The 224,326-nt window shown below is 49.4% G+C and overlaps 3 protein-coding genes and 2 long non-coding RNA genes across 15 annotated transcripts; 2 read left to right on the top strand and 3 right to left on the bottom strand.

The window, feature by feature from the left end:
• Positions 1 to 10,396: 10,396 nt before the first annotated feature.
• Positions 10,397 to 72,324, bottom strand: RASGEF1C (RasGEF domain family member 1C). 4 transcript variants are annotated; one of them, XM_032464867.1, is made up of 15 exons: positions 72,201 to 72,324; positions 54,119 to 54,213; positions 40,663 to 40,845; positions 40,379 to 40,501; positions 39,288 to 39,425; positions 33,382 to 33,582; positions 32,197 to 32,271; positions 27,618 to 27,707; positions 25,944 to 26,046; positions 25,325 to 25,404; positions 25,147 to 25,242; positions 20,462 to 20,557; positions 18,338 to 18,461; positions 11,568 to 11,640; positions 10,397 to 11,102 (listed from the first exon to the last, which is right to left on the bottom strand). In XM_032464867.1, exons 2-15 carry the CDS (start codon positions 54,152 to 54,154, stop codon positions 11,078 to 11,080), a joined length of 1,443 nt encoding a protein of 480 aa, XP_032320758.1. In that variant the 5' UTR covers positions 54,155 to 54,213; positions 72,201 to 72,324; the 3' UTR covers positions 10,397 to 11,077. The 4 variants fall into 4 exon arrangements, with proteins under 4 accessions (XP_032320758.1, XP_032320760.1, XP_032320761.1 ...); XM_032464869.1 differs by lacking the exon at positions 54,119 to 54,213 and having other exon boundaries at positions 72,201 to 72,315; XM_032464870.1 differs by lacking the exons at positions 10,397 to 11,102; positions 11,568 to 11,640 and adding an exon at positions 16,026 to 16,232.
• Positions 16,244 to 33,812, top strand: LOC116658953. The gene is made up of 3 exons (XR_004314179.1): positions 16,244 to 17,212; positions 17,572 to 17,574; positions 33,803 to 33,812. It is a non-coding gene; the product is annotated as an uncharacterized LOC116658953 (long non-coding RNA).
• A 15,934-nt stretch (positions 72,325 to 88,258) lies between the features above and the next one.
• Positions 88,259 to 134,643, bottom strand: MAPK9 (mitogen-activated protein kinase 9). 6 transcript variants are annotated; one of them, XM_032464873.1, is made up of 12 exons: positions 134,467 to 134,643; positions 123,449 to 123,619; positions 113,301 to 113,430; positions 110,824 to 110,882; positions 108,654 to 108,792; positions 99,041 to 99,206; positions 97,974 to 98,045; positions 94,201 to 94,383; positions 93,069 to 93,193; positions 91,887 to 91,950; positions 90,525 to 90,596; positions 88,259 to 89,169 (listed from the first exon to the last, which is right to left on the bottom strand). In XM_032464873.1, exons 2-12 carry the CDS (start codon positions 123,568 to 123,570, stop codon positions 89,027 to 89,029), a joined length of 1,275 nt encoding a protein of 424 aa, XP_032320764.1. In that variant the 5' UTR covers positions 123,571 to 123,619; positions 134,467 to 134,643; the 3' UTR covers positions 88,259 to 89,026. The 6 variants fall into 6 exon arrangements, with proteins under 6 accessions (XP_032320764.1, XP_032320765.1, XP_032320762.1 ...); XM_032464874.1 differs by lacking the exon at positions 97,974 to 98,045 and adding an exon at positions 97,561 to 97,632 and having other exon boundaries at positions 88,259 to 89,174; positions 134,467 to 134,641; XM_032464871.1 differs by lacking the exon at positions 97,974 to 98,045 and adding an exon at positions 97,561 to 97,632 and having other exon boundaries at positions 134,467 to 134,639.
• Positions 134,644 to 142,693: 8,050 nt separating this feature from the next.
• Positions 142,694 to 182,486, bottom strand: GFPT2 (glutamine-fructose-6-phosphate transaminase 2). 3 transcript variants are annotated; one of them, XM_032464864.1, is made up of 19 exons: positions 182,356 to 182,486; positions 169,895 to 170,002; positions 167,895 to 167,993; positions 167,262 to 167,387; positions 164,987 to 165,045; positions 164,186 to 164,320; positions 161,884 to 161,945; positions 159,817 to 159,896; positions 159,264 to 159,381; positions 155,435 to 155,598; positions 153,888 to 153,983; positions 153,702 to 153,799; positions 153,294 to 153,414; positions 150,929 to 151,086; positions 150,677 to 150,791; positions 148,125 to 148,252; positions 146,001 to 146,168; positions 144,963 to 145,124; positions 142,694 to 143,583 (listed from the first exon to the last, which is right to left on the bottom strand). In XM_032464864.1, the coding sequence occupies exons 1-19, from the start codon at positions 182,360 to 182,362 to the stop codon at positions 143,539 to 143,541; spliced, it is 2,049 nt and encodes a 682-aa protein (XP_032320755.1). In that variant the 5' UTR covers positions 182,363 to 182,486; the 3' UTR covers positions 142,694 to 143,538. The 3 variants fall into 3 exon arrangements, with proteins under 3 accessions (XP_032320755.1, XP_032320756.1, XP_032320757.1); XM_032464865.1 differs by lacking the exons at positions 169,895 to 170,002; positions 182,356 to 182,486 and adding an exon at positions 174,071 to 174,222; XM_032464866.1 differs by lacking the exons at positions 167,262 to 167,387; positions 167,895 to 167,993; positions 169,895 to 170,002; positions 182,356 to 182,486 and adding an exon at positions 165,774 to 167,227.
• On the top strand, positions 144,099 to 151,786 carry LOC116658952. Its single transcript, XR_004314178.1, has 2 exons — positions 144,099 to 144,221; positions 150,726 to 151,786. It is a non-coding gene; the product is annotated as an uncharacterized LOC116658952 (long non-coding RNA).
• Positions 182,487 to 224,326: the final 41,840 nt, after the last annotated feature.

The following is a 224,326-nucleotide window of genomic DNA, read 5'->3' as shown; positions in this document are numbered from 1 at the left end:
GGCCAGGAAGCCAGAGGCTCTGTCCAGGAATTTGGGTGAGGCCTGGGGCCAATGCTGAGTGGGCTGAGGCTGCTGGGGTAGAAGTCTTTTATCAGGATCGAAGGCACTGCCTCAACTTTTGTCAAGATTTATTTGGTCAGAGTGACGAATGACTGAGCCAGAAGGAGCTGAGAGAGGAGATGGCAGCTGGGCTGAGCTGGCCTGGGCAGGCCGGCCCTCCTGTCTGCCTCCTGGTCCTTGGGCTGACCTGGAGTGGTGGTCTCTGGGATACTCAGGGCCCTCCTGACAGGGGGCATCACTGTATCCGGAATGAACCTCTGTTCACAAGCAGGAGAGATGTATACAGATAGAGACTCTTGGAAGGCTGCAGGGCAGCTCAGTCTGGTGAAGGCGAGGCAGCAGGGCCAGGCCTGCCCAGAAAGGACAGCACGCAGGTGGCTCTGGGAGTCTGGGCAGCAGGAACAGAGGGGTGGCTTCATCAGGGAATGGCTGTGGGGCTAAGTCCGCATTGCATCCCCCTGGGAGAAAGCATCTGACTGGTCTAGTTTGAGTCAGGAGGCTACACCTCGACCCTAGAAATGCTGGATACCTTGACCGTCAGTCTGCCCAGTGGGCATCTGTGGAGGAGGAATGGTCCCAAGAGCTGGCACGGCCCAGTGGCCCCGGAGACAAGGGGGGCTCTGTCTGCTGCAGGAAAACCACGCAGGCTGCTTGGTCCCGCTTCCTGCCAGGTAAACAGCGCTGGTTTCTCCCAGAAGGAGAAAGTGGGGTTCCAAGTCTCTCTTCTCAGACATGTCATCCAGCCGGGAGGCCGTGCTGCCTCCAGCGCATCTGTGGTCACCCGAGAGACTGGAGCGACTTTTCTCCGACCAGCAGTCTGCGGATTCAGGTGGAGCAGCGCAGTGCAAGCCGCCCGCCCAGAGCTGACCCCAGCCTGCATGCTGCTTTTAAACCAGCATTCAAGGCAAGAAGAGTAAAACAGAACTACTGTGCACAAGGATGTTTATTACAGCGTTAATTATAGGGGCAAAAAGTTGGAAATAAACTCATGTATTTGTCAAGCAAATGATGGTACAATACATTTGAGGATGATTCTGCAGCTATTAATCTATCAAATAAGCTGCAGCAATGTGAGGAATGCTTATGATGTATTGTTGAGTGCAGATGCAGAATACAAAATAAATCTCTGGTCGTCTGTGACATAAGTCCACGTGTGTGAACAAGGCCTGGAAGGGAACAGGCAAAATGAAAATAGTTTGGTTTGTTTGGGAGGATGATGGGTGATTGGTTTTACTTTCCATTTTTTTCTATTTGCAAAATGTGTTCTCGATCAAAAAGCTATCTCTTATGAGCCATTAAGAAACCACTGAGGAACTTACTAGAAATAGTGGGATTGTGGCAGGTGGAGCCAAGTGTAGGGAGACTGGGAGAGCTGGGGGTGCTTGCTCCAGGCGACCCTCAGTCAAACTCTCCTTTATAGGCCTAGTACTCTCCATGCATTTAGTGATTCTGTCCCCAGCCCTCGGGAGAAAAATAGACATAAATCTGGTCTATTGACTGTGTGCGTCTTTGCTAAAGATAAATCTCACATCATTGCAGCATATGGGATATTGCGGCAGCATTGGACACGCTGGCAATACTCCTATAAGTCCTTGTTTAAAAATTGTGCCAGCTTGGTTTTTAATGTCGTTATTGAAGGCAGAAGAGGCCAGCCCGGTCCCCCTGCTGGAGTCATAGTTACATCTCTTTCCTGCCAATCATTTTTGCCCTAGGAGATGTTGCCTTAAAGTGGAGAACGCATCTCTCAGTGAGACATATGTCCTATGGTGGGTAAGAATCTCCTAAGAAAGTTTGGGGTTGGGGTATCCAGATCTGCTCACATATCTGCTCAGATCTGCTTTCAGAAAAAAAGGAATTTGCCAAGAGATTCTACCTGTGGAGGATAAAGGCTCATAGGGAATGCCAGGAGACCACTCCAGTGTGGGGAATGGGTGGCAGATGCTGTAAGGTATCACCCGCTGACCATTCCAACCCCTCCCCTCTTGTCTGACTCCACTCTAGGGGCTATAGGAGATAAAAACTCAGTTTTCCTGTAGGGGCATCCATCCACCCATCCATCCATCCATCCATCCATTCACTCATTCATTCTGTTCATGTTTACTGAGCAGCAATTCTAGGAACTTGGAATACACAAGCACACAATCAAAGATCCCTTCCTCAGGGCACATTCTAGCCAAGATGCTTTTCTGGCTAGTGTGTTGGGAGGGAAGGTCTGCTGCTGCCACATCTTCCTCTTTCTCCCACCCACATGGGGTCATGAGGATGGAAGCCACACACGAAGGGTGGTGGAAAAACAAGGGTGAAAGCGCCCATGTCCTTTAATTCTTTAATGCTTCTCTGTTCAAACCACGGCTGGAAGACGTCCCATTATTTGCATTTGGCAGCAGCTCTAACTGACATAAATAGAGAAAGTGGGGACAGAAACACTCTGCGCCTAGCCTCTAGGTGCCTCAGCATCCTGACATCTCTCCTGTCCTGCTCATTTTTAAAGACTTCCACATTAGGCCTCTTGACTAAGGGACTCAACTCTAAGAATGAAGAAGGAATTGAGCTTTGGGATATGAGTGAAGAGGGCGTTTGGGGAGGGCCCTTCAACAGGCCGGTAGCCCCGCAGGCATAGCGTGCTATGTACTGACTGGGGCCATGTTAGTGGCAGGTATCAGAAATCCAGCTCAATGTGGAGAAAAATTTATCTGGTCACTTATGGAAAGTATGGGGGTTGGTCTAAGCTCAGGCACAAGTGACTGCAGTAGTAAATTGACATCATCAGAGCGGGGCTTCCTCTGGCCCCCTCTCAGCCTTCTCTTCCTGATTGCCTTCATTCATTCTTAGGTGGGCTCTCCTTGTATGGATGCAAGATGACCTCCAGCAGGTCCAGGGGGTCCATTCTGTCTTCTCAGAATCCCACGATTCAGAAGGGCATAGTAGGAGAGGAAATTCTTGTCTTTCTCAATGGACTTTCCATTCCATATTCTGAGTCTCATTGGTCTGAGTTCACCACTGAGCCAACCATTGTGACCAAGTGGATAAATGCTCTGACTGGCCACACCTTCCACATGCTCACCCATGGAGGCAGACGTGGAGTCCCCTTGACCCAACCCCATGGACTGAGAATGGAGGATGTGGTAGAGTGAAAAATAAATATTTGATAGACTTACCATATGATCCAGCAATCCCACTCCTGGACATATATCCAGAGGGAACCTTAATTCAAAAAGACACCTGCACCCCAATGTTCATAGGCAGGACTACTTACAATAGCTAAGACATGGAAACAACCTAAATGTCCATCAACAGATGACTGGATAAGGAAGGTGTGGTATATTTTATGATGGAATACTACTTAGCCATAAAAAATAATAAAATAATGCCATTTGCAGCAACATAGATGGACCTGGAGAATGTCATTCTAAGTGAAGTAAGCCAGAAAGAGGAAGAAAAATACCGTATGATATCACTTATATGTGGAATCTAAAAAAAATAACACAAATGAACTTATTCAAAAAACACAAATAAACTCACAGACATAGAAAACAAACTTATGGTTAAAGGTGGTGGGGAGGGAGTGGGAAGGAATAAATTGGGAGTTCGAGATTTGCAGATACTAACTACTATCTATAAAATAGATAAATAACAAGTTTCTACTGTACAGCACAGGGAACTATATTCAATATTTTGTAGTAACCCATAATGAAAAAGAATACGAAAAGGAATACATATATGTATATGTATGACCGAACTATTACGTTGTACGCCAGAAACTGACACAACATTGTAAACTGACTATCCTTCTATTAAAAAAACCAAGCTGCTGGGCTTGAGAACCCTGGCCACAGTCCATCACAGGGTTTTGAGGCATCCCCACACCCAAAGCAGCTTAGCTCCAATCAGTGTCATATTTGGGACCTTGGGGACAGAAGGGTTCCTTTAGAAAATAAACCCACCAGCTAAATAAAGTTTGCTGTCTAGCTTTGCTGATGTGGGGGCTGGGAGCATGGAATCCGAGGCAGGCAGAGCAATCTTGATGTTTTGGAGACGAATCCACCCATGTCCTTTGCGAACACCCTCCAGCGGCTCCCGTGCATTCACAGTCCAGTCCCCAGTCCTCTCATGGCCTCAGGCCCTCACAGTCTGGGTCCCTCCACCTCTCTGCTGTCACTCTCCATCATTCCACCTGCCACTCTGCTCAAATGTCGCTTTCTCAGTGAGACTTCCTCTGACCACCCTATACAATGTAGCCCTTCCCACCCCAAACTCTCCCCGCTTCCCTACTGTCCCTGCTTTCACATTCTGACATCACCTTATAGGGGGCTTTACTCCCTGCTGTTTCCCCAGGGAGCAGGGCCTAGCACAGAGTGGGTGCTGAACAACTGTTTGTGGAATGAATGAATGAATGACCCCACTGCAAGTTGTTTCTGCCTCAGGACCCTGGTCTGAATTGGTGCCTTTGTCGGGAACACTCAAGGTTGACTCCTTGTTACTCAGGACCCATCGAGTGTCCTCACTTCAGAGAGGACATCTCTGTTGCCCTAATACCCTACCATTCAGAATCTTTTCATCATCCTGCTTTCTTTAATTTTTCTGTAACTTGAGATATAATTAATATAATATAAAATATCACATAAAATTCACCATGTAAAAAGTATACAGTTAGTGCTTTTGAGTATTCACAAAATTCTGCAGCCACCGTCACTGCTCAGTCCCATAACACCCACCACTCCAAAAAGGAATCCCAAGCTCATTCATATTCTCTCCTCACCCCCCTCCCCAGCCCTGCAACCATTAATCTCCTTCCTTTCTCTGTGGATTTGCCTGTTCTGGACATTTCATATAAATGGAATCATACAATCAGTGGCCCTTTGTGTTTGACTTTTTTCACTGAGAGAATTATTTTCTAGGTTCATCCATGTTGTAGCATCTAGCAATACCTCAATCTTTTTTAATGGCTGAATAATATTCCATTGTATGAACTGACTGCATTTTGTTCATCCATTCGTCAGTTGATGGACTTTTGGGTTGTTTTTGCTCTTTGGCTGTTATGAGTACACTGCTGTAAATGTTCACGTACGTGTTCTTGCGTGGATGTCTATTTTTGTTTCTCTTGGAAATGAAAGTTCTTATCACTTTCTGTTCTTATCACTTGGAGCTCTGATCACTTTCTGAAATTATTACTGTGCTTATTTATTGATTGTACCCGCCAGGGCCAGGGCTAGGGTAAAGCGAGTGAAGTACTTACTTCAGTTACCAAATAGAAGAAGGAGATCCCAAACCTCAGCTGTCAGCATAAACAACATTTTTAATGTAATATTTAAAAAAAATCAAAGATGGAATCTTCTGCTGCTCTGAAGCAAAAGGGAACATCAAATCCTGTCTTTCATATGTTGATATTTTGTTCACTATGGATTTTTTGCCTTAGTTTTGATTTTTTTAAAATACTGCATTAAAATATTATTCATCTTGATGACTGAATTTTGAGGCGCTATCTCACATTTTGTGTGGGGGTAGAGTGTGCCCTTGCCCTAGTCCCCCTCCAGAGTGTAAGCATTGTGGGTGCTCCACCCCCAGCCCACGCAGCAGGCTGAAGGAAGCTCATGTCTGGCTGCAGGAAGGGGTTGTTTTGAGCAGTGGGTATCTGGGCAACTTTGATTATAGGGAAACTCTTAAGCTGAGAGGTCACGGTTTCCTTGACGCCCTTCAGAACCCCCGGTGAGCGGGGCTGAGGCCAGTCCCTAGGGCCGGCTGCTTTATGGAGAGGAAGGGATAGATCCCAGGCATCATGGAGGAGAAAGGGACACAGATCTATGAGCAACTGGTCGGGGGAAGGTGGCAGAGGGACTTTACCATCCAGTGACGCATCTGACACCTCGCACTCATGGTGCAGGAGGCCCAGCGTGGCTTTAGGGTCGGGGTGGCTGGAACTGCCTGCTCTGCAGATTCATGCCTGAGCTGGGTTAGGGGTGCGAGAAGGAGGGTACATCCCTGGTGCCTCCATGCAGCACCAGCTCCAGCCTTGACCTCTGTGAAATTCCAGGTGGATAACTCAACAGGGCTGCAACCCAGGGACAGATTTTAAGGGGGCACCAAAAAATTTAGTAAATAAGATAAATATTTTAATTCAGTATTTAAAAAAATTAAACCAGGAAGCCACTGCCTGTGAACTGGCCACCTGTGTTTTTTTCAATACAGTTTTGTTGGAAATTTGGCAAAATTGGAGAGCAAAAGCCTGTGGTGCTGGCCATAGCATCACAGAAGGGCACTCTCATGCTCCTCCTGGGGTGTCCCGAGGACAAGGAGACCAGCAAGGAACTGGGGAAGATGGTAAGAAGGGAGGGAGGGAGACACGACTAGGTGGATGGCTGGATGATGGATGATTGGCAGGAGAAGTGATAGGAACAGACAGTGTTAAGGAAGTGGATTGGACAGAACCTGGGGATTGACTGTGAGGGGGCAGTGTGGGAATAGTACACAGAGGTGCAGAGCAGGAAGGAAATAATAAAGATCAGAGCAGAAATGAATAAAAGAGACCAAGAAAAGAAAAAGATCAAAGAAACCAAGAGCTCGTTTTTTTTTTTTTTTTTTTTTTGAGAATATAAAATGGTTAAGCCTTTAGCCTGGCTCATTAAGGGAAAAAGAGAGAAGACCCAAATAAACAAAATAAGAAATGAAACAGGAGACATTACAGCCGACGTCACAGGGACACAATCATAAGAGAATGGTATGAAGAGTTGTCTGTCAACAAATCGGGCAAGCTGGAAGAAATGGAAAAAGTTCTGGAAACATGAAACCTTCCAAAACTGAATCAGGAATAAATAGCTAGCCTGACCAGACCAATTACTGGTATTGAAATTGAACCAGTAATAAACAAACTCCCAGCAAAAAAAAGTCCAGGACCAGATGGCTTCACAGGGCCGGGGTGGAGGAAAGATGAGTGTCACGTGTCCGTGCTGTGGGAAGACCCAGAGGCCAGCTGGACCGCCCCTTAGCTCCTTGGAACCCTCAGAAGCAGGCATGTCCCTGTGAGCTGGGTGTCCTTGGGCAGTGGCTTTGCCTTTCTGAACCTCCGTTTTGTCACTTGCCAAGGGGGATGGCGACAGTACCCATCTAGTGGGATATGTTAGGCTGTGTACAAAAAGCGCAGGGCTGGGGCTTGACATCATGGTGGATGCATTTGAGTTTGGGGTGAAATGGAGCCTCCAGCTGAGGCACACCCCAAATGTGGCTCTTGACTGAGTTGCCCGCTTCTGCCCCCTTGATCAAAGGATGGGGTGTATCAGTGGTGGAGAGTTAGAGGCCGGAGGAGGAGGCATTGCTGGGGGTGTGCTGTGGGCGGGGTGCCCCTCCCTAGAGAAACTCACATGAGTCCTGCAGCATGGGGAGCCCAGTGGCCTGAGGTCTGATGCCTGCCTGAGGGATCTGAAGGGCGAGAGGTCATGCTGGTGGCTGGCTGTCTCTGAGCTGTTAGGGAAAGGGTCTGTGCTGTACCCTGGGACAGCTTTGGACACACCTTTGAGAACCACCCTGGGGTTATCTGGGGTCCTGCCCTGGAGGGCTGTCAGGTGGGACAGACAGGCCTCCAAAGAGGCTTGGATGTGGCCAGGTTCCTGGGATAAGTCGCTGGCCACAAGGAATGAGGGACTGGGGAAGTAATGTGGGTGCAGGGGCTTCAGAGGACCCACGGATCACCCATGTGAGATGAATTGATTCTGAACCCCAGCCAGGTCCAGGGGTCTCTGGAGCAAACCCCAGTCAGGGAAGTCTTCCTGTTCCCTCAACCCCACTGCTCCCTCCCTGGAGGGCTCACAGAAAAAGCGCTAGGCAACAAAGGAGACACCACAGCGGTGACCCGCCCCTGGCCTCCTGGGCACAGTGGGGCTGCCGGCTATCCCGAAGCCCTGAGGCCCAGGTGCCTGCTGGGTGCCTGAGCTGGGCGGCTTTTCAGGCCCTGTGCTGTGTGGCAGGGTTCTGCGTCACCTGGCACCAGGCTGGGCCTCATGGGCATCACTCTTGGGCACCTCCTGTGCTGCTGACACCTGCCCTACAGGCAAGGGTTCCACCTGCTGTGTCCCCTGTGGGTCATCTGAGCTGGCTGTAGGGATTGAGGCCAGGACAGCAGGAGGACAAAGGGGCCTCTGCAGGGAAAGGCCATGAGTCCTGGACGTGACTAAGGAACCATCTGTGTGGCTGTGAGGAGAGCGCCATCCCTCTCTGGGCTCTGAGGCTGCGCCTGGAGAGGGCGCAGCGAGATGCCCACCTGGATTGCTACTGAGAGAAGGCCCTCCTCCTGGCTGGGGCACCGGCGGCCTGGCTCCCAGTGGCTGCTCAGAGAGGTGGAGGCCAGGGCCTCCGGGATGACCCTGACACAAGTGCACTCAGCCTGAGCCCCAGGGTCCTGTGTTCTCTGCGAGGCTGGCCGCGGGCTGCCTTCTTCCTTCCTTCCCTGGACCCCCTCCAGCTGGGGGTGAGCCCAGGCCTCACGTCACCATCCTCACCTGAAGCCTGCTCTGCACCGGGCCGCCGCAGGGCTGGCAGGCTGTAGGGAGCAGACGTGTTAGAAGAGGATGCACGTCAGGGAACCCTCCCCAGAGAGGGGCCTTCGTCCCTGAGGCTGCTGCTCCGACTAGACAGCAGGCTGAGGGGCGGCCTGCCGGGCAGTGGGAACAGCAACTGCGAGGCCACAGGGCTAGGACACAGGAGACACCGCGGGCCTGGGGGTAGGCACCCCTCCGCAGCCATGCACTGACCTGCCTGCCGTCCGACCACCGGAGTTTGCGCTGCAGGCCCTGTACAGCTTCTCCAACATCTTTCTTCATGCTCCGCACAGCCTGGTGGGGGCTGCTGCAACTCCAGGGGGAGAGGCCGGGAGGGGCGTGGCCAAGAGGGGGCGCGGCTGGGAGGGCGTGAATGAGAGGAAGAACTGGGGGTCTGGCTTCCGAGAGAGAGCTGGGAGACTGGGCCTGGGTGAGGGGTTGCATGCAGCGGGAAAATAAAGCAGGGGGCTGGGGCCTCTACCTCACCTGCTGCTTCCCGAAGCTCAGCCTTCTGGGGTTCCCTTACAGGCCCTGCACTGAGTTGTTTGGGAATAAGGAGATGGAGTCAGGTGGCCTGCAAGGCCTGGGCCCTGAGGGTGGGCTGGGAGCCCCCTCCAGAGTGTCCTGTCTCCCTGTGGCTGGGGTTGGAGATAACCTCCTCCTGCGCAGGACTCCCAGAGCTCCGTGGGCATTGGCCCTGGCCTTGCCATCGTATGTCTCCAAGGCCACCAACTCCTTCTGTGCCACTTGCCCCGGCTCCTGACAGGCAGGCTCAGTGTGACCAGGAGGCAGGGACAGTCCCCACGGACGACTCCCTGCAGGAGTCTTATCTAATGTTGCCCCAGGGGATGCCAGGGACCAAGGGAGCTTTTTGGGTAGGGATGAAGGGATCAGGAGGGGCTCCTAGCAGCTCCTGGGACCCCTCAGGACTCCTTGGGTTTGGTCCTAGGGCTCCACTCAGGCCTCTGTCAGGAGATCGATATGGTGGAAGGCAGGGTGGGAGCCTGGGCTGGCTGAAGCTCCACTCCACTACTCACTGTCTCTGGGGTCTCAGGCGAAAAGGGGGTGGGCTGGTCTGGGTGCAGAGCAGATCGTGCTCAACCCCAAGGTGCAGCATTCCCATGCCTTTGTCAGGCTGCAAGGCCCTTCTGGGGCCTGGCTGAGGTCCTGGATTCATCAGGCAGAATTCGAGTTGGGGAGGCACCTGGGGTACTGGTTGCTCTGCCTCTGACTGTCCCTCAGATGGGACCCAAGGCCATGCTGCCAGGATAGCCGAGTCTGGTAGCAAGCAGGGCCTCGATGTGACCAGGAGTCAGCTAGGGTGGGTCAGTGCACCTCCAACACATCCCTCTGCCCCACGGGCCTTGACCAGGAATGGGGTGCACATCATAGTCCCTGACATCTTGGCTGGTGACCTGGTCACATGCCAGGTAGGGGCCCATCCACTTACTGGCCCAGAAACTTGGCTCAGTGTGTGGGGGGCTGGGTGAGGGCCCAATGGGAGGAGTCTCACGGTGGGCTGGGGGGCCCTCCCTGGCTTCATTAAACCCCCTTCTTCCCCACCCCCCACCCCCAACAAGAGAGCCGTCTGGCCTCACACTGGGCTGTTGATATACATTCACCAGAGTTTACCAAGCACCTAGTTGGCACTGGCTCCTTTCAGCAGGACATGGGGTCTATGGAGCAGAAATGGCCACCACGTCCCCCTCCTGACCTACCGTCACGGCATTCCTGGGCCTGAGCTGGGAACATGCCTGGCCTCCTGGCAGAAGCCCATGGGCTAGAGACGTGAAGTAGATGTGGCTACACAGGGTGTACCAATGTCTTTATACCAACTTTAAAATTTACAATGTACTGTACACACTGTCAAGTCCGTGACGCACATTCTTCCTGCTGACCGGCATCATAGCTGTCACCAGGAAGCTTTCTCCTGATACCAGCAGGATCCAGAAAGGTGTGCACAGGGCTACAGAAACCAGCCCACCTCAAGGGGCAGGATAGGGTCCGTCGGCAGAACGGCAGGGGCCACTGGTGGGCTCTGGTCCTTCCTACATCACCGTGATGTCTGCTGGAGGTGCGGAGGCTCCCAGGCCACCTGGCGACAGACCAGTTGTCCACAACCATGGCACGAGTCACCCAGTGGAAGTGAGACTGCATCGCCCAACCCCCTGAGTCATCGGTGAGGATGGACAGACTGACCAGCAATGTGACCATCACCGTCCTGAAGGCAGGGCTCCCAAGGCACGTGCCCTCTACACGTCCGGAGGCCCTGGGCCCGGCCACAGCTGAGGTTCCGCAAAAGGTTGAGAAAGGTCTCCTGTGCTGTGTGGTCACTGCGGCAGGCGCCAGGCCACAGGGTCACAGTTTGCAAAGCAGTGATGCACCGATGGCTCCACCTCCCGCTAGGCTGGCTGGGGCCGGGCTGCCGAAGGCTGTTGCTGGCTCCCTCTCCTCCTTCTCCTCCTCCTTTCCCTCCAGCTCAGCGCTTCTCACGTCTTCCCCAGAATAGAAGACCTGCAGATTTAAACACCCCGAGGGTGGTGAGCGCCCGCTGGCCTGAACCTTGGTTATACTCCCCTCCAGCCCTGCCCCACCCCAGAGGGGCGCGTGCCAGCTTATTGGCTCGGTCCTCAGAGCCCGCAGCTGCCCATCATTCCTGCCTCCACTCGGCTGTGTTAACAGGCTGAACCGGCAGGAAGCGGTGCGGGTCTCACTTTTTGTCATGAGTATGGACTGGGGTCCCTGGGACACACATCTCGACCAGCCTCCAGCCACGGAGGGTTATGGTTGAAGCCTCTTCTCTCTCCCCCAGCCCTTGAGTTCCTCCCCCACCTCTAAGACCCTGGTCTGACCTGGCCCCTCCCCATGGCAGGGCTCCCAGAAGGCTGACAACTTGGGGATGGGTGAAGCCTCTGGGCTCTCTCCCAGCCCCGAGCACCCCACCCTGCCCCTCCTCCCCGTCTCGGCACCCAGACTCACCTTAGAGATTTCCACCTCTCTTTTTCTGTTTGGTTCTCTGGGCTCTCACTTTCATAAGAAGCCAGATAAAGACCTAGTCAGAAGATGAATTGAAATTAGGCCATCCATGACAATAATCTGTTCTGCTCCCCGAGTCTCACCTGCTTTAAATTAACTTATTGTGGGAAGACAATTGTAGATTCACACACAATTGTAAGGCGTAATACAGAGATCTGTGTGCCTTTTACTCAGTTTTCCCCAATGGTACCCACCTGCCAAACTACAGGACAGGATCCTCATCAGGATATTGGCCCCGACCGTCAAGACACGAACATTCCTTCACCACAAGGATCTCTCATGCGGCCCTTTTATAGCCACACCCACTGCCCTCCTGTCCCCTCCCCCTTCTTAGCCCCCGGCCACCATTAATCTGCTCCCCATGTCTGTATTTTGTCATTTCAAGAGTGTGATATAAATGGAATTGCACAGTATGTAACCTTTTGGGTTTTGCTCTTTTCACTCTAATTGGCTGGAGATTTATCCATGCTGTAGTGTGTATCAGTGGTTCCTTCCTTTTTGTTGCTGAATAGTATTCCATACCATTCTTTGTTTAACCATTCTGCCACTAAAGGACCTCTTCCAGTGTTAGACGTAGCAAATTAAGCTTCTGTAAACCTTGGTGTATGGGGTTGTGTGTAAACATGTAAACATTCATTTTTCTGGAATAAATAAATGCCCAAGAGTGCACCTGCTGAGTCATATAGTAGTTGCATATTTAGTTTTACAGGAAACTCTTTGTCTGGTTCTACATCCTGACGATTTTCTCTTGCTTTTTTTCTAAAAGCTTTATAGTTTTACATTTTATGCTCGAGCCAGTGATCCATTTTGAGTTAATTTTTGGGTAAAGTGTATGACATGAAGTTCATTTTTTGCCCTACGGCTGTCCAAATGCACCTGCACCATTTGTTGCAAAGTCTGTCTTTCCTCCACTGAATTGCTTTTGCACCTTTGTCAAAAATCCTCGGGCATATTTGTGTGGGTTTCTTTCTGGGCTCTCCATTCTGTTACACTGATCTACATAGATCATGCGATATAAATGGAATTGCACAGTATGTAATCTTTTGGGTTTGGCTCTTTCCATTCTGTAACTCTCTGGAGATTCATCCATGCTGTGGTGTGTATCAGTGGTTCTGTGTGTGTGTGTGGTGTGTCTGTGGTCTGTCCCACTGGCGTCACACTGACTCAATCACTGTAGCTATATAATATCAGCTTTAATATTGGGTAGAGTGATTCCTCCCGTTTTATTCTTCTTTTTCAAAATTGTTTCAGCTATTCTAGTTTCTATTTCCATAGGAATTTTAGAGTAATCTTGTCTATATCTGTAAAAAGAAAAATCTTGCTGGAATTTTGATAAGAATTTCATTAAAACTGGCCTTAATGGGGAGAATTGATATCTTTGTTATGTTGGAATCTTCCAATTCATAAATGTCATGTCTCTCCATTTATTTAGATCTTCTTTGATTCCTTTCATCTGCATAGTGTAGTTTTTAGCACACAAATCCTGTACATGTTGTATTAGATTTATACCTAAGTATTTCTTTTTTTGAGTGATTCTAAATAGTATTATATTTTTAACTTGATGTCCACATATTTGTTGTGAATATATAGAAATAAAAGGATTTTTGTTTGTTTACTTTGTATTCTGAGATGTTTGCTGAACTCATTTTGTTCTAGGAGTTTTTATAGATCCCTTGGGATTTTTTACATCTTCTGAAAATAGGGGCAGTGTTAATTCCTTGTTGATATGTATGTCTTTTATTCCTTTTCTTGTCATATTACACTGACTAGATCTTCCACCAGTGTTTAGTAAGAGTGGTGAGAGTAGACATCCTTGAGTTGTTACCAGTCTTAGTGGGAAAGCATTCAGTATTTTACCATTAAATATGATGTTAGCTGAAGGGTTTTTCTAGATGCAATTTTATCAAGTTGATAAATTATCTTCTATTCTTATTGTTCTGAGAGTTTTCACCATGCATGTGTGTTGAAACTTGTCAAATGCTTTTTCTCCATTGATTGACACAATCTAGTGATTTTTATCCTGTAGCCTGTTAATATGGTGGATGATAGTAACTTATTTTCAAATACTGAATAGCCTGGCATCTACAGAGTAAGTCCTCTTGGTCGCGATACATGATTGTTTTTATATATTGCTGAATTATATTTGCTAAATTTTCTAAAGGATTTTGAAGTCTATATTCATGAAGGATATTGGACTGTACTTTTTTATGCTGTCTTTGTCTGGTTTTGGTATCAGGGAAATACTAGCTTCATCAAACGAACTGGGAAATTCCCCCTTCTTCTTTTCTCTCAAGGAGATTGTGCAGAATTGGTATTACTTCTTCTTTAAGTAGAATTAAGTTTGGTAGACTTCCCTAGTGTAACCATCTGGGCTCAGACATTTCATTTTGGGGTGTTTTTTGAATAAATAATTTAATTTCCTTAATAGTCATAGGACTGTTCAAATTGTCTACTTTATGTTGAGTTGTGGTAGTCTGTGTTTTTTAAGGGATTAGTCCACTTCCTCTTAATTGTCAAATTTACATGCATAGAGCTGTTCATAGTATTTCCTTACTAGTCTTTTGGTGTTGACAGTCTGTGGTGATATCCTGTTTTACTCCTGAAATTAGTAATTTCTGTTTTCTCTCTATTTTTCTTTGTCAAGAGGTTCTTTGCTAGAGGATGGCAATTTCATTGTGCTTTTCAAAAAACCAGCTCTAACTAGCTTTTTAAAATTGTTGTTTTGTTTTCCATTCTATTGATTCCTGCTCTCCTGTGCTCTTATTTCTTGCCTTCTTCTGGCTTTGGGTTTATTTCTCTCCTCTTTTTCTAGGTTCTGGAGGTGGGAACTTAAGATACTTGATTTGAGATTTTCCCTTTATTCTAATGTAGGCATTCAGTGCTGTAAAATTCCTTCTCAGCCCTGTTTTAGCCAATCCCACAAATTATGATTGTATTTTCCCTTTGCTCAATTATTTTTTAATTTCCCTTGAAACTTCTTTTTAAATTCATGGATTATTTAGAAGTATGTTGTTTAAATTCTGTTTGGAGATTTCCCTATTATGTTATTATTTCTAGTTTGATTCCACTGTGATCAGAGAACAAACATGGTTTGATCTCAATTATTTTAATTTGTTGCAGTTTGTTTTATGTAGCTCATGCTTTGGTCTGTCTTGGTATATTTTCTGTGGGCAATAGAAAAAAATGTGTATTCTGCTATAGTTGTATGGAATGTTCTATAAGCATTCTGTAGATCCTGTTGTTTGATGGCATTGGTGAGTTCTGCTATGTCTGTGCAGACATTCTGTATAATTGTTCTATCAATTGTGAGAGAGGGGTGTTGAAGTGTCCAGCTCTGATTGTGGATCTGTTTATTTCTCCTTTCAGTTCTATTGGCTTTTGCTCCATAAATATTGCAACTTTATGGCTAAGGCTGACCATTTTATTATTATACAATGCCCCTCTCTGTCTCTGGAAATTTTTTTTCCTCTGAAGTATACTTTATCTGATATTAATATTGACATTCCTGCTTTCCTTTGATTAATGACTCCCCATCCATTTACTTTTTAACTTGTCTATGTAATTGTATTTGAAATCAATTTCTTGTAGACAGCATATGGTTGGGTCACCTTTTAAATTTACTCTGCCAATCTCTGTCTTTCACTTGGTGTATTTAGCCCATTTACATTTAATGTTAGCATTGACATGTTAGAGTTTAAGCCTATCGATTGATTGATTGTTTTCTTTTTGTTCTGTATTTTGTTTTTTCTTGTCTTCCTGTGGGTTACAGTTTTTAGAATTCCATTTTGATTTATCTATAGTAAATTCCTGAATAATATTTTCACTGGATGTAGAATTCTGGGTTCACAGTTGTTCTCTTTTAGCACATTGAAAATGTGCCACTGCCTCTGACTATGGTTTCTGATGAGGAATTTGATGTCATTTACATTGTTTTTCTCCTATAGATAAAGTGTCATTTCTCTCTCTGTGCTTTCAAGATTTGTTCCTTTTTTTTTTTTTTTTTAGTTTCTAGAGGTTTGACTATATGTCTTGCAAATAATTTCTTTAGGTTTATCCAATTTGGGATTCACTCAGCTTCTTAGATCTGTAGGTTTATGTCTTTTCCACATCTGGGAACTTTCCAGCCATTACTTCTTCAAGTACTTTTCGACCATACCCAATTTTCTTCTCCTTCCCAGACTCTGATGACATGAGTGTTAGATCTTTTCTTACAGCCCCACGGGTCCCTGAGGCTCTGGTTCAGTCTGTTTTCCCTCTATTGTTCAGACTGTCTAATTTCTATAGTTCTATCTTCCAGCTCACTGATTCTTTCCTCTGTCCTCTCCATCCTGCTGTTGAACCCATCCACTCGGTTTTTCATTTCAGTTATTGCATTTTTCAGTTACACGATTTCCACTTGCCTCTTCCTTACATGTTCTGTCTCTTTGCTGAGACTGTCTCTATTTTCGCTTGTTTCAGGGAGCCAGAGGCTGACTGCATTACCAGCATGCCCTGTCAGGGAAGTCTGACGGAGCCGAGGGCAGACTCAGGTCTTCTGTGAGAGGCTGTGACGGTCCCAGTCAGGGCTCATACATCAGAGGTAACTTCTCTTGGATTTTCTCAGCTTTTCTTTGGGTGGAGGGAGGGACACGAAGAAGTGAGTCAGAATGGAAGGTGCCCCTCTTTGAGGGCATTCCAGAAGGGCTAGGACTTTATTTGTATGTCCACAGCGGAATTGCTGACTGGCACACAGCAGACTCCCTAGAAATACTGTTGACTGAAAGGGTGAATGAAATGCTCTCACTCCCCTTCCTGCCTCTAGTCTCTCCCCACCCCTCTCCTAGTATGCCTCTGACACATTTTATTGCCCAAGTTCCATTGGCAAATGACAACAGCCATCACAATAATAGTGTGGTAGGCTGAATAATGGCCCTAGAGATGTTCAGCTCCTAATTCCCAGGACCTGTGGATATGTTACTGTCTATGGTGAAAATGGACTTCACAGATGTGATTTAGTTAAGAATCTGGAGATGAGAGTATCCTGGATTATCCAGGTGGGCCCTAAATGCAATTACAAGTGTCCTGATAAGAGGGAGACAGAGGGAGACTTGACTACAGAAGGCAACATGATGGTGAAAGCAGACGTTGGAGGCATGAACTTCGAAGATGGAAGAAGGGACCACGAGCCAAGGAATACAGGCAGCCATTAGATGTCGTAAAAGACTAGGAAATGGATTTTCCCCTCAGAGCCTCCAGAAATAATCAGCTCTGCCAACACCTTGATTTTAGTCCAGTGGAACTGATTTTGGACTTGCTTACTTCCATAGTCGTAAGAGGATATATTTGTGTTGCCCTCAGTCACCAGATTTGTGGTGATTTGTCACAGCACCAATGAGAAGTGAACACAACTAGTACTGACTGAGTGCAGTCCTGTGGGCTTTGCTTGTGCCAAGTCAAGTAATTCTCACCACAACCCTGGGAAGTAGCTTCTCTTGTTACCCCACTTCAGTGTGGCTCAGAGAGGGTGCGAAAGCTGTCCAGGGTCACACAGCTTGCTGGGGTGGGAGCAGCCCAGGCTGATTTATCCATCAGGCTGCTGAACTTCTTATGTAGGTGGGTGGGGAGAATACTAGATATGGAAGAGATCCCCCTCCAAAAAGTTACTAGCTTCAAAATACAAAAAAATAAAATGACAAAATTGAAAGTATTAATAATTCAAAAGCAAAATCATTAAAAAGCCCTTTTCCCAGGGGCAGGTATAGCTCAGTGGTAGAGTGTGTGCTTAGCATGCACAAGGGCCTGGGTTCAATCCCCAGCACCTCCATTAAAATAAATAAGTAAATAAATAAACCTAATTACCTCCTCCACCTAAAAACCCAAAGCAAACAAAACAAAAACCTACAAAACAAAAAAGTCCTTCTCCCTAATTTTTTATTTTTAGCAGAAAATATTTTCCTGAGCATGGGAGCGGGTCCCTTTGTGAAAAGCTTGTCATGACGAGGAGCCAGGCTTCCTGTGTGCTGAGCAGGGACCTCCCAGGGTGGTACCAGGATGTCCTGGATCCAGAGAGCACTAACTACAGGGCCGCGCCTCAGGGATGATCAGCTCAGGCCAGAGGACTGTTTGCTTCTCCAGCATTTTCTCTTCCTGGAGGCGGCGGCCCCAGGACGTAGGCCCCCTTAGCAAATCCACAAGCAAATCTGTTGCATCCGACAAATGACCGGACGGAAATATTGACTTACTGGAGGGAACAGACATGAACAGCGTTCTGGAGAAAAGAGGCCTCATGCTGGTGTGTATTACACATGCGCACACACACATGCACACAGGCACTCACACGTGCTCTCACACACACCAGCTGTAGAGAGACCCACGACCAGCCCAGGGCTCCGCCATCCCCACATGAGCCCTGGGAGGATGTTTTTTTCTTAATCATTATTCATCATTAGGGTCAGGCATCGTTTAGGTTTACGATGTCGAACAGAATTCAAACTGTGCCTGGGGGATGCCTGGCCCTGGGGCCCCAACCTGCAGCTCCTCGGGCCCTGTCCTGTGCTCTGGGGGTTAGCAGCCATCCAGCTGGGGGATATGGTCTTCCCTGCTCCCTCCCAGAACCAGCACACATAGGCATAGTGCGTCCATGCTCAGAGCAGGGGCCCTGAATGGTGATGCAACCAAGGGACCGCCCACGAGCCCCATGGCTAGGGGCCAGGGAGGCCACGGGGCTGCCTTACCATCCTCGCTGAAGATGGGGGCAGTGTGCAGGTAGTGGGTGATGCTGGGGTCTTGCTCAAAGGGACACTCCACTTGTTTCCACCTAATGAACTCTCCAACTTGCTTGGCCAGCTCCAGAAATTTCTGCCAGGGACAGAGAGACACAAAATGGATGCACCCCCCGTGCCTGGAGGTCGCCTGTGACGGTGGGGCTGGCCCTGGCCAGGCGTCTCTCACCACCCGCAGGGAGGCCCACCTCTTGGGCGGGCAGGGTGGAACATGGGGCAGAAAAATGACAGTCACCCATCGGGAAAATTGGATGTTCCTCATGCCCTTCATTGCCTGTGAAGCATTTGCTGCGCCCAGCACCCAGGGTTCATCCGCCTCCCTTGTCGAGGCGGGAGAGCAGCCCTGGGCTGCGGCCCTCAGCGGTGGCGCATCCAGCTCGAGGTGGCCACTGCTGCAGTTTCATTCTGTTTATTTCCATGGTTACCTCCGCCTATGGCAAGTCATATATCTCTACTCACAGCCAGTGTGTTTATTTAGAGAATGATGCAAAACACTGAAATAAATATATTTAAGTCAAGTTTAAGTTAATTCATTTCAGTTGAATTTTGATTGAATACAACTTGAATACATTTATTTAATTTTTTTTTAAACAGTACTAACTTAGAGAAGGATCTTAAATACAAAGTTGTGACTGGGTGAGAACCCCACTCTGGTGCATTTTTTGACCAGTGTTGGTGGCTACGTCCAGCCCCCACCTCTCCCATAGCCCAAATCGGGCCACGTGAGTACCTTGTCTTTTTGCCCCTCATCGCCTACTCCCCCCACCGCCCTGCCACGGCCTCGGTTCTGAGACCAAGTCAAGGAGGGCAAAGTCAAGGTGTGCGCTGGGACCACCTGGAGAGTGCGCTCCCAGGCCCCCTTGGCCCCTGCAGTCTCACCCAAGCCCAGACTCTCCCATGTCACCTCCAGCCTGGATTGCCCCCTGGGATGCAGCACCCAGGCCGCTGCCAGACTGGGCTTCCTCCAGCCATGCTGGCCCTCAGGCCCGTGGGCAGCGTGTGAAGGTCTGCTGGGGTGTCTGTGATGCCCCACAGCACAGGCAGCCCCCTGCTAATGGGCCCAGGCATCCATCGTGGGCCCTGCCAGCAGGGGACATCTGCAGAGCCCTTGGCGGGCCGTGCGGCATGTCCACACCTCTTAGCCCCTTTGTATGGCCATGGCGGAAGCCCTGTTTCCCAGAGGGAGAGCCTGCGACCCAGACAGGGCAAGGGGCCGGCCCAGGGCTGACCGCCCCCTGGAGTTAGTTGGAAGCTGAGCAGGGCCAGCGCTAGGGTCGGGCTGGTCCTCTGCAGGAGAAGAGCCCCTTCCTCCCCATGGATTGGGGGGTGCCACTGCTCATGGCATGTTCTGTCTGACTCAGTGACCACCTGGGGTCACTGTCCTGTGCCCTCTGTGCATAGATCACCAGCCACTCTGAGACACAGGTACTGGGTGGGCCTGTGCGTGGGGTCAAGACACAGAGTGGATCCTCCTGGCCTGGCATCTGAGGAGCTTGTTTCTCAGGTGCCGAGACTGAGGGATGACAGCCCACTGCACAGGGGCCTCTCTCCGCTGTGGGGTCGAGGGAGGCATCCTGGAGGAGGGGACGCTTGAGCTGACAGTGGTGAGTGTTTGCAGAGGGAGAAGAAGTCTTTCTTTCCTTCTTCCCACTCTGCCTGATCACTTCCTCCTGCTGCTCAGGACCCCCCTTCTTTGGGAGGCCTCCCCTGACCCCCGTGAACTGTGGCTCCCCCGCAGCTTCTGTCATAGCACCTTGCCAGTTGTCACCGTGGGTCTGCAGAGCTGTCCTTCTCACCAGCCTGGTGCTCCTTAAAGACTAAAAGCCATGCTACTTCACCTCTGCTGGGCACAAGGCTGGCCCGGAGTGGGGAGCACTGCCTCCATAGCCCCAGCCTCTTTCTGTGGGAGATGTGGGGAGACCCCAGTAATCCCGCCCTGATGTCAGCTGCAAACTGCTGCACTCGGCCTTGGAGTCCTCCGTTAGTCCAACCTCTCAGGGCCAGCACTCCTGCTCTGGAAGCTTTTACCAGCCTGTCTAACTCGGTGGCAAGCCCCTCGAGGCCCCTGGACCCTACCTCAAAGTTGACGTGCCCATTGGGGAGGCGGTTGGCACAGCCCTCGTTCAGGAAGTAGATGTCTTTGATGAGCAGGCTGAAGAAGGGAATGACGATCTGGAAGGGAGAGGATGCAGGTCAGCCCTCAGCTGGCCTCCCCACAGGGGCTGCACAGGAGAGAGGCAGCCTTGCCAGCAGATACCCACCCCAGGGACCTCAGACGCAACCCCAGGATGCAGAGGGCTGGAGAGACTTCCTGGGCAAGACTGGCCATCCTGGGGGCTTCGTGGGTTACAGGCAACTTAGTATGCACCGTGGGGGGCAATTTGGAAACCACAAAGAAAGGAGGCACAAACTGGGTTCAGACTGTTTCCCTCCCAGGCCCCAGCAGACCCCCAGTGCTGACTGAGCCCTACTGTATGCGGCGCCCTTCCCCCTCATGTTGGGGCTGGGTGACAGACGCACGGCTCCGATCGCCTTTGAACATTTCTTCCACCCCCTGTTGGGAGAGGCCAGTGGGGGTGTCCCCCAACAATCTGAGGGTCCACAGACTGACGCATCCTGGCTTGCATGTCCCAGGAAGAAAAGTGTGTGCTGAGCACCCCGTTAAATACAAATGGGATGTGAATCATCCGTTGTGACATTCTGTGGCCTCCTTTTAAAATATGTATTTAACAATTTTCTTATTCTATGTCTTTCTTGATGCTAAAGAGGTAAGGCCAGAAAGCATCCCTGCTCCGGCTCCTGCAGGGACAGGGAAGGCAGGGATTCTGTGTTTCACGGTTAGGTGTCTTGCTTCTCCCTCCCTGCTCTGTACCTGCCCACCCCTAGAGAAAGGAGGCCACCTGCTGCCAGCTCAGCCCACCCCTGGGGAACCGGCTGGGTCGACCCTGTGTTGCAGGTTGAACTGTGTCCCTCAAAAAAGGATGACATGTCCTAAACCGCCGTGCCTGTGAACGGACCTAACTTGGAGACAGGGTCTTTACAGACGGAATCGAGCGAAGATGCACTCATCCCGGACTAGGTGGGCTGGTATTCTTATAAAAAGAGGGAAATCCATACACACACTGGGAAGGTGGTCATGTGAACACAGAGACAGAGATGGGAGTGATGTGGCCACTAGCCAACATGCCTGTGGCCATCAGAAGCTGAAGGACGCAGGGAAGGCTCCTCCCCTCAAGTGTTTGGAGGGAACATGGCTCTGCCAACCTTGATTTTGGTCTCTGGCCTCTGGAACTGTGAGAGAATACATTTCTGTTGTTCTAAGCTGCCCGGTTTCCATGCTTTGTTATGTCAGCCCCAAGAAACTAACGCACCTGCTCTGCCTTCAGGCTCCAGAGCTGGGCACGTGCAGCCAGTCCAGCCAGGGCCAGCTTCCAGCCCATCACCTTTGGGACCAGATGGTGAGTCCTGATATTTTTGGCTCAGGGAGTGCCTAGGTCACCCCCCACCAAGGTGACAGGGGCTGTGAGGTGAAGACCTGGCACTGACCACTTGGCATGGCACAGGAGCATGGATGGCTCAGCTGAGCAGGGCAGATGGGGAAACTGAGGCCCATCGGATGGCAGGGCCTGGCACGAGGCCATCCAGCTAGTGACCACCAGAGCCAGATTTAGCAGGGAGACCAACCACCTGGTTTGTCCAGGACAGAGGGGTTTCCCGGGATGTAGGATTTGTGGTACCAGTCCTGGGCACCCTGGGACGAACTGGAATTGACTAGATTTATGTCAGTTACACAAACATTGGCTCAGTCTTCTCTGTGCCAGGTGCTGGGGCTTGGGGACAGTGACTGTGTGTCAGACACATCCATTCCTAACCTCAGTGTAGCGGGAGACAGTCACAGGAATAACCAACAAAACGAGGAAGCCTCGTCTGGGACAGCTTTGTTACCCGCCTCACTGGGTTTAGTCCCTTTCTGTGTCTCAAAGAGCCTCTGCGTAAGCCCTTGTCATCAGGCATCGCGGTGGGCCTGGGTGCCACCGCGCCGAGCCGTACACGGAGGGGACCGTGTTTCGTCCTCATCACGGTCCTGTGCAGCAGGGCTCTGGTCGCCCCGCCGCACCCGTGAGGGAGCTGAGACCTGGAGGTGCCAAGTAACTCACTCACGCACACACACAGAGGTACAAAGCAGACGCAAAGACCCTATCTCCAAGTTAGGTCCCGTCACAGGCATGGGGGTTTGGGACGTGAACATCCCTTTCTGAGGGACACAGAGCCCTGTCCTGTCTTGTGCTCACTGTGCCAGGAGGGAGGGGGGCTTCGTCTGTCTCCCCGCCCCCCACACTGGTGCTAAGTCCAGGCCCAGTTCTGCAGCACGATGGCTGAATTGAGTTGGAGTAAGGAGACCGCCGAGGAGGGAGATTAAGGGCAGCGGGATTCTGGGGCCAGAGGCGGCTCCTCAGGGGCTTGGTGCAGGCTTCCTGGAGGCAGGGCCGCTGGGTGGTCCTTGAAGTGGTAGCATTTCCCATGTGCCAGAATGTCCCTCCACTCTGTTCACATGACTGTAAACCCAGGCCCCTGTTTTCTGGACCTGAGCAATTCCACCCGAACCCCGCTCAACCTGGAGGTCACCCAGAGAAGCCTGTGTGGAGGGGACTTTGTAACAGAGACCAGGGGAGGTGGAGGGGCAGACAAGAGCCAGCCACAGGCAGAAGGAAAACACAAAATGCCATGTCCACTGTGACCTTCTGGCCTCAGAGTTTCAGCTGGGGCACCAAGGGACTGCGAGAGCGTCTCCTAGCTAACTTCCTTCCTTCCTTCCTCCCCATCTCTTGACTTTCTTCCAGCTTTCAATTCTTCCTTCCTCCCTTCCTTGCACCCTTCCATCCATCCATCTGTCCTTCCTTCCTTCCATCCATTCTTCCATTGATCCATCCATCCATCTATCCATCCCTCCCTCCCTCCTGCATCCATCCATTCATCCATCCATCCATCCATCCATCCATCCAACCATTCTGTTCCATCCATTCATGCAGGAGCTTCTGAGGGTCTAGCCCATGGCCTGCATCTCTCTGGAGGCCAGAGGAGAATGCAGTGAAACTAAGTGCATAGCTCGGAAAGTCACCTGCCACAGCCCCAGGCCCGAAAGGGGTCCAGAGTGCAAGAACGCAAAGTCCCAGCCTGTCCATTCTGCCCTCGGGGTGGAAGAAAAGCAGCACAGAGCGCCAGTGCCAGGATTGACACCTCAGTGCAAAGGCTGCGGCCTACCCTCTGGCCCCCACACCACAGCCCAGCTCCTGGGCCATAAGCTGGAAACCCTGTGGCTGCCACGTGGCACCTGTGCCCCAGGAACGGGAGGCGGAAGAGACGGCAGACTCGGCGTCTGATTCCTGGCCCTGCTGCCTACTCGCCGGTGACGGGACAAGTGAGGCCTCCTCTCTGAGCCTCGGCCTCCTATTCTGGGAAGTGGCACTACTGCAGCCTACCTCATGGAACGGCTGTCAGAATTCAGTGGGGACACGGAGGCAAGTGCCCTCATGTGGCAGGTGCTCGGTGAAGTGAGGGCCTGCCTCTGCTGTCCTGGTTTTCCAGCTTCCTGGCTCCTGGGGGACAGGCTCACCTGCCCTGGGACTTGAGGACTCACCTGGTTAAATGCAGCAGCCCCTGCGCCAACCTCCCCGGGCCCCAGCCTGACAGCAAGGACAGCTAGCTGGATGGGACACAGCCGACAGCGCGGCCGGGGCCTGAGCACTTCTGCCGCAGGGGGCGGAGGCCGGGAAGGCCTGCCGAGCGGCGCATGCGTGCACCTCAGCCTGCCCCCAGACCTGACCACGCTTCCCTCTGACACGGCCTCAGAGTGACTTAAAGTTTCAAGAACAGCAATCTGTTCTGTTATCCCTCCAGCGGGAAACAGGCCTCCACAAGCCATGGCAGGGCCCTGTCTGCGTCCTCCCAAGTCCCTGCAAGAGACCAGACTGAAAGGGCACAGCGAGCCTTGGCGTCTCCTCCCCACGGAGATGAACAACTCTGACCATCAGGCTGGTGACAGGTTTCAGTCCAGGAGAGCACGGCCATCCCAGGGCCTGTGCGTGGCTTCCTTTATCAGAGGCCACTAGGAGGATTTACAGGAGAAATAAAATGGATCAGGGTGAGCGAAGACCCCTCAGATGCAAACGTGTAAGAACCAGACCTGTGAAGATGCAATCTGAGCGGCAAGAAACTTGGTTCAGTCATTTCCCAAAACACAAATTTGATGTGAGGCCATATCAATGAAGGTATTGCGTTTAGAGTAAGAAGGTGTAAGACCCTAGGTATTTGGAACCATAACTGACCTGAAACAGAGGGACTCTGACAAATGGAGCTGTTCAGAGAACAAAGGGGCCCAAGCGGGTCCACAGTACGGCCGGGCAGGCCTGGGGCTGTTGGCTCTGGAGGACAGGGGGAGGGGCCCTGGGCGCTCTGAAGGACTGGTGGGTGGAGGAGGGAACAGCCTCACTCTGTGTGGCCCTCCAGAGAGGACAGTCTCAGGTGGCTGACACAGTCCCACAAGGTTCCAGTTAGAGCTGCTTGGGGGTGGGTTGATCTGTTTGGGGAGGAGGTGAGTTCCCTACACTGGAGGCCTGTAAGCAAGGTGACATGACTATTACAGATGCTGTGGAAGGGCAGGGGGTTGGACCAGGTGACCTTCAAGTCACCACTCATGTTCTCTGAGGCAGCAGGTCTGGAGCAGGGAGGAGCTCTGTGGGCCAGGCACACTTCTGACCTACCTTCTCCCGGCTGCTGTGGGCAGTCAGGGAGCGGTGGGCTGCCCCGCGCAGGGCTGTCCTGTAGTTGCAGAAATTCCCTGTTGGGTCCATCTGGTGCTGGAAGGAGACAGGGAGGCACTTGGGCAGCTGTGTCCAGGGGACGGCGGGCGGCATTCTGCAGCCCAGCAGCCTCACTTACCTCGAGGATGAAAAACTTGGCCGTCTTCACTTTGGCCCAGGTCTTCTTCAGCCTTGAGACAGGACTCATGTTCATGCCAGCTGAGAGACAGAGGGCTGAGCTGGGGCAGGGCCGGGCTGAGGGGAGCTGTTCTGGGCCCAAAGACCCCCCCCCCGGCTCCCTCGAGCAGGCGGCCTCCTCTGTGAGGCCCTCAGCTGGCCTCGCCCCTTGGGCTGCACCCTGGCCAGGGCTGACCTTTGTGGTAGCCTCAGCTTGCCAGATGGTTGGGCGGGTGGGTGCTAATGGACACTGTGTCCAGGCGGGCCTGGCTTCTGTGTGTGCAGGGCCCTGGTCCTGGTTCCCACCACACTGGCTCTGTGCTGTGACCAGGGCCTGGTTTGGGCCCCTGCTCTCTCTGGATCTGGAGACACACTGCCAAGCTCTCAGCAAGCACCCTGAGAGGGCTGGGCTTGTCTCAAAAGGGGCACCTCCCCCGGACCTCCGGGCTGGGGGGATGTGGGCCCAGCCTGCAGCCCCTCCCGCTCAGGAGGCGTACCCTGGTCTGCACCCCTCCTGCCTGGGTGCCCCCACCCCACCCTCCTGGGAAGTGTGGCGGGCCCTGGCCAGCCGGCCCACTCACAGATGATGGCCATCAGGGAGTTGAAGTTGCCGATGTTGAAGCACTCACGGGCCACGTCGATGAAGAACTCGATCACCTGAGCCCTCTGTTTCTTCTTGGCTGGCTGGGGACAAGGTACCTGAGCCTCAGTGATGAGGTGTCCCACCCTGCCCCAACCAGACATCCTGCTTACCTCTCCTGTCCCTCATTAACCTTCTGCAAGCCCATTTCACAGCTGGGACTCTTGCTGGCAGGCCAATTGTAGCCCAGGGGCGTTTTTGTTTTTTTTTCTTTTTGGCCCTGGGCAGAGCCAGCACAGAGCCCCCTGATACGGAGGGTCAGGTCAGGGCTGGTGGGGGATACAGGAGCCACCTGCAGCATGGGAGGTGCTGGGGACCCCCCTCATGCCGTCCTTTTCCCTCAGGCCCAGCTCCAGAGCCCCCGCCCCCAGAAGCAGAAAGCACGGCTCCCTCACCGATCCTCCAAGCCTGTTCTCCCTGTCCAGGGTCGGGGGGCACATGCTGACCCTGAGGCCCTGTCCCCTGGCAGCCCTGCCGCTGCTTTCTGTCACCTGACTGCATGGCCCCAACCCCAGCTCCTGTCAAGTGCTTGAGACCCCCACCTCTGCTGGCTCAGAACCACCTCATGCCTCCCCCGGGTGCCCTAAGGGCTGCCTGACACCGGGGGGCTCAGTCCAGGCTTCACGCAGGTGAACCCCATCCTAGCTGCCAGGCCAGCGATGTCACATCAGAAGCTGGGGGTGGCCGGCACAGAACCCCATGCTGTTCTTTCCACACAGACTGCCTGTCACCAGGCGCTCAGCAGTGGTCCTTACTGCCACCAAGAAGTGTGCTGTGGTGTCTACAGAGTTGTGACATCCAAACCTCCTTAAGAGAGCCGCCCATCACAGGTGCCACCCTGTCCTTTGCAGGGCAGCCTGCAGGGTCACGGTGATGGTGATGGAGCCCGATGGCGGGGGACAAGGGCCAACCACTGGGGCGGATGTGGGCCTCCGACAGGAAGCCTCCCACAGGCCGAGGCTCACAGGTGGGCGCCTCCTTCTGAGCCTCCGCCCCCTCCTCTGTCACAGGTGTTGACCCTCAGCCTCTGCTTCCAGAGACCCCCCGACACATATGCTGCCTCCGTTCTTCCTGAGAGGGAGGCCCCTGGGCGTCGCCTGACCGTAGGAGAGGGGCTCGGGGGGTGGGCAGGGTGTGGCCCGGTGGGGCTGAAATCGGCGACGAGCACATTCAGCCCAGTGCTGCCTGGGCCTCCCGCTTTCCAGGAGCAGCCCGAGACCTGGACTTTCAAAGCGCAATCTCCCGATTCCTGAAGCTTGGGTTATTTCTACCTCTAAATCCCGAGTGAGCCAAATGGAACTCGGGTGCAGGCCAGGCTGCCCCAGGCAGCCAGATACAGGAAGAAGCAGGGCCCGCCCCCCTCTCCCTCTGCAAGCATCCCTCTGACACCCTCTGAGACTGGCCAGTGGATCCACGCCAGGCTGTACCCAGAAGGGAAATGTCACTCCAGGCAAGCCAGGTGACACTTGTGTCCCAGAGGGTGCCTAGTGTGGCCCTGAGGGGCGTGGAGACAGATGGGTGCCCGACGCCCTTCCGGGTCCCTCCCAGGTCGGCTCGTCTCAACCCCCTGGCCACCTCTGGCCACGCCAGGCCAGGGCCCCGGCTTTCTACGCACCATGCAGATCTCAGTAGCCACGAGGTAGCACAACCTGTTGAACCATTTCACGTAAGCCTCCAGGTTGTTAGTCTTCTCAGTGAAACAAGGCTAGGAAAGACACAAGGACCAGGCTCAGGCTTCTCGGCAATAACTTTTTGAACATGAATAACTTTTTGAAGCCAGGCACGAGCGCTATAGGCAATCTGGGAAATGCTGAAACCTCAAAACTATCCACAAACACTGGTGATTCGACAGGATCCTTCTAGTCTTTTTTTTCTATACACTTAAAGACGTAACTTAACGTGATGTATACACACATATATATCATATACCCACGTAACTTAACATGCTGTACATAGGTCATATGCCGACAGAGTTAATCCTTATTAGTCACAATTTCTGTTTGTGAATCTGTCTACTCCCTAAAATCTCACTTGCAACCCCCAGATTAACACTCACGGCACTTGCCGGTCACGGGGGGACACGCGCAGAGTGGAGGCACACCTGAGGCACCAGTGTGCCCGTGCACCCCCACCGAGGCTGAGCCCGGGGCGCCCAGCCTTCTGGTTCCAGCCCCCTCACTGTAAACACGTGTCCTTTTGGCAGTCTACTTAGTGTCAGGTTTTTGGCGCATTTTTGTGCTTTTTGCTGGTGATTTCACCACTTAAAGTGGCCCAAGCACCACGCTGAAGTGCTGCCCAGTGTTCCCAGGCGCACAAAGGCTGCAATGCGCCCTACGGAAAAGATACGCATTAGATGAGCTTCGTTCAGATACAAATCATACTGCTGTTGGCCGTGACTTCCATGTTATTAAATCAGCTACGTATTAAATACGAAGTCTTTAAAACAGAAACACAGGTAAATCAAGGTTATGTATTGACTGGTTGATGAAAATGTTGTGACAAGAGGCTTGCAAGGAACCTAACCCTGTATTTTCCCCAGAAGCAGCGTCTTGGCATTTGCTCACTCAGTGTTCATGATGACCACAGGACACAGTGACTGCAGATAAGAACCACCTGTGTCTGTGTGTGTTTCCCTCTCTGTAACCGTACATAGATTCCTACATTTCCCCCACACGGACCTTTTCATGTGCTATAAACTATCCTTGGGAAACATAATTTTAAAAACCGACGTAAACCAGTCCACTGTATTAAGTTACCACGATTTCAAACAGTCCAAAAAAAGGTAATGAAAGGAGGAAAAAAAAATCCAGAAAAGGTAAAGAAGACAATTGCAATATACAATGGAAGACAGTAAAACAAATCCCTACAGAGCAGTAATTACAACCATTGTCATTAAAAAAAAAAGAACGTAGCATATCTTACTAGTAACTTTTATATTGGTCACATGCTTAAATTATATTTTGTACATACTGGGTTAAATAAAGTCTATTATTAAAAATTTAAAAAGTCTAGTCTTGCTATTTTCAAGAGATACACCCCAAATCCAAGGATGCAAGTGAAAAATAAACAGAAAAATACATATGGCAAATATCACATAGCTCTATTAACATCAGACAAAATAGACTTTAAGGCAAAAAAGACTCTAAGTAAAAAGTGTTAGGAGAGTTTAAAGGGTAACTGTATAATATAAAAGCTTTGATTTATTGAGAATATGTTACGAGTCTAAATTTCTTTGCGCCTAATAACACAGCTTCAAAATATGGAGGCAAAAATATCTAGAAAGGTAAGTTCTTGATAAGGAGGAAGTTAAGAACACCTGTTCATTAAAAGACACAAGAATGAAAATGAAAAAGCAAAGCAACCAACCAGGAGAAGAAATTGGCAGCATATTTAGCTGACAAAGAATCACTCACCAGCATATATTTTAAAAAACCCACACAAAACCCTTAAAAATCCTTAAGAAAAAGACAAATCACCAATAGAAAACTGGACAAAAATCAGAAACAGGCATTTCATAGAAGAGAAAAGAATGTCCAAAACACACGAAAAGATGTTCTGTTTGACGGTTTGACAAAAATTAAGAAGTCTGACAACGTCAAGGGCCAGCGAGGCTGCAGAACAAGCAACCCCCTGCGGCAGCGAAAACGACAGCCTCCCCGGCGTCTCCGGGCCACTGACAACGCCTAATACAAGGCCAGCGCTATGTAAGTAGCCGCCTGGGCGCACAGCAAATTCAAGTTTTGCTTTTCAAACTTTCCAGAATTTTGTGTTTTTCTAATATTTTTGATCTGAGGTTGGAGGAATGCGTGGACGCAGACCCCGCAGATAGGAGGCAGGACTGCCGCACACAGGAGTCTGACGGTCGTCTCGCGGAAAAGCGCCAGCGGAACTGACCTGTGGGCTGGCCTTGACTGGTGGAACACTGCTCTTACTTGAAAGGACTGACCCATTATGGTCACTCAGACTTCAGTATTTGGCTGACATTTCCTTGAAAATCAACAGAATGAGCCTGTAACTTCAAGGAAAGCAACTGATACTATTTGTCACCAAATTCAAGTTTTCAGGAGAAAATTGGGAAACATATAAATCATGCCTCTGGAGCTTGACTTCCTAATACTTGAGAACTTTTTTTATTTTTGCATGAGATCAGTAGTGATGTTAATGAATATAAAAATATCATATAATGAAATATGCCAACATTCGGAAGATCTGCTTGATTCAGCAAAACTATATTTTCCAAGTGGCCAATCACATGCCTGTCACAAAATCATGGACAAAAAGATCACTCAGGGTGCAGGACGGACCAATGGATTTTAATGTCATAGAGTATTTTCTGGTTCCAAATTGCAACCAATCTTAAAAAAACTACCACTTGCTGAATTTTAGTGTAGTGTCAAAGAAGATCGTTCACAATTATCTGAAAAGGCTGTAAAATACTCCTCCCCTTTCCAACTACGTGTTTGTGTGAGGTTGGATTTTTCAACCAAAATAATGCACATCAAGAGACTAAATGCAGTATTAGATTAATAAGAGAACCCAGCTGTCTTCCACTGTCAGTCAATAAAGAGATTTGTGGAAATACTGTGAAACAAAATCAGTCTTCTCAGTAATTTTTTATTTTGGAAAACAGGGCTATTTTTCATAAAATATGTAACTTATGTTAACATATAATGGGTTATTATTTTTGAATAAATAAAAATTTTAAAACTTATTGGCTTTACTGGCTAATACAATAAATGCTGGTTGATATTATTAATCTACATAACCAGAAGTTCTTTGAAGTCCTCCATAGTTGTTAAGGGTGGAAAGGCATCCTAAGACCAAAGCCCTTGAGAACTGATGCCCTAGGAAAAAATGTCCCTTCATACGTTGGAAATACTTAAGAATGCTCACAGCAGCAGTATCTGTAATAGCCATGGGGCTGGAAACAACCCAAATCTTCATCCCCAGTAGCGTGGGTAAACAGATACCACGTGCAACCTCGATGTATTTCACAATAAAAGAAATAATACTTGGAAATGGCCAAAGCCCCAAACAAAACAAAACAAAACAGAAAAATACCCACGAGGAGCAGCCAAGTCTCTTTTCCACGCCTGCCCCCAGCCCCAGGCTGGGCTCCCGAGAGTGCCCAGTACTCCTAGAGACTGCCCACACGTGTGCGAGCAAATGCGTATCACGCACCCCCTTTTTGCTGGTGCTACACGGACGGTCACACACTCTGTCACCGCTGTTCATTCTACTTTCCTCCCTCGACGATGGACCTTTGGGGATTATTCCACTCCTACAGTTGCTCTCATCCTTTTTAAGAGTTGCCTAGGGTTCTACGTATGGATGTCGTAGAGTTTTTAATGCAGACCCCACGGATGGTAAGGTAGTTTGCTTCCAGCCTTTGGTCATAAAGCCCAGAGAGACAGCCCATGTATCTTTGTGCACGTGGGTGTGCATATCTTCAGGATGAATTGTTAGCTGTGGGAAGCTGGGGTCCAGAATGTACATTCCGAGTGCTGACGCACTTGCCCTGCTGCCCTCCAGAGTGGCCGTGCCAGTTTCACCCCCTCCGGCCGTGGATGAGTGTCCCTCCCCCTACACATGCACACCCACAATGTTTAACCTTTGCTTATCTGAGAGGTGAAATATGATTGTACATTTAGTTTGCATTTCTTTTACTAGGTGCCAGGGCTGAAGACAGAATGGTTTCTGTTCTGGTTCAGATTTAACTCCTTGATAAGCACCAGGCAAACCGCTGGTTGGGCTGTGAGAAAGGAGGGGCCGGCTCTCAAATTCGGTCTGTGGACCATGTCCTGAGCGCCTGGCGCACCTTCAGAGGGAAGAGTGTGCACCCATCCGTGGGCAGCGTGCACCAGCTCTTCCCCCGAGTGGCCGCTAGAGGGCACCGGCGCCCACCGAAACGCACCGGGAGGGCGCACGGGGGTCTTGCAGCGGCCCCGGTGCGCCCTCCCCCCTCCCCCTCCCCACCCTGCCCTCCCCTCCGCCCTCGCTGGGTAGGTGACCTGGCCCACCCTCCCGGGCTTCCCCGGGACTCAGAGCTGAGGGTCTTGGGCTAGGGACAGGGTGGAGTGGGCACGGCCGCTCCAAGCCCAACTGCTCTGCTCTAGGCCCCTCCAATGGGGATCCCCCACAGGGGCCAGAGGGTAGGGGTCACTGCTGGGACAGTCCATCCAAGGGCCTTTTACCTTTGTGCTGGCCAGAGGGTCCTTGTTCACGAAAGCCTGGACAAACTCCTCGGGTCCAATGTGTTGAAGTCGTTCCTGCACCAGAAGGAGAGTCAGGAAAAGGGGAAGGTAAGGGGAGGGAGGGGGTGCCCCCTGGGGGCCTGGCATGGGCTGCGGCAGCTCCCTGTCTCAGCCCACCTGCCTGCTCACTGGGCTCCACGGTCCCGTTCTGGGTTGTCATGGAGCTCAGCAGTGTCCTGAAGGGGGCAGCCCCCCTTTTCTATGCCGAGGGGCTACTGCAGTTCATGAGGTGGGGGAGGGGAGGCAGGGTTCAGTGTCCCCATGGGGAGTGCTTGTGGAATGTGATCCTAGGAAACCAGGCTCGACATTGGGTAATTGAAATGACCTGCTCCCTCCAGGGTTGGCCTAGTGGCTAAGAGCATGGAGTCTGGGGCAGAATTGAATCCTGGCTCTGTCCCTTCTGCTGTGTGACTTCTGGTAAATCACTTAAACTCTCTGGGCCTTGGCGTCCTCATTTGTGAAAAGGGACTGAGACTAGCACCTACCTGACAGGGTGGTGGGAAGATAAAATGAGAGAGTACATGTACGTGTTGAACACAGTGCCTGGAACCAGCAAGGGCATCTTAAGTGCTGGAGGTTTAAAAGAAAAGAAATCTACCCGCTACCTCCCTCTCTCTGGGGCAGGCCCTTTGCGCTCTGCATCTACAAGGAACCCAGTATGCTGAAGGCTAGGCCCCGGCATCCCCTTCACAAACAGGAGGGCTGTCTGGGCTTCCCTGAAAAGCTGAGTGGGTGCAGTGTGACTGTGAGTCCTGGAGGGGGAAGTGAGGTCCTCTTTTCTTTCCCAGGCGCTAGTTGTGACACGGTCACACATCAGGAGGTGTCAGAGCCAGGATCTGAACCCAGGTCCTCTGTCCCAGGCCTGGACTCTCAGGCAGGCCAGAGGTCAGAGTTGGGTGGGGCTGGCCCCTCCAGCCCTCCTGTTCCTCACCCCAGGAGCGGTGAGAGACTGCTCCAGAGTCAGGGCTCTCTGGAGACGCCTAGTTGGCCCTGAAGAGATGGGCTCAGGCCATGGGTTAGTCTGAGACTGGGGTGGGGGGGGCAGATGGGGGGTGGGGGGGTGGCCAGCTGTTCTCAGTGTTCCAGGCTCTGGGTCTGGCCAGAGGGCGGCATGGGCCTGCTCACCAGCTCCACGTGGGTCAGCTGCTGGGCCAGCGTGTAGGGGTCACTGCAGATGTCCAGGAGCTCCCTGTGGATGGAGGCCGGAGGCTTGGTCCTGTAGGAGATGGGCTTGTCGGCGCCCAGCAGGCTTTCCGGCCTTTGGCCCAGAGCCGCCAGCTTCTGGTGCAAAGCCTGCAGGAGCTGATGCACCCTCTTCCGGTAGGCCTGGAGCGGGGCGGAGAGAGGCTGCTCAGGCCTGGACACCCGTCTCCCCACAGCTAATATCTGAGGCAGGCAGGCTCCCCCGCCGGCAGGGATGGGCTGCTCCAAGGCGTGCCCGCACCTGCCCTCACCCTGAAGCAGGACCCAGTCCAGGGCAGGCTGGGGTTGGGGCCACCGTCAAGACTGGCTGGGAGAAGCCTGCAGGATTATCAGGGGAGCCAAGAAGAGCACACATCAGGGAGGGTGACCAGGGTCCACAGCTGCCCTCGCCGTGTGGGCGGAGGGGTGGGGGGATGGGCACTGCCAGGGAGCTGGAGGGAGAGGAAAACGAGACGTGGAATGGGCTCTGCCCAGGGCGCTGGCCCTTTCCCCTCCTGTCTGCCCGGCCTAGCTCAGAGAGGCCTTCGCTGACTGGCCTTGCTGTCCACCCACTGCCCCGGGCAGTCCTTCTGCAGCCACCCTGTGTGACTTCCTTACAGGACCACTGTGGGAGACGGTCAGGGTGGTTTACTCCGAGTGATAGCTAGGCAGGGGCAGGGAAGACTGCTGACCTCTCTCTGTCACAGCCCAGGGCATGCAGTGGACACTTGATAACCGTTTACTGGACTGACATCCCTCATCACATAGCTCGGATGGGATTTTGACCCTGGGCTTGGCATAGGGACCACCCTTTCATCCCAGGGGGAAACTGATTATCACCCCTCAAAGACCCCAGTTTCCTAGGAAGGTGTTACTAGACTAGCTGGGTTTACTAAGCAAGAGTGTCCACACATTCCCAAAGGTTTGGTCGGTAACCCACGGAACAGGGCCCCCCCCCGACCTGTCCACAAATGGCTCTCCCAGAGGTGGAGTCAGCCCCCTTGAGCCAGCAGCCGGCCTGGGAGTGGTGGTGGGCATCCAGGGCCTGGCTTCCTGGCAACAACGAGGTGTCAGGCAGACAGGTGGAGTGTCCAGCAGGGCCTGGTCCCAGAGGCCTCGGAAGATAATGGCTGCTGGACAGTCAGTACTGCGAGGTAATTTCAGGTAGAAAGAGGGCACTGTCTTCATGCTGCTTTGAAACAGACCCAGAGGCATTTGCAGATGGGGCAGAGGGCTTTCCCGGGGAACTCCATGGTTCCTCAAGTCCCTGATGGGGCTCGAAGGAGCACTAAGTCCAGCCCTGGTGATGCCCAGAGCTCTGGTGGTGGACATGGTGTCCCAGCCCCTTATGAAAGTTTCTCTGTGGAGTGGCCAGGGCAGCTGTGGCAGAGCCCTCAGGACACAGGGAACCCTGACCCAAACCCTAACACTCACCCTAACCCTAATCCCAGAGCCGTGGAGGGCAGACCCAGGGCACCCAGGGGTTGGCTGGGCAGCGTGGGGTAAACTGAGGTCCGACTCTTCCCTTTGTCACCTATGGAAGAAACATCCCCACTCAGCTTTGCTGCATACAAAAGCATGGTCAGCACGCTGCCTCCCAGGTCCTCATTTGAGTGCTGGGAAGATGTGCGTTGAGTCCAGCTAGAGCCAGCCCCAGTGACACAGTCAGTCACCGCTGAGCCCCACCTGACACCTCCACCAGCCCCCATCTCTCCACTGCCCAGCCAGTTGTCTTGGGGTGGCCACACTGGCTATTGAGTTCCCACATCTCCACTCATCCCTCCAGCACCCCATCTGGCTCCACCCCCGTCACCATCAGACGGTCTCCTGCTGTCACCCCAGACTTCCCGTCATGAAAGCCAGGGGCCACATCTCAGGAGTACCTGCCTCAGTGGCCCGGTTCCTCCTGCCTTGGGTTGTTAGCAGGATTGTCTGTCTGCACTGCGGTTGGATGCTGAGTTCCTCCTGCCTCCATCTATCCCTCTCTTTTCCACTTAATTTTTTTCCCAGTGGTGTTAACCTCCAGCTTTTCTGTTGGTTCTTTCCCAAATCTTCTGCCTGCCTCCCCTCTGAATGTGGAGATGCTCTTTGACCTCTTTGACCTCCTCTCATTTTCTCAGATTTCTATGCCCTGTGGCCATGGCCTGGGAGATGTCAGTGAATCTGGGCAGGCTCGGGGACCCGGGACCTATCACTGAGAATGCCGAGATGTTCCTGGTCAGGAGCCCACATCTGAAGCACCAGGGAGTGCCCAGCATGGCTCAGCAATCCCCTGGTGGCTCAGCTGCCCGCCCGCTGGGAGGACAGGGGCTGGCCTGTCTTTGCGATCGTTCCCACGGAGCCTGGGCTGTGTGCACAGAGCTGGCTGCCAGTGCAGAGGTCATCTCTCCAGTGGTGGCCTGCATGGTGGCCATGGTTCTCCAGGTGCCTCCATCCAAGTTCTCTTGGACCGGTGTTTTGTGATTAGAACCCATTTCTGGCCAGACAAGTACTGGCCCTTGTTTATGGGGTTTCCTGAACACGCCCACCCGAGCCAGCCCGTGGCCGATGTCCTATGGGCTCAGCCCACCTGCACGGGCAGGAGCCCTGCACCCCCCAGCTGGCTACCCCTGTCAGCTTCCCAGCACTCACGCCCTTGTGGGGAGCAGCAGCCAGCTGTGCGAGGAGAAGGCAGGGCCAGTCCCTGGGAGCACTGCCTGTCACGCCCGCCTCCTCCTTTGGCCAGCCCAGTGGGGGTGGCCAGGGCACCGCGGTCCCCCTGTCCTGTCTCCCTCTGGCCTTCCCTGGGATCCCCCAGTCTCCCTCAGCCTCGGCATTGGCCTTCCTGAGCTGAAGCTGCTGAGCCCAGTCTGCTGGGAGCCTCCCCCCAAGGAAGGGTCTTCTGCCCAGCAGAGGGTGGCCCGGAGCAGGCACCTTGATACAGGGGCTGGGGTGGAAGGCTTGGATGGATTCTCCAGGACCCAGAGTCATGGAAAATGGCCTTCTCAGCTCCCCGCCGGCCCTCTTGTTCTCAGCTACCGAGAGGAGGTGGAGAGCACAGTGAGGGCATGAGTCTTCCGGGAAACGGCAGAGGGGGCAGGAAGAAAGAGAAAGCGGTCGCCTTTCACAGCCACTTCGATGGGAGAGCCTGACTCTGCCCTGGCCCTCTACTATCTCCTCCCCACCGCTGAGCAGCACTGTTCTCCTCACAGCCCTGAGAGGGGGGAATTATCATCTTTCCTCTTACAGAAGTTAACCGAAGGCTCAGAGAGGTTAAGTAACTTGCCCAAAGACACACAGCTCTGAAAAGGCTTGCGCTCACCTCACTGCATTGTGCATAGCACTTTGTATCATTTGATCCTATCCCTGTGTAAGAAATCCTTTACAAGATAATGCTGTCATATTTTTGGAGCAAAAGATATAATGTCTATGATTTGTTTAAAAAATAATTTGGAGGGAGGGGGAAGTGTGTGAGGGGATAGAAGAAACAAGTTTGGCAGAACGTTGATACCTGTTGAAGCTAGGGGATGTGCACACAGAAGTCCATGGTTTCTATTGTCTGTCTGTGTATGTTTGAAATGTTCCATAACAAAAGTTCCATAAAAGTTCAAGATAATCCCCATGTGTCTGAATTTTGGGAGGAATTTGTTCCTCATCATAGCTCACATTCACCGAGTGCTGAAATGAGAGCACGTGTGACTTTAGAGACTTTCTGACGCAAAGCTGTGCTGTGGGAACAGTCATTATGTCCATTTTACAGATAAAGCTGAAGTTCAGAGAGGGAAAGTGTCTTACCCAGAGTCACACAGCTGTGGTTCCTGAGCCTGGATCTGGGCTCAGGAGGTCTGACCCACACCCCATGTTCTGAGTCCTGCGGCCCTGCCCCACCGGTTTGGCTCAGGGCTCACCAGCTCCTTTCCAAGCTGAGGCTGTGCCCGTGCTGGGAGGGCTGCAGCCCACCTGCAGCATTCAGGGGCGAAACAGCGCCCATAGGACATCCCCCTGAAGCAGGTGCTTTTTGGGGCAGGGCAACTAGGGGCTCACAAAGACACACGGGGCGCCCCAGCCTGGGTCTGCATGGGTGGGTGGGCAGCTCACACTACTCAGCACACTTAATTGTATTCCAATGAAAGGAATAAGAAATGCCCCGAGTGAGTTATTTCTGCTCTGAAAACCCACGCCTGGTGGGTGACTGCTTTCAACAGCCCATTCACGGGTCTTGGTTGGAGCTTATTTTCATAGTTAAAAAAGAGTGCCTAGCACAGCCCTGACAGATTCTTGGGTGGTTGGTAAGGAGGCACTGCTTCTTGAGGAGACAAGCCCAGGACTTACAGCTGTCCCACACCACCATGGCCAGAATGGCAGAGTCTGCCTCTGAAATGGCTCCACCAATGGCAGAGGTAGGTCTGATAAGGGAAGATAATCCATTTGGTCAATGGCTTAGACCTCACACTGCTTGAAAGCCTATTGGGGGTGGGGGTAAGGAGATAACTCAGGAGAGTGGGCTCTTACCCCACTACACGCCCTCTACTCCAACCATCCATCCATCCATCTACTGTCCCTGCACCCATCTCTTCTCCACCCATCTGTCATTGCCCACCTCCCCTTTTATACAGTCACCCACCCACAGACCCATCAATTCACTGATCTATCCTTCCCTCCATTCTAACATTTGCCCTCATCCATCCATCCACCATCCATCCACCTATCCATCCATTTGCCCACATATCCACCTACCAACTCATCCGTCCATTCATCCATCCATCCATCCTAACCATGTTCTCACCCACCCACCCACACCCATGCACAGACATCCACCTGCCCCTTCACCTGCTTTCCCATCCATCTGTTCATCCATGTACCCACTCACCTAGCCACTATCTCTGCCTTTCTCCTCCACTTCTTGCCATCAATCTTTCCACATCCACTTATCCCATAAATCTACCTGCCTACCCAACCACCCAAACATCTCTCTTCCCGGCTCCACTCATGCATCAAAGTAGCCAACTGTGTACCCAGCCAGTCAGTCAGTCCGTGTCTCCCTTCCCTGCTTCATCCTCCTAACCCATTCAATCATTGAGCCTTCTCTGACTGTGCTGCATCCCACAGCAGGTGGATCCCAGATGATCAGGGGATGCAAAGGAGGAGGAGGAGATGACCCTCACCTCCCCGAGCTCTCCAAACAGCTAACTTGCCTGCTATATGAAATGATCCCAAAGCAGAGCCTCCTCTTCTGAACCCCAGTTAGGCTTGGACTTTATGGCCTCCTGTCGCCCAGCCTGCCTGTGCAGTTTTCCCTGTGGCTCTGGCTGGCCCTGCCATGATCAGACCCACTTTGGGGCCTGTCGCTAGCTATCAGCTTGCCACATTCAGTCTCTTCCCAGTGACATGCACTCCCTGCCAGGGTTTCCACCCTAATCCTGGGAGGCAGGGATTTTGATTTCCTTTCACCTTTAAGTGCCTTCCCCAGAGTAACGCAGACGGGAGAGCAGGGCAGGACGTGGGGCGCAGAGGCACCTGATGCCGGACACTGGTTGCACCCCAAGCCACTGGGGAAGCAGGCTCTGCCCGGCCGGCCTTGTGGGTCACTGACAATGCCTGACCACGCGACCACAAGAGTCCACGAATGGTCTTCAATCGCCTGCCCTCTGAAGCCACTGATGGGAGCAGGACAAGAGAGAGATCCAGAGACCAGGCCTGGAACGGGAGGCCTGGCTTCCCTGCCAGCTCTGCAGTGCCTGACTCCCTGATGCGGCAGAAAGGGGCTGCTTTCAGAGGGGCTGCAGCAGGGAGCGGGGGGCCCAGGGCAGGCCCAGGAACGGGCTCAGGCCCTGGGTGTGAGGAAGGAGACATGGTGCCGGTGCGCCCACCTCGTCACAGGGGGCAATGCGGCCCACCACGTCCTTCAGGTGGCCGATGGTTGACTCCTCCTGGAAGTCCCGCGGGAACGTCTCTGTCCACTCGGCCAACAGCTGGAGCAGTTTGGGGCCAAACTTCCGGACCCGGGCCTGCAAGGCAAGCCGAGGGTTGTCTGAGTTTGGTGAGGGTTTCTTAGGAGGTGGGGTGGGGGTCACAGAAACAGCCAAGTTCCCAGCTGACCCCGCCCCAGGGCTCGGGGAGAGCACCTGATCAGTGTTGGCCAATCAGGGCAGGGCACACCCCCCATCTTGCATTGTGATTGGCTCACAGATGGGCATATGACCTAAGCTAAGCCAATGAGATCAGGTCGTTTATTCGTCGGGATCCTCTTTTCACAGGATTGGGAAGGGCAGACTGAGCCTGGATCAGCAGAGGCTACCTGTCACTGTGCAGAGAGCCGGCCTGAGCCAGTGAGGCTGGCCCACAGGACTACGGAGCAGGTGGTCTTAGGGGGAAAGGCCACTTTTTAACGATGTTTGAGCCCCGGGAGTCAGCGGTACCTTGAGACTTTGCAGTTACATGAGCCAGTGAAGTCCCTTTGCCTTAGGCCAGTTGAATTTGGGTTTCTATCATGGGACAGTGGAGCCCTACCGACACGTGTATAAATAGGTGGCCGCTGCCAGTGGGATCTGGCCAGGGACAGAGGAAAGGAGGTGGGGAACTAAGGGAAGGCTTGGGCGCCAGTGAAACCACAGAAGATGGAAGGGTGGAACAGAGCGTGATGGGGGCAGGGAGCCCGGCAAATGCTGCAGGGCCATCCCAGGCCACAGATGGCACGGGTCCTAGTCATGGGGCTCTGGGGCACCGGATCTGGGCTCAGTGTGAGCTCAAGGGCCCCCCTGGGGCATTGGAAAACCGAACTGGGGTTAGAGGTTCTGACTGTCCTTTCTGGCTCCGGGCCTCTGACAAGTCAGAAACCCCTGTGGGCTCCTTGTCAGGAGGACAGGGGCAATCACTGCCTCTCCAGGAGGCTGGTGCACAAGGGCACGGCAGGGGAGAGTGCGTACACTCAGAGGCCCCCCTGCTCTGCCCTGCCTCTCACCTTGTCCAGCACCGGCTTGTCCAGCTGCTGCTGCTCGATGCACAGGTGGCAGACCCGGGCCAGGAGCTCCCGGGGCTCGATGAAGAGGCGGGAGCTCAGCAGGAAGGTGAAGATGTAGGCTTTCTGGGGGGACATGGGAGAAAGGCATCACGTGCTCACAAAGGCATGGGAGGATGTGCCTCCCAGGCTATTCCACCCCCAGCCCCGGCCCTGCTGTCTCTCCCACACCTGGTGGAGGACAGCCCGTTCTGCGGCCCCTCCTCCCCACTGGGTGGGTCACCCACCTCGGGGTAGTAGTCAGCTGTGGGCACGAGTTGCTGGATTAAGGTGTCCAGGGAGGCTGAGGATGGCACTCCATCCAGGAGGGGCTGCCTGGCCTGCTCGCCATCCGTGGGCTCAGTAGGGGGTGGGCTGAGGCTGCCCGGGGTGACCATGTCGGAGGTGCTCAGTGTCTGGGGCATGCCTGCCTGCAACGGCAAGGGAGAGTTGGACCTGCTGGTCCCCAGGGATCCTGGCTGGGTGGGGCCTGCCTCCCACAGGCACTTCTGTGCCCACCTGAGCCCAGCAATCACTTCCTGGGAGGGACCCCTACCCCACAGCCACTGCAGCCCCTAGGAACCATCTCTCCTCTACTCTTAGTCCAGACCTTTTAGGGACTGGCTCTTTCCAGTACCTACTCCCAACCCCAATGAAGGTTATTTTTGACCAGGCCTGGACAGTCAGTATATTCTGCCTGCCGCTGACCACAAGAATGAATCAGGAGTGGACCTGATCCAGACTGGATGGCTCAGATGCAGTCCTAGAACGCTGTGGCACTTGGAAGCTCTTTCCCCTGGGGACCCTGAGCGGGTGGAATGGCACCGTTGGGACCATCTTGTCCCCACAAAGGGTCAGGAAGTTGAGAACATTCCTGAGGTCAGTGTGTGAGGCCCTGGATCCTGCTGTACCTGAAGCTGTTCTGTGGACTCCTCCATCACATGAGCCTGTTTAAGTTGAGTTTCTCTCTAGTGCAGCCAAATGGCTGTCCTCTGTAGCCTGGCATTCCAGGCTCTTTGTGCGTAGGACCTGCTGACCTGTCCAGCTATGCCCTCCTGCTGGAAGGCTCTCCCACCATCTTCAATTCTCCATCCCTCTGGGCATGGCTGATACTCCTCCTCCTAGGCGGAACCTTCCCTGCTTTCCTGCTTCCCTGCAGCAGCTCCTCCAAGGCTGGGCCTGACTCCTGGTGGGCACCAGCAGATCCTCCTCATCAGCATTGTTGAGTGCTTGGGGGCTGCTGACGCCTGGGGCAGCGAAAGCCCACCTGCGCTGTTACATGGCGACGGCTCCACCCAGACCTCCTGCAGGTGGCGCCAGAGCACGCATGTCTTCCCACCCAGCACTGAGTCAAGGGCCTGGCCTGCAGCAGGTGCCCGCCCACAAGTGTGCAGAGGAATGTGCTTCCTCTCAGGCTCTTTCACAGATCCCTACAGGCCAGTGCTCCTGAACGAAGCCTTTGGGGGCACTCAGGGCAAGAGTCCTGGCCAAACCTGTGACTGTTCAACCATGCCCCCATGACATTCAAGTCAGCCTGCAGTCTTAACTGTGGGGTCCTGCACGCTCACCACAGGGGCCTTCCAGGGATCAGTGTCCCCATCACCCTGCTCATCTCACCCCTGCTGCCCTCATGACAGCTCCTGGTCCTGGCCTGTTTCTGACTTATCCAGCCCCCCTGGGTGACCTGGTGGCCCTGGAAGTAGAGACAGAGGACTTGAAGAGTCAGAGCTGATGTGGGGGATCAGAGGGAGCCCCACAGAGGGCTGTCTCAAGGGTGTGTGGGGGTGGGTGTGGGGACTGGGTTACAGTGTGGGGAAGGTGTGGGAACCAATGTGGACAGCAGCCTGGACAGTCCCAGCCGTGGGGAAAGCCACAGCTTTATTTTCACCTTCCCAGTAAAGGTGTAAGTGTTCAATTTTCAGCTGATGAAACTGTAAAATTTCACAAAATTGCCTCTTGTCCATCATGGCAGGAAGGCTCCTGGGCATGCGGGCAGGCTCAGTGGGGAACAGTGGTCAGCTCTGGGGTGGGGCCGCCTCTGCACCACACCCAGGGCCCGGCACCTGAACCTCATTCCACAAGACAGAACACTCTTGAGGCCAGCAAGTTCTGCTCTCTCCTACCAGGCACCTGCCATCTTCTCCCTGCAGCCTGACCCAGATCCCGGTTCAGTTTTCTCAAAGATGAGCCAGAATCAGAGGTGGATGTGATTCTGGAAACCTCTCTGCTGGGCAGGGTGGTCTGTCAGATGGTGTGGGTGGGGCTGCAGGCGTCCTTTCTGGGGAAGCCAGGATGTCACAGCTTCAAGAGATGAGCTGGGAAGCTTCCAGAGCATCTCAGGCCTGGCCTGATACTGGGGGCTGAGTGTGGGGTGCTGGACACACGGTGGGGGTGGGGGTGGGGGTGGGGTTCGGACCCAGCTCGATTCTGGAGCAGCAAGTCACTGAGGCCAGGGGTTGGGTGGAGCTGGGGGCCAGGACCGCTGGGACTCACAGGGAAGCCCAGAGAGCAGATGGGCAGCCCGTGTTGCCCTCCCTCCTCCAACCCCCCATCACGCCGCCAGCTGGGCCCTGGCCTGGGCCTCAGTGCATGGGCTGTCCTCCTGCTGCAGCCTCTGGTGTCCTCCGGCTGAGGGTCACGTATGCCTGCGTGGGCCAGCTGCTGGCACCCTCTCGGCACAGCAGATGGCCAGGACCTCTTGGAGGCTGTCCCACTGGAGCTCTGCAGGGTGTGCCCGGGGAAGGGGAGAGGAGGGCGATGGCTCCCTGAAGTTAGATGTTTCCTTGAGATAGGGTGGGCGCAGGCAGAACCGCGGCAGTGTCCCCGCCATTCCTCCCGCCCCTCCTGGCAGGTGCGCTGGCGGACACCCTCTTCCCTCCAGCAGGGGCTCCAGTCGACCTGTGGGGGTGGGGGTGCCCCGCTCCCCCACACACTGTCTCCCATAGTAACTGATTTTGTTGGTTTCTCACCTACTTTTCCAGAGCTTCTTGATGCAAATACAAGAAAATATGAACACATATATTCCTCTTTTCTGTCCTATTACACAAAAAATTAGCACATTGCACCCACTCTCCTGCGCTCTTTTCACTAACAGCACATTTTGGACATCTTCCCATGCAGGTGCAGGACAGAGCACCTCCATGCTTTTTATTTTTCAACCGTCCCACAGTATTCCATTGTTTGGATGTCCAGGGGTAAATTTTTAAAAGCCAATGAGGAAGCAACGCAAATGTCCATCAGTGGATGAATGGGTAACAAAATGTGGTGTCTCCGTACGCTGGAATACTAAAAACCTGTCATTCCGTGCAGCCACCTTTATTCATTACTTTAGCTAGATCTTCTGGATAGCTTGCTGCAGCTTCTTCAGTTAGCACTGGCTGCTTCACCTTGCACTTTTGTTATGGACTCGGCTTCTTTCCTTAAACCCATGAACCAACCTTTGCTAGATTCAAACTTCTCTTCTGCAGGTTCGTCACCTCTCCCAGCCTTCACAGAACTGTAGAGTTAGGGCCTTGCTCGGGGTTGGCTTAAGGGAATGTTGTGGCTAGTTTGAGTTTCCATCCAAACTATTAAAACTCTCTCCGTATCAGCAATAAGGAAGTTTCACTTTGGCATCATTCGTGTGCTCGCTGGAGCCGCGCTTTTCATTTCCTTCAAGAACTTTCCTTTGCATTCACACCATGATTATCTGTTTGGTACCAGAGGCCTAGCGTTTGGCCTGTCTTGGCTTTTGGCGTGCCTTCTGCACCAAGCTCAATCATTTCTAGCTTTTGATTTAAAGTGAGAGACGTGTGACTCGTCTTTTACTCGAATACTTCGAGGCCATTGTAAGGTTATAATTCGCCTAATTTCAACATTGTTATGTCTTGGGGAACAGGGACGGCGCAGGAGAGGAAGAGAGACAGGGGCACAGCCTGTTGGTGGGGCAGCGGGAATATGTACATTTATTGATTAAGTCTTTATGGGCCCGGTTCATGGTGCCTCAAAAGAAGATCACCGTAGCAATGATAATAATAATGACAAAGCTTGAAATATTGTGAGGATTAACAAAATGTAACACAGAGACATGAAGTGAGCACATGCTGTTGGAAAAAATGACTTGACGCAGGGTTGCCACAAACTTTCAGTTTGTAAAAAATGCAATAAAATAAGGTATGCCTGTATGTAGTAAACTTTCACACTCTGTATAGAACCATTATTTTTCACCACTTCAAGTGAAATACAGAAAACACAGTCACCATTAGGTGGCTTTACCCTCTCTCATTTATATTGTAGCCACCTCATGCGTTACGTCTATATACACTGAAGACATCATCTGACAATATTAGCATCTTTGTTTTCAACCGTCAAACATATTTTAAAAATTCAAAGGGAGAACAGTCTATTATATTTACACAGGCATTTATCCTTTGTCGCCCTTCCTTCATTCTTGATGTTGTAAGTGTCCTTCTGGTGTCATTTCCCTTCTACCAGAAGCACTTCCTTTAGCAAGGTAAAAGAGCAGGTTATTGGCAATGAATTCTTAGTTTCCCTTCACATGAGTGTTTCTTGTAACAACTCCATTCTTGAAGGATCTTTTCAATAAATACAGAATTGTGGGCTGACAGTTCTTTTCCTTCAGCACTTTAAAAATATTGTTCCAATGGAATACTACTCAGCCATAAAAATGATAAAATAATGCCATTTACAGCAACAAGGATGGCCCTGGAGAGTGACATTCTAAGTGAAGTAAGCCAGAAAGAGAAAGAAAAATACCATATGAGATCATATGTGGAATTAAAAAAAAAGACAAATGAATTTACATATAAAACAGAAATAGACTCACAGACATAGAAAACAGACTTGCCAGAGGGGATGGGGGTGGGAAGGGATAAACTGGGAGTGCGAGATTTGCAGATACTAATTGGTATATATAAAATAGATAAACAGGTTTATACTGTATAGCACAGGAAAACACATTCAATATCTTGTAGTAGCTCATGGTGAGAAAGAATATGAAAATGAATGTATGTATGTTCACGTATGACTGAAGCATTGTGCTGCACACCAGAAACTGACACATGGCAAACTGACTATTCCTCAATAAAAAAAAAATCGCTGTTCCAATCACTTCTGACCTCTATGGTTTCTAGTGAGAAATTCAGTCATTTGACTCATTCTTCCCCTGTAAGTACAGCATCATTTCTCTCGGCTGATTTGAGATCTTTTTCCTTTGTGTTTAATTTTCAATGGACTGATTATTATGTGTCTGGGTCTAAATTTATTTGTGCTTTATTCTGTTCTGGGGTTCTTGAACACGTGGATTTGTGTATTTGACTAAATTTCAGCCATGATTTCTTCAAATATTTTTTGTGCATTGCACTTTTCCTCCTGCCTTCCTGGGACCCTGTTGACATAAACGCTAGACCTTTTGCGGCTGTTCCTCAGGTGCCTGCAGCTCTTTCAGCTCCCCCTGCTGTTCAGGCTGGGTAATTGCTCTGTTGTACGTGTATCATCCTAGAACCCGAATGGTGGTGCTTAAAATTAGTAGATGTTTTAGTCTTTCTTAAAATTAATAAATGTTCGTTTTCATTATGTTAATTTTTGATGGTCATGTTTTATTTATGGCAAGTGATACTGGTGATATAGGCAGGACTGTAAAATTTCATAACAGAATATTTCCACTTTAAGAAATGAATTGACTTTATTGAAAATAGTGAGCAGGACTACACCAGGCGGATCTGATTCTTTGCTGTGCCCCAAACATGCCATCCACACTCGGGCCTCTGCTAAGTTTTCAACTGTTTCCTCCATGTTAGGAGACCCCTCTTCTGTTCCTCTTGAAGGCCCAGCTGCAGTGGCCCCTCCTGGAAGAAGCCTTCAAAAATGCAGTAGACGGGGCGCTGGGGCCAACACATCTGGAGGCGCCACTAGCGGAACTGAGCAAAGAAAGGGTCCTCTGAGCGGCGGGGGTTATAGAGACAGACCTGGGAAGCGCTGGTCGCTGGGAAAGGGGGCATGAGTGGCAGACGATCGTGAGCTGAGTGAGTGCCAGCTCCTCCCTGAGCCTCAGTTTCCCCCCATGCACAATGGGGATGCTAAACCCGCATAGGCATGGAGAGGCTGTGAGTGACGGTGCCCAGCACAGCGCCGGGACTCGGTCAGAACCCTCACCGGCTACATCCTATGATGACATACCTCTAAAGTCCTTCTCATGGCCCATGAGGGGGTCCCGCCCACTGGGCTCCCAGCCCACCTCTTCGACCTCGTCCCTGATTCTCCCCTTGCACACACTGCTCTGTGCTTCCTGTTCCCTAACTAGGAACACCCTCCTCCAGGCTGCCACCAGGCTGCCCCCCTCTTATCGCCCATCAGAGCCTTCCCTGACCACGGGTCCACGTGCCACTCGCTGCCCGGTCACTCTCCACCCTGGGCCTCGTTTCGTGTTCTGGTGGCATGAAGTTATCATGTGTCTGATTTACTAGTGTGTCTCTTGTTCTCCCTGGGGCCGCAAGCCCCTCGGGGCACGGCTTTGTCCGTCCTGCTCATGGCTGCTCCCCCAGCCTGGCGGACACTCGCTACGTGAGTGAGTGAATAAATGAATGAGTAACAGTCACTAGGAGGTGACGCCGCAGCACCAAAGAGGGGCAGGGAAAGCGCTCAGTGGCGCCTGGCAGCAGCCGAGGCTGACAGGGGGGCCCATGCTGCTCCTCGGGGCTGGCCAGCCAGGCGACAGCTGCCGGGGAGAAGTGTGGCCCGTTTTGTGAGGGGGAAACAAGCATCTTATTTACCACAGAGAATGAATGTCAGACTCTGTGTGAATAACACATGTGCCACTGAGATGTGTGAACTGAGGACCCAGGAATGAAAGCGCTAACTGTTCCTCAGCTGAGATTCTTGTCACTCCCCCAGCCCCCTGCTGAGAGGCACAGCCCTGCCTGCCCTGCCCAGGCCCAGCCACTTTGTCCCCCTCAGGGCCACCACCCCTGATCAGGCTCACCACCCTCCTGTGACCGACCAGAGTCAGCTGTCCCCAGGTTCCTCTCCTGTTGAACCTTCTGACGGCTGCTGTGGCTCCAGCCCTCAGCTGAGCCTTTCTCTGTGCTGCTCCCAAAGGAGCTGCCCTGGCAGCCAGGTCGTGTCTTTCCTGCTCCCTCGTCCTCAGCGCCAAGTCCCAGGTGTGGGAGCTGCCCCAAGGCTGGGCCCCCTGCTCTCGGCCCCCGCCTCACCTCATGATGTGTGTGTCATGGGTGGGGTCAGGATGACCTCTCTGTGGCCCCCACCCAGCGAGAGCCTGGAGGGAAGGGGCTCTCATAAGCAATGCAGAACCCTCCAGATTGGGGCCCTCGAGTCCCAGAGAGCTGGGGACAGCCGGGTCAGAGGGCCACCGGTTCCAGGTACAGGGACCACACTGTGAGGCATGGGCCATGGCCTCCCATCTTAAGCACCCTGGGGCCGGGCCCCAGCCCAGGAGTGGGATCCCCACCCCTTTAACCTCCTCAGGGAGGGGGCACCCAGTGGGCAACAGGGGAGGACAACCATTCTCAGCTCAGGTTTCGTGGCTTCTGAGCTGCAGGGGCCTGGGACTTCCAGCTTCCACGGCTGAGCCCTGGAGGCAGGCCTCAGGTGGATTTGGAAGGTGTGAGCCACCTGGGGGGTCACAGAGCCCGGGGCCTGCTCACCCAGAGGGGGCAGGGCAGGGGGCGCCTCATATTCAGACACTGCAGACTGGAAGGAGGGGCAGTCAACCAGGACCATGGTCCCCGCGCCGCCCCCTCGTCCCCCATCCACGAGGACCACGGGCCCCGCCCCGCCCCCACCCCCCCACGCCCCAGAGTCGAGCACCCAGCACCCCAGCAAGCCCAGAGCCTGCCTCTGTGCTGAGGGGTTTGTTTCCAGTCGTTCAGTCGCCAACAGCACTGGGAGCGTCTGGTCCACCGTGCTCGGCACCCACTGCCCTGTCTCCCCGCTGCGGGTCAGCCTGGCCACCCGCACACCTGCAGGAACGCAGCCCATGTCTCCCTGTAATTTGAGGCAAAAATAGCCAATCCCATCTCCAAGTGTCTGCATGAGTCACCCACACCTCCTGACAAACACCTCTCAGGCGCTTTCAAGGACGGGAAACAGCTGGCAAAAATAAACGCTTTGTTTTTTCCTCCCTGCGGCTTCTGGGATTCGTTTCAGAGTGATCAGACTGTGAGGCGTGGGGATGTGCTCCGTCGGGGTGGGGCAGGGCAGGGAGGGGGTTCTTCTCCACGCCTGGCAGTGGGACAGCCCCCCTCCCCTGTGTGAGCCTCAGTTTCCACACCTATAAAGTGGGCTCATAATAGCCACCCTCCCCTCCCCTAAGGTGCATCCACTGGGGTCAGGAGCAGAGTCCGTGCTCCATCGGTGTGGTTCTGCCCACTCAGTGATGAGAGGCACGCAAGCTCCTGTCATGCCCAGATGGCCGGGTGGTCACCCCGGCCTCCTCCCCAGCCTCCTTCAGACAGGAGCTGCCCCCTGGCCTGGGCTGCCCGGCCCTCCACTGCCCCTTGTGTCACCCGGGCCCCTCTCTGAGCCCAGACCTCAGGGCCTGGCCAAGGGCACCTAATGTTGTCCAGATCAGGGCCCAGGAACCACAGGGTGGCTAAGGAGGCGGCGCCCGGAGGTGCAGAGATCCCTAGCAGTCAGGACAGAGTCCGTGGGGGGTGTGTGCAGCTCCCAGATGCTGCTGCCCCCAACTCCTCCCACCAAGGCCAGCCAGGGCCTCCCTGCTCCGGCCTGAAAGAGCTGGACCCACCTGCTGCCTTCCCCGGAATCCCTGCCGGGCCTCAGCCCGGAGCTGGGGCTGCAGCCCACCTGGCTGTCCTCCCCACGTGTGCAGCCTCCCGCCCTGAGCCCTCCCCTGCCCACCACCCTCCCACTCCTGCTCCACGCCCTCGCGCTTGCCATACCCTCCTCCTCCTGGATGACAGAGGCTGAACTTCAGCCCACTGTCCTGTCCTCCAGGGAGCCGGCCTCAGTCCCCCTGGCCGGCCAGAGCACCCTTTCTGGGCTCCCATGCCTTTTGCACAGCCTTCGGGGCACGTGTGTCCCCGGGCAGGGCCTGCGCTCCATCTGGCTCGCTCGCCTACTTGCTCATAGCCAGGGAGGGTCTGGTTCACCCCTCTGTCCCCAGCACTGGTCCTGGTGGGCACCTGCCCAATGGTCTCTCCAGGTGAGTCACCTGAGGTTGACAAGCAGCAGCCCAGGTGTCCTGCCCTTTTAAATGGGGAATCTGCTGACCGGATTTACACAAGAGCTTTCACAAGAACCAGCATTTCTGCCTTTCCTCAAGAGCTCAGAATTGCTGGTTCCCACCTGCTACCTGTCCCTCCACCCGGGGATGCCGCCGCCGCACTGTCCCCATCACCTGCCCACCCTTGCTCTGCCTGGGTCTGATGACATCCTCTGTGGCCGCCTGGTGTTAGGGCACCTCAGGGGACCCTGGGCAGGGGTCCTGGCATCCTTGGACACACCGGAGGCCAGACCGTCACGCTGACCACAGCTGTGGGGGCCACATGCATGGACATCACTCCTTGGGGCCATTTCCTTCTAGCTAGAGATGTCTGTCAAGGGTCTGGAAAATCTTAATGGACAGAGAAATAATTTCACTTCTCCCCTGAATTTGGAAATCTGGGGGAAGGAGTGAAAACACGTGGGGTGGTCCCAGAGAGCCGGGCAGCTGGGTGACCAGATGGGGCTGCACCTCCCCACCCCGCCCCCACGGACAGCGGGAACTGGAGAAGCCGCGCGGCCCAAGTAGGGCCTGGGTGACACCCAGCAGGGCCACTTAGCTGAAAATAACTCTGAGAAGCGAGAAGCTGCTTTTAAATACTTCTCATTCTTGCTATAAGAGTAGGATCTCACAGCTGAACTTTAACAAATTCGTCATCGTCTTTTCTGGGAAGGACGAGGGAAGATGAAGTCATCAGTGTTGTAATAAAACAAAGAAACACACTGTTTTTCTCTGGCTTCGCTCAGGAACGTGGAGCAGACGGAGAAAAGGCCCTTGTCGGAGGGGCCGGGAGGTGCGTGCGTGCGTGCATCTGGGTCTCGCAGCCGATGGCTCCACTCGTGACCCTGGGGCTCGTCCCCGGCCAGCACCGTGCGGCGTGTGCGCAGACATGACGGGGAATCTGCTTCCTTCCAGACTTGCTGAAAAGCAGCTTGGCTGTCATCTGCACTTCACAGAAGGGGCAACTGAGGCTCAGAGAGAGGGCCTGACCTGTGCTGGGTCACCCAGCTGGATCGTGGGGGGACAGGATGGCCCCCAACTCTTCCAAGGACTCAGACGGACGTTTGGGCTTTACTGACTTTGAAGTGGGTCTGGGTAGCCCACACTTGGGGCTGACCTGACTTGGGAGGGTCTCCACGCAGACCCCAGGCAGCCCGCTTGGGGAAAGGCCCAGGCTGGAGGCCGGGCTCCACAGAGCGCAGGTGCCAGAGGCTGCCCCGGGGCACAGCGTCGACCCCGGGAGCCGGGGCAGAGCAGGGCCTCCCCAGCCACCGTCCTGAAAGATGGTCACGGAGGCGATGGTGTTAGAACCCTGTGTAAGAGGCCACTTGGCCCCTTCTGCAGAAGCCAGTGAGCTACTCAGGCTGAGACCTCCCACCACTGGAGGGAGGGCCATCCTGGTCAGATGCGGGCACTGGACACCAGTCCCTGCCCTCAGCACCCAGAGGAGGCTGGTAGTCACCAGAGTCACTCCTGGAAAACGCAGGTGTCTGCGTCCCGCCCCAGCTCGTGGACAGCCCAGGTGGTTCCGATGCTCAGCCAACCAGATCCTTCACCCAGAGGAGTCTCAGATTTGGGGACTCACAGACTACCATCCACCTGGGGCCCTTAGGCAAGTCTTGTCCCTTGCAGACCTTCCTACTAAAATGGACACGGTGCAACGCCTCACTTGCAGGCAGGAGGGTATGCCATCATGCACCAGACTCACAGCCCAAACGTGGTTCACACACCCGAATATTAAGAAAGCACAACAATGCCCTGGTAAAAAGGAGGAAAAAGGGGACAGCCAGTTTTCCCTCCAACAGATGCATCAGACTGTCTGGCAGTAGCAGCAGTGATGGGGGAGGCAGTAGGAGGGATCAGGGTGACAGTAGGGGCCCCAGGTCACCGCCCTGCCCCCGCGTGGACTCCTCACTCAGCCCCTGCTCCATCCACGCCGCTGTTCTCAGCCTCCTCATTTCAATGAGGCGACCGTGGTTGAGTGACTCGCCCCTGCAGTGCAGGGAGCTGGGGGAGCCACGCCATGACCTGGGGTGTGACCCAGAGCCCAGCTCACCCACCTCCTCCACTCTGGGCCTGGGCCACACAGGTCAGCGCGTGGACTCCCCAAGGGGGGCTGGAGGAACGAGGATACCCACTGGGAGAGGTCTTCGCAGGGCTGGGGACACCTATATAGGCCAGGTGCTGGCAGGGTGACATGGTTGGGGCTCTCCCGGGCACACCTGCCCCAGGCAGCCCCTTGAGTCCCCTAAGAGCCTGTCTCTGGCTCAGGACCTTCAGGACACAAAACCCTTCCTTTCAGCATTCACTGAACAACACGCTCTAAGGTCACTTTCATGATGTTTCCAGGCCTGACCACTCTCTGCACAGCTAGTCACTTAATTACATTCTTCATATGAATTCACATTTTAAAATTAACATCTTCCTTACCAATAATATCTGTGAACTCATGGGTCTAATGTGCTGGCCACGTGCTTTTTAAAATGCCTTGAAATAAACATGTCAACACATAACAGTGACTGAACGGCGGGCAAGCTCTGTTGAATTCAGTCCTCAGCCCAGCCTGAAGACACAGTGTTGCTGGCCCCTGAGGACAAAGGCTGTTGGGTGAGGTAAACTATAGGGCCTCCAGCCCTGGGGTCCCTTAAGTGAATCAACCTGCCTCTTCAACATGCCTGAGACCTGCAGGGACCTCTGTCTCTGAGCCTCGGCTGGTCACACTCTCCAGCAGCAGGGGGCCCACGAGATGGAGGCCGCAGAGGGCACCCCCTCCCCTCGGCACCCCCACCCTGTGGGCTCCAGTCCACGGAGGGCCGAGGGGCACCAAATGGTCAGCCATGCTGACTGCCTGCTTAATCGTGCAAAGACCTGGCTTGAGCGGCTGTCAATCCTGTCATCAGGACAACGACATCCAGGCTCTGTCCGGGCTGTCAGGCCAGCCCAGGCGCCACCTATCACCCTCCGGGCCCTGCCAGGATGCGCGGGGAGGCATCACGGCTTGTGCCAACGGGCCCTGCTGCTCAGGTGACAGGGGCCTGGCTTTCTGGGACTAATACTTGTCCTCAATAGAGATCCAGCCACACAGACACTCTGAGCATTGCCACTCCAGCCATGGCAGCTGGTAGGGCCCCCTGCCTGTGTCTCCTCCAGCCCTAAACCGTCAGCCTGGCCTCCTGGAGGAGGGGGCTACAGACAAGATGGGCTTCCAGGGATGGCGACTTTGCCAGCACGTGGGGGACCAGGATGCGGGGCGAGACCCCCAGAGGGAGAAGGAGTGGCTGGGTGAGGGGCAGTGAGCTTGGCCTACGGGCCATGGAGTGACTGCAGCTACTTCCAGAAATACCCACTCGTGGGGGAGGATGTCTCTGGGGTCATCTGTGCATCAGACCCCAGGCTCAGCGGCCTGACCCTCTCCCCCTCTAGGCCTGCCTCCCACCCGGTGGGTCTGGGGCCTCAGTAGCCTATTTCAAGCTGAGTTCAGTGAGTGCGGGTGCTCTGCCCACCCAGCAGTGTCTCCAAGGAAGCAGGCTGTTAACCGGCTCCAGTTTGAGCCTCCTCTCAGTTCCAGCAGCCCCCGCACAGGCCCTCAGAGGAGTGTCTGCACAATCCGCCCGGCCAGGCTGCAGCGGCACGTGGACCAGGGAGCCGGGAGCGGTGAGTGAGAGGGAGGCCCAGGCTTGCCTCCAGGGCCCACACCCAGACCTGGCCCTGCTGCGGCTGCCCAAGCTCGCGGGCCTCCGCGGCTTCTGCCTGCCCAGCGTCTGTCCCTCCTTCTGCCAACAGCATCCATTCCATACGCCATCTCTTGCCTGCGGTGTGAGGGCACATGGCCCGAGTGGCCACCTGGGGCAGGAACTGCCTTGGCCTAGATTACTTTGGGGATGGACATGCAGTTCTGGCCCGGCCCCTCAGTGCACTCCACCCCCAGGCTTCGGGATAGATTCATGGGTAGGCATGTCCCTTGGGGGGTGTGCACCAGACAATTCTTGGGACACTTCTTTGGCCTGGCTGCTGCCTTCAGACACTGAGACTTGCAAGGTCGCCTCTTCTAAAACCAGCACTCCCACCACTGCTCTTTGAGTTCCAAGACCCAAACAATCAGAAGACAAACTGCCACTCGGCGGCTCAGACTGGCACGCACGCTGCACTGGCACAGCACTTCACAGTTTTCCCTTCACAGATGTCATCTCTCCTGGGTCCTTGGTCCCTGCCTATGTGCTCAGGAGCTAATAAGCCCCCACCCCAGGCTGGCCACCAGGAGGCAGCCTAGAACCCGGCTTCTGCCCAAGGGACGGCCAAGTCCACTCCTACATGCAGGGCCCCTGGGGAGGGTATCAGCTTCCCTTCCAGCCTTAGCTATTGTTGCTGGTTTGTGTTTTAACTTTGTAGTGAGGTATAGCATACATCCTGAAATGCACACACATTTCAAGTGTGCAGCTAGGTAAGTCCTCCCAAAGTGAACACACCTGCACAACTGGCACCCAGATGTAGAAACAGCACATTTCCAGCTCCTCCAAAGTCCAGCCTGGGCTCCTTTCCACTCACTGACCTTCAATTCCAACTGGAAAGAAAAATGAAGAGGGAGCACCATGTAGGAAACCATCACTGGTAAAGACAAAGCCTGGGACGTGCAGCTTCCAGAGGGGTCTGCACACTGAACGCAGGAGAGAGAAGGCGAGGGGGGGCCCCAGTGCCCTGCCCGTGTGCCGTGGTGGGCAGCACGCCCGGCGTGGGGCTGCCCTGCCCCCCTCCCATTGCTGGGGGTCGGGAGGCCTGCTCAGCCTCAGTCCCACCCCGGATCTACACAAAAGAAGCGAGAACACGGTAACTACATGGGTAAACAGAAAGACTTTCTTTCTTTTCATTTAAATAGCAATAGTAATTGTTCAAAGCAAAAATAGTGTGGTGTGGGGTGTATAAATCTGTGGAAGTAAAGTGCATGACTACGGCACTGTGATGGGTTGAATAGTTTCCTACCAAAAAGATATGAACTTCTAACCCCCAGTGTCTCCAAATATAACATTATTTGGAAATAGGGTCACTGGCAGATCAAATTAGCTAAGATGAGGTCATTGTAGAACAGAATGGGCCCCTAATCTAATATGACTGGTGTCCTTATACGAAGATGGCCATTTTTGAAGACACAGACACACTGGGAGGACATCATGTGACAATGAAGGTTAAGATCAGAACCAAAGACTGTCAAAGATTTCTGACAAACGACCAGAAGCTAGGAGGAGGCACGGAAGGATTCTCCTATTGGTTTCTGAGAAAGCGTGGCCCTATTGATACCTTGATTTTGGACTTCTACCCTACGAGTGAATAAATTTCTGTTTTTAAGCCAACCCAGTCTCTGGTCCTTTGTTACACAGGCCTCAGTAACAAATACAAGCATAAAGGCTGAGAAAGGAGAGCGGAAGCACCCTGCTGTGAGGCCCTACATGCGCAGCAGCATAGCATCACTTGAAGGTAGACTGTGCTAAGTTAAAGATGTGGTGGGAAGAATTCTAAGATTGCCCCTCAAGTTCCCACCTCCTGGTGTACATGCTCATACAATCCCCTCTCCTTGAGTGTGAGTTAGACCCACGAATATGATGAGTGGCACTCCTGTGATTAGGTTATGTTATATGGCAAAGGGGAAGGGAGTTTTACAAATTTAATTAAGGACCTTAATCAGTTAGCTTTGAGCTAAGCAAGATTATCCTGGGTGAGCCTGACCTAATCAGGTGAGCTCTTTAAAAGAAGGTCTAGAGGTCACTCACATCAGAAGCTCTCCTGATGTCCCTGAAAAAGTAAGCTGCTGTGAGTTCTACAGCTGCAAGGAAATGAATTCTGCCCCCATCTACATGAGCCTGGAAGGGGAGCCTAAGCCTCAGACGAGATGCCAACCCCAGACTCATGAGACTCAGGAGAGAATCTAGCTAAGCTGTCCCTAAAACCCGACCCATGGAGACTCTAAAATAATAAGTGTGTATTATTTTATGCTACCAAGATTGTTTTAATATTTTAGGCAGCAACAACAAAAATAATACAGTGTATATTATGACACCTAAATCAAGCCCTAAAATATAACACAGGGATAAAGCTAATAAATCAACAAAGGGGATAAAATAGGATCATTAAAAATACACAATTAACCTGAAAGAAGTCAGAAAAAGAAGGTAAAAGGGTCAAAGAACATATAAAACAAATAAAAAATAAAGAGCAAGACAGTAGATTTAAATCCAACAATATCAATAACCACCTGAAGTGTAAATGATCTAAACAATCCAATAAAAAGGCAGAGATTTTCAGACTGGATAAGAAAGCTAGAACCACACAGAACCCTCTCTTTAAATATAAAGACACAAACAGAGGAATAGTAAAAAGATGAGAAAAGGAAAGAAAGTTGGCATGTCTACATTATTCTCAGACAGAGTAGATAAAGAGGGCCACTTCATAGTGACAAAGGGGTCAATTTATCAAGAGGACAAAACCATCCTAAACATGTCCTCATCTAGACACAACATTGTAAAATGATGATAAATCAATAAAAAATGTTAAAAAAAAGAAATGTCCTCATCTAATAACAGAGTATCAAAATACAGGAAGCAAGAACAGATAGAACTGTGAGAAGAAGCAAACCCACAACTGTAGCTTAGATTGTAATACCTTCTACTCAGTAATGGGCAGAAAAAGGAGACAGAAAATCAGGAACCCTTAAACATCACCAAGTAACTTAAACTGATTGATGTTGATAAAACCCTTCACACAATAACATCATAATACACATTCATTTCAAATGCACATTCAACAAGATAGACCATATTCTAGGCCATAAAACAAGTCATAGTAAATTTAAAAGGACTCAAGTCACAGAAAGTATGTTCTTTGACCACAAAGGAATTAAATTAGATATAATTAACAAAGATATCTGGAACCCCCTCAAATACTTGGGAACTAAACAATACACTTCTAAATAACTCATGGATGAAACAAATTATAAAGGAAATAAAACATATTATGATCAGAATAAAAAAATACAACATATCAAAACATGTGGGATGCAGCTAAAGTAACACTTAGAGGAAACTTTATAGCAGTAAATGTCTATATTAGAAAAAAGTAGATCTCAAACCATGTACTCACGCTGATGACCTCAGCTTCTAATTTAAGAAACTAGAATAAAAAGAGCAAATGAAACCCAAAGTAAGCAGAAGAAATGATCATATACAGAGCATAAATCAACAAGGTAAACAGCAGAAGAACAATAGAGAAAAACAATGAAACAAAAAAGTGTTCTCTGAGAAGATAAAAAAAAAAATTCAGTAAACTTCTAGTCACACTAGTCAGGAAAAAAGAGACACCACAGAACTAACCAGTATCACCAATGAGAGGGGTGACATTAATGCAAGTTCTAAAGACATCAAAAGGATAACGGACAACTTTACACCAACCGACGATTTAGATAACATGGGAAAGTTTCTCAAAAGATACAAATTGAAAAATCACAAAAGAATAGGTAACATGAATAGCCCAATATCTGTCAAAGAAAATGAAGTCAAAGCCCTTTCCATCAGGAATAAGAAAAGGATGTCTTGCTTTCACCACTGCTATTCAGTATTGTATTGGAAATTCTAACGAGAGCAATGAGACAAGAAAAAGAAACAAAAGCCAGAGGCACTAAATTTAAAGGAAATGGGGGGAAGGTATAGCTCAGTGGTAGAGTGTGCGCCTAGCGTGCACGAGGTCCTGGGTTCAACCCCCAGTGCCTTCACTTAAAAAAAAAAAGGAAATAGCAGAACTATCTTTATTCAGAAATGACATGATCCCACACGCGCAAAGCCCCAAACAACCCAAAAAAACTACTAGAGCTAATAAATTCAGTAACGTTGCAAAAATACAAGTTTAAGACACAAAAATCAGTTGTGTTTCTATATAGCAGCAATTAGCAATCTGAAAAGTAAATTAAGAAAACAATACTTATTATAGCATCCAAAAGAGGAAAATACCTGAGAATAAATTTAATCAAGAAGGTGAAAGACTTGTATATTGAAAACTATAAAATAATGTTGAAAATGTAAGAAAACCTAAATAAAAGGAAAGACATACTATTGTAAAAGCAGCCATACTGCTCAAAGTGATGTATACAGTGTAATCCCTACCAAGATTCCAATGACCACTTTTTTGCAGAGATCCAAAACCCATCCTAAAATTCATCAGATACTGTGAGAACAGAGTTGGAGTACTCAAAATTCCTGTTTTTAAGACTTACTATAAAGCTACAGTAATCAAAACAGTGCAGTACAGGCATAAGGATGGACACACAGAGCAATGAAATAGCATCAAGAGTCAGAAATAAGCCCATACATTGACGGCTAGCTGAGTTTTGAAGAGTGCCAAAATCATTCAATGGGGAAAAAGTCTCTTCAACAAATGGTGCTGAGACGAGTGGATATTCATATGCAGAAGAATGAAGTTGGACCTTACCTCACAACATATACAAAAATTAACTCAAATTGGATTAGAGACCTATATATGAGTTAAAATTATAAAACTCGTAGAAGAAAATATAGAGGGAAAGCTCCATGACATTGGATTAGGCAATAGATTTGTAGATATGACATCAAAAGTGTAAGCAACGAGGAAGAAATGGATAAATTGGAGTTCACCAAAATTAAAAACTTGTGTGCACCAAAGGGCATTATAGAGACTATGAAAAAGACAAATTAAAGAATGGCAGAAAAGATTTGCAAACCATATATCTGATATGGGTCTAGTATCCTTGAATATGTAAAGAACTCCTACAACCCAACAACAAAAAGACAAACAACACAATTAAAAAAAACAAACAGACAAAAGGCTTGAATAGACATTTCCCCAAGGACAGTATACAAAAGGCCAACAAGCACACGAAAAAATGCTAAGCATCATTAGTCATTAGGGAAATACAAATCAAAACCATGATGAGATACCACTTCACATCCACAAGGATGTCCATAATCAACAAAGTGGAAGGTAGTAAGTGTTGGTAAGGATGTGAAGAAACTGGAACCCTTCTTCACTGCTAGTGGGGATGTAAAATAGTCAGCTGCTGTGCAAAAGAGTTTGGTGCTTCCTCAAAAAGTTAACCAAATACTTGTACATGAATGATCACAGAAGAACTATTCACAATAGCCAAAAGGTAGAAACCATCTAATAGTCCATCAACAGATGAATGGATAAACAGTGTGGTATGTACATACAATGGAATATTAGTCAGCCACAAAAAGTAATGACGGACTGATACATGCCACAATGTGGATGAACCCCAAAAATGTTAAGTGAAAGAAGCAAGACACAAAAGGTCACATACTGTATGATTCCATTTCTATGAAATATCCAGAATAGGTACACCCGTAGAGCTGGACACAGATTAGTGTTGCCAGGGGCTGAGGGGAGGGCAGAATGGGGAGCAGCTGCTTAATGGGTATGGGCGTTTATTTTGCAGTGATAAAAGTGTTTGGAAACTACACAGAGGCTGTGGTTACACCACCTTTGTAATTTACCATATTAACAGACTGAAAAAGAAAAACCATATGATCAACTCAAGGATGCCAAAAAGCATTTGACAAAATCCAAAATCAATCCCTGATAAAAAACTCCCAGCCATCCAGGAACAGGAAGGAAGTTCCCCAACTTGATAAAGGGCATTTATGAGAAACCTACAGCTCATATCATACCTAATGGTGGAAAATTGAATGCGTTCCCCCTAAGATCAGGAGGAAGGCAAGGAGGTCCACTCTCATTACTTCTATTCAACATTGTACTGGAGGTTTCACTGGTGTAATGAGGTAAGATAAAGAAATGAAAGGCATCCAGATTGAAAAGGAAGAAATAAGACTGTCTTTATTTGCAAATGATGTGACCACCTATGCTGAAATTCCTTTGGAATCTGTAATAAGAGCACTGTAACTGATACATGAGTTTGGCAAGGATGCTGTATACAAGATTGACATACAAATATCAATTGTATTTCTATTTACAAGCAACAAGATATTAGAAATTAAAATTTTTAAATATGACTTACAATAGATTAAAAAAACCACTGAAGGCTAAATTTGAGAAAAGATGTGCAGAAGATCATGAGAGAGTGGGGTGCTGAAATCAAGACAGACCAAGCGATCAAAGAAATACAATAGAGAGTCCAGAAATAGAGCCACAGTTTATGGTCAATTGATTGTTTAAGAAAATGCAAATGCAATTCAGTTGAGAAAGATGGTCATTTCAACAAATAGTGTAGAAACAATTGGTTATCTGATGCAAAAAAAATTGATATTGATCCATTCTTCCCACCATAGACAAAAATTAACTCAAAATGGATCACAGATTAAGACCTATACCTATAAAGTTTCTAGAGGAAAACATGGAAGAAAAATCTTTGTAACCTTGGGTTAGATAAAAATTCCTTAAACACCCAAACATAAATGAAAAGAAAAAACTGATAAAGGAGACTGCACCAAAATTAAAAATTTCTGCTCTTCAAAAGATACTTCGAAAAGAATAAATGGCAGTCACATAAGGAAGGGAAAATTTATAAGTCATTTACTGATAAAGAACTTGTAACCAGGATATATGTACGGAGATCTCAAAAGGCAATAAGAAAACAAGCCTGATTTTCGATGTGCAAAATATTTGAACAGATATTTCCTCAGAGGCGATACACAGATGGCAAACAGGCATAAGAAAAGACGTCCAAGTAACCAGCCATTAGGGAGATGAAAATTGAAACCACAATAAGATCCTATTAGAACAGCTAAAATGAAAAAGACCGACAATACCAAATGTAGCAAGGAAGCAGATCAACTGGAACTTCCATACACTGCTAAGGGGTTCAACCACAATGGAAAAGAATGTGGCAGTTTCTTAAAAGTTAAACAGGAACTTCCCATATCACCTAGCCATCCCATTCCCGTGTATTTATCCAAGAAAAACGAAAGCATATAGTCACACAAAGGTGTGCTTGTAAATGTTCACAGGAGCTTGCTTTATAACAGTCCCAAATCATAAACAGCCTAAATGTCCATCAGCAGGTGCAACAGATACATGTAAGTGATTTTTATTGCTGCGTAACAAATACCATAAACTTAGAATACAATTACCCAAAACTTACACATAAATATATTACCTCCCGGTTTCTTTGGGTTGTGATTTTGGTTGGGCTCTCTGCTCAGAGATTCACCAGGCTGAAATCAGGGTGTCAGTAGGGGCTGCCATCTCATCTGGGCCTCAGATTCCTTTCCCAACCTCACTGCTTGTTGGTAGAATTCAGTTCCTTGCAGTTGCAGGACTGAGGCCCTCCGCTCTAAGAGGCCACCCACCTTCTGTACAGCATGGTTGTCTGCATCCTCATGGCCAAGAGGAGAGTCACTCTCAGGCTTTAAATCTGTCTGACTTCAGGAAGAATCCAGTCCTTCCTTCAGGGTCCACTCACCTGGTTAGGTCAGGCCCACCCAGAATAATCTCCCTTTTCATTAACTCAGTGTCAACTGACCAGGGACCTTAATTGCACCTGCAAAATTCCTTCTGCCATATAATGTAACCTAATAACCTCAAATCTCATCACGTTCAGAGGTCCCTCCTACACTCAATGGGAAGGGGTGATCCAGCACATGTAACAAAAGAGTGGGAATCCTAGGGCCCATCTTAGAATGCTGCTGACCACATAAACAAACTGTGGCACATCCAACCAATGGGAACCCTGCACATCAATGAAAGGGGAGAAACTGTTGATACACACGACATGGATATACTTTCATTACGCCTAGTGAAGGTAACTAGGTAGAGACGTTTATTACTTTGTGGTGATGGTTTCATGAGTGTTTACATATATTTACACGTATCATGAGTGTTTACTGTATGTCAATTATACAGATGTTTAAAAAAAAGATGTTTCTAAAACCTGATACTTGATAGTTATTGGAAAACATATTTTTCAATTTTTCAACTCTAATTTTTATGAAACTGAAATACAGATTAGTTATTTATGATGAAACTTAATATTCCAACTGAGATGTGCTGTAAGCACAAATGCACACCCGAATCTTGGAGACAGTATGAACTAGCGACGGAAAACATCACTGGTAACTTGTACGTGGGTTACACATGGCTAACATTTGGGATAGGTTTGGTTACATAAAGTATATTATTGACCTTAATTTCACCTTTATTAATGTGGCCACAAGAAAATTTCAAAGTACTCACTCGTTTACCCCATGATGTTCCTACTGTGCAGATCACACGACTTGGCTAGGGAAGTACAGGGGACAGACAGACAAGAGCGCTGACACCAGAAGGAGACAAACAGCCAAATCCAGAACATGGGACATTCTACAGGACAGACGTCCCCGTTTCTCTAAGAACTCAATGCAATGAAGACCCCCCCCCCCAAAAAAAATCCCTAAAAAAAAAACGCAGGGGGAAAAGGACTATTTATAGAATAAAAACGACTTAAGGGTTATAAAAACCAAATGCCATGTGAGAAACTAGCTAGGACCCTGATTTGAACCAATCAACTGTAAAAACACATTTCTGAAGTAACTGGGGCATCAAATTCTCAGATAAGATAAAGAAATTATTATTAATTTCATTAAGTGTGCCACTGGCATGGTGCTTATAAGTAAAATCCTTATCAGCCTCTAGATGCATATCATAGTCATGACAGGGGACATGACAGGGTGTCTCGGATTTGCTTTAACCACCTAAAGGTGTGGGAGTTCAGATAAAGGAAGAAGGACGGTGAGTTAATAGTGTGGGATCTGCGAGATGAGTACATGGTGGTTTGTGTTTATCCTATACTTTACATGATTAAGTTCTGGAAAATTTCCATGAGAAAAGGTTAAAAAAAGAAAAGTCTGTGACTTTCTCCCTGAAAGCCCCAAGGGGCCTGGGTGCCATGGGGCCTTGGGCTGCCCTCCCTGTCTGAGCAGGGGATGAAAATGGCACAGGAAGGAATGCGGGGCTCCCTCATTACGCTGAGTGGCAACACGACTGACCACATTTCATGTACGTACCGTGCACCTGTCAACAACTCTGCTCGTGAAATTGGTGACCGTGCAATCACCTTATTCTTCTTCTCATACTTGCTGTTTACAAAACGTAAGTACGTTTTCTCTGGCAAGCATTTCAGAACGGCAACATGCAGACACTTAAAGTCCTTTTCATCATCCAAAGTGCTAATACAATTTGGCTGCGTTTATGCAGAAACATCTGTTTTCAAACCGCAGGCCGCTGGGGACCTGCAATTCACATCTGGGGAGCAGCTGTCATACACACTGTCATCTCAGCCTGCTTAACCCTTTCCACAGCCTGCCCTGCACACGTTCACGCAACCACCAAGTGTGCAATGTTTTATTCTGAAGGGGCTTCTCAGAACAGCCGGTCGTCAGAACCCCGGAGCTGGGGAAGCCCCTCCCCGCGGACTGGTAGGGACTGCCAGGAAACGTGAGGAGACTGGAGGGTTCAACCATCTCACAGAAATATGTCACAAGTGGATCGCAGCTCCTGACCAAGGCTCCAGAGCCTGGGTGGTCCGATGGACGGACAGACAGATGGTCAAGCAGAGAGTGGAGGTCCCACTCATAAAGGCCCAGGAGAGGGCAGGCCACACGGCTCGAGAATAGCCCAGACTGTAAACAAACATCGCAGATCACAAACTGCATGGACTGAGAGCCAGGGCCCGCGTTGGCTGGATTACCCCACAAAGTCGCCTTGTGTCCCCGAGCCTCTGTCTCCTCACCTGTAAAGCAGATGGAAGCTGCTGTGGGAATTACCTGAAGCCACAGGTGCACAGTTGCTGGCAATGAGCAGGTGCTTCAACCATCAAAGAGAGAGAAGTGGTCATTTTATTATAATTATTTAGCCAGACTCATGCGCTTTTGAAAGTTGTCCAGATTTAAAAACCAGAAAAGTGAACAATTTACTGACCAAATGAACTCTGCAGGGGCAAAATTTAGCTCATTCCGAGGCTGTGTCCTTCCAGCCCTTGGCGAGACCCCTGCGTGTAAAGCAGGAGTTCACCCATTAGAATGATCCCTGGCGCGGGGTGGAAAGGCCTCTGACTGACAACACCGAAGTCTGTGTTAGTTTTATTCAAAAATAATAAAACTGAGGTGCCCCCGCCCACGTTCATGGCCCTCTCACAGCTTAGTCCGTACACTCTTCCTGGCTGAGGCTGTGTGATCTGACAGTTCAGGGAGCCCTTGGTGGCGGTGCCCGGGGAGTAACACCTTAAGGAAATCACAGAGACGACACGACTCGCACAAGAGGGCTCCTTTCTGCAGGGAGCTCCGTGGGGCAAAGGGGGGTCAGGCCCCCTCACACCGTCACTACCAGATGTGAGGGAGGGAGGCATGCTGGGTCCCCAGGAGGAAAACGGAACGAGCGCACAGCAGGCGCCTGCTCTGCACCAGACACCAGCCCCATTTGGTGTTTGAAACCCAGAGTGATTCCGGGAGTGTAAGAGCAGGCACGAAGTGAGGAAGCGGTGGGCTCAGACCCTGGCCTCTGGGACCTGGCCTTCTGCTGTCTCTGGTTCCCTGCAGAATGTTCAGGGGGCCTGCATGAAGAGAACCCCCTTGAAGTAGAGCCGGGCACACAGGGCCAGGCCCAAAGGCAAGGGAGTAGGAGGCAGCCCCCCGAGAGGGCACAGTGACACTGACAGGAGGGAGATCGGGAAAGATGCCTGAAGGGACGTAAGGGAAATTGAGGCCAGAGCCCAGCGCTTCCACGGGACACCCGGGAAAAGCCTTCAGCCCCCAGGGCCCAGCCTCTCCTCCCAGCACCCCTCCCCGCATGCTCCTGGAAGACGACTTGGCCTCCAGGAGGGCACAGGATGGCAGGTGGAGGGGGGTGGACTTCTCTTCCTAGAGACGCATCACAGTGTGTAATTTTAAAGCAATTTCAACCTCAAACCCTTAAGCTAAATCAAGTTTAAGGAAAGAGTCCAACAAGTCCAGATTATGGGGAAAAAAATCCTGTAGCGCCTTCAAAACATTAGGAAAGATGAACAAAAAATTTGGAAAAAATACACAAATCATCTGCTGCGGAGTAAAAGACTGTAGCAGACACAACAAACAAGTGCAGTGTTTGATCACTGACTGGACCTTGGACGTAAGAGTAAGGCCCGAAGGACATCGCTGGGCAACTGCTGACAGCTGAGCATGGACTGTTTATGAGAAATATTTTGGTGTTAACGTTAAGTTTCTTGAGTGTGTTACCAGAGTAGAGGTTTTGTAGGAGGACATCCTTGTTCCAAGGAGATGCCGAGGCATTTGGGGAGAGGTTATGATTTCAGTAACTGACTCTCCCATGGTTCAAAAGTGATGAGCACTGAGATACAGCACAGGCTGCAAGCTGTTTCCAACGGACGGAGTCAGGTGAAGCTGGATTCACCATTCTTTATGAAGCTTTCCAAGTAAAAAGTCTGGGGACAGCTCCAGGTCCCCATCGATAACGGCAGGCACCTGGATCCAAACCTCTCCATTCAGATGATCCAGGAGAGCAAATGAACCAACCACATCCAGCCCAGAACGTGGCCAGGAGACAGGCTGCTGCCCGCCCGAAACTGATGTGAAGCAGACCCAGCCCGCAGAGCCCGCTTCAGAGCCCGCTGGTGCTGAGGGTCGGGCAGAGACTGGGTGGAAAGGAGGAGCAGGGAGCTGGGGCCAAGGACCTAGACGAAGTAACAGCAGAAGGAGGAAGTCCCACCCGCAGGGGAAAGTTCTGAGAGCAGGAGAGAGACCGGGTGGGTGGAAGCACGCGTACTGGGGAACTGAAAGGGGACAACGTGTGTGGGGCCAGAGGTGGCTGTCCTGGAAAGGCCCTGCTTCAGGGATGTGGCTCAGAAGTGGAGGTCCTTGGAGGCCTGGTGGTAAGTGGATAGGAGCAAGCAGCAAGGAAGGAAGTTCAAGGACCCACAGAAGCAAAGTGAGTGGTAAACACAGAAGATACATAATCGCTCCCAAGTCCTAAAGACACCAAGTAAGGCGACTGCAACTTCTCTAAACCAGCAAAAGAGGGCACTCTTGAACTAAGAAACATGATGTTACCCAAACCCCAACTCCCACCTACATTCACTTATTTTTCTTTTGAGGGGGAGGTAATTGGGTTTATTTATTTGCTTATTTTCTTACTGGAGGTATTGGGGACTGAACCCAAGACCTAGTGCATGCTAGGCGTGCGCTCCACCACTGAGCTGTACCCTCCCCACTACATTCACTTATGACTACCAGTCCCAGCAAACCTAAAAAAGATATTTCTAAGTTCATAGAAGACAATAGACAATACTTATACGAAACCAATTTAAGGAACTGAGTCATTCTCTCCAAAAACTAATTTACATGGGAACAATGTAGCAACGCCCCCAACTTGAATTGCCCTCAGAAAACATTCAGATACTGAAAAAGAAAACAAACAAAACAAAAAACCTGAAGTATAAATCTGAAACCTCAGAGCAGAATGGACCAAAAAATAGGTAAACATGAGACTAGAGTTTCCCAAACTCAGGAAAGCAAGTCAAAGACAAAATCAACTCAGAAATGAACATTAAATTAAAAGCTCTCTTAGGGAGAGTAGAGTTGACTGAAAATTTTATAATATGCATTGAGGAAATTAATGAAAACAACCTCAAAACAAAAGCAAAGTAAAGATAGTAGTAAAGAGAATCATAAAGTGACAGACACAAGATACAGGCAAAAGAAGATCTAGTATACAGACATGTTGGAAGAAAACCAAAATAATTAACACTTAAAGTTATTATCCAAGAAAAGCGTCTAGCAATGAAAGAAGACTTGAACCTGCATATTCAAAGCTCCCACCCAAACCTGAGAAAATCGATCTCAAATGGTCAACTCCAAGACATTTCCTGGTAAAATGATTAGACTTTGAAGGTAAAGGGAAAAAAAAAACCTTTGGAGTGCCAGGAAAAATGATCAGGTCACTTACAAAGGGAAGAAAACCATGTTTATTTCAGATTTCTTGTCAACAGCATGTAAGAAACACCACCCAGGGCAACATTTTAACAGATGCAAGGAGAGAAAGTGTAGGTCAGGATTTTATAACCAGCCAAGCTATCCTTCAAGTGTTGAGGGTACAGAAAACAAGCCCAACATGAAAGAAGTCAGGGAGCCCTTCCTGCAGACCCCATCGGAAGCTAAGCTTTATCAAACCAAGAGATGCCTGGGGAAACCGGAAAAATATATATTAGCAAAAAGAACCCAGCACCATTGTGGTGGGCAGATTTTAGGGTGTCAAGGATCCCTCTGTCTCCTGGTGTTCATGCCCTTGAGTGTGGACGGAACCTTTGACTTTGCTCTAAACAACAGAATATAGCAAAGATCATGGGACACCACTTCCGTGATTCCCTTGCATAACACTCCATCTCGCAGGTTTACTCTCGAGACTCTCCTTGCTGGCCTGATGGAGAAAGAGGCCATGCTGGGGAAGCCCATGTGGCAAGAACCACAGGTGGCCCTTAGGAACTGTGCGTGGCCCAGAAGCCGAGGGCAGACTCCAGCCACCCACCAACAAACACTTAAGCTCTCAGTCCTACAACCACAAAGAAATGAAGCCTGCTAACAACCACGTGAGTGGAAAAGCGAATCCATTCCTAGTTGAGCCTCTAGATGAGGACCCAATCCTGCCCAACACCAGCAGGAACCCAGCTAAGCCATGGCTGGGCTTTAAATCCACGGAAATAGGCACTGTTTTAAGCCACTAAGTTTATGGTAACTTGTTACACAGCAAGAGAGCAATAGGTAACTAGTACAGTCATATCAAAATATATCATGGCCAAGCAGTTTCTATTTCGGGAATGCTAGGATGGCTTAATATTCATATTAAGAAATTTTATGTATTGTTGTTTGCCTCACCCTCATCTTTAACCTGATATTCAGACACCGATTAATACAATGCATCTTATTAACTGTGCTAAGGAGAAATATCATAATTATCTCCACAGATGTCTTCAATAAAAATCAACACCCATTCCTGATTTTAAAAAAAAAACCAATAAAACAGGAATTAACGAACACTTCCTTAAAAATGTTGTATGTGTATATATATACATATGCGTATGTGTGTGTGTGTGTGTGTGTGTGTATATATATCTCCTAAAGTCAGCATCTTCCTTAGTGTAAGAAGTATTAGAGACCTTTTTACTAAGGTCAGGAGCAAAATAAGGATGCCCATTATATCCAACGTTTAATACTGAATTGGAGGTATTTAGCCAATTTAATTTGATAAGAGAAAGCAATTAGATGCATAAAAATCAGTAAAGAAGTAAAACTATTTCAATTTTCAGATGGCAGAATATCTGAACTATCTAAAAGAATTAATGATAAAACGAACAATAAAGTAACTTTACTGAGGTAGATAGATAGAAAACAGCATACACCCAGATAAAAATCAGTTACAAGATATAAAGGAAGAAAAAGCACTTACAATAGCAATAAACAAGGTAAAATACTCATGAATAAATCTGACAAGGAGTGTGAAGAAATCTTCGAAATGCTCCCCAAAAGTGGTCTTGACCAAATAAAAGATTAGTCTTAAACACAAAAGAAGACATGCCTTGGGTTTGAATAAGATGACTCAACTTCATAAAAACATTCATTATCCTGAAGTTGTACAAATTTAATCTGATCCTAACAAAAGAGACCAGGAACATGCTGGAATGGCGAGGAAACCGCTGAAATCAAAAGCAGTGGGGGATCAGCCCTCCCAGCTACCACAACACAATAAAAGGGGTTGAGTTCAATCTCTCGCCTCTGTTGCAGCAGGTGTGGATACGGTCTTCCTTGCCGTGCACACACACACACACACACACGCACACACACACACACAATGCTGCCATAATTCCCACCATGTAAGACCAGCGCGCGAAGAGACAGCCCAGAAGTAGGTCCAGCTGCATCTGGATGTTCCATATGATACAGGTGCATTTCAGGTCACTGGAGAAAAGATGGCCTTCTATTTTTTATTTTTAATGGAGGTCCTGGGGATTGAATCCAGGACCCTGGGCATGCCGAGCATGCGCTCTACCACTGAGCTACACCCTCCCCACCCAAGATGGCCTTTTAAATACGCTGTTGGGGTAAAGAGACAGACATTTGGGAAAAGACTAAATTGGATCCATAAACTAAGTACAAAACCAAACAAGGATTAGAAGACATGGGTGAATTCCACCACAACTGGGTGTCAGAAAAGCCTCAAGGATTCAAAGTCTAGAGGCAATAAATGAAAAGAGCAATTAAATTAACAGTCTAAAAATAGAAAGCTTTTAATGGCAAAACCCACCACAAACAAAGTAAAAAACCCTGATACACCTGGGAGACACATGTGCAATATGACAGAGATAAAGCACGAGTATCCTTAATATGTACTTTGAACAAACTTTCAAACTCAAGGGGAAAAAAATCCCCTCAAATCCAATAGGAAACGGACAAAATATATGGACAAGCAATTCGCAGAAGAGAATCAAATGACTCACAAACATATGAAAAGTCTAATTTCACTCAAAATAATAGAAATGTGAATTAAAATGCATTGAAATACTACTTCCTGGCTCTCAGATTCACGAGGCTGCGGGGGCCACAGACACTGTCATACGTTGCTGGTAGGGGAGCAGAATCTGGGGAGGGGAGTTTGGGAACAGTTAACAAAATAAATACTTATTTACTCATCCTTCTTGGCATTAAAGATATGCCTTCACAAATACAAGCAACCTATGCGCAAAGTTATCCATCACTCCATTATTTTTAATAACAGAGGCCAGGAAAATAACCAAACGTCCATCCTTTAGACACAACTGAATAAGGACAGCAGAGCCGCAGACTGGAGTATTATGTGGCTGCACAAAAGGATGAGGAAAATGTCTATGAACTGGTAAGGAGATTATTTTTAACTGAAAAAAGCAAAGGACAAAGGAGATGTACATGCTAACTTTTGCGATGATGCATAAATAGCTTGTTTTGCAAAAGAGACCCAGGGAGGATAAACCAGAGACGATTTCAAATGGTTACCCATGGGGCGGGAACACGGAGGAAGAGACATGGGCGGGACTAAGACTGCTGAGTACAGCTGTTTTTGTTTTTTCTTTTAGTTTTGACCTTTGAACCATGTGAAACCAATGTTTTACATGTTCAAAAAATAAAATTGTATCATAAAGGCTAAAAAGAAAAATATCAAATTGTGTGCAAACAGAAACGGATGAAGCTAACGGTGTATCGAATTGGTAACATTCTCACATAGTGCTGACAATCCAGCCAGAGAAACCCTGAACGTGACCTGGTGGGTTTCGGTTGGTAGTGATTTGGATGCAGTGATCCTGAAACTGTTTTGGGTGTATTCTAGGATTAAGCAAATTATTACATACATTGATGTTTTGGGAACCAGGTTCTTACCGTGGGAGAAAAGAGATGGAAATACTAACTTTTAGTTAAAAACAAAAGAAAGAGTTTTGGCTCAGTCCACTGAGGAGGCCTGGAGCCAATGATGTCCAGGTAGCAATGAGCACATCTAATATACTCAGATACTGGTTTCTAAACCCCCCTCCCCTGCACCCCACTGAAAGTCACCGAGGCTTCCTGGAGAAGTGGTTGGCTCTAGGTCTGGGTCACAGTACAAGTGAGAGCTGGAATAATGCTCAGAGACTTACAGGAACATGTCAGAGATCACAGAGACCAACCTGAACACCAAGCATCTCACCTCTGCAAACTCAGGGCACGTGCCCCTTCCCGAGCTGGACACAGGGATGTCTGAGAGCGGCAGTGCGGCACCCAGGAGGATGCAGGAGTGGGGCAGTGCTTGAGACCAAACCAGGCTCCCCTGTCCATCAAAGCTAACAACCCCCACACCTGCAGAAGACCCCGCCCTTCTCATGCCCCTCGCCCCACCAGGATGGCAGCCTCCATGTCTGACCATTGGCTTATCCTTGAAAGTCCCTGGTGGACTCCAGCAGCCTCCTCCCTGCTGCCTCTCCTGCCCCCTACAGTCTCTCCACACCCCCCTCAGGGGCATCCCTTTCAATACTCAAACTCTAAAACCCTCTGGGGACTGTCAACTGCACCAAGAGGAAAACCCAAGCCCCAGGCTTCCCCTAACTGGCTCTGCTCCAGCCCCTCCCATCCACCACCTGTGCCTGCCTCAGGGGCCTTGCACCTGCTGCTCCCTCCTGCTTTTTTTGTGGGCATCACACACACATCACACATCACAGCCAGTGGTCACTGCTCAGAGACACCCTCCCTGACCGGGCCAAGGGTCCCCTCAGTCCCGAGTCTCCAATCTAATCACCCTGTTTTATTTTCTTCCTGGCACTTATCTTCTAACATGACCTTGGCTTTTCCTTTGATTACCTGTTCAGCTTCCCCCTCCCACACCTGCTTGTAAGCACTCACTGGGGCCAGGAGCGGACAGCAGCCATCAGTGGATGCTCCAGGTGAGTGAGCGGACAATCCCAGGCCGCCCCTGTTACCTGGCACAGTGGCTGGAATCTGGCTTTTGGAACCTGTCCTACCACGGCTGAAATCCTACTGTGCCACTTCGTAGTCCTGAGACCTTGAACAAGTCCTGTCACCCAAGCCTCAGCTTAAGATGGAGACACGGCACCTGCCACACAGGTGAGTCTTCCCAGGGCACTTCTCTGGCTCTTGAGTCAGAGCAGAACATCTGCCTCAGAGGCCCAGGAGGTAGGAGGGAGGGGGCTGGGACGAGCCCCTCCACCACCCCAGGCTGCCTCCTCTGTCTTTTCCACACTGCTCTCCACGCTGAGCTTGGGGCAGGGTGGGGGGCACCGCCTCGCCTCCTCCCCTCCTGGCTTCCCTTTCCCCACCTGAGCACAGAGAGGAGTGGACTACGGGTCCCCGGACCCTGCCCACCGTCACTGAGTGAGGGACACACGCAGAACCTGGAGCTGACCCCCACGGTCCCTGCAGGCGCTCTGATGGCAGCATGGAGCCTTTCCTCAATTCCATCGCAGCTTAAGAGATGACAACACCATCTCTCCCCACGGACAAGGCCCTTTCCCTTCTTCACAAGCACTGGGAGGGCAGTCTCGCTGTTCCCATTTCACAGACCAGGAAACCGAGGTCTAGTGCGGAGGAGGCCTTGGGTCCGGGCTGGCTTCTCCTACCCCCCCGAGCGGCTGAAGAAGCTTGCTCGTCGCGCGGAGTGGGGCGGCGGGGCGCGCGCGCCGGAGCCGGTCTCCCGCAACGGCGGCCGGGGGTGTGCCCTCCGCCGGTCCCCTCCCGGCCGCCGCCCGGCGCCCGCACCCGCGCGCCTCGCAGCACCCACCCCCCGCCGCCCAGCCCCGCGCCCCGTCATGCGCGCGCGCACCTGTGCCCCGGGTCAGGCCCGCGCGCCCCCGCGCCGCGGCCGGGACCTCCGCCGTCCCGCCGGTCTCGCCGTCCCGCCGGTCTCGCCGCCCCGCACCTCCGCGTCGCGACCTCCCGGCGCCCCGCCACCCCCGCAGCCCTTCCCCAGCACCCCTTACCCGCGGCGCCCCGAGTCCCGCCCGGCCGCGCCCCGACTCACCGGCTCCCGGCGCGCCCAGTCCCCGGGCCCGGCCCATGGGCAGCGCCCGCCGCGCCCGCTGCGAGCCGCGGCGCCGCCGACCCGGGCCGCCGCCCGCCGCCCGCCGCCCGCGCGGCTCCCGGGCACAGCCCGCCGTGCTCTGGCGGCCGACCCCAGAGCTGCGCGGCGCGGCGCCCCCTCGCGGCCACACGGGGAAGCGCGGCGCGGGCGGGCGGGGCGCGGGGTGGGGCTGCGGGAGCCCCTGCCTCACGGGCCTCCTACCCACGCCCTCGGCGGCCTCGATACCCGAGAAGTCTCTGCTCAGCAGGCCTCAGTGTCAAGGCCAGACGTCCAGCCCTGCATTCAGGGCCTCCGCTGTGGCTGACTTCCCACCTCCGTGGAGGGGGACCCATTACAAGCGCCAGATGATGCCAGCCCCTCAGAGCATGGCTACTGCCGGACTCTGCACGCAGAATGTCCCTCCGACTCCCTCACCTGAAAACCCCCTGGCACCCTAACACCTGGTTCACTCCCTTTCCTCAAGCCTGGGCCCTGGCCACTCCTCTGGGCCCCCTTGCTTCTGCGATGGCCACTGGACTGCAGTGGTTTGGCTGCGTGTGTCCCTGCCTGGTGGGCACAGGGTGGGCGTGACGGGGCGGGAAGGCTGCTCATTACCCCCTAAACCGCCCCTGGAGGGGAGGGCGGCTGGGCAGGTCACCACCGCGAGGACCCTGAGTGCTAGGGTGACGGTGCGCTGTGCCACTCTCAGCATGGGGCAGGGGCCTGGACACGATGGGCTGACCTTCCTCGGCTGGCTGCACCGGGACGCTGGGAGTTTCATGGTTTGTCCCAGCGTAGAGGTCAGGACGTCTGTTCTCTGCTCCAGTCAGGGCCTGCCTGATGGAATATGGCAAGTGACTCAACCCAACCAGTTTAAGCAAATAATACACTGGCTCATAAAGCTTTAAAGCCAAGGTACTCTGCTTGCAGAATAGTTAGACCCAGGAGCTCAAACGTTACAGGTAGGAATCCACCTCTCCGTCTCCCAGACCCTCCATGGCAGGATGGCCCCCAGCAGTCCTGGGCTGACACCCCCAGAAAGAGCACATCTTCCTGATGGTTCCGAGGGAGCCCAGAGCTGCCGCACAGGCTCCAAGGAGCCCGGCTCAGGCCACTTCCACAGACCAGGAGGATGAGGAATACAGGCCTAGGCGTCACCTCCTGGGAGCCGGGGTGACGTTGGCCGTGGTGCTAACCCTGCAGGTGGAGGAGGGCCCTGCGCCAGCACGCCCTGGTGCTGTTCCCAGATGACTGGTCAGATAAAAACAGCACAGTCCAGCACGTGTCTTGCACAGTTGGGGAAACTAAGGCCTGGGGACAGCAGGCATATATCTACCTAGGGGACGTAGATGTATTAGGGCCAGTGGGTTGAAAGGGCTGGGCAGGGAGGCAGCAGAGCCCGGGGACAAGGCCAGGGCCAGAGGCTGGTCCCAGGGAGGGTGATGCCCGAGACCAAGGGCCAAGGGCCAGGTTGTGTTGAAGGGGAAGGGGAAACAGAGGCAGGAGGGGGGAGGCTTGCCCCCCACCTGCACACAGATCTGCCTCTGGCCTTAGGTGCTGTGGCCAGTCCTGAGGCCAGCACACCTTCTCCAATTCTCAGCCCGTGCTCCCAGCCCTCAGGTCAGGCCTGGTGCGCCTCCCAGAGGCATGCTGGGGCTCTGGGGAGAGAAGGCTGCAGGAGAGGACTGGGGTGCTCTGGCCCACTCACTGTGACACGCTGGGACCCAGCAGCACTGTAGGGCCCGCTAGCTCTGTGTAGCTCAGAGGAGCAGGGCCAGCCTCTCTCCCACCACCCCCTCTGTGGGCAAGGGCCTGGGGACCGCTGAGGCACTACTGCCATGCTGGGTGCAGCAGGGCACAGTGCTTGGCGGAGCAACCGAAACCCGAGGCTGGACTTGCTTGTGGCCACAGCACCTGTCCCAAGCGGTTGCGTGGGGCAGGGCTATGCCTGAGACAGGGAAGAAGGCTGTGTCTCCTGAGGTCCCCTGTACCCTCTCCTGCTGCCCGGGAGGTCAGGTCTGTGTCGAGGGGACAGCACGTGCTGTTGTCAGCACCACCTGACAGCTCCTTGGGCCGAGCCTTGAGGCCAGCGGGGAGTTCTGCTCTGAACCGCCGCCAGCTTGGGGGACACTGGCTGCAGGTGCCATGGGTGGACCCTGGGAGAGGTCCGGCCCTGTGAAGGCACCACATTTCCCCAGCCCTCTCCCCAGCCTAGCCGCGTCCATCAGGTCTCCTCAGCCTGCCCTGCCCCAGCCCACCTCTCCACTCTAGGACACAGCCAGGGACACATCCCCAGAGTGTGCTGTGTTGGGACAGAGGGTAAGCTCTTGTTCAGCCTGCTCTGCCCAGCCCTGCCCTGAGACACGCCTCTGGGGGATATTTCCTGAGGGCCTAGTTGTGCCGTGCGCCATGCTGGGGGCTAGGATATCATGGTGAGCAGGGTGTGGGGTTCTTGCCGCCTCAGAGCCCACAGCTGAGAGAGGGGAGACTGAAAACTAATTACACAAACAGAAGAGTAATAAAAAAATAAAGTATCATTTCAGAGAATGCTAAGTGCCATAAAGTCACCAACACAGGGTGAGGTGGCTGAGTATGTTGGGGCTACTTTGGATGGGAGGACTCAGGAAAGGCCCTTCTGGACACATGGGGTTTGGGCTGAGACCCCAATGAGGAGCCAGCTCCACCAGGTCTGTGGGAAGACTGTCCTGGACAGAGAGGATAGCAGGAGCAAAGGCCCTGTGGCCAGCAAGGCACATCACATGTTGTGAGAAAGGAAACCGGTGTGCCTAGAGAGGAGGAGAGGGTGGGGAAGAGTGCAGAAGCCCAGGTGGAAGGGGCCAGGGCCGCGAGGGTGAGGCGCTGGGGCTCTGTCCTTTGGGGCTGGGCCAGGGCCAGGCTCTGCCCCAGCTCTGTCAGTGGCGCCCCCAGCAGATAGGCTGCTGTGACACCCACGTGGCCTTTCCCAGCGCCTCCAGCCCCTGCCTTGGTTGCTCATGGCCCTGATGGCACCTCCCACCCACGTGACTCTGGGAGCAACTGAGTTTGCTCCAACAGCCCAGCACTGGGATGGCAGGGCTGGGGTCCTCGTCCACTGAGGAGGCCACCCTGGAGCTGCTTGCTGCATGGAAGGTGCACATGAGGGAGGGCAGCAGGCAGGGGATGTCTGGAAAGCACAGAGCCTGGGCAGGGGCAGGGGCCAGGGGAGAAGACACAGCACTGGGGATGGGAAGATGAGGAGAACGTGTGAGGGGCGAGGGGCAGCGCGGGCCCAGCCAGGATGGATGGGGGACTTTGCTGAGACTGTGGGGCCAAGGGGATATTTGGGGGCATTTGGAGGTGGCTGGACTTGTGGGTACAGTCTGGTGTGGGCTCTCCTAGGTGAAGGAAGGAGATCCTGGGGCCCAGCTGCTGTAGACACTCAGACAGTGGCTGGAGTGTGAGGGCCCCTGTGGCATGTCTGCCCTAACTCTCAGCACAGCTGGAGCAGGTGACCCAGGAACAAGGCTGACACCACGTGTGCTGCCAAGCAGTGTCCCCAGTAAAATCAGAGAACAGTAAGGGAAGAACTTCGGCCTTTGGCCCGTGCATTTTGTGGGTGCAACCCATAACTCAGCCATTCTTGCGTCTGGTGAAAACTCTCCAAACTTACTATCCCAGGAGAGGGTGAGGCTCCAGGAGAGAGTCGTCACGTGGCCAGTCACCGGTGGGGTCACTGCTATGGATGGACAGGGCATGTCCCACTGAAATGTGTGTGTTGACTGTGAATCACTCTATTGTACACCTGTGACTTATACAATATTGTACATCAGTTATACTTCAGTAAAAAATCTACTGTGTATAAAATAAATAAGGAGATATTGTGTAGCACAGAGAACAAAGCCAACTCTTTATAATAACTTTAAATGGGTGTAATCTATAAGAATTTTGAATCACTATGCTGTATACATGAAACTAGTATTATAAATCAACTATACCTCAATTAAAAAAAAATCCTATGTTGAACTCCCAAGCCCCAAGCTGATATTACCAGGAGGTGTGGGGCCTTCGGGATGGGGGGTGTGAACGGGCCCTGAGGGTGGAGCCCTCATGACTGAGATTAGCGCCCTTATAAAAGGGACCCCAGAGAGCTCCCCTCCCCCTTCTGCGAGGCGAGGACACAGTGGAAGGCGGCCGTCTGCGACCTGGAGGAGGGCTCTCCCCGGAGCCTGGTGCTGCTGGCGCCCGGACCCCGGACTCCCAGCCCCCAGAACTGTGGGAGAGAAGCTCCTGAGAATCAGCAGCCCCCTGGTCTGGGGTAACTGGACAGCAGCCTGAATGAACAGCCACATTCAATGGCTGTTTATAGACCAGGGCCCTGACTGCCCACTGAGTCTGGGCAGGGGTCGGGGAGGAGAGACAGTGAGTGCAGGCGTGTGCTTGTGCATGTGTAATGTGTGAGTTGGTGCGGCATGAGTGTGCACGGGATGTGCGGTGCATGTGTGTGGGAGGTGAGTGGGGGCCTGGTCCCCCATCACAAAGCTGCAGGCTGGGCTGGCCTCAGGACAAAGGCGGTCATTACAGACGGGGCCCCTGGGAGCAGAGCCTGAGACGAGGTGCAGGTGGTTTATGCAGGATGGGGCCCCAGGGGGCCGAGGAGAAGCAGGGAGGGTGCAATAGGCAAGGGGGACCACCCACCAAGGGCGCACCATTCGGATGGTGACCATCAAGGCTAACGAAAGCCTAGACCGTTTACGGAGCTGCACAGGGAGCATGTCAGTGCTCCCCTGCTGGCTGGAGAATTTACCCGCGTCCCTGGCACTTCTGGGCTGCGCCTATCTGCAGGCTGAGTGCGCTTCCACATCTCAGGCAGAAGCCCTGAGACAGAAAAGCCTGAGCTTGGGGTGGGCCACTCCGGCACGCGCCCAGAGCCGTCCACCCAGCTGCGCTGAACGCAGGGGGCTGAGGTGGCGGCTCAGAGGGCAAAACGTGCCTGCCAGTCTCCCGCTTGGGACGCTCACACTCCCTCGGGTCAGCTTCTCCTTTGCCACCCCTCCTGGGGCCCCCTTGCTCGCAGGTGGCAAACCTGGGGGTGGCCACCCTGGCAAACTCCTTCCACTGCCTGCTGGTTCAGTGGCACGAGGAGCCCAACGTGGCCCTAAGGAGAGACAGGGGTTCAGAGGAGCCTGGGCCCGGGGGCAGCGTCCAGCAGAGCCTAAATCTGCAGGCCGGGAAAATACCTCCTGAGGGTCCTCACAGCCCAGGCCCAGGGGACAGCTGTGGCATGATGGGCCCGCCAGGCTCCTGCGAGGTCTGGTGGCATCAGCCTCCTCTCCCCCCGAGTGCCCTCGGCCCCTGCCCCACTTATCCAGGCGGCCAGATCTCACCGTGCGTAGGAACCCCCTGGGGCACTTGAGGAGAGGCATCACCCCAGGACCCCATCAATACTCAGGTTTGGGGGTCTGGGTGGCCCACACGCTGTGTTCGTAACAAGAGCCCCAGGTGATGCTAATGCAGGCAAAAGATGGGGCATACTTTGAGAAATGCTGATTAAAACGGGTACAGGGTGATCCCTCCCATCTGCAGTGGGTGGAACCATGGCCCCCAGGATGTCCACATCCTCACCCCCAGACCCTGTGAATGTGCGACCTCACACGGGAAAAGGGACTGTGTGGGTATGACATAGTTAGAACTCTGAGACGGGGCTATTACCTTGAATCTCCAGGGTGAGCCCCCTGGAATCAATGTGGCTTAAAAGCAGAAGAGGGAGACAGAAGGAGAGTCAGGGAAAGCGACGTGAGGAGGGACGCAGGTCAGAGAGATGGCATTCTGCTGGTTTTAAAGACGGAGCAAGGGCCATGAGCCAAGGAACGTGACGGCCTCTGGAAGCTGGAAAAGGCAAGGAAACGAGCTCCCCGCCCGATCCTCTGGGAAGAACCAGCCCTGCCGACACTTGCGTTAAGCCCAGCGAGTCCCAGGCGGGACTTCTGACGCACTGTAAGAAAATACACTTGCGTTGCTTTGAGCCACTCAGTTGGTGGTAATTTGCTATGGCGGTTATGGGAAACTTGGATACCACTTCACAGTAGGGGCTCAGAGAGGGCAAGCGGCCTGTGCACGTGGCACAGCAGAGCAGGGGCCCAAACCCCATGTGCTTCCCATGGGCTGCCCTGCGTGGGGTGGAAGGCAGGGAGGTGGGGGTCAGGCTGCTGCCCTCTGCGGGGCCCACAGCTGGGCAGAGTGGATGCATATCGGGCCTTCCTTGGGAGCTCACGTGCAACACACATGCCCAAGACTGCCAGGAGCTTGGGCTCAGGGTCTGTGCAGGGCCTGGGAATTCGCATCTTCCAGCCATGGTAACACCTTCACAGCTTCAACATGGTTTACAGACCTTCAACTGTTTAGAATCCACCAGGCGAAAAGGCACAGGAGGTGGTTTTAGGACATCCAAATGGCCTACATGTGATGCTGGCAATGTTGATCATGTAAAGTAAAAGTGTGTGTGAGCAGTGTGGCAGTGGGAGCCCAGGTTTGAGAAACAGCCATGTGGTCCACTGGCACCCATGGAGGCTGCCGCGGAGACAGTGACATGTGGCCCCAGCTGCATCGCAGCAGGCTCGTTCCAGGTGGGAGGAAGGCCGGGCGGTGGCTGGACAAGGGCTGGAGCCCCTCTGGGCCATTACAGCCACGGCTGAACGACCTGCAGGGTTGGAGCCTCCTTCACCCGGGCAACTTCTTGTCCTTAGTTGTCAACGCAGCCGGATTAAGTATTTGTGTCTTATTTATGGGACACAGGAGCCGCTCAGCCAGCCTTTGTTGAAAACGAAGGGACGGTATTTGGTTGCATGAGGGGAAGAGGGGACCACAGGAGGGGTCCTGGAAGTGGGAACCCTGGGGACACATCCCGGCCCAGCTGAGGAGTCAGACGTAGTCCTGCAGAAGGATGCATTTCGACTTTGCGCAGAGGTGGAGGTGTGTCTGTGGGGAGTGGGGCTTTTGCCTCTGGCTAGGCTGCTAGCCTGTTTCTAGACTCGAGGGGAGGGGGTTGATTGCAAGGAGCCTCGGTGGGCTTCCTGCCTGCACTCAGCAGGGCTCAGCCTCACTCCACGGCCCCGCAGCACTCAGGAGGCCCGCACCCTCACTGCCGCCACCGCCACCGCCACCGCCCTAGCTCCCCCTGGTCCCCTGGGTTGGCAGTGGCCCCAGCAGCTGTTGCACCTTGCGTTTCTCCGTTAGCTTGCCCGCACCCGTTTGACATTTGCTGCATCCTGCTCTTCCCAGAATAAGCCCTGCCACCCCTCAAAGGAAGCTCTTTTCTGTTCAGTTTTCTGAGAGTTAAAACAAAACAAAAATAGTTTTTTTTGAAACAGTTGCGTTGAGTCACCCTGGTATTCGGAATAAACCATACAATCTTGGATTCAGTTGGCATCTATGAAAAGGGCATGGAATCTTGATCTGTTTTTATCCAATTTTGGAGTCAAGATTAATCCAGCCTCCCAAACTGAGTTGGGTGGCTTTGAAAATTTCAGATAAGATAGTGTTTGTTTCTTGAAAATTAACTAAAACCTGACCTGTGAGATTCATGGCTCCTGGAGAGTATTTGGGGGTGCGGGGGATACCCTTTCATTACCATCTCACTTTCTCTGACGGTCACGGGTCCACTCAGGCTTCCCGGAGGCTGGCCAGAGCGCAGAACGGCTCACAGCGTGGGGCCCGGCCCTGGCGCCTCCAGCCTCAGACCCCGTCTCTACAAACTCCGGCTCTGGGAACTTAGGTTTTCTCCCGGCCTCCGTCTCCCCCACTTTGCAATGGAGACAACACCGACCTCGCAGAACTGCTGAGAGGAGTAAGTAAGTTCCTATGTGTGCTGTGCTCAGTATCCTCGTTCTCCCTGAGACAATTTCAGTGTGTTCCTGCAGGAATCTGCTCTTGGGGACGACTCACTGGTCAGACTGCTGCAGATGATCCTTCATGTCTACCACAACTTTCCTTTTCCACTTTGTATGTTACCTGCATATTCTCTTTTTTTTCCCCTTGATCAGTATTGCCAGAGGTCGACCTTATCGATCTTTTGGTTCTCCCAGTTTTTTCCTCATTTTTATTTTCTAGGTTCTCACCCCTGCCATCACGTTTACTATTCCTCCTTTTCTGTGTCCTCTGTTGCTCTTCTGTCCATCTCCTGAGTCGAATGTTGAACTCATTTAAAAAAAAAAAGAAACACCTCTCTTGTTCTTGATAAATGCACTTAAGCCTGAGCTGGGTCCTGTATCTAACCTGACTCGTGCTGTTCTCCTGAAGCCGTGCACTTTCAGGAATTTCCTAATTTTCCTTGAGATTTCCTCTTTCACCCAGACTGCGTTCAGCATATTGTTTAGTTCCTAGATGTGTGAGATCTTTTCATACTTTGACTTGTATTGCATTATTATAGGAAAACAGTTGTGTGTTTTTGACTTTGGAATTTACTGAGGCGTCCTCTGTGGCCTGGTAGCTGGTCAGTTTCAAGTGCTGTGTATGACCAGAAGGGGTCTGCCTGTCGGCCGTGACGTCCTCTGTGAGCCCACGCTGAGCAACTGCGACATTCCAGTCTCCTGGATCTTTGCTCATTTTCCATCTGCTTGACCTGTCAGTTTCTGAGAGGATTGCATTCAAATTTCCACTACATTTTTTGATTTATTCCTCCCCATGGTACTGTCAACCATTAAACACACACACACACAGATTCTTTAGTAGGTTTCTCTGAAGTCATGTGGGCACATTTACCCACACGAATGCAACCTATTATAAGCGCTACTAACACATCAGATGTTAAAAAAAATCTGGTTGCTGGCAAAAAAAATCAATGGGGGGAAATCAGTGACTTTACGTCAGCATAAATGCGTGTACATAGGAACATATGCATCTATATACGCAGACGCACACACATGCATAGGTCCTGTGTGTGCACAGATGGAGAAAGTTCAAGTCCATGTAGCAAAATGCTAACCTTTGGGGAGTTTGAGTGAGGAAAGGAATACAAGAAGCCTTTAGACTATTTTTGCAACTTTTCTGTCAGTCTGAGAAATATTTAAAAATAAAAAGTTAAAAACTTAAAGGAATCATCTTTAAGGAGATTTGGCCACAGTTATAGCAAGTTAAGTCTCAAAAAGAATGACTGGGAAGACTCAAAGAAAAAGCCAGCCAGAGATATAAACCCTCCTGGGCTAGCATTTGAGGTAGGGGTTGCTGAAGGCAAGGAACAGGTGTGGAGCCACCATTGGCTGGAGCTCACCTCGGGGCCACCAAACAGCCCTGGCTGGTGCCAGGAAGCTCCTAGTGCCTGCAGGGTGCCAGCGAAGGACGTCAACTGATGGCTGAACTAATGAAATTAGTTCATGAAATTCCTGCTCCTGGCAAGGGCTGTCACCTGGGGTCAACAGCACGGGACACGTGGTAGATGGGCTCCTCCTGCTCACGCAGATGACTTTCTAGTCATAAGAAAAAGGACTGTGGGGCAGAGGATTGGACTGGCATTACCAGAACCCAGAAGTCAATTTTAGCATCATCGACAGTGGGTCAAAAAGATATGAAGTGTTTGTCCTGTGCTGTGAGTTCATATAAGGGACACAATATCACTTAAATGTAGTATAACCAAAACACGGGGGTGAATCTGCCAACCTCTGGACGTGCCTTCCAGACCCCGGAAGCACCGGAGACGGGCAGCATGGTCAGCGCAGCCCCCCGGAAGCAGCTGCGCAGAGCTAGAGGATGCACATCCTGCAGGCCAACCTGCCTGGCACCATATGCTGGTGTCAGGGAAGATGAGAAGATGCTTCAGAACATGACAACCAGAAACCAGACACCAGGAATGCAAGGGCTTGGCTTCAACTGGATCCTGGCAGGACACACCAGTAAAGGGCTTTGGGGACACTGGGGAAACCCCAAGACCCTGGGTATTAAATCAGGCAAATACTTAAGGACATACACAGTTGGAGACCATTCACTGACAAATGTAGGTTATAAAAAGCATGTACGGTATGACCTCATTTGGGCAAAAAACCAAAACAAACAAGCAAAACCCCCAGATGTGTATGTGCCTACAGAAAACTATCTGAAAGATGCCCAGGAAAGCTCCGACCTGGTCACCTCTGAGTGAGGAATACGACGTGTCTTTTCTCCCTCTCCGCTTTTCTCTAATTCATGTATATGTATGTTGCTTTTTTTAAAAGGGAGCAGATGGAGGAGAGGAGGTGGAGAGTCGGAGGTGGTGGCTGTAGACTGCTCCTCATTTCTGCTGTGAAAGGGAGCAACTCAGGGGTGATGCTGGGTTAGACAGCGTTTTCTTTTTAACAGGGGTGCCCTGAACGTAGGGAATGGCGGGACAGAGCGGGGAGAGTGACGACACAGGAGAGAGGGGACTGTAGGAGGGAAGTTCCTGAAAGGGGCAGGGGTGACTCCCCAGTCGGATGGGAGCAGGGAGGCTGGGGGAGGGGGGAGGAGGCAGGTCAGCACTCGTTGCCTTCTATTCCTCTATAAAGTACAGTTATGAAGCCATCTCTGAAAATACCTGAGAATAAACACAGCTGAGTGCTGCTGCTCAAATAGGTATTTTTTTTGGAGGGAGGTAATTAGGTTTACCTATTTATTTATTTTTAGAGGAGGTACTGGGGATTGAGCCCAGGACCTCGTGCATGCTAAGCATGCACTCTATCACTCAAATAGTTAGTCTTAACAGCATCCTTACTATGCTAACTTGCGGCTTAAAAACACTCAAGAAATCAACTTTGACCTGGGGAGCCGTGCAAACTTAACTATTAGTGAAATTCTGCATGGAACGTTAGCCCAGATTAAAATCAAATAAGAACAAAGTAGCATGACTGCTATTAGCTGAAAAAAGGCAAGCTATGCTCAGGACACTAAACCTCTGACGTCACGCCCAGCTTGCGCCGGCTCAGCCAGATGGACACAATTCTGTAATTAGCAGGCCACCAGAGGGCAGCCTGGCATTAGGTCCCACGGCCCCTGTGGAATCACAGTCACGTAGACTTCAAAACACATCATTTTATTCACGCAGAAACAAAATAAGGCCATCACGTGTTCCTGCCCTGCTCCCTTGCCCTGTCACTGACCTGTGGACACTGGCACAGCACCTGGTCACATTGCTAAGTGGCCACAGGATATCAAAAGTGTAGCCATGGGATGGGGAGCTGGGGCTCACCATCTGCTCCTCCCAAGAGAAGGTAAAAGAGTGAACTCTGAGAACAAGTGCACGGAGCCATACTCACTTCTCATCCTGAAACGTGACTGGTAAGTAGACTGGACACTGCTGCTACGTGTCTTCATGATTTCTACGAGGTGTCCATCAAGACCCTCTGTTTCTGACCTCCTGGCCAGATAATACTCCACATGGGCTGAATGACGGAGCCGTGGAGCTGGGAGTCCCACTGAGGAGGCTGGGGCTGCCTTAGGGCTCCGTCCTGACACTCAGGGCTGTGACTCGCCTCGTGGGTGAATTTTCAGAAGGCACGCTCATGTTCATAAAACTGATGAACGTCACAAGCTGGCAGAGAGAACGCTTGTGAAGGGCAACAGAATTGGGATTAACTGTGACATCACAAAGCCCAGGAACTCTGGTGGACCACATGCTCCAAGTGTGACATGGGTGTTCCAGCTAAGGCCACCTGAGGCCGTGTTAACCAGCAGGGCCTGGTTTGGAGGGCGCACTGCTCAGGCTGGATCTGGAACATGTTCACTTCTGGGCCCATATTTAGGGTGCACCGAGGTGGTGAGGCTCTGGGGGCTTTTCCATATGAAAGAGGGTTCGGCGAACTTTGAGTTTAAGCTAGAGAAGGGAAGTCTTGGAGCTTACCTTCCCAACTAAACGTATTAAAGCCTGTCGCATGAAGATGGGTCAGACTCACCTTATTTCACCCAAAGGAAAGGCCTGGGGCCCGTGGGTAGAACTTGTGGGAACTAGGTTTCAGTTTAGTTTAAGAAAGAACTTTCTAACAGTCAAAACTACAAAAAATTAGTGGGAAGAGCATTCCCTTCATTAAAGCCATCTGAGCAAATGCTAGGTGACCTCTTCAGGGTGGTTCCCGCCCCGAAGGGCAGTGTGAGCTAGAGAATCTCTCCGTCCATTCCCACCCTTTGGGAAATTGAAGTGCTTAGAAGAAGTGAAGTTTAAAGCACCCTTATGAAAATTCTAAGAGAGTCACAGGGAACTTTTGGGAGAAAGGGAGAAAATATTATTGGAGAATCAACATCTTAAGGGGATTTAAGTGAAAGCCAAGTTTATTTCAAACCTCAGCACAGAACTACTTCTTTAAAATGAAGAGATGTATTTAACTGTATGTTTCTGTGAAGTTTGTCTGATAAGCCTACAGTTCCTTTCACTCTCGCACCTGAGTTCCATGTGGGAGGAATGCTGGAAACGATCCATCTCACTGAACAGAGCCCCACACGCTCTTTTTGACATCAAATAAGATAGCCGACTAGTGCCGGGGCTCAGAGTAAGGCTGTCCCTGCATGCCCCCAGGTCTGTGTGCGGAGGTGTCAGCGCTCCCAAGGGCAGAAAGGCCAGCAGAGCCCTCCTGCAGGCTCTGCTTCCAGAAAGCGGCTCTTAACCCCGCCTACCAGGGAGCAGGGTCCCCGGAAAGCCTGGCCCAATTCTGTGCTCGTGGCTCTTTTCTAGGGAGAGGGTCACAGTTTTCACTGGATTCTCAAAGCTATTCATGACTAAAAGGAGACGGAGGTCTGCATGAGGGTGACCACTCCCAGGGCAACCCTCCCAATGCGGGCCGGTGAGGACACTGCCAGGCAGGGGTTGGAGAAGTGACTCTGGAGTTCCCTTCCAACACTCAAGCCCCTCGGCACAGAAACGGCAGAGCGAACAGCCTTGTTCACAAGGACTCCTGGGCCCCAAAGCCTTGGCTCTTCAAACCGTGAAGGAGCCCTGTGGGCCCTGAGGACACAGCAAATGGCAAGTTCCCTGTGGCCAGGACACGCACAGACCTCTGAAATCATGGTCGTGTTCGGCTGCAAAGAGATGTTACCGGCCACTGCATCACTGTTACTATTGATTTTGTTACCAAAATATCAGTAACCTTACACTTAAATTCACACGACTAGCCACAGAATCTTCAGGAAAGCACGTATTAAGTCATTTTGAAATATTACCCCTCTTCCCACCAAAAGACTCCCACCTACCGACCCGTACTACTTACATCAATAAAGTAAAAGCATTTTAGCACCGTCTACGCTGAAAGCGGGAAGTGGGTAAGACGGAGAACTGGAACCCAGGTCAGTATCAGAAGAGATGCTTTCCTTCTCTAGAGACCTTTAAAGGTAAGATTGAAGCTCATCTATGTGGAATGATTCTAGTCCTTTTAAAAAGAGAAAAGACAGCGAGCCATTGAGGGCCCTTCTCTTCCTGTGGCTTCACGTGGCAAACGCCCTACAGCGCCTCGAAACCAGGAGCGAGCTGAAAGACGCTCACGCCACGCACAGGACCACAAGGACACAGCCGCCATGCGGGGGCCGTTACATGACACAAGGAGGGACGGACTGGCGGGTCCTCCTGGCCTCACCTGCTGAGGAAGCAACGACACCGGTATGCCGAATGCTCGCTTTCGTACTGCGTGCTTTGGAAGACTTAGATGCAGGAATCTGCAGAATATTTTCAGTAAGAGATCTACAGAAATGTTTTGCTTTTCGATTTAAAAACGTTTGCTGATGTTGATTGAAATGACAACACTCCGTCTACCTGTGTTCATGTGAAACCTGTAACCAGAGATGGTGGCATAGAAATCCAGGCAACTGTCACTTAGAACACACACACACTGGACGTGCTGTGCACTTCTCTTTTAAAATGTATTTGTATTATTTTCACCAATCAAAACACACACAGTATATTTTATTATAAAACATTAGGCAATGTTACTTCAGAGATATGCAATCTGAACGGTCACACCTGTGTTTACTACCAGCATGAAGCACCGGAGTTGTTACATTAGAAATTGACCAGACGAACTCGCACATCATTACCATGACTCACACAGCGTCAAATCCGGATTAAACCAGTATCCCATCCAGTGTTCCAACCACGGACTCTGGGTGTCAGTAAGGGGCCCGGCCGAGGGCTTTCCCCTTTCAGCACTGTGGCTCTGAGTCTCCCGTCCCAGAGGTAAGCGCAGAGCCCTGTTCCACCTCCTGCTTCCACAGCAGATCCACACTGAGCAGGCTGTGTTTCTAGAATGCTCTCCTACTCTCACAGACTGTCTGCTCTCTGGAACCCGTGCTTGAAATCAAGACCCGACATAGGGAGGCAGTCATTTCCTTCCTGACTGAAAACTAAGTCAACAAACAAAACAAACCTAGTCCAGATTCCAGGCTAATAATAAATTACCTGGTTTATAAAAATAAGTGTCCAAAATAGTTACTTCCAGGGTTGTGTACAATATAAATTACAAAAATAAAATAGAAAAGATGAAAAATTGATCAGATTTTTCAGTTCTTTCTCCAACACCAGCGTTTATCCACGGAGAGCAGTTTGAAGCCACCACACTGCACCAGGACCCCGGCACGTCTCGGCTCGGGGGGGGGGGCTCTGACGTGGGGTGAGGTATTTCTACGGAGCTCTGCTGCCAGCAGCCCTGGGCCTGTCCTGGGTGCACTCACCGCGCTCTGATGGACGGTGGCCTTGGCAGGAAACCCATCCGCGCCATCACGAACTCCACCCGTGAACGCACAGAGGAATGGCTGAGCAGAAAGCCCCTCTGTGTGGCACCCAGCTCCATGTACACACAGCTCCTGGCTGCACGTGCCAGCACCCAGACTAAGCAGGGCCTCACCGGACCCTCAGCACCCCTGCGCTGCAGGCACAGAAGCCCAGGGCACAGAGCGCATTTTAGAAACTCTCCCCCACCTTGTATTGTTTTTCTTCGTAAAGACAGATTTAGTAAAGTCTTTTTAAAGAGCGTGTATTAGAGAGGAGGACATTTGAAGACATTTATGTATGTATAATGACAGCTTTCTTCACTAAACCACAGGCCTCCAAAGCCAAAATAATCCCAAGCCATGTAGCAGGTGTTTCTGCCTCAATCCGAGTTAGTATTTCTATCTTACAGTTGAATGTGTCTAAACCTCACAATACAGAACTCTTTAGTATTTCAGTATTAATTTTGTTCATCAAGGGTTCCAGTTTCCAGTGATAAGACCAACCAGTAAGACACAGCTGGTACAGAGAGAATCCTGTATTTTAGGTAATATTTATAATAAACTTTCTCATCAAATTCCTCCTCAGAACACATTCTATAGAATGTGAACAATGCTGACCCAATAGCTTCCAAAATAATTAAACACAAGATATGAATTTGTGGCAGAATAAGCTAAAGGGAAAAGCACCCCGAGCACAGGGAGCCAAAGCGTGACCCTCGTGACTCCACTTCTACAGTGACACTTCAGCACTCGGCGCTTCAGTGAGTTCTGAATAAGCTCCGTGTCAGGAGGTCTGAAAGCATCAATTTCAGGTGAGCACTTTTAAATCAGAAAACATTCCACAGTTAGTCATTACTCCTCAGGACATTGCCTCCATATCCCTTAGAAGACCTTTCCCAGAACATTCACGGACTTCCCTTAGGAAAAGGAAACGCCTCCCTGAAGTGGAGGGCAACCACAAACAGGCATTCTGAATCAGCTTGCTTCCTGAAACAGGCCAGAGGGGGATGCATGTGGTTTCTTTCAGAAAAGAAACAAAACTGAGTAAGAATGCTGTGTTGGATGAGAGAAATGCTGCCTTGTGAAATCACGTCTCTTACCTCGAGGGACAGAAGGTAAGGAAGGACCCAGTCTGGCCTCAGGCGAAGCAAGCACTTAGTAACGACAGCAACCATCCTTAGCGATCACTGCAAAGTTCTGCTCTACCAGCAGGTGGCGGGTTCAGGAATCTACACGCCATCACATTATTGACACTGGGCACTAGGGGGCTGACGAAGTGGGTGAAGTTCTAGACAGCATTCCCTATTAACCGTAAGTCCAGAAGACCAAGAAAAAGGAGAGGGCGTAGATAGGATTTTAAAGTTATACGTGTCTTAAGCAGCACAAAACAAAACTTAAAATCTTACCATGCAATAAAGCTGAACGTACAATCACCCAGACTAAGACAATCCAGAGAAAACAAAGTGTCCTGGTTTTAGCAGTGGTTATTCTCAGCCCCAAACATGACAAATTTAAGAAAAGTTACATTTTAATTTATTAAATAGATTTAATTATATTCCTTCTGAAATACAAAAGAAAATAATTCATACCCTAAAAGAAAGTAAGATGTGATAATATGATGGCCAATTAATACACATAAATCTGTTTTTTCTGGACAGACGCCAAATCAGTGAAGAGGATTAAGAGACAATTCTAGAAGCAGCACTACCTGGAAGATTATTTGGCTTTTAAATACTGATTTCCAAAGTGCTAGAGGGCAAGTCCAAGCGAGCACTTGCGGTCACATGCATGTAAGTCCCAACAGTTACTGTGGACGAGAAACTGTTACTATTACCACACAACTTAAAAAAAAAAATCACCTATTCTAATTGCTCACCTGAAATGATCTTGAACAAAATCTCTAAAAGTGTAATTTGCGCTTTTTTCTTCAGACATAATCTGCTTTACTTTATAATCTAAGCAAGGCAAGCCTAGTACAGCTGAGTAGGGGCAAGGCATCGTGTTTCTTACATGCAGAACATGGAGTTTTTCTATTTGGTTCCATCAACTCCCAAGCATTTCAGGCCCATGGAAGCGAGAGTTCCTTCACTGATGACAAGCTTGCTATTTCTAACTTATCATCGACAACCTTCGAGGGGTCCCGTCGAGGCGTCCAGACTGCTGTCTGTGTCTGAGGCCAGTGTCTGCTCAGTGGACATGGATGAAATGTCATTGATAGATGACGACTGAGAGGGAGTGGCGTTGCTACTTACTGCTGCATCTGTGCTAAGAAAACCAAATATAATAAAATCTGAGGCACGACATTGCTGCAAATCCAGGCAGTGAGACTTCCGGCCAGTTCTCAGCTCGGTCCTCCTGCAGTTCCCTACACTACCTGTCAGCATACGCAGGGAGTTAGCTGCCTGTATATTTTGATTTTTCCTGGAGTCTTTCTTTAGGCTCAGAATCCCAAATATTCCTCTGTCTTTCCCTGTAACATTCTCTTTTTCTTCTTAGTGGCTAAACATCATATATGTACTCCATGTATTATCATGTTAACTAAAAAAAATACCTACTGGTTTTAAAAAGATATTAAAAGAAAATTGCTAAATTTATCCTAAAACTATTCAAGTGTCACCAGATATTTCATTATAATCATAAAACACTTAGTCCAGGGAAAAAAGCATCAACCTTTGGAGAATTCTTTTGCAATAAAAATACCTTCTAAAATAAGAACTGCATACAAGCAAAAAGATAAAGAGAAAATTTAGCAGACTCTTGCTCATTTTACTTTTGCTTTCTAAATCCCCCAAACTGACACTTTAATAGGATTTAATAGGATGAAACTCTCCTATTTCCTACTATCTAAATTTTAGTCTAGTTTGAGTAAAATTAAAACATCCAGGCTCTCAGAGATCAGTGATACCTCCATGCTTGGTTAATTCATGCTGACATTACATCAGCTCTAGACCCTGGATACACGTGCCATGTTGAATATAAAATTCAAGAGTAAGAAGTAAGCAGCGCACTTTGTACTCACACGTGCGTGTGCGCGCATGTGTGTGCGTGCTTTCCAGTGGGCGTGGAGGTGAGAAAATAAATACAACTAAAAGAGGTCTGTTTAAGGAGGAACTCTCCGGGACACGAGTTAACACCACATGTATTATGTGTCTAATAATCATAAAGTTACCTAATTGTTAGTCAGACTTCTACTACTAAGCAGATCAACTAGATAGATGGGAGAATTACAGGAGCAATTCTCTCAAAAGTGAACCAAACTCTACTTTATCTAGATTCACCTTCGTTTTCTTTTTTAGCTGGGTGGGGCCGGTACCCAGAGGGTCCTGCACACTGAAAAGCCTTTAAATTCAATTTCCTTATCTCTAAACAGAACTGACAGCAGCTGTTGCAAGGATGAAACAAGAGTGTTTGTAACAGTTAGTTTGCTGCCCAGCTCATCAGAAAAATGTTAGCTGCCACCACCTGGACAAACCAAAAAGGGGACGACTACTGCACACGAGGAGTTTTCAAATCCAACACTGGCCAAGTGGGCACGTGACACCCTGCTGCGACTTACAAAAACCCAACAGGGAAAGAAGAATGTTATATAATCAATCGATTAAAGCAATCACTAACCTGAAGGCTGATCCTTTACAACACCATTCTTGCTTCTTTCTTCCCAATCCATGACTTCTTTGTAAATTAGCTCTTCAAACAGAAATGCAAGTTAAAATGCTTTATCAGTTTCTTTGCAACTCTAAATCCTGCTTCTAAATCAACTGGAACCACTCCAAGGGCACTGTGATGTGTTATTTTAAATTGTGATAGACAGTTAATTCAGTTTACCTATACCAAACCAAAACATCCATGTTTGATGCATTTTATTTTTTTCAACCTGACTATCCAGGCAGCCAAAAGGGTAGGGTAGTTCTGGACCGAGAGAGAGAGGGGACTTGGGGAGAGGAGGTGAGAGGAGGGGAGGGAGAGAGGGAAGCACCAGCAAAGTGGCTCTCACAGAAGAGTTTAAAGCAGTGGATGTTCTCACACCTGTTTGCAAGTGTTTTTCTCCATCATTACCTGTGGTTCTCCAAATGTAACCCTCCAGATTGGCCAGAATTAATCCAAGTATCTAAGGTTTTTCTTGGCTTCAACCTCAGTTTTCCTCAATTTTCATTTGTAATAAAAACGAATTACCTATTAAGTAAGCTAATAGGGGGCTCCAAAAATTTTGGTATTCGTGAAATAAAATTAGCACATTGCAAGCACTCAGTGAGGCCTCTGGGCCACGTGTTGCCCAGGCGCGTGGCTGTGTGCACGCTCTGCTGAGTGTGTGCACACGCAGGGCGTCGGTATCCCGATGTCCCAGGGAAGGGGGCCTCGGGCAGGACACACCACCACGCTTGACCTGCGCCAATCACAGTTCCCAATTACTAGTGATTCTGCTTCTTAATGAAAAATTTTTGGTTCAGCCTGTTTATTACTGCTTTAGTTCATTGTGGGTTGTTTGGTTAATCTTATAGTGGTAATAATAACTATTTGCATATTTTTGATCTGCAGTTTTCCCCAGACTCTCCTTTAAAAAAAAAAGAACACGTATATAACTACATGGATTACAAGAGCAGCAGGGGTTTGCGTGACCCCAGCGGGGTCTCCCATGTCTGCTTTATGGGGGCCTGTGGATGGGGGTAACTGAACATCGTGCAGCATGTTATCAAGGTGAGTGCTATACAGCTACTGAGCTTAGCTTACAAGCCAAGACTGCACAACGCAAGACTGCGTGAAAGCCTTTACTTTCTCTTTTGAGATAATATTCAATTCATACATGCTCCTCTCCAATTCTGTTATTTTCAAGTTTTTTTTCTGCTGGGAGGTGGGGAGAGAGAGGGGAAGTGGGCTGCAGGGTCTCCTGCCCCTCCCTTAGGCTATTGTCAAAGCGCGAAAAGCTGCCCCTGTTAAAGGAATGTCATAAGGAAAGGTTGAAATAAATTCTGTCTTTACCTTTCCATTCTTCGATTGCATGTTCTCTTTCTTCCAACTGGGCATCATAAATTTGAGGTGGTGGCTGAAAATTAAATTACAGATAAAATCAACAGTTAAAAAAATAGTGAGGCATGAGGAAAAAGGTAGAATCACTTGTAAAACTTCTTAAATACTTATAATAGGAATGTGGTTTCATTCAATATATAGTTTATTAAAGATTTCTTCATAAGTATGATATTTACATCAGTTTCAGAATCAAAATAATTAAGGAAGAATTAACCAAAACAAAAATAGAGGTATTATGGTCCTCTTAATAATCACACTCTAAGGACAACTGCCCAAATGTAATGGTAAAATTGGCAATCGCAGGCTGCTTCCCAGAGACCCCCCCTGGACACAGCACTGTGCTAGGAAATACAGAAGCCGCAGAACGCACTTCAGGTTTACATTTTTTCCTGTGAGGACTCCCAGATTCAATCCCCAATTCATAAATGGCTGTTCCAAAACTTTGCTTAAAATCACGTGTTTGTAAATTGGATTCTTTTCATACAAAACAATGGTTAAAATGGTGGTTAAATCCATAGGCCAAGACATAAAAATGTGTTCCACTGATGGCACAAAAGAAGCACGCCACTGTGTGGCGATGGCACTTGCCGCTAAAGGTCATCCGCACCAGGGCTGCTGCAGAAGAACACACAGGAGCGTCCAACTCTGAAGTGGAGCGCCCCCCGCAGGTCCCTCTAGGGAGGGACGAGCACACTTGGGATTTTCAGCACGTTTCTCTGGCCTGGCTGGGTGCCTAGACAAGATGACGTAAGAAGGCCCAAGGCCCGGGTACACAAACGGATGCTCAGAAAAGGTGCTGCTATGATCACACGTCATCACCTGCATAAATGAAGACGACTTATATCAACACAGCAAAGCATGTCCGCGCCGAGGTACTCTGAGGGGAGCTCCTGTAACAAGGGTCCCAAAGGGGCTGCAACCCCCATCACACGGCCTTGTTGTAATCCGGATTTCCTTTACATACAGGACTTGCTCTCTTTTTTTTTTTTAACTGAAGTATCGTCAGTTACACTGTGTTAATTTCCGGTGTGCAGCACAACTTGCTGCTCTTATGTAGCCGTTCCAGATGGACAGGAGACCCCGGGAGATGTTGCCCTGCCTCTGCACAGAAGTGTTTTCAAAACAGCTGCTTACCGCTTCTGCTTCGGCCGGGTCATACCAAACAGTAATGTAGGGGTGACGCAGAGCTTCGTCCACAGAGATGCGCTTGTCGGGGTCGATCACTAACATTTTTGACAGTAAGTCTCTGGCTTGACTTGCTAGGGTGAAAACAAACAGTAGATTAATAAACTAATGCTAATCAGAAAAATCACACAACCAAGAACCAAATGCGACAGCACAGACAGAACAAAAATGTATTAACTTGAGACGTTTTGGACAGGTTCAAGGTGATTAGAGTCTTCTTCTTTAAGAGTAGGTCAAGCAGCCACTTTCCCTACAAACCAGGCTTTTAGATGTGCTTTCAGCCTCTGAAGCCGGGAGGGAGGACAGGCCCAAGGCTGAGGAGCCAGGACCAGGGAGGTGCAGGAGCTGAGCTGAGGGTGGCGCTGCCGAGAGCGCAGGCGTGAAGCACAGGCCAGCGCTTTGTCTTGATGTCGTGTCAAAATGAAATTAGGACAGACCTTTTAGGCCACGCAGTGATTTCATATTTGCACAGTACAGAGCACTCCACAGATGCCTCTGCTCTGCCTACCTGTATACAAAGGTGGCAATATACATTTTGCAAAAAATAATTCTAGAGATTAGTAGTTAGAAACCCCCCCCCAACAATTTCAGTGACTCTGCAGGCAAAGGAGGGCTGGGGCTTTTCTGACTGAGGCACAGTTTACCTTGATGTGGAGAGAAACAAATCTCTTCTTTCCCTTAAAAAACATTTTAGTGATGGGCACAGGGAAGGGGAGGAGGAGCCTTTTTAAACTGAGCCATAACATGGTCTGAGTCTTCAGCTGGGCCGGGTACTTTATTCAGGCACTCTTTACATCTGAAGGCTGAATTCCAATTGCTATAACTAGCATGAGTCTTTCAGACTGATGTAAATGTTTTGATTCTGACCAAAGGCTTCAGTTAAGTCATCTTACTGAGGACAAAACTTCTGGGGCTTTAAGCTTTCTTTCCGAAAAGCCTTCATTCTAGCCTGCAAACGACTTTATTTGAGGGTTTCAACTGTTTTGCCTCCCAGCGTCCACAGGTTTGAGAATGCAAACATGAAAAAGTGAAGGCTTCACCCAGATTACGAAGACAAGGACAAGAAAAGAGGGTATCTTACTCTTAATTTTGTCTCGTTCAGATTCTGATGGGAATATCCAATCTGGAAAGAGTTCTTCAAATTTGATTCCAGGATACTTTGGCCTGTTTTCCACGTAATTCCTCACAGTTGGCTGAAGTTTCTTCATGAAGTCTGCCGATGGTGTTCCTAGCTGCTCAATAACTTTATTCCACTGATCAATATCTAAGGAGTCTCTTGAGGAAAATACAACTGAAACGCCTTATATTCATGTTACGTAAAGCATCACCATTCAGAGAGCAATTTAAATTATCTTTATACCTAGCAACAGTTAACTAACCAGGCCACCCCACTGGGTCAGCAGAAGCATTTTGTTTTGTATTTCTTTATTTAAAAAAAATTTTAATGGAGGTACTGGGGATTGAATTCAGGGCCTCGTGTGTGCTAAGCACGCGCTCTACCACTGAGCCTACCACCCTCCCCCCCAAATTTGTGTTGTTACTAAAAAAAAATTTTTTTTTAGCAGAAGTATTTTGAAATACCATTCAAATAAGGTTTGGGTTTCCAAGTTAAGACCATTTAAAAAAACTCTGCATCTTTATAAACTCTGATCACAGTTTACTAAATCAATACAATGAAGTCTATATGCCTTCCCATTCTAGGTCAAAATAAAGTTATCTTGTAACTAAAGAATACCTATGACTGAATGTTTTAACCGTGAAATTAGATAATTACGTGGGCAAATTGAAATCAGCTCTCATACTGAAGCTCCCTAAGGTAGAGAGATCCCCCTAACTCCTCAGTTTACAGCTGGAAGCCAGCCCTGCCAGGCAGTCCTGGTGGCATGGGGCGCACAAGGCAGGGGCAGGAGCCAGGGCTCCGGGCTTTCTGAGACCTCATCACATCCGGTCCCACTATAGTGGGCTTGCACGGAGCAGCGGCAGCTTTGAGAGGTCGGTCGTCTGTTTTACTTGGCGCTGACCATCACTGCAATCGAGGAATGTGTTTTATTTCCTTTCAAAGTATGTCACCTGGGTTTCAGGCTCCATTGTGCCTTAGACACTCATCAGGTGTTGGGTGGGCAGTCAGCCTCCCTCAAGTCCCATCTTCCTATTCATAAACTGTACCCAATACCAGCTTTGCCTCTCACTGGGGGCTTGAGAGAACTGGCATGAAGCATGTGTCAAGTGATTCTGAAACCATAAAAACTATTCGAGAGAATGCAAGCCAGGGGAATCAAATGAACAGTGACTTAAAAAGTGACTGAGGTATGTCTCAGAAAATGAAATGACGTCACTGTGAAAGAACCAAGGGAACAGACACATGTTCCTAAAAGACCCAAAGAGGAGGTCCTCTCACCTCTCACAGTACCTCTCTTCTTGCTGGTGCACTGTCGCCATTCTGCTCTCCCCTGGAGGTTTTCATCACCAATCAAATATGATTTCTTTCCCTCCCATCTTAAAACAAAAGCCACTTTCTTTCGGCTGAACATCTGTGGCTTAGCTACCGTTTCCATTTGCAGCAAAAAAAGAGTGGTCTACACGCGTGTCTCGAATTCCCAGCCTCTCATTCTCTTATCAGCCTTTTCTCCTCTCACCTCATGAACTCTGTGCCCTTCAAGGTTGCCAGTAACCACCCCTCCATTGGTGGTCAGTTCTCAGGCCTCACCTTTTTGACAGAGTCAGGGAGCCTGCTCAGAAACCTGCTTCCTGGCCTCCAGGCTCCGTCGCTCTCTGGGAGGGGCCAGGCCAAAGCTTTCTCTTCCTCACACGCCACATGGGGACAGGAGGTCCTTTTCTACCCCAAGTGACGAATCAAAAGCAAATCTCTGAGAACCACAGTCTGGTTTCCAGAATCTTTTTCTATCCTAGTAGCTTTTAATCTATTGTTTGGAAAACTTGGCAAAATTGTCTTTGTAAAATGATGTTAATCTCTGTGTGTGTTTTGAGAATGACACTGGGTGACCTTACATATAAAATTACTAATTACTCACATTGCAAGATGTTAATATGTAAATTAAGAATTTAAAGTCACTTAATGCACCAACAATTTTCCACACTTTTCATTTCTGTACTTTGTGAAGGAAACAATAAAAAAAAAAAAAGCAAGACACAAAATGAGTAAGAATTGAGTCAAACTGAATGTTAAGTAGATACTTCTTAATTATTTTTTTTTAGAATCTATCAACTTTTCCCTTTTTAAGTGAGTTTATTTGCAAGTTAAAGACCTCCTTATTTACAGTTTGAAACAACTGAATCTAAGGTAAGGCTGTGGGAAGTTGCTAGAAAATTTATTAGAACAAAATAAAATGTTGCATTTAACTTCACACAGAATCTGTGATGTGAAAAATGTCAAGGCAGGTAAATAAAATGGCAGGAATAAAATCTTTTCATTCCTTGTTGGTGTTGTGAAGAAGTTATATTACAAGAAAACCACCCTCATAAAATTATAAAAAACTAAAATTACTTTGATAAAACACATACAAAACATTAAATGCTCAGCTTCATTTCTTGGGAAGAGAACCATCAATCTGCCAACAGACAGAGACCACTTTAAGCTTTCATAACAAAACACAAAATCAAAGACCAACAAAAACAGCAGGTGGTTAGAACACAAATGAAAAACGGGATAAGTGAAGAACCATGTTAGGGTAAAAGATACTGAGATGGAAGAGTACGAGGAATATGAGAAAAGAAAGCTGTTGCGATGATTATGTTATCCATTCTCCTTTATGCTGTGTCATTAACATGATTTGCTGACCATAGTATAAGTTAATTTTTTGCATTTTATGTTTATTTAGACTTCCCCAGTGTGTCACAAAATAACCTTGTAAGTGGATCTTCTGAAATTTTCTGTAAGATGTCAGCGGAGTAACAAACAAACAAAATTTAACATTATTGTTTCCCACAAACTTTTCACTTTAATCTTTTTCATTTATGTCTTACGTAGTGTGCATCAGTTCTTACTTTGGGGGGAAATATTTTGCATCCTGATAACTAATAAAATAGTATTGGATCAAATTACACAAGGATACTGGCCTATTAGATCTAGACAGCAACTTCCTAGATAGTTAAAGTAACTGAATGAACTAAATAAACAGTATTTTCATTTAAATATCAGAATACATTTGTCAGAGTAAATAAATGTCTTATAAGCTATTCTGATAAAATTAAGAACTAATATAAATTGGCTTAACTTAACTCCACGCTTCAATAAAATTGTTACAGGTAGTCAAGTAAAAAAGAAGACAGAAAATTGAACCATTTGGCTTGTGACACTAACTTAACAAACATAATCGAGACTTCCCCAGAACACAGCCTAGAACCGCGACACGTTCCTCTGGAGCGCCCGCCGCCCTCGCTGTCTGTGGGGAGCACGGCCGGGGAGCCCCGGGAAGGATACGGTCAGTGCCTTGGAATATGACACACCCTTTCACCAGCTCTCCCATGATGCAACCCACTGACCAGATATCAACTGAAAATAAAATGAAATGATAAAATTATGAAGTGCCATGAACAAAACAAAGGTGAGGAAAGGAATTCTAACAGGGCGCTAAACACACAAATATGGAAAATAAATTGCTAGCTAAGGGTGGACTTTTCACACCATGTGAAAGATTGCTGACCTCTGTTTTAGCCTTCAGTTTGCAGCAATATGGGCTTTTAATGCCCAAATTCCAATACTTCATGGCTTTAAAAACAAACAAAGCCCCCCAGATAAGAAGTGCCTGTCTCCACAAAACTGTTCCCAGATACACGCCCGTCCCCGCCCCCGGCCTCCGTGGCCAGCGCCGGGTCTCTCCCTGTGAAGGATACAGTCTCTTCCTGGGAACAGGACTTTATGGAGGACCATTTCTGCCATGATGCACCCGACAGACCAGATGTCCACTACCAAACACCAGGTGATTAAAACCAGCCAGAGACCCCCACACGTCTTTTCTCAAACCCCCTCCCAAACAAAGGCAAACCCAGCCTGTCTGTGGAGCATTTGTAAAACATGTACCCCAGAACTCCAGAACGGTCCTTCTACTGTCAAGGCGACGAGGCCTCTTGGGGCAGGCTTGTCTGGGCTCCAGGGGAGGTGGGGCCAGGGCGCCCCACCTTCAGGCCATTCACCCTCTCCTGTGGGGGCCCGGCTGCGCCCCAGGCCTCAGATGCCCAGGCAGAGGGCTAATGAGGGCCTCTGCTGGGGGGGCGGGGTGGGAGAGGCTCCCGTGACACAGGGGACCAGCAGCCCACAGCTGCGGAGTCAGCGTGGGGCACAGGTTACAGAACACCTGAGTAAGCCTGAAGCACAGCTCACTTCAGGTGACTTGGGCGAATTTTAGACTCCTTTTTTCTTTAAACAAGTAAATGTAATTTAGTTCTTTTTGACAAAAGCTAAGTTTCAAAGAGCTGTGATATTGCTAGAGTAAGTTTTGCTGTTAAAAACAAAACTAATTTTACGCAAAAAAGCATGTTGTATTCTTCCATTTACGTAAGTTTGAAAATAAGCAAAACCAACCCACGGCGCTAGATGTCAGGGTCACGGCTTCCCCGGGCGGCCGAGGCCAGAGGGGCCCGGAGGGGCCCGGGTGCTGCTGGCTGCGCGCGTGAGCTCCCACTCAGCTGCACGCTGGCAGTTTGCCCGCTTTTCTGTAGGTATGTCACAGTCGTGATAAACGTTCAAAAATATGAATCCCAAAAGTGAATTTTTAAAGTGAATAATGTTAACCAGTGGAAATATAAAACAAGCGATGTCCTATCCAAGGGCTGTGACAGTCTGCCTATTACACAGGCCCCACGTACACCTCACACAGTTCACGGGAAAGAGGGGACGCTAGGGCTGACCAACAGCGCCATCTCTAAGCACCTCGGCCTCCTCCAGCTCTGTGTGCACTCACCGTTCTCCTTGTAGCCCATGCCCAGGATGACCTCCGGCGCCCGGTAGTACCGTGTCACCACATAGGGGGTCATCATGAAGTTGGTGCACGCTGTGCGGGCCAGGCCGAAGTCAAGGATCTTAAGGGTGCAGTCTGATTTTACTACGATGTTGCTAGGTTTCAGATCCTAGGACGGAAATGGTTTAAATTAATAAAATGGACCAAACAGGCTAAGGAAACAATCTCACATTGCAGAGGGTTTGTGAGGTCAGTGACCACTGCAGTACGAGAGAGGGCTGGGAGGAGGAGGAAAGTTAGAACTGAGCCCTGGATTTTGGAATCATTTCGGAAAATCCTACTCTCAAATGAAACTAACACAGATCAGCCTAGACAGGGAGGATGGTGGCCCTCACCCGTGTGGGAACCTCAACACCCCTTCTGAGAACTCCCACAACCCCTCCCCCTCCCTCCCTTCACACCTGCTCAGCCTTCAGTTCCCAACCGGCTGGCTCTCCCCTCCTGTCCGAATTAGACATAATTACTAATTTAAATGTTTGCTAGTAGCCACCTTAAAAAGAATGACTAGAAATAGGTAAAGTTAATTTTAATAATATATTTTCTTTAATCCAATATATCTTTCATAGTATTACCATTTTAAAATATAACCAACGTATAAAAATTATTAATGAGCTATTTTGCATTCTTTTGATGTTGTTGTTACGGTCTTTGAAATCCAGGGTTTATTTACATTCTGAGTGCTCAGGAGCAAGTGGCCACACTAGCCTACCGAACAGCACAGGGTCAGGATCCTGACCCTGGAATCTTCCAAAGGCGTCTTCTTTTCTTGGAAGAAGAATCCCGTGACCCCCAGCCCCAACTTCCCATCCCTCCGCTGGGACCACCACTCCCCACCACACACACGCCACCCTCCAAGCCCCTCCTCTGCCCCTCCCAGTGCGGCTCTGGGCCGGGAGGCCCTGGCGGGCCCTGGCTGTGCTCTCCGCACGGAGCCTGACAGCGGACACTCAGAGAATGTCTGCCGAGTCAGCAGCACACTCCACCACTCTCAACAACAGCTTAACACCACTTCTGCGGTTTTTCCCTCATTTCTTCACGGCGATCCTCCACGCCCCAGACTCCTCCTCAGGCCACAGGAATCTGACTCTTGCTCCAGTCTGTAAACACCCTAGAAACTGTGACTTTAAATTTTTTTTGGTGGGAGGGAGGTAATTAGATGTGATTATTTACTTATTTTCAGAGGAGGTACTGGGAATTGAACCCAGGACCTCACGCGTGCCAGACAAGTGCTCTGGCACTTGAGCTGTACCCTCCCCGCCGAAACTGTGACTTCTGAACAATCCACACCTATTCTTTTCACAAGTGCTTTCCAATGTGTAGCAGCAAGATCAAACTGCTGCACAGCAAGGCCGGGGAGATCTTTAAGCAGTGTTTCAGGCCCAGCGTCTGGCTGAAACTTTCCAGTTAATGTGTCACCAACAGGCATAGATGTGCTCGAGACAGTGACACCTTCAAGTGTTACCAGGATAAGCAGAAAAACATTTAGAAGTTACGTTAGCTAGAATTACGTTTCATTGGTGCTAAGTGCGTTCTCTTTCCAAACTTCCTGGATTCAGTAAAATATAACTTATAAATATATATTGCTTTAAAACACTGAAAATCCCCAGCAAGCCCCAGGCAGATGCACCAGCCCCTGGCTGGTCCCAGAGCGCTTCCCGACGGGAGGGAGGCCTGAGCGGGGTGCGACCACCTTCACTGTAGCTGCTCTTCTGCACAGAGGAAAGCCAGGAGGCAGCCCCTTCCCATGAGGAGCCAGGGGTGCAGCAAAGGGAAAGCAAACCAGTTTGTTCAGTTTGTTTCTAGCTTCTTTTTTTTTAAATCAAAGAATACGGTAAGAACAGGCATTTTAGAATACAAATTACTAACAGATAAAATAATGCTCCACTCCAAGAAATTTAAACAAACGACAAACAAAAAATCCGAAAACGAGGCACCGCCACGAGTCTCTCTCTGGCCGTCAGGAAAGGAACGGCAAACCCTGTGCTGGAGGGAGCAGCAGAAACAGAGCCCTGCTCACACGGCGGAAGGGATGGCAACAGGTGCTTTCTTTTTAGGAGACTGATTTTTTAACAATTTGAAATGTCTGTACTTTACCGCCCAGCAGCCCCGTGAACTACCACGCAGCCACGTGGACAAGCTGCCAGGCAGCCTGATGAGCTGCTGAGTAAATTAGAAACCACGTCCATCCAGCCACCTGCACCGGTCAGAAGATCGTCCTCCTGCACTGGTTCTGTGGGAACAACGCACTTCACTGCCACCTGCTGGGAAATTACTATATAGAACGCGAACCCGGCTGGGAAAGGTACAGACAGTCGTCGCGGCAGGACTGGGAGTGGAGGCTGCCTCCCGGCACGTGCCAACAGCGAAGTGCCTGAAGAGGTCCCGAGGCTCCCGAGGGTCCCCACATACCCAGCTGCTCTCCCTCAGCCTCCACATGCTACGGCTTTCCAAAGTGAGCTGCACTCGCAGTTTGAAGATGACGAAGTAAAGATGGTTCTGCCCCTTCAAATTCTGAAGACCATCCCAAACAAGGAAAACAAGAAACAAACACTAAAACAGAAACGACACCTAAATTGAGGGGCTTGACCCACAGCGTGGGCATGGCTAATAGCGCGTGGCAGCCTGGGGGCAGCCAGTAAGGGTGCATCTGGAACCAAGAAAGGACAAGAGCGGGGGTGGGGGTTGAGGGCCTCACCCCACAAACCGTCACCATTCCTGGTCAGTGCTCAGGTCCAGAACCCGCTGCCTGAAGAGATGTCCCTGCACACTGTGACAAGAGTCCACTCTGACCACTTACTCAGATGACTACACGTGGGGACAGGAGGCTGAGACATTTGGAGAAGTACTGGACACATGTTCTGAGTGGACAGTGAAAGTCAAAGACCCAGAGCGACATCTTGCCTCCCCTAGCTGGTGGGGGGGGGGGTGGTTGTGGATGCCAGGTAATGAATGGAACTGCTCCAGCTCTCTTTCATCTGTATTATGACACAGGCCCAGGGCAGAGCTGTGGACGGACTTTGCTGTGAAAGGGTTCCGATCCCCTTTCGCAGTCAGTGTGGAAGACAGCACCTGCCCCGGGTGGGCGTTACCCTGCTCTGGCAGCAGCGCCGTGCCCAGCACGGCAGTGCGATCAGGATGCCACCTGGTCGGCTTCACTCTCTAGCATTCACCGAGTTTCTTCAAGGGCTGGACTGGTGAGTTGAGCTGGGACGTGAGAAGGACCACCGTCCTGGCATTCTTTAGGTTTTAACGGCAGCACTGACCTCCTCCATCTCCCCCACCTCCCAGAGTTCCATAATGCTTCTGAGTTACTGTCCTGAGGGGCAGTTTCAGGTTTCCACTCGGCCTTCTCCATCATGATAACTCTTACGTCACAGGCCAAAGAAACCAGTGTAGGGGTCACTCCAACTGTCAAGCATATCAGTTCCAATCACACACTCAGGGACTGGGGACATGACCGCTGGGTGGGCCCATGGACGCAGTGGCCCACTGTGAGCCACCAGTCTTGGACCCCTCAGGAATGAAGTCTGGGTCACCTCCAGGTAAGGCACAGAAACCCGCCGAGGTGATGGCTGAGGGCACAGATGACACAGAAGGGGGAGGACAAGTACCTGCCATGGCCCCGAGGTCAACTGTACTGACAGGAGCTAGAGTTTGTCCCTTCGCCTCAGGGAGGAAGGCCCCCGAGGAGTCCGAGGGGCTGCTCCTGACCTGTGTGGGGAGTAGAGCTGAGGGGCGCAAGGGTGGACGGCAGTGCCATGAAAATGCTTCTTTGGCTCCCCACTGTGGGAAGGCAACTGTAGACACCCCACCGTGGTGCCCTGAGCCCCCGCCCTGCTCATGACAAGGCCAGACATCCCATGGCTGCTCCTGGCCAGTGGCTACAGGACAGCAGACTCTGACAGGCAGCTCTAGAACTCAGGGGCCAGCAAGCTCTCTGAGAGCCACGCTGCCGCCTGCTGCCGGCCCCCAGCCCTCCTTCACGCCCTGCCTGGCCCCCTGCCGGCCTGCCCACCTCCTCTGACTTGCTCCCGCTCTTCTCCCTCACGGGCCCTCTCCCAGTGCACCTCTTGCATGTCTAACGCCATTCCGGTCCACTAATGCCTTCCATGAAAAACTCTGCGTGCTCTATGGGGATGCAAAGTGGCCGGGAGGAATAAATGGCTTGACTGAGTGAAGTAAAATCCAACCTCGGGGAGTGGCCTACAGAGAGGTGATGTGGACCATGATACCTGGGAAGTGCTCAGGTACTCAGAAGGCAGGGGGAGGCAGGGAGCAGGACACAGAGGGGTTTTGTGGGGGAAGGTTCACATAAAAGCCAAGGCCGACTTCCTAGACCCCGACTCCACCCACCTTCTTCACTCCTATTGGCCTATTATCTAGAAAAAATGAAACCGAGTTTCCAGACTCAGGCCCCAGGCACAATGCCAACAGATGTGCTGGTATGAGGCACGGAGGGGACGGGTGAGGGGCCTAGCCTGAAGGCAGGGCACCATGCTGGAGATCTGCATTCTGCCACGTGAGACCCCCAGCCCCACCCGACACAGCCTCTCACCCCAGCAACCAGGCTGACCTCCCTCAGTCATGAGGCTGGAGGAGCCTCTCTAGAGAAACTAAGCGATGCCCACAGAAAAGACCTTCAAACAGAGACACCTGTGGGTGCCCACTGCCCTGGAGAAAACCCCTCATTCAACCATCCCAAACCATGCACTTCCACTTGGGCTTCGAATGCTTCAGTCTTTAAACACACACTGAAAAAAAGAACTCAGGGGAAAGAAAAACAATGCAGGCAGCAATAAAAAGCTTCAAAGAAATTTTATCTTCGTAGAGATGAAAAGTGCCTCCATGCAAGAACAAAATGCTGTTTACAACAGCCAAGACATGGAAGGAACCCAAGTGCCCGTCAACAGACAACGGGATTAAGATGTAGGGTATATATAGACACGAGGGAATATTATTTGGCCAGAAAAAAGAATGAAATACTGCCATTTGCAGCAATGTGTATGGACCTAGAGAATACTATGCTTAGTGAGATAAGTCAAAGAAAGACAAATACTGTATGATATATCACTTGGAACCTAAAAAATAATACCAATGAAAGTATATACGAAACAGACTCACAGATACAGAAAACAAACGTGGTTAACAAAGGGGGGAGGGAAAAGGAGGGAAAATTAGGGGTATGGCATTAACAGATACAAACTATTATATATAAGATAAGACACAGGGAGTTACCATACAGCTAAGGGAATTACACCCATTATTTTGTGACAACCTATAATGGAGCATAATCTGCAAAGAGCCTCACTCACTGTGCTGCACACCTGAAACTAACGCAGTATTGCAAATCAATTACACTTCAATTGAAAAAAAAAAAAAAGAACAAAATGCTACAAAAAGGAACTTTTAAAGATGAAAAAGAGTTCCAACTAACTGGTACTTCAGAAAAGGACAGGATAAAGAACACGTAAAGAAGGCATTCTGAAAGAAATAACACAAATTTCCCAGAACTCTATGGCATACCCTTCCAGACCGGAGTGCCCGCCAAGTGCCTACCACATTAGTGAAAAAATTCCATCTCAAGGCATATCACCACATTTCAGAATATAAGAAATAAAGAAACTTTAAAAAATGTTTCTAGAGATAAAGCAAAACCCAAACCAGGGCACTTGCAAAGGATTAGTAACAACAATGACATCAGAAAGTCCAAAAGCCACACTACAGCGCACTACAGCAGGGCACTGCATTTACAACTCCGAGGGCAACTGATCTGTAACTAAGAACTCTATATCCAGCCAAAGCACTGCTCATGCGATAGAGCAAAGCAGAGAGTTTCAGGTATCCAAGGTCTTGAAAAGTTTACCTCCCAGGCACCACTTCTGGGGAAGCTACTGGAGGATGTGTCCCACCGAAACAAAGCAGTAATCCGAGAGAAAGGGGTCAGGAAGCAGGGACCCCCAACGTCAGAGAAAGGTGGAGGAAATCCCCAGGAGCATGCTGGGGCGAGGGCCAGGATGAGGCCCGTGCATCAGGTCTGGGCGCAGCCAGCCCAGGAGTGAGCAGGACCGCAGCTCCAGGAGACGCTCAAACTGACGAAACAGCTAAGGCACCTGGATGCAGTGAGAGAAGACTTAGACGCCAGGCAGAAAGCGGAGGGTAAATTAGCAATAAGGACCTGCAAAGCCACTCCCTCCTTAAAAAAACAAACCAAACCAAACAGCAAAGGCCAAAACTCTAATAAATAAGAGACAAGAGCTGTTAGCTCTCGGGACAAGAAGGTGAGAGGGGAAGAAATGCAATCATGGCATAAGCACAGGCTCGCGGTGAAAGCTGCCGACAGGTCAGGACGGTGCAGAGCACAATACGGGGCCGACCCAAGCCCGGCTGTGCTGTGCCTGTGCGGGGGGCAGGGAGACAGGAAAGGTGGGGGAAAGGGTCGTGACTGGAGAGAAAGAGCCAGATCGGCACCGCATGTCCCCACTGAAGATCACCAAACAGGGCTCTGAGCATGTGCTGTCAAGACTGCGGAGAGCAGCACCTAAATCACAGCTAAAAGGACGTAAGTAGTTTGCTTCTGGGGAGAAAGAAATTAGAGGGAGGAGGTGGGGCCTCTTTCTAAGTTTTTGTGGAATTATTTGACCCTTGATAAAAATAAAAGACAAACCAACAAGTCATTCAGCAAGTTGAAGAACAATTATCTACCAGATATTCCTATTTTGAAAAATCTAAGTTAAATAGGACATAGGTACAAACAGATATGCTGGTATTAGCATCAGTAAGAAGGCGTGTTAGGATCCACTTTGGAAGGAAACACACCCAGCTGCTACCCCTGGCCTCCTCTGGGGGACAATGCAGGGCTGGGGGACTTCAATCCATTTAATGTTTCTGAATAATACAAGATAAAAGTGGTGGGATTACACATTTTTATTTTCCAAGTAATTAAATGTTATGTTTAGTGTGAAGTCATCTTAGTCATAAGCGTCACTGAACGTGTGTCTCTATGCCTGCGGTACAGCACGTGGGAGAAAGGAAGGAAGAGTTCACAGAACACTGTTAACACGCTGAAGGCTAGCTGCAGTTCGTCACCTCTTGGGGCCTGGAGGGGTGGTGGGTGAGCAAACAGGGGTCTTACCTACCTTTCCCACGATGAGCTATGTGGTACTGTCACAGCAAACACAAACCTGGCAGGCCCACAAATGTGTCAACAGGAAGGCACAAGACAAGCGGAGGGAGACCCAGCAGGGAGGTAAACGGGATGGAGAGGTGCTTGGCGGACCATGCCGGGCAAGCCACAAACTTCTCTGGACCCTATGTGACCTTCTGGTCCGCAGGTGTGGGCCCAAGCTGCAGGGACCTGACGTCCCCTAACACAGGCACAGGTGAGCTGCAGCTTTTACAAGGCCCCCTGGAACGGGTGGACACTGCTTCCCCTCGTGTCTGTGGGCCCAAGAGAGGAGAAACAAGCAAGACAAACCATTTCCTTTAACAAAATTAATAAGGCCCGCCATATTGAAGCCTAGTAATCTGGGAACTTACTCTAAAGCACGGCTGGTAACACAAAATACGTTTAAGAGATACTGAGTGCCTTAGTGCACATAAAGGTCTGCGAATATTTTAGGAAGATAAACAGAATGTTATGCTGGGAAATCTTTATTTTTAATTGAAAAGACCAGTGTTACTGTTTTTCAAGCATATTCGTCAAACAGAATGTATTATTTAAACTGAACACTTGGTGGCAGCAAAGGCTGTATTTTAAGTGGCCAAGGTCAGGGAAACTGTGCCAGGCCCCCAGCAGGCACCGGGAGGGCCAGGGCCGGCCTCAGGCCACAGACCTCACTCAGGCCTCAGGCTCACAATGAGGAGCAAGGGTTCAGCGTCTCTGGGTTGCTGGGCTCTGCAGCCACGTTCGGCCACTGTTCAGTAGCTGTGGTGGAATCAACCTTTCCTGGCACCCACCAGATCCAAAAGAACTCCTACTACTGTGAGAGCAGGCAGAGAGCCAGATATGAGCAGAGAAAGGGGGACACAGACCAAATGGCGGGAACTGGGCAGGAAGGAGGGCCACAGGCCAAATGCAGGAAGCCACACATCATGTGAGCACCAGGGGTCCCTGGGGAGAGAAAGAAGAGCAGGAACCTTTGCGCTGATAAGTGGTCACATCTGGAGGCCAACAGAGAGTGCTCATTATGCCTCATTTCAATAAAATTAGCCTTGTAGATCAGAAGTCCCCATCATGCACCGACGCCATGACACTTCCGATCCAGACTAAATAAAGACAAAATCCCTCCTCCCTTTGGGAAGGTGGAGGTGGGCTGAAAATCAGGGCAGATGACCCCAGACCCCTCCCTCCCTAGTGAATATTATTCTGCCCATTCATTTTTACACCCTGTGTAACCAACTTGCCAGAGAAACTTGGGGCAGCAGCTCCCCTGAGCTGCCCGCTCTCCCTCTGACAGTGTACTATCCACCCTTTAATAAATCCTCACTTCAGTTTTCCACTATGTCTTGTCTCTGAATTCTTTCTGGGACGGGACAAGAACCTGGAACGCCGGTTACATCCACCGGCAACACTACTTCACCGTCAATAATCTCTCTGTTCTTTTTTGTATGAACAGGCTTCACTGTTCTTGTCCCACTATCTTCTTCCCCACACAGACTTTAGTTCAGAGAAAACACGACTTCTTGCTGTTGAAACATAATATCAAAAGATGGTCTGTCAACAAAATTAGTATAGTAATAGTTTAAAGAATGCTAAGAAGGTTTCCAAAAAAACTGTATTATCTCTGCCTCTAGCCTCACTTAATATTCTACTTGTTAAAAAAAAAAATTATCGTGATGTTCTGCTCCCACAGCGGCACAAGTCAAAAAATAACAAAAACTCATAAAACCAGCTTAGAGAATTTCTCTCCCTGGTTTTTAAATATACTCTCCGACAGCACAGGCAACACCATCATTCAAATTCCAGCCCTGGCCTAGCCGAGAAGGAGGTTTGCCTGGACCCTCTCCAAAAGCTCCCAGCAGTATGGCTGGGCTGCTGGACTATAAGGAATGGATATTTGGGCCTTATGGTAATTCACGTAAGATTTCTCAAGCAACTGTATCATGTACTACTTGGTCTCTAACTTTTCCCCATTGCAAATTCAAATTCCTTGCTGATTAAAAATGGGTTTCAAATATGGCAGAACTATTAACAGCATGTGAATCTGGATAAACAGTATTTGGAAGTTCTTTGCCCTATTCTTGAAATTTTTTCTCTAAGTTTTACGTTACTTCAAAAGAAAACCTTAAAAAAAAAAAAAACCCAAGAAGTACTTTTCTGCAGTACTAGACTGAGCAGCTGGCTCACGCCTGCATCCAGGGTTGCTCACAGCAGCCTGGGCAAACCAAGTGTTCCACAAATGTCTTCTCACCTCAATAGCATTTGGAAAGGTAACAAGATTTCATATTTTATTTGGATTTTCAACACTGACACATTTAAAAAAAATATTAAGTTATTTTGTATCTGGAGATTATGACAACAGAATGACTGATTAAAAAATACGGGATCACTACTTACTCTGTGAATTATGCCAGCTGAATGCAGATGTTTAATGCCACAGAGCATCTGGTAAAGAAGGTAGGACATTCTTTCATGATCCAGCTCCATATGAATAACCTGACACAAGTTAGCATCCATTAATTCCATAACCAAATACCTGAGGAAATAAATGATCAGCCATGTACACATGAAAATTATTCAAAATTCCTTTATGGTTATTAAACCAGAATTTTTATGAAACAGTAATAACTTACCACCAAGTCACTGCACTGGCTAAAGGTAAAAAAAAACAAACCAAAAAATTTCTCTAAACATTTATAATGTATCTTGAAAAGAAGCAAATGTATAATGAAACTTTGTAAAAGTTTTCAAAAAATAAAAATAAAGACAACTAACCACAAAATGCCTTTAAAGTTAAACACTAAACAATTTTGATATCAGAGTAAATAGAATCTCAGACATTCAAATTCTCCTACATCTTAACATTTTTGCTATAGGATCATTCTTATCAATATAGAAACCATGCTGTTACTTCTCTCATCTTAAGAAAAATTTTAACCTTACTTCACCCAACCATCCCATATTTTTGCTCTTTGCAAGCAAAACTCCCCAAAGAGGTGTCTATACCTCCCAGCTCCAATCCCCCCCCCCCATTTTTCCTTAACCCGACTTGAATCAGGCTTCTGCCCCGACCACTCGGCTGAAACTGTCCTCAGCGCTCCTGATGGCTCACATGTCGCTAAATCCAGCGGCCAGTCCCAAAGCCCCTGCCGACAGCGCCCTTCTCCTCCCTACACCTTCTCACTGTTGAAGTGCCAGCACTTGGCCCCTGGCCTTCTTTTCTCTAACTGCACTCGCAGGCTTGTTGCCCTCCTCTGGTCTCTGGTCTCTGGTCTCAGGCTTTAAATACCATCCATAAACCGGCAACTCCCAAACGAATACCTTCAACTCAGACCTCCCTCCTGAACTCCAGGCTCACGTATCTAACTGCTTACTTCACAGTTCCACTTGGGTGTCTGAGAGACATCCTGAAGTCCAAGTCCAAAACTGAGCTCTTGGTTCTACCTTACCCCGCTATCTGTTCTTCCTGCAGCCTTCCTCATCTCAGTTGAGAGCACTTTTATCTTTCCAGTGCTCAAGCCGAAACTCCAGGTGGTGTTCCCAACTTCTCTTTCGTGCACACCACACATCCTCTCTAAGAGCAAACATTATGAATCCACCTTCAAAACAGCTTCAGCATCCAGTCTCTGACCTTTACCGTCACCACTGCCCTTCTGGTCTAAAAGCAGCCGCCATCTATCTCACCAGAACTGCCACAGGAGCCTCCTGACTGGTCCTCTGTGCCCTACTGCTTATAGTGGGTTCTCAGCCCAGAAACCCTTCAAATGTCACCGATCCAGTGAGGTCCTTCCCCAGCCACCCTACTTAAAGCTGCAGCCTGGCTCCCAACGCCCAGCACTTCTGACCCCTCACCCGGCTCCGCGGCTCCCACAGCGCAGCCACATCCTGAGGAATGACACCATCTCTGTATTTGTTGTGCTGACTGTCTATCTTCCCTGGCTTTCCTGCAAGCTCTGGGAAGGAGAATGACCACCTGCAATTCTTCAGTAATAAAAGAGGTTTTGCCTGTTTTGGTCACTAAGGTATGACAAGTCCAAGGGAGTGCCCAGCACGTGGCTGGCAATCAAAGACTTGCTGCATGAAGGAACACATCAATAAACTTAGGATGAAGTTGGGCGTTATATCTCAATAACAAATCAATACTTCGTTGTTAGTTAAGACAATTCTATTTCAGATTTTGGAAACACAATATTTAATGACTTACCCATTTCAAATAATAATTGTAAACATCTGGACCCTGTAGGGGATTGTACTCCTGGCTTTCAGGGGATTGGAGAAAAACATTGCACATTTCAGTAAAGCATCAGCAGGACTAATGGCACTACCTGCGCTGAAGAATTATTTTCATCAGCCTTTATCCGTTATTGAAATGATAACTATCCAGGCATAAATAGTTGAATATTACTACCCATTTTCCTTAATATTTCTCTTCCACAGAGAAAAGTGGCTAAAATATTAAAAATGTTACTGCCGCCTACATCTCCTAAGTAAAAAAAGCAGTTATTTTCTTTTCTAAACTTTTGGTCTTTGATTCACAGTGTATTTACTGAATAAAAATGATACTTACACATCTTGAAATTCTTCTAGAGTTTTTTGTGGTGTAAACACATTTAACAAACTAATTATCTGAAAAGAGAAAATTATACCTCAGCATGTCAAATGCCTCTGCTTGATTATAAAAGTCAAGTTTAACATTAAAATGTACTCAAACTGGAAAAAAACTACAGTAGAGCTCAGTATTTATCACTGTTGTTACTTTTACCAAAACGTTCTGTCACATGGAATTTGAAAAAGGTTAAATGATTAGGATTCTCACCTTGGAAATAAGATGTACTTTTAATCAAATCACTTTTATGTGTCCCCAGTAACTTAGTATTATAGAATTTTAACATATAATGTCTTTCCGGCTCTGAACATAAAAAAATAGCAATTACTGGTAGAAAACCACTAAATAAAGCAGTATGTTAACTCTAAACTTAAACACAATGTCCAAATTTCTAAAATGTTTTGAAATATGAAAGCTAAGCTTATGTTTTTGGTGTGGTAAAGATGAAGTGCCTCATAACATTATGTATTTACTTAAGGAGGGTTCTAGAACTGACCCCCTGCAGGCCTTTGTCCTGGCGCCCCAATGGTTCAACAATTAACCCTGCTGCTGGAGCACCAAACACGAATTCCCGATCATTTAAATGGCTGAGGAAAAGATGAATTCTTCAGTAAACAGGATTGGAGTGGCTGGCTAGCCAAGGGAAAAAATAAAACTGGATCCATACTTCAATCTTTACACCAAGATAAACACAAAATGAAACAAAAATTTAAATCTAAAACATGAAACCATGAAACATTAAAATATGGATAAACATTTGCATAATTCTGGTGTAGAAAAGCCTCTTCTAAGCATGACAGGAAAACTAGGAGATTTGATCACATTAAAAAAAAATCAATATGGCAAAAATAACCTAAATTAGGTCAGATGGAAAAGAAGTGAGGGTTGATTATACAAAGATCTTCTATAAATGCATAAGAAAGAAACCAATAGTCCTAGAGAAAAATGGACAAAGGCCATGGAAAACAAGTTCTCGAGAAATAAAAATAAATGGCTAATAGAGATATGGAAAGAAATTCAACCTCACAAGCAAAAATAAGGTGTCATTTGTCATCTATCAGTTTGGTCAGGTAAAACGAAAAAATCAACATATGTAGTACTGGGGTGTTTTGACATAAAAGACACTGTCAGACACTCATTGAAAGTATAAAACTGACAGTATTCCTTGAGGTCAGTTTGTCAGCGTACGTTAAATCCAGAAGTGTGCATACTCTTTGACCCAGCAATCTTGGCCAAAAAATTCACCTGGACAAGTGTGCAAAGAGGCACGTGTAAGGATGTTCATTGCAACACTGCTTATAGTAGCAAAAACTAGAAACAATCTAAATACCTGATAAGAGTTGATTGGTTAAATAAACTATTATGCACCTGTACTATGCAGCCACTTAAAAAATGTCTTATATCTATGTTCACTAATGTATATGAGCTGTAGCAACATTCTACTAGGGAAACAGCAGGATATATAATAACATAACTGACCTTGTTTATACATAAAGGATGCTCACCAAAATGTTGATGGCAGTGATCTGTGAGTGGTGGGATTCAAGGATTTTTGCTTTCTCATTTATACTGTTTGAATTTTTAAAAATAATAACCATATATTTTTTTGTAACCTGAAAAAATTTTTTTACTTTTAAAAATTTATTGTAAAATAAAGCATTGGAGAAATTAAAAACAAACTCAAACCACAGACTCAAAGACTGAACCTATCTTAATTTCATGTTTAATGTCTCTACACTAGAAAAATCCAGCATAAACGTTACAACAAAGGGAGCCCACAAAGTTGAGTGTAATCAAAGACTTATCGCCTTGCAACAGAAGGAGGTCACAAGGGAGGGGATCTCCAAAGCCCCTTCCAAACTTAACATTTTACAATTTTATAATGTGACAAGGTTATCAAAGTCATGCTCAAAACAATGCTCAAGGACCAGCAGTAGAACATAAATGTGCCTGAGAGCCTCATTTCCTAGACACACTGTTTTCCTTACATTTCCAGTGCTCCGATTTCTGTGGAGATGCCAAGTAGAACTATCTTGAACATAACGTTATCTAATAACATTTACTTAACTAAAAGTGAATATGTAAAAGCTACTTACAGAACAATGTTTTTCTAAAAATTACTTAGATGTCTCCCAATTTGTCAGGCCAATACCGTTGGCACTTTATAGACAAAGAAATAGTAAAAACCAAACGGTTACAAGGTGAACTGACATTCCTACTCCTGTGGAGAGACCGACACTCCTGTGGGGCGTGATGCCTCTTGTTCACTTCAGTATCCCCAATGTTGACTGAGAATTTTATCAATAAAATGTAACCATTTAAATAGTATTTTTATCCCTAGTTTATCCTAGGTCTAAACTCAGTGTATTTCCAAAGACCCAGGTCGACTGTCACATCATTTGACATTAAAGTATACAGAGGAAACAGACATAACTTACATTTTTATGATTGACACATTTTAAGAGGACAAGTTCACGATAAGCTCTCTTTGCATGAGTTTGATTCTGAAAGGGACGGCTTAGTTTCTTGACTGCAACATTTATCCCAAGAACTGTATCAAAAGCAGCACTATAATTAAGAAATACAAGCGATCCATTAGAATGGTATTGGAAAATACAGCAACGAGGAAGGTACATTCGACGTATTATCTTTTTAACGAATAATAAATAGGGGGAAATACTTCTGCCTGCTCCCACCAGGGTACTCCTAGCCATGAAGGGCAAGGTGGGCTGGCTAAGAGTGCAGGATGGACGGACTCCTCTGCGGGGCGCCTGGCACGGCGGCTGCAACTAGGATTTGACTCAGCGCTCCAGCGCACGTTGATTTTTCATTACACTAGTGGAGATTATTATGGTCAGAACCAAGTAACTTAATACAGAGCATGTAAGACCAGTCAAGAAACAAAATCTTCAGTTTAAATATGCCAGTAAGTTGGGGAAAAAAAGTCGCTGGTATTATAGAATAAAACAGAAGTATATTTTGGAGTGTCCCAGTAGGGGAAATGGTTGAGCTCATGGGAAGAATATACTCAATCTAAGTTTTGATTGTGTTTTTCCCAGATGAAAGAATCTATAAAGAAAACAGAAGCCAAAATCTCAGCTCATGGTAAATCCCCAAGATACAAAAATCTCTAATGTAAGCAATTGCTACATATAAAATTCTACTAAAAATACCTCCAAACTACTATGGCAAGAATAAAATCTTCTAGAGGCTGTGTTTCCGGCATCTCAAGTTTCCAGTTGAAAGTGATGATTCATTTTCCTCCAGAAAATAGACAGGAAAAACTGAGGGCCTTTTGTACCAGTTTCAAACTAGCACTAACAGCACCACTGCTGTTACTACTGCCTTTTGACCACGCACCAGGGGTTAAAAGCTGCTAAAGGCCATCTGAGAACCTAAACACCATTTAAAATATTGTTTCTATTTATTTATTCTATTCAATTTATAACACTGTTTACATTTATTCACTTCTATTAATTTTTTTTGTGTGCAAAACTCTAACTTAATTCAATTTTAACTTTTTTTTTTTAATTGAAGGCTGTTGGCTGTAGCATTTGCTTAAGAATTATTAGAAACTTCATATGTTACTTTGGACTTATTTTTTCTTTAATTCAGTTCACATTATGTGTACCTGTGTACACAGATGGAAAATCACATGCCTATATGCAAATATAATATTTACATGAACTATAAAACGTTAAAAATAAATCTGTTTGTGAAACGCATCATTAATATATACATGTGTGATTTGTACTTATATATAGATTTCTCAGTCTCAGGAATTTAAAAAGACACACATTTTTTTGGTCTCCAAATTTCATCCAGTGAGCCAAATGGACCAATTCTGAGTGTCTAGTGGACACACGCTTCCCCACTCTAGTTCCAACTCCAAAGAGTAAACCTTTACCACTATTTCCTCATTTATCAACTTTAGAAATTATCTATGTGCTTATGAAAACTGAGGATTTAGTCACCTAGTTGAAACCCCCAACTCTTCCTAGTTCTTTTGTTCTCATGTTATTTTTAACTTTTCCCTTGGTCACCCGTGTAACTTTAAGGTGCCTAAACTTGTTACATCAACTTTCAAAGGAACTTCAGTTTGTAAAATGAGAATATTATAGTCCATCTCCTTTTCCTCCAAATTTCTGTCTTAAACGGTCAAACTTGATAACACATCTATTTAATGTATATAATTAAGTCTTCTGTGTTTCTTCTTTAGGATGTGTCTACAAGTTGAAATTGCTAAGACACAGTGTACGCGTATGTGCGCATGTAAATATTACCAATTGCAGAGCTGGGATCACATTTTGTTTTCTGAAGCTCACCTGACCCCTGCTGCCACTCATAAGAGAATGAGATTGTTTCCAGCATCAAGATCAAATGTATCCTCTTCTTACATTCTTACATTCCATCAGCTGCTCAAACACCATGTCTTTTTAAATTTGTTTTATTCTTAGACTATAACTTTTTCTAGCTTTTCCACAAGTTTCTAATAACCTATTTTTTTCTTATTGGGAAAAATAAACCCTTTCAAAGCCTATCAGTAGGACTTCCTACCTTCTTAACTCACATCATGTATTGTTTGGAATCTATTCCATTTTTTGGGAAGACATTTTTTCTTGGAGCTTAAAGACCTGCTGTGCAGCTGTGGCCCTGGGACTCCTTTTCACTGGCCTCCACGGTTTCTTGTGTTACACGTTCTTGTGTTCTCTTTCTTGTTGGAGTAGATTCTCTAGGAATTTCTTCAGGGAAAAAAAAACGCATGGAAGATAAACTGTCCTACCCTGCCCTCATCCTGATAGCTTGTCTTCTAAGTTCAAAATCAACTTCCTCTTTGGAACTCCACTGATTTCCAAAGCTGAGTGTTGTTGGTGAGAAGGCATAAGCTTCTAATATTCATCCTTTTGCGTCCTTTTTTGTTTCCTCAGCTCAATGAAAAGAACCATTTTTGTCACCATCTCCGCACCCCTCCCATATCTCCTACTAATCACTAGCCCTCGGGTCCCCAGAGGTGACAATCACTTCTGACTTCCGTGATCATCACTTGCTTGCCTTTACCAGCTAAACATGTATCTTCAAGCCCCCACACGGTTTATTTTTGCCTGGTTTTTGAAATCATGTGTCTGGCTTCTTTCACTCAGCATTATATTTGTCATCCGTTGTGTGAAGCTGTAACTCATTCTGCCGTTGCTATAATGTTCCTTTGTGCGACTATATGACATAAAGTTGACACTTTGGTTGTTTTCAGTTTCCAAGCAAAAAACACGGTCATCAACATTCTTGTACGTGGCTCTAGGTCCCCTATGTATGCATTTCTATGAGTAGATAGCTGAAGTTGGAATCGCATACACTTTATTTTAGTAGATAATGCCAAACTGTTTTCCAAAGTGGTTTGCCCTACTAATTTCTAGGCATTTGATTTTTTTTGTAGTATACTGACCCTATGTCCTGCAAGAGGGCTAAGCATACCCATTAATTTAACAAAAGGGATGGGAGGACGGGGTGGGGGACACTAATCCAATCACAAGAGCCCTTTAGGAGCAGAGTTCGCTCTGGCTGGTGGGAAGAGGGGCAAGTCAGAGAAATCTGAATCCTGAGAAGGACTAGACGTGCCACTGTTGCCTTAAAGATGGAGGGGGTCACGTGAGAAGGACTGTGGGAGCCTCTGGGAGCACAGTGGCCCCTGACCAATGGAGAGGAAAGGAATGGAGACCTTGGACCTGCAGCTGCAAGGAACTGGGTTCTGCCAACAACCTGAACACACTTGGAAGCAGACTCTTCCCCAGGGCCTCCAGGTAAGAGCCCAGTCCAGTGACATCTTGATTTCAGCTTTGTGAGATGCAGGGCAAAGGATCCAGGCAAGCCCAACCAGATTGATGACCTACAGAACTATGAAATTATTAATGAGCATTGTTTTGTTTTAAACCACTAAGTTTATGGTAATTTGTTATGTGGCAACAGAAGACGAACACACCCTCTCTCTGTATTTTCTTCCCTTTTGTTGCCTCAGGCTTCATTCTGGATTTTCTTCCCCTCACCTACCTTTCAGATTACAATTTGCTCCTCAGTTATGTTCAATAGGCTGTTAAACTCACCCACTAACTTCATAATTCAATCACTATGTATCTTACAGTTCTATTATTTCTCTTTATAGTTTTTTTAAGTTTTCATTTTCCACCAAAATGTTTTCATCCTCTCTTTTAGCATCCTGAATATAACATCATAACTATTTAGAAGTTTGGCTCCACTAATGCCAATAACCCCTGTGTGTCTATTTCCTTTCTCTGCTGTTTGTGCTGGATTTGTGAATGTTGTCTAATCTTGTGTGACTAGCTATTTTTAATTATGTGCTGGACCTTGAACTTGCAAAACTGCTTGCTGTCTAGAAATAATCTGATACCCAGTATGATGTTATCTTCCTCCAGGCTGAATTTACACTAATTTCTGCTGGGTACCTGAGGGCACCAGCAATTTCAGTTTCCCTCACTTCAAGTTTGGCAAATGAGATGATGTGAAGCTAAGTGGCAGTGCCTGCAAGGGCCTGTTTCTTTCTGGCTCATTCTTACTTCCAGAACGCAGCCCTTCACTGTAGCCAATTCAAACCCAGGGGCGCTCACAAGGCCCCTTTAGAGACTCCTGGACCCGAATCCCTGTCTCCAGGAGCCCACAACCCAGTCCAAAGGACTCTCAGTCTCTTGAGCTGCCCACTCCAGGATTTTCAATGCCCTCAGGAGAAAGACCGCCCTCAATCCTGGGCTCCTCTTGTCAGGCTTCTCCGTCCCCGGACCCTGGCCTAGTAATTCTTTATTTACCTCCTTGCTCTCTAGGGGCAGATGCTGAGCATGGGGGTGGGGGTGGGAATGTGAGGAGCCAACAGGAAAAGCTGTTCCACAGACACACTTGTAATTAACACCTCTATTTCTAGCCACCTGTTTCGTCTTTGTTTTCTGTATCTGCCATCTCTACAACCTCTCTGGAATTCTCCTAATGACACATTGTCTTCTTTGTTGTAAACGTCTCGTCTTATTCTCACTGCCTCTGCTCTGCTTCATCTGCATCAAGTTTCCAGTTGCTTTTTACATTTCAGAAACTTGTTAAGTGTCCTCATAGCCACTGATTACTGTCCTCCTGGTCTCTCCGTTTAGGTGTTTAAGATCTACCACCTTAAATTAGAAGTTCCAAACCATTTATTTTAGAGGCGACACTATTAAGGTCCACAAAGACACAAGCATTTGTCCAAGGTCACAAAGAACTGCTGTGAGGATCCGAGCTGGACTTAGAATTCAGTTCTCCTGAACCACAAACTTCCTCCACCTCGAACCATGTATCTTCTTTATCACAACACAGTTTTGTTGTGGACATGATTTATTTACATTCGTAGAAGGTAAAGCAGTGTAAGAACAGACCAACACTCACACCTGCGCAGAATCGGAGGAAGCACAGAGGAGTAAGGGCCTCACCAGCCATTCCTGTCAAGGCTGTAAATCGTCACTTCTAAGCACCGTCGGATAGAATATTCAATACATTTTTTTTTAAAGTTAAACATTTCATAGAACTATTTCATAAAACAAATAGTCTTTACCAATTTTGGTTAAACAGCTTGAGATTTTAGAAGGAGAAAGAAAAACTGTGTATGAAAGAAATGTACACACATTTTCCCCACAGAGCTTCAATATCTTGCATTTAACTCTACTGTATAACTTAGTTAATATTTATAAATACTTCAAATGATAAACATTTTAAAGCTTACTTCCTAATTATTTTTACTAACAGTTTCAATGAACAACAAAAACTTACAAACAAACAGATCAAAGACAACTGTAAACACAACTCAAAATCAGGAGTCAGAATATTTTGTTTGGACCCTAGCTCTTCCGTTCAACCCTGCACCTGTATCAGTGCCTGCACTGCGGTCTACCTGCACACCTGTCCCTGTGTCGTTACAAAGCTCCAGTTTAAACAGATGTTTAACAAGTTTTATACACCATGCAGTATTGCTACAATGATATTTTATTTCTCAAAAATGTAAAAGCCCACATGCCCCCTATATTAGTTTCCTACTGTTGCTGTAACAAATTACCACAGATTTACTGGTTTAAAACACAAATTTATTCTCTTACAGTAATGGAGAGAGAGAGTGTGTGTGTGTGTGTGTGTGTGCACGCATGTGCAGGTGCTTCAATCAAGCATTTGGTTCAATCAGAGAGGAGACTCTATTCCAAGCATGAGCTGAGATTATCTGGGGATTTTCCACAGATAAGTCTTGAAAGACCGGGGTGGTGTCTGGACAGACTGGGGTAGGGGTCAGAGGAGACTCCAACCAGGAGATGTGCGTGGGATGGGCATGGAAAGAACCTGCCGCATCTGCAGGGAAGGGACCATGGAGAAATGAGGCAGCTAAAAGTTAAAGCTTGACGGGGGGGACACTCAGGCCCTCCCGTCACTGATGAGTAAGGAAGGAGTCTAACTGGAACCATGCTTAGTTTCCTGCTCTATCCAAACAGCAGAACAAGGTAAAAGACCCTCTTCTTGCATCATGTACAAAAAAACAAAACAAAACCCACCACTTTTCTTTTGACGACCTTAAAGCAAAATGCCAGCGTCCAAGATGCTGTTCAAAATAGAGCAGGAAAAAAAATCCCCCCAAGACATGTGGGGGAGGCATCGAAGGGAAAGTTCCTCTCCTGTACCGTCAGTTCAGGACGGCCACCACTGCTGGCACCACCACTGCTGCAGTTGACAGGACCATGTCTCAAGCCCAGAAGGAGCACGAGGAGCATGTCCCCAGCGGAGGGGAGCCGGCGCAGGCCCTGGCAGAAAGCAGCAGTAAAGCACTAAGGGAAACCACGTCTCATCTCATCTAGGCCTGACTCTCAGGATGGCACCTCCTCTAAAAGCTGGACGAAAACATCCCAGAAGCCTAAGAATAATTTTCATAACTGCACAAACATTCCTAAAAGATAATACCAATAATCTGAATCATGTTAACTAACCTCTTTTTCATGCATCAGGAAAGTTAACCCAACTAAAAGGTTTTGATCTGGTCATGAGTAGCGGACTTGGGTTACAAAGTGAAGTGAATAATTACATCAAAGATCATAAACCGTCTGCTGTGCAGAGGCTCATTAAAAGCTACCTTAATCAGTTCAAAGTAATGACTTCTTTCTTGAGCAGAAAAGAGCAAAACCCAGTTTTTGATCTGTCCTTAGAATCAAAATTCAGGCTATGGCAACGGGGATTTGTGAGATGCGAAGTTAGGATGTTAAAATTTCAGCACCTACATGTATGTGAGGTGAAAGTCGCTTCTAGAAACATTAGTAAAATTGTCATAAAATTATTTAAATAGAAATATTAAGAGTTAGGTGAGGACTGTTAAGATTCTGTCAATATACAGGTCAAGTTACTGCAAGAAAATGACAACATATGTTAATGCATGATGTAACATGAAAACACTATATCCAATACTACAGTGTCAGAGTTTAACTGCCATTAAAATGACAAACATCCTTAGCTTAAGGTAACCTTCAGTTTACTTTTTTCAAAAAAATTTTAAGGTGAAATTCACATAAATATAAAATGAACCATTTTAAAGTGAACGATTCAGTGGCATTTAGCACATTCACGGTATTGTGCAATTACCAACTCTATTTAATTCCAAAAGATTTCCCATCACCCCAAAACGCAGTTGAAAACTTTGCAGTCGTGCCCCGTTCCTCTCTCCCCCTCGCCCCCTTGAACCACCAAGCTGCATCTCTCCCTATGGATTCACCTACTCTGGATACTTCACATAAATGGACGCACGTAGTAATACCACCTTTTATGTCTGGCTTCTTTCACTTAGTATAGTATTTCCGAGAGTCATTCACCTTGCAGCGTACATCAGAGCTTTATTCCTTTCTGTGACTGATACTCCACGTATGTGTGTGACACAATCTGTGCGTCCAGCCATCTACTTATGGACATTGGGGCTGTTCCCGCCTCTCAGCTACTGCGAATAGTGCTGCTAGGACACCTGCACATGTACACAAGCCTCACTTGAACTTCTGTCTTTAGCTCTCCTGGGTGTGGATCTAGGAGTACTTACTGGGCCATGTAATAATTCTCGGTTTAACTCCCTGAGGAACCATCAAACTGTTTTCCATACGTGGCTGCCCCGTTTCACGTTCTCACCAGCAATGTATGAGGACTCTATTTCTTCACATCCTTGAGAACATTTGTAGTTTTCCATTTTGCTGATTATGGCCCCCTAGTGGGTGTGAGGTTGTACTGCACTGCAGCTTTGACTTGTATCTCCCAAATGCCCAACACGAGGCACCTTGCCCTGTGCTCGCCGGCCGTAAGTCTTCTCAGGGGGGATGTCCATTCAAGTCCTTTGCCTGGTTTTTGTTTGTTTGTTTGTTTATTTTTTAATTAGGTTTTTGTTTTTGTGCTTGAGTTGTAGTAATTATTTATATTCTGGATACTGGACTCTTATCAGATAAATGATCTGCAAACATTCTCCCATTTTCTAGGTTGTTTTTCACTCTCTCGATAGTGTTCTTTGAGGCACAAAAGTTTCAGTTTTGATGAAGTCCAATTTTTTTCTTTTGTTGCTCATGCCTTCGGTGTCATTACTGAGAATCCAAAGTCTTAAAGCTCTCCCCGTTTTCTTCTAAGAATTTTATGGCTTAGCCCTTATATTTAGGTTACTGATCCATTCTGAGCTGACTTTATATGTGATGTGAGACGTAGGAGTGCAGCTTCGTTCTTTTACATGTGGAGATCCAGGTGTCCTAGCACCATTTGTTGAAGAGATTGTTTTTCTCCATTGAATAATCTTGGCATCTTTTTTTTTTTGAAAGTCAACTGGCCACAGATGTATGGATTTATTTCTGGACACTCAGTTTTTAAATTTTTTAAAAAAATTCAGAACTTTCCATCCTATAATTCTACCACCACTTTTACCAGAGAAGGTTCAGCTTATAATGGTGTATTTGGAGTTTCATTTCAAAATTAGAATTTTTTAATGAAAAATACACATCCATAGTGAATAATTTCCTTATTAAACATTTCTTTAAAATACAAAGTTGAGACGTCATATATGCAAACTGGAATCAAAACTAATCTTTGAAAACAGTATTTTATAAAGTAGCATGTGATTTTATTGTTATTTACCATGTTGTAATGAAGTCATTAATTTTAACTGCCTACCCCTTATAAAGCCTTCCATTTTATAATTAATTATGAACTTCTAGTCAGCCTCTTAATGTGGTTATTACATTAAAAGTCCTTGATATCAGTCTTACTTAATTACCTGTGTCAAATTACCACCCACTTTCAAATAAGAGATGAATTATGTATCAAAAGAATGTTTTATTGTCTAGAACTTTTATTAACATCAAAGCACCCTAATTTGAACTATACATTGACTTTAAAACTTCTGGCACACTGGGTTTAAGTACCAACACAGCATGCTATCAGCTGAAGTTAAGATCACCACTCTTTTAGAAGCAAGCTGGGCATTCCTTCCAAACAGCTCCTCCTCCCTCGTTAGTTTTTCTGGGACTCTCTCTGAACTGCCATCTCCTCGTAGCTCCAGGGCCTCCAACTGCCCGGGCCAAAGAAAACAGCTAGCTCCCCTGATCACAAGTCTCTTTAACAGGCAGATCAGTGACTAAGCACTGATACAGTCTCTAAACTCAGCGTCTCTAATGGAGACAGAAACTCACTGCCTGCTGGAATATCCAGGTTCTCTTTTATCTTGAATCCCCTCTGCCTACAGGCTGTAATCATTGGATGTTTAGCTTCATCACAGTTTCTTTTAGATGCAAAGACAATCTTGTTTTTATTGACCAAAAAGAGAAGATAAAGTTTTGCCCAGAAAACTGAGAGAGAAAAAGTTTGGGAAGTGCTGATAACTGTAGTCTAGAAAACATGTGAAAAACTTTACCTTTAGCTGGCCGGTGATGTCGCGGCAGCTGACTGTCTTACCATGCAAGAGACTAAGGTTCAGAGTCAGACCAACGGTTCTGACGTCCTGGGCTGGACACATAGTTGCAGTGAGACACCAAGGAAGAGACGGCCAGCCCAACCCCTCATACAGCATCCCTTCCTGGTTTATCCATGGGGTGATAATGACACTGACTGGCCTCATCCTGCCAATGAAGGGCAAGGCACTGCCAAGACGGCGCCTAGAAATGAACAGGAGTGATCGGGAGTAAAAGGGGGGGAGGGGAAAGGTGGCCGGGATGAAGAAATGAATAAAGCTCCAAACTTCCCGTACAACTCACTGTCATACCTATTGCTCTAATATCACAATGACAGGGGGAATGGAAAAGAAAAACAAAAACAAAAACAAAACAAAAAAAAAAGAAAGAAAAACTGCTACCTATTTAAATTTATGCAGCATTCTAAGAATTTGAGTTTGTATCCTAAAACCTGACTACATATACCTAGAGCAAGAGGTTGACTCAATTTAGCTTATAAACCTATAGCAAAGAAAAGGGTCTTTTTATCATCCGTGTTTCTAAAGCCTGACGATTCAGTTCTACATAGTTTTTATTACAACAAAAGCTCAATCCGCGCTATTGAAACAGACCACACTTACCAAACAATCCCTTGGGCTCCAGACCCAATCGGTTTCAACTGCTGGTAGCGCTTGAGGACAGAGAAAGTCGAGTCTGCCACCTGCACACTGTAAAACTGACCATCGCATTTACTGTCACTCATGATGCAGTGTCATGTGGTATTCTCCAGAGCTGGTGCTGCCGTCAGGTTCCTTGAAAGAAAAACAGGATGAACACGCATTCTTACTGAAATTACACATGCACGGCTCACTTAACGGCGTTTCAAATTGATTAAGACAACGTGGCTGTAAGTTGATATACTCAGACCAAGTTCTGAACTTCAGCGACACACACAAAAAATGCAAAGACATTTTAATGGTACAAGACTACCATGAAAGGAAGGCACCTTGAGGCCCTGCATGATCACATTTTAAGGGACTGGATGAGGAAGTAACCTCTGGAGAAAAGACTGTGCACACTTTGACCAGCTGTGGCAAGGCCATGCCAACACGTGATTCTCATCAGCTTGCTTCCTGTGAGACCAGACTATGCCGAGCTGTCTCAACCCGAGATGGAGGCACTCTGGGCGTGCTGCAAAAGGAACGTGCCTACAGTTCCCGCAGAAGCACAAATGGGCCAGTCTTCTGCTAAGTCCACAGATTCAGGTTAAAGTGATGAACCAGGAAGCAAGTCCGAGGCTAAAGTGACTGTAAAAGTGGGAAGTTAAAGAACAGGCTGTTGGAGGCCAGGTGACACCCGTGTGTGCAGTGCACGCCCACGAGAGTGTTCCTGCCATGCGAGGTGGTCCCGCCCGGGAGGAGCCAGCCCACGCCGCCCACTCCCCGCATCACTAGTGGGCTTCAGCACAGACAGCCATAGACAGAGAACTGTCACAACCGACAGTCAATGACACGGGCACTACGATGTCAGTCACGAGGCCTGAGTATTAACTGGCAGCCCCAGAGCAGCCTTTCTGTGCTTCAGACAGAGGCTGAGATTCCCACACAGGCAGCTACCTCTCCTTGGCTCCCTGGCTCTCGTCTGACAATGTTTATTGCAAAGTTAGCAAGCTCTTTATTTTGGTCATTTTTTTTTAATGAAAAAGCCAAGAATAAAATCAGATAGGTAAAGATTCTATATGGTTTAAAAACACAGAATTTGAATTTTATTCTGCAGCTCCAGAAAACCCCCGCCTGCTTGCTCCAACACCTAAACCTTACTGCCCACCCGCTGAGTTTTCTGGAGTGATGGTATGTATTTCAACATGGTGATGTCTAGGACTTCCATAAAACACAGAAACAAACTGATTAATAAGAAACCTGAGTGAAGAATTTAAATCCAATGAATAGTTTCTCCAACTGACCTTTGCTTCATGCTTTTGTACCATTCTCAGGACAGTGGCTAAGGCACCGCTTTTAGGATCATTGCGACTGGAAGCCGTTACGCACTGGCCAGGGGTTGCCTCCGGAGGCCAGCACTGCACCAGACAAACGGACATGTGACTCACGACGACCCACGGTGGGAGCATCAGCCCCGAGCTACACTGGAGTGACCCCAGGCTTAGTGTGTTGGCCAAGCCATGCTGCTGTGAGAAGTGGACCCTAAGCTTTAGGAGGGCGAGGGCAGGTCTGTCTTGCTCACCGTGGCATCTCGTACTCCTAGGACAGGAGGACAGGGAGGGCCTGGCCCCTGCGACAGAGTGAACATTCAGTAAACCTCTGCTGATTTGACCCATAATATGGTACCTAATATATCCTCACGATGCCACTCCATTTTACTGACATCTGAATGAATATCCCTTTCTAAAGATGAATTTATAGTTTTTAAGAGGCTGAGACAATTCAGCTCAACATTTATGGGGTGCCTTTGTACAAGGAAGTGATTAATTTAGCAGGCGTAGCAAGACCAGCCAGGAAGTTGTCTTGAAGTAGCACCTCATTCACTATTTGGGAGGAAACTGAGAGGAATGAGTCTGTTACCTACGCTGTAAGTCACAAAGAGGTGAGGCCATAAGCAAGACGTAAACAAAGGCAAAAGGCAGAGGAGGTTCCACCCACCAGCAGGGGTGCAGAAGACAAGGAGAGCTTCATGGAGGAGGGGGCCTTTGCCCAGGACGGTTTTGCCAGAGACGGAGAACAGAGGCACAGAGCTCAGGCTGACTGTGCTCAGGCATGGTGAACTGCTCTGCTCGACCAGTGGAGCTCAAGTGCAAAGGATCAGAGACAGACTCGGTGCGAGGCAGGGAGCCACCACAACCGGCGCCTTCTTTGCCATGTTGTGATGTACCAGCAGTGCTGGCCATTCATAAGGCATTTCTTGAGCACCACTGTGGACGAGTTCCCTTGCCAGAACAGACAGCAGTTGCCTGCTCTCTAGGTTCTGAGCTTACAGAGAGCACACACTGTGGGTACACTCAAGGAGAGACCCTGATGTAAGCACAGCCCCACACCCCAGGATGGAGGCTGGGACGCGGGAAAGAGAAGCAGCATGTGCAGAGAGCTGGAGGGGCCTTCTGAGGGTGACAGGTCATTTGAGATTCGGCGTTGCTGGGGAGTGGGCGAAAAAACTGGACAGAGAAAACAAGACCAGATCAGCACTGGCCCTGGAAGCCACTCGGAGCCACTGGGGCCTGGGCCTGAGGGCTGTGGAGGTGTCAAGGCACGAGAGGCTCGGGCTTGCTTTTTGCAGGGGTCACTCGGGAAGCTGAGGACGGGATGGATTTGAGCGGGTTGGACTCAAGACAAGGAGACCTGACCGAAGTGGCAGGTGGGGAAAAGAAGGAAATGCATGGCTTGGAGGAAGCATGGACGGGACTTGCCCTGCAGGAGACGAGGAGAAATGCGGGGGAAAGCCGGAGGCAAACAGGAGTTAGCTGCAGAGCTGGGGAGCTCGGCTGTAGGCAGGTGAAGCCTGAAGTGGCCAAGGACAGCATGACGGGCCCAGGCTGCAGGGCTGCTCCAGGATCCGCTCCTCCCTTCCTTTCAGGAGCAGCAGCCATCCTGTTCCAGCTGGACACGCGGCTGCCCAACAAGAGACGACGTCTGGCCGCTTTCCTGACATTCAGGTGTGGCCAGGTGACCAACTTCTGGCTGATGGGATGTGAGCAGAAGTGATGGATCCTACTTCCAGATATTTTTTTAACAGGAAGCTGCTTGCTTTCCCATCTATCTTTCTCCCTGCTGCTTGCTGGGGGATCAGTGGTCATAAACCCAGAGATGCAAGTCACATGCTGAAGATGGCAGAGTCACTCACCAGCCAGAGTTGTGAATGACCTTGTGGCACAGAGCTGCCCCCCATTCTGGCCCGCCTGCCCACACTGAGATTGGCACAAATTAATCTCAACCTTGTGGAGCAAATCTGGAGCCCTCTCTGCTATGGCTGCTGTAACCAACACCCTGACCAGTACAGGGCTAGGTTAGCTTTTGTGCATTTGAGGCGTAGATGATAGCATTAGGTCAAGAATTAATATAATTTCACTTCAAGATTTAAAATAATTTTAAAATTAAAATAAGTTGCCCTTGCTAGGCAGAAAAACATCACCTAAGAGAGAACCTGTCCAAGCCACCTCCTCTGTCGAGCTTGGGGTCAAAGCCACCGCCTCTGTTGAGCTTGGGGTCAAAGCCACCTCCTCTGTCGGGCTTGGGGTCAAAGCCACCTCCTCTGTCGAGCTTGGGGTCAAAGCCACCTCCTCTGTCGAGCTTGGGGCTTCATTAGATCAAGAGAAAGAAACTCAAGGCCACCCAAGAAAGCATGTAATTTCGCTATTAATGAAATCTACTCTCTCGAGATTGTATTTCAACAAAATGGACCTCAACTGAGTTTCAGAAGACAGTTTACAAATCGAGAAGTGTAAGATTTCTTCATGCAGTCATACTACCAACATACTGAAGCGGCAGACGCTGCTGTAACCCCCCTCCCCAGCCAGTGCTGGCTCCTCACCCTGGCTCCCAGCGTGGGACCAGCACCCCCCAACGCTGCCTCTGCGCTGCGCAGGGCCCACCTGGCTGCACGGTCACTCGGCTTCTGCAGGGCTGCCTCTGCCTCCCTCCCTCGGGCTGGGGGCTCCTCTAAAGTAGGGTGGGCCTGTCTTCCCTCTCATACGACACTGTTTGATAAACTGAAGGGAATGTCCGATGTTCACCAGTGATTCACTGAGAAAGCCTCTAAGAGGACACACTCTGCTCCTGTAGACCTGAGGGTGGTGAGTGGACACCTCGAGGTTAGGCACTGGCCCAGCCTTCGCTGAAGGCATCTGGCTCATGTACACACACGCTGCCCCCTCAACTTACCAAGCTGCTTTGATGAACACTTGTTAAATGAAATGCTCTAATCAAAAATCTCTGTTTCGTCAAGACTAGGGACTCCTGCAGAATCCCCTCTAGGATACTGGAGTAAAATCTACCCACTCTCTAAATAAACACTGGGCAGGAGGAACATTCTTACCTGCTTAGAGCACAGAGTAAGAAATGCTTTAAAAATTGTTTCTCTTACAGTTACCAGGGGGGAGGAGGGTGGGAAGGGATAAACTGGGAGTTCGAGATTTGCAGATACTGACTAATACATATAAAATAGACAAACAAGTTTATATTCTATAGCACAGGGAACTATATTCAATATCTTGTAGTAGCTTATGGTGAAAAAGAGTATGAAAATGAATATATGTATGTTCATGTATGACTGAAGAATTGTGCTGCACAGCAGAAACTGACACATTGTAAACAGACTATACCTCAATAAAAAACAAAAAGATTTAGTCATCTGTCTGCTCAAACATTTAAGGAAAGTAGTGCTTCAGAATACTCAAGGCATGCAATCTTTAAATTAACTGATTGCTATGTTTAAAAGCAGATTTTCACAATCACCCTCTTTGTTTCAATGCCTGCTACTGAAAGCTTTAATCAAATTGTTCTTCTTTTTTCCTACTTTAATTTCTATTGAAAATAGCCTAGCACAACAATTTAGTCTTTCTTGGATAACCAAGAATCTCACAGCATCTCAGCGTCATCCTTCACAACATGGGTTCTTAAGCTTCAGTACATACCATGATACAGAATAACAACTAGTATTTGGTTATCGCATGGCCCGCAGCTGGCTCCTAAAGATCCAGCAAGGATTCCTCCCATCGGCCCCTTGCAGTCGCCTGGGGCTGTCAGGTCTCCCCGTGTCCAGCCCCAATGCCCAGTGTGCTGAGTAAAGGCCTTCTCACGGCTCCTTGGACACACCAGCAGCTGAGTGTTCTCCCAGCCTCCATTCCTGATACCTCCAAACCACTGCACACGCGCCAAATGAGAAAGAGAGGCACGTGCACGTGCAAACCTGCACACAGACACTCAGCTCAAAGCGGAGGCGCTCCAGGTGCTCCCCAGCGGTGAAGGCAGACAAACTGCTGCGCACTCATACCACCCAGCAGTAAGAGTGATCGAACCGCTGACACACAAGGTAACTTAGGAAGGTCTTGAGGGTATTGCGAAATTTTAGTGATAAAAGCCAATTTCCGAAGGTCAAAGTGGTTGCCAGGGGTGATGAATGGTGCGGAGGGGCAAGGCAGGTGGTGTGGCTACAGGGGGTGGCACAAGGAGGTCTTTGGGATGACGAAACCGTTCTGCATCTTGGTGGCGATGGTGGTGGTTATACGCACCTCCACGTGTGATAAAATGACACAGGGCTGCACAAACACTGCAGCAGTGCTAGCTGCCTGGTTCTGATCCTGCACTGTAGTCATGCAAATATACAGCCACGGGGGGGGGGGGGGTGAAGGGTGTATGGGACCTCTTTGTGCTATTTCTGTACTTTTTTGTGAATCCATAATTATTTCAAAATAAGGAATTGAAAGAGTTGTTGAAAATATGCAGTGATCACACTGTTCTGTGTTGAAATTCCTTCAGCAGTGACTGACTGCCTTGAGAGTAAAATTCGAATCCTCAGAACAGCAGAGGAGCGCTGCCAGCCACTCCAGGGTAGTACCAGACCGCCTGGGAGCAGCAGACGCTGGCCCCCGCGCACCTTCAGGTCTCTGCCTGAGCTGTTCCATCTGCCTGAAATGAATTCCCCCTCCCTTCTGCTCTCCTGGCCAAACTTCACCCTCCAAAATCTAACCCAAGTGCCTGCTTCTCCTCCCAGTTCTCCTCAACGGGCCTTCCCTTCAAACTGTGCCCAACACGCCCCATCTTTTTGGCACCACAATGTATGTTCATCTGCATTGCAAGTCAGTCTCTACTTCTACTGTAAGAGCCCCTCACGGGCAGAAGATGGGTCTGATCCATTTCTCAACCCTCTGTAATTACACAGCGGGTGCCCAGTAAACACCTGTGAAGGCAAAACTAAGTGGGAGATACATGGGGTAAGGCAGCTTGGTGCAGCACTTAAGATCAGGCCTCTGGAGTCAGAGGGCACTGGGGCTGCCGCTGTCTGGGTGAGTGACCTTGGCGAGTGGCTACACTTATCTGCAGAACGGGGAGGAGCTCAGAATCAACCTCACAGGATGACAGCCGGACAGTGCCCAGTGCAGGGCAAGGTCTCGGTGTCAGCTGATCTTAGGACAGATATGACCACACCCATCCTACTTATCCAAAACAAATGTTTGCTCATTCTGAAAATGTGAACTGAAAGCTGGCAAGGGCACAAGCCGACGCCATGGTTGATGGAGGTGAGCACCCCAGTGAAAAACACAACAGCCAGAAGGCAACGTACAGAATTTACTCTTCATTTTAGGGTGTGGCAGGCAGATGATGTTTCAGGAAAGTTTTTGAAGAGATCTGCTTCACAAAATTTAACAGTAGCTATGTTTCTGAGAGTTATGAGTTTGTAAAACAGATCTGATTCCAGAATCAGACATGGGGGATTTATAATCTGGTGTGGCACCCTCATGCCTAGATGTGCTAAAATCAAACCAGTAGCAGCATGAGTTCCAATATCCAATATTTAGTCTAACAAATTAAATCATTTACAGTTCTGCAGAAATATATGTGTATATATATTTTTTAAAGGAAAAGGCGTTATTTTAAAAGCAATCATCACCGATTATTCTTTCTCTTAGCTTCACTGAAGGGCAGTGGAGATGTGTTCTTTAAACAAATTGGTCTAAAAAAATAAAATGTTTTTTAAACAAACCCCCAAGTTCTTCCTACCCTGGCCCATGGAAAGACAAACTAACAGGTGGTTTTCATACTGTTCATTCTCCTAATAGCCAAATAATTCAGTTACAGAAATACTTCAAATTACAGCTTCAAAACAGGCAAGAACCTATTTAACACAAAGACAGTTAATATTGATGTCTTGCTTTCAAGGGGGAAAAAAGAATTACCTCTTTAGTAATTCATACATCCTTAGAGTCTATTTTTACTATCCCTGAAATGTTTTAGATTATGTAGTTTTTGGTTAAGAAAGATACTAAGGTAAAATTAGCTAGGGGGAAAAGGAGTAGAATGTTTTATAGGGCCCCAAAACAAAAAAGTCAAATGGAATAAAATAAAATGTGTTGAATTTCCCCTTCAAATATTGAGTGAACACTTGGCTGTAAGGAAGTCCTATGTTAAAATGGGACTGCTCTTCCTCGTTACTTTTATAGCTATTAATTTACATCCCAACGTTTTCCAAAGAGGATTTGAGGGGCTAGTTAAAAATGTTTTAACTGGTAATCCAAAGGCTGATATAAAATCTAAAAAGATCCATAGTTCTTTAAAAAAAAATATAAGTTCTTACTGGGCAAAAGACATACAAAATCACCTCCCCACCCCGCCCAGTAACACGCCCTCCTAATGAATCAGTGGATCTAGGCACAGAGTGCCAACAGCCCCTAACATCACAGTGTGAGCCAACCAAGCCCACCTGCCACTAGAGGAAGAGGGCACCCCACCCGGAAGGCATCCTGAATCCGACCAAGCCTCGTCTAGGTCCAACGACAAATTTTCAAGAAATACAGAAAAACACAAGACATTACACTGCAAAGAGGCAATCAGTAAATCTCAGTAATGGAAATGCTCTTGCTTCAACAAATAAAACAGGGAAAACAAAAAACAGAAATAGAGGGGGTAATTCTTTTTTACCCCCTTAAAAGAAATAGAGGGGGGAATCTTAAAAGACACAGCAACCGATGACAAGGTATGGACCTTATCTGGATCCCGGTTCCAATAAAGAAACTATTAAAGAAACCATAAAAGTCATGAGATAACTGGAGATTTGAATACGGGCTGGCTGTCTGATGATACTAAGGAATTGTGGCTTTCCAAGTTTAAAGCAATTCTTATTTTTTAGAGATACACAGAAAAACTTACGGATGAAATGACATGACAGTTAGGATTTGCTTGAAAATAACATGGGGGTGAGCGTGTGTGGATGATGCTGGCCAGGAGTTGATAACTGTTGAAGCTGGATACTATTCTGTTCACTTCTGTATATGTTTGAAAGTCCTCATAATAAACAGTGATAATAAAGACTGACAGTGAAACTAGCTCATACAATCACAAAAGGCCAAGTACAAATGCAGTTATTCTTAAGGAAAATTATGTAAAAATGTCACCTTCTTAACCAGGAGTGAAGTGTAACTACACACTGAGATTAAAAACAGCTGCCCTACTGCCAAATCAATAGTGTTAAGAAAAAATGTGATTTTGTTTTACCTTATGCATCATGAAAACAATTGGTTTACTCACTATTAATTGCTTCATCTGACACTTTTCTTTATCCAGAAAATTAAGGTTTTATTTTAAATAGACAAATGGAGGTGTACCCTCTAACATTTATTTCGAGGGGGGGGCAAATAAACACATTTTAATCTGTCAACAAATTATTTGAAGTCCTGACACACTGAAAATTAAAATTCTCAGGAGAATCAAAGCTCTTCAGAGAAAACTATGCCAAAATAGGATTCTTTTCTAACCCTGCAGGATCCTTTTGAAGGGAGGGAAAAAAGGAGGGTTAAATGAAGACTAAGGAAAACATTATCTAGACTGGATGTTGTTCTTCCAGAACAAAGTAAGAGCCAGAAGAGAAGACTCAGAGCTGAGGGACCCAGGAAAGAATGCTTATCTGGGGAGACCTAGGTTCAAATTTCACTTTCCAGCTGCTTGCTCTGAAACAGAGTGCTGAAACTCTAGGAGCCTCTGTTTCCTCATCTGCAGAGATAGGTTCCAAAGTTCCTTTCCCAGAGCCCAGTGACAATTAAATGAGAGTACCTGGCCAAAAAGGGCCTACCTCTCCTGGCCTTGGGTTACCTTTCCAGCTCATTCCAACTCTTTCCTCCCACACAACCTGCCCTGGAGGTCAACAATTCTGCAACCAAGCTGAATAAGGTCTGTATTTTACCTAGCTCACAGCATTTAAAACATTTTTAAATTATCTGCTGCCAACATTTAAAAATCAAAACAGTATAAATGTAAAAGTCAAATTCTGACTTTTAAAACATTCCTGGGTGAGCTGGGTCTGATTCTCCAGGGTCCCCACTGGGCTACCTTACACCTTACCCTGCATGCTGACTCCTGACCCTACATTGGGCAAAAGTCGTTCCTTTGCCCTGCCCCTGCCCTTTCCCACTGCTTGCTCCCCTCCAACAAATTTCTCATCACCACTCAAGGCCCATCATCTCCTCTGCAATTCCATGGCACAGCCCCTCCTCAACCTCAACAACAAGCTGTCCTGCCACTGTCTATACGTCTGCCTTCTCCACTGGCTCTTGGGCTCTCTGGAGGAAGGGACCCTGTTGCTACTGCCTTTGTGTCCCCAGGGCCAAGTAGAAAGCCTGACCTAGATAATGCAGAATTCAGTAAATGTCTCCCAAATGTGTGGAAGGAACTTAGAGCTAAAACATTATAAAAATATAACATTTTACATCACAGCTTGTGCTGACAGTTACCAAATAAAGGGGTCAAGGATATTAAAATGTTTCACAAAATGAGAGCAAGCTTCCATCTGCATACAACTTTCACAAGTTAGTCGGAAGTCACTAAATGAACAGAGAAAGCAGAGGCAACAGGCGGGCAAGGTCATTCATTCATTCATTGAACTGACATTACTGAGTACTTACTGTGTGCTTTCTAAGCACTGGGGATAAAGCAGTCGACAAATCAGACAACTACCTGTTTTCATAAAGCTACATCCTGGTGGGAAAGACTGAAAATAAACAGACAAATCAACAGAATAGTTTCAAACCAGATACTAGGAAAAAGATTCAACAACATGAGATAGAATGACTAAGGGAGGAAAGGATGGTCAAGGAAGGCCTCGTGTAAACAGATATCTGACCAGAAGAAGGACCAGAAGGAGCCAGCTGCACAAAGATCCCAGAGACAATGCCAATCATTGGAAACAGCAAGTGCAAAGGTCCTGAGGTATGTAGAGCAGCACATTCAAGGCAGGTAAGATGGGCAGGATAGGAGAGCAGTGCTCTGGGTTGGAGGGAGTGGTGGTGGTGGGCAGGGCCCGCTCTGGCGTTGCTGGGCACTGAGTGTGCAATGACGAGGCACTGGAGGAGCGTGAGGATGGGGGATTCTGGGCGGATGGGGAGGGGGTTCCTCGCACACTCACACCAGCCAGGGGCAGTATCCCGCTCAATTTTCCACAAATGTGCACTGGGCTCCTGACCAGGCGCTTTCACAGAGATTCATACAGCTTGACAACAACCCTGTCCAAAAGGGGAGACATTTCCCCCACTTTCCCGAGGGAAACACCGAGGAACAGCGAGAGTCAGTGCCTCAGCCAAGGTCGCGGGAACCAGACCCCAGGCTTCTGGAGCATCCGGGAGCGGGTGTGCAGCTGCGTGCCAATCGGGAGGGGTGGCGCCTGCAGACCCCAAGGCATGTCTGCCGGGGCCAGACCGGGGAGCCGGCCCGCAGCTCCGGGCCAATGACAGCCGGGCGGGAGCGGGTGACTGCGGCAGTCCGGAGGACAAGGGGCGGCGGCCGGGGTCGCCAGCACCGCGCAGCCCCCGGTCGGCCCCGCAGAACCCGGCCCGCGCCCCCGCCCCCGCAGAGCCCGGTGGCGCGGCCCTCCCGCCGCCCTTCCCCGACGGGGCTCGGCCTGAGCAGTCCCCGCCCGGCCTAGCCCGCCCGCCCGCGGGGCTCACCTCGCCTCCCCGCCGCCGCGCCAGGGGGAGAGGGCCGGCGGGCGGACTGGCGGCGCTGCGCGCTGGCCTCGCAGCTCCGCTGCCCGGGGCTCGGCCGGCCGCCCCGCCCCGCCGCCGCCGCCGCCGCCGCCGCCGCCGCAGTGGGTGTGAGGGGCGCCGGGGCGCTCGGACCCTTCCGGTCTGGCTCCCTTCTCCTCCGCCGCCGCCGCCGCGGCGCCCTGCCTGACCGACCCTCGCGCCGACCAATCAGCGCGCGACAAGCCGGGCGGGAGCGGCCAATCGCGCCCGGGGGCGGGCGGCGCGGCCGGGGCTGCGGGCGGAGCCAGGGCGCTCGGTGCCGGGTTCCGCGGGGATCCGCGCTCCGCGGCCGCGCAGTCGTCCGGGGCTGCGCCATGTGGACGCGGGCGCGGCTGGGCGCGCCGGCTGAGTTCGCTGCTGCCCTTAGGGGCCCGCGGCGCGGCGGCCGAACAGCGAGCCGGGAGGCGATGCAGAGGGCAGGCCGGCGGGACCGAGAGCCGGGCCGCTGTGCAGACTGGCGGCGGCGAGGCAGCCAGGAGGAGGACAGAGCTGGCACGTGATGGGGAGAGCCCGGGGCGAGGGGAAGCTGGGGACCCCGCGTGCGATGGCTCCGGGAGGCGGGGGCGGCGAGGGAGCGGGGAGACGGGGGCTTGGATTCTGCGGCTCGCTGTGAACGGGTTTGTAGGGGTGCGGCCAGAAGTTGGGGAGGAGATGGCCGTGTGCAGACTAGTGTCCCTGGCAGGTCAGTGACAGAGGGGAGGGAAGGACAGGCTGGTGCGTCTGGGACAGAGGTCAAGCGTCTGCTTCAGAGGAGAATGGCAGGGTTGTAAGTGGGAACGCAGTGCTGAGGGCGCCCTGAGGCATGGGGTTTGTTCACACTGACCACCTTTTGGGGCGTCTCCTGCAGTTCTCTGTCATCTGGGTTGGGCTTCTGCAGGTCTCGAGTCGTGTGAGATGAAGGGAGAGGCCAGAGTAGTGGTTGTTGCTGGATCCGTGTTTGGATAAGCAAAACTGGAAGTGAGGCACGGAGGCTGGATGCACTGGGGAAAAGCTCAGAGGTCCGAGGAGGAGGTGAGGGAAACTGGACTTCGTGTATGGGGAGAGTGGGAGACTGTGGAGGAGGGGCAGCCCTCAGAGGGTGGCCAGGACCGTAGGGTAACCAGGGCAGGGGCCAAACTGAGCGGAAGGGACAGGACCCTGGGTGTGTGTTCGGGGCGGGTGGGAGTTGAGGGGATGGGGGGCTTAGAGGGGATGGCAGAATTTGAGGAGGGTGGCAGGGCCCAGGGCCCTGTGACCCAGGGCCAGGCTGGGGACACCAGGGCCTCAGAAGAGGAGTAGGGTAAGGGAAGGCATCTAGCTATGGTGTCCCCCTTAGGCCGTGCTTACCGTGGCCACCAGAATGAGTTTTCTAAAACTGAGCATGGCCCGTCCCTGCATGAAATGGTAGCTCCTGAGTGTGGCCTGTATTAAGGAGAGCCCACCTGACGGGCCCCTGCCCACACCAGCCCTACCTCAGCCTCATCTGCCATCTGCCCCAGGTTCGCGGCAGAAAACAGGGAAGCAAAAGTTGCCGCCATCAAGGATTATGGGAAACTAGTGAAATCTGACTGTCTTTTACAAAGCTGTGGTTTTACAAAGGAGCCCTCATGGGTGCTTCTCAGATTAGGTAGGGGCACCCATTCTCAGACACACGCCGGCCCTGACTGTGCAGCACTCACCCCATGCCAAGTGAGGACCGAAATTCATTGTACACATACATACCCCTATGCATATTCCACGCTGAGTTTTCTGAAAGGATTCTGCTTTTTTCTGGCTTATGAAATACAGTGAGCATGTGTCAGGTGAGGGGCTGGCATGCGCACAGAATTCTGGTTGAGGCCAACGAGGGAGAAGATCCTGCCACACGTCTGATGGCTGTGTCATGGGGCAGGGCGCGCAGGGAACACACGAGCACGGCTGACAGCTGGTCTTGTCTGCCAGGTGGGGGAAGCAGTTGAGAAAGGCCTCTTGGACTGGAGGAAGCCCCAGCTGAGGCTGGAAAGCCAGCAGGAATGGGCTGGGGGCCAGTGCTTCAGGCTGAAAGGACACTCGGACCCAAAGGTTCAGAAGTGAGGACCAGCATGTATGTTCAGAGACCCACACATCACCTGGTCCTACGGGAGATGGAGAAGGCGGACTGGAGAGTTAGGAGGGCTTTGAGGTGTGTGGACTGGCACGGCTGGGTAGAGGCCCATAGGCTGGCTTCAGCTCACTGATAAGCCTGTTTAACCCAGAGAGTTGTGGGGGTTTTTTAAGTTTTTTTAGTTGTCAACATTTAAAACTTGGGAGCTTCACCTTGAAAAATCTCAATTGTTGGTTTCTCTTGAATAGTTGAAGCTCTGGCAGCAGTTCCAGTTGAAGCTGGAACTGAGTGGCAGCTGCCCCTTTAGGTGAGACCCTGCAAATTCACTCATCCCTTACCTGCTGGCCTTTGTGGGTAAAAGGCAGCTCTCATGGGGCATTAAGACAGGACATGAGCAATGTGATTAGATGTTTATTTTGGAAAGATCATTAGGGCACGTGAAGTTTCAGGGATGAGGGGGTTAAGTCCACAAGACGAATTAGGGAGCTATTGCAAAGGCCTTTGTGAGGGAAGATGAGGTCTGGCCTGGGGCCAAGCAACAGATGTCAAGAGAAAAGCATGGATTTTAAAACTATTTCAAGACTTATTGGAAATGCAAATGAAATTACAACCCATTATTACTACACATCCCATTAGGATGGCTTTGTTAAAAAAAGACAGTAACAAGTGGTGGTGGTGATGTGGAGCAATTGGGACTCCCAGACACTGCCGGTGGGAAGGCAAAACGGGACATCCGCTTTGGAAAACAGTTTGGTAGTTTCTGATAACATTGTGCCACCCAGAAATCCCCTTCCTGGATATGTACCCAAGAGAAGTGAAAGCATGTTCACACAAAGAGAACGTGAATATGCATAGCAGCTTTATTTGAAATAGTTAAAAAGTAGAAACAACCTGTATGTCCATAATTCTGTGAATGGAAAGACAAACTGTGGTGCGTCTGCCGCGGGATGTTACCTGACCGCAGAGAGGGCTGGCCTGCTGATGAGTGTGCAACACGGGTGAGAGCTAAAAACATCGTCAGTGAGGCGGGGCGGCTGTGTAGGCTCAGTGGTAGAGGGTGTGCTTTAGCACGCGTGAGGCCCTGGGTTCAATCCCCAGTACCTCCATTAAAAATAAATAGATAAATAGAATGACATTCTCCAGGAACATCTATGTTGCAGCAAATGGCATTATGTTGTCGGTTTTTATGGCTGAGTAGTATTCCATTGTATAAATAAACTGAATTACTCTCCCTCCCACCCCCCAAAAAACTTGAAAACATGGTGAGTGAAAACAGCCAAACGCAAGACTACACCTGCTGTGACTCCGTTTACACAACAACCTGGGAAAAGCAAAGTCAGATCAGTGGTTGCCAAAGGTCAGGTGGGGGTGAGGGGAATGCCTATCAGAGGCCACTAGTGAATTTTGAGGGGTGATGGGTATACTCTGTATGTATTTTAATTAGAGTCGTCGTCATATGTCAAAACTCAGAACTGTGCATCTAAGAAAGGGTCACTTTTTGTGTATGTAAATTATACTAAAATAAACTTGATGTGAAGGAAAACTTTGCGAGGTGGAATTGTCAGGCCTTAGAGGTGGGATGTGGGGGTGAAGGAAGAGAAGTCAGAGAGGAAAGCACGGCTTTGTTTTCAGAGTGGGGACTTGTGCCCTGGGGCTCAGCCTTCTAGCGAGGCCCTCTGGGGCCTGTGTCTGGCTGCCCTGCCCTGCCCTAGACTCGGCTGCTTGATGCTGCAGCCAGTGGACAGCCGCCGAGCCGCCCAGCCTCCCAGCCCATGTGGGCCTCTTCACCCGGCTTCCAGTCAGGCTCTGCACTTGGCTGTGCTCCTCCGGGCAGGGGGTTAGCTTCTCCGAGCCTCAGTTCCATGGGGAGTGGGCGTCGGTGGGGACCCCATCCTGATGGGGATGCTGCGAGGACTCAAGGAGAGAAGTACCAAACTTAGGGTGCAGGCCTTACAGGCAAGAAGTGTGTTACTGTTGGCGTGCTGGCCTCCTTCACCCCTCCCCGCTTTTCCTTTCCTCCCGGTCCCACTGCCTTAACCCCTCCTCTGTCTTCTCTCCAACCCTCCCCAGGACCAGAGATGTGCCGGGGGGAGGAGGGTCCCAGTCAAAACTGTTCCAGTTGTGTGTTATAGAAAGCCACACTGCACCTAAGCCAGTGGGGACAATTTGGGGGCACTTCCTCCTGGGGGAGGGCAGGGGTGGGGCTGGCTTGAGAGCCTGGCTGAGGCCTTGGAAGACAGAGGTAAACCCCCCATCCCCTCCCACTCTTCTGTGCCAGCTTCCTTCTCCCCATGTCACCTGCTCTTCTACCACCCAAGGAAGGTGGCCCTCTGTCCCAAATTAAGCTTGAAAACCCTCAGAGGAGGACTCTGATGGCTCCCCCTGCAGGCTCCCACTGCTGGCTGGGCAGTCAGGCACATGTGAGGACATGGCAGGAGGAAGGGCAGAAACCACTGGGAAAGACAGAAGTCTAGATTTTATTCTCTTGTGATAAGAAGGAGGGCATCTGAGCTGGGGACCCAGCTGAGGGCATGAGAGCTGTCTGAAAATGGGGTTGACCCCTGGCTGTATAACTGATTGCTGAATACAGGGGCCCTCAGCCCTCCTCCTCCAGGCATCTCCACCTTGCTCAAAGGCAAGAGACTGGAAAGCTCTTCTGTGGAAGTCTGACCGGCCCTGAAGCCTAAAGGAAAGGCCTAACCTCCAGCCCCCAACAAGGCCCCTTCCAGATTGCCGGGCAGTAAATCTCGGCATCAGTAAGCCTAGGGCTTCTTGGCGCAATGGCTGATTCTAGGGCAGGGGTGGGGAATGCACAAGATGAGCCCAGAGCAAATCGTAGTGCAAGAAAGGGAGTGCTTACAAAGTACACTCCCCAGCCCAACACACACACGCGAGTCACAAGAGCCAATGGAAGGAGCTCCCAGGGCCCATAGTTGGAACAGTTTGAACAACAAAATAAATAACATAGTACTGGGCTATGACTCAAAGTATAAAATAAATATCCATGAGTTCAACAGTAATAGAAATAAATAATTTAACAAATGAAAAAATAAATAGGTAAGAACGGACATCTGTACTGAATTCCAGTTTATGTGATGCTCCCCTCTCTAGGAGGTGAAGCATAGCTCCCTGCTCTTTTAAGTGTGGGATGGGCATAGTGGCTTCCTTCCAGAGAAATCAGTATGGAGAGGGGTAAGAAACAGAGTCCCTGTCAAACACTGCCTAAGTCAGGTGACCACGGGTGACATGACAGTGATAAAGTGAGACAGGTTGATAGTATGTACGCTTGATACGAAGTGATGAGACTAGCACTTTACTTCTGGCATCTTCCTTCTGAAAACACAGAGTACCAGTCTAACAACAAGGAAAGCATCAGACAAACACATATGTGGGATGTTCTACAAAATACCCACTCACAGTCCTCACAACTGTCAAGGTGATCAGACAAAGTCTGAGAAACTGTCACAGCCACATGGAGCCCAAGAAGATATGTGATGTGATGACCTTGAGTAGGAAAAGGGCATTAGATACAAACTAAGGAAATATGAATAAATTGTAGACTTTAGTTAATTAAAATATTATATGTATTTTAAAGTGTATATACATACATTTATTTGTTTATAGAGAAAAAAGAGCTCTTGGAAATGAAATGTTGGCAGAAATGAAAAATCTTGGGAGTAAACAGTTTGGGAGAGAAAACTGAAGAAATCTCCCAATCGGTAGAGCAAAAAGACAAGATGAACAATAGAAAAGACAAGAAACTCAAGGCCATTCTAGCAGCTTCACCTCTGAATAATAGAGAGACTAGAGAAATGAAAAAAGAAATCCACATAAAAGTCATTCAAGAAAATTTTCCAGACCTGAAGGGCATGGGTCACCAGACCAAAATCAACACTAGATGAAAAGCGATCCAAGGGACCTCATTGCGATGTTTCACAACACAGGGAACAGGAAGAATAAAATGAAGAGGTCCCCGACAAAGGCACCCAGAGTGACTTTGGACCCCTCAGCTGCAGTGCTGGGAACAAGACAAGGGAGCAGTGCCTTTACAGTTCTGAAAGAAATGTTTGTATCTGACCTAGAGTTCTATAATTAACCAAACCCTCAACCAAGTGTGAATAATAAAGTCATTTCTAGACATGCAGGTTCTCAAAACATTTGCCTCCCGGCACCTTTACTCAAGAAGGATGTGCTCCACCAAAACAGAAAAGGAAACTCAGAGGAAGGAAGACACAAGAGACAGGAGGCAGGAGACCCAGCACGAGGAAGGAGGAAGGAGTCCGCTGGAGGAGGGTGAAGGGTGACCCCGGGGTGACAGCTCCGTGGCAGATGTGAAGGGCACCTGAGCCACACTGCAGCTGTGTGGCCCAGCACCCAGACTGTCATCACCGAGACCTCCGCTTCCAACCAGCCATCTTCTTAACCCCAGAACAGAACGCCCAGGAGAACTTGGCCCACATTCTCATCAGTACTTGGCTTGTCTTGACCACGTGCTAATGAGGGTCCCTCTCCTCAGGCTCTGCTGAGGACACACATGTCACTCACAGAAGTTTTTAGCTTTTCCCTGAGAGTGGGAGGTAGGCCCCGGTGGGCTCTGAAAGTCCAGAGCAGCCCACTGTCACTGACCGGACTTCTGCCACTTGTCCAGCACCTGGTCTGCACTTCAGTCTTACCAAGTGCCCGACTGGACCCTGTTTCCCAAGACTCGCTGTGACCTTGCTGATGAGTTCCCCAGAAAGAGCCTTGTCAAGCCCCGGAGAAGCAGGAGTCAGACTATGAGCCAAGACTCCGCCCACCCTCTCCTGGAGCCTCTGCCCTGTGGGGCTGTGTCTCCTTGGACAGTGTGCTTGCCCTCTGTTGTTAAGACTAAGCGGTGTGCAGTTTGGGGCAGATGCACAGGTAGAGCAATAAAGAAAAGCAAGGGAACAATTAGCACAAATCAGGGTGGTCTCTCAGGGGTTAAGGATGAAATGGGTTTTCCTGGATTTTGTTCAGATACAAACGTCCTAGCTAGTTTGTAGTCTCCTAACCTCAGAAGCTGTATTGGCCATTGTTTGGCCAGGAAGGTGGAAACCAGGGCAGGCATCTCCAGCAGGAGTGATAACCCTCATTAATTTGTGAGAAGGGTAGGAGGGAGGAGGTCAGGGAATGCCCCCACCGCGCCTGGGTTCCTGCCAGTTCTCCAGAATTGGGGTTTTGGAGGAGCTGCAGGAAACCTCTGCTGGTGGCCGCCGCGGGCTGGAGCCCTGAGTGATGGGTGAGTTTCAGGGAGCGCCTGAGCAGGCACCGTGGCGCTAAGCGCCACAGCAGGACCTCTTGCCTGTCTCTGCCAGGGCAGAAATACATAACGACTTCTCAGTGAATAGTACGATTTCTGCACTGTCTTCCCTATCTCCCAGGAGAGCCTCTCACTGGCTGAATTTAACCTGGAAATATAGTTCCCAGGTTTCCAACGCCTGTGATACAGGAACGAGCACAGGAGAAGATGGGAAATTGCTGAAAAGCCTACAGGTCACCCAGAACAGACATCTGATGGGATTCCAGAGCCACACACACGAATTAGTTGTCATGAAGACACCATGCGAGCTGTCTGGGATAACACCTTCGTAGGGAGCCAAATTCTAACCCCGTAAGAACTTTGTCTCTGGCTTTCTATCTCTCTGCCTGATTGTATTAATAAAATACTAATAGTCGTTGATTTGATTAATACAGTCAGGCAGGAAGATAGAGCACTCATTGCTCATTGGGGGGAAAAAAAGTGCAATTTGACTGTCGTCCCTGTACGTTGCTGTTGGGCTCTGGGTAGCCGTCTCAAGCACCGTCACGCGACCCAGCCTCTCCAACAGGCTGTTCGGTGGCTTCTCAGCCCAGAGGCCCAGACCTCCTGCATTTTGTTCCATTCTGTTAAAACAGCCCTCGTGCTCATCCTAGAACCACAGAGATCCCAGGTGTGGGGGCAACGCCAGTGGCTATCAACAAAGGGGGCCGCTTCCACCAGATCTATTGAGTTCTTATTCTGAGGAGCCCTCAAAAGCCACGAAGGCAAAAAGGATGAGATTAACAAAAATCCACACAAACAACACCCCCCAAAATTGTACTGTCTTTATTGTCTTAAAATTGCATAGTACTTTGATTGTGCACGCCTGTAACTAGAGGGCAAGGGAGCTCACTCGAAACTGCCCTCTTGCATGGGTTCTTCCAAGCCGTTTTACTGTGGGCAGGAGCAGGGACTGAAATGCTGCCTGGGCTGTAATAAAAACCACGATCAGACGAAAGAGCAGGTGGAGAGTCGGAGACTGTAGACGAGAGGACACCGCTGAAGGAGGCTGAGGTTCTGACGGGACTTACAGGAGGCATAGGAAGATAGCGGGAAGGGCTTCCCCGAAGTCAGGGTATGGGACTCGGGAGCAGTCAAGAGAGGATGGGAAAGGAGAAAGGAGTCCAGGGAGGCAATGCCTGGTGCTCAAATCTGAGATGAATGCCCTGTGCCTGGAGACAGGGCACACTGGGTAGCCGGGGGCATGGTCTGGGAGTTACCTTGGCTACAGAAAAGCCACATACTAGAAAAATAACTTAAAAGCTATACAATTGTCATTATAAATATTTTGTCTTTTAAAACTAACTAGTGTTGGTTAAAAAAGGTTCACAGTTATTCTGAAGAGAGCTGTACCTCTATTGCACGGGAGTGGAAAAGTTCGCTCTGGTCCCCGTGTGTAAACAAAGATTCCCTTCTCCTCTGGCGACTTCAGGACACAGAGAAAGACGATCTGCTGTAAGCAAAGCACTTGGGCACAAGGCACGTCAAAGCTGTCAAGCTCTACTGGGATCTACTCAGAACACGCAGAATGCCAGCTTTTCTTCCCACTTTGTGTCACTTGGGACAGGTCTTGAAACAGATTGAAGGTGGCGATGGTCTCCTCGCACTCATGTTCTTATTCCACGGTTACAGACTTGGCCAGATTTCTGGGGAAGTCAACCTGAAACGACAGAAAGTAGCTGCTCAGGACCACGTAGCTCTCAGCAACATGCTGCCTGGCAAAGCTGCCCATCAGAACACTTGACGACACGAAGACGGGTGTTCTGGGTCACCTCCAACCACAGACTCCTTGAGACCTGAGTCTTGAAAGTGGTTCTTTACTCCAGAAACTATACAGAGTTTAGTTCACACAGTAAACATTTATGGGGCACCCGGTATGCGTCATTGTGCAGTGTTAACACTATTAAAAGGATATGATTCCTGCTATTAAAAACAGCTAGCTCAATTGTACTTTGAAAGATTCACTTTCCTTGGAAGGATCCGCACTAAATCCATGAGACTTACTGGTTAAGGGTAGGGGCCAGGAAGGAAATATGTCTGGGGGTGGATAATAAAGTGAGCTTCAACTTTATCTGCAGGGTCGTATTTCTTTTACAACAATGTTAAAAAAAAAAAAGAAGAAAAATATGTATATATATTCATTCTAACTGTATTTATTATGCTCTTAATACGCTAGATGCTCTTCTGGGAAGTGAGGATACAGTGGTCAGACGACGTTCCTGCCCTGAAGCCAAAATGTTAGCAAATGTCAGTGCTGGGTGGTACACCCAGCAACGGGCATCAGCTCCATCGTTCCTGGTACTGTTTCGTATTTCTTAAAGCTCCTCAAAATAACATTGCAATAAAACTTCTGTTTCTTTGCCCAGTGAATTGTGTGTTCTCACACACTTTCTGGTGAGATCATAAATTAGTTCGTCTCTGGAACAGAAGTTGACAACATATGTTAGGGGTCTCAAAATGTTGAATGATTTGCTAGCCTGAGGACAAATCTTAAATGTGGGAGGAAGATGTGTGTACAGATATGTTCACTGCAGTTTTTATTTATGCAGATATTCTAAAAACTTAGAAACAGTTTAAATAGTAGAATTATTTACTGATAATACTGATTTACTGATGAAGTAATTGTTAAAATCTACGTTATAACGTGGTGGTGGAATATTGCGCAGTGATCCAATGTGGCTTACAAGTGCAAGAGGTGAGAAAACATTGTGATATATTAAAAAGGAAGATGTAAAACCTCACCCTTGATATTATCTCACAAAATCTTTAAAAATTCTCAGGCACAAGGAAGACTGGGGTAAAGTACTACATTTGCCAGGTAACCCTGTCTCTGGATGAGAAGCTTATGGTTTAAAATGGTCTTCACACATCTCTCAGCACCCATCTGGTTTTCAGGGGGTCTAAGTTACTTTAAGAAGAGTTATTTAAAATAAAAACATTTCTCCAATGACTATTTATGCCGAGTAAGTGTTTCAGAACAAAGCGGAACTCAGGGTTACGTCTTTCCCCTTTGCTGGTGGGGACGGTTCGCAGACGTACGTCGTATCCTCGGAGAACAGCCAAGTGGAAGGAAAGGAGCTGCAGTGGAATCACACTCAGGATGCCCTGCAGGCAGTCCACGGTGTGGGGCAGCTCGATGGTTTTGTACGCAAACTTGGAGCTTTCGGTGTCGTCCTTGGAGCACAGTATAATCGGGCGACCCTGAAACAGAGAAGCGTGGTCCATCACAAGACGCAGATCCCTCACACTCAGCAGAGTTCCCGAGGTCAACAGTCTGCAATGACAGCAGTGACCTTTCGTTTTTGCTGGAGTTACGGGTGAGGGGATGTGTTCGGTCGGTGTAAAGGACAAAGCTGGTGCTTTGGGGGGAGGCTCCCGTGCTGCCCTGGGAGGGTGGCCCCTCTCCTGCTGTGTTGCTCAGCGCCCGTTAGCTGAGTGGCTCCGGTGCGCCCTGCAAAGAGCAGGTCACGCCCACTCCTTGCTCTGGGGGCTCACAGTCAAGTGGCAGGAAAACAAAAACATAAATAAGCCAGTAAAACACAATAAATAACACGACTGGGAGACAGTGGTGAGGCCTGGGAAACACTCGCTAAAAAGAAGACATTTGTATCAGACCTGAATGATGAGAGGCCAACTCCCCAAAGATATGTGGGAAGAATGTTCGAGGCAGAGGGAACAGCCTGTGTTTTACGAGTTGTTCTAGCGAATTATTAAACCTGAGGCAGTCTTGTGGCCAATGGTGCCCTTCTGCTGTGAAATCTAACTCTGGGAAGCCAGCATCAGAACTGCCCCTGGGCCCTCCAGCGGGAGGCCCTTTCTGGCCTCCAAGCCTGGGATTCAGGACACCTGTGGGCAACCTGGATCACTGGGCCTCACCGAGGAACTTCTGTGGGCACGGCCGCAGGCTGGCCAGCCCCTTTCTGAATGTGCACCTTGCGTGAGGGGGCCCAGGAGAGAGTGTGTGCTCACACCTGCTCTCTGGCAGGAATACCCATCGCTGGTGCTGGTAGATGGTGGGTAGGGCATGTGTGGAAGAGAACAGGAGAGCAGTGGCCCAGCACCGCTGAGGGCCCTCACCTGGCGGGCCGTGACCTGCTGCAGGGCGTTCTGGCATTTGGCAAAGCAAGGATCCTTCATGATGACCATGATGACGGGCATCTGCTTATCAATCAGGGCCAGGGGCCCGTGCTTCAGCTCCCCAGCCAGGATGCCTTCTGAGTGCATGTAGGTTATCTCTTTAATTTTCTGGGGAAACAGGAGATGGGGTCAGTGTTACACTGGGCAGACAAGGCGCTGGAGCGTATCAGCCAGAGGGCAGGAAGGGGAGCCCAGGAGGGGTGATTCTAGGAAGCAGGGAGCTGAGGGTTACAAGGCAGTTGGACGCATGGAGCGGTCAACAGCACTGAGGGTGGCTGGCAAGGCCAGGGCCAGGGGAGAGGGCTGGCTGCTGTCCAGAGCATGCACAAAGCCCAGCACACAGCCTGTGTCCCCAGACCAGCCCCGAGGCACAGCCAGCCCTGCCTTGAACGGACAAGTCAGTGTCAATCTAGCTTCCCTCTTCCCTCTATGTAGTCAGCCCTATGGCTTCTCTGCAGTCACAATTTGTAATGATGGTCTTGTATTCTATGCCTTCGTTCAATTATTTGATTAATCATTTCCCCAGTTCTAGACCATGAATAGCTTCCAAAAGGTTACTCCAACTTACCTATCAGGCAAAATCACACACACACTGGGCTGTTAATGGAGTTTTCCCCTACATTTAGGGAAATCCTTTTTTTTTTTCTGGTTACCATTAAACCCATGACATTGAGCTGGTGACAGTGTTGAAAAAAACATTTCTCAGGCCGCCTAGAACTATTTATTTGGGTCAGGGACACATTGTCAGGAGTGCGGCTCCACCCTGGATGCCGCAGCCAGCCAGAGTGCTGGCACCCAAGTGACCGCAGAGATGCCAGTGACTTGTGCCAGCAGTAGCGTAAAAGCTTCTTTCTTTCCCCAAAGATGAACTTGGAGACACATTGAATACACATCTTTCAGCACTATTCTCAGGGCCTGCAGCTGAACATCCCCCACCAGAGAGCAGAGGCAAGGGGGTGGGGCACTGAAAGTGCACCCCGCCCAGGCATTGCTCCCCTGCCCCTGAGAAGCAGCGTGGCTGGCCCCTCGCTGCCTCTGACAGGGGCCAGAGTCTCCACTGGAAGGGTGTGGAAGTTGGAGCTCACTGCAGTCATCACGGCTTGCACGCCCCTCCCGACCCTTACCTTCCGCCCTCTCCCAACCCTCACCTCCCGTAATACTCTCTGACTTGTGTCCCCCGCTGCAACCAGCACTGTCTTCCAAATGGGGACGGTGGGGCGGCAGTGGCCACTTGCTCCCACAGGGAGAGGTGGGGAGCCAAGCTTGGTCACAGATGATGCTCATGTCTGGGTTCCAAGTGTTGCCTCACCTGTGACATTGTCTCCCAGGTACCTTGGTTGAGCATTCTGATCCATAAACAGCAAGTAGATAGTTTTTAAGGGGCTGGGGCCCCTGGACAGCACTGCCCGCCCTCTCAAGTAGGCCTGCGGTTCTGGCACCGTGCCCCCACCCCGGCAGCTTTCTCTTAAGTGGGTGTGGAGCTCTACTGCCACCATAAACAAAACAGCCCGTCACCAATGTAAAAAATGCGGGGCCTCTGGGGATCATTCCTGTAGGATCCCAAGCTTCCCTTGGAAGTTTGAAGAGCAACAGGGAAACTCTGCAGAGACCTGACCCCATTATTCTGGTCTGCAAATCCTCCCACGCAGACTGCTTATGGTAGTGGAAAAAAGCTAAGTCCACATGAACGCCTGAGTTTGAATCTGAGGCTGATGACTTCCATTATGTAATCTTGAGCAAGACGAATTTTTTGGAGGCTCAGTTTCCTCCTACGTAAAGCGTGGACAGTAACTGCCAGCTTCTCAGAGGGTGCTCCTAAGATGTGAACGAGCTATCCTAGGTGGAGCCTGGCGCTGCTGGGCACCTCAGGGGCCCCTGTAAGGGTGCCCTGCCCGTTTCTCCTCAGGAGATCAGGCGCCCTCATCTCCATGTCCCGCCAGCTGGAACAGCTGGTGGGTGAGCGGCACCCTCCCCTCCCCTAGCCCAAAGCCCTCCCCGCCTTCTTGCTGGTTTCTCATGCAGGGGTCAGCGGAGGTGGGGCTTGGGCAGGGCAGGGGGGCTCACCAGGGCTCCTTCCAGGCACGTGGCGTAGTTGTAGCCCCGCCCCATGACCAGGAGCGACCTCTGCGTGTAGAGCTCCAGGGCCAGGTCGTGGATCTTCTCGTCCAGGGACAACACCTCCTTGATCAGCTCTGAGTCAAGCACACAGCAGAGGGGAGAGCCAGTCACATGGATTACACAACAAAATTCACAAAGAACAGTCATGGTGTGTGAGACAAGGTTTTGGAATCCAAAAAAAAAGAAGAAGAAATTAAATAACTTAAAAAGACAAAGACCAAATAGTAACTTTGGTCTAGTCATTTTATGAAAAATTAAGTAAATTAGTTCTTTTCCAAAGAAAAAGAAAAAAGAAAAGAGAAAATCTGGCCACACAGAGATTTGTAGCTGGAGAATGGAGGAGTATTTAAATAACTTTTTCAAATAACTGTGAATGTTCTTTGATACTACTCCAAACCCAAGAAGTGCAATTTCTTAAAAGGGTAGTTGCAAATGTGGAATCTGAGATCATATCAACAAATGTTTCCTACCTTTTTACATTAAAATGCGTCAGTCTATCCTGCGCTTACTTAAATGGGTGTTTTATGTGTGCATAATTGTGTAACATTGCATTGGCCATTTGCAAAATATTGGTTCACTGAGTTATGCAAATCTTCTAAAAACGGACACATTTCACTATAAAATATTTTTAAAAAATCATCTTTGCTAAAATCACCACAATCTGTTAAAATCATCCGAGATATCTGAGTACCGGGAAGTGGTCAGATTCATACTGACAACACGAGTTTTCCAAAATCCCAAGTTTCAGTTGAAAGCTCGAAGTTTATCACTGGCAACAAATACTGTTATCAGTCGTTTTCCTTAAAGTGCTGGGCTAACTTGGTTCATTTTTGAGAAAATGTCTGCCGAGCACCCCAGTCAGCTTGCTACTCAATCACAGGCTGCTCTTCTCTGAAACAAACATCATGCTGGAAGGTGCAGCAGAGCCCTTTCTGAATATTTCCCATTTGCCACTTAGAATATTAAAAAGCGTTGCAGTTTAATAAGACTAGCATATTTTACTGCATCATCAAAGGCATTCTTAAGTGAAGCTGTTAGCCTCTCAGTCACAAGAACAGTGTGGTGCCTCTGCCTTGAAGCGGCCACCACTGCCTTTGCAAGTGTCCACAGTGAGAAAGGTAGAAGCGTCTTATTTATGATAAATAACACCCGACTAGGAAGACAGTTTTGACTGCAAGGGTCCTGTAGACCCCCAGGACCTGCGGACCACATCTTGGCAACTGCCTACTGAGCAGAATAGAGTCCTGTTTTGGCAGGGTTATTACCTGGCTTAGTTAAGAATGCTTGTCTTGTCAATACATTTTCAACATGTGGTCTTGGTCATATTCAGACCCCCAGACCTTGTGTATGGTTAGGTGGTGGCTTTCCTTCTCTGCCTTCTCTGGGGTTTGCCCTCGGCTCTCAGGGAGGTCCCAGTGCCTGCTCCATCTCTGGGAGGGGCCGCCCCACAGCCCTGTGACCACCCCCATGACACCCTGCTCCCGGGGCTTGCTCCATGTCAGCCACGGGGTGAGGTCCTTTCATTTCACACTCTCTAAACTGCACAAAGAAATTCCAGCTCTTCTTCCCTGGGGTGCAAGTGACTGAAGGAAAGGAGTGGGTGCTTATCTTGGCAGTCCCAGGACGGCCACAGGGCAGGGCACACAACTGGTCCTGAATCCATGTTTGGTGAGTGAATGAATGAGTGAATGAATAATTGAAACCATGGTCCCCCCAAAGAGCTCGCAACTTAGTGCAACAGACATTGAAGCTCACTGGGTGCGACAGATAGGACCCAGCAAGGGAGAGTCTGACGAGTCTGTGAAGGAGCAGTCTGGGCCAGGAAGAGGCCTGGGGGCCATCTGCAACTTCTTGGGTATTTCCTGAGCACCGACGGAATGTCTGCCCTAGCTGGACACTGGCATCTGGGAGTGTCTCTGACAGACAGGGCTGTGCGCTCACTGAGCTGACACGGCTGGCGGAGACAAGCCAGCACACAGATGAACAGGTCATTTCAAATCATGGCATATGCTATAGAGAAAAGAAATGGACTAACATTTCATAGACAGCTGGGCGGGGGATTAGGGCCTCTGTTAGGGTGGACAGGGAGGGTCCCAGGAGGTGACATTGGAGCTGAGACTTGGGGGGAGGGGGGAGAGCTGTCAGCCGTAGGTAGAGCTGGGGGAAGAGGGTTTTGGTAGAGCCAGTGCAAAGGCCCTGTGGTGGAAAGAGCTTGGCACTGCTGAGGATCAGAAGGTCAGTGAGGCAGCTCAGGGAGGGGCAGGGAGGTCAATGAGGTCAGAGGCGCAGGGTCCCAGCGTGCAGGACTCCAGGGCCCTGTGACCAGTGTGGGCTTTACTCTCGGCCTAGTGGGGCCTGCTGCAGGGACTCAGTGGTGAGTAGGAAGTTCTAGGGAGGAGGAGGGAGTGATTAACAGCATGGGAGAGAGTCAAGGGAGAGACCAGCCAGGAGCAGTCCACAGGATTTGATCATGAGCAAAGCATAGCTCTGGGACATACCAGGTAGAGATCTCAGGCCATGGATAATCTCTCGCCTTCTGTTTTGCAGTGAAATACGGTCTTCAGACATCATCAGACCAAACATCACCAGAGAGATGAACTGACTGGTGTAAGCCTGCGGACAACACGGTGGCGTCAGCAGAGCCAGGGTGAACGAGCACGTGGCAACCACCCAAGACGAGACAGGTCGTTGGGCTTCCCTCTCGGCCTCCTGCCACCCCCCCGCGCGGGTGCCCATGCGGCTCCTTCTACCTTGGTGCTGGCCACGCCGATCTCTGGTCCCGCGTTGATGTGGACGCCGCAGTCAGTCTCCCGGGAGATGGAGCTGCCCACGGTGTTGGTGACGCCCACGGTCAGGGCCCGGCGGTCCTTACAGTAACGCAGCGCCAGGAGGGTGTCTGCGGTCTCGCCTGCCACACATGTCCTTCTTTTCAGCTCACAGGCGCTGGCTTGGCCAGCCCGCACCCCCAACCCCCAACTCATTTACTTTTCTTAGCCAGAAATTGGGGCCCGGACACAGTGCTCAGAAAGGAAAATGCGTGCTCAACAATTTTTCTGGTTGATTCTTAGATTCAAGATTTTGCTTCTTTTTATGTGGCAAGCACTCTCATTCACTGTCTCACTGAACTCTCATGACAACTCCATGGGGGCTGGCACCCCTGTTTTCCCTTGAGGATGGGGTGCTCAGAGGCGGAGGAAATTGATGTCTCATTTGCTCAAGGCCAAGTAGCTGCGGCTGAAGGGCAGGCCTAGCCCCCCGTGCCCTTTCCCAGACGCTGAACTGCCTTTTTCAGGATGGGCTGGGATTTAACGTTGTTTTTTAAGAATGTCCCTAAATGGTGCTTCTCAAGCAGATTTTGTTTTGTTTTTAAAATTAAAAAAAAAAATTGGGGGGGAGGTAATTAGGTTTTAATATTTATTTATATTTAGAGGAGGGACTGGGGACTGAACGTAGGACTTTGGGTATGCTATGCATGTGCTCTGCCCCTGAGCTATACCCTCCCCCCATCAGACAGATTTTGTTTCAAAGGAGAACAGCTTCTTGCAGCCTCCCAGTTGTGGACTCAAATTATTTTCATAATAAAGCTACCTAAATACGTTCATGCAAAAGTCAGCACAAACTCCTTATGTTTCTAAATCCTAAGAACTCAAGCTAAAGTAAACGCGATCCAGACCATAAAACCAAACGTTCACAGCCACCGCTCTTGGCTATGCTGTCCCAGCGTCTCTGCGGGCAGGCTGCGGCTACTATCGCCAGCTCCCCTCAGACCAGTGCCCAGCACACTGGGGTGTCACATGGCCCTCCCTCAGTGTCACTGGGGGCGAAGGCTGGGGAGCAGGGAGGCTCTGCCTTCATCAGCTGCCCCTTCACCAGTTTCTGATAGCTTCTAAAAATTTGAAATAAAGGGCTAAACAAAATGAAACTTGAAGCCCCTTTTAGGAAGTCACTCAGGAGCTGCCACTGCATTATCTTCACATTAAACCCATCTCTGTCGTTTGGTCAGTGGCTTCCACCAATTCATGACACATTCTGAGGCTCTGGTGGGACTGTAAACGCAAAGGCAGCAGTGACGGCTGAAGCCCGCGGGCCGTGCCTGGTCCGAGGCGATCCGCTAGGTGGCGAGTGTGTCTGCATTAGTTTCTGTCAGCTTGTCACCGAGATGGAAATGTATTAAAAGCTCGAAACGACAAAGAATATGAAAATGAATATATGTATGTATGTGGATGACTGAAACATGATGCTTACACTGGAAGCTGACACACTGTGACTGAGTACGCTTCAATCAAAACAAAAAGTTAAAAATGAAGCGATATTAAAAGGTACCAGGGCGTTGCTATTCATGCTTCAGTTGTGATAATGGCATTGTGGTCATACTTTTTCTTTTATCATTTAGAGATGTTTTCAAGTATTTATGGATGAAAAAATGTGATGTCTGATATTGACTTCAAAATAACCCATGGAAGGGGAAGGGTTAAAGTGGATATGATGACACAAATGGGTGAATTATTCCATAACGTAACTGCCGAGCCTAGGCAATTCCTTATGGGATTCTCTCTTTTTCTATAAAGGTTTGGAATTCTCCATAATTATTATAAAAATCCTCCTAGCGCTCACGGGGGCTCCAAGCGTAGAGCCATGGATCACCTCCTGACCCTCTGCCCTGCCCGGCCAGGGCAGATGCCCACGCCTAGTGTTGGGATGGTGTCCTGGCAGGTTTGCTAAGCTGAGGGTGGCCTGGGCTGCACACCTGAGCAGTGTCTCTCCACGCCCCGCCCCTGCTGGATTGTGTGAGCACAGTCCTTGAAGTGATTCTCAACCGGCAGAATTTTGAAGAACTTTCCTCTAATTTAAACCCCACACACATTTATGAGGACCTTGGCCAGGGGTCCCTTAAGTCTTGGACTTGGGACAGCAAGAGGAGGGAGCTACATGGCCCCCCACCGCATAAAATGGACAGTGACTGATGGCTCTGAGGCTTAAATGACCCTGGCATGGGAGGGTGGCACATGGCTGGTGTGCAGAGAATTTCACTGGATAAAGGAGGGAGGGAGGTGCATGGCGTGTTACCAAGAGGGTAACTAATGAGATGAACTAATGAAAACCAGTAACCCTTACCTGATTGGCTTATGAAAAAGCAGACGTCATCCCTGAACACGGGAGTGTTCCTGTCCAGGAAATCGCTAGCAAGCTCGACCATCACGGGCAGCTCGGTCAGTTCTTCCAAAACTTGCCGTGTCTGAAGCCAGCGAGAATGGGGACTAAAGTTAGTCACTGACACTACAGGGACTCGGGCAGCTGGGCTTCTGGGACAGCCTGTGAAATGACATCTCTGTGTCCAGGTGGTGAGAGCGCTTCAGGCACTCACAGGCCGAATCGCACAGGAAGGACTCAGTGCCAGCTCTCACGCGGGCTCTCGGCACCGAGTTCGGAAGGCCAGACACGCGGCAGCATTTAGGACGCACCTTGTCCTAGGCCACACTGCCCCCCGGGCTCTGTCGAGGGCCCCCGGTGGGTTGCACTTACGGCCACGGCGGCGTGGTAGCTGGTTCCACAGCCAATCACGATGAGCCGGCGGCATCGTCTGATCTCCTTCAGGTGGTCCTTCAAGCCGCCCAGGAGCACTGGAGGACACACACGGGGCGTCAGTGCCGGCCTGAGTCGCCCGACACAGGGGCTGCACACTGGCCCATGGCACGGACGAGGGGTTACCTGTGTTGGTCTCAAAATTCACCCGACCTCTCATTGTGTTGAAAACTGATTCTGGCTGTTCAAAAATCTCCTTCTGCATAAATGCGCTGAAGTTACCTGGTCAAACAAACAACCACAAGATGAATCCAACCTAATTCTGTTACATTTCCACTGCTTGATGTTCAGTCAGGATGAGGTCACGATGCAGTCAGTCACATGTAAAGGCCACTGCAGATGACAAAGGGCATCCCCAGGTACCGTCCCGCCTGATATGCGCGACGACAAGTCGGACCAGGTGTGGTCACTGTCTTCAATGTACATACAACCTGTAGCTTGAGGGAGCGAGGGAGGTAAGTACCAAGGCGCGCCTGGCCTGCCCGGGCCGCCCTCCGTGCCCAGAAGAAGGTAAAACGCCTTACTTCCTCACACCCACTTACTCAGGGAAGCGCAAAATTAAGCAAGTCCCGGGAAACAGGCAATAAAAAAAAATACCCCCCTAGCCTCTGTATTTAACACACACACACACACACACCAAAGAACAACAAAAAATCTTTCCAGCCACACGCGCCAGGGCCCTGATCTGCATGGAACTGGATGATGTCAAAGGGATGATCTGGCCACAGCGTGTGGGGACCCCTGACAGGTGCGGCGCCCGATGCCTTGGAGGTGACCACGGACAGGGCGGGACTGCGCTCTGCGATGCACACGTGCATGATGCCAAGCGCTGCAGTGTCTCTGTCTGCCGTCCTTGACAGAGGACTTGTAGAAAAAGTGCCATGAAGCAAACAGAGCAAGTGAGGAGGGGGTGGGGCCACTGCAGATACAGGACCAGGGAAGGGCTCTCTGAGGGGGCGACGTTTCAGGGGAGATGATCAGAAGGAACCAGTCCTGGGAGAAGCAGAGCAGGTGCGGAGACCCCTCTGCCCACCCTCCCAGCGCCCCCAGCCAGGTAGGCAAGCACTCGGCCTGTCTGAGTAACAGCGAGGCAGTCAGGGTGGAGCCGGAGAGATGCAGTGGGGAAAGGCCAAAAGAGGCGGGGCGGGCTGGGTGTGGGGGCTTGTGGGCTGTGGCAGAGAGTGCGGGTTTTATTCCAAGAACAGTGGGAAGCCACTGGAGGCCTTTAAGCAGCAGGATAAGAAGGTATGATTCACATTCTGAAAAGTTCACCCAGGCTGCCCTGTGGAGAAGAGGGTGCAGGAAGACATACTCTCTTGGCAAGAAGAAAGGAGTCCACAGTCCCCTGTTACTGTAGGCCTCCCGTCCAGAGAAGAAACGATGCTTTTGGTGTAGGAATGTGTCCCAGGGAGTCCGCAAAGGGAGGTAACTGAGGGACTGAGGTCAGATCAAGCAGGGAGACCTGGTTCCTGGACACTGCCAGGAGCTCCCTTTGGAGGAGCCAGGCCAGGCGCCCCACATCCCCTGAGCAGTATGAACCACAGAACCAGCAGCCCCACAGCGGGCAGGAAGGCCATGGTGCACACTCAGGACAGGGCAGGGAGTCTCAGGAGCTCCCCTACAGAGCATCTGCCCCCGTGGCTGCTGTACAGGGACCCTCAGAGGACACTTGCCTTTCATGATTTGCTGCAATTCCATCTGCAAGGTCTGGATGGCTCGAGATGGGTCATCACTAGCCGAACGCTTGACCCGATGAATAGAGAGCTTCCCATCAGCCACTGCAGCGATGTCATCATCCTCCAGGAAGACAACCCGGTTGGTGTGCTCTATGATAGCGCTAGAGCAAGGAGCACATGGCGTCAGAGAGGGGCTTGCCCTTGACAGTTACAAGGTGCCAGTTACTCACTGCTCTCCAAGTGTGGGTCCCTATCAGCTGGATGGCATCTTAGGATATGGCGTATGAACATCAATTCATGCTTCCCTCTCCTCCCTTCCCTACAGAGTTATTCTGAAGCCAGTCCCGGACATCATATCATCTGCAAGCCTTTTGACTGATAGCTCTAAAAGATAAGGGTTATTTTTTAACCTACTATAATGCCATTATCACACCCAAGAATAATAGTTACTCCTTCATATCATCAGTTATCCAGGATGTTCAAATTTCCCCAATAATCTCACATAGGTTCATTTACAATTGTTTTCTTCATCAGGATGCAAACACCTTTGGAGGATGCTTGGGAACCAGCACACGACTCTGAATCACAAAGGGAAAGAATGAAACATTCATCTGCCATTCCCAATGATCTGTCTTTCAGAATAACCACATAGTTTAAGAAGGCAAGTTTCTCTTTATAGGAGGAATACAGCTCATGGAGAAGGAATGATAAAATTATAACAATCGACTTATGAACTCCTAACCATTAAAAGCCCTAATCAAGGTCCACCAATGGCTACCGAAACCAAGAGATGAAAAGCCGAGAGCAGCTTTATGGTGGCTGGATAAGGCTGGTGAAACCTGAACCCCCGATCAACTTGACCAGCACAAGAAGACAATGAGACATAGTGCCCCCTGATGGAAGGACACACTACAGCTATGAAATGAGTCTTGCCAAAAAAGCCAAACCTGAATATCAAGCTTCTAGACACCTGTAAACTCCTGTCTGCAGGAAACAAAGTCAACAGAAGAGCATGTTACATGACACCGTGGGGGAGGCACTCAAGGAAATCCACACAGTGGGAAACTCATTAGGATGAACGACTGTTTCTTACACACACAGAGGAAGGAAAAAGGAGGGACTTACAAGCAAACCGTGAGGTCTATCCACTAACGAAATGTAGGGTCATTATGTTTATTTTCATAGTAACTTTCTCTGCATGGAAAGTAATACTGATTTTTCCCTTGAGATGAAAACAGAAAGTTTCTTTCAAAAATAAAGCTAGAAAAGTTGGTAAGTGAAAAAGAAAATTAGGTAGTCGCTCAGGTGTTACACAGATACGGTAAAAACCGTGAAGTTGGTACTCGAAGGACCTCGGGAGGAAAAAACCCTCATGTACCAAGTGCCAGACCCAAATGTGCCCTGTGCAGAAAACACACATTTAAAACTCCGGATGCAAAGTTAAAAAGAGGAACAATCAAGTTCTATGACCCCAAGAGATGTATCTCCAGATCCTAGGGAAGAAGGATGAAAAGGGGGGAACTCCATGGCACCGGGAAAAAAATATTTTGAACAATATACACTCTTTGTATAAAAAGTAGGAAACACAGGCATCAAGAGGAGGAAGTGAAAAGGGCCTGACCCAGTCTCCAGGGGAGAAATGCTGCACCGTGCTGTCCTTCAGACAGTGCTCACGACACGTGTGTTTGTATTTACGTGTACACGTATAGCTGCACGTTTAACTATAATTATTCTAGTTTACAAAATGGATGGTAGTCACTGAGACTACTGGCCCAGGAGTTAGACCCGAGGTGGAATCCTTATCCCTGTTGCTCATCAGCCCTGCGCCCTCGGGCAGCACAGACGCCACCCTGTGAGCCTGTCTCAGGTTCTCCAGTTTTAAAACGGGAGATGATCGCTGTGCGTTCACCAGAGATTTGTAATTATTAAATGGGGGCAGTCTTGGTGAGGCCCTCAGCACAGTGTCCCACCATAAGGGCCCACAGCGTGTCCTGGCCACGACTGTCACGAGAACCCTGCAGTGTGCCTTCCTATCTGGGAGGGTCACCTTTGTTCACTCTTATTTTTCAATATGTGCTTCTTCATTGAAGAATCTCACAACACATTGCAGAATCACTTTTTTAAGTTCCAAAAACCTAAGCAGACAAAAGAATGTGGAGGATTTTAATTATAGCATCTCATCTGCAGATTAATTTACGGGGAGTCAGTATCTTTTAAAATAATTTTTAATAATTAAATTAACTTTAAAGCATTTTGTGTTTTAATAATAACATTCAGCCTTCCTACCGAGGAATGTGGAAACTCTCCCTGTACTCAGATTTCTTCCTGTTTCTCAGGGTAAGCTTTTGCAGTCTTCTCCAAGCTGGTTTGGGACTGTTTTTATTAAAATCTACTTTAAGGGATTAAAGTGTTTTTTTTTTCCAGCTGTCGTAAACAGATGACTTTTTTTGTTCAACACAGGTTTGCTGCGCGCCTACTATGCCAGTCACTTGAGCACGTGTGAAGGGGAAAGGGGGGATGGACTCCCCTCCCCCCTACCCACTGAGCCGGCCTCTTGGCGGTGCTCCTGGGATGCTGAAATTTCCACACCTTTCCTCTCTGACCAGCCATGGGTATCACTTCTAACAGCCTTCCCGGTGGTTTTTAAAAGTATATTATCATATGGCCTACAAATAATTCTTTAATCTCCTTTCAGGCATTTATTCCTCTTTTTTTGGAGAAACATCTACCATATTTCATTGAATATAAGGTAACCTTGATCTTAAGATCATGATTATTTTATATACTTCAAAGAAATTAAAACCGTAGCAAATTATAATGGCAAGATGCCAGATGCTAAAAAAAAAAAAAAATCTATAAAATAATTGTGTGTCTTAGAATCATTGAAATAGTACTCATTTCTCATCGAAATGGTGCTCTAAGGAACACAATCTATGAAATGCGGGCCTTTACATCAGCCGTGAGTGCTTATGTGCTGTGGCGCTGGCTGTGGGCGGAACCGGACTCGCCGCCTGAGCTGTAGGTCCCCGTTACTCTGTGTGTCCCAGGAGACCTCGCCTGGTGGCCCCTCTGCGTCACAGCAAGGCTGGCGGGAAAGGGGTATAATAAAGGCCTGGACAGAGGAGACAGTAGTCCTGGAGTTTACGGTGGTTTTCTACTTCAACCAGCAAGAAAGTGTTTTGGTCTTTTCTGAGTGTATGTGCAGGTACACATTTTTTGTATTATTTTGAGCATGAAGTTGACGTTCTTAAATTTCAGAATTACTGTCTGTGTATTGATGAGAACATGGAATTTGGAATCAACTGAACCAAATCCCAAAATCTTAGCTCTGTCTTTTATAAATGGTAAGACTCTGGCAAACGCAGGTCAGATTCACAAAGGACTAAATGTCTGAGACGCCTGTCCTGCTTAAAAGGAGCAGCCTTTGAAAGGCCCCCACCGGGGCTGGAGGGAGCACACTCCGCAGTGCTCAGATCTGCTGGTTTTCCAGAGAAGCTAGAAATCCAGATTTTTATGAGAAACCTCCCAACTATAAAATGCTGGCAACTAATTCAATTATTCTGTGCTGGCCCAAAACATTGTGTAGGTCAGTGGACCTCGCCTTTGGCCACCAGGGCTGCCAGTATCAGCCATGCAGGTGTTCACTGAGCAAAGATTCCTCAGGAGGGTCACTGATGACAGCTGAGATCTGCCATCGCCTCTGCCCCTCGCTGAGCCTTGAGAAAACAGCTCAAATGGGGGGATAATTAATAAATGGGAGTGCTCAGCCAGCCATCCTTGATTACATCATCCTAGGAAAGAAAGGAAGCAAGGTATACACGGCTACCTTGCATCAGAAGCAAAGAAGAATTCCACTGCTTTGTCACCCACGGCGTGAAGGCAGGTGGAACTGTCCAGTCTCTTCATCCTTGTTTTACAGATATTCTTAACATTCTCAATATTGCCTGGCAAAGAAGGGAAAGAAGCATGAATCCCCTCAAACTATTTTCGTCTGAATAACATGAAGGAGCCAATCTCCCCTTTGAATATATGTGGGAGAGATTTGCCATTTTTAGCTTTGGCCGCGTCAGCCAAATTGCGGAAAAGATTCCCAAATAGCAAGAGCGCTGAATCGGTTGCAAACAAAACAAACCAACTCAACGCCGAAATCAGGGCCCGGGCGCCTTTATGTAACAGAACCACATGCTGCTCCCTCGGCTTGTGCATGTGTTTGAAAACACCCATAATAAAAAATGGGAACAATGGAGACAGTTCTCAGTTGCCTGAAAACCTTTTTGACCTGGAGCCACGTGCAAGCTTCTCTGGGCACCCTGCCTCCGAGGGGAGCTGCTGGCTCCAGGACAACGCAATGCTGTTCAAGTCCTTCTGAGGAAACTCACGTGTCCTGTACAGCACGGGGATCTGCTCTGTAGAGAGTTTGTATTTGCTCCGCACTCCGATGAGCAGGGGGCTGCCTCTCCTGCAGGGGTGAGAGGGAACCGAGTTGCCCATCGCCGTGCCAGCCTGGGTGGGCTGGACGTCCTGGCACACCCCTCTGTCAGGACGGGTCCCCGCACCGAGCCCTCTCCCCAGGGCAAAGTGCTCCCAAGACATCCCAAACGGTGTCCCAGGGGTTCAGAGCCACCGATGAGGGCAATTTAGAAAGAGAAAGATTTACTGTTTCTTCACACTACTTTCTTCTGAACTGGAAACAGTAACATGACAATATCAGGTTTTAAAAGGGGTTTCAAATTTTTTTCTTAATTTATAGACTTTATTTTTCTAGAGCAGTTTCAGGTTCACAGCAGAATTGAGCAGAAAATACAGAGTTCGCACAGCACCCTCCCCACCCACACATATATACTCCCCCACCCTCAGCATCCCTCATCAGTGTGGCTTATTTGGTACAATCGATGAACCCACATGGACACATTATTATCAAAATTTGATAGGGACAAGCGTCCAAGCGTCCCTATCAAATTTTGATAATAATGTGTCCATGTGGGTTCATAATTTTATAATTCTATGACTTATTTTATAATTCTATGACTTAAAAAACTTAAATTCCAAATGGTAAATCAGTTCCTGTCCTAGAAAAAAAATCATAATACATTCACAAAATTTCCTTCCTAAGGGGGAGGGTGTAGCTCAAGTGGTAGAGCACATGCTTAGCGTGCACAAGGTCCTGGGTTCAATCCCCAGTATCTCCTCTAAAAATAAATAAGTAAGTAAACCTAATCACCTCCCCTTCCCAAAAAACAAACAAACACAAAATTTCCTTCCTGGCTACTGTGACAGTCTGCGAGGGACGGTCCACCCTCTCTGGCCCAGTCCCCCAAGGCCACAGGTGCATGGCCTTGAGCTTCCCGGGGCAGTGTCCACACAACATTGTTTGCTGCTGTCACCCATGCATGGCGCACAGAGGGTGTCGGTAAGCACACACTGAGACTAGAAGAGCCTCAGGTCCCACCAGTGCCCTTTCCCACCCCCATCCTGGCCTAAGTGCAGATCCATACAGTGCCACGCTCGCTCTGGGATCCTTGCTTTTGCTCGTGCTGGATTGTCTGCCTGCCTTTCCCAGGCTGACACCTGCTCCCCTCAGGTCCCCGATGCACTGCCTTCCAGCCCCCATCACAGAGCATCACCATCCTCTGCCCTGCTCTGGCCTCTTACACAATTACACAGCCACCTTCAGGGTGGGACCAGGTTGGGTGTCACTAGGGTCCCAGGGCCCAACACGCAGTAAGTGCTCAACAAATATTAGTTCAATGGATGGATGAATGAATGGACGGACAGACGGTGAAAATGATGGATAGACAGATAGAAAGGTGGATAGGCAAATGGATGGGTGGGCACATGGGTGGATGGACAGATGGACAGATGGGTGAATAATCTACCCATCTGAATATAAAATAAAAGGACGGCACCTGCATGCCCGCTTGTGTAAAGCAGCACAGCACTGGGGGCAGAGGGGCTTTAACAGCGGGCCGTGTGGGCCGGCCCAGGACCCCTCAGCTGATTCCTGGGTCACTCGGGGCATGAAGGTGACGAAGCTTGAGCTCTTGGCCTGCAACGTTGATTCAAATCGACATTCACCCTGTTCCCAGTTTCATGTTTGTAATCTTACATGCTTTTTCTAAGGGAATCTCTATAGTTCACCTGAAACCTGGATCTGCCTTTGCTATACAATTTTATTTCTAATTTGAACTTGTTGTCAGTTTCTAAAAATCTGGAGATTTCAGATAAAAATCCAACTTTCTGGTTTTTTTTTTTTAAAAATCAGAAGCTCTGGCCACAGAGATGGCGGGGTACATTCTCTGTCACTAACATAGAGGGAGCACAGTTGTCCCTTACATAGCGGGAGCTCCTTCCAGTCTGCCAGAGGCCCTGCTCCTCCCTCGTGCCTCAAGCTGAGTGGTTTTACTGTATTTATTTGTTACTGGAAATGTCAGTGCGTTCTGGCTCACCTTGTGGCCACGGCTTCTCCGGGGTAGTGGATGCTCTTGAAAACCAACGCGAACGCGCCTTCCTGAAAAGACGGGAAAGAAGAGTGAGGAACAAGGAACAACTTTCTCTGGCTGGGCCAGACTGCTGCAGCCTGGCCCACACCCCCGACAGTGCCCCCTGGGCCCCTCTTCACTGCAGGCAGTCCTGGGGTCACTCACGCAGGGTGCTGAACGCAGCTCATGCAGGGTGATGTCAGGAGGGGAAAGCGAAACAGATCACGCTCGGGTACCAAGATGGGAACTTGCAGATTTCACTGTGAGCAATGTATTACCAGCCCGCCCGGGTCCGTGAGGAACAGTTCCCAGCTCTGGGATGACCTGGGTGGACTGCTACTGTTAGAGCCTCAGGAAAGGGGAACCTGGGCCTCGGGGATGGTACCTACTTGGGGAGCAATTGTGAGGATTGAAGGGACTAATCTGTGACTTACATTTAGCTCAGCACACTCAGAGTCTGGGATCAAATCCCGCCTCCACCCCGTAACTGGGCAATCGCGCAGCCTTCTTTGTGCCTCATGGTGAATGGAAATGGCTTCTGTGAGCTAATGCACTGTAAGTGCTTAGAACAGTGCCTGCCACATAGAGACCCAACAGAAGCATGTAGTGTCATTATTATTATTTCTGTGGCAATGACTGCCATTTGTGCTCTGTGCTTCAGCTTGGCAGTCCGTGCAAACCAGAATTAGAATCTAGTTTTCCTAACTCAAGACTCTAAATGCTCTTTCTATTTAAAACCTTGATGCAAAATTCTTTCCTGCATTCTGACCATCCCGTACTAATTTACCACGACCCTACTTGACTTTATACAGACAGCGGTAAATCTGAATTTCTGTGTGAAGTCCTTCGAGGTTTGGAACCCTGGGCAGACCCAAGGCCTCAGTGTGCTATGGCCACTTTGCCAACTCAGTCACACAGCCAGAGAGACCCCAGGGTCAGCATCTCCAGACCTCTAATGGCCTTTCAAACTGCCCAGCGTGAAGGGGCTTCAGACAGAACCTGAGAAACCTGACGTCCACCTGCTGGTTTTGTCAACAATGAAGTAGGACTGACTAGAAAAAAGTTCTCTGCCAAAAAGAGCTCTGTGTTGTTTCAGGTAGGTGGCTGAAGTTTGAAAGTGCCATCACCGAGAGGCATTTTCAAAATTTTAAATTATAGGTGGGAAAGAGGAGTTAATGTGCTGCAAAACTAAACTGTTTACTGTACATTACACAGTATCTTAGACTGTACATTCCTTATGGGACAAGTTCTTATTTATAAATACGTCCTCTAAATTAAGACCCCCAAAATGGGAGTCATAGGACAAAGGGTTCGACAGTAGACTTACTTTTAAGAAAACGCCAAAGGATCACACATTTTAAACCACAGTGTTATATCCGCAGCAGCCTCTGACTCCGGATATTCCAGGTTCTCGGCCCTGAACACTGTCTCCAAGGTGCCCCATCTCAGAGGAGCTACTGGGTGGCACTGATGCTCGGAAGGATGGGCTCTAGGAGTCTGGAGCCCTTTCCTCCTCTCTCTGCCGTCTCACAGGGGGCCTAGGTCTGCTCTACCTCCTCCTCCAAGGGGGGGCCTCTCTTGGACAGTCCACCGCCCCCACCATGCGCCCCTTCGCAGGGACTTTGCTCCATGGGTCCAGCCCGCTGGGACATCACCAACCTCCTTCCCTCCTGGATCGTTCCTTTCAGCACACAGACATGCTTTATCACAGAAACCCAATCCTCCCTCAGGACTGTAGCCCTTTCCCTCCAAGGGGCCATTTCTTTGCACCATTCTTCCTCCGTAACCGATCTTCTCAAAAGTCCACACCTGCTGTCTTTGCTTCCTCCCAGCCCCATGCAGTAAGGACCTGGGGGCCTTTCTCCCCCATGACAGAAAATGCTTCACCGAAACAGCAGGCAAGATGGCAACTGTCCCCAACATCAGATCAGTCCTTCCTGGGCGTGTGACTAACAACGCACACAACTCAGCTGACAAGATGGCACCACGGCCCACCACGGCCAAGGTCCCCTGTGCAGCGCATCCTTGTCAGGAGCCACAGAGCAGGGGGGCTGTCACCATTCCAGAGGTGCTAAAACAAAGCAAAACACTTCCTATTCGTCTGCTACCAAACCTCAGAGCTCCTCCCAATTCTCCAAACACTTCAAGGCCAGATACTGAGATGAGCCATCTTCAGTCCTCAGGCACTCGGCATAAGTTTGCCTAATAAACACTTGTGAAAGCTGAAGGGATGAAGGGGTGATTTAGACAGGTGGGGTCTGTAACTCACCAACTGCTGGATGACTCTCTCGACCAGCGTGGAAAACGTAATGTCCTCCGTTTCTCTGTTGTCGAACACGTATTTAATCAGCTTGGCGATGGTCTCCGTATCTGTTTCTGACTCAAACTCATAGCCTTTGCTTTCCTGGAATATTTGGTTGGACACAGTGTCAGATAATGGTCATTGTGCAATGGCGGCCTGGCCAGCTCCCTCTCCTCCCTCATGACTTGTCCTTGGAGTGACTTAAGGCGAGAACAAGGAAAACGGGGAAGGGATAAGAAATGTTTGCCAGAATCACACAGCCCAACACGGCTGAGTCATCCCAGGCCTCCCTGAGATCAGCCCGCCTCAGAAGCCTGTCCTTGCTGTTAATCTGGACATTGCAAAATACCAGCGATCAAAATGATCAAATCTGTTGAGTCAGTCCACCCACATCCCAACCAACACTGCAACCTCTTCCTACTTCAAACACTCGCCGTCTGCCTTCCCACCCCACATTCCAGTTGGCGTATGAGTCGACACGTTATTTAGTGCAGTTACTTCAATAAAAGGGAGTTTATGTTCTTTTGATTCTGCTGTGAATCTGCAGCGGCTGATGATGTAAACGAGAATGCCCTGCTCTCTCCTCCAGCAAGATCTGGGGAGGCGGCCGGGCTGGGGATGAGGTTTGTGTCCAATGCGGTGACGTGGCCAAGCGAGGGTCTCAACAAGCCCCTGCCTTTTCTCCCAGAGGGAAATGAGCTGGTCGGAAAATTTCGGGGAAATACCGATACCACTGGACTTAGCTGTCACCCAGGGGAAGCATCTTACCAGAAACTTCCTCAGGTCTTTGTAATTTGTGATGATCCCGTTATGGATGACGACGAACTCTGGAAGTAAAGTTTAGTCAGGAGAGAAACGTCATGAAGAAGTGAGGCTCAAGTCAGATGTCCAGAAGGACAACTTGACGGCTTGAAACTCTACAAACTCTGCTCATACGGACACTCGTGTTGAGCAAACTTCATTCACAGAGATTAGAACTGACACCTGCTATGACTACAATTTAAACTTGAAGAAATAACACATTTCTCTTTTGATAAAAAGCATCCACCAACCAAGCCAGGCACGGAGCTCTGGGCTGCAGCATCATCAGATAGGCTTTGGTATTTCTGTCAAATGGGATGGTTGACACTTCGTTATCTATTAACTGTCTCCATATCCACCTTCTCCAATTTTTTTCGTACCTATGGTGACACTGTTTCACACTATTGCCTTAACCCTGTCACTTTCTTTCATCTCAGTCTATTGTCTGAACTTCTCATCACTAATTCGTTTCCTAGCATCTGCCTTTTCTTTGTGAAAATGTCTTCATCTAATTTTCTAACGCAATGCAGTTGCTGGGTGTAAGTCTTCCTTAAAAGTATGCTCTTCAGCTATCAGGGATGAGTTGCTAAAGAAATTGCACAAATCTTTTCTTATTTCCCACGTCGTTTTCTTTTCAATTACTCATCCTGAGTCAGGGCAGGCGTTTCCAAGGTTGGGTGTGGGGGGATCTCCTTGGGGCCTCCCCACTTTGGGGAATCATTGTCTGCAATGAAGTAAGGGTTCACCTGATCACCTGGGTGGGCGGGAAGCTGGGGCGGGGGCAGCGACATCCCAGGGCATGTGATCTCAGGGACCAGCCTCTGCGTCTGGCTTGGGCTTGGCTGGATGTCCACTCTAGGTCTTCAGCAGTGTGGAGTCTGCAGCCTCCCACCCTGGGTGCAGAGGGCCTGCCCCTGGAACGGGCTGCCCTATGGCTCAGGGCATAGACGAGATGCAAGGAATAGTCCCCAGTGAAAAAAAACCCTCACCACCCAAGACTCTGACCACGTGGACATACCTGCAGCCCGGCCGCTGTGCTAGCTCCGGCTGCCCTGCTGAGAGGGGTGAATGGGGCTCTTCTGTTCTCCAGGGGAGGTTTTCCCTTCCAAGTCAGGCAAGGTGAGCTGTCTCAGGGCACCTCAGTGTCCACGGGGCAAAGGGCACTGACCAGGGAGGTGCCACTCTCTCCTGTGGCCAGACTTCCATGACAATTAAGAGCACTGACACTTGTCGAGTGCTTAGCTAATAATAAACACCCCACAACTGCTCTTATGTGTCTGCTCCCTAACCTAACACGAGGCTTGGCAAGAACTCGTGCTATGCCAAGTTCAGAAGGCAGCTTGGGGTGGGGCTCCTGGCTGACTCCAGACATCATTCTCTCCACCAGACACCCTCTCCCATCTGCCCAGGTGTGGGTCATGGGGGCTTCTAGCTTGACCGAGCCCAACCCAGAGTGGAGACCCACTGGAAGGCACACATTGTATCTTAGACCCTTGCCTGCCCCAGCAGCCCCGGGAGGAGTCAGGGATTACGCTCTCTCTCCATCAACACGCCCACTGTGTCCTATCACCGGAGGCCCCGGCGCCCCTGGGGGCTGACCACAGAGTCCCCGAGAGCTGCCAGTGGGAGCTCCAGACTTATCAGTCCCTCCTCCATGAGAGGGGGCGGGGTGAAATTTAAGGAACCACTGCATGGAGAACTGTCCTGGGGCCTCAGGTGAGTGATGTGGACCCATGAGCTGGGGCTGGCATGAGGGGTCAGCTGGAAGAACTGGGGAGCCCTTGCTGCAGGGACCAGGGTTGTAGCAGGCACCTCAGGTGTTAGAGAAGGTGAGCACGCCCACCTGCCCTGGCTCAGGACCACTCTCTTCAGGGGCAGGGGCGGGTAGAGCTGGATGAGAAGGGAGCCCCATCCTTTCCTCCAGCACCCAGCCCTTTGGAACACTCTGGCCCCTGGTTGAGGAACAGAGCCCAGGCCTTCAGCTCTTCACGCCACCAAGTCCCACTCGGGCCGGGTCCCCAAAGCCAGGAGCACTCCGTGGAGGTGTCACTGTTTTCCCCTGGGTGCCTGGGGGAGTCAGCACCACCCCAGGGCCAGGCCGAATCTGCCTCCTGGCTGGGGCTCCGCGCCACCCGTTTGGACCTTCAGGGAGGACAGGGCTGCTGAGAAGCCAGCGGGTGGTGGGTGAGGACCCACAGGGCAGGGCCAGGCAGAACCAGGGGAGCAAGGCTACACCACGTACCGTTGCCTTTGTCTGAGCGCTGTGGATGGCTGTTGACAGCATTGGGGACCCCGTGGGTGGCCCAGCGCGTGTGGGCAATGCCGAAGTGGGTTTCAAACTCCACTTTTAAGTCCATGCTGTCTTGTTCTAGATGAAAAAAAAAATCAGTTTGCCACACTTTAAAAATAAGCACTGACATGGTGCTGTTACATAAGGAGGCATCATTACACGGAGACACACGCTACACCAAAAGTATACCCCACCATTGACCGCAGAGGTCCCATCCCAGGATTTCTGCCAGACCCTTGCTGTTACATAGCACTTATCAGTAACCTAACTCACGTCACTGAAACTTACTTTAAAGAAAGAATTATAGACCCCTACTATAAATGGAGTAGTATCATTTGCCAGAAAAATTAAAATAAATACATACGTACTAAATATTGAAAAAAAAATTCCCAGCATACCATCACCTGAAATAAACCATCCCACACTCTGGGAAACAGTTTTACAACAAGGACATAGCCCTCTTTCTATTTTTCCACACTCGGGTAGCTTAATGTTTTTAGTCTCAAATGCTACTGGAACAAAAGATTTTAAAGTGACCCAGTCTGGGTGTATTTATTGCTCTGAGTTGGTGTGTCTTCCACTTACTGTAAAGTTCTTCATCAAGAGCCTTGACATTTCCTCTTTTCTTGACTAGCTGGATGTGTCTTTCTTTGACTTCATTATTATTTCCATCGATTGCCACACCTGTAATGTAAACATGTTTTTTTTTATTAGCAATAAAATTAAATATTTTAATGATATGAAATGAATTAATAAGTGCAGCATGCATCTAAACATGAAGATAAACATACACATATACGTTCACATTATTTTCAATAAGAATAAAAATCTTGACATTTTTGCATAATTCATGTATTTTTTTAATTGAGGTATATAGTCAGTTTACAATGTTGTGTCAATTTCTGGTGCACAGCACAAGGCTTCAGTCATACATGAATGTGCATATATTTGTTTTCTTATTCTTTTTCACCATAAGCTATTACAAAATATTGAATATTTCCCTGTGCTATACAGCATAAACCTGTTTATCTATTTTATGTATATTAGTTAGTATCTACAAATCTTGAACGCCCAGTCTATCCCTTCCCACGCCCCTACCAACCACAAGTCTGTATTCTATGTCTGTGAATCTGTTTCTGTTTTTTAATTAAGTTAATTTTTTTTAAAGATTCCACATAAAAGCGATATCATATGGTATTTGTCTTTCTCTTTTTGGCTTACTTCACTTAGAATGACATTCTCCAGGACCATCCCTGTTGCTGCAAATGACATTTTGTTCTTTTTTATGGCTGAATAGTATTCCATTATATAAATATACCACAACTTCTTTATCCAGTCATCTGTCGATGGACATTTAGGTTGTTTCCATGTCTTGGCTATTGTAAATATAAACATGATTTTTTGTTCTGGAATTTAAGTTTTGTCTCCCATGCTTCATTACAGGATGTGACACAGGGTGAGGGCCACACAGAGCTGTCGATGTATTAGTTCTTTTTCCCCAGGTTTGCTGCCCAGAAGAGAACTAGACAGTGTTCAGGATATTGACTTGGAAAGAAGAGGCTGTGACCGTGGCAGCGCTTACTGGCAAGTGGGGACCACGTGCCTGGAACCTAGGCTGTGGCTGCCTTGCCTGGCTTCTAACCCGGGTGATGCTCGGGAGCTGTGGGGGAAGTGCCACCAAGGCAGTGGGCTCATTTGAGGGCATCTGTGTGCTCTGGATTCTGCTACTTTAGCTGGTACCTCCACTGCACTAGTGTACTTGCAATCTTTCATCTGACTTACTTTCTGCTAAGAATTAACAGGGATATAAAATTATCTGGCTCTCCCTTTTCTCCTAAGGCGGCTTAATTAAAAATGAGAAATAAATAGAAAAGCAGGTGGTGTGCCAGGATCTCTGGAAATCTGAAGCTCTTGAAGTATTCATTCAGTATTCATTTATTCATCACTTAGTATTCATTTTTCCTCCAGAAAATAAAACCCACGATATTATCAATAACAAAATCAAACAGTCTAGCCCAGATCATCAGCTGTTCCTTAGTGTGCATTAATTAATTCCAATCCGGAAGCTGACACAGAGCCTGGAGTTAACTTTATACTGTTTCTTTTCTGTGCAAAATGGATGCACAGGAACCTGATGAAAAGGACAAGGTTTTATATGCTTCTCCTATGTTGACTTTATTATATGAATGAAAGTGATAAAAATGAATGTGATTTTAAAAATGGGAAACAGACCAAATATCCATCTGTTATTTGGATAGAGGAGTAAACTCTGCGACAGTCTTCCAGGAAGAGTTTACGATGATGGAAAATGATCAGGTAAGTAAAAGAAGAAGACACAATTGCAGAATTGCATAATTGTAATCAGGTAAAAGTTAAAAATGTCAGCACGACACCTCTATCTGTCCCCAAACCCCAGGCCACCCCAAAATACACACAAAAGTGCCAGAGGAAGGACACAGATGTGGATGGGGGAGCTTTTGATGGGGATTTCTTTTAGGCTTGTTTTCCCTTCTACTCTCCTACAGAATATTTCTAATTTCTTGAATGAATGAGCACCACGTTCCCGTGGGCGCCGTGGGGCCCACCTGCGGAGTCGTAGCCCCTGTATTCAAGCCGCTGCAGGCCCCTGATGAGGGTCTCGAAAATCTCCTTCCTCGTCCGGGGGACCCTGTAGTTCATGTAGGCGAAGATTCCTGTCAAGAAGAGAGGAAAACCATATATTTACAAAACACTTGGTTCTGTTTAGAAGGAAACACTTCCGGGGACACAGACGTCACTGGAGGTGCAACTCCAGGGGGCTTCCCGGCGGCGGCAGCCTGCAGAGGGAGGTGCGGCCTTCCCTTCCTCGGACGTAACGGGAGAGCTGCACTCTCCTCCTGCTTCTGGGAGGCCGTCGGACGCAGCCCGTCTGCTGCGACAAGAAGACTCAGGAGGCATGCGAAGGACACGTGTGCACCCCCGGGCTGGGCAGCTGCACTGCAGAGACTTTTCCTCCTATGGACGTACTTACAGAAGATGTCTTTCACTGCAGTGACATTTATAATAGAAAAGGTCAGCAAAACAACCCAACCAGCTAGGGACATCTGAACTCCCGCCTGCGTGGGCTTCTTGATTTGCACAGAACACTCTGGGGAAGAGTCATAAGGAGGCCCGCTCCAGCCTCCTGCGACAGGTAAGAACCCGGGCTGGGCCTCTGCTCCGCTCTGCATTTGGCCTCACTGTTTGGAGCTTTGCCATCAATACGCACGACTTTTACAACAGCAAGCATAAATCCATCCCTCGGCCCCAGAGAGAATCCTTGTCTTCAAGGGAGGCCAGCAAGCCAAGAAGATTTTGTTTGGCTTCATTTTCTGCATTCATATTTCGAAATAATATTTTCCAAAATAGGAAGTAATACTCATCATGTTGGCTCTTTCCAAATTCTTCCACTCCACTACTTGAGACTATGGGCCCTGGGTCGGCCTGTGTCATGCTCTATGAGTGTCCCATCCCCTCACCCCTCTGTCCTTTTGCCCTGCGTGGGAAAATCTGCCCATCTCAAAGCTCAGCTCCAACCTAACCCCCAGGGCAGGCCTGTCCAGGCCCCAGCCAGAAGCGCTCGCCTGCCCTGGGTCCCCAGCGTTCCTGCATCCTGAGACATCTACATCCCCTGACAAGGCCACAAGCTGGTGCTTCTGTCTTTATATTTCTTATTGTATCTTGGCACATGGTCCTTGTTCAATAAATGTATGTGGAAAAGAGTGATCATGAATCTGTATCAATCAGTGAAGGAACAGTATGGATTGTGAAAAAGTTTTGCGGCTTCTGGCATATTTACAGTAACTCATCTTCCTGAGAACTCACTGCGTGGCAGACACTGGACTAAGCATTCCCACATGGGCATCAATCAGAGCTCGTAGATCTGCCGTTACCTTCCCCTTTAATTCTGGAACTGGGCCAGAGTCCTGAGTGGAACTAAAGAGACCTGACTTTAGGGTGTAAACAATCCTAACCACTGGGCTACACTGCCTTGGGGATGAATAGGGTTAAAAGGTTTATTTTTCCCCATTTTAATTTTTAAATTTTATTATTTTCAAACCTTCTCAACATTTTTCAGGGATGACAGGAAGGTCTGAGCAAGACTTAAAGATGGTCAGATATCTGCACTCTCATGTTAAGCATTATTTACAATAGCCGAGACATGGAAACCACTTAAGTGTTAAATAAATAAACTGTGAAATAGACACATAATGGAATACTATCCAGCCATTAAAAAGGAAGGCAAATTCTGCCATTTGCGACAACATGTGAATCTTGAGGGCATTAGGCTAAGTGAAATAAGTAAGACAGAAAAAAACAAATCTCTGTGATCCCACTTATACATGAAACTGGAAAAAACCTAACTCACAGAAAGAGAAATCAGGCTGGTGGTTGCCAGAGGTGGGAAGAGTGAGGGAATTGGTGAAGGTGATCAGAAGGTACAAACTTCCAAATATAAGATAAATTCTGGGGACGTAACGGACAGCGTGGTGACTACAGCTAACAACATTCTATTGTATATTTAAAGGTTGCTAAGAGAGTAGCTCTTAAAAGTTCTCATCACAGTGAAATAATTTTTAACTGTGTGAGGTGATGAATGTTAACTAACCTTCCTGTGGTAATCATTTTGCAATATGTATACACATACACATATCTGTATGTAATACATACCAATACACATACACATATACAATTCACTATGTCGTACACTTTAAACTTATACAGTGTTACACTCTGGTTTCTCTTCAGATCGTGTAAATCTTTCACCTTTTAAAGTTACACAATGTTACATGTCAATTATATCTCAATAAAACTGGAAAAAAATTTTTGCCAGAGCTAATCCTTGGAAAGGACAACCTGCCTGTGGATAACTGAGGGCTGACTATGATTCTGTACGAAACCACCTGGAATGCCTCTGTAACATTTGTAACATCCCTGGATGAGATTCAAGTCAGGGTAGTATACCTGAATGAATGAGTAAACTTCCACTAAGTGAATGCTATACTCCCACACAGCGAGTAGGGTCACATCGCATGAAATTTAACTTGCTAAAATTCATCTAGACACAGTCAAAGCAGTAGGCGCTAAAATCATACAGCGCTAAAAATGGCATTTTGCATTCTCAGGTAAGTTACTGTACATAGGCTGTATTTTCACACGAGCATTAAGGTACAGGGTTTATATTTAAAAACATGCACAGTGTGCTTTCTGAGCAGTCACAGACGGTTTCTTTTAAAGATGGCCAAGGATAATTTTGGCAGTCAGCTATTTTTGTCTTCCTGGCTGACTCTAGGTCAGGTGAGACATGCCTCCCTCGCAGAGCATCTGTGTTCCAGGAGCTCACCGTTTACCCTACACTTCAAACCTACACATGTCTGGCCAGAGGATGTATTTTTGTCACCTTACTTATATATATAAAAAAGATAGTTACTTTCTTTTTTTTTACTTTTAAAAAAAATTGCAGCCTTAAAAAATAATAGAATAATGCCATTTGCAGCAACATGGATGGCCCTGGAGAATGTCATTCTAAGTGAAATAAGCCAGAAAGAGAAAGAAAAGTACCACATGATATCACTCATATGTAGAATCTAAAAAAAAAAAAAAAAAAAAAAGACAGAGAGTTACTTTTTGACGGAAAAATTTTAACAGCTTTTTTGGGATATACGACACATACCATAATATTACCCTGTTTAAAGCGTATGATGCAATGGTTTCTAAGTATATTCATAGAGGTGTGTAACCATCACCACAATCTCTGTTTGTTTAGGTAAAACATTTTATTACATTAATTGTCCTGCAAAAAATCAGAAAGCTCCCTGGAGGGACATGGTCAAATTTCAGCCACAGTCAAGAGCACGTAGCTCTGGGAGACGGTTCTGTGAAGGATGGAGCGACTCACAGATCACTTTTGAAATTTTTTAAACTGCAAAACTTTCCGGGGAATCGTTCCAGAATGACATTTTACACCTCATGAAGGGAAGTTGACGGGCACTGCAGTGGACACGAAGGCCCACACACCAACTCAGGAAAGGTTCGGAACTCACGTCAGGCATGTATGCGTCTCCGGCTTTGAGATCCAGAAACAGCCTCCTTGGTGGTGGGGGGGGGGGTGCTGCTGCCAGAGCCCCCGCTGGGCTGGAACCAGACGGATGGGCTAAAAGGTCCTTGTCCTCAGGACCACCAGCTGTGTCCACACCCAGCTGGGAGGCCCGGCAACCAGTCAGGCACCATCTGTTTGATTACCGTGGTGAAGGGGGCTGCCACGGAGTGGTTTTCAAGATTTTTGCGCATGAAGGCAAAATTTAATTTTTAACATGACATCTCTTGCATACGAACATCTATTAAATTCTTTCACTAACTAAGCACTGCCTCTCTCCTCTTGCAGCTCACCCTCTTGGCTGGATTCTCCCTACAAGCTACTAGGTGACGTGAATACATTGGGCACTTACACTGTGTTCTTCATTTCAGCAAAATAATGCAATACAATAAAGCTGCTTTCCTAGGAATTTTGCTTGCTGTTCCCATCAGATTCCCTTCTGGAACCCCCTCCATCCATAATAAAAGCTACAATGAGAATCCATTTTTTACCTATGAGATCAGTAAAGATCAAACAATTTAACAAATAAGTGAGAGTTTAAATCCGTGCGCCCTCCGTGGAAGGCAATCTGGCAATCTCTCAGACTGAAATGCACACATCTGCTGACCAGAGCTGCTGCACTTCTAGGAGTGTATCCAACAGATACCTGTGCAGAGACTCAAGTATGCACGCGTGAGGATCGTTGCTCAGCACTGCTTGTGGCAGCTGAAGATGGCGGACAGCCCGATGTCTAGCAGGGACCAGGTAAATGATGACACGGCCACATGGTGGGGCCACTGCAGGGCCACAGGCAGGCATCTCTACACAGGAAACAAGGTGAAGCTGTGTGTTCTCCCGGATAACAAGCTAGATCTCCAAGATGTGCCAAGTGGGGAAAGCAGCCTGCGAACACGTGCGAATTACCCAAGGTGGGTCAGGGAGACATACAGAGTCTTTCTGGAGGACCCAGGGGGCAGTGGTTGCCTCTGAGGAGGGGGCTGGACATAAGGTAGAAGTTCCCTTTCCACTGCATGTGCCCTTTTTGCGTAGTCAGGATATTTCGTCACATGCCTGTAAAACTATTTCACCATGTGCTGCTGTAGGAATTGGAGAGTGGCAGATACAGGATTGTCATCCAGCCCAGTTTGCCTTCACTGAGTCCACGGTGGCTCCCCAGCCCCGCTCACCAGGAGGAACAACCACAGGGAGGACCGGGCACTGTCCGAGCCCAGGGTCCAGTGCGGAAAAGGGCAGGCTCAGGGTCACCAGGCCTGCATGCCTCCTCCCTTGTCAGCTCTGGGACAGCAGGGGACACAGGGACGGTGGAGCTGCTGCCTGCATCAAATATGGATTTCAAATCCCAGCCCAGCCCCTTGCTTCTGTGTGGCCTGGAGCAAGTCACTGGGACCCCTGTGGAGCAGGACATTGGCAGCACCTACTTCCCTGTGGTTCCCCACGGTTGAGAATTCACAGGAGTCTGAAAGCCCAAGGACCAGTGCCTGCCACACAGTAAGTGTCTGAGTCGTGAAAACGGAGCAGACAAGGAGCTTCCTCCTCCTGGAGGGGCGTGAGGTGCAAATGCAAGTATGCGTACAGCACACCAGAAGCCCTTTGAGAAATCATCCTCAAATGAAACCGCAAGGAAAATAGTACCATTTTACTGTTACTTATTTTTTGGCTTTCTTCCTGGGGAAATGATGGTTAAATCAAATACGTGATCTGGCTGCAGCCTGATGAAGATGTAATTCATCCCACAAACATTTCTCTGGCCCACAGGGGTCTCATCACTGCACTGGGTGGTGGGAGGTGCTGAGATGGACCAGTCAGGGGGCCTCGCAGGATGAGTCAAGAGAAGACAGGAGGCACAGGGACCACCCAACCCTTCAGGAGACTTGCAGGCAGAGGGGGTGGGAGCTGAGAGGCGGGAAAGGGGCAGAGGGCTCCTGGACCAACTCTCTGCAAAGGTGGCCCCAGTTCTGCTGATGCCCGCTGACAGATCACACCCGGTCTACTGCAGGCCTTCCCCTCTCCCCTTCTGAACAAGCCTCATGGCCCTGTTTATTTCCTGTATAGCACTCCCTTCCCTACGTGTTGTCTGACTCCCCACTGGATTGTAACCTTCGAGGATGGGGACCACATGTATCTCATCTGTCTTACTCATTGCTGTGCTCCCAGCAACTAGCCCAGAGCCTGGCACATTTTTGAGCGCTCGGTGACTACTTGCTGAATGCATGAATACATGAGTAAATGAATGGATGGGGGAGGGTGATCAGAGACGGTGGCCTTCGAGCCAGGCCCGAGATAGCCATGCTTAACCACGCCCAAGCAGGTGGAACCCCCAGTGTAAGAACAAGGGACTGACAGGCCAGGGAAGTGGACAGGGCTGATCCTGAGGTCCCTGAGTGTCAGCCTCTGTCACAAGGGCAGCATGGCACTGCCCTAGGGGTAACCGCAAGACACTCGGGTACAAAGGCCTATATGCCCCAGCATCCCCCACCCCCCAACCACTGTGCACTGAGGATCCCAGGACTGAAGTGGAGAGCCTTCTGCACAAATGAACCAGGTCCAGGGAAGGATCCCGGAACTCCTCTGGCAGTGGCGGCTGGGGGCTGCAGAGCAAACCACCACCACCACCACCACCACCGCCACCGCCTTCTGTGATGCCTCCCCATGTGCCGACGCCCTCAGAGCCATATTTTGTCTCATCCTCACAATGCCTATGCCTAGGCTGTGGTTCCCATGGACAGACAGGGCATCTCTGGCTGCAAAGCCAAGGAGCTGGGTAATTCATGGTCAGGTCTATTGGACTGCAGGGGGGTCATGACCGCTGCTCCCTAAATTAGCTGAGACCTGTCTTAGAATCCTACCCCAAGGGATGAGAAATAGCTCGCAGAGGGGCCTGGCCTGGGGGAGATGCCCGCTGGGCCCCTGATGGACACACCTCAGAGCGCCCCTGGTGGGGTCCTCCCCTGGCCCCCAGGAGGTCGCCCCCTCCATAGGACACTCCTGCTTCTGACTCCACCTTTCTCTTCCCATCAAACCCCCACCCCCCACAGGGTGGAGGCAGCCACAGCAAGGCTGGCTCCCACTACATCCCTCCCTCTCTCCCTTGCCCAGGAGGGATGGCAGAATCCCTCCGAGCTGGCTGGAGAGATGCCCAGGCCCGGGACAGAGGCCGCCTTGGCCCAGCCGCCGCAGCTCCGCGTGTGTCCCATGCCCGCACCGCCATCCTGCATCCAGAGCCTCTAAACAGCTTTTCAGGGTCCCACTCTTAAAACTGATGGGGAAAGTGAGTGATCAAAGGTTCCAAAGGCAGAGAAACCCAGATAAATTCAGAGAGACTCCAGAAGAGACCGTGGATGTGCTGTGGAACAGAGACAAGCCCTTTGCGGGCCCCTCAACCCAGCCCACTTTGCGGGGTTGGAGAATTCGAACGGTCCCTCTGAATGTGGCTTGAGAGATCATATAGGCACTCAGGACCAAAGGCACCACGGAGGTTCATCCGTGCTGGCAGGGGCACTTCAAACCTTCAAGTGACAGATAATGACAATGACCAGATGGAGGAGCAATGCCCCAGGAGGCCCAGCCAGAACTAGGATCACTGAACTCTCGGAATCTTGTCTACAAGCCGTGGGGTGCTCAGGGTGTTGGAGGTGAGGAGAGGTCGTTTGGAGCCTGGAGAGCGAGGGAAGAAAGCCTGAGTTCCCAGCGGGCGGGCTGGGGTCCACATCCTGATTCTGTGGCTGCAGGTTTGGAAAACCTCTCCATCTTTCCGAGGATCAGTGCTTTCCAAGTGAGGGAGGGCAGACAGTCTCAGGCAGAGACACAGCCCGCACCCCACACAGGATAGGGTCTCACTCTGCGGGAACATGTCACCGCCCAGCCAGGCTGGGACCCTCTTCAGACAGAGGTCACTCTTTCCATCACCATCCAATGCTTCTCAGACCTCCTTAGTCCACAAGCCATAGTGGTCGCAGTCCCAAACTGCAAGACAGGGCCAGATGGATTTTTGCCTGATGAAATTCCTGAGTGTGTGTGTGTGAGAGAGAGTGTGTGTTTGTGTTCATGTGTCAGGTACGTGCACTGAGTAAGTACTTGTGTGGGAGCGTGTGTATACGTGCGTGAGTCTGTGCTTGAGTGTCAGGTGTGTGTGTGTGTGTGTGTGTGTGTGTGTGTGTGTGTGTGGCACGCCGGGGGAGGTGGGCGGTGTACTCTCTCCCGTGAGGCTCCCAGGAGAGGGAGGCCACTGGGCCAGGAACGAGGGCCGTGAAGGAGGCTGAGTCCAGGACTCCCTCGTGCAGAGGAGGGGAGGCCAGTTTTTTCACAAAATGGGGATGACAGTTTTTGCTGCCTCCTCTCAGAAGTGAGGGCAAAGATGAGGGTGCGAAGGAAGCGTGAGACCCCACAGCTGGGTCCTCACACCAAGACAGAGGAGCCCCCAGGCCTGTGCAGGGTCAGGAGGGGGCTGGCTCCTCTGGGGACAGCCTCACCCTGCGTCAGGCCTCCTCGGGCCTCCAAAGGTTAAAGTTTCCACAACACTCAATTCCCGGAGATAACAGGAGACTCTGCTTCCTGCAGTAAATGTGGGCAAGGCATTTTTATCTTTAAAAGAAAATTCCTGGTGTCCTTGTCCTGTGAGGATTTCACCAAGTGCAAAGGAGAAGCAACATACATATAGTCTAGATTGTACTAAAACAAGAAAACTTTCAAGAAAAAAAAAAAAGGAATCGTGTTTAACTTGCCAAAATTTGGCTATAAAAAAGCCAGACTTTTTTTTTCAGTGAAATATTTCCTTTGAAAATTAAAAAGAGGCAGATGACCAGATTATATTATTTAACTGTTCGAGCACTTAATGAATTTCAGAACTTTCTCCCAAGAGTATCTGTAACCTCAAATTAATATTTCCTTATAAGCAAATGTTGCTAAATATAAAAATAACCCCTTAAGGAGGGAGGGTATAGCTCAGTGGTAGACTGCATGCTTAGCATGCATGAAGTCCTGGGTTCAATCCCCAGTACCCTCTAAAAATAAATGGATAAATAAGTAAACCTAATTACCTCCACCAAAATGAAAAATAAATAAAAATTTAAAAATAAATAAACTTAAAAAAAAGATTACAGCAAAGATAAACAAAATAGGGAATAGGGAAAAACAGAATTATCAAAAAAAAAAAAAAACCTCCTCAATTTAAAAGCACTGTTTACTGATGTTATATCACAAAATCTCCAGAAGGTTTCTCAGAACTTGGGAAAAACCCCTGATGAGTAAAATTGCTGGGAAAACGACGTGGTGATGGGGAAGGCGAGGTGAAGAAAGTGGAGGGCGGGTGGCAGCCCGGGCTGAGCCCCTGCCCCACTAGCCTCTGTGCAGCCCTCCAGGCAGGAGTGCCCACCACAGTCCTGTAAGTAGGGGTGGTGGTGCCTGCGAGCTGTCAGGACTGGCTCCTGAGAGCCAGCTGTGTGCACAGCTTCCCAACTCCATGCTTCAGGGACCTCACACTGATGACCTGAAATTAGCCATGGTGAGAGTGTTCACACCAAGAAATTGGCAAATCAGAGAGCCAGTTGGTAAACATTAATGTGCACATCACTGAGTAGGGGGCTCTGTCTCCCAAAGCTCCTGTGGCCTGGAGAAGTAACAAGCCAGGCGAACTGACCCCAGAATCCAGGCCCCATTAACTCCAGCCCAGTCCCTACTGAGGCATCCAACCATGGGCTGAACTGTTACAAGAAGGAAAGGAATGTCAAATATGACAGGGTTCTGAGAGCCACAAGGAGTTTGGGACAAAAGGGTGAGCCCCCCTGAGTCAAGTAATCTCCCTGGATTGCTGTTTTCTCAGCTGAGATAGGAGGCAAGTCCCTGTAGACACTTGACAAGCTCTCCTGAAAGACCACTGTGCAAGTAAATAGAATCTCGTGTGTGTGTGTGTGTGTGTGTGTGTGTGTGTGTGTGTGTGTGTCCTGGCTCCTCTGGATTCTGCGGAATAAAACCATGTCTGCTTCTTGCAGAGAAGAGATGAGCGAGAAGGGTACCATGTATGTGCAAGGAGGGCAGATGTAGTGAGCATGCTATTTATGTGACTCGGAAACTGACTTTTAGAGAAGGTGTGAAAACGATTTGATCCAACTGGGTAAGTGGCATGATGCCAGTGAAGGACGGGGTATTTAACTGATGCCTGCGTTCACCTTCTGACTGTAGTGGGTCCAGTTTGAGAGTGCTGGGACCAGAGGACCTGGGTGTGTGTGATGCGAGGGAATGCTGGTAGCCCTCTGGGCGACATTCTTGTGGCCATCTGGGATTGGCAACACTGGGCTATTCTTGAGGAAGGCATCTGTAAGCAAGAGCCCAACTGTAGGAGGATGAACAGTGGCCCTCAAAAATACTAGGTCCCAATCCCTAGAATCTGTAAATGTTACTCTATATGAAAAGGGGTCTTTATAGATGTGATTAAGTTAAGGATCTTGAGATGGGAGATTATCCTGAATTATATGGACGGGCCCTAAGTGCAAACACAAGTGTCCTTGTAAGAGGAAAGTAGAGGGAGATTTAACACAGAGGAGGAGAAAGCAACGTGACCTTGGAGGAGGAGATTGGAATGAGCAGCCACAAGCCAAGGAATGCCGGCAGCCATGGAAGCCAGGAAGAGGCAAGGAACAGATTCTCCCCCAGAGCTTCTGGAGGAAGTGGGGCCCTGCTGGCACCTCCATTTTGGCCTAGTAAAATAGATTTTTGGACTGCTAGTCTCCGGAATTATATAAAAAAAATTTATGTTGTTTTAAATCAGCAAGTTTGTGGTAATTTGTTATAGCGGCTAGAGGAACTAATATCAAAGATGACAAATTCAAGGCAAAACTAGCAAAATAATAATTCTCCAATTCTGCATAGCCAAGTCTTCCCTCCCCCCGGCACAGATTACTAAATGTAGGGCAGGGAAGATTTAAGAATTCATGGATGGAAAGTGGAATCCTTTCCATCAAATCCCCACGCAGCCATGGTGCAGCCACGGTCCATGCTGCCATGCCCTTGCATATGCTGTGCCCTCAGCCTGGCACACCTATCACCCTCTTCTCTGCAGAGCTCATACTGGAGTCCAGGCCCTGAGGCACTGTCCCAGGTCCCTCCCTCTCTTCTGGGGAAGGTCAGTGTCCCTGCCCTCACCGTGCCAGGGTCCCATGCTAAGCCTGCATGGGGGCCAGCAGGTCACACCAGTGAGTGAGGCAGCGAGGCAGGGGTGGGAGAACTGGGGAGCTTGCCCCCGTGACCCCAGGGGCCACCGCACACTGCTCAGAAAATACGGACTCAGGGGTGCTCATCTTCAGATTTTTTTTTCAAGAGAAGTCAAAACCCCACCTCCTTATATGAAATCTCCCAATTTTGTATCTTGGTGCTACAATAATTTAAAAAATAAAGTTTAAATCCTGTGCACCAAACAGAAAGACGTCTGTCTGCTGGTTTGGCACTGGGCGGCCACACTGCGGTGTGTACCCCAGGTCTTCCCTCTATGGCAACATTTACCTCATGAGTTATTCCGTCCCTGGTCAGCGACCAGCTCCTGGACCGCTGTGAAAGGGCATCTGAGAGGAGGAAGCAGGGAAGCTGCTCCGTGTTTGGGGGGCAGACCCAGTGGGAGGCTCTCAGTGCACTAGTCTGGCTCTAAGGCCAAGGGCTTTGAATGCCACACTGAGGAGTTTGGAATCCAAAGCTTCTTAGCAAAACTGCCACCTTTTCCTTATCTCTCTACCCAGAAACACCCGCAGTCAGCCCTAGATGGATGTTACCAATGATGCCCTGGAGTCCTGACATTTTTACAGAGAGTTCAGCAATTTAAATTGATGCCTGCTTGGCCTGGGGGAAGCTGCATCCCAAAGTCGGCTGCCTGCTCCTTGGTCAGTCAGTCCGTTTTCACTTTTTCAGGAGCGCTTGGCCTCAGAAACAAAGCCTGTACAGACCTTGGCCCTCGGCTCACCGCTGGCACACCCCACCCTACCCCAGCAGCCCTCAGTAAAGTCAGACAGAGGCCTTTCATGGCTTCAAAAGTTCCACCAGGTCCTCCAGCCACAGGAGGCTGGAATGGGTAACTGAATCCCACTCACGGAAAAAAAAAAAAGTCACAGTGACCTTTTGTCCCAGCCGAAGTTCTCGGCCCTCTCTCCAGCCAGAGGCGGCAGCCCAGCCAGGACAGTAAGGAATTGCAGATGTGTAGATGTGTGCACAGGGCCGGGCCGCCCTCCCCACCGTCCCGCAGCCTGGCCCGACAGCGCCCAGTCGCCGCGGTATTCCGGACGCCGGAGCTCCCATTCCAGGGCTCCCTCTCCCAGATTTGGCCCAAGGTTCGGCAGTTAAGTGCTGCTTCTTCCCCGTGCCTCGCTGAGAGCTCTTCCCAGCAAAGAGGCGGCAGTACGGAATCAACCCTTCTGGGGCCAAGAAGTTCATTTTGGGACGCGAGGAGAACAGACAGGCCCTTCCCAGCGCACCAGGGGCTGGTCCCGATACCAACCGGAGGGTGCAGGTGGGGTCGCCTCTCTTCGGTGCGCGCAAGGAGCCGGGCTGGACACCCCGTGCCCTGGATGCGCGCGAGCTTGAGCGTGGCAGCCTTTGTGGGCGACACGGGGGGGGGCGCTTTCCTTACTGGACACGGGGCGCGGATACCTTTGTGTTGCGAGGGTCCAGGCCTGTGACAGCACCAATTCCTTCCTCTCTGTGGGTCCGAGACCAAGGTTGGGTAACCCCTCCCCGACACCTCCCCGGGACACCCACTTGGCGGCGGGGCAAGCGGAGGCAGGCTCGGCCCCTGAAAGCCCCTCGGAGGGGGACCAAGACAAATCGACGCCCCCATTCCGAGCCGCCTCTGGTCGCCTGCGCCTGGGTTTCGGGCCCAGGCTGTGAGAGGCTGGGGCGCCGGAACCTGCGGCCGCCACGGAGGAGGGGGGCGCAGATGGGCGATGCACTCACCGCACATCGTGGAGGCTCCTCGCGCCCTTCGCAGCTCCGGGCCTCTGCGCGCTGCTGACACTCGGCACTCAACGCGCGCCTTGCGCTCGTGGACTCGCGCCCGCCCCTCGGACTCTGGTCCTTATAGCTCCGAGCCCTCCGCTGGGGCGGGGCCGGGGCGGGGCCTCCTCCCGCCTGCCGGCTCCTCATTGGCCTCCTGTTGTCGTGACAACGACCGGCTCTGGGCCCCCAAGAGTCTGGGCAGGAGGCTACCCGCGGCTCCCAGGAGCCAGTTGCCGGTGTAACACGCGGGCGCCCGGCGTTAGGTCCTGGAAGTGGGCTGAGGGGCAGCACGCTACCCGAGTTCGGACCCGGACTCAAGTCCCACAGAGCAGGCGTGGGACCTTGGGCCGGGGACTGGCTGAATCGCTCTGCACTTCAGTTTCCCCTTCTGTAAAACAGGGATAACAATGGATCCTACCTCCCGGGTCGTAATGAGGTTTTAAGTCAGGCTTCTGTAGGTAAGGCGCCGAGCACAGTGTCGGGCGTAAGAACACGTGTTCCTGGTGTGCGCCCGTCTGTGTGCCAGGCTCCTCCCAGGGCACCGGAGACGCGGCACGCGGCAGGCTCAGGCTCAGACATGGAGAAGGACTTCGCCAAATTTGGGCGGCCGGGGCGGCGTCCCAGCTCGCACCCGGGACGGGATTTACTGCTGAGCCGGAAGTCGGAGGCCGGGATTCCCCAGATCCTGAGCAAAGCCGGGGTAACCCAGGAAGACGCCCCCTCCCCTGGCGGCGCTGGCCGACCTCTCTGCGCAGCTGGCCTGCGCTCTAGCCAGAGGCTCCTCCGCCTCGGCCGCCTGCCTAATCTCAGGAGCCCTCCTCTGGCCCCTCCGTGAGTCACCAAGGCCGGCGCTTCCCCACCCGGGCTCCCCCCACCCCTCCCCACTGAGCTTTGGGCCGGGTCTTCCGAGGAAGGTCACGAGAACTGGCCTCAAATTTGCGTACTTTGAAGCCATCTGGTGTTTTTTATTTTGTTAAAAAAAAAATCCGGAAATTTCTAAACAGATCCTCCTCAGTCATGTTGGAGAATAAAATGAAGTGTTTTACGTCTTGTCTAGAGCATTTTTCCTGGTGTAATCCCTCTCTAACTTCACCACGGCTCAGGCCCTGGTGGGGAGGAGGTGTGTGTTGTACCCATTAGACATTTGAGGAAACTGAGGCTCAGCGACGGTAAGGAAGGGGTTGGTTGAGTCATCCTGCTGGGAAAGGGCAGAGCTGGTTCAGGAGCTGCTGCATTTGCCCCTCCCCTTGCCCAGTGCAGCGTCACTTTCACACATTCATTCCCCATTCCTGTGCAGCTGGCTTCCTGCCTGTCCTGGTACCAGGACACTCAGCAGGGGGTCTGGGGAAGAGGGGCTGTGGTGAGGATAGCCCCGAGGCGTCAGCTTCCATCTGGCGGCCTCTCCCCCAGCTGCCCTCGCTGGTTCCTGCCACTTCAGGTTTCCTAGTGGTTACACTCAGCCTGAGCACCCCTAGAAGTGGACCCAGCCCTGTTGGTCTCCTTAACCCTGCACACTCCCTTCGGAAAATGGTGTGATCGCCCCGTCTACGAGCACAACGCAGGGTGACCTGGGCTGTCTGAGTTTGCTTGGGACTGTTCTGGTTTTAGTAGTGAAGTGCCCATGTTCCAGGGAATCCCTCTGTCCAGGCAAACCCGGACAAGTCGGCCATTCTACCTGGTACCCATCCCTGCAGAGTCTCTGATACCGCCTTCTTGCCTATCAAGTTGAGATTAAGAAGGGCCCAGGTTGTGCCATGGACTTTCAGTTTCTCGTGACCAATTAGAAGAGCTGGCCACCCTGACCCCATCCTGAGGGGCAACAGCTGCCCGTTACCAAGTGTGGCAGTGTCCTGAGAGGGGCTTCACCCCGCATCCTCCCCAAAACCCCTCCTAAGCGGGTGCTGGCTGTCCTACCTGCATGCGACTCCTGCCTGACTCTGAAGGTACATGGACCAGCTACTCCTTTACGCTGCCAGTGTCTTACAGATTCCCAGGTCAGGGTGGCGGAGGAGAGGAGGGGGCTCTCCGGGGGTACTCCAAATGTCTCCTCCAAGTCATCCGGTCTAGCAGTGATTCCTAGAGCCCAGGGAAGGGTCAGAAAGTGACAGTTTAGGGTTCAGGACTCTTCTGGTTTTTCTCTTCATCAGTGGAGAGGGGTTGCTTCTAGGTGGGCCACCCTGCAGGGCAATGGAGGGCATCCTATGGAAGGGTCAGTCCAGCCCCACAGGATGAGGGCTGGACCCCAGAGCATTCCTGGAGCTACTCCTGACCCACGTGTGGCCTCATTCCCATGTTTGTTGAGGTAATGGGACATGAAGCCCTCCCTGACACTGCTGATGCAGGAAGGAGGCTTCAGGGAGGGACGACCTGGGTTTTCACTAGGTAGGCAGGCAAAGGTGACTGCTGGAGTGACCAGTGGGCAGAGGATATGTCTGGACCTGATTCCCTCCCCTCTGGGGACAACACTCTGGATTCCTCTGTGGAAGTACCCCTTCTCTGCTCTCAGTCAGTTGGATCACATGGGGCTGGCTTGCCCCCGGCTCCTGCAGGGAGTACCAGATCCAGGCCTGGACAATGAGGGTGCCATGTTCTGAACACAGGGATTGGGTCTGGGCTGGGCAAGGGACCTAAATCAGGCCTATGAGACCCAGTGAGTAACATCCTGGAGGAGTTTTGCTGGGCCCACTCAAAAAGAGGGACTTCCAGGCATTGGAACTTAGGGCTAGGATACCACTTGTAACCAGCTCGACCCCAGTGGGGAAAATCCAGGAGTGGAAATAAAACAGAGAAAAGCAGATCTGTGCACATGGATCCAGCTCTGCCCTAAGTCATGCATGCCTGAACTTCGCAGGCATTTTGTCCTTGCTTGGGTGCGGGGCCCAGCTTTACCTGGTGAAGTTGACCTTTGCTCTCACCCCTGCTGCTCAGGGCTTGCCATGTTTGTGGGGTTCCAGGCAGCCCGCCCAGTCACTACCTTTCTGTGCGGTACTCTGGAGGCGAGTCCTTCTGTAAACTAGGCCTCCAAGTACTGATCTTTGTGAAATGCACCAAGGTTTCTCGTAGGATGTCGGTAGCACCATCACCTGTTTATATAACCTGTGAGCTAACTGTTAAGAAAGTTCCACCTTCTGTGGAGTGTGGGGGGCTCAAGAAACCAGCTGCCTGGGAACACAGGAGCCCTGGCCAGGTGTCTGTTCACCATCTTTGCATTATGAAGTGGCTGCATTGCTAGAGACAGAGATTTACTCTCTGCCCACGAAGGGGAACTCTGCTGCCTCTAGTGGTGAAAACGTTTCCTTCAGAGTCAAGACAAGTGGGACAATAAAACACAGCTCCCCATTGTGCTGGCATGGCCAGGTCTCACTTATGTTCTGAAATAACGTAACCTGTCTATAAAAACCCTCCTCCTTTTCTTGTAAATGGAAGCCAGATTGTGCCATTTAAGTGTTTCTTTCCTTAACAATATTATCTTTAGAAAATATTTTTGATCTTAGTTAAGTATGAACACAGACTTAATTTTTTGCTATAAAATATTTCAAAAATGTCTAATGAATCCCCACACTTATTACCCAAAGTTAACAATTACCAACGTTTTGCCGATCTTGTCTCACCTACCCATCCAGCTTTTGTTTTGTTTTGCTGGAACAAGTCCTAGTGTGATTTGTTAGTTAATAATTCATTTATGTGTATTTACAAATAAATAAAAGCCCTTATGACTGCAGTTCCAGTATCACACCAAACAAAATTAATAGCAATACTTAATATTATCAGATATACTTCATTTTCAATATTGAGATATATATATGTATGAATATATTCAATATTCCTCAGTTGTCTCAAAAATGTCTTTTATATCCACAAATGATAAATTCTGGAGAGGGTGAGGAGAAACGGGATCCCCCTACACTGCTGGTGGGAATGTAGTTTGGTGCAGCCATTATGGAAAACAGTATGGAGAATACTCAAAAAACTAAAAATAGACTTTCCTTAAGATCCAGCAATCCCACCCCTGGGCATATATCCAGAAGGAACTTTAATTAAAAAAGACGTATGCACCCCAATGTTTATAGCAGCACTATTTACAGTTGCCAAGACACAGAAACAACCTAAATGTCCATCAACAGATGACTGGATAAAGAAGATGTGGTATATTTCTACAATGGAACATTACTCAGCCATAAAAGAGAATAAAATAATGCCATTTGCAGCAACATGAATGGACCTGGAGATTGTCATTCTAAGTGAAGTAAGCCAGAAAGAGACGGAAAAATACCATATGATATCACTCATATGTAGAATCTATTTAAAAAAAAATGAAAAGGAGACACTAATGAACTCATCTACAAAATAGAAAGAGACTCACAGACTTGGTAAACAAACTTATTGTTACTAGGGGGAAAGAGGGTAGGACGGGATAAATTGGGAGTTAGAGATTTGCAAATACGAACTACTATATATAAAACAGACAAAAATCAAATTTCTTCTGTATAGCACAGGGAACTATATTCAATATCTTGTAGCAACCTATAATGAAAAAGAATATGAGAACAAATATATGTATGTACATGTATGACTGAAACATGATGCTGTGCACCAGAAACTGACACACTGTAACTGAGTATACTTCCATAAAACAGCAACAAGAACAAAGAAACTCCAAGCTGGGTGGATGAGGCTCACTGGTCCTGGGAAGCAGAGAGGCCTGCCCCCTCTCCTGGAAGGAGCAGTGCAGGCCTCCTGCCCTGCCTGGAAAGTGATGGCGGCTAGCTATGCCATGAGGCTGAGGGTTGTGGAGGTCCATGCCGGCCTTCCGGGGACCTGGGACCTCTGAGTCCTGGGGCCCTCACAGGCTCATTGAAGGGGCAGTGCCCACGAGGTGTGACGGGGCTCAGCCTCCCCCACACCACCAGCTCTTTCCGGTGGCCCCCCAGCGCCTCCCTCCCTGTGCCTGCCTGCTGAGCTGAGGTCTGAGGCTTCTTGGCACTACCTGCCTGACTGGCCTGCCCCTCAGCAGAGAGGCGAGGGCGAGGAGAACAGGGGGCTCTGAGTCCTGCAGGGGTGCAAACCATCCAGTGTCCTGGAGCTGACTGGGCTCAGTCTGCGCAGTGAAACTCTCCGGATCTTCTGTGTGTCTGCAGATGTTACGAGTCATGATAACTGAGAAGCAGGCAGACGTGTGAACTCCTCGCCTTCATCCTGGCATGTCTGTGTGCATCCGCAGAGTCAAGGCAGAGACGCTGACAGCAAGTGAGGGTGGAAGCCTTGCCTGGAAGGGACACACTCTCTTAGCTCCCTAAGCACACAGGCGGTTGGTGACTGCCCGTGCCAGGAGTCCTGGCTGTCATGTGACTTTGTGCCAGGTGCCCTCCCTACCTGGCTAACTGGAGATGACTGGGACGTGACACTGTGTTCTCTCATTGGTCAACAAGGAAATCCCTGTAATCCCGTGACTGGGCACCTTGACGTCTCGGTGTGATGGGGCCCTGAGGTCTCTGCCAAGCACAGGGCTCTCCCTGGGCCTGCCCCTGGAGTCCCACACGGTGCTGGACCCGGGCTTCCGCTCAGTTCATGGAGCAGAGACCTACCTTAAACTAGGTATTTGACTGAACAAATTCATATGTTGTCTCTCTGACCCTCAGCGTGATGGTATTTGAAGGCAGGGCCTTTGAGAAGTGATTAGGTTTAGATGGGGTCATGCGGGTGGGACCCTCCTAAGGGATTCATGCCCTCGCAAGAAGAGAAAGAGAGCGTTCATCCCCTTCCGCATGGAGAAAAGTCCACACACCAAGAAAAGTCCACGTGAGGACGCATGGAGAAGGCAGCTGTCCCCATGCCAGGAAGACAGCTCTCACCAAGAACCAAATCAAATCCGCCAGCACCTTGCCTTAACGTCCAGCCTCCAGATCTGTGAGAAATAGATGTCTCTTGTTTAAACCACCTGGTCTACAGTTATTTTGTTATCGTGCCCTGATCGGACTAAGACTTAAGCGAAAAAGGAAGGAAGTTTACTGTTTCTGAAAGTAGAACCTGGGCTCGGTGTATCCACGGTGCTGTGTCCCACTCAGCTCACCTCTGGGCCATCTCGGGGTCGGCTCAGGCCGGCGCCCCTCCTGGCAGCTGGGGCCTGTGCAACGTGCCCCCCAGGTGAGGGGTGAGAAGTGAGCTCCTGTCCCCAGCTGTAGTCCTGAACTGGGAGCTGGGGACTGGGCTTCACCCAATAGCCGACTGGAATGAGAGGAGAAGGGGAGGGTCCACAGATGGGAAAGGGGGAAAATGCTGGGTGGTCCATGAGTGTCTGAGAGTCAAAGGTGAGCTCAGCCTGGGGGACACAACAGAGGCAGTGAGAACCTTCCATCCCCGTTCCTTCTCTTTCCCAAGAGAGGACTGAACTCGCCTCTTTCCCGAGGTGGGCAGGAGGGAGTACTGCAGTGCCAAAGGCAAGGATGGGGGTCTGCTCAGGAAACTTCTCCTGGGTGGGAGAGAATCCCTCCATCCCCTGAGCACTTGAGCATCTACTGGGCTCACCCTGCACCAGCCTTGTGCTGGCACTGAGGGACAGCAATGGGTAAAGCTCCATCCTTGCCCTTGACAGCTCATGGTCAAGCTGGGAGGCAGATGTAAATCCTTTCTGCGCTGGAATGAACAACAGATGATGGGGAACAAGTGGAGGAAACTACCTACTCTTCCTAGAAGTAGAGGACCATCTGAACTGATCATGATGGTGTGCAAATGGTAGAAAAAGATTCAAACTGGTGCAGGTCAAAAAGGGACTTTATTGTCTCACACAGCTCAAAAATGCAGGGGGTGCGCGCAGGTACAGCTGGATCAAGCTGCTCAGTTTATGTGTCCTTCTCTTTGAGTCTCTCAGCTCTGCTTTTCTCTGTATTGGCTTCAGGTCAGCTTTCCTCACCTGGTGGCTCCAACAGCTTCAGTCTTATGTCTTACTGATTTAGCAACGCCAGTGGGCAGTTGCATCCTTCCCTAAAGGTTCCAGGAGAAGATCTGGGATTTCCTTAGATTGTCCAGGGACTCTTGCCTCCCTGAGCCATTCATTGTTGTACATGCCATCATAGGTCAGGTTTTCGGACACACCATGGGAGTGAGGATGGACATGGACATCCCCAAGTAAAACCTGAGGTGCTGTTACTAGAATAAGGGCATGGCTAATGAGATTTAAAAACATTTTGTCCATCACAAATTCATAGGACAGATAGGGTCAGGTATAAAAGAGGTATGTGGGACACCCAGTCAGGCAGAAGCAGACCTCAGGCTGGGCTAGTGGGTGGAGCACCCGGGGCCAGGGTTCCCTCTGTGGTTGGAGGCTCAGCTGAAGTCCTTAAGCAGAAGTGCCGTGGTGGGCTTTGCTCTTTAGAAAAATCCCTGCAGCGGGAGGAGTGCTGGTGGGCAGGTTTGGTGCAGGCCTAAGGCGAGAGAAGAGTTAGGGGGAGCCCTGGGAGCTTGCCCAGGAGAGGACAGTGGGGAGGAAGAGAGCCATGGCATGGCCCCCCAGTGTCCGACTCTGGAGGCCACAGGAGAGCCATTTGCTGGTCTTTGGAATACAAGATGGCAGCAGGCTGAGGGAGGGGAGGACCACAGTTTGGGCCCTGTTGAACCTGAGGTGACTGTGGACCCCTGTCCCCCAGCAGAGAGGTCCACAGGCTTTTGGACATGAATGTGGAGCTCAGAGAGGGGACTATGCGGGAGACGGGGTTTGGAGTCGGGGGCCTGGATTTGAAGAGAGCGGGGGTGTGAGGGGAATGGGAGAGAATGTTAAGGAATCCAAGTTCAGAGGTTCGATCAGAGTTCTGGGCCCCCTCTTGCTGGCCTGTGCCCCCATGAGTCCTTTTATCTTCCTGAGCCTCAGTTTCCTCGTCTGTAAAATGGGGTTGAGAAATCCTAGCTCCTGTGCAGTTATAAGGACCAATGAAAACGGGCCCTGCAAAGCATGAAGCCCAGGGTGGGTGCTCAGAGGACAGCAGGGAACAGGGCAGGACAAGGGTGAGGACAGAGAGGGTCTGAGAGGTGGGTCCCAGGCAGAGGCTGGGGCCATCCATGGGAAGGGGACTACTGCTGCTGGTACCCCATGATCTGAACTAAAAGTGGCCCCAGCAGGGCCCAACGGGTGAGGCCCCAGCCAGGGCAAGGGAGCTTAATCATGGGGATTCTCCGTAGGGTCACCGCTAAGGACAGCCACAGAGCCACCCTTTTGGCAGCTTTTAGAGTCTTATTTATTTTCTTCTAAAAACACAGCTGGGAAATGAAAGATCATTAGCCATGGGGATGGGTGTTGGCCAGATGGCCTTTCTGTCGCCCCTCCCAACTCCACGGGAGTTTTGGATGTTCAACTTGTCAGCAGATGAAGAAAATAAGCTGTGTGCTGCTTGTTTGCAGAGTGCGGGCGAGTCAAGCCATGGCTGGGTGCGGTGGCTCTGAGGCCTTCTGGGCCGGTCCACCCACTGGGCAGACGGACCGAGGAGCCAGAGCAGCTCAGTGCGTTTTGCAGAGTCATCTGGCCATTGGGGGCACCCAAGTGACCACAGGCTTCTGCCGACACTGGCCCTTCATTCAGGTGGGGTGGCACTGCCAGGTTTAGAACATACTCTATCCCTCCCCAAGCCTATCCATGGCTCACACTGGCTCAGAATGTCATCGGCAGGGCCCAGCACATCCTGGGAAGTTGTGTGTGTGTGTATGTGTGTAAATGTTTGCACGTGCATGTGCTATGTGAACACGTGTATGTGTGTTTGAGTGTGTGTGTATGTATACACGTGGATGTGTGCATGTGCGAGTACGTGTGTGTGTGTAAACAAAGAGCAAGTTGGAGGCCAGGAGGGGATTGACAGCTCACCACCAGACTAAGTAAGGGTGCTGATGCCAGCTGGATAGTCTGGACAAAGAATAAGATTGTCCTCTAAATCAGACCCGCACTTTCTACGTAGGTCACCACTCCACTTACTCTCTGGACACAGCGCCTTATATCATTTATTGACGCCTCATTGTTTGTCTAAACTGGGGACTCTGAGAATGCAGTGGGGCATTATTAATAACAATGCTGAGACAACAGGTGTCAACTAGGACTATCTCCTGCAAATCAGTCGTGAGGTCCCTTTACTTACACACAGCCCCAGAGAAGGCAGGGGCAGGTGTGTGTGACGCATACACGTAAAACAAGCCTGAATTAGTGGGGATTACCAGGAATCTACTGAATTACTTACTGTGGAAACTGACGATTTTTCTACTAATGTCTTTTATCCTTCCTACTAGTTTGTGCAAGAATGATTTTCTTAAAAAAAAAAAAAAAGGAATGATTTCCTACCTTTACGAAATGTTTGCCTTTTACCAGTGAGCTTTTCCATTTTGTATTTCTGTTTCTAGTTGTGGCCTTTTCTTTTCTGCCTAGAGAAGTTCCTTTAGCACTTGCTGTAAAGCTGGCTTGGTGCTGCTGAATTCTTTTAGCTTTTGGTTATCTGGAAAGCTTTTGATTTCTCCATCAAATCTGAATGATGAATGTGGGTGTGTCTCATTTAGAAAGAAATAGATTCCATATTTTAAATACTTTCGAGTTACAGGAAAGACTAACCCTAAAGCCCACACATGGGAACATGGTCCTGCTGCTCACCTTGCGGACGCTCCTGCATTACATGCGACCCACCGTGAGTCTTTGCCAGTGCCCCAGCAAGTCTGTGTCTTGTGCAGTAAGAACAACAGCCATACTCTTGGATGCACTTGGATGTTGCAACTAGATAAAAACCCTAAAAGATTTCCAAACACCTTCAAGTTCTGAATTTATCTCGTTTCTGGCCAGCGACAAGCAGTCAGTGATGGCACCAGTCTGTAGACAGGAGCCACATTTTGAAAAATGATGCTCTAGGGTTGGTTACTGCTCCTTGGGCCGCGGTTGCTAAGCAACTGAGCATCAAAGCCATTTGATGCTCTGGTGCCTGGCCCTCCACCTGCATGTACCTTATGCCACCACCAGCCATCCTCCGGGGACTCATGATGCCACGGCATGCCCGATGTCCCATGTCCCCTTTCCTCCTGGCAGGGAGGTGTGATTGTGTTCCTCAGATAAGTAAACAATCAGATCCCAGGGACCATTCTTAGGATGTGTTTCCTGAGAAACATTCCAACAGGGTAAGTTGAGGAGAATTTAATAAAGAACTCCATCAAGGTGTGGACAAAGTGTAGAAAAGCCACAAGGGGCAGTGCAGCGCCCCGAGCTGATAACAGCAAGTCTGTGCCTCCACCCTCTGCCTGCAGGGACAGGGGCAGAGTGCAGTATCCGAAACTCAAAAAGGAGGGGGCTATGCGGAGGGGCGGCCAGCCAGGAGCTGTGACCTCTGGCAAAGGACCACGATCAGCCCTGCGGAAGAAATACTTGGACTTGCACTCCCTGCTGAGGAAAGCATGTGGACTTGCGGTTTACCCCGAGGTCAGGCTCCTGGGGCACAGAGCAGGGAGCAGGGGGCCTGTGCAGGGCAGACCGAAGTCGCTGGCACTCCTTTCTTACGCCTCAGCTGGAGTTCGCGGCTGGAGATCTGGGTCTCCCACCACTTATTTCTGAACCTGGCAAACATGTAAGTCCTGCCTGTGGTGTTGCTCCTTGGTGCGTTCCCTCTGTCTTGAAAAACCTCAAGCCAGAGTCTCGTGTGCACATGAGCGCGAAATCCTGTAGAGTCAAAATAAGTCTGTAACTGAATATTGGTGTCCTTCACTCAGTACCTGGACAGTGAAAACTGCCAATAAAACTGGGCTCAGCCCCAGACTGTCTGTTGTCCACGGGGGATGCTCACGCCAATTCAGTCATTCGTTTCCAAAGGGTGAGCCTTCTTATAACCTCCCTCGGCAGCATGCCCCTGCCTCCCCACCATGGAGACTCTTCCCTGTCCCCTTGGGGTCTGAGCGGAGACCTCCACCACCCAAGCTGGCCGTGTGGGCCCTGCGCCCCGCGCCACGCTGACCGCAGGGCTGGAGGGCCGCTCCCGGCGCAGCTCTGTCTGAGGCTGCAAGCCTTTGCTGCTCCTCCGGCACGAGGGCTGTTTTATGTTTTTAGACACAAAGAGATGGTCACAGTCCCAGACGGCTTGTAGGTGGTGGGGCATGTCATTAGAATGTGGTCACAATTTGGCTTCCCTTGAGTTTATTTTCATAGAAATAAATATGGGTTTGAGTCTCCACCCCTCTTCATCGAGCTTGAGTGGGCTCAAGGGCCCCTCAGCCTCATAGAAAATATTTCTAGTTCTATTTATGGAGAAGAAATCCAGTTTTATATTTAACTTAGGGACCTAATATTGCATTTTGAAATACGTTTATTTAAATTAAAACAAGGAGAGACATTTAAAAAAAAGCCACGCAGTGGGTAAGCATGGCGAACTTCGGGGACAGGCAGGCCCGGTGGACCTGGGAGTCATTTGGGGGGGCGTGTCTTACAGCCACCCCCACACTGGTCTCCTCACCCTCACCCCAGCCCTCTGCAGTGGTGTGTTTAATTCTGTGGCTGCTGTAACAAAATTGGTGATTGAAAACCACCCACAGTTAGTGGCACACAGTTCTGGAGGCTAGAAGTCCAAACTCAGTTTCACTGGGCCGGAATCAAGGCGCCATTAGGGCCACGCGCTCTCTGAAGGCTGCAGGGGAGGCTAGGTCCCTGTCTCTCCCAGCTCCTGGTGGCTCCAGGCAGTCCTTGCCCCGTGTCAAGATACGCCACTCTCTGATCTTTGCCTCTGTCTTCACCTGGTCTTCTCTGTGCCTCTGTCTCTCCTCTGTGTCTCTTACAAGGACACACCATTTGGATTCTGGGCCCACCTATATGGTCCAGGATGAGCTCATCTTGAGAGATTTAATTACATCTGCAAAGACTCTTTTTCCAAATAAGGTCACATTCACCGGTTCTGGGACGCAGATATGTCTTTTTTGGGGGAACCCACTACAAGTAGGCCCCTGCTGTGCTCAGACCCACCATCTCTGCCCCTCCCTCCACTTCCTGCCACTCTCCCATCCCATCACACAGAATGGCCCCCACTTCCTTGACGTCTCTGAAATATGCCAGCTCATTTCTGCACACTGTTCCCTCTGCCTGAAGCTCTCTTCGCCCAGAACCCCATGGGGTCCTCTCTTGCTTCCTCAGGCCTTTGCTCCCCTGTCACTTCTTCGACGAACCTTTTCCCTGAACATTGTGCTTCACGATGCGGTGCCTCCCCCACCACACGCCCCCGTCCCAGCGTATCCCTGCCTTCCTCTGGCTCTACTTCTCTTCGAGCAGAGCTTTTGCCAGCAGGAGACACAAGGCGACGCACTGGGGCTGCGCCCCTTGTCCATCTCCCTCATAAGCACGTCCTCCATAAGGGGAGGGAGTTCTGTCTGGTCCGTCCGCTGCTGTAGCCCCAGATTCTAGAGCAGCGCCTGACACACAGTAACTGCTTGTATTGGCTGAAAAGTAGCATGGGGGTGGGATGGAGGGTGGAGTGAGGGTGAGGGGCCCTTGGCCCCACCCGAGCTCGATGAATAGGGGTGGAGACTTGAACCCAGCACCTGCAGCGTCTGGATGGCTGCCGCGTCTAACCGCTCCTGTCCCTGTGTTGGTCTGCCATAGGCTGTCTGTCCACCTTTTTCTCGAGAATCAAGTCTTTTTTTTTTTTTTTTTGAGAGTATTTATTTATTTTTTTGAGAATCTAACCAGGCTTCTTTTATCTTTCTTCGAATAGAAAGAAGTAGGGGGATATAGCTCAGTGGCAGAGTGCACGCTTAGCAAGTATGAGGTCCTGGGTTTAATCCCCAGTACCGCCATTAAAAAATAAATATATAGATGAATAAACCTAATTACCTACCCCCCCTTTTTTTTTAATTTAAAAATTTTTTTAAAGAAGACGGAGATTCTGTCTGTTTACACATTAAGATCTTAATGGTTTCCCTGTGCTTCATTTTAGGCAAAACTCCAACTAACGAAATCAGGGAACTTCTCTTTCAAAACAACCTTTTTGTTTTGCCTTTATTTTTTATGAAAGCATGATTCATGGCAATCAATGAAAGCACAACAAATAACAATAAAGAAGAAATTCACCAAGTTCTCTAAAGATCTTTTGCAGAGGGAATCCCACTGAGGGTTTCTGCTTCCTGTGTCTCTGACCTCGGGGCCATATCCATGAGGGAAGCAGCTCAGAGAACCCTGGAGCGATCCTGGTAACACATGTGAGGCCTCCTGTCCTGGAAACCTGAGGATGGTACTTGCCAAAAATGCAACTATGAACACAGAGACTGGTTTGAAACTCGGAGCTCCGAGTCCCTGAAGTGGAGAAGGCCCCGTGTCTGAGAATGCTGTGCTCTGTTTTGCCCTGTTGAGCTGATGGCTGGGCCAAACCACTCCCCTCCCTGGTGAGGAGCCCAAGGTCTGGATTTCACTCTTCCTGCAGAAAAAGAAAAGAAATTTTGTTCGGCCAAGTTTGCGCACCTGGTTCTTTCAACTTCGAGTCTGCGTCCCGTGCCCGTGAACTTGAACAGGAAGGCACTGGGAAAGGTCTGCCTCTTAGGGGACAGGAGCAAGAAGCTGCCAAGAATGTGCTGGAGAAACTGGCCAGAACCCCGGGGGGCCAGGAAGTGGGCAGGAGGGGGGTTTCTTATCCTGGGCTAAAGGCGTCCACTCTGCAGTCCAGCAAACTGGCCTCCCCTCACCCCCTCCCGGGTTCTCAGAGGAGGCTCCGCAGGAACACACCTGGACCACTGCCTCCTCCCCATCCTTCCCAGGACCAGTGAGCCTGAGGCCAGGGGCCCTTGCAGCAGTAGCCCCCAGCTTGTGACCTTGCACAGGTGACTTCGCTTCAGTTACAGCCTCCCATCTGCACAAAGGGATAATAGTACCCAAGGTGGTGGTGACAATTCAGTAAGCCCTGGGTGAAAGGTACTTGCTTCCGGCTGGCCTTCCAGTAAGGCCAGTCTTGCTCCTGCGCATCCCTGTATGTTCCCTTAAACATGAGCTCAGTTTGGCAACAAGAACCTTTGGATTTCTTGTGCACTAAGAAAGTGCAGAGCAATGCTGTTTCTCAGGGCAGTAAGCGGGTTTGAGATGTGCACCTGCCCCTAGCCCTGGTGGGCCAGGCCTCAGCATTCCTCCCTAGGTCCCTTCTCAGCTTGGTCCTCAGGGTCCCACTCCTGCGGCCACCTCTCCACTCCATCCTCATGGTGGGTCACCTACCCCAATACTTCAGTATCCAAGGGTCAGAGGAGGGTCTCAGGAAAGCCAGCAGAGCCCTGCTCCAACCCTACCCATGTCCACCTAGGGGTGTTCCTTAACCTCCCTGAGCCCTGCATCCTCCTCTGATGGCTGTGCCCACTTCACAGAGCTGGTATCATGGCAACCTGTGGGCACCCTCATCTTTGTTGCCCCCACAGTAGCCCCTGCAGGGGTCCACCCAGGTCCCTTTCTCCTTTGCAAAATTGTCCACCTCCCCCAAATCTGCAAATCCCCCCATATCCCTCTCCTGCTCCTTCTGGGCCTGGGACTAGGGACCCTTTCATGCCCCCAGCCACCAGCTCTGTGTGCTCTCCAGGCCGGGTGCAGACAGTAGGAGGGCCTCGCTGTCCACTGATGACTCCCAGATGCAGCCTGGCACACAACTGAGCAGCCAGACCAGGTAGGCAGTGGGAGCAGGTGTTGGCAGGGGTGGGAGTGGGGTGGAGGAGAGAGAAGTCATTTGAGGAGCTGCAGAAGGGTCATATGGTTGGGACCTAACATCCAACAAGAAAGCTCCAGATGTGTCTGCTGAAGCTGGTGTTTTTTCAAAGAGTTTTATTTAAATTAAGATCAATATACTGAGGTTCTGAGGCAGGTATGTTTTTTAGGGGGACACCATTCAGCCCACTATAGAACTGTAGCAGGCGTGTCAGCCACAGCAGCTGCCACACACGGTCTCTCCGTCCTGTGAAGAAACATCACACTTGAAGTCCCCTGTTCAGGGAAGGAGTGTGTTGTTCTTGGTAGTGGGCTCAGGTTGGTCGCCAGACTCAAGGGCAGGCATCTGCTTAGGGATTGTGGCGATAAACAGGCCAACCAGACTGGCTCCTTTCAAAATTTAGATTGAGAATATGCACACAGTGGTTGAGAGAAAGAAACAAACAGAGAGAGCTGCCATTAGAAAGATACCAAATTGTTCAAAAATGCTAAGTACAATAATGTCAAAAATTTTCATGAGAAATGCACAAGACTTACACACTTAAAACTACAATACATAACTGAAGGAAATTAATCAAGATCTCAATAATGGAGGGATATACCGTGTTCATGGATTGCAAGGCTCACTGTTGCTAAGATGTCAGTTCTCCTTTAATTGATCTATAAGTTCAATTGTGTTCATATGAAAATTTCAGCAAACTCAACAAGCTGATTCTAAAATTTATATGGAAATACAAAGAGCTAAGACGAACTTGAAGAAGGACAAAGCTGGAGGATATACACTATGTGATAGCAAGATTATTATATAGCTAAAGTAATCGAGACACTCTGGTGCTGTTGTGAGGACAGACACACGGACCAATGGAGAGAATCCAGAGCTCAGAAACAGACTCACACATACATGTTCAACACAGACATGGCAACACAGCATAATGCAACAGGGGAAGGAAGATCTTTTCAATGAACGGAGCTAGGTCAACTAGAAATTTACACACTGCGATGAACCTTAATCCCCCTCACTACCTCATACAGAAAAATTACTTTGAAATGAATCATAGATCTAAATGTGAAAGATAAAACAATAAAGCTTCTAGAAGAAAATAGGAAAATGCCTTCATGATCTCAGAGTAGACAAACGTTTCTTAAACTGGATGTGCACAGCGCTAATCCTAAGACCAAAAATGACAAATTTGACTTCAACAAAATAGAAAACTTCTGCTCACCCACAAACACCATTAAGGAAGTGAAATGCAGGCCACAGACTGAACGAAAGTATTCAGAATACGTGTATCTGACAAAACACTAGAATTTATAGACTATCTAGAATTTATAAAGAGGTCCTACTCATAAAAAAAAAAGGTAAAACCCAATAAAAAAAATGAAAAGAAATTTTTGAAGAACTACTTCACAAAAGCGGATAGTCAAACAACTGATAAGCATACGGAAAGACATTTAGCTTCCTTAATCATCAGGAGAAAACGAATTAAAACCACAGTGAAGTACCACTCCCCACCCCTCTGCATGCCTACATGGACAGGCCTGACAACCCTGAGCGCTGCAAAGATGCGCGACGAGTGGAACTCACACGCGTTGCCGGTGGGAGCGTGAGATGGTCCAGCGGGAAACCTCTTGGTCGCTTCTCGTGAAGTTAAGCAGAAGGATACCCTGTGACCCACCGATCCCGCTCTGGGCATTTACCCAAGAGAGCGCCACGCAGCCTTGGACAAGGGTGTGCATGCGGAGTGATCTGATTTACATGAAGTTCAAGGACAGTTTACCTAACAGACGGTGAGAGCAATCAGAACAGCGACTGCCCCCCGGGGAGTGGGGCAGGTATGGGCTGAGTGGATGGGGCACGAGGGAACTATCTGGGCGGATGGAAATGTGTTTTACACCAATCGAGGTTTGCATGACTGGAGGCATAGATGAAAACCTACCGCTTTGTACTTAATGTTTGGGCTTTTTCCTGAATGTAAACTATATTTCAATAGGACACTAGTAGCGAGACCCCCATGCTCTCTTTATCACAAATTCCTTAGCTTTCAGCACAGCCTGACCTAGTCTCTGACCCTTGAAGACAAAAGAACTTGCTCTCAAGCTGTGGGGATCTGGATCTGACAGGCTTTTTGCCAGGGACCACAAAGTAACTGGGACAAACGGGGCGGAGCGTGTGTGAGTGTGTGTGAGTGTGTGTGTGTGTGTGTGTGTGTGTGTGTGTGTTTATGTGCAGGTGTGTATTTACGCCCATTTCTGTTTAGACCAGCAAACAGTTTTAAGCTTTTTGAATGTCGGTGCCTTCAGGCAGGGCAGGCACACCGTGGTCTGTGAGGTCTGGCCCGTGAGGACACTGTGCCTAGGGGCCAGCATCTGGAGGGTGGAGCTGCAGGGCCTGTGCGCTTCACCTCCTCCTTGTTGGCCCCTGCCTGGCCCTTGCCCTGACCTGAGCTGTATGGGCTCATAACTCTGCCTCCCTCCGTCTTTCTGAGGCCCTTCTGACTGCTCCCTGGTTTTCCTTACTTAGGACCCCTGTTTCTTAGCCCTTCACTGGAAGGCCCATGGTCAGGAAGGCAGGATAGGCTTGGCCATCCCAGCCTCCATCGCTGTGGTCACCCCTTCAGGGACCTCCTGGCCGGGGCCCAGCTCTGCATGCCGAGCTGCAGCTGGGGCACCTCGCAGCTTTTGCCATGCCAAGCCCAAGAAGATAGCTGCTGGGAGGGTCTCTCCTCATGCGGCCAAAGTGATGTCAGACAAACAGCTCTGACCCCAGCATCCCTGCCGACATGGGCTACAGAGGTGACATGTGATGCCAGGGGAGAAGTCAGAGGCTGGCTGAGCAGGTGAAGCACCGTGCGGCTTGGCAGGGAGGAAATGACGCTTGCTGTGTCAGAGCCTCATAAACAAGCATGACTTCACGCATGTCCCGCACACACCCCTCTGAGGTCATGCAGACCCCGCCCGTCCCCTGGGCCTGCTGAACGCAAGCGCTGACACCACGGGGCTGCGCACTTTTGGGGGCGGGCCTGCAGGTTGCGTAAGGACCGTAGGCACATGGGCCACTCCAAGAGGAAACACTGTCCCTGCCCAGTGACCCACAGAATTACCAGACACTTCTCTGTGCCAGGTCTTGATGTGGGTACCCGGAAAACAAGAGGTGACCCTTGCCCCTGGCTCTCAGGGCCTGGTGGGGAACACGGCTATGTGACTGTCCCGTCACAATACAGAGTGGCTGGATGGTAGGATAACCTGGCATGTCCATGGCCCTGGGGTCACCCAGCAGAAAGGTCGCTTCTCCCCAAGGGTTAGCAAGAGCTTCTGGGAGGAGAAAGCTTTTCAACTGTGTCTTGAAGGAGCTTGACCAAGAAAGCTAAGGAAAAGGACTTCAGAAAGGGAGGTCAGGGTGGGGAGGGTACAGCTCAGTTAGCATGCACGGGGTCCTGGGTTCAATCCCCAGTACCTCCACTAAAAATAAATAAATAAGCCTTATTACCCCCCCAATAAAACAAAAAAAAAATAAAAACATCAAAAAGAAAGAAAATTTAATGAAAAGGAGGTCAGGGAAGGCTGCTCAGAGGAGGAGTGCCACATGCAGGGGCCAGAGCACTGTGACTCATCTGCCTCTGGTTTCCTACATTCTGCCCCCAGAGGGACCCCAGGAGCCATACGGATTCAGTGCTTCAGTGCTGTTGAGCATTTCTGGTTTCTGCCTCCCAGTTTCCAAGAGCAAGGAGAAGACATGAAAATGACAGATGCCACCCACCCTCATGCTTCTGGTAATGGGTGATGGGGTTACCCTTTCCTCCCAGGCAGGCCCCTGGGGCCAATGATCCTGCCATGTAGAAAGGCCTGCCTCCAGCAGCATCCCCACTCTGCAAACCCCAAGAACCTCCAAACCCACAGAGCTTCCACAGCCACTCATCTCCCTGTGCCTATAATTTCCAGGTGCTCCCCACCCTGGCTGCTCTCCCAGAGCTGGGCGGCAGGTGGCCAATATCCCTCGGGTGGCCTGAGGTCAGGCCCTGATGTGGCTTTAGGTGCTCAGCCTGGGTGTGAAGGAGGGTGAGTACCTGGCAGTGCAGCCCTGACTCTGGGCCTCGCCATCACCCTTTGTTTCACCCTAGACCTCCTGCTCATGTTCACAGCCGGCTGGGGCCACAGCTAGAAATAGTCTGTGTTCCCATCCGGCCAGCCTGCCTGGCACTCTTGGAGCATCACCTGGCAGCCTATGCCATGAAGCTGGATCAGACACAGCTGCCTGCCGGATGAGCTGGCAGCTGCACCTGTGGCTGACTGGGGCGGGGTGGAGGGGGAAGACCTTGGCCTGAAGGGGTGGCCGCTGCCTGGCTTCAGCCACCTGTGGCTTTGCAGGGCTGCAGCTCACATGTAGCAGAAGCTGCAAATTCAGATTTTAGGCAATATCTTCTGATGTTCAAATGCTGGTAACCATATCAGATGCTCTGTGAGGAAGAGATAACATAAATCCGTGGGCTGGCGTGGCCTCCAGGGACCGTTACACCCTCTGAATCATGTGGCCTTTCATTATAATGTTGCCCTCAATTTATAAATGAGACTACCGTGGCCCCGAGACCTGTGTGACTGCCCATGTGGGGACCCCACCCGCTGGCCCCCTTTGCAGTCTGGCTGCCTCACTGAAGGCTTGGTGTGGCCACAAGCCAAGAGCTGCTGCCGCCCCTGCTCGGTGCCTGATGCAGAGGACCTCGTCAGGGTCCTGCCACCAGCAGACACCTGGGGAGGGGCTCCTGAAGCCCAGGCCCAGCCCTTGGAGCGGTCTGCAGGCCTGGGGACTGATGTCTCCCTTGTGCTGCCTGGAGGTCTGGCTTCCCTGGGCCGAGGCACCACACGTGCACAGGCTCAGCCCCACCAGGCTGCTCCCACCCCGGGGATCCTGTCAGAGGCTGGTAAGCTAGCGATGGGGCCCAGAGCCTGGACCAGTCTCAGGGAGGCTGCCGTGATCGCCTTTCCAGGCCTCTCCCCTCTGCTGCTCCCGACACAGCCTGGAGGGGTCCTGGGGGCTTGAAGGCCATGCTGAGCTGCGTCAGCCTCCTTGGCCAAAGAGCGCACCTCTCGCCACGTCCCCAGAGCGATTTTTGTGCTGGAAATGGGTGAACCATCCTACCGAAGTCATCACTGAAATCTGGAGAGCTCGTGTTTCTGCATCACTCGTGGCGTGCTGTGGCTGTGCTAAGCATCTGCACTGCGATACTTCATGCACTTCCTAGCGACAATCCTCGGAGAGATTTTTATCTTTTGTTGCACAGCTGGGCTGAAACTGCCTGTAGCAGTACTGGAACTGAGCGGCAGAACCACCCACACCAGGGCCCAGACCTACCTGGCCTCAGAGTCCTTGCTTTTGATTGCTGTGTGTCTCCTCTCCCACAGCCCTGGGTGCGAGTCCCTGCCCCACCCGTCACTGTGTCCCTGAGCCTCAGTTTCGCCCTCTGTAAACAGGCTAGCAGTCCCCATGTGCAAGATCGTTATGAAACTGTGAGGAATGGATGACCACAATGGTTCAAGTTGCTCAGTCCCCTTATGTCCTCAGGGGGAGCGCAGAAGCAAGGCCAGCTCTCGCCCGGTTCCTGGGAGTGTGGCCCTCAGAGTCTTCTTTTTGCTGCTGACTGCTCATGCTGCATGTGCCGGGGTCAGTGGCATCTGAGAAGTCCACGAGGCTTGCTCTGCGTAAGCAGCCAGACTGCTGATGTACCTGGCTGCCTTTTGGGGCCCCCGAGTTTCAGTTGCTAGAGCAGGCTGTGACTGTGTGACCAGCTCTCTGTGAGAGCCTGGGATCTGGAGACTTGAGAGAACTCACCTGGGCAGAGGCATTTCGCATACGCCCCTGCAGCTTTCTGCTACAGAAAAAAGTGTGCGCTGTGGGGCCGCCGTGGGGGAAGGACTTGGAAGCCTGTGCCTGCCCTTCTGGACCTTATCCGGTGCACATCTTTTTCCCATTGCTTTTACTCTGTGTCCTTTTCTATAATAAATCTTGTGGAATATGACCTGATATTGAGTCTTGTGAGTTCAAGGATGGTCTTGAGACCCCTGAAGACAGAAGCTTAAACACAACTGTATAAAATGTCCACTGCTGGCCGAACATGGAGTCGCCTCAGCAGGGGTGGCCAGAATTACTGCTTCAGTATTGCTGATCATCTCGGAAATGCAAATCAAAACCCCAATGAGATATCACCTCACACCTGTCCTAATGACTATCGTCAAAAAGGACACAAATAACAAATGTTGGAGAGGCTGTGGAGAAAAGGGAATCCTCGTACACTTTTGGTGGGAACGTAAATTGGTGCAGCCACCATAAAGAATGGCATAGATGTTTCCCAGAAAACTGAAAACAGATCTACCATATGACCCAACAATTCCACTCCTGGGATACATCCGAAGACAATGAAAACACTAGTTCAAAAAGATACACACACCCCAATGTTCTTAGCAGCATTATTTACAATAGCCAAGACATGGAAGCAGCCTAAGTGTACATCAACAGATGACTGGATAAATATGTGGTCTGTGTATATGTATTTGGAATACTACTCAGCCATAAAAAAACAAGATTTTGCCATTGCAGCAACATCGATGGACTTAGAAGGCATTATGCTAAATGAAATAAGTCAAACAAAGACAAATACAGTATGATGTCAGTTATATGTGGAATCTAAAAATTACAAGAAACTGGTGAATATAACAAAAAAGAAGAAGACTTACAGATATAGAGAACAAACTAGTGGTTACCAGTGGGGAGGGGGAAGGGAGTGGGGCAACATAGTAGGGGAGTAAGAGTACAAACTATTAGGTATAAAATAAGTTGCAATGATATATTGTACAAGACGTGGAATATAGCCAATATTTTATAATATCTATACATGGAGTATAAACTTTAAAAGTTGTGAATCACTACATTGACACCTATAACATATAATATCGTACAGCAACTATACTTCAATAAAATTGAATAAATAGAGAAGGGGCGGGTATAGCTCAGTGGTAGAATAAGTGCTTAGAATGCACGAGGTCCTGGGTTCAGTCCCCAGTACCTCCAGTAAATAAATAAACAAATAAATAAACAAAATTACCTACCGATCCCCCCCAAAAAAAGGTAAGAAAAAAATGGATAAGTAAATGAAACTGATAAAAATTTAAAAAAAGAAATTATTTTATAAACAAATTATTTAAAAGTCACACATTAGAAGCATTTAAAATGTTCAAGACTTGGGTTAAGTAATTTGATATAGACATACAATAAACCTATATGTGGTCATTAAAATTATACTTGCAAAAGTTTTTTTTTTAAAGTTTTTAGCCACACAGAAAAATCTTTGTTTTCCTTTTTCAGTTTTATTAGGTAGAATCAAAACGGTCCGACCGCACACACACATTGTGCTGCACGCAAGTACATGGAGACGGCGCACTGCACCTATTTTAGTTTACATATGTGTACTGATCATTGTTTCCAAGAACAGAATCGAGCTTTAGCTTTTTAAACTTACATAGTTAGTTTAAAATAAAAATTAAATATTATTTAGAAAAAATATACACTTACATACTAAGATTTGGCTCCAATTCCAATATGTGGAGGGTGGGGGTTTTCCCACTCCACCAAGCAATTCTCTGACACCAACTGGGTGTCCCACAATTCAATTCAATTCTGACAGTATCTACCTAGAAATAGCATCAGATTCCACAGGTGAAGGGCTCAGTCCCACAACATTATCCTCCACTTCAGATGCCAATCTCAAATCCAGGTTGTTGTGTGTACTTCTGACTGACTGGCTGTGAATCAGAGGTTGCCATGACCTGTTCCTTGGGTTGGATTTGCTCACGGAACGCAGGAAACCCATTTACTCACTAGATTACTGTTTCATTATCCAAGGATTTAAAAGATATTAATCAACAGCCAAGGAAGATATATATGGAGTGGGGGTCCCAAATGAAGGAGCTTCTGTCTCTGTAGAGTTTGGGCCCAGCATGATGGCAGATGGAAGCATCCTGATTCATTAACCTGGATATTCCCTGAACCCCACCGCCACCTTTTGAGTTTTTGTGAAGGCTTCGTTTAACACGCATGGCTGATTAAATCATTGGCATTGTTGACTGATTGAACTTCCAGCCACTCTTCCCTCTCTGGAAATCGGAGGTTGGGACTGAAAGTTCCAGCCCTCTGCTCAGGGCTGGCTCCCTTGGCAACTAGCCCCCATCCTTAGGTGCTTTCCAAAAGTCACCTCATTAACATGAACACAGTTGAGGAGGAAAAGGGCTTGTTATGGATAGCAAGAAACCCATTTCACCTTTATGGCTCTGTTTTCAGAAACTGAGGACAAGAAGCCAAATATTATAACAGAAAATGCTCCCATTGCTCTTATCATTCAGCAAATTCCAAGGGTTTTGGGAACTGTGAGCCAGGAACCAAGGAAAAATATATTTTGGTCATCTGGATGACCTTATAAATCACAATACTGCTCATAAGAAGTCAGCTGGACTCAATTTACATAATCTAGTCAACAGAACTAAGTCAACAAACAGCAAAGTCTGGTATGCAGCCACACTCCACCAGTGTCTTGTCGATTAGTCTGCTTCTCCAGCCAAATCAATTAACTGGTCTGGGCGACTGGTTTGCGGGGGGCTGTGTTTGACTGGAGTTGGGGGCTGACTGGATCATTTGATTAGGGTCTGATATGACAGTTGCTTAGATTATCTGGATTTGACTGTCTTGGAGTATTCTGAGTGATTCATGAAAATTGTGGTTAGACAGGAGTGTTAGTCTACGTGCGCGTGGGAACACACACTGACAGAAATCCATCGAGGAGGCAAGAGTGGTTACCTCTGGATGATGAGATTGTGATAATTGTGTTTTATTTTTTACACTTGTCATAGGTACTGTTTTGTTCCCATGTATTTACTTTCCTTTTTCTTGTGAGTCGTCTCCACCCATTGCCTGTGACTCTGCCGCGCCTCCTTCTGAGGGCACCCAGCCCCACTGACACCGGACTTGGCCATGGACTTGCTCAGCCAGTGGAGTGTGGGCACAAATGACACATACGACGTCAGAGCAGAAACTTTATGTCATTGTGTGGTTTGGCCAGTTCTGTGTGTTTTTTTTTTTTTTTTTTTGCTACAAGAACAGCATGTCCCAATGGGACTGATGCTTCAGCCTGCATCATAGAGTGGAAACACACAGAACAGAGCCTGCTGCTCCACCGCTGGTATAAAACATGGGTGAGGAATAAACCTTCGTTGCTGTAGGCCACTGAGATTTGGGGGATCATTTGTGACTGAAGCATCTCTCAGTGAAAGCTGACTAACACTTTCTACAAGTAATAAGCATGAATTTTAAAATCAGTTTTGGCAGGTTGTTAAAATGCATATTACTCTCTAGGTATTTAATGTTTTATTCTAAATCTTTTTTATCTGTCCAGAGTCTGTGTTATGGAAACAAGCCTTGAATATTCTCACTAAATTGACTTTGATGGGCCACAGGGGCCTGAAAGTTATTTGAGAATAATTTAAACAAAATCAAAGTTGTTCTGAGCCCTTTTGCCAGCCTGGCCCTGATAAGGATGCTCCGAAGGAGTCTGCTGGCCTGGGTGATGCTGAAGAGGGTCAGGAAGCAATACCTAAGTGTTAGAAGTCGGCATTACGGTTATTCTGCTTGCCCGGGACCCGTCCCCACGTCTGGTAGTGGCAGCCCAGTTTTCTCACGGGGAAGCAGCCCCCTCCACAGCCAGCCCCAGCAGCCCCAATGAGCTGACCTGCCCCCCCGACTCCAGGGCTAAGTGTGTAAGCTAGACTGGCCAGTCAGAGCAATGAGACCTCCTGTCTCAGGGAGCTGCACGGCCCCCAGGAAACTCTGACACCACATGTTTACAGACCACTTTATTCTCTTTCTGTGCCAGCTCTGGCCAGTGGAGTACAGGCAGAGAGACGGATGTCGCTCTGAGGTACCGGCCAACCTAACACCCTGCCACATCTGGGAGAACACCCCGCCTAGGACATTCTCTCTTTTGCTTTTTCCTGATGACTATAAAGCCTCACATTGAAAACGGTCATAAAATGGGAGGACCCTGGACACCTTAGCAACTACTTAGAGCAAAGCCACCACCCCTCAAACACATTGGACTGTAACGTGAATAAGCGGTAAGCGACTGCAGGATTTACATGTTACCATGGCGAAGTCTAGCCTACGCTGACAAATACATGACCCAAACCCAGGCCAGACTAATTACAGTCAGCCCAGAGGATTTTGGTTTGGAAAGTTACTTACTCTATTTTTCCTGGAATTGCTAAGCTAATAGGATATAAACCTGGAGTGCTAAGCCTATCATTCGTTCCTTCCTTCCTTCTTTCCTTCATCCGTTCCACAAGTATTTCTTGAACGCCTAAAATACTCTTGGCTGTGGCCTAGGCTCATAGGTCAGGGCTGCACAGTGGGGAACAGCATGTCTGAGAATGAAGCTAGCAGAAAAAAAGCCAAGCTGAGAAACAGAGCATTGGTTTAGACAGCTGGATCCACCCATACCTGAAACCACTTGCATTCTTTTCTGTAAATCATTTTGAGTGGGGTTTCTGACACTTGCATGTAATATGTCATAACTAATTCAAGGGTAAGCCCCAAATGAAAGCAGGTCACAGTCTGTGTTGTCATCCAGATGGGCTGGTAGAGGTAGGGCACAGATACCACCCCAGACAGAGCTGAGCTTGCTAGAGCAGAGTAAGTGGGCACAAATAACAGTGCAGACCTGGGCTTGCCCGCGGTCACTGGGACACAGCCCTGAGGATGGGGGAGAGAAGAGCAGCCCTGGCACTGAACCTGCTCCAAGGCTTGCTCTGACGCCCAGTCAGCATTCTGACGGCTCAGGTCGGCTCGCCAGCACAGACCTTGCTCCTGACCCCAGGTTTTCAGGCTGCTCTGTCCTGGGCTATGTCTGGCTGTGGGTTTGGATTTGACAAAAAGCTACAAGTCAAAATGGAAGGGACAAAAATAAAAATCAATCCAATTGCATTCAGCACATGCTTATAGTGCTCCTGCTGTGTTCCATTTTCATTGCTGGTTTGGAAAAACTGTCTTAAACACTTTCTACATGTCAAGAACTTTATCTTTCTTCCCTCCCGCCTTTCTTCTTCCTTCTTTCCTTCCCTCCTTCCTTCCTGTCTTTCTTGTATTCAACAGTAACCGAGTATAATCTCAGCCAGGCCCCGTGCTGTGTAGCGATCACTGCAAGATCAGTGGGACACAGCGGTTCTGGGTTCACAGAAAGTGTGCTAGTTGTTAAGGCTGTTTACTAAATAGGTTTAGCTCTTCACCTTCTGGGCAGATGACAGGGTCACACTTTCTTCCCACCCTTGTTTGGGTGGGTTTAAGTGACTAATGAGGCAGACAAATGAGTTTGTGCATTTTATTGCTTATGCAGGACTTGCCAAAGCTCTCCTTCCCTTGGCCAGGGTGACTATTAATGTTTCAAACGGTGCCTGCTTCCTCAGCCTGAGTCATGGAGACACAAAATACGGAGGAGAACCCATATGTAACCCATTATAAACATGTGACATGAGGAAGAAAAGAACTTTTGTTGTTGTAATTCACTGAGAGTTTAGGGTTCTTTGTCATCGCAGCATGGCCTTCCCTGTCCTGACTGATGCGCATTTGCTAAAGGAGGTAACATTAAGTCGAGTAACATTCACGACAGAGATATTTCCATAGGGTAGCTCCACAGTTATACCAAGAATCCCACCTGAGAAGGTGCTGGACTCTCCCCTGGTAAGTCTAGTCTCCTGCTAGGGCCTCTGCTGGCGCCCTTCTGCTCTTCCCACAGTGCACTGCAACTGGCTTTTCATCAGTCTGCCTAGGGTCTGATTTCTGGACTGAGAAGGCCTTGGGGGGAAAGGAGTGGGAAGGGATAAACTGGGAGTTTGAGACTCGCAGATGCTAACTGCTATCTATAAAATAAATAAACAATAAGTTTCTACTGTACAGCACAGGGAACTACATTCAATATCTTGTAGTAACCCATAATGAAAAAGAATATGAAAACAATTACCTGCCAGAATTACCTGCCAACAGTTGGACCTCTCTGAACATGTATTAGTTTCCTGGGGCTGCTGTGGCAAACTGCCACAAACCTGAAGGCTTAAAACAAGAGATAGACAGATAGATAGATAGATAGATAGATAGATAGATAGATAGATAGATAGAGATGTATGTATAATCAGTTTACAATGTTTCAGTGTCAGTTTCTGGTGTACAGCATAGTGTTTCAGTCGTACATATGCATATATATATATTCATTTTCATATTCTTTTTCTTTATGGGTTACTACAAGATATTCAATATAGTTCCTTGTGCTATACAGTAGAAACTTATTATTTATCTATTTTATATGTAGTAGTTAGTATCTGCAAATCTCAAACCCCCAGTTTATCCCTTCCCACTCCCTTCCCCCCCCCCAGGTAACCATAAATTTGTTTTCTACGTCTGTGAGTCTGTTTCTGTTTTGTAAAGAAGTTCATTTGTGTCAATTTTTTAAATTCCACAGTTAAGTGATCTCATATGGCATTTTTCTTTCTCTTTCTGGCTTACTTTGCTTAAAATGACATTCTATGGCATTTTTCTTTCTCTTTCTGGCTTACTTTGCTTAAAATGACATTCTCTGGGTCCATCTATGTTGCTGCAAATGGATTTGTTTTGTTCTTTTTTATGGCTGAGTAGTAGTCCATTGTAGAAATATACCACAACTTTTTTATCCAGTCTTCTGTTGATGGACATTTAAGTTGTTTCCATGTCTTGGCAATTGTAAGTAGTGCTGCTATGAGCATTGGAGTGCATATATCTTTTCGAATTAATTTCCTCCAGATGTATGCCCAGGAGTGAGAGTGTTGGATCATATGGTAGCTCTATTTTTAGTTGTTTTTTTTTTTTTTAATAAGGAATCTCCATACTTTTTTCCATAATGGCTGCACCAAACTACATTCCCACCAACAGTGTAAGAAGGTTCCCTTTTCTCCACAGCCTCTCCAGCATTTGTCATTTGTGGACTTTTTAATGATGGCCATTCTGACTGGTGTGAGGTGATACTTCACTGTAGTGTTGATTTGATTTGCATGTCTATGATAACGTTATTGAGTATTTTTTCATGTGTCTATTAGTCATTTGTATGTCTTCACTGGAGAAATGTTTGTTTAGGTCTTCTGCCCATTTTTTGACTGCATTATTTGTTTTTTGTCATTGAGTTGTATGAGCTGCTTCTATATTCTAGATATTCTTAGATTCTTTAAAACATGTTTGATGTTAAAAGTAAAAATTATAGTATTGTCTGATGGGGTTTCAATGCATGTAGATGTAGATGTAATACATAAGGCTACAACATTAAGGGAGAGGGTGTGGCAAAGTTTTCTGTATTTCACTTGGAGTTAAAATACTGATTCTGAGTAGACTGTGAAAAATTAATTATGTAAATCATAATCCCTAGAGTGACCACTAAAATTATCTATACAAATATATATAGAGAGAGATAAATTAAATAAATACATTAAAATGAAATACTGAAGAGTTTCATATAATCTGAAAGATGAACTCTTTTGCCAAAAACCACACTTTACTATCACTTTAAAATAATTCTACAGGGCTGGGTTAGCCCTTCAACTGTTCTTTCACAGAATTGTTTTGGTTATTCTAGGATCTTTTGCACATGACTTTTACAACCAGCTTGTTGATTTCCACAAAAAGTCTCCTAGACTTGTGAAGGAAATTGCACTGAATCTTTATACCAACTTTGGGAGAACTGACATATTAACAGAGTCTTCCAACCCATGAGCAAAGTATAGCTCTCCATTTATTTTTTTTGCGTATTCCTTAATTTCTCAGAAATATTTGTAGAGTCAACATATAGGTTTTTCACATTTTTTTCAATGTCCTATTTTGATAGACATTTTCCTTGAAGGGACTCATGTTGGAATCACCAAGAGAAGAGCCCCCAGATGTCCTGTGCTTCCAAATGTGACGTGCTAGGATGCTCCCAGCCCTTCCTCTGAGGCTTCCTGTCAAAAAATTTGAGCCTGAATCTAGTGATGGCTTCAGGAAGAGGGGGAGATAGAGAATACAGTTAAATGACCCCACGAGGCAGCCTGAACAAACTGGGAAGAAGGGGACACTCTATCAGATGACTGACCTGGCTCATGCATCGAGACAAAGGTAAGAAAGGAAAAGGGGAAGGAATACTCTAGATTAAAAGAGAATTAGGAAACATAACACCCAGATATCCTGTGTGGCCTTCGTGTGGATCCTATCTGAACAAAACAAATGAAAAGAGACTTTATTTTTGTGGCAACATGGGAGTGTGACCATGGATTGGGCGTTAGAGGACACCAAAGACTGTGTGATTGTGCAGTGTCATCATGGTATTATGGCTCTGCAGGAGTATAGGGGATTTTAGGATTTTAGTTATTTTCTGCAAGATATCAAATTACTGGGGGCCTCTCTATTTGTCTATAGCATAATAATACTATGACAAGCAACTTTTATTTCTGAAAATGGAAGAATATATAAGCAGCTCATACAACATAATAAGAAAAAAACAAACAACCCAATACAAAAATGGGCAGAAGACCTAAACAAGCAATTCTCCAGTGAAGACATACAAATGGCCAACAGGCACATGAAAAATGCTCAGTATCACTAATTATCAGAGAAATACAAATCAAAACTACAATGAGGTATCACCTCACACCAGTCAGAATGGCCATCATTCAAACGTCCACAAATGACAAATGCTGGAGAGGCTGTGGAGAAAAGGGAACCCTCCTACACTTCTGGTGAGAATGCAGTTTGGTGCAGCCACTGTGGAAAACAGGATGGAGATTCCTCAAAATACTAGGAATAGACTTACCATATGACCCAGGAATCCCGCTCCTGGGCCTATATCCAGAAGGAACCCTACTTCAGGATGACACCTGCACCCCAATGTTCATAGCAGCACTATTTACAATAGCCAAGACATGGAAACAGCCTAAATGTCCATCAATAGATGAGTGGATAAAGAAGATGTGGTATATTTATACAATGGAATATTATTCAGCCATAAAAACTGACAACATAACACCATTTGCAGCAACATGGATGTCCCTGGAGAATGTCATTCCAAGTGAAGTAAGCCAGAAAGAGAAAGAAAAATACCATAAGAGATCGCTTATGCGTGGAATCTAAAAAAAAAAAAAAAAAAGAACATAAAACAGAAACAGACTCATAGATATAGAATACAAACTTGTGGTTGCCAATGGGGTGGGGGGTGGGAAGGGTCAGAGTGGGATTTCAAAATTTGTAGATACTGACAGGCATATGCAGAATAGATAAACAAGATTATACTGTATAGCACAGGGAAATATATACAAGATCTTGTGGTAGCTCACAGCGAAAAAAAATGTGACAATGAATACATGTATGTTCATGTATAACTGAAAAATTGTGCTCTACACTGGAATTTGACACAGTATTGTAAAATGACTATAACTCAATAAAAAAATGTTAAAAAAAAAAAAGAAAAAGGATTTGTAAAAGTTCATGATAAGAATCAAAGCCAGTAACACTGGGATAAACTGGTTTATTCCTGTATTGATATGAGAGTCTGTAAGCACCGGGGAAGATAACTCGGCAAAAAGCAGTGAGAGCCATAAAGATGTTCTTAGGCTCCAGCCCAAGGATCTCACTGCTGGGAATTTACTCTGATGAAATAATCCAGAAGAGGGGGGCACCTCTCCCCTCGAGGCGTGGCTCTTACATACTTTGGACGGATGGCGTTGGAAAGCAAAGTGCTAAGAGCTGTGTCGCAACTTGGAGGCTGAGCAGCGCGCTGTGGGACGAGCGCTGTGATTACAGCCGCGCAAAGGCATGTGCGTCCCAGGCGCAGGCCAGCGGGCCGCCCGCAGAGGGAGAGGCCGCCGTGGCTGGGGCAGGGGCAGGGGCAGGGGCAGCGCCGCCGAGAGGCGGGGGCCACGCTCTCTCCAGGCTGGTACCACGCTGTCTCGTCCACACACGTAACACCCTGGGAAATGTGCTGGGAGCCCAGAGTGGCCTGTGATCACTCATCCGGTGAGATTCCAGCACCGTGGCATTCCACAGGGCGAAGCTGGGCTATCAGGGGTCCTGGGAAGGCCCTGTCCTCGCCCCGTTTCTCCTGGGCCAGTCTTGGGACTCTGTGCGCTTATGCACAGACAGGCCTTCCCCGCTAGGGTGAGACCGTCAGACCCTTTCCTGAAATCTGGGTGGAGAAGGGGTGAGATCACGGAGGCAGAGCGTCTGGGGAGGGGAGAGGGAACAGAACAGGGAACTCACTGCTGCTAGGTCCTTGGCACACATCATGCTGCCGCCTCAAAACCTTAGAATGAGGCACAGCATACTATCTCTCTTTACCATTTCTGCACCACAGCCCACAGTATTGATTTTATCTCCACGTCACAGATGAGGAAACCGAGGCTCCAGTGGACTGGTAATTTCACCAAGGTTACTGGCTTTATGTGTAAAGCTGAGGCGCCAACCCGGTCTGTGTCTCTGCAGTCAGGCTCGGGGCAGAAGGAGCTGAAGATAAACAGATGTGAAGAGGCAGCCCTTCCTGAGTGTCTCTCACTGCGGTGCCCCCGTGACTTCTAGAACAGGACACTGAGGCCAAACCCTGCCAGCCTCCTGGATTCTTACCCCATCATCTGATTTCAAACCCCATCCTCGGGTTGCTGGGCCCTCCTGTCCATTTAAGTATCGCCTTAAGGCTTACAGAGCTTTTTGCTGATCCCACTGGACCCCTCTGAGGGTCTCAGAGAGGAGACCTAAGAGGTGGGATACACCCAAGGTCTTCTGCCAGGAGTGGAGGAACGAGGACTTGAGCCTGGACTGCTGATCACAGAATCGGCCACATCATATGATGGATGCGTATTTTACCTTTTAAAAAATTGTGGTAAGATGCACATAAGACATTTACCACTTAAGCCATTTTAAAGCGTACCTTTCAGTGGTAGTAACTACATGTATAATGTCTTGCGACCATCACTGCTATCTAGTTCCAGAACTTTTTTATCATCTCCGATGAAAACCCCACACCCATCAGCAGTCACTCCCATTCCTCCCTGCCCCTATTTCCCGGCAACCACTGAGCTGTCTTCTGTCTCTATGGATTTGTCTATTCTGGATTTTTCACGTAAATGGGATCGTGCAAGACGTTGCCCTCTGTGTGCGGTTTCTTACCGTTAGCATAACGTTTTTCAGGTTCATCCAAATTGTAGCAACTATCAGCAATTTGTTCCTTTTTTTTAGACAAATAATATTCCATTAGATTCATATCCCACCTATTGTTTATCCGTTCATCCACTGGTGGCCATTAGGTTGTTTACACATCTGGGCTGTGATGAATAGTGCTGCTGTGAACATTCACATACAGGCATTGATTTGAGTACCTATTTCCCACTTCTTGGGTGTATAGCTATGAGTGGAATTGCTGGGTCCTGTAGTAATGGAAGGAGACGTACTATGGGGGGAGACATGGCAGCTTCAGCTCCAGGGCCAAAGGGAAGGCGCTATTCTTGGCTCCAGGTGAAAAGCACTACCGTTTGCCTGGCTTAGGTGGAAAATCCCCTGCTCCTCTGCCGACACACACACGCGCACACACACACACACGCACACGCTGCAGACCCCTGCAACTGGAGTGGGTGCTGCGATGGAACCCGCTGGTGCCAAGGGCCAGGCAGTCTGTGGCTGCTGTATGTGTGGTGACTTCTCAGGACTGAGCACGGTCCCACCCCAGGCCTTGCACCTGGCCTTCCTTCTGCCTGCAAAGCTCTTCTCCCAGATAGAACGGCTCGCTCCCATGCTCTCCCTAGGTCTCTGCTCAGTTGTCCCCTGCTCAGTGAGACCTCTCCTGGCCTCCTCTCCCACGACTGGTGCTCACTGTCCACCTACCCGGCTTCTGCTTCTCCACAGCACGTACATGCCACCATCTGGCTCCCATATCTGTCCTGTGAGCATGTCCTTAGCCTGTTTCCCTCAACTCGCACTGAAAGGTAAGTTCCATGGGGGCGGAGCCTTTGTCTGCGTTGTTCCCGGCTGTACCCCTCGTGCCTAGAACAGCGCCTGGTGCATGGTGGGTGGTCAGTAAACATGCAGACGAAATGGCGGAAGCAGCGGGTAGAGGGAAATCTCAAAAGGAGCAATGGCACAGGTATGGTGCCAGGGCTTCACGGAAGCAATAGGACACTGTGAGCCGTGTCTCCCATGGCTGGGATCCAGGAGAGGCGCACCTCTGAGCTGGCAGAGCTCCCGTGGGCTTCCACCCCAGCCCTCTTCCCCAGGAAGAAGCTAGTGGGGCACTGGAAAGAGAGATGGGCAACAAAGAGAAGGATGATGGCTGTGCAGGGGAGGCAATGGACGGCCATCTAGCTGGTCCCTGCAGGAGCTGGTGGTGAAGCCATCTGTCCTGTCTGAGACATTCCTCTTGCCTGGATGGAAGCTGCTGAAGCCCAGCTGAGATGAGGGGAGGAGGACACCCTCTTAGGACTTAGAGCAGCCGAGAGGGAGACTCCTGAGAAGGGGCAGATGAGCCCCTGAGTGCCTGGGGAGCAGATGTCGACATTGACATTGACAATAATGAATGGCAAGGGGGAGGGCGTAGCTCAAGTGGTAGAGTGCACGCTTAGCATGCAGGAGGTCCTGGGTGCAACCCCCAGTACCTCCTCTAAGAATAAATAAGTAAACCTAATTACCTCTCTTACAAAAACAAAAAAAAGAATAAAGGCAAATATAAATTTTTTAAAAATGAATGCCATTGCTCCCAGTCCTCCGTCCCACCCGGTCCTGGTAGTGAGGTGGGTTTTCATCCCTGCTGCTCTAAAGAGGAGACAGAGGGGCTCTGTCCTAAACAGACCCACCCGCTAGAAGGCTACTTCCACGAGGCCAGAGGTTTTTCTCTTCCATTCACGTTGGTGTACCGAGTGCTCACAATGGTACCTGCAGGGCAGGGCACTCGTCCTACTGGGGCTTGAGGAGCACTTGCTGCTCGCTAAGCGACCAACATGAAGGGACAGGGGACTCTCCTTTAGGGTGGCCCCGGGGCTCTAACATGGTCAATGTGTTGTTTTCACAGGAGACTGCTTTTAAGCAGCAGGTTTGCCCAGGCGTGGAAAGAGCTGTGAGGGTCAGCCCTGGCCCCTCTTCCCATTCTAGCCTTGAAGGGCAAGGTCACGTTTGTTGGGGCTCCTGCACCCACTGCCTCCCAGGGATGGGGTGAGCCTACGTGTTTGTTAAATAAACAGTCCTTCAGACCCTAAGAAAGCTGGTTTATTCAGGAAAGCATCAGGTCTCCATTGCCACCCTACCTCTCCCCCCACCGCCCCCATCGGCAGATTTGGGCATCACTAGGAGTGGAGAAGCTGGTATACCCTGACCCTGTGAAGACTCCCTGGGCCTCCCCAGGACCCTCCTTAGGGCTTCTGGTCCCATCAGCAACTCCCTTCATATCTTGGCTTAGGCCCCTGACTCCCCTGCCTGCCTTCAGTCCCCTTTTGTACACACACTTCTGAAGCCACCTTTCTCCCTACGCAGCCTCACCTGGAATCTTCCCTCCCACAGCTGTGCTCCATGCTCCTGGCAGGACTTCCAAGCTCTGGCCTCAGCCCACCTGGCTCTGAGTCTCACTGGGCAACTCGGGGCAGTGGTGGAAACCCAGTGCAGACTGGGTCAAAGATGAAGGACATGAGTGGCTTGGGCTCACTGAAACCCTGAGGGTAGACTGCAGGCATCACCGGGCGGGGGCTGGCCCCATCCCCAGGCCTGTGTGCCTCCCTGGCCTCTCCTGCCTTCTCCTGGCTCCTTGCTGGCTTCCCTCTCAGGCAGGGAGGCTCCAGCCCCTCACACTGCCATGTGCCCAGCTTAACAAACATACAGGAAGTCGTCCCTACAAAAGGCCTTAAATAGTGTACCCTTCTCCTGGGTTGAACTCTTGCCTACCTCAGAAGCAACAGCGTTGGCAGGGAGTGGAATTCTCTGAGTCAGCCTCTGGGCCTCGGCCCTGCGCCTGGAGTGGAGGTGCTGGGAGTGGTAATTTCGCTGGAACTCCATCTACTGAAAGTGGGGCAAGGGAGACCTCTGAGGGCAGCCAACTAGGAGAGAGTGGCTGCTGGGTGGGCAGAAGGAGCCAAAATATGTTTCACCAAAAGACGCTCATATCTGCGGTGTCCTCTGTGGCACCCCTCGGCACTCCTCATGTCCCCACTGTCAAGGCTGCCCAGATACGGCTATGTCTGGCCGAATGAGGGTGCCACTTGGGTTGCAGGCCCTCTCTACTTTGTTCACTGTCTTGCCAGCACCTGCCCCAGCCCAGCACGACAGGCCCCTTTGTGGGGAACAGTCTGAGCCAGCTGAGGCCCGTCATGGAACCCTCCTCACCTTCCCCAGCTGGAAGAGGCAGTGAGGGGCAGCGGGACAGGGAAACCTGTCTGCCACTTAACAGCCTGGAGGATTTAGTCTCAACCTCTCTGATCTCAAAGTGAGGAGGGTAGCAATTCCCGTTCACCTGCCTGAGCAGGTGAGGAAAGCTGCAGGAGGATTCTTTGCAGACTAATGTCACCGTCAAATGTGAGCCGGCCAATGCGTCTCCCAAGCAGTTTCCCTAAGGTGGCAATGAACTTGGCAAATATGCCTTGGACCAGCGTGTGGGCCCTAGATGTCCGTGCAAATCAGATGACCACCTGTTCATTTTCAGGGAGAGTCACACTAATCCACCAAAGGCCACCTGCCAGCAGAGGGCGCTCTGGAGCCCGGAGCTGAGGCAACAGGCGAGAATGGTCCAAGGGACTGAATCCAGGGGCTGACAGCTCCTTTCTGGGCAAGCTCCCAAGACAATGCCCGTTAAGAGCCCAGTGACTGGGGACAGGCCTGGCCAGGCCTCTTGGCGTTGCCTTTTGCTCCCTGGCAGGGCTGGGAGGAGCAGCGTTCGCAAATCAATGAATGAAGCTCTGCGTAAGGCCCGATGATGTCCGTTCCAAGTGCTGTCTTAAGTGGCACAGATAACCAGAGCTCAGTTCTCGAGGAAAAGAGAGCCCTGGTGGTTGGGGTCATCCAGGAGGCTCCCTGGAGGAGGAAGCTAGGCCTGAGGTTGAGAGAACAGGAGGCAGCAGAGGGTGCTTTTGGGTGAGCCCATGATGGTATTGGGGAGGTGGGACCAGGTGGCTCATATGGGGCCAGCAATGATCTTGGAATTCCCCAGGGCTTTCCAGAAGCCGGAGGGCCAGGACAGAGTGGGTTATCTCTCCCATCTCATGCTTCCTGCATCAGCCACAGCTGGGAAGCCCTGGGCAGGCACCCACGAGCTGCTGGCACACTCTGCTGTTGGCAGAGACTGGAGGCGGGCCGGGAGGGCTACCAGGAAGGACTAGAGCCCGGGGCCCTGGGCCAGGGGGCTAAGCAAAGAGGGTGGGAGGGGAGGCTGCCCCAGCCAGCTGTTGCGCAGGAAGAAGGGCACGTCTCTGGTCAAATTTCAGGGCTAGCGCTTTCTGGTCCTGGGTCCGCACCAGCAGGCCCCCTCCCCACAGGCCCAGAAGATCTGAAGTGCGGAAGGCGAGGGAAGCATTTCTCATAGTCAAGAGAGGAGACAGTCTCACCCCAGTTTACAAACGAGAAAACTGGAACTCAAGCAGTAAAGCACCTGAAGGACCAGGCAGGTGGGAGCAGGCTGGGAGCAGCCCAGGGTGACTAACTGTGGACACTGGGCTGGGGAAGGAGGGGATGGAAGGGCCCATGCTGGGAGAGGGCAAACCTCCAGGGCAGTTGTAATGACTGACCTGGAGAAGGGGAGGCCCGAGAGTCAGGCAGAATGACAGGAGTTGGGGCACAGAAGCCAAGGTGAGCTCAGACAGGGGTGGACACAGACCAGCAGGGGCAGAGCCAGGCTGTGGACTAGTCCAAAGGGCAGGGCAGGTGAAGAGGCAGGACATGAGGAGTGACCCAGGAGCATCACCTGGATCCCGCTCAGGAGATCCCTCTGGGGCTTCCTGGGCCCTGCAGGGTCACCCGGTGTTGGAAGCCCTTTGTGTCCACATCCCCAGCCCCTCCAATCATGCTCATGCTCCCCCTTTAGGTAGGTCAGTCTTTCCCCTCTTTATCAGGACATTTCAGTCTCATCTCACAATTGACCTGGCCTGAAATAGTCTGTACTTATAACCACAGCTCACCAAAATCCTGAGCCCCTCCTTCCAGCTTTATCCCAGGAAGGTCTTCCAGGAAGCACTTCCTAACCCCTCCTACCACAGGAACCTGGAATCTCTCTGCATCCTGGCACACGTCTGCCTTTCACTCAACACTGGCAGAAAAACTGGTGTGTGCTGAGCACTCACAGAGAAAAGAGTAGCCAGCATCCTCACTTCTTGGAGTTGACAGTCACGGGGGAGACAGGCAGCAACCAGGGGAAGGAGCAAATCCACCAAGGCAACTCGGACGTTGCGATGAAGGGGCCCTCTGTGTGCTGAGGACCAAGACGGAGGCAAGGCCTCTGTGAGGTGGGGAGGCGGGGAAGGAGCCTGCTCCAGAAACCTGCCGGTGTCCCCGGGTGGAGGCTGATGGAAGGCGGGAGGCTGGTGCACGTTGTGGCGGGCGAGGCCCGGGGGCAGTGGGACAGGCTGCACGTGCTGAGGACCTGGTAGCAGGTTTGGGCTTTGTTCTTAGATCCACAGGAGCCGCTGGTAGACTGCTAGGAGGTATGTAGGAGCCGACTTGCATTTGGGAAACTTCCTCTGGCTGCTGTGGGTGGGGAGGATTAGAGCGGCCAAGACTGGATCCTGGGATACCACTTTAAGGACATGGCAGTCATTTGGTTCAAGATGATGTTCTTGGACCAGGGCAGTGGCAGTGGGAATAGGAAGTAAATGGATGTGGGGAGTCCAAGCAACAGGACTTGGGTGATGAGAAGGGGGAAAGCCCGGGTACCGCCTGCATCCTCTGAGGGGAGCTCAGATGGCAGCAGGGCTGGCGGGGAGGAGGACAGGGGTTCCGCGAGGGGCCACAGGTGTGAGATGCAAGTCAAGGAATGGGGCAGATGGCAGGTGAACAAGTTGTCACAAGGGTCTGGTAGCTCTGAGGAGGGGTCCAGGGCACATGACGCAAACCTGGCAGTCCTGAACAATAGGCAAGTCCTGGCTCTCACCAAAGAGTCAGAAAAGTTCGAGTCCACCGCATCACGTATCCACTGGGCCACCTGGGCACCTTCATTGCTACCCACCCTTCCAGAGGGATTTCATCTGCCCTTGGGACTTAGCCGTCACAGGTGTGCTCCCAGCTCCCATCCCTGCACCTCCTGCCAGATCCGGCCCTACCCCCAGGATCCTCCCAGACACTATACTTGGGTGTCCTCAGGCACCCCCAAATCCCATAGGCCCAAAGGAAACTTTCATAGTCCCACCCCCAATTCCCTGCCCACCACCGGTTCCTGCCTCTCCTCCTGTCTCCTCCATCGGGGTGATGTCAGAAACAGCCAGAAACCTAGTCAGGACTATAGATCAGGGCCATCAGACTCTCAGGTACACACAAATCACCTTGCTAAAATACAGGTTCTGATCAGGAGGTCTGGAAGGTCCAAGATTCCACCTTTCTTTCTTTTTTAAAATTAATTAGTTACTTTTTATTTGCAAGGGGGAGGTAATTAGGTTTTTGTTGGTTTATTTTTTACATTTTTTAAATTGAGTTATAGTCATTTGACAATGTTGTGTCAAATTATTGATTTATTTTTAATGGAGGTACTGGGGGTTGAACCCAGGACCTCATGCGTGCTAGGCACACACTCAGCCCCTGAGCTAGACCCTCCCCGCAGGATTCCACATTTCTGACAAGCCCCCAGTGCCACTGCTGAACCTTGGAACTCAGTTAGAAGAATGTGGCTTTTGGTGGTTCCTCTCCCTCACCTCGCCCTCCACATCTTGAATACTTCCTGAATTTGGCCCCTCACCCCTCCTGCTGCCACACCTGTGTTCGGGTCCCGTCGTCTCTACCCTGAGTTGTTTCAGCCACCTCCTGACCAGTCTTCCTTTGGTTCATACGGCTGAGGGGTGTTCCCAGGAGAAATCAAATGTTCCACGAGAGGTTATTACTTATCCAGGCGCCTTGGCCAGTTGCCAACAGGGTTATAACCAAGGGCAGGCTGCAGGGTCCAAGATGCTCCTCACCACTGATGCCATGCATGGGGCTGGAGGATGCTGAGAGAGTCGAGTCCTGGAGGGACTGCCAAGATCAAAGCTGGAAAATGGACTCTGATGGGGTCATCCCAGCAACCCTGAGGCATGTCTGACAGTGGGCCTGAAGGTCCTGGGCCAACGCAGAGGAGAACCTTTCTTGTTCTTTCAGAGCAAAAACTTTAATTTATTCCTCTCCCAATAGCCTGAATATTTATATCCCCTTAGCTTTGAGAAATGTGATCATGAAAATACCAACAGAATTGATCATGCAGAAAGAAAAGAAAGACAAGCCCCTACTGCCCAGGAAGCAGCCCTAGGTCCTCCCTAACCTAGTCGTTCAAATCAATGGTCTGTTTCTGGCGTTGTCACCTTTCACTTGATTTATAACAATTTTACAGGACAGATTTAAAGCAAAGACAGGCTTCTGATTTTTATTTTATTTTTTTAAATCCTAGCAGATTTCAAAAAAGTCACTATATTAAATGACCATGCATTTTGAATTGCAGGAGGAAAAAAATGAAAAAACCCCAACTTTTTCCGTTTACTCAAAATAAAAATACACACAGGATTATGGAAATACAGGTTGACAATTTCCACTATGTAAACTGATGCTTCTGCTTGAAAGGCTTTCAAATTATTTTAAAATCCATCTCAACCCCTCAATAAAGTATGTGTACATTCACCGAGTGCTAGTTTCTGGGAGGGAGGAAGGGCTGGAGCCCCTTACCCCATGCACTCAATCAGTGGGTCTCAGATTTTCTTAATGTGAACTAATGTCTCCTGTTAAAATACAGATACCCTGGCCCCAAAGGAGATTTGGATTCTGCCTTCCTGGAAGAGTTCCTGTTTTGAAAGAAAAAAGCAACACACAGAACAACTCAGGAGATGCGGACGCCCACCCAAGTATGACGCCAGCTGCTCTTCTTCCCTGGTGCCAATGGCCCCACCTGGCGGTCTTAGGGTGAGTTACACGCGTTCCTAGAGGGAAGTTCCCAGTGCGTCCCCTTCTTGGACACGGGATAGGCTCACTACACATAGTGTCTCTTCTAATTTTCCCAGAAACTCTTTACATGAGATACCCTCATCCCCATTTCACTGATGAGGAAACCGAGACTCAGAGAGTGGAGGTGACATCTCCAAAATCACATATCTGGGAAGTGGGGACATCAGGGTGAACCCCCAGCGCAGCCATTTATGCCAATGGCTTGCAAATCTGGCCGACAGTCAGAGTCACTCAGGGGAGCCTCTTCAAACCAGAGACGAGGACTTCAGGATCAGCCACAGGAGCCTGCTGGGAAGCTGGTCACCTTCCCAAACAAGAGGGCCACTCAGGACAGGCAAAAGGCAGGAAGACTGTGACCACTCATGGCCTGGAGCGGGCTGGGGAGGGGGCTCTGGAGACCCCTCCCTGCCATGCCAGGCCTTACCCCATCAGTTGCTGGATTGGAAGAGGGGGTTCTGGAGGTCTCACGGAAGGAACAAGGGCTTTGAGGGGCACTGAGGGGCTCAGGGTAGCATCTACTTACCAACCAGAAGGGTAATATGTCAGGATTTTAACAACTGGTGTGTGTATACATATATATTTAAACTGATATATATATATGTACATATATGTAAGTTATGTATGTCTATTTAGAGACAAACCTACAAGCACAGGGAGGGAGAACAGAAGAGGGAGCAATAGCAATACAATTTTGGAAGCTGGAAAGCTGACATTTAAATGGCAACTGACATAGCACTGCGCATTTGCTGGGTGTCTGCTGTTTTCCCAAGACCCTGTTAACATGAGAGTAAACAGATACAGACCCTTTGAGCCCGTGACACAAAGAAAAGGGAGTGTCCATTGATGGATGAATGGATAAAGAAATGTAGTATGTGTAAGTATATATATAATGTGTATATATATGTATGTAAACAATGGTATGTTATTAAGCTATAAAAAAGAATGAAGTCCCATCATTTGCAACAACATTGGTGGACCTTGAGGGCATTGCGCTAAGTGAAATGTCAGACAGAGAAAGACAAATACCATATGATCTCGTTTGTCTGTGTAATCTAAAACCAAAAAGCAACTTCATAGACAGGGAACAGGCTGGTGGTTGCCAGAGGCAGGAGATGGGGATGTGTAAAGGGGGTGAAGGGAGTCAAAGGTATGAACTTCCAGTTATAAAATAAATGTGATGTGGATGCGATGCACAGCAAGGTGACCATAGTTAATAATACTTTATAGCATACTGGAAGTTGCTAAGAGAGTAGATCTTAAAAGTTCTCATTAAAAAAATGTTTTTGTAACCATGTATGGTGATGGATGTTAAACTAGACTTCTTGCGGTGGTCATTTCGCAATAGCTACAAAGATGGAAACATATTGTGCACCTGAAACTAACACAATGCTACTTGTTAATCACACCTCAGGGAAAGAAAAGGGGGGAAAAAGGAAAGGGAGTGTTGGCAGTTAAAAGGTTTCCACAGAGGACGGAGAGTGGGCGAACTGGCCTTACAGCAGCTCCTCCTGGGACCCTCAAGGCCACCAGTCCAGGGGGAGTTCGGGAGCCTTTCCTAGCTGCCTGGCGGGGGCCAACGGTACCACACTGGCCAAGGCCAAAGGCACCTGCTTTCTCCCAGAACAAAAGTCAGGCCTGTGGAGACAGCTGCCAGCCAGCAAGCCCTGCCCACAATATCCTGGTTGTTTCTTCCCTGCGTGTGAACAGAAGAACGAGAGCCACCTGGCATTTGAGAAAAGCCTAATTAGATTCCTCAGAGAGAGTATAGACACTGTTACATATTTTATCTTCACGTAAAAGATGTGTGCAACTTGCTTTTTTCTCTCTGTGTGGTTTTTGAGATTTATTTATTGTAAATAAACCAAGTAGTTAATTTTTTTTAAAATCCCTTGTATGCATGTTTCACTATCTATTGAATAACATTTAGGTTGATTTGCTTTCTGCAATTACAAATAATGCTTAATAGCCCTGCAACTTTGGAAAGTTACTTGGACCCTCTCTGAGCTTCTGTTTATAGACACTCTGTTTACAAATACTTATCTGTAAAAAGGGGG

This window comes from Camelus ferus, chromosome 22 (genome assembly GCF_009834535.1).
Source record: "Camelus ferus isolate YT-003-E chromosome 22, BCGSAC_Cfer_1.0, whole genome shotgun sequence".
NCBI classification, from domain to species: domain Eukaryota; kingdom Metazoa; phylum Chordata; class Mammalia; order Artiodactyla; family Camelidae; genus Camelus; species Camelus ferus.
The sequence above is the reverse complement of the archived record's forward strand: the minus strand, read 5'-3'. Positions and strand labels throughout refer to the sequence as shown.

Bases quoted from the DNA above. Each gene is read 5' to 3' on its own strand.
- MAPK9 (XM_032464873.1), bottom strand. From the start codon at position 123,570: ATGAGTGACAGTAAATGCGATGGTCAGTTTTACAGTGTGCAGGTGGCA. The intron at 98,046-99,040 runs GTGAGTGCACAC...GGTGTTTGGTAG, and splicing joins CATGGGCTACAAGGAGAACG to TGGACATCTGGTCTGTCGGG. The intron at 94,384-97,973 runs GTATCCTTCACA...GAGACTCCTTAG, and splicing joins CCTGTTCCCAGGAAGAGACT to ATATTGATCAGTGGAATAAA.
- GFPT2 (XM_032464864.1), bottom strand. The intron at 165,046-167,261 runs GTACGTGGTGTA...CTTTACTTCCAG, and splicing joins GCGCTCAGACAAAGGCAACG to AGTTCGTCGTCATCCATAAC. The intron at 143,584-144,962 runs GTACGTCTGCGA...CTGTCGTTTCAG, and splicing joins CTGTTCTCCGAGGATACGAC to GTTGACTTCCCCAGAAATCT.
- RASGEF1C (XM_032464867.1), bottom strand. From the start codon at position 54,154: ATGTGCTGTTTCTACATCTGGGTGCCAGTTGTGCAG. The intron at 40,846-54,118 runs GTGTGTTCACTT...TTGCCGTTGCAG, and splicing joins TCTGGGTGCCAGTTGTGCAG to GCAGGCATGCCCCAGACACT. The intron at 11,103-11,567 runs GTGAGTCTGGGT...TTAAATCTGCAG, and splicing joins GAGAGGTGGAAATCTCTAAG to GTCTTCTATTCTGGGGAAGA.